The sequence below is a fragment of the Ursus americanus genome, chromosome 2, assembly GCF_024610735.1.
Source record: "Ursus americanus isolate L20-20 chromosome 2, mUrsAme1.1.p, whole genome shotgun sequence".
In the NCBI taxonomy this organism is placed as follows: domain Eukaryota; kingdom Metazoa; phylum Chordata; class Mammalia; order Carnivora; family Ursidae; genus Ursus; species Ursus americanus.
Genome location: NC_142128.1, coordinates 87,917,804 through 88,184,226, shown reverse-complemented (window position 1 = coordinate 88,184,226; position 266,423 = coordinate 87,917,804). Strand labels below are relative to the sequence as shown.

The following is a 266,423-nucleotide window of genomic DNA, read 5'->3' as shown; positions in this document are numbered from 1 at the left end:
ACCCTCACCTCCAGGGCTCCTGGGGAGCCGGTTCCCGGAGCCTGAAAGGCTAACAACCTTGACTCTGCTCCCTTCTTCCTCTGGTGTGAGCACACTAGGTAGGAGGTGGAAAGCTGCTGAAAATAAGAAACATCCATGCCCGGGTGTTTGCTGGCCTGGCCTGGCCTGGCCACCTGGACAGATAATCACGGCCTAGTATCAGTACCTAGTATCAGTACCATCGAGGTCTACTTGATGCCGATACCTGTGTTTGAGACCTGAGTTCCTGATCCCCAGCTTGGCCTTGCCCTTTCCACGCCAGGAGCTGTCCTGCCCCTTAGTGCGGTTTTGACCCTTATATCATTACTCCTGTCCTCACTGCTCCACCACAGTGCACAACCCCAGCCTGCCCCTGCCCGACAAAGACTCCCTAGTGGTCTCCTCCTCTGCTTGGCCCAGACTCCCCTGGCCCAGCCCCAGCTTTCCCCAGGCTCACCCCACCCCATCCTCTCCATGCCCTGTCCAGGCACTGAAGGCCATGCTGCTGGGACTGGCCTGCCCCTGCCTCACCCCCAGAGCTGCGCCATTTCCTCTTCTCAGAAGGCCTAGTGTAAAGGCAGCACACAACATAAATTTGTGACTTGGGGAGAATGGGACGGGGAGAGACGGCTGCTCATTTCCACTGAGAATTAACAGGACAAGACAGCTCTAAATTGTGGCAGGAGAGAGAAAGGATGTAAAATACTAGAATTTATTATCTGGGGACATTTGGCAATTTCAAGGTTTCTGAGTAGATGAGAAAGCCCAGTGCTTGAAATGGGGATTGGCTGGGAGTGGGGAGCCCTGCCGTGGGCCATGGAAGAAACAGATTGGCTTCAAGACCAGCTCTCCAGGCTGCCCTGTCCTCTTTCTGACTAGCTGGAATGGAGATATCCTTTAGGAAAAAGTATGGGTTCATTTAAAGGGGTTTTAAAGAAGGCCATGTCGGGCAAGTTTCCATATTGACAAATTGTAGAAGGGCATCATAAATTGGGGAGAGCTCCATCTGGGAAGTCAGAGGCCTGACTTGGGGTCTGGCCCAAGTCTGTGGGAGCTCAGGCAAAGTACTAGATCTCTCTAGGTCTCCAACAACTCACTACGAATACAGAGGTTGAATTAGAGGGACTATTTGTTACCGAAGATGATGTGACAACCCTTTGCAGCTTAAAACAACAAACGTCTGTTATCTCCCAGATTCTGTGAGTCAGTGACCCAGTCCTTCTGAGGCTGCAGTCCTCTCAGGTTTGGACGTGGAAAGATCTGCTTTCTAGCTCACTCAAGTGGTTGTTGGCAGGATTCAGTCCTATGAATCCTAGAGTTAGAGTCTTGGTTGGAGTAAGAGCCCCAGTTCCTCAATGGCTGTTGGCTAGAGGCCTCCCTCAGTTTCTTGCTACATGGGTCTCTCCAAAGAGCAGCTCACAATATGGTGGCTGGCTTTTTTTTTTTTTTTAAGATTTTATTTATTTTTTTGAGAGACAGAAAGAGAGCACAAGCAGGGGAAGCAGCAGAGAGACAGGGAGAAGCAGACTCCCCACTGAGCAGGGAGCCCAGTGGCTGGCTTTCTTTAGCAGGAGTGAGAGAGGGCCAGCAAGATGGGAGTCAGAGTCTTTGTGACATCCCATCACTTTTGCTGTTCTGTTCCTTAGAACTGACTCACTAAATCCAGCCCACACCCAAGGGAGGGGAGTACATAGGCAAATACCAGAAGGCAGGGATCGCTGGGAGATCTTCTTGAGGCTACCTGCCACAGATTATCTTCAAGGCCTCTCAGCTTCTGTGATTCCTCCTCTCTCTCCCCCAGAAGGAAGCTATATATACACCTTCTGTTTACAACCCCAACCACCAAGCCTCTAAGCCAAGTGTCTGAGTGGCTCTGACTTACTCTTCACCCAGAGTTAACCAACATGAAAATTGTCCTCAGACAGGAAAACCTTCTTATCCCAAAGAATTAGACTGCGAAAAGAAGACATTGCATTCTATTTCCGTGCTGTTGACCATCAGAAAACTCTGCTGGTAGACCCACTATCTGGGAAAATAAGTCTTTGTTTAGATCACTTCAGAATCAAAGGCACTGATGTCCACCTATCCAAATCTAGGTGGATTTGAGGTTAATTCCTGCATCGCTGGGAGGAGTATGGCAATTCAAAGGTCACTCCCCAGTCTCACCTTTCTTTACAAAACAAAGTCAAGGAGTACCCCCAGCGCCTCTGGGAGGTACTTCTAGTTCCTCGGGGATGATGTGACTTTCCTAAGACATCTAAGGCCATGTCAGACCATGGCCGGGCTCAATGTGAAGAATGATCTCAGCCTCCAGATCCTGAGGACTGTTGGGTTGATTTGAATTGAGTGAGATACAGCCCCCATTGCAGAAAATGGACACTCATGTTGCTGTTTCTGTCCATCATGCAAGATGCTTGTAGAGCAGTCGTGGGTTCTTTTTTGAAATGTTTTAATCAATCAGAAATCCATATTTCCTTTACTAACAGCCCTCTTTGAAATTGTGGTCATCATAACCCTTCATCTTTTAATGACTCTGAGGGCTCTTCTCTTTGGAAAGCCGCTCAATCAATGTGCACATACATATTAACCAACTTGGAGCCTGCAGCAAAACGGCCTCCACGCGGTCTTTATTTCTAGATGAACAGGCTGAGATCCATGTTCCCACTTACAATTTCTAATTCTGAGGATTCCTTTTTTAATTCGCCAGATTTTAACCAATCCCCTTCTGTTTTCTTCTCATCATATTTGAGAATCTAAGACTTCCAGGTACTTTGACACAAAACTATCAGATCATCTTACATGCGTTTCCTCGCGTACTCTCCCAAATCTTATAAAGACAGGGATTTAGCTCTTGACCGGGACATAGTGTGCCACAGAGAAAATACAACTGACCCTTGAACAACTCAGAGGTTAGGGGCGCCAACCCTCCCAGCCCCGCCACAGTCAAAATGCCATGTTTAAGTTTGGACTCCCTAAAAACTTCACAAATGGCCTACTGTTGACCAAAAGCCTCACCAGTAACATGAATAGTCGATGAATGTCTACTTTGTTAGTTATATTTATTATATACTATATTCTTATAATTAAGTAAGCCAGAGACTAGAAAATGTTAAGAAAATTATATAGGAGAAAACACACTTCCAGCACAATACTATAAGAAATCTGCATAGAAGCGGACCTGCCATGTTCAAACCCATGTGTTCAAGGGTCAGCTGCACCCAGACCTTGACATCAGAGGAGCTGGGTGAGAATCCCAGACTTGCCACTCCCTTAGAGTTCTCAGCAGTGAAATGCGATCACAGACACCTGTCTCACAGAACCGTTTCAAGGATCAAACTACGTAGATAATATTTGCAAAAAGCGTTTAGCACGTTGCAGGGAAGGAGCTACTCAACAAATGTTGGCTTCCTTTATCACTCCTGGAGAAACTAAGGGAGATGCTGAGAGTGTCTCCTAATGTTTAACCAAGTCGGAACAAGAAGGGGTGGACTCCCTGGGTCTAGCTCATCGCCTTGCATTGCAGTCACTTCAGACCCTCCTTTTCACGAGTCATCCCCCAAATATCTCCACCCACCACTTTGAGAGCCTGAAATGCCACCAAAGAGATATAGTGCCTGTGACATTCCTGTGTCCGCACCTAAGGGCAGACTTGCTCTCAGTCCGTCAAGGTATGAAGAGCACTGTGGGTCATATATGCGGAAACATGGATACATCCCCTTTCCGAACTTATATTGGGTTTTGTGTTTTAGCCTCTGCACCTGCATGGTTGAAAAGTGAGCACATATACAGGTGGGTGATGGGTTCTCTGTAGGGATCCCCAGCACAGAACTCCCCTAGAGGATTCAGAGTCCTCTGCATGTTTGGAAATGTCTCTCCCTTACCTGGCCAGTAGCCTGAGATGGGCTCCAGCTGTCCAGAAGTGGCTTTGAAGTATAAGCTCTAGGCATCCCTGTACCCTGAAGTCTGCTGTCAGAGAAGGGGGCTGAGCCAATATCCTGAGGCAGGAGCCAGAGAGGGAGAAGCTCAGAAGTAGGGGGAGAGACCTGGTTCCAGGGCCTGGGGCCTGCATTTGGGGGTGCTGTGGCCCATTTCATTAGATGTGAGGGAGACACGCACAGTGGACTAGCCCAGTGGTGTCTCTTGGCCACGGGAGGAAGATTAGAAAAGCCATTACCGGCTTTCATAAAAATGAATGCAAAGTGAATGGGCTGAATGTTGGATATTGAACAAAATTAGGAAAAGCCAAGATTGAAGGTGTAACGGAAAAGGAGGGAGTGGGTGGCATCATCGATCCCGGCTGCCTCCAACTTTCTTGTTCCCTGTCCTCACCCCTAGGATTCACCTTCCCCTGCAGTTCTCCTCGTGGGGACTCTGCCCTCCCTTATGGGGGAACTTGCTGCTCCCTTGCTCGCCTAGCTATGGAAGCGCCCCATACTTCAGCCAGGGACTCACTAGGAAACACGACCAAGATTACAAAAGAGAATATTCCAAGCAAGGGAAGTGTTTCAGAGCCTAGAATAACCCACGTCTGGGCACACCGTGGCTCAACTGACAAAGTCTCTCAGGCAGCTTCCTTTCTCCAAGGCTACGCAGATCTGGGAGACCCAGCCGGAAAGTTTTCCTTAGGGGTGGCTCCGGTCACATCCCACCTGCCTTCTGCTTTCATACCGCCACCTCCCTGTCCCTGCCCCTCCTGCATCCCCACCAACAGCCGGTCGTGACGGAGACAGCTGGGGGCATCTCTCTGGGCAGAGAATGGGGATTCCTTGTGCTAAAGAAGGACATTAACCCAGAGGACAAGTTGAGATTACTCTTTTAAATCTTGCTGCTACGTATCTCCTGGGATTATCTGGGATTATGGTGGTATTTGTAGAAAAAGCATCCCGAGACAAATGCCACAGAAATGGATACTCCTGGATTTATAATACCGCTGAAGCTTGTCACTGATTAGTTTTTCAGGTAGTTTTTAGTGAGGCAGTAAGTCCGGTACTGTGCCGCTTGTAATTTTCTCCCCTTCCTCTGCATGTGTAATATCAGCAGACCAAAGCTCGAGGAGGGGAGGGTCCAGCACGATGGAACCACAGGGAAACATTTTGTCATTTACTACCCTTTCTCTCCCAGTGTCCTCCCCAGCCATTTATCTGTTTTGAGGTTTGGCTTTTATATTTAAAATATATATATACATATATATAAAGAAATACAGCGAAAAGATTCCTCTTCTCTACTTCCACCCACCTCCTGGCTCCCCTCCCCAGTGCCTCCCGTTGGCGCAGCTGGCAGCAGAGCCCTAACTGGAGGCCAGGTTGAACCACCCCGGAGAGTCAAAACCGCAGCCAGAGAGCATTTCCATCGCACCGCTCCGAGCAGCACAGAGCCCCACAGCACGTTTTCGGTTTCGGACCTAATTCTGACTCCTCCAGTGCGAACTGTTTCCTCACCTATCTTTAAGGGTGTCATCTCTACCGTGAATTTTCTCACAAAATCACCCTTTCGCAAGGCTCCTTTCTGGTACCCCCCTCCTGTTCTTTCCCTCCCACCCGGCGACGGAAGACATCCTGTGCCCTCTGGCAGCACACGAACATGACACAGGGCTCCTGGGGGACTTCTTCAAAGACACTGCTTCTTGCTTGATCCCTGACCTGGGGGCGCAAACAGAGCCCAGGGCAGGAAGGCCCACTTCTCCCCGAGCGAGCGGCCTCGCCACCCACCAAGTGCAGCTGCTCTGCTAATTTTAGAACTCTGAGAAGCCACCTGACTTCAAGGCACTGTAGAGACACCCATCACACCTTATCTCAGGAGGTGGTCTGGGGTGGGGCCCACTCCTCGCTCTTACACCCATGACACCTTTGTGAGCTGCGAAAGTGGCTTTTTTGGAGGCTCCTCTCAATAAATAGTAAAAATAAAAAACAATGCTCGCTCAGGTAGCAAAGCACAGTTCGCCCTGGTCTCGGCCCGCAGGGGCAGGCTGGGCTGTCCGGCCGCCTGGTCTCTCCTTGACCGCCCTGGCACCACCACCTCACGGGCCAAACGTCCAAAGCAGAGCTCACCAGCTTCCCTCAGACCCTTGCCTCCTGTCTGCCTGTCTGGGGCATTTCCTGTCCCCCAAACGAGGACCCTCAGCCCCGACTACCTGCCCTTCGGCTCTGGTCACTACAGCTTAAACTCCAAACTTGGGTCTCCTGAACAGGAGCTCCTGAAGTCCTCCTCCTCTCTGCCCTCACCATCCTTGCCCTACGCCGGGCCCTCCCCAGCCCTCCCCAGCGGACTATCACCCCTGCTGATGGTCTCCTGCCTACCCCCCCTCCCCCGCCCACACTCTCAGTCCACCTGCCAAGACAAATTTTCTAAAACCAGGTCTGTCTCTAGCTTAACGCCCTTCGAGCCTTTCCAGTTAGGTTCCCTAGTGGGCTATCTGCCCACCAGAATCACTTGGGTAGCTTTTTAAAAATTTTCAGTGCCCAGCTTCCACCCCTAGAGATTCTGATTTAATTGGACTGGATGGGAAAAGGCATCCATATTTCTTTTTTAAATTCCCTAGGAAATTCTTTTTTTTTCTTTTTAACAAAGAAAATTTTATTTTTTTAAAAAGATTTTATTTATTTATTTAAGAGAGAGAAAGAGCATGAGGGGGGGAGGGTTAGAGGGAGAACCAGACTCCCCACTGAGCAGGGAGCCCAATGCGGGACTCGATCCCAAGACTCTGGGACCATCACCTTAGCCACCCAGGTGCCCCCCGCCCCCACCTGGGAAATACAAATATGCAACCAGGGTTGAGAACCACTGACCTGCAGGAGGAAGTCCAAACTTCCCATGGAGCCCAAGAAGCCGAATCAGGCTCCTGCCGACCTCTCCAGCCGGCCTCCCCATTGGCCTCACCACACCTTTATGCTCCGGCCCTGAACTGCCTGGGGCTCCCACCACCACTGCATCGCTCGCGTCCTTCCGCAGCCCGACAGGCCTTCCCTCCTCGTCCAGCACCACCTTCTACAGGAAGCCGTTCCTGACCACCCACCTCCGCATCTCCATCAGCCCTGCTGCTCACAGCACCGCGGTCGTGTCTCCATTACTGAACACCCACATCATGTTATGGCGATCGAGGTACGTGTTCCTCGTGCTTAAGCCAAAGGGCGGTATTTATTTATGTACAGATCCTCACGGAGTCCGAAGCTGCTGAAAGCGCGCCTGGGCCTCTGGAGCACGGAAACCCTGCATTAGGAAGCTGCCCGGGACCACAGGACTTCATGTCAGTCACTCTCTCTTGTTGGGATCTTATGGCCTCTGGTCTCTCTTCATTGCTTTTGGATCTTCTTGGCAGACAACATTCTCCACCTGACTGGCATCCTGAACGTCAATTCCAAAGTCCCAGGAAAGAGAATCTTATTCCAGGGATTCACCCTGTTCCCATCAGCTACGGCCAAATATGGCTGCTGCGGTAAGAAGGCAGGTCTTGGGCAAATGGAGATAAATCATGGGATGAGCAGATACCCCTGAAGGTGATCACTGTGCTCCAAGAGTCAAAGGATTCTTGCACTGTGTGATAAATGAATGTAGATCAGCAGTACCAAGGGCCATGTGAGCCCAGGAGGAAAGCAGTATTTCCGTCTTGGGTGTCAGGAACGTCTTCACAGAGAAGTTGACACGGGACCTGGACCTTAAAGGATGAATAGGATTTCAGCAGGCACAGGGAACATAAAGGATATTCTAGGTAAACAAGATCAACAAGCTACCTGGAGAGTATGTTTCCTTGTAAAAATATATGGAAGGGATTGGGTGGCACCAAAATGGTGGGATCAGCAGATGGGACTGGAAATGTGGGTTCGGTCCAGACTGTGAGAGTGTTCCCATGCCAGGCTGGGTCTGGTCTTCACCTCTCCTGAGGGGGGCTCCTTCCAGAGGACCTTGGTCGCTCAGGTAAGGAGAAAGTGAAGTGAGCAGACTTAGGGAGGGCCACTGAGGGTCTATGTTAGGGCAATGGGGAGAGTCTTACCAGAATTTACAGTTCCAAGAGCACTTTGCCTGTGTAACCTCATTTAATCCTCACAATATCATTACCATCTAGGTAGGGCTGGCTTTTATTTTACCCATATTATGAAAGATGAAAATGTGGTTCAATTCAGTTAAGTGACTTGCCCGTCCATGATCACACAACTAACCAGCAGACACCAGACTTGAACTTAGGTCTTCGATTCCAAAGCCCGTTCTCAGTCTACTGCATCAAGCTCCACAGCAATGCAAAGGCCAAACGAAAACTTCCTTGAATTATGAGATAGAGAAAGAGGATGAATTCTTCAGGAAAAATACCTTCTTCATTGACTAATGATATAGAAAAATGCTCATGATAGGGTACCGAGCCATAGAGAGAAGTTTGATTATAAAACCACGATGAGCATTGTGGCCTTAATCTTTCTTAAAGTATATGTATGCATTGAGGGGTGCCTGGGTGGCTCAGTTGTTAAGCGTCTGCCTTCGGCTCAGGGTGTGATCCCGGTGTTATGGGATCGAGCCCCACATCAGGCTCCTCCGCTATGAGCCTGCTTCTTCCTCTCCCACTCCCCCTGCTTGTGTTCTCTCTCTCACTGGCTGTCTCTCTCTCTCTCAAATAAATAAATAAAATCTTTAAAAAAAATGTATATACATGCATTGAAAAAATGCCAAAGGGGAAAACATCGAATTGTTTTGGGTGATTCTTATTTTTATCTGGGCAATTCTTATTTTTATCATGATATCCTTCTGTGTCTTCCAAAACTTCTACAATGAAATCACATTACTTTTAAGTGAGAGCAGTACTTTTTCATAATAATGGTTATATTTTCTCATGGTAAAATAGTCAAATGGCATTCTTGCAGAATTTTCTATATATACAGAAACTAATTCCACTTTTTCAAAACATAATTAAGAGCATACTGTACATACTGTTCTCCACCTTGTTTTTTCACTTAATATGTCTTGGTCACGTTTTCATACCCGGACCTCATTCTTCAGCCGTTGCATGGAATTCCGTTGAATGAATGTATCATAACATATTTAATCCATTTTTTAGACATGCTTAAGATTTCCAGGGTTTTTTTTATAAGTACACTATGTTTATATCCTTACACATTGCCCACACCTTCTGTTGTATATGAACAATAACTACCTCATAGTTGGGATTTCTGGGTAGGGGACCTTATGTGCATTTATCTATCACCATATTGCCCTCACCTTCACTGACTACGGATTAAAACTTTTTTGGTCTGTGCCAGCTTGATATGTGTTTGCTTGCTTGTTTGTTTGTTTAAAAAAGGAATTATTTTTTAATATTTACAAAGTATTACAGAATAGTTACAAAGAAAAAGGTTCCAGCATTGACCAATAAACTCTGTCCAATCCAAAATACATCAAGTAATTACACAGTTCTTTTAACCAAAACTGAGTAACTCAGGGTTGTAATATTTCCCCCAGTATCCACTTACCCCCAAAACTACTGTTTATTGTTAATTGTCAGTGTATGTGTAATAATGAAAGCCCAGCCCTATTTATAGGACATGAAAGTCATCTTATGACATAAATTGCTAACTTATAGCACAAGGCAGTAACTAAAATTTTTGTCCCTGTGATTGAATAACAGGAAAGAATGCATCATGATCGGGTGCCTGGATGGCTCAGTCAGTTAAGCGTCTGCCTTCGGCTCAGGGCATGATCTCAGGGTCCCGGGGTCAAGTCCCACATTGGGCTCCCTGCTCAGCAGTCTTCCTCTGTGCTCTCCCTCTCTCTCTCTCAGATAAATAAATAAAATCTTAAAAAAAAAAAAAAAAAAAGCACACCGTGCTTGCAAAGCTCCATTGAAAACAAGGAAGACTGTCAGAGAGAGGGCATCCTCAGGGCCCAGTAGAGGCCTGACCACAATCTTCAGGACAGGCCAGTGCAGGAGGGGCCAAGAAGTGGTCTGGATGATTATCTGAGCACCTTTCAAAGGACTGTTGGTGGTGGGTCTCCTGAGAATAAACTCTCCCAAGTACACCGTGCTTCTGTCTAGCCTTTCTGAGCTACTGGGTTGGTTGGTTGGTTGGTTTACTGGCTTGCTTCTTTCCTTGTTTAGCTTTGAGTAATGAGCTGAATCCAGGTATTACTGCATTGCCCACATCTCCATTCAAGGGCTAGGTTTTGAAGTCATCATGCCAATAGGAAAAATTCATAAAATGACTTCATCATCTCAGTAGGTACCAAGAAGTAATTCAAATCAAATCAACATTTCTTCCTTTGGAAAACTCTAAATATTTTAACGAGAAGGGTTTCTGTATTAAAGTTTCTTCCTCAAAGAAACTAAAACTACAAGCCAGTATTATACAAACGGAGAGTCCCTTCAAAGCAGAAACAAATCCAGTGTGCCCTCTGCCATCGTAACAGCATGGTATTACAGTGCTGACAACAACGTTCCGAGAAGGGTAAGAAACAGAAGCCATCTGGACAAGAAAGGACTAATCAAACTATCTTTGCAAGGTGATATTATCATACACTTACAAAACTCAAGAAGTAAATGGAGAGCTAAGGGAGTATAAGACAAATTCACAGAATTTGGTGTTATTCTTTGGAAAAACAGATTCCATCCTATAAGGGTGACAACAACAAAAAAACCCCATAAATCCTTGAGAATTGACTCAACTTGGAATAAAAAATGTTATCTTATTGAAAGAAATGGAAAACACCTCCATAGGACAAATAAAGGGAGAGAAAACAATGGCAAAATCTACCTTGCTTCTGGATAAGAAGAAAATGCAGTAAACGTATTTTATTTTTTAAGATAATATATTTTAAGGGGCACCTGGGTAGCGCAGTCTTTAAGCATCTCCCTTCGGCTCAGGGCGTGATCCCAGTGTTCTGGGATCGAGTCCCACATCAGGCTCTTCCGCTGGGAGCCTACTTCTTTCTCTCCCACTCCCCCTGCTTGTGTTCCCTCTCTCTCTGGCTATCTCTCTCTCTCTCTGTCAAATAAATAAATAAAAAATTAAAAAAAAAGATAATATATTTTAAATTAGTATGTGAATTTAATGCAACTTAAATTCCCCTAAAAGAATTTATACAACTTGACGAATAATGTGAAATTAATCCAAAACAAAGAGCAGTCAAGAAAAGCAAAATCTTTGTTTTTAATTTATTGATGCATCCTGTTAGATCTGGCAACATACAACAACAAAATCTTTATGAAAATTGTATAATATTGACATCAAAACAGGAAGGGGGAAAATCACTAATTGAGTAAAATGAATATTTCAGAAATAGATTCAACAGCTTGAGGGACAAATTATATTGGAGGGGAGGGAACACAAGCGGTGTAATAATTTTAAAAAGTAACATTATTTAAGCAAAACTATAAGAAAAATGGGGGAATAACTACATATACATATATATACTCATACTAGGAGTGAAATATTGAGAAAGTATCTGGTATCTTGCCCTTTTTGTCATTTATGGTTTTGTGGAGGCTGTTTTTCCCCACCTGCTGTAGACTCATCAGCAAAGACTGAGGGGAATTTTCCCCTTAACCCCCTCAGAAAAGGCAGCCAGCCTCTGTGTTCCTGTGTTCCTGGTTTCCAAGGGACACATTTTGTGTTTTGGGACCAAGCCTTTGTTTGGGAGCGCTGGCTGCCAGGCAGGAGGAGGCGGGAGGTGGGGTGGGGGTGGGACAGGGGCCATGAGGTGTCTAGAATTGGGAAGAGGCTTAATGCCAGGCGGACAGTGGTGGGTTCTCGAAGGAGAGGGTCCCACCCAGCACCCAGGAGGTGGCAGGACCTTGAATGGGGGATGGCTGCTGGGATGTTGTCAAGGTCAGACATCCATCTCCTCAGCTGGGGAGCAGCTGCCAGGCTGTCTGTCCTGGTGAGGAGGGTGAGAAGCTGCAGGGCTACTAGCCTTTGGGGGGTCTGTGTGAACTTGGCCAAGGAGCATCTGCAGAGACCAAATGGGTTACCAACAGGCCTCTCTCCCCATCCTCCTAGACTGAATGAGGCCAGAAGGCCTGGCACAACCCAGGGAGAGGCCGGGGAGAGTGAGGACCCCCTCCCTAAATAATCTACTGCTGGGCTCAGGGAGTCAATATTGAGCTAGAAAAGTAAAGTGATATTTCTTCTACCTCAAGCACAGTGGAACAGTTTGTACCCATTACACGCATGATACGTTTTGACAAACCCAGATGGTTCAAAGAATTATTAAACAACCACGAACTATTTTGGAAACTAGAAAACAAGCTAGTATATTTATCCCAGTGGTGGAGGACAGATTCATTTCTGGGTACCAAAAAGATAAAAATAAAAAACAGAGAAGATTAGATAGAATGATCACAAAAAAATACACAGCCTGGCTGGCACTTAGAGAAATACAATCACACATTGTACCCAGATTGCCCCCAAAATGGCCCGGATTCATTCTAACTCAGGATCGGCTATAATTAATCCATAAGTGACTATTAGCAAAATGTTTTAATTACAGTGGTGTGAGCTCAGCAGCGTAATCGCATTTTTACCAAATGTGACCTAAAAATTCATGCAGAGCCCAAGTTCACCAAGGACTTACTCAGCTCCTGCAGTGTCTTTCCAGAGGCTTCCTTTCTAAAGCGATGCTGGGAAGGGCTCTGGCCTTGCCGACCTTGATGAGCCAGCCCTTGAGCCCTCTCATAGCACCAAGTGGCTGCCTGTGAAGTGGGGCTGAGCCTAAAGGCATGAAACCAGGCCAAGCTAGCAGTTCCCTGTGGGACCCAGCCCATAACCCAGGTCTCGCTAGCAGTAGGTTATATATCCCATAGCTGGCAAGGGGAGCAAGGCTGAATGTGACCCATCTGGCCCTACAAGGCAGCCAGGGAGATCTTGAGGTGAAAAGTTGAGGTGGGGGGCAGGGTTACATGGTGTATGAGTCAGGAGTCTCCAGAGAAATAGAACCAGTAAGATAGAAATATATTTATACACCCCCCCCCCCCGTCTCTCTCTCTATATATGGCAAGGTGGGGAGAAATTGGCTCACATGAATAAGGAAGGTGAGAAATCCCAATATCTGTCATCTGCAAGCTGGAGACCCAGGAAAACCAGTGTAGTTTCAGTCCAAGCCCCAAGGCCCAAGAACCAGGAGAGTAGATGATGTAAGTCCAGTTGCTGGGAACAGAAGACCAGTGTCCCAGCAACAATGTGAGGCAGAGAGCAAATGTTCCCTTCTTCCACTTCTTTTGTTCTATTCAGTTCCTCAGCAGACTGGACAATGCCCACCCATATCAGGGAGGGCAATCTGCTTTCCTCAGTCAATTCAAATGCTAATCTCTTCCAGAAACACTCACAGACCTACCCAGAGATAATGCTTCAGGAGATCTCTGGGCATCCTGTGACCCAGTCAAGTTGACACACAAAATTAACCATCACACAGGTATGTAGGGGTTCCGCAGGCTGACTCACGTGCCTAACACTGGTTGTAAAACTGATTGCCAACGTGTGTCTCATTAGCGGGCTTCGAGCGGTTCATTACTGTAACTGAACCAAATTGTAGTTCATGACATAATTATTTTAGTTTCTCAGATTTAATTCCACTAAAATTTCAGAATGAAATCAGGACATCACAGGTTGCTGACAAAGGAACATTAGGTATGAATAACTCCTCATCTGTCCTTGACTGAGGTTTGAGTCACACAGATTTTCATTCAACATCGTTATCTTTTAAAGTAAGAGAATGTAGCTAGCATTCACTTAATGGAATTTCTGATCACATGGTTCCCTCTTGGGAAAACTCAACGACCCTGACCAATGGAGTCAACCAGGCCAAATCTAAACATATAATAAAAATAAATCTTTATTATACTTGTTAGTGAACACATTTAACATTATGATTAGACCATAAATGACCTTAAGTATGGTTACTGACATTTTCCACATTCTTAGAGTTTTATTTTCTCTTTCCACAAAAGGTGCTTCTTCCTGTGGCTGCCAGACTATGTCTCTTTCCTCTCCCTTTAGACCCTGGCCCAAGACACAGTTCCACATTCAGTCACGCAGACTATTGGTGCCATTCAGGGTAACGGCAGGAGCACTGGACTTGGTGCTGTGAGACCCGAGTTAGAGTTCTCGTGCCCCTATTTATGAGTATCTGAACTCGTGAAAGTTACTTGAAGTCACAGAGAGCTGTGGTCTCTCCATCACCAAATGGAAATAATCATACCTGCTCTCACATTCTTCCCTGAAGTGTGTGGCAAAGCTCAAATGAGACATTGGACAAAAGTCTTTGTCAAACAGAGAGCCCCATAAACTGTAAGGTATTATTACTGGCACTCTCTAGGAATCAATGTGCTTAAACCTTCGAGTGTTAAAATCACATGGCTTGCAGGTTGAAAAGGCTCATTTCTAGGCCCTACCCCCAGAGAGTCTAGTTTAGGAGATTCTGGGTGGAGCTCAGAGGGCCACATTTTTATCACTCGCTCACTCACCACCACCCTTTCCCCTGCCCTGTGATTTGCATGTGAATGGTCCAGAGATGACACTTGAAGAAGTGTTGACCTGAGGGTGAGATCAAGCACTTCAGAAGAACTTTAGAAATGGCCCTAACAAAAATAAATTCTGTCCCCAACAGTTTTGGATTAAGTACCAAATATCTAATTGCGTTAAGTGATAAGCTTAAGTAAGCCAATAAACTGATGGCCTGTTGGAAGATAGTACCCTAATGAATTTACTACAGAAAAAGATATTTATGATATATATTTGCTATATATACAATGATATAATTGCTTTTAGAGTTGGTTGAAAATAATGGAGAGGCCCTCTTGCTTTCCACTGTGCCTAGCCCCCTCTAACCCTATTTCAGGCCAGTGTTTCTGGCTTCACTCATTCTCTGATGTGGTCTCTGTACTGAATGGATGCCCTCCTTCTGGTTGTTCTTTCCATTTTGGGGAGACTGATGGAGTCCCGTCCTTGTAACGAGGCTGGGTACCGAGCCATGCGGGCATGCCCCGAGCCAGGTGGATAGGGAAGACACAAGCCTTCAGAGATTCTGGCAACCGCAGGCGCTTCCAGGATGGGAGGTAATAGAGCTGTTTTCTCTCAGTAGCCACAAAATCAAACGATAACTACTTTTCACTCAGAATAGATGGCTCAGGGCTAGCCCTCGCGTAAATTCTTAAGTTGCTGAAATGGACTTTGATATCCCTCCCCTATCTCCACTTCCCAATCGTTCTCATGATCCTACCTCCTCTCTTGGCCAGGGTCTCAGGACCCCCATTTTGATATCCTACCCTACCATCTGTGATTAGCCATAACCCTGGAGCTTTTTCTTTTCTCTGACAACACCCCAACTGCCCACTGGTGCAGTGTCCCTGGTGTCAAAGGAGGTGGTGAGGTTTGAATGGATCTGATCAACCCATTTGTGCTCAAGGGTGATATGTTGCTCCTCCAAGGTTAATGGGGACTTTCTGAAAAGACATTTTAATCCCAAAGAATATGGATGCCAGGAATTATAGGCACTTCTAGAGGAAAAACTCTAGGGAAGCAGCCCTCTCTGAGTCATACCACCTGGGGAGGGTGGCACTGAGAGTGATGCCCATTTCCAAGGGGTTTATCTGGGGACTCCATGGATCCATTCGGACTCACCAGTTAAATGACTCCCTCTAGCCCATGGAGGGAAATTTCCTGAAATAGGAGAGCCACATATTTCATCGAATCTTCTTGGCAAACACACAGGAAGGTGTTAGGCTGCTGCCGACACCATGAACCATCGGGGCTCTTCAAAGACAGTACAAACTAAAGGTTAAATTCACTGATGCTGAGAGTGGACTGTACTGTTGCTAAATTAGTATGTTATCCCAAATTCAAAAAGAAAAAGACACCGCACATCCAGCAATGGACAATTAGCGTAAGCCCAACTCCCTTGCCACAGGGATTGGTTCTGGCAGAAACGAAGTTAATCAGTTCATGACCTTCCCCTGGCTGCATTTGACCTTATTCAGGTCAATGAAAAGCAAGAAGATGTCAGAGGCTTTCTGGGAAAGGAACTTCATTGTTTTGACGAGAGTGCTTCTGGGTGTCATTCTCTCCCCCTCTCTCTGTTTCTGAAAATTGATAAGGAAGCAAAAATTCATCTTTTTTGTTAGCAGTCATCTTACCCCATGAAAGAGAGCCAGCCTTAGGATGAAACTGACACCAAAGACAAAACAAAGATCTGGAACAAAACTGATTCCTCGATACTATCATTGAGCCGCTAAATGAAACTAACACTGAAGCCCGCCCCACCCCGGATTTCCAGCTATGTAAATATATGAGTGAGGTTAGGCTCAGTTGCAAGTAACTGAAAACTCCAAATAACAGTGGCTTAAACAAGTTAAAGGTTTCTTTCTTTCTCAGGTTAAAAAAAAAGAAGTCCAGGCAGATAGTTCCAGGGATAGCCTTATGTGTGGTAGCTCTGCCATCTTAACACATAATTTGTTCCCCTGTGGCCCAAGATGGCTGCACCAGCCACTCCCATCACCCCTGAATCCAGTCAGCAAGGAGCAAAGCGAAAGCCATTTCCCAGAAAGTGCACATAGCACTTCCATTTACATGCAATAACTTAGTTATATGGCCACACCTAGCTTCAGCTGTGGCTGAGAAATGTTGGGGTTTTTTGTTTTCCAGATTTATTTATTTATTTTAGAGAGCACACATGCATGTGTGCAGGGAGTGGGCCAGAAGGGGAGAAGCTCAAGCAGACTCCCTGCTCAGCAAGGAGGCCAAGGCCGGGCTCCATCCAAGGACCCTGAGATCATGATCTGAGCTGAAACCAAGAGTTGGGCGCTGAATGGACTGAGCCACCCAGGCACCCAGAGAAAAGTTGTCTTTATTCTATGGGGCCATATGCCTGGCTAAAAATTGGAGTTTTTACCAGTGTAGCTCCTGGTAGAAGAGGAAATGGATGTTAGGGGATATCTAGCATTCTCAGCCACAGTGTGGCCTCCCTATTGTTTAAGGCAGTTTGAGTTGGGTTACCTGTTACTTACACCCAAACAGAAACACATCCCGACTGATGCAGCCTCCAACCCCCCCCCCTCCCCCATTTACCTGCAGTCTCTGATCTCATGCTGAAGGATAAAAATAAGAAGTCCTTCACTGGGAGCATCTCAAGGTCTTTCCTTGTTTTTCTCCTCGGGCTTGGGACAGCACCTGGCACACTGAAGCACTCGATAAATATTTGCTGAATTGAACAAAATTAACTAAGAAGATTCAAACAGAGAGAATCCAGTAGAATCTTGGCATTGCAACCTGTCGGTTCTGGCCTGGGGCAAGTCATAAACCTTCTGAGCCTCAGCTTCCTTGCCTGTAAATGCAAGAAGTAACACCTAACTCTAAACATTGTTATAAATAGTGATGACAGTGTACACGAAGTGCCTCCCCAATTCCTGGCACAGACCCGCATGGTTCACACACACACACACACACACACACACACACACCATATTTATGGGGTTTTTCCAAAATGATTGTTATGTATATTACAGGTTTTGAAGGAACGCTGGAGTTGAGAAAAGGGATTTGGGCAGTGTTCCAAATATCTGCAAGCCCTGCTGGCCATTATTCACTCTTATTCTTAGGAAAATATGAGTGTTGGATTCAAAGGAAAGAATACTTTGAGGAGATTTTTGGTTAAAACTCTGAAGCCTACTTAGATATCAAATAGTTATTTAGTGAGTAAAGTGTGAATGAATCATAGCATATGTATTGAGTTTATCTTGGAACCCTGTGTGTGTAAAACCTAACTACAAAATGTGCTTTGCATTCTCTTGCTGTTCAAGGGCTGGAAAAAACAGCATGACATTCTGTTGAACCCGAAATGACCTTGAACTCAGCAAACAGACTGAACTGATGAAGAACCCCAGGTCACTTTTCAGGGTCTGAACCACAGTGAGGGATACATGACCCACGATGACTTGTGTGTTTGTTTTCTTTGGTGTGACTCAGAAACCTGACAGAGAAAACAGCATCATCCTCTTCGTCCAGCTGTCAGGGTCTGAAAACGAAGAAACAGTATCAGTCCTGTGACAGTGTCCTCTTATAAGAAATGCACGGATTCATAAAGAATTCAGAGTTAGCTTTTAAGACAAAGCATAGATAAAGCTTAGCAAGAGGAGCTGAAAGACAGCAGTGAAGGGGATTTTAGAAAGTTCCAGAGGTTTAGGTGAAACCTCTTGATTGATGTGGGGGGAGGGGATACAAACATCTTGACTTCTGAGGACCCACTTGTCCACCTTCCGTCTTGGAGATGAGAAAGCCATACCATAGGGAAATGAATGTTCTAAGCAGAGGCTGGCAGTGAGCTAACTTACCCCTTTTTCTTATTTCTCAACTGATTCAGAATCCAGCAGGGAAGAGGGTATTCATTGCAAGGGCTTTCTAACCCATCAACAGGCAAGGGTGGGATGGCTTAGAACTCAGACTCCCAAAAACATTGCTAAGAAGTGTCTGTGTCTGAGGTAAGAGGCTGTCGACACTTGCCCACAGTGTCTTTCATGTTCAAGAGCAGAAGTTTGGCATCTCAACGGAGCCCCGGCTCATGTTGGACCAGCTCCAAAACCGATTCCTTAAGAAAATCCTGGCTGTTCCTCAGACACAAGCCCCACTCCCAGCGCAGCTCCCGGCAGGGCTGGGGGGCCTTTGATCTAGACAGGGGTTCTGGCCAGGCTCTTTGAAGTTTCACAACTGAGCGTTAAACCTCCCACCTGCCCACCTGGGTTTCAAAGCAAAAGCACTGCCCATCAGGACAATAAAGGATTGCTGAGTTCCAGACCTCACTAGAGAAGATAACGTTGAATTGTTTACTCTCCCACTTTCCCGAAAAACCCAGCAAGATCATCTTGTTTAGGAAAGATACCTTAATATTTGCTATACGAATGTTTACAGAAGATCGTCAGGAAGAAATCGACCAGTGACTTCCTGCTGTGTTTGCCATGAAACTCTTTGAAGATACCATTCAGGGCATCCTCCAAAACCTTCCTTCTGATGCCTGGTGTGAGGAATATCTCAGACCTTTGTGCTAGGGAAACTTCATTTCCCCTCAGACAAATGAAATGCTTTTGCTCTCAGAGCATAATTGAAATACCACTTTTCCCTCTTCGCCTTGGCTATAAGGATGCTGCCGCCAAGCCTCAGCCTTCAAGTTCAATCACAGATGCTCTATTGACCCTTATGGTTGGGATAGTTGCCTTGCTCCTCTTAATCCTGAGTGTTCCTCTTTATTCCCCCTCTTTTATTGATTTTGATGTATTTATTCCCTTTTAAGGCCATTTTAAAATTCTTTTGCAAAGAAGCGAGCTATAACTAAATAAAATTAAAAGATTCAGTGATGCTTGAGGCCAGGGCAGGGCTGGTATGTGGGAGGAAAGACAACTCAAAAGGACATGAGGAAACTTCTTTTAAAAAAAAAAAGAAAAAAGATTTTATTTATTTTATTTGACAGAGAGAGAGCACAAGCAGGGGGAGCAGCAGGCAGAGGGAGAAGCAGGCCCCCACTGAGCAGGGAGCCCGATGCGGGGCTCGATCCCCGATCAGGACCTGAGCCAAAAGCAGACGCTTAACTCACTGAGCCACCTAGGCACGCAACATGAGAAAACTTCTTGGGGTCATGGAATTTCTGTATCTCGGTTGTGGTAGTGGTTACGTGGGTACATGCCTTTGTCAAAATTCATCTAACCAAACACTTGAAATGGTGCATTTTATTGTAAGTAAATTAAACCTCAATAAAGTTGGTCTATTCATCCAATTAATATTATGTTTCTCTTATCTGCAGGTGCTTTGCACAGTGCCAGGCAGAGATAGTGCACAGTTGTATAGATTGTTCACTGAATGAGAGTACCCGACCAAGGAGCCAGGAGGGGCTGGAATACAGCCCATGCCTGCCTGGCTCCCCAAGCCAGGTGTCCAGCAAGGGGCTGGGTCTTCTCAGAGGAAGAGGCAGCCTTTTCTATTTTGGAAAAGTCATTACATGTGTATGGATTCCTGGAAGCCTGTTTCTGAAGATAGAGTGAGAAAGAATACAGACAATTCCCTGCTCTTGTAGTTTAGGGGGAGAAGGTTATGATAAGCTGGTAAACATATATTATCTACTATGATAAGCACTGCATAGGAATAAGCACGGTGAGGTAATGGAGAGTGTCAGTCTGGGGGAGATGCTTACTCTAGATAAGGCATCAGGAAAGACTTCTGAAGAGATGGCATTTCAGCTGAGACCCAAGTGGGGAGAAGCACCCAGCCTTGCAGAGGGCAGGAGCAAAGCACCCCAGACAGAGGGAACTGCAAGAGCGGTTGCTCAGGGGCAGGAGAGAGCTACCTGTTCAAGGATCAGAGAGAGAGCCAGCATGGCGTGCAGTAAGCAGACTAGGGAGTGGCACAGGGGACGATCAGGAACGAATGCTCAAAAAGTGAGGCATGCGGGCGCCTGGGTGGCTCAGTCAGTGAAGCGCCTGCCTTCGGCTCAGGTCATGATCTGGGCTCCTGGGATCGAGCCCCACAGCGGGTCTCTGCTCAGCGGGGAGTCTGCTTCTCCCTCCCCCCGCCCGTGCTCTCCCTCTCGTTTTCTCTCTCTCCCCCCTTCAAATAAATAAAATGAAATCTTAAAAAGAATAGGCATAAGCCTTGAGGAGCAGCTCACAATCCTAGCTGCACTATACAACATTTCAGTTCTCAGAGATTGAGACTTGCAAGAGACCCTAGTGATCAGATAGTCCTTCTCCTCCTGTAGATATCTCTTCCTCTGTAACAGGGGCAAGCAACAAGGCCCAGCTCATCGTGAGAGCTGATGGCTCAAATCGGCTCAGAATTCAGGCTCGGCCTCAGTCCAAGTCAGGTTGCCTGTACGATCGCCAGTCGCCTGTACGATCGCCAGCCGCCTGTCAGGTGCTGCTTCCCCCCTGTGAGTCCAGAGCTTTCCAGGCTCGGAAGGTCCAGCAGCAAGCAGGACCCAACTGGTGAAACTCTGCTGCTGGAGACATTTCACATCAGAAATCGCTTCCTTTAGTTAGCTGTGGGGCGTTGCTCAAATGAGTATTTCACAGACTTGACTTTGCCTTGTTTTAAAAAGTGTTTCCATTCCTGAAATTGAGATACATTTTTTGGACTAATTCACGTTTTAAAGGCACCAATTCTGAAGTCTACTCAGTGTTGAGAGCCGTTGGGTCTGAGAGGACTCTGTTAACGGAGTGACGGGTAGGGAAGTAGCAAGAGTACAGTCACGGGTGAGAAGTGCAGGGGATCGATCCTGGGAATCCCAGCATCAACTCTGAAATGCACGAAAACCAAGATTGGGCTGGAAGGAGAATTTCAGATCTCACACCAAGCCACGCCGCAGAACACGACGGCGTCCACCACCCTGCCTCCATCTGCCCCGCCCCACGGCCTGTGAAGGCAGGTGCCAGGGGCACGGCCTCTTCTGAAGCCACACCTTCATCGTTGTTGAACGATTTGCGGGCTAGCAAAACCAAAGTTCTTGGAATTGTGTTCTCCCTCTCTAGCCTCCCGTTCACTTGAACGAGCTACAGCCGCGCAGCTAAGCACCAGCCCACAGAAATCCACCACGAAACCGCGACTTTCCTCCGTATCTCGTCAAGTTCAAATAGTAACAGAAATGAGACCTGCCATTCAACACGAACTTGAGTCTCCCACTCCAGCAGATAAAAAGCTAGTAAAGAAAACAAAGCTAATATTTTAAGAGATGTTTTTCCCTTGAGTGTGAGGGGTATTTTTGTTTTTGTTTTCTTTTTAAAGAAAGTGGCTTTTTTTTTTTTTTTTTGGCACGTGGGTATTTTCTTAACTGACCCCGAGTCCAGAGATGCAGCCTCCCGAGAGTCAAGCCCACACTAAAGAGCCTCGCTTCATTCAAACTCATGCCGGTCCTTTCCATGGAAGGGATTTCCAGGCTCAGCCTGGGTTGACCTCCTCCTGGAGGTGGAGTAGACTCCCGCAATTTGCTGCCCAGATTTCTTCTTCTTCTGGAACTGTCCACCCCTTCTGGAGAGTTCCCATCTCCTAGGACCTACCTCTCAGGCCACCTTGGTTGGGTCCAGGGGCAGTGGGGCCTCAGAAACTGAGCAGGAACCTTGAAGCCTTTGGGCAACATCCAGTGGTACATCTCTGCTTCTCTCAGCTTCTGGCTCCCTCTCCCCCTCAACATGCCAGCTGGCTCCATTCCTCAGCCCATGTGGCAGAAGATGGCAGTTGGTCTCTCTGAAGTTAAGAGTCTTATTTACAAGTAGCAGGATTGTAGATGGGCCTGAATTGTAATAAGAGCCAGCGGCTTGAACAAGAATGTGAGCAGTACTCTGTCGCTTTTCCCTGTTTCTTCCTACACATACCTGTGCCAGTCCTCTCTCACGGCAGACTCGCTCTCTCTTCCTCAGTCCACTAAGTGGATAATGGCCACAGCCAACAGCACTTAGAGTTACAACTCCTCGATTCAAGAGAGCAGTGATAGGGGGGCACCTGGGTGGCTCAGTCGTTAAGCGTCTGCCTTCGGCTCGGGGCATGATCCCAGGGTGCTGGGATCAAGCCCCACTTCAGGCCCCCTGCTCCCCTGGGAGCCTGATTCTTCCTCTACCACTCCCCTGCTTGTGATCCCTCTCTCGCTGGCTGTCTCTCTCTCTGTCAAATAAATAAATAAAATCTTAAAAAAAAAAAAAGAGCAGTGATAGTGACTTGGAATCTTGGTCTAATTCTACATCCCTGAGGAAACTCTTTCCTTCTCCAGGGCATATTATTGGCATTTTGGGCAGGGCCGTTCATGCTGTAGGAACTGTCCTATGTAGGACAAGACATTTAACGTGGCGGCCCCTGCGCATGAAATGCCTGTAGCACCCCTGCCTACTAACGACCATAGAAACGCATTCACCCTCTACCAGATGTCCCTTGGGGGGCAGTATCACCACAGTCTGAGAACCACTGTGTTCGACATTCCAATTCAACCTGGTTCAGTCTGGTATCAGAGAATTCTGATACTCCCATCATAAATGGCCAGATCCTGAGAGGAATTTCCCTTGCGATGTATCTTGGAGGACAGAGGTGTATGGAACCCAAAATGAAATTTTTGTTTCTTTGTGATTTTGAGTCAGCCATATCTGTTTCTAAAAACAAAAAATGTTTAGATTTTTTTGAAGTCACATCTTGCTTCTGCTGAACCGCTGATTTATTTTTCTTGCACAACCAATGACATGATGACGAAATCAGGGATGGGGTAAACTCTTGTTTCTTTTTAATCATGTAATGTAATTAGTGTCCAAAATGGCAAATATTTATTTCTGAGTTGGCATTTTCCTTTGGACATGTACAACCAAATACGAATGAAAGCCAAATGTCCCTCCTGAAGGTACTGCAGGGACAACAGAGTGGGAGGATGACCAGAGAGAGAGTTTGCCAAGTAAGGCAGTTTTCCTTCATAGTATCCTAGGTTTGGCCATGAGCAGCTCTGTCTGCCCCCAGTCCCTCTATCTGAGCTTTAGCTCAGATCCTCCTTTAGCTCAAGGACCGTAATATGGTCTTTAGACTCATTACACAAGCGATCTAAGAGGAATTAAAGGCAGGTGGGGAATGATGAAGGCAGTGGCTTTAAGGCAGAATTTTTAAAAATTGTTATTATGACCCTGGAAAATATGACCCAGAGCAATAGCTCTGGCACCCCTTAAGACTACTGATATTCCTTGGGGCCCTAGCTTGGGGCCTGCACTGGCGAGAAGGAGGAGGGCTATCATGAAGTTTATGGTCTGAAAAAATACTCAATTTGGTTTTTGAACCAAAGTGATGAAGTAATAAATCATCCCTGAAATAACAGTATTACAAGCAGCAGAGCCATATGGTGGAAAGGGAACTGACCCATGGCAAGAGAGAGAGCGTCTAGAATAAAAAAGGATCCATGAATGAGTCCATACTGGAATGAATGAATGAATGAATGAATGAGGATGGAGGAGAAATTTTCCTGACAGTACAATTCTAACTAATAAATGTAGGAGAAAGGGTAGAGTTAGAGAATGACCACTTGGCGACCTCCCCATTATTGCTGCTTCAGGTGGGACTCGCTCATGGGTGATAACATTAGCGGGTGAAGTATGATGAGAACCAGACCTACAAAGTGTCAAGGGATCTCCTCACAAGATGTTTATTACTAACAAAGGGGGAAATGCTAACTTTCTTACGGAGAAAGCTGGCAGCACCATCTTAACCCTGTGGTCAACGTTCATATCACCAGAAATGGAACAGACAGACCCATGTGCCTCCGTGTGTGAGGTGCTGCACAGGACACCACGTCTCTGCTGTACGGTTTGGGTCAAAAATGCAGAATTTGAATTTAATCATGAAAAACAGCTGACAAACCCAAATCTAGGGACAGTCTTCAAAATAACTGACCCGACTCTTCAGAAGTATCAAGCTCCCAAAAACAAAGCAAAACTGAGGGATTGTTCCAGATTGAGGAACACTGAAGAGACATCACAACTGAATTTGTGTGACTCTGGGTTGGACTCTGGACACTAACGGACACTAGTGGGACAACTGACAACTGTTATTAGTTTATTAGTTTGTATTAGGTTAGTTTATAGTATTGTTTGAATGCTAATTTCCTGATATTCGAAGTGCCCTGTGTTTATGAAACGATGGTGTTCTTACTTTTAGGAAATATGAGTTGATATATTTACAGATGATGGAAAAGAGAGAGATTAAGATGCTAATCCTAGCTCCGCCATTTAACTAGGGCATCTAGGACAAGTTATGTAAATCCCTGGGCCTCAGTTTCCCCTTTGTGAGATGAAGTGGTTGCGCCAGCTCAGTGGTCCTCATGTGGTGAAATAACATAGCATCGTCTTGGAAGTCATTAGAAATGGAAATTCTCAGGCCCCAGCCCCGAATCAGAAACTCTGGGGATGGAACCCGTGCCTTAAGAAGCCCTCCATGCGATCCTGATGCCTGTTCAAGTGCCTGTTGGCTTTACTGTTCTGTGCTTCTCATCTGTCTCTCCTACTGAACACAACCCTTCCTCAAAAAGGGCACCTCCATTCTCCCAGTTCATTCATCGTTTATTTGGTACTGACAAAGGGCTGGCCAGGGAGCTGGAAGGGCTGGAACTTTGGAGGAATGGTTCTCCTGGGCATTCAGACCCAACCTCTGCTTGCAATAGGTACAGATTAAACATAAAACATTTAATAATCCTGCTTAGCTCAGGAAACATTAAAGAAACTAAGTGATACATAATTAAGGGCTGCTCAGTAGCATAGCTGCCTCGGCCTCTTACTAAAATGCTTGAGCCAGATGCTTCGAGGAGGTCTGTATGGGGTTGTGAATCCTTCCTGCAAGTTTCTATCACTAGCTGTAGAAAAGTTTACCATAGCCTTTTCTTCAGAATAAATGTTTCCTGGATTACGCAGGTGGTGAGAATCTGCCAGTACCTCCCTAATACTTCTACTAACCCAGAGTTAACCTTCATCTGTTCAGAGTCAAACTGCAACCCCAGAGAGTATTAAGTTTTCTTCTGACTGGCTCATGAAAAGCGGCAAACGGGTCTCTCCTGTCTTGGTTCACTGATGACTGCTGGGCTCCTGTCTCTGGAGGTTGCGACCCTATGTCTACACCCTTATCTTCCACACCACCTGACTCTCAAAGCCACTTTTTCCATCCTGACCTTCCCTCAACTTCAACTTTCCTCACTTTCTGATTTAAAAAAATATCTTTATTTATTGAACAGATAACATTCATATGGTTCAAAACTCAAAAGACGCGGAAAGATAGTGAAAATCTACGTGCCCCATCTTCCTTCTCCCCCTGCCTGTCCCACCTCCATCCTCCGGGTTCCATTTCTGATTTGGGACAGTCCTGGGGATCCCCTTTCAGAGCCCATGTCACCTGAAATTCACTCTGTCCAAAACGAATCCATCAAGTTCCCTCCCACTTTGAACCCACCCTCTGTAAGCCTCCGTCTTCGTCTGTAAAATAAGTTAATAACAGCACTTTCCTCCTTGGATGTATGTATGTATTCCTTGGAGAACTAAGATTTGTAAACTTTAGCACTGCCGGGCACACAGTAAGCATGCAATTAAAATTCACTATTGGTAACATAGTAATAATAATAATAAACTCTCCCTAAATTGAATATCTGTGGATGGTTTTGCCTTTCTTCCCAGTCTTCCCAACGTGGTGACTCTAGAGTTCATTCTTTCCTCCTCTCTCCTTTTCCTTCGTTCCAGTTATTTTGGCCTCATCTAGCTTTGTATTATTTCTTTCTTGGTAGGACTTGGATAGGGCAAGAAGAATTAGGAAGAAATTCCCTGGGAGGCTGCCCTTTTCTTGCAAAGTCATTGGATTGGGGGGCTGAGGAGACCCTCAGCTGGTGGGTCACAAGTCTTTGCTCCCATACCCCTCCAGGCATGGACCCTCCCAGGCTCTCTTCTGGGCTGTGGCTGGTAATTAGTAGTCCATTCCTGTCATTGCCATTTTCCCCCTGGGCCAAATAACTGAGATCATTCTATAAAAAATACAAGGTTTCTGGCTCCCTTTAGTGCATTTAATCTTGCCACCAAAGCTTACTTTTCCCACCCTTGGGCTTCCACAAACAAATGCACAATTCTCATGTTCATGGTGCGAAAGATAAATTTAAAAAATATTAGAATAAATCCTTCCATCTGTCAAGTATTCTAGCTCTTAAAGATCAAGGGCAGCTATCTTGACCTTGGGGATGGGAGGGGGCGTTGGTGAATGATGGCCCTGGGGCCATCAGTCAGCATTGTGTTAGAAGGGAAAGGGTGGTGCAATGTTCACATTTCTGCATTCCCATCTGTATTCACTCAATCATCTTTTCCCCCTCCCCACTCTTAGCGAATGGGTATTTCACATGAAGCACTGTGATTAAATCCAATCATATGAGTCATTAAATTGTTCACAGTTAACCCCTTATTAAGAACATCTTTCTTGGGGCATCTGGGTAGCTCAGTTGGTTAAGCGTCTGCCTTCAGCTCAGGTCGTGATCTCAAGGTCTTGGGATCAAGCCCCACATTGGGGTCCCTGCTCGGCATGGAGCCTGCTTCTCCATCTGCCTCTCCCCTTCCCCCCACCCAGGGCTCATGCTCCCTCTCTCTCTCTCTCTCTCTCTCTCAAATAAATCAAACACTTAGAAAGAAAGAAAAAGAAAGAAAGAAAGAAAGAAAGAAAGAAAGAAAGAAAGAAAGAAAGAAAAGAACATCTTTCTCATCTGTCTGATAACAACTTAGAAATGAGTGCATGGACCCCTAACTACTGTCTGCTAAGTCATATGTGGACCAAGTAGATTAAGACTTCACAGTTGATCAGAACACTTGTAATCTTGCTAAATAAAGGGGTTAAAAGAGAAATGCCTTCTTAAGCAAAGCTCACACATCTGTCACTTGGTTTTAGCATTGCCTACTTGATTTCAAGGGACATTAGATCTATTATATCATGTACTTCAAGTTTGCAGCAGATGCTTCCTCTGCTGGAAAATATTGGGTTTGGGCATTTCCTCCTCCAGGAAACCTTCCCTGACCCTGCCTCCCCTCCCCTGGCCTTGGTTATTTTCCCTGGGTTCCCATAGACAGTGTTGTTCTTGGTGAAAGGGGACCTGCCTTGGGCCTTATATTTTAGGATCCCCCCCTCAGACCCTCTTTTTGACTGGCCGCTCCTTATGGTACAAATAACCCATGGACCAAAAAAGGCATGCCCGTTCAGAGACTGGGGCCTCCTTTCTGGACCATACTCTGGATACCCAAGACCCCAGAATGCCCTCCTTGAACAGCCTACAGCCCTCCTCTGGAGGTCCATCCTGAAAGTAGACCATATAGCTGGTAAACATACCCCCAAGGAACTGGTGAACACACACCAAAGGATGCTGAGGGGTAGCTGGGCAATGCCTATTTGTTGCGGGGGAGAAACTTGGGTATGTAACCAGGGGGAGTCCACAGGTTGGAGCTGGGGAGAGAGTGAGCCAGGGGTACATCTGATTAGGTAGGAGGATAAGACATATTTTATTGTTAGTTTGTTAGCTAGGTTTATTATTTTAAATACTTAGACATGTGGTCTGTGGGTCTCTCTTTATACTCTTGCCCTGGTCCCTGCGAATGCTGAAGGTGGGCTGGTTCATAACACCCTGGGCATATCTAGGTTTACAATGCTAACATTGTATAATCATCTGTATTCACAGCTATGATAGTTGCACAGAGTACTCCCAACCTCAGGGCCCTTGCACACATTGTTTCCTCTCCTGGAATGCTCTTCCCCACCTACTCCTTTAGCCCTTTAAGCTTTTTTTTTTTTTTTTTAATTTATTTTAGGGGGGCAGAGGGAGAGAGAGAGAATCCCAAGCAGACTCCACAGTGAGCATGGAGCCCAACGCAGGGCTTGATCTCACGACCCTGAAATCATGACCTGAGCCGAAATCAAAAGTTGGTCACTTATGCAACCGAGCCACCTAGGTGTGCCTAGCCTACTAAACTTTTAATTTATCTACCAGACCTCAGCTGAAACACCATTTTCACAAGAAGGTCTTTCCTGCCTTTCTCTATTAGGTCAGGCCCTCCTGGTTTTTCACTGTCACATCTCCCTATACTCTGATAAATCTGAGGGGCAAATATGATAGATATAATAAGAATAGCAATGTCCGTGATCAGGAGAAAAGCAGATGGTCATTGATGACTTACTAAATGCTGGACATGATGATAGATGCTTTATATTCGTTACTTATTCTGGATAAGAAGCCTAATAAAATACTAGTATCAACCCCATCTTTCAGATGGAGAAACAGGCTTCGGAAGTGTGATAGACTCTCATGCCCCTGGTTGCCAGGTTAATCAGGCCTCCCAGTGTTCACTTCCTTGTGTAGTCCCTCCTGTGTCGATTCCTTGCTCGCCCAGGTGCTTTGCTTTGGCCAGTGGCCCATCAGCTAACATGGCTTAAGCAGAGGCTTGATACATTCTTCCACATTGGAGCTTCTCTGCTTGGAACCCAGCTGCCACTTAAGAATCCTGGAACTAACCAATGAGTAAAAAGAGCCAAAGGGTAGGTGGGGGGCCCAGCTGACCCCGAAGCCACCCAAAGCGAATTATAATTATATGATAACATAATACGAGAGTACCTCAGATATATTGCAGCTCAGTTCCAGATCAATGCAATAAGGCAAATATTGCGATAAAGTAAGTTGAATGAATCTTTTGGTTTCCCAGTGCATGTGAAAGTTAGTTTACACTACACTATAGTCTAGTAGGTGTGCAATAGCATTATGTCTTTAAAGAATGCACAGATCTGAATTTAAAAATACTTTATTTCTCAAACATGCTAATCGTTGTGTGAGCTTTCAGCAAGTCATAATCACTAAACACAGATCACCATAACAAATATAATGATTATGAGAAGCTTTGAAATATTGCAAGAATTACCAAAATGTGACAGAGATACAAAGTGAGCAAATGTTGCTGGGAAAATGGAGTCAAGAGACTTGCTCGATACAAACTTTCAATGTAAAAAAAAACGCAGTATCTGTGAACTACAATAAAACGAGGTATACCTGTAGTATAGAATAGCACAAAATACACATAGTAGCAGATAACTGGGAGAGGTTACCTAAGTTGCTGAAGAACCCAGAGCTAGTCAACGATAGGTATGGATGCAAACTCTAAAACTACATTCAACTTATAGAACTTCCTAGCTCTGGGTGAACACTGGATGGGCACGATGACTGTCTCCTCTTCCCTGGCTCCTCTCCTGCTCTACAACGCAATGCTTGCCCCCATGCCCCACCCCCCTGCCCTCCCTGTCAACCCAGCTTCCTCTGGCCCAGATGTCTTGAGCATGTCCTCGGTGAGACAGGACCACTCAGAGCAGCAAGAGTCCCTGGGTATGGTCTGCAGCTTCCCATCACAGCGTGAGGTTCGCCAGGGGAAAGGGTTCTCTCTGGGCCTGAGTGCCCCAGCACCCCCCCTCCCCCCCCCCTCCTCCCCAGGGGAATCAGCTAGGCTGAACTCACCCTTCCTCTCCCCTATGTCTCCAGGGCACTCTCTCTTCGGTTCTTAACCCCATCCTTCCCCATTTCCTCAGGCCATATTTAGCCTACACTGAACTGACAAGTTTCTCTTGCTCCCCCGAAGATGTTCCATCAGGCATCTGCAGAATTGGGCCCTTGTTCAGGGAAGCCAAGGGTACAAGAGGCAACGAAAGTGCCAGCACTTCCATCCAAATACCAGCCAGATCCAGGTATTTTAGACCCAAACCAGAAACTAGAGGGGAAGAACATCTTCTAAAGAGAGAAATACAGTGAGGATAGCTGAGGCCTGGAGAGCCAGTGGCCAGTTGAGATTTGAAGAATTCCTTATCAAGGGCAGGGTTTCCTGGAGCACTTGCACAGCTGATCCTCTATCTTCTAGAAAAATAGAAAAATGTAGATTACTTTCCTTTTTTTAACAGCATTTTCAAGGTATATTTTACATATCAGAAAATGTACCCATTTTAAGTATATTATTCAATTATTTTTATTTCTTTATTTTTTTATTTTTATTTAAGGTATTTATTTGAGAGAGAGCACACACATGAGCAGGGGGAGGGGTAGAGAGAGAGGGAGAAGCAGGCTCCCCACTGAGTACGGAGTTTGACATGGGGCTTGATCCCAGGACCTTGAGATCATGACCTGAGCTGAAGTCAGACACTTAACCGACTGAGCCACCCAGGCGCCCCTTCAATTATTTTTAATAAATTTACCGAGTGGTACAACCATCACTGTAAATCTGTTTAGAATGTTTCCATCTCCCCAAAGGGATCCCTTAGGTTACGCCCTCATCCTGTTCCCATCCGCAGCACAAGACAATCACTAGTTTACCCTCTGTCTCTAGAAGTTGGCGTTTCTAGACATTTCAGATAAGTGGAATCATATAATATGTGATCGCCTGTGTCTAACTTATTTCACTGGGCATAATGTTTTTGAAGTTCATCTGTGATATAATTTGTCAGTAGTTTATTCCTTTTTTATTTCTGAGTAGTATTCCACTGTATAGATTTACCAAATTTAAAGTATCCCTTTACCACTGGACGGACATTAAGGTTGTTTCCAGCTCTTGGCTGTTGTGAACAATGCTGCTGTGGAAATGTGCATGCAAGTCTGTGTGTGGACAGATGTTTTCATTTCTCTTAGGTAGATACCTAGGTATTTCCAGGTAGTTCTATGTTTAACTCTTAAATGCAACCTGCTAAGCTGTTTTCCAAAGTGGCTTTACCATTTTGCATTCCCGCCAGCAACTCTGAGTTCCTTTCCCTTCCTCAAATCATGGTACGAGCATCCTCTAATCTTTGATCAACTTCTAGTTTTTTATTCCAAGAATTAATTAGGTCCATGAGAATGTTTCAGTGATGCTGTCCTGGGTTGAATTATCCTTTGTTCCTCTGTGGTGACTTTAAAGAGACATTTATGCCGGTTACATTCAATATACACGTGTCATTATTTACTTATTTAAAACACTTAGCTCATTGGGGCTGGCTCCAATAACCATTTAGTTTTTCACTGTCTCAGGAGATGGCCATGCAAAAGGACTTACAAACTCTGGGGCCAACAATAGCATACTTGCTTGGAAGATTCACCAGGAAACTAAACCCCCTAGAAGATTTCACAAGAGTGTAACTTCAGGTGGCATTTTTTAGAAGAGCACTTTGGCCCTAAATCTGTCTACATGGAACTCACCAAGGTGAAAAGCCTGTATGAAGGACTTATGCACAGGAAACCTCAGAGCCCAGAGGAAACAAGTAGAGAGAGAAGCAGAACCAGTGTAGGGGTGCGTGAAGGTATGAGCCAACACACCTCACAGACTTTAATATATTTTTTATCATGCAACTATCATCAAAGAAATTGTGGTCAGAGATCCTGACTTTTTCAAAAATCCCCTAGATGATTTCTGCACAGCGGCAAGACTATACATTCAAAAAAGTTGCTCAATGACAGAAAATATTCAGAGATTCAGAAATGAAACTCAAGAAACCTAGAGTCTAAAAATTGCCATTGAGGCCTTGGTAAAATTGAATGCATTTTACCACCACCACCCGCCTCAAGGAAAGGGCTTGGTGAGGTCGCAACTGTTGTCCCTTGAGGTCATTTGCATAAGCCCTTCAGGTGCCTGAAATAGCAGAAGTCCGCTGGACCAAGACTTGTAACAGACTTGTAATACTGAAAAACAAAGTATTTATAAAATAAAATCGTAGGCTGTTAAGGAGTGACAGGAGGAAGTTTCTTGGTGGTATTCTGATTGTGGTATTGGTTCCTCAATCTACATGTGTGCTAAGATATCACAGAACAACACACACACACACACACACACACACACACACACACACACGCAGAGTGCGCGTAAAGACTAGCGAAATCCGAATGAAGTCTGTACCCAAGTTGGTAATATAATATAATACCATACCAACGTAGTTGCCTGGTTTCGACTGTGGTTAAGCTGGGGAAAGGTACATGGAAACAGCAAGGGTATGACTTTTGAAACTTCTTGTAAGTCTTAAACTATTTCAAAATAAAAGATTATTAGAAAGAAAGAGAGACACTGGGGCACCTGGATGGCACCGTCAGTTAAGCGTTGACTCTTGATTTTGGTTCAAGTCATGATCTCAGGGTCGTGAGATGGAGCCCTGGTTGTCCCACTCCCTCTCCCGCACCCCTCTCCCTGCTCGCTCGCTCTCTCTCGCTCTTTCTCTCTCTCAAATAAATCTTAAAAAAAGAAGAAAGAGAGAGAAGGAAGGAAGGGAGGAAGGAAAGGAAAGAAAGGGAAGGGGAGGGGAGTCGAGGGGAGGGAAGGGACAATTCATCTTTTTCTCTGTAGTCAGCAAGGCCTGGAGGTAGGACAAAGTGGGGGACAGTAAGGTAATTCCTAAATTTGAAGACAAAGATTCCTCCTGAAAAGAAATTACGAAAAATCGACACAAAAACCCACCCTAAACTGGAATCATCTCTATCTATCTATCTGGCTACACACACACACACACACACACACACACACACATACATACATACATACATACATACATACACACACACACACATACAGACCAAACGTATATATGTATTGGCCAGGTATAGTGTAAGGAAATGAGCATGTCTAAATGAGGGGAGTCTAACTGCTCATACTATACCTTTATTTGGCAAGATTGATAGCAGAAGGAATTCAGACTTCCCTGTGTCTGCAGGCAGAGAGTACAAACATCAAAAACTGTCCACAGAAGAGGTCTTGGACTCACTGTTCTAGCATCCTTGGCAGGGGTATCTCTCCAGAGGAAATGGATGCATCAGACTATTGTAGCTTGGTGACAGGAGCCATTAAGAACATTCTTGAATTCTCTTTGCTATGATCCAATACTCACTTTTAATTGTGCTTTGGCTGTTCATGTAGCTTCTGTATAGTAAGATATGAGTTGATTGGCCAATGCAAGAATTTTAGTCCACTTGACATTATTTCCTCTTCATAAATTAATAATTTAGCATTCTGGTTCACATATTGATCTCTTGTGGGTTTATAAGTATGAGTGAGCAACTAAAGCAGGAGTTCTTAACCTGGAAACCAAGGATGGGCTTCAGGGGATCCATTAAGCCCTAAGATTGCATGCAAAAGCATGCGTGTGGGGGCAGTGTGCGTTTATCAAGTAGAGACGTCGACAGCCTTCACCAGATTCCCACACAGGGTTTCAGATCTGGATGCATTGCAAAATAGAGTTTCCAGGCTCATACGACTTACTTTCACGGAACACACTGGGAATATTTTCCCATGCCATAATTCTTTATAACATCATTTTTAGCAACTTCATAGGATTTAATTGCTCTAATTCATCTTCTAAGAAAAATTTTAGAAGCTTATTGACTCATAACCTCCAAAAGACATAATTTTTAGGTGAAACGTTGACTTATTTTTTTTAATAGGTGCCCAAATGTGAGAACTAATGGCAATCACTACTATTAACAGCTAATATTGACGAGATACCAGCTCTGTACTGGGCGATGTGTTATGCATTTGAGATCTTACCATGGGCCTTACAACAGTCCAGAGAGGTGGATACTATTACTTTCATTTAACAGCAGTGGAAACTAAGGTGCAGAAGTTAAAGAACATACCAAGAGGGGTGCCTGGGTGGCTCAGTCGGTTAAGTGTCTAACTCTTGATTTCACCTCAGGTCATGATCTCAGGGTCCTGGGATCGAGCCCCAATTGGGGTTCCGAGGGCAGTCTGCTTGAGGAGTCTCTCTCTCCCTCTGCCTCTTCTCTCTCTCTCTCTCAAATAAATAAGTAAATCTTTAAAAAATTTCCAAGAACACGTTGCTGTCAGGGAGAAGTTAAGCTGACAGCCACATCTGGCTGGCCTTGCCCCCCAACCACGATAATATCTTTATTCTTCAAACTCCACATGGAGGCACTTCCTCCTTGAAGCTTTAGTCCCACCCAAAGTCATTTTTCCTCTCATTCTTCAACTGGTTCCAGACGACCCCATCTAGCGCCATTAGATTATTATCTACCTCAGGGTCAGCAAACATTTCCTGAAAAGGACCAGATAGTAAATATTTTAGGTTTCATGGCCCATATGGTCACTGTCACAGCTACTCAGTGGGGCTGCCCACTAGACCGTGAAAGCAGCCATGGACAAGATGGGAATGAATGAGCCTGGCTGTGTTTTAATAGAATCTGAGGTATAGATGTTGAAATGTTAATTTCATATAATTTCCCATTTTACAAACTATTGTTTGTCCTCTGACTTTTTTTCAACCATTTCAAAATGTGAAAACTATTCCTAGCTCAGGCCCTGCACAAAACAGGAGGCTGACTGCGTGTGACCTGTGGGCTGAAGTCTGCCGATGGGGCTGGGACAGCATCTTGCGTGTTCGTACTCTCCACAGCCAGACAGAAACCACTGAGCTTAGAATTCGATCTTAACCTTTTCTTATTCTCCCCAGAATCTCTATGCAGGGCTAGACTTATAAGTAAGTGCTCAATAAATACTTGATTAGAAGCACTGATGCTTCCTCAGAGCTACATCCCAGAAGAAACAAAAAGTTCATCTTCAAACATGCAGCATGTTTATTTCCTTCACCCTTTTTAACCTCCCTAACAGAAATCTGTATCTCTAAAATATCACAGCGATTTTTTTTTTTTTTTTTTTTTTTTTGGTTCGGAGTACTGACAAATACCCACGTGCTTGGCCAGCTTGAAGGTCAGATGGTATCCTGGCCTGGGGCCAATGAATACAGCTGGTGAAAACTCAAGCTGTCACACACTTGTTGCTAGCCCTGGTTTTCTAGTTCCTACATCATGAGTTATTAGATTATTTATAATAATGAATTGCTACATGGGCAATTATTTTTTAAAACCATAATCCCCAACCAGGAGCGATGTCATGACTCGATGGGCTGCATTTAGGACGGTGAGAGATCCACACTCTAGGACTGACTGCATGCATCTTCTCTGGACCTTCATTTCCCCATCTGTAAACGGAGGGTAATAGCACTCCCCTTCTCCTGAGCGCACTGGGAGCCTGGGCAGATAGAGTAGTAAGCGACGTAAGCTTCTCCACTTAACCTTAGTTCAACCGTATCGAGCAATGCTGGTCTATGGGATTATGAGACAGAGAAATGTACTGCTCCCTTATGGGTAGGAATAGAGACTGCTTCATTTGCTTTAAGGCCTTAACAACAAGCTATGAAACCAAGCTGATATTTACTACCAAGGACACATTTAAAAATTATGTAACAGACACCAATGAGCTTTTTTGGTTTAGCCTTTCGCTATGAAATCACTGAAACTAGAGGCTGTAATGACAGCAGTCTTCTTGCTGTTCTGCTCCTGGTCCGATGTCACTGCTCAACAGCGTCTGAACACAGGAGATCCGTATTATTCTCCGCCAAGCATAGCCCGTGATGTGGTTTTCGGGAGCGCGTCTTGAAAACACCTCGGGACATCAAGTGAAACTCTCGGTGTTTGAAGAGCCAGCTGTTCTGCGGGGCTGGGATGTCTTCTGCTTCGTTTTGTCAAAGTTTTCTTGTTTATGTTGTTTTAAGAATTTTTTTGCTAGAATTCGTTTTCACCCACTTTACAGATGCCTTAAAATAATCTGGTGTTGAAAACTCTTGCACCAGCTGCCGGCTCGCCTGTGAGGTGAGGAGGCTGCTCTCTCAAGGGCGAACCAATGTTTAAAGCCGCTGAAGGCAGCAGACTGGGGGGGGGGGGGGATGGGGCGGGTGCACAGCTTTCACGCTTACGTGTTAACTGTAGCCTGTAGCCGGGAGAAACTTGTTCCAGCCAGAAATCCCTCCGCTTTTGCAGCAGATCGATGACTGGCTGGCCCTGAGAACAAGCAAGCAATCTCATACGTGCAGTAGAGTGGGAGGTGGGCATAAATCAACTCACAAAAGATGTTCTTTCAAACCTCAGACTGCAGTCACCATGGAGAAGGGGAGGAGGTATTTGGCTTTGTAACTGGAGGCAGGGGCTCAAGTAGGAGGTGCCTTCTGCTCCCCAGTGCTGCCTCCTTCCATAGATGGGTCAGGTGACACCTGTGCACACAGAGTTGGTGGCATTTGTACGGACACCTGGATGAAGCGTGTGTACAGGAATGCCGGCCATTACTAATTATTATTATAATACTGTGGATAGGTCTGTTGGCCTTTAGCAGATAGCCGCTTATATAAATACTCTGCTTTGATGTAACAAGCTGCTAAGCATCAGCAGTTAACATAATTTTGGTTGGTTTTTGCAATCAGCTGTGGTCATTATGGCGCCTCCCCTAACATAACCTTAAGGAGTAGTTCACATATTTCTAAGTGGGTGAGTCACGGAGTCGTTGATCAAGAATGTAAGTCATCGGTGTGGCAGATCCTGTTGCTATTCCTGCCATGCTGGTCCCTCGCTCCCTCCACCTTCACTGATGCTCTCAGGGCAGAAAAGAAAATAGTTTCCCTCAATGGTGGATTCCTGTTACTTGAGATTGAAAAGTCCATTAAATGTTTTCACTGACTAGAGAAAGCATTTTGTGAGCCTAGGAGCAAAAATGGAAAGGGGTAAGAAAAAAAAGTGGGAAGGGGAGGAAGAGACACCATTTGGGGAGGTCTCGATTAATTTGATTATTTTGACCATTATTGAGCCCCCACTATGGCGAGACACTGGAGAGACAAAGACGCAAAGCATGAAGGAGAGACTTAGGCTGGGAGACATAGACAGACCAACTGACGAGTGTTCTAGAGAGCCGCATGGACCGCAATACACATCCTAAGAACAGTAGAAGCACAAAAGAGAAAAGTCCTCTTCTTTTTTTTTTTTTAATGATTTTTTATTATATTATGTTAGTCACCATACAGTACATCCCCGGTTTCCGATGTAAAGTTCGATGATTCATTAGTTGCTTATAACACCCAGTGCACCATGCAATACGTGCCCTCCTTACTACCCATCACCAGTCTATCCCATTCCCCCACCCCCCTCCCCTCTGAGGCCCTCAGTTTGTTTCTCATAGTCCATAGTCTCTCATGCTTCATTCCCCCTTCTGATTACCCCCCCCTTTCTTTATCCCTTTCTTCCCCTACCGATCATCCTATTTCTTATGTCCCATAGATGAGAGAAATCATATGATGTCTTTCTCTGCTTGACTTATTTCACTTAGCATTATCTCCTCCAGTGCCGTCCATGTTGCAGCAAATGTTGAGAATCCGTTCTTTCTGATAGCTGAGTAATATTCCATTGTATATAGGGACCACAACTTCTTAATCCAGTCATCTGTTGAAGGGCATCTCGGCTCCTTCCACGATTTAGCTATTGTGGACAATGCTGCTATGAACATTGGGGTGCATATGGCCCTTCTCTTCACTACATCTGTCTCTTTGGGGTAAACACCCAGTAGTGCAATGGCTGGATCATAGGGTAGCTCAATTTTTAACTTTTTAAGGAACCTCCACACTGTTTTCCAGAGTGGCTGTACCAACTTGCATTCCCACCAACAATGTAGGAGGGATCCCCTTTCTCCACATCCTCTCCAACAATTGTTGTTTCTTGCCTTGTCAATTTTTGCCATTCTAACTGGTGTAAGGTGGTATCTCAGTGTGGTTTTGATTTGAATTTCCCTGATGGCTAATGATTTTGAACATTTTTTCATGTGTCTGTTAGCCATTTGTATGTCTTCATTGGAAAAGTGTCTGTTCATATCTTCTGCCCATTTTTTGATTTGTTTATTTGTTTCTCGTGTATTGAGTTTGAGAAGTTCTTTGTAGATCTTGGATACCAGTCTTATCTGTAGCGTCATTTGCAAATATATTCTCCCATTCCGTGGGCTGCCTCTTAGTTTTTTTGACTGTTTCCTTGGCTGTGCAGAAGCTTTTTATCTTGATGAAGTCCCATAAGTTCATTTTATCTTTTGTTTCTCTTGCCTTTGGAGATGTGTCATGAAAAAGGTTGCTTTGGCCGATGTCGTAGAGGTTGCTGCCTATGTTCTCCTCTAGAATTTTGATGGATTCCTGTCTCACATCGAGGTCTTTCATCCATTTGGAGTTTATTTTTGTGTATGGTGTGAGAGAGTGGTCAAGTTTCATTCTTTTGCATGTAGTTGTCCAATTTTCCCAGCACCATTTATTGAAGAGACTGTCTTTTTTCCACTCTATGTTTTTTCCTGCTTTATCAAAGATTAGTTGCCCAAAGAGCCAAAGGTCCATTTCTGGGTTCTCTATTCTGTTCCATTGGTCTATGTGTCTGTTTTTGTGCCAGTACCATGCTGTCTTTGTGATCACAGCTTTGTAGTACAGCTCGAAATCCGGCATTGTGATGCCCCCAGCTTTATTTTTCCTTTTCAACAGTTCCTTGGCGATTCGGGGGAGAAAAGGCATCTTCTATCTGGAGGGAGGCAAGCGGGTCGGAAAAAGTCAAAGAAGGACATAGGAGCTTAGTCTTGAAAAATGGTTCTGTTGGATCCTCTAAGCTCATAAACCGGCCACATTCCAGGCAGGAGCAGCATTGGGAGCAGGGGTGCAGGGGTAAGAAACAGACCAGCCTGCGTGGTGAGCAAAAAGCAAACAGAGTCCGAATTCTCAGAAATACCTAAATCCTGCGGTTATATGCCAAGCAGGACCCCCAGTCTCCTGCCCTAATCCCACCTCAGGATTAACAACAAGGCCCTAACAACAAGCTATGACAAGTTTCATCGGCACTTCCCCTGGGAAGCTCCTGGCTGCTTTGAGCTTCTGTAGCACTTGGACTCTGTGCCATTTCTCTTACGCTTCCATCCTCTTCGCCCTCCCGTCTCCCCCCCATCTCCCTGCACCCCTAATACTCTCCAGTGAGCAACCGGAGGGCAGGGATTGTGTCACTGTTGTCACTGTTATTTCCTTTGAGTTGACCTGCTCAGTTTTTCACAATGCTGTCTGTACCTAGAGACCCATGGCAGGCATTTTTTCCCATTTCTTATATTTTCTTATTTGGAAATTTGAAATGAATAGAAAAGTCATAAAAAGTAAAAGTAGTCCTCGAAGTTCCCCTGTACTTTTCACTCAGTTTACCGATTGTTACCACTTTATCACACCTGCCTTATTCTTTATAGACACACACGTTAAAGTTTTTTTGGAACCGTTTGAGAAAAAGTGGCAGACTTCATACTCGCTTATTCCTTACCCCTTCAATATGTATTTATGTATTTCCTATAAACAAGGATGTTGTCTTACAGAATACAACCATCAAAATAATGACACTAACATTGATCCAATGTTACCATACAATTCCCCAGACCCCATTCAAATGTCCTCCATTGTCCCAAGTTTATGTTGTACAGGTCCTCAACAATCGTCATTTCTCTTTAATCTTCATTTTGGGGGTACCTGGGTGGCTCAGTGGTTTAAATGTCTGCCTTCGGCTTGGGTCATGATCCCAAGGTCCTGGGATCGAGCCCCACATTAGGCTCCCTGCTCAGCGGGGAGTCTGCTTCTCCCTCTCCCTCGGCAGATCCCTCTGCTTGTGTTCACTTGCTCTCTCTCAAATAAATAAATAAAATCTTAAAAAAAAAAAAAGATCCCCTTCACTATGGAACAATTCCTCTGTTTTTCCTTCTCTTTCATAACCTTGACATTTTTTTTGAAGCCTGTAGTTACTTTGTGAAATGTCCTAGCAGTTTGGGTTTATTTGATGTTTCTTTATGATTTATGTATTTGTAGCAAGACTACCTCAGAAGCAATGCGTTGGTCTTCTCATTGCATCATATCAGGAGGCAAATAACATCAATTTGTCCCATTACTGTTTTCTTGCTTCATTTGGTAAACTTGGGGCCTTACAGGATTTTTCCACTGAGTCATTCCTAGGTATTTTGCAAGGAGATAACTTAAGATTTCTATTGTAAGATAGCCTTTTCCTTTCTCCTCCACTTATTCATTTAATTTTATCAGTGTAGACTCCTGAATTCCTATTTTAATCAAAGGGTTAAAATCAGTAATGATCATTTATTGTGATAATCAAATCGTCCCAGACGTGGCCAATAGGAGCTCATTTAAGGCACTTCTACGTCTTTTCGCCATGTCCCCATCATTCTTTGAGTATTTTATTTCCAACACAAGATGTTCCTGTCTCATCTTTTATTTTCCCAACCCATCCCTAAAGTCAACCATTTCTCTAAGAACCCCGGTTCCTTTATTTTTTTTTTAAGATTTTATTTATTTATTTAAGAGAGAAAGTGAGTGAGAGAGAGAGAGGACACAAGTGGGGAGGAGCAGAGGGAGAGGGAGAAGCAGCCTCTCTGCTGAGCCCGGAGCCTGACGTGGAGCTCCATCCTGGGACTCCAGGATCCTGACCCGAGCCGAAGGCAAACACTTAACCGACTGGGCCACCCAGGTGCCCCAGAACCCTGGTTCCTTTAAATGGAGAATAATATTTAGAAGCTAAGCCCTGCAAGCTAGGTGTGCTCATGGCTACCAGGATATCTTTGCTTCTGGCCCTCGCAGCAGATAGAAGTAGGAAATGTGTGTACATATCTACGTGTGTGCATGTGCATACACTTGTATGCATATGTGTGTCTCTGTGTGTATATGCGTGCACACACGCACACCTCTGTCTCTAGCTGTGTCTCTGCCTACCTGCAGCTCTGACCTGCATGGACCCCTCCAGCTCCAGTCTAACACAACAGGGCTTATTCTGGGATTCATTTCCCCTTTTGAAAATATTTGTAATTCCCTGCTGACTGCAGGAAATCCTCAACGTATTTACTTATTTGCTTCATCGTCCCTGTATGTCCCCCGTCCCCCAGCTGCCCCGGTCAAAAGCTTGTCCCCTCACCATGGGCCCCCATGCCAAGGGGGGGGACTTTTAATCAACAGTGATTTGCATGATCTGAATTAACACTCTCTGGGTGAATTCTGCCCACTTCTGCCACTGCCTAGACTCTGAGAATCCATAACGAAGAATCACAAGGTTGACTTTTCCCGTTGTTGCTTAGCAGAGTGAATGTTATTTTCTTTGCCATGGCAGTGACCGCTTTAAATGTGGTTTGTTTGTTTTTTTCCTGTTTGCTCTTCTCCACGTCTCTGATTACTCATGGGACAGTAACAGGATTAACTGACTCCATTCAAAGATGTGTAGAGCTCCTAGCTTCTCCCAGGAAGAGTGCATTATAAATATTATAGAGCTGTAAAAACCAGAGCTGGAGGCCAGAGGTCAGCTGATCCCTCCCCACAGCTGCCAGATGGTTGGCTCTTCTGATGCATTCACAAAGCCACAGCCCCCTATCCTAGATACACATCTTTAAGTCATCTTGGACCCCTCCAGCCGCCACCCACCCCCTCCCCCACGTCAAATGGTAACTTGGAGGCAGGGAGTTTGCTCCCACCGGGGCTGCTGTGTCAGTTTCCCCTCAACCAGTCCTGCCCCCCCACAATGCCCTCACTGTTCTGGAGGGAGGCGGAAATCCTCTTCCTAGAGCTGCATCATCCCCACGCATCGAGAAGTTTCCTTACAGAATTTTCAACAGCAGACAGCTGTGTTGCACCGCGTGTACCAAGTGAAGTTGAAAATCCCGTTTCTAAAATTACCTTCGACACTGTCACAACTTACATGGTGAGGGATAACAGATGATAATGGGGCCCACGGTCTTTGAGTCTAGAACGGACTTTGTTTGAGAGGAGCAAGGAGAGCTGCCTGGCAACACGACACATGGCTGTGCAGAAACTTTGTTTACAGCCAAGGCTGGAGTAAAGGAACAGATGGTGAGAAAATCGGATTTGAAGAAGGGACAGATGCACCTGCATTGGGGAGCTGGGTAAATCTCTTGGCTTCTGGTTTGCATGCGAGAATGAAGTCTAACTACCCACAGCAGTCACGCCCCTGTTCGCTGTTGCCTTGGACAGTTTGTATCTTGTCTCCGAGGATGCTTAATACGGTCCATTGCAAGCATTTATCTCTCCCCTCCCACAGGGCATGTGTTTTCCCAGGGATTTGTATGTTCCCTGTCCTTTTATGGAAAGTAGTCTCTGGATCATCCCTGTGATTGTATATCTAAAATTGCAAGACTATTTAAGCCGTTAACCCTGCTGGTCTGTGGAGGGTGGGATTATATTTCTATGATCTTAGACCTATTTACAACGAGCATGTATAACAAGGAAAAATAAGCATAAACATTTATGCGTAACGCATTCATAAGCACACCCTCCCCCCACCCATCATGCTTCAGCACCCCCCTTCGGTGCTTTTCTGTGTGAGGGCCAGTTTGAAGATGCTAACCCCCACGATATGTAAAACAGCTATTAAAAGGTTACATTAAAGCTGCCCAGGCCTACTTCCCCCTCCTTCCTAAGGGATCGTGTAAGTTATACTTCGGTTAAGATTTACGTTTGCTCCCTCGGGGAGGGGAAGGGGAAGAACACACACATTCTATCTCAGTGATGTATGGTTGGATTTCACAGCCCGATTGTTCCATGCTGGGCTCAAGTTATAAACATTTTTATCCCCAAATGACCCCTGCGCGTTTATAGCAATTCTAGGACCTTCGTAACTGCCCCACAAGTGACTTCCCTGCAGAAACGTGGCCAGACGTCCCACCCATTCCTGCATGTCGGCGGCCTGTCACTCCTGCGTAACGGCAGGTTCTGCGAGAGTCCCTCCTTCAGGTTCATCCTGAGCGGAAGACGGGCTACTTGAGTAAATATGCTACATATTAGAGAAATGGTTCCTCACAAAAGAGCCACGAATTAAAAATCAAAGTATCTTAGGGGCGCCTCTGGATTTTGGCTCAGGTCATGGTCTCAGGGTCATGAGATCGAGCCCTGGGACAAGCTCAGTGCTGAGCATGGAGTCTGCTTAAGATTCCCCCTCTCCGTCTGCCCTCCCCCACCCCCAGCCCCATGCTCGCAAGGACCCTCTCTCAAATAAAAGTGTCTTACAGGATTGACTGAGAAGCACCGCCAGAAGTGATTTAAGTGACACTATTAGAACTGGTGTGACTCCACTGCTTGCCTCCAGGTGTGCACAGGGCCAGCTGTGTCTCTTTGGGCACCAGCGTGATCCTTTTGGATGGCACCCAGGTTCCCATCTTCAAACGAACTCTCCAGGTATTCCTCACGGGGCCCTGGCCCACACCTAGGGCTGCACTCTGGAACTTCCAGTTGGCTCCGATGTCCAGAGTGACCCCCTGCACCGATTTCTGGGAAGGCAACATTGGGATCAGAGGCCTGGGGCTTGTGGTACCTCCAGCCTCCCACAGCACTCAGGGTCCTGCCAGTATCAGTGCAGCTTCCTCGCTCTGGGCAGAGGATGCAGAGGGAGCCCTGGGACTGCAGGTACAAAGGCCGGGCTGGGCACAGGGCATCTTAGTGACAGTTTACCACTGTTGTTTTAAGTGAGCCATGTTCTTCGTGAGTTCCCAAGTTTGCCACCTCCCCTGAGTCCCTGACTCCAGCTCACTGCCGTAAGCGAGCTACGGGGAAAACCAGCACCAAGAATTCCCCAGAAGAACCCGTGTATCTATGAATAGATATCTATTCACAACCACCAGCCAGGACACAATTTGTTATGCCTCCTGTTTTTGGCATTTTTTTTCCTTTGCCTGTTGCAAATACACCCTACCCTGGGTTCCGTGAAGTTCAAACTTTTGTTCGCATGGGATGGACCTTGAGGGTACTGGATGGACCTTGAGGGCATTGTGGTAAGTGAAATGAGCCAGAGAAAGACAAATACAATATGCTTTCACTAGTATGTGGAATCTAAAACAAAACAAAACAAAACAACTGAGCTCATAGATACAACATGCTGGTGGTTGCCAAAGGCAGGGGTAGGGGTGAGGGGGAGAGGGTGGGCTGAAATGGGTGAAGATCGTCAAAAGGTACAAATTTCCAGTTAGAAAATAAGTCATGGGGATGTCATGTGACTATAGTTAATAATACTGTAATGTATATTTGAAAGTTGCTAAGAGTAGATCTTAAAAGTTCTCATCACAAGAAAAGTTCTCATCACCTATTGCGGTGATGGGTGTTAAGGAGATTTATTATGGTGATCATTTTGCAATAAATATAAATATCAAATCATTATGTTGTATACCTGAAACTAATATAATGTTATCTCTCAGTTATATCTCAGTTTTAAAAACCTTTTATTTGCATAAGGATCACCTGGGGTGCTTTTTAAAATGCAGATTCCTGGGGTCACTTTTGCCTCAACCGTTTAGGTTCAGTGGGTGCAGGGTAGGGGCCAGGAACAAGGGGCTCCACGTGTGAATCTGATGACCATGGATTTTTTTTTTTAAAGGCCCCAAAGAGCAACTTTGGTCCCTTTCTCTTTTCACTTTAAACAGCCTCTCTGCCCACTTGCTTTAATTACCCTCAGGCTTTCATTGTTACCTGTAAAACTAATGACTTCCAAGTCTATGTATCTATCGATAGCCCTTATCTTCCTCTTGAATGCTAGGTTGAAAATTCCATCAGCCAGCAGTTATTTCCACCTTAATGCACTATAGATACTTTCAAAAACACTTTCAAAACATAATTGTGAAAAGTTGTTTCCTCCCAAGACATTTGAAATTAAAGTCCATTCTTTGAGGACCATTTAGGTAACAAAAGGCTAGTGTCAGCTAAAATGAGGAATTGTTCAGGGTAAAGACAAATGTGTTTAAATTTCTTATAAAGGGATGGCTGGGGGGCTCAGTCGGTTAAGCATCTGCCTTCGGCTCAGGTGATGATCCCAGCGTCCTGGGATCAAGTCCCACGTTGGGCTCCCTGCTTGGTGGGGAGCCTGCTTCTCCCTCTACCTGCTGCTCCCCCTGCTTGTGTGCTCTCTCTCTCTTTGATAAATAAATACAAATCTTAAAAAAATAAATGTCTCATACAGTTAAAAAAAATGTTGCTAACGGCTGAATAACCTGTAACACCAAGAGCAGAAAGCAATTTGCTTCCACAAATCTGTAAATTTGGGACGAGTCTCATCTCTTCTGAAGGCATGAGCAGATATTCTGATACTTAGTGAATGTTTGCCTTGTTTCCCCAAGACAAAGGTAGCTGTGCGAAGCAGATGAATTATATGAATAATATATATATTATATGAATATATATATTATATATGTGAAAATCTGAATTATTCCATCCTGATTATATATTCAAATTCTCAGAAACCCGCTCACTTTGGGACACTTGGGTGGCTCAGTTGGTTGGGTGACTGACTCTTGATTTCGGCTCAAGTCATGATCTCAGGGTCGTGAGATCCAGCAAGCCCCACCTTGGGCTGGTGCTAAACAGGGAGTCTGCGTGAGATTCTGCTTCTCTCTCTACCCTCCCCCCACACTTGCTCACTCTCTTTCTCTCTGTAAAGTAAATAAATCTTTACCCCAAAAAAAACAAAAAGAAAAGAAAGAAACCCGCTGAGTTTATCTCAAGAGCTAAAGTTCATTGTAAGGCTACCAGTGCAACGTGAGGAAAACAGGGACAGTGCCTCGCAGGGGAACTAGCCGTTTTGGGACCACAATGACAGCTCCAGTCAGGATGGCTGTCACAGACTGAGAGCTGACGGGGGCCAGACAGCTCTGAGTGCTGCCCGTCCTCACTCTCTGAGTCTTCCCTTAGAGGAAGCACTGTCACTGTCCCTGCTGTATATATGGGAAACTGAGGCATAGAATGGTAAAGGAGCGGTTGCCTGCTGCCCTGGTTTAGGGGCCCGTGTTCCTTCCTGACACACGAGGCCTAGTTCTCCCAGAGGCAGACCTCTAGGGGCTTTGCTCTGGTGGTGGCTCAGCGACTCCCTGGTGGGCGCCCCTGCTCTCACTGCCACCAGCCGACTCTGTGTCCTCTCCATCGGGATTGTCAGCCATACTCTTAGCAGGTGTACTTTGAGTGCGATTTCCCTGGCAGGGGCTGGACAGGGCCTGCCTGGCAAGTGCCAGGGCAATATTGTTTGTCCTTGGTGGGGTGTATGTGGCATCCTTGGAGCGGATAGAAATACAGAGACGTGACCACAGTATGACAAAGCAGGAGCGAAAATGGCAAGCCAGAGGACAGAGAAGTAGTGAAATCGAGTACCCTCCTATCACCCTGAGTTCAGAAGGCACGAGGGCCACCCCCTAGGGGCCCCTAGAACCAGCTGGGGAGAAATTTGAAGGGGCTGAAAATACTTGTAGGCAGGGAGATCGGGAGAACCAGAGAAATGTTGCTTTTGATGATTCTTTTCTTTTCTTTCTTCGCTCTAGGCTGGTGTGGGCTGAGGAAACACAGATTACGTGTTTGTAGCTCTCACAGAATAGAGCCTTATAACCTGTCCTTTCCAAACGTAGGTGCTCGCGGTGTGTTGATTTAAGTAGACTGCCCTTTCCTTTTCTCATCAAGACCAAGGCCCAAAATAAGACCACATCCTCTACAAAGCACTCCCCTATCACCCTGCAGATCTGCCGAGACCCTACTGTGTGTCAAGCACTGTCCTTGGCCTTGAGGACATAGCAGTTACTGAAAGGCACAAGACCCCGATGGGCTGAAACATACACCACAAGAGGGGAGGGGCGTCGGAGGGCACGTGCCCTGCTCCTTGCCCAAGACAGGCCCGACCGCCAGCCAGCCCTGCTCTGCGGCGCATTCCCACCAGCCATCAGCTCTAATGCTGAGAAAGCTCATGCCTGAGCGTGTAAAAATCTCTTTTCCTGCTACGTCTATTTTTTGGCCTTCGTTTCATTCTCTGGAGCTAGACAAACTAAATTTCCTTTCATCTGATAGCCCTTCAAATACTGGTCTACAAACTCTCACCATCACCCTTGCTCACTCCTCATCTCTGTGCCATTCCCTACCCCCCCCCCTTGCTCACCAAGCACAGGACAGACCCCCTTCCCTGCCCTCTCCCCCATACCCACCGTACTGTCTCTCAGCCTCAGAGCCCGCCACGTTTGGACTTCTTTGACTTACAATGTACTTGTTCTTTACGCTCAGGCTTCCTTCTTTCCTCCCACTGCATATCCTTAGCACCCAACTCCACATCTGTATTCGTTTCAACCTCTGCATTTGTTAATTGTGCTAGCGGATTGCCATCGTGGGCCAACTAGAACTGGACAGATTGCCATACACGTGGCAGCAAGAAGGAGGCAAGTTGGCCCTTTCTTTTGGGCTTGGTTCTGGCTTTGGCTGGGTCTGCGACATTTCTTTACATTTAAATTACTACCGTGCAGAATTATTTAAGAAACTAGGTCAGGGAGTTCATATATGGTTATGATTTTTATCACTAAACTAAAATTTAATAAAACATGTCTATCAGCAAGCCTTTGTACAGACAAGAAGGAAGCAGAGAATGAGTAAATGAATGGATGGATGGATGTTTTCTTGTCCGTAATTCTTAGAATCAATGGTGTCCATTTTTAGTTTTCTCCTACTCGTGCCAAATACATAAGTAAAGTGGATGGTCTTTCAAATGACAATAACTAAGTTTCGGTTCTTACGATCGCTAGTTTATTTATATTAAATAAATATATAATCCCATAATACTAAACAGCATAATTAGCAAGTATTTATGCTGTTGAATCCATGACCTAGTTTCCTGAAGACATCTGTTTTCTAAAAGGATCTTTTTCAAATTCAGATTGAAAGATACTACTCAAGTAGGGTTGCCAGATAAAATACAGGGCACTCAGCTAAATTTGGATTTCAGATACACAGCAAATAATTTTTTAGTATGCGTATGTATCAGATATCACATGGGGTAGCCTTATACTAAAATATTATTCATTTTTTACTTGAAATTCAAATTTATTTTAGCATCTTGTATTTTTCTCTTTTCTTCCCCCTAAATCTGTCAACCCTATACCAAAGACATAGACATTAGAAGTTCATCTCAATTCCCACCCTTCCACCACTAACCTCCCTCTTCCCCAGCCTCCTTCCCACTATATTTTTCTTTTTTTCTTTTTTTTTTTTTAATGATTTTTTTATTATATTATGTTAGTCACCACCACTATATTTTTCTTTCTTTCTTTTTGGATAAGACTCAGATTTCAGTTATCCCCAATATAATGACCTCATTTCAATTCCAAATTGTTCTATTTTTTCCCCTTTGACATTAGACAACAGGTGAATAGCCTTGTTGACTTCTATTGTGGGATAAAAAAATGCTTATAGGATAAACTGCTGAGGAAATCGGCTTAAGCAGCTTCTCAACTGATGACTAATAGTTTAACAGTTGCAAACAGGTGAAACCAGTCTCACTGTTCAGATGGTGCAAGCTCCAGGGTCAATCTAGGTGGAGATCTGTGGCGGTAAAACATAATTCCTTGTCAACAGAAATGAGTTTACTGAATGTTATCTCCAGGCATCTAAAGGCCTTGTATATTTAACATGTTTCTTCTTTTCATCTGAGAACGGGATTCATTTCCTTTTTTTTTTTTTTAAATACCTTTAGACTCTATTTCCCTTTCACCCCAGAAGCTCTTGAGACCATCCATGAAGGTTGTCAGAAAACTCTCCGTGGATTAACTTCTCTGAGGGCTCTGCACCATCCCATATCTCAAAAGACTTTGTCTTTACAATCCTGGCGAGAGCAGAGCTGGGACATGCCACACTGCCACCACCTCTCAGCCAGCACATGGAGTCAGTCATTCATATTGTTGTGCTGGCCATATGATTGATTAACCCGTTGTTAATCAGTCTGAGCAGACACATGAGCCAAATTATAAACGTAGGGGGGAAAACACACTCTTCTTTTCTTAATTGCACTATAATTAACAGAATTTTATCTTAGTTTCATATACAACTCGTTAATTCTACATTACTCAATGTTCACCATTCTAAGTGTCGTCATCGTCTGTTACCATACATCTTTCGTCTTTCAACATTATTACAATATTATTGGATTATAGTCCCAATATTGTTGACTATATTGTACTTTTCATCATCATGACTTCTTTATTTTATAACTGAAAATTTGTATCTCTTATTCCCCTTTATCTATTTTGCCCTTCCCCTGCTCACATCCCCTCTAACAACTACCAGTTTGTTCTCTGTATTAATTTCTTTATTTACAAAATTTTATTTATTTGTTTGTTTATGTGAGAGAGAGAGTGCGAGCAGGGGAGGGGCAGAAGGAGAAGCAGACTCCCCACTGAGTGAGGAGCCCAATATGGGGCTTGATTCCAGGACCCTGGGATTATGACCTGAGCCAAAGGCAGGTGCTTAACTGACTAAGCCACCCAGGCGCCCCTGTTCTCTGTATTTAAGAGTCTGGTTTTTGTGTGTTTGTTCATTTGTTTTGAATTCTCTAGGTTCTGCACTTAAGTATTTCCATACATATGGAATCTGTCTTTCTCTGGCTTATTTCACTTAGCATAACTAGGTCCCTCCATGTTTCCCAAATGGCAAGATCTCATCCTTTTTTATGGCCGAGTCGTATTCCATTGTATATACACACCACATCTTTATCCATTCATCTATCCATGGGCTTGGGCTGCTTTCATAGCTTGGCTATTGTAAATAATGCTGCAGTAAACACAAGGGTGCATATATCTTTTCAAATTAGTGTTTTTGTTTTCTTTGGGTAAATGCCCAGTAGGGAAATTACTGGATCATATATTTCTATTTTTAATTTTTTCAGGAACCTCCATACCATTTTTCACAGTGGTTGCACCCATTTCCATTCCCACCAATACTGCACCAGAGTTCTTGTTTTTCCACATCCTCACCAACGTTTGTTATTTCTTGTCCTTTTGATACCAGGCATTCTGACCGGTGTGATGTCACATCGCTTTGTGATTTGATTGGCACTCCCCTCAGGATTAGAGTAGTGAGCATCTTGTCATGTGTCTGTTGGTCATCGTGGACACCTGTATGGACACCTGTATGTCTTCTTTAGAAAGATGTATATTCAGGTCTTCTGCCCAGTTTCTCATCAGATTGTTTTTTGGGGTTGAGTTGTATAGGTTCTTTATATATTTTGGATATTAACCCCTTATCGAATGTATCATTTGCAAGTATCTTCTCCCAATCAGTAGATTGCCTTGTTGTTTTGTTGATGGTTTCCTTAGCCGTGCAAAAGCTTTTTATTCTGGGGTAGTCCTGATAGTTTATTTTCACTTTTGTTTCCCTTGTCTGAGGAAACATATCTATAAATACATGGCCAAGGGTGATGTCGAAGAGATTACTGCCTATGTTCTCTTTCAGGAGTTTTATGATTTCAGGTCTTACATTTAGGTCTTAATCCATTTTGAGATTATTTTTGCGTCTGTTATGGGAAAGTGGTCCAATTTCACTCTTTTGCATATAGTCAAAAGACACATTGTTCTTGTTGAGAGGAGGCTGTATCAACATCTGTGGCATGAGACTTAAATTGTTAAGTAATTATTGTCGACATGTTGGACAATGAAAGCTGATTCAGTGTACGATTATGTGCTTTACCTCGTTGGAAATGGTAAGCTACGCAGTAGGCTGTTAGCTATGTTTAACAAAATACTACTCATAATAGTTTAGGAGACTCTTAATAAATTAACTTAAACATGGATTCTCAGAGATGTTAAAAATAAATGATTTAGAAGAGCAAATATTAAGATATCCATGAGCTGCAAAGAACAAACTTGAGATCCCATGAAACTTCGGTTCTCAAACTTTCATACTTATAAAAATGTCCCAGACACTTTCCTCAATACAGACTAGTGTGGTGTCTCATTCCCAGAGACTCCGCTTCATCAGGCTGTGTAGCATTGTGCTTAAGAGCATGGATTCAGGACCCAGACTAATCTGCAACTGTACTTACCTCTGTAACACTCTCGTGCCTCAGTTTCCCCATCTGTAAAATGGGAACAATATTGCCTATTGCACGGAGTTATTGTGAGGATTAAGAGTTACTATCTGCGAAGCACTTTACTAGACAAGCTGTAGATGTTAGCAGTGTTTTAAAGAACCAACCCTCCAGGTGGCCGCAATGCGGGCATCGTCAGCCCACACTTTGCTGAATGCTGCAGGGCGGCCTGAGGCTAGCGGTTGACTCAGGTTGGGCTGTGCATAACTTAGTTAATCTCTCTGTGCATCAGTTTACTGCCAGTAAAAGAAGTCTGAGAATTCTTAACTAACTCACAGAGTCAGTCCTTGAAAAAGGAAGTGGCTACATGTTCCCCAATAGCCGGGCAGTGTTCACTCTGCGAGAGAGTTGGGAACAGTAAGAAATACGTGGTAAACAGGGGCTGTGCCAAGACTGAAGGCATGAACAAAACACTTTGGACCTTTACCCTTGCTCTTGTGAAGAGACACGAGCAGTCACAAGAGGTTTGCCATCTTGAGTATCCTGACAAGTCTGGCGCTCATGAAGCTATTCGCGCACCACACAGGACCACAGATGTGTTTGGATATATGGAAACCTCAGTGGCCTCAAGTTCAGACTGTCCTTTCTGGCTCCTCCTTCATGATCTCGAAATGCTGGTGGGCCACAGGGCTCTGGCCTCTTCTAATGGACCCTCTCTTCCCGGATGATCTTGCCTAGGCCCTTGGCTTTTTCTGTCTCTAACCTGTCCTCTCGTTAGGTGTTAGACTTGTATGTACCCAACTATCTACTCAACATCTACGCTTGCATGCGTAAAAGGATCTTAAACTTAACATGACTAAAATGAACCCTCATTTCCAAATCCAGCAGCTTCCCTACTCACACAAATCTGCATTCACTTCCTCCTCCAAGCTTTCCCAAGTACTCGACTTAGCACTAAGAGGTCACCCTTGATTCTTCTCTCCCTCAAAACCCTACAGTTTCTCACCTCTGCATTCTCTCCATCCTCATCTCCTTCTCCACTCTGCCTCACATTAGCCTTCTTGCTGTTCTAGAACGTTCCTGCCTCCAAAATTTCACTTACCCTTCCCTTTACCAGGAGCACTCTGCTCTTGGGTTGACTCACGGCTGATTTCTTCCCATAATTCAAGTCTCTGAAAAATATTAAGTGTCTCCTCCTCAAAGAGGTCTTTCCTGGTCACTGTATGGGAAGCATCCTCTACTCACATGGCCACGCTCTAGCCTTCCCCTGCCCCCCCCTTTTTTTCCCCTCATAGCACTTGTCTCAATCTGAAGTTATACAACTTACTTAAAAGCTCCAAGAGGGCAAAGACTTATCTAATTCACCACGGCATCCTGAGTTCTAGAATGGTGGTAACTCACAGTGGGTTCTTAGTCAATATTTATTGCAAAAATAAGTGAATGAATGATGAACGAATACCAGGAATTAATAATAACGGAGTTTTGGGAACCAGAAGCATAATGAATATCAGGACGCTGGGAAAAACAGATTCTATTTGGGTTTTGAGGGGCTAGAAGAATTTGTATAGGTAAAAAAAGAAGAAAGCGGTTAGCAGGTGGGGAATTAACACAAGCAAAGCGCAGACATGGCCACAGTACTCATGGAGCAGAGAAACAGACCTGACAGAGGCAGAGAGCAAATGACAGATGCACACGGAGACAGAGGTTGAATGGGTAGGAGAGGGTCCGACAGGAGCAAACGCTGAATGCGTTACATAGAGAAGTTATTTGGTGGTGACATGACTTCCACCAAGGGGCCGGCCAGCGGTGTGATGAGTGTGGCATCACGTAGTGCTTGAAACGGGGAATAAAGGGAAGTTCTGCCATCAGTACGACACTCAGGGAAAGCCCGGGAAAAAATAACCAGCTTTCTCCCATTGCTTCAGTAAAAATCCCAGGAAGAAGACCCTTTACTCTTGGAATATGTCTCGGAAACTCAGAGGTCACGGCAGAGTCTGAGAGTGGGTCCAGCCAGCAGGACCTTGTGTCACTCAGTGGTCAGGTAGTAAATGATATCCGCTGCAGAATCCAGGGAGTATCGGCTCTCGTGTGAAGGCACGGGGGTGAGAGGCTTTCTAACAACACGCTGGAGGTATTGCGGGAACACGTCAGGGTTTTAATAACTGAAAAATGACCACAGCAGAATTGCCAGTGAATCCATTCCCAGTTTTGCTCTAGCTGCCTTAAGGACATTGTTTGGTGTGATTTAAAGTAAAGCTTTGCAGCCTTGCACTAAAGAGGCATGCGCTGACCTTTTGCGAAATCATATTTATTCCAGATGTTGTTTCCTGTAACAGTGCTGGAGACTTGATTTACTGTGAGAAAAAGCTGGAAATGACCTAGATAAGTACAGCAAAACCCAAAGGACTCAGTATTTCTATTTTTCTGTTAAGATCAAGTGACTAATTAGACAGTAAAACCTGTTACAGTTCCCTAACTTCCACCTCCCCTTAAAGATGAGAAAGGCACAGGGCGCCTGGGTGGTTCAGTTGGTTGGGCATCAGGCTCTTGATTTTGGCTCAGGTCATGATCTCAGGGTCGTGGGATCAAGCCCTGCGTCCGGCTCTGCACAGGGAGTGGAGCCCACTTGAGATTCTCTCTCTCCCTCTCCTTCTGCCCCTCCCCCAACTCGCACATGTGTGCTCTCTCTCAAAAAAAAAAAAGATGAGGAAGGCACACTGTGTAGCACCAAAGCAACACTTTGAAGAACGCATCAGCAGTCCCTGTATCTGCAAGCCTGTAACCGGGCCATTTATTGCACCGGAAAGCGAAATTCCTCCACTGTGCCCCCACCGTGTGGTACGCCACAGCATCACTATGGGGTGGTGGGGACACCGAGCTTGTGCCGCTCTCTTCCTGGCTCAGCCTCGGTGTCACCTGTGTCTCCTGATGCATGATGAGGGTGAATCACGTCCAGTGGGTGTTGGATCACTGGCGCCCACCTCTTCGGTGGGTGCCTCACATACTGTAGCTCAGTGAATCCTCACGTGTGAAGGTGGCAATCTCACACCCTGTTGCATATTTGAAAAGTAAACCTCAAAGAACATTTTGCCTCCACAACGTGTTTATTTAGGATAAGGAATATGTTGACTCTTGGAGCTCCCATTACTGGGCTCCAAACTTTTGGACAGAATAGCTCTATCTAGTCACAACGAGGTGTAATCCTTTGAAACAAAATTGATGAATAACTTAGAGCTAGATCTCACGTATGTCAAGCAAAACCGGAATATATACATGGGAACAAAAGTTTTCCTCCTCCTCCAGACAGGGGCCATATCTTTTTTGCCACTATGTCCACAGTGCCCAGGACAGGGAGAAAATCAAAATGGTTCTATGAGGGCAATTCAGAGGGTGACTTTAAGTCCTTGTGTTATAGATTCTGGACTGGAAGTTTCTCAAAAGTCACTCTGGGCCAGGCCCCTGCTTCCAAGCCAGTTCACATCCAAAGTAAGCATCAACAGATCTGGGCTACCTCCCTAAGGCCTGAACAGCAATACAGATGGACAATAAGAACAACACAAAGGGTCCGAAGTAAAATAAACATGATCCACATTGCCTTCCTGCCTTCTTTTTCTAGTCTTTTCTTTTCCTTTTTGTTAAAAAACAGGGATCTGTTGGTGGGAGAATTCCTGGATGTTCCCACAAGCAGATGGCAATGTTCTCTTATTCTCGTGTTGTAGGAACTGGAGAAGGGGCGACAGAAAAAGGAGTGAGCGAATCAGAATTAGACAAAGCACATCTAGCCAGTTGGTTACCCCCTATTTCTAATGACCTTTGAAAACCGCAGTATTTGCAAGAATTATTTAACCTCATCACTGTATTCTCATTATAATCAAAGAGTGGACCAGTTAAGCGATTTCATCTTAATCCATTCTTTCAACAAATGTGTGGTCAATGCTGAGCGTGTCAGGCTATGGGCTAGCTGATTATTCGCAGAGATGAGTGAAGCAGTCCTTGCCGTCAGCTAGCTCGTGATCAAGACAACCAAGCAGCGGTGACCATGTGGTTTGATCAGTGCCGGGACACTGGTCTGCCCAGGATGATAGGGAAGCCTTGGAAGGCAGTGAGAAAGGGTCACGAGACCAGGAAACACCAGAGCCATGTCCAGAAAGAGGGGCAGCATTTAGGCACAGTTGAAGAAACAAAGAAAGTAATTCAAGGCAAAAATAAAAGTCAGGAGTAAAATACTCCAGCTTTCATGGTGGGGTATTAAGTTGAAAGCAGCAGGGAACTATGGACGTGTTTTCAACCAGGAACAAAAATACCATAGGGGCATTTTGGGAAGATTATTTATTTATTTATTTTTAAAGATTTTCTTTATTTGAGAGAGAGAGCGTGAGAGAGAGAGAGCATGAACGGGATAGGACAGAGGCAGAGGGAGAGGGAGAAGCAGACTCATCCCTGGGACTTGATTCCAGGACCCTGGGATCATGACCTGAGCCAAAGGCAGATGCTTAACGACTGAGCCACTCAGGCTCCCCTTGGGAAGATAATTTAGGCAGCAATGTGATACACAGAGTTGGGGAAGAGTCAGGGAACAAGGCTGGAGACAGGGAGACTAGTTAGGAAGGTATGGAAAGAAGCCAGCTATGAAATTACACAGGGCCTAACCAAGGAGCACCAGTGAGGGTGGAAGGAGGGGGTCGACTGGCCAACTGGATCTGAAGAAGGAGTAGAGATGGAGACAATGTAAAGAACTCCTAGGCTTCAAGCTTGAGTTACCAAGTAGATGCTCTGGCCTGTAAGCTTCTTTGGCAGGGACCACGTGTTAAACAATTTAGATTCCCCATAGCATCCATTATAGTGCCTTTCACATAATGAAGTTTTATGGGAAGGAGGAAGGAAAGGAGGAAAGGCAGGAGGGAGGGAGGGAGGCTTTCTGATAATCAATATGCTCTAAGACTACAATGACATCTTGTCTCCTCCAAGTCTCTGGAGCTTTTATACATAGTTTCTATTTTTTGACACATTTCCAAGAGGAATCAAGCATGAATCATAACACCTGGGGTGAGATTGGATGGTTTGCTTTTTTCTTCCCGCTGCACCCCCGGGACCAAGTCCCTAAACCACACCAAGTATTCTAGGCATAGTCTCCCCCCACCCCAGAGAGCACACACACATGCGTGCAGAGCGAAAGGGAGAGAGAGAAACTTAAGCAGGCTCCATGCCCAGCGCTGAGCCTGCCACGGGCCTCGATCCCAGGACCCTGAGATCACAATCTGAGCTAAAATCAAGAGTCAGGAGCTTAACTGAGGGAGCCACCCAGGTGCCCCCCAGGCATAGTCCTTTAATCGGGACTGCGCTACCCAAGCAATGAGCTTCTGTGTCATGACTGCAGCTCTTTCTACACAAAGATTGCCATGCTCTGTACCACATGAGCCTGACAGGAAAACGCAGCAGCAGCCAAGCACGCCCAGAGAGGAGGAAGCAGAAGCGTGAGGAAACAGGCTATGAGCAAGCCGAAGACAAGAGGAAGAGAGGCCAGGATGGAGAAATTCGTCGGTAGGCACGGGACCATTTGAAGAAGCAGAGAGTAGTTGAGAAACCATAAGAGCGGAGCGCTAGCAAAGGGCATGGGGCCAGCTTGTGCTCACAGGGACGAGATACGCAATGAAGTCTTGGTGAATCCTGCCCTACCTTGCACTCCCCCTGTTACAGTTCAGGCTCTGCGAGGGCCAGCTCTTCACAGATTCCTCTTTCTCCATGAAGCTTGGTTGTCAGAAACGAAATTTCTCTCTTCCTTGCTTTCCCGTGTGTTTTTAAAACTCTTGTCTTGTGGAAAAGTCACAAAAACAACGTAGAGAACTCACATACTCTACCCAGATCCATCCATTTGGAACATTTTGCCACATTTCCTTTGTCTCTAGTTTTTTGGGCAACAATTGAGAATAGGATGCATATTATACCTCTTTGCCTCTTTTTTTTTTCAGATTTTATTTATTTATTATTTATTTATTTTACAAAGAGAGTGAGAGAACAAGCAGAAGGAGAGGGAGAAGCAGGCTCCTCGAGGAGCAGGGAGCCCGATGCGGGCCTCAATCCCAGGACCCTGGGATCATGACCTGAGCCGAAGGCAGACGTTTAACCATCTGAGCCACCCAGGCACCCCCCTTTGCCTCTTAATATTTCAGTGTGCATTGCCTTAGGACAAGGGTATTTTCCTACCTAACCACATTACAGGTATCAAATTCAGGAATTTTTACATCAATGTAATACTTTAATTCAATCTAAAGTCCATGCCTATGTCTATACCGATGCTCATCGCAGCGTACTCACAACGGCCGACAGGTAGAAACAACACAAATGTCCATCAGTAGACAAATGGACGAGCAAACTGTGGTGTGTGCATATGACGGAACATTATTCAGCCCTAGGAAGGAATGAAATTCCGGTTTACGCTATAACACGGATGAAACTTGAGGGCATTTAAATAAAATAAGCCAGTCACAAAAGGACAAATACTGGGGCACCTGGGTGCCTCACTCGGTTAAGCATCTGCCTTCAGCTCGGGTCACGATCCTGGAGTCCCGGGATTGAGCCCCGAGTCAGGCTCCCTGCTCAGGGGAGAGTCTACTTCTCCCTCTCCCTCTGCTCCTCCCCCTGCTCCTGCTCTCTGTCTCTAGCTCTCTCTGGCTCACTCTCTCTCTCAAATTTTTTTTTTTTAATCTTAAAAAAAAAAAAGACAAATACTCTGTCACTCCATGTATATGAGTTATTAGGTTAAGGGATCAAAAGCACAGACACGGGTGTTAAGGAGGGCACGTATTGCATGGAGCACTGGGTGTTATACGCAAGTAATGGATCATGGAGCACTACATCAAAAACTAAGGATGTACTGTATGGTGACTAACATAATAAAAAAATTATTAAAAAAAAAAAAGCACAGACACGGAAAGTAGAATGGTGGTTACCAGAGGGTGGTGGGAGCGATTGGGAGCTATTGTTTATTGGATGCAGAAATTCTGTTTGAAAAGACGAAAATGTTCTGGAAAAGAATGATGATGGTTGTACAACATTGTGAATGTACCGGATGCCACTAAACTGTACCCCTACAAATGGTTAAAATGGTAAATTTCATTTTATGTATATTTTACTATGATTTTTTAAAAGCCCATGTTCAAATTCTGTGAATTGTCCCAATAATGTCTTTTATATCTTTCCCCCTCTGGCCCAGGGTCCAGTCCAGGATCATATATTTCACATATTGCATTTAATGATCATGTCTTATGAGGGTGACTGCTTCATTCCTGCTCGCCTGACTTTCTGATTTTAGCACTGAAAGTCCCGAGTCCCAGGAGACCATTCAGGCCCCTCCTCTTTAGTCTCCTTTGATGGGCAACAGTTCTTCCGCCTTTCTTCATCTTTGCCATCTTTAAAGAAATCAGTCCAGTTTTTTCATAGGCTGTCTCTCGGTTTGATTTTCCTTCACGTTTTCCCAGGTGACGTGTTTCTGGCTGGCATACTATGTGAGTAATGTTGTGCGCTCCGGAGTGTGGCGGCTGGAGGCATATTTGCCCAGTGTTGGTTTGTTAGTTTGGGTCATGGTCAAAGTGTGGTCCAGTTTCACAATCACATACCTGCTACTTTCCTCCCCATACACACTTAAACCAGTACAGTATAGAAGTGCTCCTTGAAACCTGAAAGAGCCCAGGCAGAAGCTAAACATTTTATAGGAAAGATTTGATAGCATCTTTGCACTTGACAAAAGCATTTTGGGATCCCCTTTCCATTGTCTTCGCAGAGCGCAGAAAACTGCTTTATTTCTCACTCCCTCCCTCCTTGGCCACTTAAGGTTTTTGAAGAAAAAGAATTTTTTAAACGCAAATATTTCTGGATGACTCCTTCCTTTTAAAAAATCATCGCATTACTGGTGAAGAAAGCATGTCTTTCTGTTTGAGTTCTGTACTTCGGCATTCATCCTCAAAGTGAAGATGCTTGTGTTGGGAAAGGCAACTATTTCTGTGTGGCAGAGATCTTTACCCTTCTTTATCGACTGCCCCGACTGCCACCAGAGTTTGCTGTAGACTTCGTTAATGATTAGTTCCAATGAACATAACTTCTTTATTAATTACCCAATCAGGCAACCAGTGAACTCTCCAAAATCACTAGCAATTATGGGAGGCAGAGTTTTGGGGAAAGAGGTGGATGAGCAAAGGTCTCTGAGCTATTTGAAGGACACAGAAGCCTTCGGATGCTCGGAGCGCTGTGACCTTGAATCTAACCACAGCCTTTATCACGGTCTAAACATGCCACAGAGTCTCTTTATTTATTATGTTTTTTGCCTCTCTTGCTAGAACGAAGAAATCCCCTTAAAGCCGCGGATCTTTTTTGTTGTTGGTATTCACTGATGGTGCCGCCAGCCCCACAGTGTGGAATTAAGTTTTGTTGAGTGAATGAATGAATCTGTTCATAAATATAATTAATGTAATTAATGCCACTGACTTGTACACCTAAAAATGGCTAAAGCAGTGTTATGTTATATGTATTTTGCCACTCAAAAAAAAGTTAAAAGAAAAAGTCATCTGACACGGATAATGCTGGATTGCTGCTGTATTTGAAATACTTTCAGTAGATCAGCTCTACCCAGGAAGCAGCCCAGACCAGGTCCTTCTCCCAAGAACCAATGGAGGATCAGTCAGTTTCAAAGCCCCTTGACCCAAGTTTGAGTGTTTAGTTTTTCTGAGAGGCTGGGAGAGAGAAAGAATAGCAGTTCCTTTTAGTTTATCAACTTACTGCCACGCGCCCTCCCTCCAGGCGCCCTCACTCTCATTCCCACCAGCAATTGCCTTCTACGCTTCTCAGAGGGAAAGGCAGGAAAAAATATTAACGTGCATTTTTCTGCCAGTATTCCTGGTCACCCATCTTCAGCTGAGTACCTAGGTGCTGGGGCAAGAGGGAAGTGAAGACAGTGCCCCCTCGGATAGCATTCCATTCTCTGCTGTTCTCAGATCCCCCTCCCCCAGCAGGGAAGAGTCCACGTTGGCCATCGATGAAACTTAAAAAGCACAGGCTGGAGAATTACAGCTCAGGGACGTTCCGTGAGAAGAAGGAACAGGGGAAGATGGAGCGACATTAATCATCTGCACTGGGGAGTTCCCTGCACTAGTGTTCACAAAATGCTTTATGCTCTGCAGATAAATGTACGGGCTCCACAAAGCAGGCCGTGCAAATGGCTCCTGGTAAAATCAATTACAGATCAAAGCTAGTTTTCTTTGCCCTTCAAACTATCTAGTTTGCTTTTTAAATATTTGAACGCTTTTGTACAAGTCATGACTATGACACAAATTTCAATACACGATGCCCTTTACCAACAGATTCTGACTTAGAAAAAACTGTCCCCCCAACACTGACTCTTCTCTGATGTTTGGAAGGAAAAGAGAGACTTGAAAGGGTTGTTAATTAATACAAGGCTTCAAAAATAGAATGCTAGGAATATGTTGGGTGCTCAATTTAAAAACTCTTCCATTGAGTTTAATACCTAAGTCAATGAGCCAATGGAAATTGAGGAAATAATAAGGAATGGGATTTGGAAAAGGCAGCAGTGGTATCTGCCATCATCCACGAATCTGCCTCCTGTGCAAATGTAAATTCAAATGACGATGCCACTAACAGATATTGGATACCTACTTTGTACTATTTTAAGTGTTTTTACACATTTTATCTATTTGAGTTACAGTCATATCTATATCTATCTGTATAGATTAGAAAATCACTGAACTCAGGGCGCCTGGGTGGCTCAGTAGGTTAAGCATCTGCCTTTGGCTCAGGTCCTGATCCCAGGGTCCTGGGATCCAGTCCCACATCTGGCTCCTTGCTCAGCGGGAAGCTTGCTTCTCCCTCTTCCTCTGCCTGCCACTCCCCCTGCTTGTGCTCTCTCACGCTCTCTCTATGTCAAGTAAATAAATAAAATCTTAAAAAAAAAAAAAAGGAAAAGAAAATCACTGAACTTTTCTTGATGATTTGGTTCTCAGCTAAGCAGTTTTCTCTCTCCACTCTTTTTTTCTTTTCTGTTCTTCTTTGAATTACAAATACAAGAAGCCATTCTTTACTGCAATACTACTGCTTCTAAGACTCAGGCACATTTTTCAGTATTCTAACAAATAGAAAATGTGTGCCTTTGTTGAAAGGCTATACAGTTAATTATATCAAACTCTAAGCCAATATTTTTAATAACTATATTTTATTGTAACTATAACTTCTAGTTAGAACATCACTACTGTATTTAGTTTAATTGCATGTTTTGTTTCTGAGTTGCAATACAAATGCTGGGTTTGAGCTAGAACTGTTTTGGAAGTGGGCAGGAAGTTTGCAAAAGGGAGTCAGGATGAGACCACCAATGGGATCAGACTCTTATGAGAATGGAACATTCAACTCAGCCCTCACTCCTAACAAACTCAAGGCAGCTTTTCCAACTTTCATGCTTGGTACAAAGTGTCACTGAGCACAACAACATTATGTGAATTATTCCAGAACGTAATAAACTCGATCAACATTAGCAGTATATCATGGACAACTTTCATTCCAGGAAAAACAATTTAAAGAACATTAGAATGAGAGTAACATTTTTAAAAGCATCATACTAGGGATGCCTGGGTGGCTCAGTCGGTTAAGCATCCGACTCTTGGTTTCGGCTCAGCTCATCGTCTCAGGGTCATGAGATCAAGCCCCGCTTCAGGCTCCATGCTCAGTACGGAGTCTGCTCAAGATTCCCCCTCCCTCTCCCTCCGTCTATTCCTCTCCGCATACCTCCCCCCCCCGCACCTCTCATACTCTTTCTGTCTCTCAAATAAATAAATAAAATCTTTAACAGCAAATAAATACATAAATAAAAATTAAAAAGCATCATACTAAATAACACACATAGATCGCTGCTATATGGCTTATTCAATAATATAAGCCTACTCTTGGGGCACCTGGGTAGCGCAGTCGTTAAGCGTCTGCCTTCGGCTCAGGGAGTGATCCCTGCGTTCCGGGATTGAGTCCCACATTGGGCTCCTCCGCTGGGAGCCTGCTTCTTCCTCTCCCATTCCCCTGCTGTGTTCCCTCTCTTGCTGGCTGTATCTCTGTCACATAAATAAATAAAAAAATCTTTAAAAATAATAATAATATAAGCCCACTCAAAAATGTGCATATACGCCCTTATATTTGGGGACTATCTCATTGTTGTAATTCCTAACCCAGTGAGCCCAGTGGATAACTGTTGTTAGAAGTTATTGACCAGTGCTTCTGCAGGTGTAGATGAATATAGGTAAATTTAGGAGAAGATGGATGATCTTGTGTATGCGGGCCATAAGAAAATGTAAATTTATCATAGAAGAAGGGATTGGAGCACGAAACTCTGAATTTCCAGAGTTCATTCTAACACGTATTAATTGTATGCTCTTATGGAAGTTCATGTTTGATTTGGAAGAACAGGGATAAAAATATTACTTGCCTTCTAGCAGTGTTACAGTATTTTGAGGATAAGTGATAAGGAAACACATTTTCTACAGCTAAAATACCATAGATACGTTAGTTATAATAAAAAATGCTTTTAGCAAGATTCCAAATTTAGTTTCCATTTCATTTTTTAATTTAAAAGTCAGTGTCCAAATCCTCGTTTTAAAAATCAGAAAAACAGATTATGAGGAAAAAAAAGAAAAATCATCCATAGTCCTATTGTCTTTCTTCACCCTTAAGTCCTTGCTCAAATAGCACATTCTCAGTGAGGCTTTTCAAGTATCACATAAAAAAAATTGCCACAGGGGCGCCTGGGTGGCTCAGTCATTAAGCATCTGCCTTCAGCTCAGGGCGTGATCCCAGCGTTATGGGATCGAGCCCCACATCAGGCTCCTCCGCTATGAGCCTGCTTCTTCCTCTCCCACTCCCCCTGCTTGTGTTCCCTCTCTCGCTGGCTGTCTCTATCTCTGTCGAATAAATAAAATCTTAAAAAAAAATTGCTGCAAATTGTTGCACCTTTACCCTCACGCACAAACACAGGGCACTAGTATATAGCATTTCAAGACGTGTGCTCTACTGTTTAATTGATTTATTTATGTATTGTCTCTATCCCTCCAGAGGAATTTGAGTTCCATGAACACAAGCTTCCATTTGGCTCAATGTTTATCCCTAGCCCCTGTCCGTTGTCAGCATTGAATGAGTACTTGTATAAGTCAGTGACTGCAAGCATAAGGACTAGTAACACTCAGATGTGTTTCTTCTCCTGGTTTAAAATTTTTGAAGTAGTGAGCTTTGTGATTTTTATCGTAAAGAAAAACAGAGTAACATTTATTAAATGTGAGGCACTGTGTTAAGGATTTTACATACTTTTTTTTCCATTTGATCCATTCACGACCCTGAGAGAGATCATCCCTGGTTTACCGATGAGAAAACCAAAGTCTCAAAGTGTGAAGCAATGTGCCCAACGTCTGGCTTCTAGGAAGCCGAATCTGACTTTAAATCAAAGTGCGATTCTAAAGTTTCTGTGACTTCACTGCATCGTTGTGCTGTATAGTTGTGCTCTTGCTATATACTTATTCTTATCTATCTTCCCCCATGTAACTTTGTATCTGAAGTATTTCCTCATGTTCCCACGCTTCGTTTCCTATTTTAATGGCTAAAGCTCACTGTATAAACGAGGATCCTAATAGAGCAGTAGTACACATTGGCGGAAGATCGTAAATATTTATCATGCAAGTGTTTAGTTATGACCTTTCCTAAAAAATCATATTTAAGCTAACCTCTGCCCTTTTGTCCAGAAGCCCCTCCCCACCCCGTCTACCTACTCAAATTTGTGTATGTTGGGATTCTCGGACTCAAGCTAGCTGCTCAAGCCTGTTGTTTAGCAGGGGTTGTTTATGAGGGAACACTGCATCGGCTCACAGATCTGCAGCTGAACAGGTAAGCCTTGGAACAGATGCGTCCCCTGGACCCTGGCGATCGGGGATCTCTTGCCTTCCCCTGCCTTTGCATCTCTGCCTGTGGGCATCATCTCTCAGACCAGCTTCCACTGGGGGCGAAGACATAGCTGCCTTGGGTGGAAATCCTTGCAGCTTTCTGACGAATAGAAAATGGAAGATCTTTCTCCAGCTTGGGTTTAAAAAATATTGGTAAAAAGACATTGATGGACGTGGCTGGGGCCTTGTGCCTACCCAGGGACCATCAGTGTGTCCAGAGGAATGGCCAACAGTGACCAGCTCAGTGTGGGCCATGTCACTTTCCTCTGAAGGGCTTCATGGTTAGTAGCCCCACGTGGTTGGAAGAAGCGTTCCCCCAGAAAACGTCTGTTCTGGACAGGCAAAACACTGAATGCCCCACTACAGGATCTGGTCAAGCCGTGCTTTTCCCCTTAACTACTTCAGGCCGCGTTCATTCATCATGAGAAAAGCTTCATGGAGCGCCCATCGTGCGGTGGGCACTGCCAGGATCTCGAGACAGCCATCTATGCTTCCGTCAGTCATCAAATGTTTATCCAGAGGCTCTGTTGCCGGGCAGTGTGCTGGGGTGCTGGGGTGCAGCGGTGAGGAAGACCGACAGGTCTCCGCGCTCTCCCAACTTACATCCCACCGGCACAACACTCAAGAAACAGATAAATGAAACAATCCTCGGTCGTGGGAAGAAATGGACACGGTGCCATAAGAGGACAAGGAGGGTCTGCATGGGGATGGGGGTGGGCTTAGGATGATGAAGGCTGGCCCCGCTGAAGAACTGATCATAGAGAAAAGTACTCAACAGTGTCCCCTGCTGAATCCCTCACATGCCTTACCAAGGACACTGAAGATTTGCTAAGCTGGAAGGGAAACTAGGGAAATGAGTATCTAGCTTAGTATAAAAATAAAGGAGATTTTTTGAAAATTAAGACCTGCAGGTTAAAAGAGGTCATAAACTCCCATATGAGTTTTGGAAAAAACACATCATTTAGCGGTCATTAAGAAAAAATGTTGACCATAGGAACTGCAAAGTTCACAAGGCTTCAATACAGATTTCAAAACAAGCCTAAGAAATAACAATCAAATGTGTCATTGCTGTACAACTCATTCAAAAACAAACCCACAACAAAAGGGGAAAAAATAAGGCTGTTTTGCAGGCCACATTCCTAAGCACCAAAGAACCTAAAGTCTTCTCTGAAAATCTGATGGGCATGTTTACTTCTTTGCAAAGACCTTTTCCCCTGAATAGATTGTTTCCGTGAGTAACAAATACATAAAGAAAATTAAAATTTTTATTTCAAGATTGCTCTGTACACATGCGTGGTATTTAACCACATAGTGTCATGAACACGCTCTCTCTACACACACACACACAGGCACGCACGCACACACGCACATGCATACACACGAGCACACACACACACACACACACACATAAACCTGCCTATGTACATAAAGTCTGGGCTGTGTGGAAAGGGCATGGATTTAGTGAGATAGAACTAGGTCCCAGGGCGCCTGGGTGGCACAGCGGTTAAGCGTCTGCGTTCGGCTCAGGGCGTGATCCCGGCGTTACGGGATCGAGCCCCACATCAGGCTTCTCTGCTATGAGCCTGCTTCTTCCTCTCCCACTCCCCCTGCTTGTGTTCCCTCTCTCGCTGGCTGTCTCTATCTCTGTCGAATAAATAAAATCTTAAAAAAAAAAAAAAAAAGAACTAGGTCCCAGGGCACCTGGGTGGCTCAGTCAGTTGAACGTCCAACACTTGATTTCCATTCAGGTCATGCTCTTGGGGTCATGAGATACAGCCCCGCATCTGTCTCTGCGCTCAGTGCGGAGTCTGCTTGTTCCTCTCTGTCCCCTCACTTGCTTGCTCTCTCTCTCTCTCTCAAAAAAAAAAAAAATATATATATATAGTTAAAATCTTAAAAAATTTAAAAAAGGCAAAAACAACTAGGTCCAAATTCTGGTTCTACTACTTATTAGCTGTGTGATTTTGAGCAAGTTACTTAACCTTTCAAGACCCCATTTTTCATCTGTGAAATGGAGATAATACTAGCAACTTGATAGGGTTGTTCTGGAATTTTCATAAGTAAGATGTGCATTGAGTGCTAAGCAGTATGTGGACTAGAGTAGGCACTCAAGAAACAGTATTTATTATTATTTTTAGGAGTCAATATATTACTAAACTGGGACATGACAAAATCTCATTTTGACTACTCTCGTATCCCATGAAAGAGCAAATCTAATTTATTTTATTTGTTAGTTAATGATTCTGATCACACTTGAAATATTAGTTGAATGATACTTAACTATTTCATTAATATATGAGGAATAGATATATCCATGAAATAATTTAAAAAGGTTAACAGTGTTTTTCTGTTCTTTCTTCTATAGACCAGAACAGACAAGGGATATATTTTATTCATGTGTAAATGGAAGACCCAACTAATATTCCATCAAACCAGCCCCTTCAGAGGTCAGAGGAACCTTGACCATCCCTGTGAATGCTGTTGCCTCCCCTGTATGTCCAGCTCACTTCCACATCTGTGGTCTGGGTCAGCGCGCTCTGTGACTGGACTGACCTTCACCTCCACTCATCTAAATCCCACTTTTCTCCTTACCTCATTACTCATTCCATCTGCCATCATTGCTCTGGTTTTAAGGAAAAGAGACTTCACAGTTCTGTGGTTCCATCAACAAACAACATTTCCTTTCGAACGCCTTGAATTCTTATCACTCTTTTAGAAGTACCTCCCCCAAACTCCTTTAAATCACTCTACCTGAAGCACGGAGCACTTGCGTCTTACATTTAGCTAATCCACGTCCCACCTAAAGCAGAAATCCTGTTTGGAGAGATGAGCAGTAAGTTGCAACTAAAATCTCCTGATTTTAGTGAGATGTGAGATGGCTTTTTCCTATGCTTGCCTTCCTTGGGACAAACTCCCATTTTCCCATAAACCCTCTTACCAGGTTCCAAAAACAAAAAACGAAAAAAAAAAAAAAACCTACAACACCATTCTGGTTGGACACTAACCAGTGCAGGTCACAGAGGGCCCCCCCGGGAGCCTGGGTTACTTTGTCTGAACCCAAGGCTGCATTAGGATTTTGAGTATTCCAGTTCCACTGACTCTCACCAATGCCTCTCATCTGTTTTCCCAAACCATTTATCAAAATGTAACATAAACCTCAAGACCCAAGACCCTGTAGGTGAGAGAAATATATTTCAGAATATGCTTTCCAGGTACGCCTGAGTGGCTCAGTCTATTAAGTATCTGCCTTTGGCTCACGCCATGATCCCAGGGTCGTGGGATCGAGTCCTACATCGGGCTCCTTGCTCAGCGGGGAGCCTGCTTCTCCCTCCGCCTCTGCCTGCCACTCCCCCTGCTTGTGCTCCTGCTCCCTCTCTCTCTCTGAAAAATAAAGTCTAAAAAACAAAACAAAACAGAATATGCTTTCTAAGAAGGAAATCCTGCCATTTGCAACAACATGAATAGACTTGAGGGCATTATGCTAAGTGAAATAAGCCAGAGAAAAACAAGTAGTGCTTGGTATCACTTCTACGCAGAATATAAATAAAAAGTCAAAAACAACAACAGCAAAAAGAATATTCTTTCTACTCGTTCCTTCCTTACAGAAAGTCTCAATCCCTTCTGCTTCCGCTTTAGGTTTCAAAACAGAATCACCACATTGTTTCCTTTTTTTTTTTTTTAAGATTTTATTTATTTACTTGAGAGTGAGAGAAAGCACGCACACACATGGGAGAGCACGAGGGCACGGGGTGGGGGGAGGTTGGCAGAGGGGGGAGCGGCAGAGGGAGAGGGATGAGCAGACTCCCCGTGGAGCGGGGAGTCCAACAGTCCAACGAGGGGTTGGATCCCAGGACCCCAGGATCATGATCTGTGCTGAAGGCAGACGTTTAATCACCCAGGCACCCCACCACCTCATTTCTTAGTGCAGTTTTGTTACATATATTTAACAAACTGTATATTTTCAAGTGCAATTACTATGCATAAATATGGTATACAAAATGCATATGGCCAAGCAGAGTGACCACAGAGTTGTGCAACCACGTTGAATGATCGCTATCTACCATGAGTTGGCAGCATCGGGGGGTCTCCCTGGGGAAGAAGGCAGCCTACTGGTCCCCAAGAGGCCTCTGAGATGACATTTTTTTGGTAGTTTCACAAAGGTCATGGTTCTGAACCTCAGTTGGGAGGGTCCGTCCACAAACTAGACCTTCAGAATGTATGCCCGAAATGCACATTCAGTGAAATACTCACATGAGATGAACTTGTAAACCAAAATGCCAGTGCATTCATTTTAAAATGGGGACTACCCTTTCCAGCAAGATACAGGTGACCTGCGTCTCATTCAGATACCACACCCCGGTTCCTATGGACATATACCTGGAGAACTGGATCAGTCATCGAGACCACTGCTGTGTGAACATGGAATTAAGAGAAGTAGATTGTCTTGAGGACTATTTCACAAAGGCCATGATGAGACCCTGACCAAGAATAGCCTTGAATCCTTGGTCAAACATCATCCTATGGGTGATTATACCTATCTAGGGGCCAGAAGGATTGTGGCATGGGCTCACAATGCCAAATTTTCCCTTGCAGGATGACAACAGCTGGTACTTACGTGTGGTGGTGCTTACCACATGCCAATCACTGTTCCAGGCATCTTATCCATTAACTACTTTAATCTTAGAACAAATCTTTGAGATTTTTGTTATTAATAGTTCCATTTTATGGATGGCAACACTGAGCCACAAAGGGGGTGAATAACTTGCTAAAAGTTGCATCATGAATTAGGTGGTAAAGTTGGGTTTGTAGGTTGCCTGGCTCCAGAGTCCATGGTTTATTTTGTGTTTTTTTTTTTTTAAGATTTTATTTATTTATTTAGGAGAGAGAGAACAGAGAGAGAGAGAGCACATGGCGGGGGAGGGGCAGAGGGAGAGGGAGAAGCAGACTCCCGGCTGAGCAGGGAGCCCGACATGGGGCTCCATCCCAGGACTCTGGGATCATGACCTGAGTCAGAGGCAGATGCTTAACCAACTGAGCCACCCAGGTGTCCCCAGAGTCCGTGCTTTAAACCGCTAGGCTATACCACCTCTCGAACCCTGGGTCTATGCACATGCATTGCTATTGCTACCTCTCGTGGGCTTCATTGATTATTTCATATGCTATTTTTAAAAAAGATTTTTATTTATTTATTTGACAGAGAGAGAGAGACAGCCAGAGAGAGGGAACACAAGCAGGGGGAGTGGGAGAGGAAGAAGCAGGCTCATAGCAGAGGAGCCGGATGTGGGGCTCGATCCCATAACGCCGGGATCACGCCCTGAGCCGGAGGCAGACGCTTAACCGCTGTGCCACCCAGGCGCCCCTATTTCATACGCTGTTTGACCCCATCCTCTATAGATTTGACTCCTTCTAATGCTATGTCTCTGAACTCTTTTTCTTAAGAAGTGTATATATGTGTCCATACATATACACATGTATTTCTACAGGAAAATAGTATATATACGTAGGTGTGTGTATAAAATCTTTACTGTTGCCTCCCTATATACCAAGAGACATGAGCAAAACCATGCTCGCGTGGACTGGCGGCCAGGACAGGAACTCTGTTCTATTGAATTCGACAGCCTGATCATAGCTGTTAAAATAGGATTCAGCCTATACTTAATCCCTCTCCAAAAAAGGAAATATTTAGTTTCTGGGAGATGTCTAGTAGTTACAGCAAGAAATATTAGAAATGGAGGAGGAATGTGCACTGGGCTCATGTTGAAATGTGCTGCCGTGGTCAGAGGCAGCTGCCCCCAGCCGAGCTTTGGGCCGCTCACCCGGGCCACACAGTCTGGCTCCCCACCAGGGCCTGGGTAGGGCTGGACTCTCTTCCTCTGATCAGATCCTGATTCACAGAGATTGTTTTAAAACTGCTATAATTTCGAGGAAGATTCCCTTGTTACTTTGTTTTCAAAAAACCTAATTTTAAAAAACGATAAATTAAAAACTCATATGATTCCAAAGCCTAAATGTGCAAAAGGTTACATGGTGCAAAGTCTCTCCCACGCCTAAAACCCCTGACAGCTGGTTCCCCTCCCGGGAGGCAGTGATCAGGTCTTTATTTATCCTCTCAGAGATATTCTATTATCCTTTTTTTTCCTGTGGTATCTTTTCCCTGGAGATACGTATTTGAGACTTTTTATCTTGTTTGGCATGCTTTCCTCTCTTTGTTTCCTATTCTTCTTCAAGTAAACAAGGTCAGCCTCCCCTGTGGACTTGCTTTCAAATACCAACTTGCAGTTAGTTGATAGTGGTGTTATTCCCTTCCCAACTCTGGTTTCTAGCTCTAGCTAGGAAGAAGTTGGCAGTGACAGCTGGTGGTCCCAGTCACCTTCTGATGAATGATGGATGGGACCAGGAGGGGCAACCGTTCCCTAATATCATTAATTGCAAGATTTTTGCAAGCTCAAAATTATAAGAACTGACAGTTGCCTCCAACTGTTACCAGCTGTTAATTTAGCTGAGGCAGTGGGGATCTGACTCTCCTTCAGCAAACAATTGGGGACAGTGGCTGGCTCACTATATACCTTCCTTTACAGCCTCTGTGACCCTCGATTCTGAATTTCTTAGGCCTAAAAATAATATCCTAAGCCCATTCCTGAGTCCCCACATCAATCACTAGCTGTGTGACCTTGTAGAAATAAGCTTGGTCCTCGATTTCCCATCTGTACCATGGAGGGACTGGATGAAATGATCTCTCTGCTTCTAACTCCATAATTTCCATAAGAATGGAGTCAGTTAGGGGCGCTTGGGTGGCTCAGTCAGTTTAGCATCTGCCTTCAGCTCCGGTCAGGATCCCGGGGTCCTGGGATTGAGCCCCACATCATTGGTCTCCCTGCTCTGTGGGGAGCTGGATTCTCCCTCTGCCTCTGCCTGCTGCTCCCCCTGCTTGTGCTCTCTCTCTGTCAAATAAATAAATAAAAATCTTTAAAAAAACAAGAATGGAGTCAGTTGTTAAATGGTGAATGTCATCCCAGTCCTTGTCTTCCCCCCCAGAGCACCTGAGACTTGAGGGAGTGAAAAATGCAAGCATGGTCTGAAAGCAATGATGTGTCCCTGCATTTCTAGTGCAGCCGCTAAGGGGATTCTGCTCTCTGCTACCGTTGCACTGGAGGGTTCCAGAGCTGCATGTCTCATGGATGCCAAAAAATTCTTCCCTAATCCTGCATACTGGCATGCATTTTTAAAAATCATTTTAAATTATTATGAACACAGCATCAAAAATTTTTTTAAGTATAGAAAGGCAGTAGAAAAAGGAGAATCTCCTCTTTTTAAACCGCACCTGTGTGTATCTAGTCACTGCGTATCCAGTTAATAACTCTTCCCCAACCTGAATGTTACTTTGCATCGTGAGAGTCACCAGAGGGGCAGCTTTGAGATGTGCTTGGCGGAGACACGTCTCTCTGGGAAAGGCCAACTTGGCTGCTTGTGACAAAGCTTTGCAAGTGACAGTACATTGGGGCATCACCCTTCTGTGTTATAAAACTCAGTTTTGTCAGGTGTCTGAGGGGTCGGTTTCTCAGGACCCAGCTACACAAATCAAACTCCCAAGACACTGATACGCTCACCAGATTGAGAATGTATCTGTAATGGGAAATGTCCTTTCTCCAGAACCAGGACACTCTGGTCTGCCGTGTAGGCAACACCACCCCGAGTCAAGGCTCCTGGGGAAAAGCTCTTCATCAGAAGATTTGAGGAGCATGGAGGGAGTGAAAGGTAGCGTACACAGGCCCTGAATAAGATGGACGATTCCTACTCCGCAAGAGAGATTCCAGAAATGCCAGCGTCTCCCATTTGGCTCATTTATTCCTTCAGCAAAGCTTTATCAAGCCCATCAGCAAATTTACTAGGACTATGAAAGCTGACGTTTCACCACCCCTCACTTGCTAGGGCCCCTCTCAAGACCCACTCAACACATTCACGTGTTTTTGTAAAATTTGCCGAAGTAGGTATTTTAAATGCAATCAATGAAGACTTCCATCGCTTTGCAGTCCTACTTCCCAGGCACACTTCTTGAGGAGGGTGGCGTTGGAGTTGTCACAGGCATTTTTAGGATCTGGCAAAGGAGCAGTTGATTTGCGGATCGATTTTGTGTGGGTTTAGTGGCTCACAATCCCTTCTGTAAATAGTTTAGTCATTGCTGGCTTCCCCACATCGGAATAACATCTGGGAACGCTTCAACAGCCCCGTGAGCTGGCTTGCCCAGCCATGAGTCATGCAGGTGCCAAGCCGGGAGTCCCATTATAGCATGAACAGGGCCTGTTGCATGAAAGCACGTGGAGAGCAGAAGAGAAGGGAGGTTTCAAACATACAATCCGAAGCGAATCCATGGAAAATTCTTCCAGTCTTCACGCATGTGAAATTGTAAGTAGAAAATTTAGTTTTCACTAATTCCTATTCAGAATGAAAGGTTTTCCCATCAGGAATAGGCTGAATTATGCAGTACATACAATTATAAACGTCATACCTTTTTTTCTTGACAGAAATGGAGCAAAATAGAACCCATTGGAATCCATGTATTTGTAAGGTAGTGTTGTAAACTCTAAGTACATCTGTTTGGAAAGTTGAGTATTTTTTTTAAGATTTATTATTATTTTTTTTTTTTTTTTGAGAGAGAGAAAGTGTGTGTGCACAGGGTGGGGGGGGGGAGGACAGAGGGAGAGGGAAGAGAATCTCAAGCAGGATCCACACTGAGCCCAACCTGGGGCTCAATCTCATGACCCTGAGATCGTGACATGAGCCGAAATCAAGAGTTAGATTCTTAATCAACTGAGCCGCCCCGAAAGTTGAGTATTTTATACAACCCTGTTGTTAATAGTAAAACCATTTTTTAATCAACCAAGCTAGAAGACTGAATTATCCTTCCATTCTCCCTATATAAAATGATAATACAAAATTATTGTCACATAGAGATTATCCAGATTTTAAAGTGCAGTAAAAATAGCCTTTTATAAGTACTTTTTAAAAGATTTTATTTATTTCAGAGAGAGAGAATGAGTGGGGAGAGGGGCAGAGGGAGAAGGAGAAGCAGACTCCCTGCTGAGCGGGAAACCCCAAACACAGCTCGATCCCAGGACCCCAGGAACATGATCTGAGCTGAAGGCAGACACTTAACAGACGGAGTCACCCAGGGGCCCCCTATAGAAGTATTTTAGGCAATTAATAAAGATAGTATTTGTTTCTTTCTGGATTTTGTGAGTGGTGTTTGTCATCTCTTAAAAATGCACCTTGGTGTGGGAGGGGTGCCTGAGTGGTTCAGTTGGTTGAGCTTCTGACTTCGGCTGGAGTCATGATCTCAGGGTCCTGGGATCCAGTCCCGCCTCCGGCTCCCCACTCAATGGGGAGTCTGCTTGTCCCCCATCTCTGCCTCTGCCCCTCCCCCACTCATGCTTGTGCGCTCTCTCTCTTTCAAATAAGTGGATAAATAAAACTTTAAAAAGTAAAAAAAAAAAAAAGAAAAGAAAAAGTCACCATGAGGGAACCCTAAAAAAATGAAATAAACTCTTTTTCATTAAAAAATGTTCTTGTGATTTTCTCATTCAAAACAAAAATTTGCCTTTATACCTTTTTTTGTATGTATGCTGTTGTCTGTCTTTTTTCTTTTTCAACATTTTTTATTTAAATTCAATTAATTAATATATAATGTATTATTGGTTTCAGGGGTACAGGTCTGTGATTCATCAGTCTTAAATAATACCCAGTGCTCATTACCTCACATACCCTCCCCAATGTCCATCACCCGATTACCCCATCCCCCCACCCCCCTCCCCTCCAGCAACTCACAGTTTATTTCCTAAGATTAAGAGTCTCTCATGGTTTGTCTCCCTCTCTGGTTTCATCTGGTTACATTTCTTCCTCTCTTCCCCTATGATCCTCTGCCTTATTTTTTTAAATTCCACATATCAGCGAGTTCATATGATAATTGTCTTGCTCTGATTGACTAATTTCACTTGGCTGTTGTCTTCTTTTTCTTAAAGAAAGAGTTTCAGGCCCCACAAAACTTGGATCTGCTCCTGACTGAGCAACTGCCATCTGCGAAACTACATATTAGGATCTAGGAATGCAGAGATGAACAACACGTCTTTGCCATCAAGCCTGTATTCTGGTTGAAGCGGATGGACGGGCATGTAAACCAGTAAGGATGGTACACTGTTGCAGTTTTTATAGGGAGTGGATAAGATCTTTACAGAGGAAGTGTGAATCTCAGTGCACACACTCAGAAATGCAACATGTATCAAGATATTTTCTTTACAACAGCTTAATTGCAGCCCTGAGCCTCCGCACTCCACGTCGGCTGGAAATTCCAAGGCGGGCCCTTTTCTTACGAGAACTACCCAGATGTAGAGAGGCTTTCCGTGTACCTGGAAAATGGCAAAGTGTCTCTCAGCTCTTGCCCATCAAGTCACCACTGCCAGTCTTATGGACCCAGCCTGCGGTCTCTGAAAGGCTGGCAGCGTTCTGCTTTCGCACACCCCGTCCTCAAGTCCCGAAGTCTCGGTGAGGCTGGGACCCCGGTGCTGAGGTTTGCCTCTGTCCCTGCTGATACTTCCCCCGAGACTGCTGCTCAGCAATGTGAGCTCCCCTTTCCTGCTTTGCCCACTCCCTTATTTCTCCAGGACATCTCACCTATTCTCTTCATGGGACTTGAGATTGTGACCCAATCTGGGAGGAGCCTTTGCCATCACACTATCTGCTAGGTTTTTTGTCCCGTAAAAATCCCCAGGACAAGGAAGCGTGAAGGGCCTGCCGATCCGCTCAGACAGGGGAGAAGTGAAAAATAATGAGAATACAAATGAGTATGAATTAAATATGGTATCCAGGGAAGAGTGAAAGTCCTATGGGGATCAAGTGTGGGAGAGGGGAGTGTGGAAGAAGGTGTACATGTCTGAGTGCGTGTGCAGGAGGCTGGATGTGACAGACGCTAACAAATTCTTGCTCTCCGGGTTCCTAGAGAAGTGGAACAGATCTTTCCCAAGGCCTTCTTTTTGCAAACTCTACTCCAGTCAGTTAGTTTAGGCTGTGTTGGTGACAATGGCATTCCAGTCATGCCTCCCTGAGGTCATCCTGATTGAATGTGAGGATTTTTTGAAGACTTGACAAAGTCTTTACTAAATATTGAGTAGATTGAAAAGAATATATAATATAATATAATATAATATAATATAATATAATATAATATAATATAATATAATATAGCTATATAGACACATGTCAAGTATTCAAACTTCAAGAACACAAATTAATCTCCTTCCCTTCCCCCTCAGAGGTAAGGACTATCTTGAATTTTGTAAAGAGCATTCCTTTGCTTCCCTTTATAGTCATCACGTATGTTTGTTATCCTTAAACACTGTATTGTTTGGTTTTTGCATCTGTTTGACCTTTATATAAATGAAATCATAAAGTAGGTATCCTCCGTGACTTGCTCTTCGGCTCCGTGACTCGCGTGAGTCTCCTGGCACACGGGTGTGGGTTTCTCTAAGGAACTTACCCAGCAGTGGCATTGCTAGCTTAGGGGCTGTGTGCCTCTTTGTCTTTGATTAGATCGCACTAATCGTTTTCAAAAATCATTGTACCAATTTATATGCTTATCAGCGGTATGTGAATATCTTCCCATGCTCAATATACTTATCTACTTGTTACCATCAGATTTTTTAGTTTTAGCCAAACTGGTTATACAGTGGTGTCACATTATGATCTTAATTTGCATTTTCCTGATTACTAAAGAGGTTGAGCATCTTTTCATAAGTTTCTTCTGTGAAGTGAACGTTAGGACACGTTTTCCTCATTTTTCTATTGAGTGGTATGTTTCTTACTTGCTTTTCAGGAGTTCTTTTATATCTGGTTACAAATCATCTCCCAGTTACGTTTTTGCAAATATCTTCTCCAACTTCATGGCTTGTTTTTACCGGCCACTTTGGTGGTATTTTTTTAAATGCGGTTGATTATATCAGTCTTTTTCTTTTGGCTTTATGTTTTCTAAGTTTTGTTCAAGAAACCCTTCCTTACCCTGACATTGCGAAGATATTATCCTGCATTATTTTTTTTAAGTTTTATAGTTTTGCCTTATACTTTTATGTATTCAATCCACCTGGAACTGATTTAGGGGATATGGAATAAGATAAAGGTCCAAATTAATTAATTCCCTTGGGGTAAACCATTGTCCCGGCACCCCTTATTGATCTTTCCCCATGACCTGTGCTGATGGCATAGACCTAATTCAACTTTTCACATCTGTATGAGTCTGTTTATAGGTTCTTTATTCTGTTCTATTGGTCCCTTTGGCTATTCCTCAGCTAATACTACACACTTAATTACTATGGCTTTAGGGTAAATCTAATCTTGTAAGGCAGTTACCCCCAACCCACCCCCAACCTCGCTTTTCTGCAAGCTATCCTTAGCCTCTTGTTTCCCAAATGTATTTTTTTTAAGTTTTTAATATTTGTTTATTTTAAGTAGGCTCCATGCCCAACACGGGGCTCAAACTCACGACCCTGAGATCAAGAGTTGCCTGCTTCACTAACTGAGCCAGCCAGACACCCCTCCCATATGCACTTTTATTTTTTAAAAGATTTTATTTATTTATTTATTTATTTATTTATTTATTTATTTATTTGAGAGAGAGAGCGCAAGAGAGAGCATGAGTAGGGGGAGAGGTAGATGGAGAGGGAGAGGCAGACTTCCTCACTGAGCAGGGACGCTTATGTGGGGCTCGATCCAGGACCCTGGGACCATGACCTGAGCAGAAGGCAGACGCTTAACTGACTAAGCCACTCAGGTGTCCCTGATTGAATATATTTTCTTATTCCATTTGCCTTTCCCTATAATAGTTTGTAAGTTATATGCTCTATTTCCATTCTTTTGGTGGCCGTGCGGGAAATTTTAGGCTGTATCCTTAACTTAACCAAAGTCCAGAATGTATCAATATCTTTACTTTCCTCTCAAATAACACAACCTTTTCCACATTCTATTTCTAATCACTCCTTGACCTATATGCTATTGCAGATGTGCTTTTATTTTATATTTATTTTTTACCTAACAAGATCTTGTTGTTATTATTATATACATTATTTTATATATGTTTTATTTTATATATATATATATACACATAATACAATACACATATATAATAATAAGTCATACATATATATTACCACTTTTTTTTTCTCTTTATCTCTTCTCACATCTCAGACTTCCCCTTGGGGATTATGTTACTTCTGCTTGAAATATATTCTATAGAATTTCCTTCAATAAATTGGCAAACTCTCTTAATTCTTGAAAGGTACTTTTTGGTAGCTATATAGTTTTTGGTTGGTTGTTTTCTCTCAACCCTTTAAAGATATTATTTTACTACTTTCTGACATCTACTTTTACTGGTGAATCTAGTTTTTATTCCTTTGAAGATAATTTTTTTCTCTCTCCATCCTCTTTTAAGATCTTCTCTTTCACTTTGCTGTTCTGCAGTCAAACTGTATGTCAAAGTATGAGCTTGTTAAAAAAATGTGTTTATCTTGCTTAGGGTTCTTAAAAACTGACAGCAAAACAGCCAAGGGTTGAAATTAGGAAGACAGTTGGGAGTCAGATTATGAAAGGTTTTGAAAGTCATACTCAGGAGTTGGGATTCTATTCTGTAGAGCAGTGGTCGTCCAATGTTGTAGCTGTGCACATGATATAAAAAATTTTGGAAAGTGTGTATTCTCTGCACATATTTAAGTTGACATGTATGATTTTCATCATAAGGTTAAAAAATATATTTCTTGTTAATAAGAAAAAGGATATATTAAATATTTTAAAAACTAAAATAAGGTGAGGACTGACTAAAATTGGAATACATTTTATGGTATCCCTTCACTATATCATATCTAATAAATACTTGAGTGTGATTATATGCTACTTGAAATATATTTGTGTGCTTCTTGAAAAAGCATGCCAGTAAACATAAATCACATATAAACTTTACGCATCAGTTTTATTAAACATGTCTTTAAAATGTTTTCTTTAAAACATTACCGTTTCACTTAAAACAATAAAGAATTATTTACCTATATGCTGCTTCAAATGTTTTGAGTTTAGACCATTTCCCAGTATGAGATCAATACTGTTTCTAACTTCGAGCTTTATCCTTAACAGAGCTATGCGTAAGACACAAAAAGGCAGAAAGACCCACGGTGTTTGATTAATCATTAAGGAGGCTTCCCCGAAACCAATTGTCATTGCAGTAGTGCAAACAGCTACATCGAGGTCTCAACAAATTCTACAACGTGACCGTGGTGTTAGCTTCCACCTATGAGAATTTCTCCCTCCCTCGCGCCCTCTCTCTTTCTCCTATATGTAAGCAGAACTGGATACCCCATGCCTGTGTTTTGGAAAGTGTAACGCATATTTTGTGGTTAATGTTAACTATCATCGGTGATGGGTTGTATACTTGGTCATATACTAACCATTCAGCAATCGGGGGAGGTACAGAAGAGTGACCAGGAACATAAGCACAAGAGCTAGACTGCCTGGGTCCGAATCCCAGTTTTACCCCAAATTAGCTCTGTGAACTTGGGTAATTTTCAAAACCTCTCTATATCTCAGCTTCCTTGTCAGAAGTGAGAGGATTAAAATGATATTTACCTCAGACAATTATTTTGAGGATTAAATGAAGAGCCCTGTTTCCTCACCCATAAGTGGTCTCTTTCCCACACGGTGGTTGTAGGGATTCAGTGAGTTATGGGCATACAGTGTTTAGTACCAGGGCCTGCTTTGTGGTAGGGAAATAGCAAGTAAGGAAATAAATCTGTCTTAACAATACAAAATCAAATGCTCATTTTACTTTCACACATCATATTACATCTGGGAACGTGGAGGCTTAACACACTGTGCTGAGAGTACGTATGCCGACAGAGAGATAGGCAAGGCACTAACTTTGAAGAGAAAATTCCCTTGACAGCTTTGTACTGCTTTGCGCAAATTACCAAATGAATATAGTGGGAAAGGATAGTAAAAATATACAGAGACTTAAGTGATTTTCTAACTTTTTAAATAGAGCACATCTAGCTTTTAGTACTCTTTTCAACTCAATTATGGAAATGTAATAGCAATGCAGTTTCTCCATTTTTATCTCACATTCATTCTCTGGTTACCTCTAACTTGTTGAGAGTAAACACGTGATGGTAAGACACTAAATCACTTATTAAAATCTAATCATTTTTAAATCACGTCCAAAAAAACACCAGGGTTGCATGGTCTAGGTTCTAAATGGCATTCAACTGGGTTTACATAGCATGCGGATAAAGAAAATACAGATAAAACATAAAACATCCAGATTAAAAAATAAAGGAGTTGGTCAATTATCCATATTTTTCTTAAAACACCCAAATAATTAAGTATTTAGAAACGTCTAGAGGATTGACTGAATTTTTCACTTTTTATTTAGACATTTATCATAATTGTGAGGACATTCACTAATGAACATACACTAAAGCTGGTTCTGAATTTTCGAGGTATTGATGTAAGCTATTTCTGCCTAGTTAATTTCCCTTACCTTCAAGCTAGACATAATGTTGAACATTACAGCGGGCAGCTATACTGTTTGATTGCCGGGAGCCACTCTTTATTCGGAGAACTGTCCCTTTGCACTTTATTAGAGCTTGGGGGGCTCTGTCACGCACTCTCCCCCTATCATGATGACAAGTAAATAAACTAGCCCTAGCTAATCAAAGTAATCCAACTCCCCAGGTAAAGTGATTGGTTCAGGACACATAACCTAAGATGATCCAATCAAAGTTCTTCTCTAGGAAGGACTTTTTCAACCAGAGCTAGATGGGTGAGGCTGGAAAGATGTTCATCTGGAATGCTATCTTCTCATCTGTAGAAGTTGATGAGGTCCACACACCAACAGAAGTTCTGGGAGATGAGAAGAGAGGCCTGATCATATTGTTCAGGCCTGTAGATTTAGTTCAAGTTTGACACTGGGTCCTCACATCCCCACGCATAATTTGAGTTGGGGGCGCCTGGCTGACTTAGTTAAGTGTCCCTGACTCTTGATTTTGGCTCAGGTCATGATCTCAAGGTTGTGGGTCTCCATGCTCAGCGAGGAGTCTGCTTGAGATTCTCTCCCTCTCCTGCTCACTCACTCTCTCTCTCTCTTTCTCTCTCTCCCTCTCTCTAAAATAAGTAAATCTTTTTAAAGAAAGATAATTTGCATTGGGTTTATGGCACTTGCCACTGAAGAAGTGCTGATAAGTGCAGACATCTTTCTAATTTATTCACAGATGCAATCATTCACCATGAAAATGAATATATTACAATAAAGCACATTAAAAGCATGGTCCACATGTCACTTGAACCCAGGCAGTATAGCAAAGCAGTTGAGAGCCTAGACTCTGGAGTCAAACTGTCTGCCTCCCTGCAGATTACGTATCACCTGGGGCTGAGAGGGGCTGCCTGTCGATGAGAAACACGTGCCTCCAGGTGCTGTAGGAAGGGCCTCACACCCCATGGACCAGGGCTGATAGCCATTTAACATCACAAGGACACTGCCATCTTTCTTAGAAGTATGTTATGAGAAATGTCAACAATCTCTAGTGTCTCTCTCTGTACCAACATTTGGAAGAGAAAGGTAGAACCGGAGAACCAAGAAACACAGGAGTGAGCCTTTTTCTCTGTGGCTGAGAAGAATATTCCTACAGGTTGTGCTTGTAAGGAAAGAATACAATCAAACCATGACTGTGAATCATTGCGTTCATTTTCACCACCTTCTTGGGTGTTTGCCACCCTGGCTTAACGGCTGCCTGTCCCATAATATGTTCCCCAACACTGCTTGAATATTTTCACTTGCCTGTTAATGCTGCTTGAAATGTAGAGATTCATTTGGGTTAAGAAGCATTCCATATTTAGGTACCAACCCCCGTGGGAAGGTTAGCATGAGAGCACGGTCCTCAGTATTAGACTGCCTGGATTCAAAGCCAACTCTATCACTGACGATAGCATACTGACCTTGGGCGAGTTATTTCACCTCTCTGTGCCTCGGTTTTCTCATTTATGGAATGCAAATAATAAGAGCACCTCCCTCTCAGGATTGTTGATGATCTAAAGAGTTGATGTGTTCATGGAATAGTGCTAGGCACCCAGGAAAGCACTTTGTAAGCACCAGCTCTCCTGGTGCTTAAGTGTTCACAGCTCATTTAAATCGGATCTCCTTCTGTCTCGCTAGTCTAGCTGAGGCTACGTCACTGAGGGAGCAGAGGGTGGGGGAGCTGGCAACCAGCTGAGCAGCAGCTGGGGATGGGGGTGGGAGAGGAGTCGGGAAGCGGGGACTGGAGAGGATAAAGACCGCTAAGGACAGACTTTGCAGAGTGAAGTAAGCCTGTATGAGATGCTACAGTTGGAGTGTCCAGGCCCCTAGAAGAAAGGGTATGCAAAAATGGAAGGGAAGAGAAGGAAAGGAAGTGAGAATATGCCAAAGTAAAGAGCAGACTTTTCACAGCCTTGTCTAGTGCTGACCTGTGTCCAGAAACAGGGAAAGACATTCCTTCTCCTCCCTCTTACTCTTGGACTAGTGTCATAATTTAACTACACTATGAATGCAATAGAGTGCTGGGGACAAACCTGAAATCCCGACCGTCATTTATAATGTTTCAACAGGAAATATTTTCTGAGTTCCAAGAACAGGCTTCAGTGATCTTTTGGAACAGGATCAATTTATAAGTTGGGGGGCTGCCGGTGTCATGGGCTGGGAGCAGGGTGGGGGGGCTTGCAGCCGGTCAGGTCAGCTAAAGAGCCAGTGTTTCACACTAGAAGAAACTGGAGCTTGCAGTGGTTGAGTTGTCTGGGTTAGTGACACAGCTCAGAACAAGAGCCCAGGTCTCCAGGGTCTCCACATTTTTGGCAGAGGCTGGATGACCACCTGCCATTCTTTGTAGCAGAATCCAAATATCAGGTGGGAGGAGGTGGAAGAGGGGAGGAAAATGTGGAGATCCTCCCATCTCCTCCAAATCCAAGATTCTACGATGCTACATTGCCTGATTTTAGACTAGACCACAGTCAATATCACTTGTTTTCTTTTTCCTTTTAGTAACTGCCACAATCTGGATCATAAGAACTCCTCATTGATGGAGATTGGCTTTTACCATCTACCCTGAATTTCCAGGAATTTGGCACCTATGAGTTACAGTTTTAAACAACTTTGCATTAGAAGAGCGATAGGGAGATTTTTATTTATTCTTATTTGAAAGAACTATCCCAAGATCAATGATGTCATTGTACTCTCCTCTACTTGACAGCTGTGGGGCTAACCATGGGAGGTGAAATGTACTCTCCACTTGACAGCTGTGGGATTAACCATGGGAGGTGAAATGTGAGCCACCTCCCAGTAAATTCTCTGGTGGGCCAGGGAGCTAAAGCAATGCTACGTGGCTCCATACAAAGAGAACTGTCTCCTTTTACTGATTAATGGGGCATAAGCATCAATGAGATTTATAGTCTGATCGGTTTTAACACAGCACAAGAAAATAACAGCACCAATAGGCTGGGCCAGAGGACAGATGCTTAAGAATACCTCTGTGCTGGGGCGCCTGGGTGGCGCAGCGGTTAAGCGTCTGCCTTCGGCTCAGGGCGTGATCCCAGTGTTATGGGATCGAGCCCCACATCGGGCTCTTCTGCTGTGAGCCTGCTTCTTCCTCTCCCACTCCCCCTGCTTGTGTTCCCTCTCTCGCTGGCTGTCTCTGTCTCTGTCAAATAAATAAATAAAATCTTAAAAAAAAAAAAAAAGAATACCTCTGTGCTGATTTTCTCATGCAACCATAATTGTGTGAATTGCTAAGAGAATAATAACAGCTTTATTAATTGAGCATCTACCATGTGCCAGATGCTGGCTAGTCATCTTTCCTACATCACCTCTGAACTTCATGGTAGCTCTCTTACGGAGATTTTATTATCCCTGTTTTTCTGGTAAAAAGCTGAAGCAGAGAGAATTTCAGGGACTTGCCTGAGGTCCCATAGTTGGTAAGGAGCAGAGTTGAGACTCGCCTTCAGGTAAGTCTGATGTTGCTATCCTATGCGAGGCAGCTAGGGAATTTGGCTTTGGTATTCTGAGCAGGACACCAGTGTCCGAAATAACCACACTGTAAAAAGGCTGTGGTGTCGTGGACAACTTGGTGGTAGTGTCAGATTCCCATGAAAAACAAAATCCCATGATAACAGTAAAGGAGATGGGTTAGTATTACAAAGGATACGATAAATGGAGGAGAACCATCTCTGCTACCTGACTATATTACAAACCATTGTTTACTCCAAATCATGCCTTTAATAAACATTTTAGATTAAACCGGTTGTTCAGGAAGTCACTGTCATGCTTTCAGCCTAGGAGGGAGTCAAGTAGAGTGGTTAAGACCATGTGCCTGGAGCAAGACTGTCTTGGATCCCATCCTGGTGTTGCCACTTCCCAGCTATGTGACCCTGAGCTGCCTACTTGTGTTTAGTACCTGCCCCATAGGCTGCCATGAGGGTTAACTGATTAAATGCATATAAAATGCTTACAAAGCACCTGTTCCGTGGAAAGCACTTGGTCAATATTGATCAACACTGTGTGCAGAATGGTGTATGAATGGTGTGAGGAGATGCAAGGTACAGTCCCCACTTTTAAGAAACTTAGAAACTCGCTGGGAAGAGAAAGCAGCTGCTTATAATATGTCTTAGGAAAAGGTACAACATAAAAACATCCCTGTAGGCAAGGTGTACACATTGTATCACTGATAAAAATTAAGTCAATAAGAAAGGGAGTAAAAGAGAAAGTCTGCGATGACCCGGATTTTGAAAGAGTTGCTGGCTTACTACTACGAACATTTTAATTCAAGGGCTTTGGAAGAGTGACTTGTCAATTATCATTATTAATCTTGATTCATTATATATTTAATGATAACCTTCTCCGGGCAAAACACTGGGATGGTGGTAAGGAAGGACTCCACATTTGCAGATCTTATCCTTGAGGAGCTTAAGGTCTTGTTATAAGAAGTTAGATATTAACAAAACACAAGGTAGGAAGTGCCGTAGAAGAGGCATTGCCAGTGGGTAATGCAATGGTTTCTAGAAGTTCTTTTAAGTACCTTAAAAAAAAAAAACAACTGGGTGAATCTGGTGCACCATGGAGTCAGATGCCAAATGTAATGAACATAAGGGAGATCTTGTTCTTTTTGGAAGGGCCTCCTGGGGTACAATAGATATTGGAACTAGCCCTTCCTGGGCTTTGCAGGATGAGAGACTGTGTCGAGATACAGAGGATAAGGTGACCCTACTCAATGGGCAAGAGATGAACCAGAATGAGAATTTTTAAAATTCCCTAGCTAGCCTGCAAAGCTGATCACCTACACAGCCTCTCATTCCCCTCTGTCCACCTCCACCCCTCACCACCCCTGGTACAAAGATTCACTTCAAAAATAAATTCTAGATGAAGGGATTGCCTGGTGTGAGGCAGACAGATCGACATTTTCCACTCCAAGAATATTCTGTTTCAACTACATGAGCACTTTTGTGTCTGGACCAAATTACTTTCTACACTCCTCTTTTTGCATTTTTTTCTTCAGAGATTTTTTATGAACATGTTAAATTTTTCAAGTTTATAATTCTTTTTCACATTGGCTACGTTTTTAGTTTGTTCTGATAACATTCAGGGAGGAAACAAGTTTCTTATCAATCCCACTACAGGATGGGTTATGTTGGAAGGCGTTCTGTAGAAAACAAATACTACTATCTTAGTAGTTGAATTATTTCTTTACCTGAAGATTTCGTCTTCTTTCTGACTTCTTGTCTCCACCTCTTGTCCTAGATCTTGAATACTATTTTTAGGTTTGACTTCTGTTTGCTGATTATATAACAAATTGTATATGGTTAATTGAATAGGATTCATATTTGATTTGAAACCTAAGTACCCATTTGGCTGTCCCTAGGGAGTTACATGAAGCCTGAGAAAATCACGCCGATAGCCTCCCTAATGGGAAATAGATGTATACAGGTAACATCAAATTGAAATAAATATCAAAGGAAAAGAAGCTAGAAAGTGTTTATAAGAAGAATAGGGTAGAGTTTTGTCCTTTTTGAAGAAAAATGAAGGTGGAAAGATGATTAATTTTTTGGGTCCCACCAGGTGGCTGCTTCCTGGACATTGCAGGGATGTAACAGGAGAGTGAGCTTTTATAATATGAGTTTAGAACCTAACATGGGTTTATCAACATAAATAACTCCGGAAAGAATAAGTGTGTTGATTAAATGCTGCCCGCGCAAATTCGTGTGAATTCCCTTTCCAGGCAAGATAGGCTCAGTCCGGTTTCTGGGAGCCTGACCTGGACATGGGGAGGGCAAGGCTACCAGGCGGTGGTGAGCAGGGCACTGGAAGACATCTGAGAGACGGTGTCAAGGCACAATTCTGGAACAAAGTACGCACAGCCTAACCTAAGCATTGACCCGCTGGCCCTGGGAGCAATGTGGAAACAAGGGAAAGAAAATGGAAATACTCTGTGCAGGCCTTCCAGCTTCGAGCTGGCACCAAACATTTAAATCAACTTCAGTGATGAAGAGAAGCGCTCAGAAATCCGTATTTTAACAAGTCAAAATATCACTTGTAATAGCTGGCATTTAAGAACACTTCAAAGCTGTTTTTTCTTTTCTTCTTTTTTGTGATGTTATTTAATTTTCAGCATAATGATATGAAGAAGATAGGGTGAGTGTTACCATCTTATTTTTAAAGTGAAAGAAACTGGGTCTAGAAAGGAGGGTTGAGCTGTTGACTGTGGTTTTCCGGAACAGTGATGACTAACTCCCAGCTCACCAGTGTAATATTACTTATACTAAGATAAACACTGAAAGGCATTAATAAATAAAAGATGAGTTGTTAGTAAGGAGGCTTGAAAACAGTCTAGGTATCATAGTTCATATTTTAGCTAGGCAGCGGTTGGCATAAGAGTAGAGCACAACTCCCAGGAGTTTAAGAAACAGACAAGATGGACAACCAGGATCTTAAATACAGAGGAGCGCCTGGGTGGCTCAGTCAATTAAGAGTCTGCCTTTCGGGGGCGCCTGGGTGGCACAGCGGTTAAGCGTCTGCCTTCAGCTCAGGGCGTGATCCCGGCGTTATGGGATCGAGCCCCACATCAGGCTCCTCTGCTGTGAGCCTGCTTCTTCCTCTCCCACTCCCCCTGCTTGTGTTCCCTCTCTCGCTGGCTGTCTCTATCTCTGTCGAATAAATAAATAAAATCTTTAAAAAAAAAAAAAAAAAGAGTCTGCCTTCGGCTCAGGTCATGATCCCAGGGTTCTGGGATCGAGTCCCTAATCGGGCTCCCGGCTCCATGCAGAGCCTGCTTCTCCTTCTCCCTCTGCCTGCCCTTCCCCCCTTCTTGTGTGCATGTGCGCGCGAGCTCTCTCTCTGTCAAATAAATAAATAAAATCTTAAAAAAAAAAAGAAGTATGGGTAAAGAGGTACACACACTATAAACATGAAAAGATATCATATGCCATCAGTATTGTCCTATAACTAAAAACCAAAGACAGTAGAATGTAAATAGTCATTAAAATATTATATTCGACAGCATTGTTTATTACAGTACAGGGTCTAATTTGGGGCATTTCAACCAAAAAAAATGCTAATGGGTTCAGGAATGATTCAGAGGAGAATTACAAAATTTATTTTGATTGAAAATTAAGACGTTTTAAATAACGATAGATGGAGAAATGAACTCAGTAGGTTAAAAATAATTTTTTAAAAAGTGGATACAAAATGTAAAAGACACAGGGTGCCTGGGTGGCACAGTCAGTTGAGTGTCGGGCTCTTGGTTTTGGCTCAGATCGTGATCTCAGGGTATGAGATCAAGCCCCACCACCGTGCTCAGTGTGGAGCCTGCTTGAAACTTTCTCCCTCTCCCTCTGGTCTTCCCTCCTGCTCTCTCTCTGTCTCAAATAAAAATTAAATAAGTCTTTTTTTAAAAAATTAAAAGACCCAAAAAGGCGAACAGTGGAAAGTTAGTCTCTCTTTTGCCAGGACCCCTAGCCACCAGTTCCCCTTACTGGGGGAAATCACCTTTATGAGTTCTGGTGTATCCTACTGGAAATGTACTCTCTGTATATAAGAACACAGCTCCACATCTTGCTTTTTTCAGTATACTTTAGAAGTCATTCCATATGAGTATATCAGCTGTGCAGTATTCCAGTGTATGGGTGTAATATAATTTTTTGGATCAATTTCCAGTTGATGATATTTGGTATATTTCCAGCCTCTATTACTATCCTTGCATATACATCTTTTTATATACAAGTGAGTTTATCTGTAGGATAAAATTCCTAGAAATGGAATTTCTGGATTAAAGAGAATGTATAGGGGCGCCTGGGTGGCTCAGTCGATTAAGTGTCTGCCTTCGGCTCAGGTCATGATCCCAGCTTCCTGGGATCAAGCCCCAAGTTGGGCTCCCTGCTTAGTGGGGAGCCTGCTTCTCCCTCTCCCTCTGCCTACTCATGCTCTCTCTCACTCACTCTCTCTCTCAAATAAATAAATAAAATCTTGGAAAAAAACAGCTTTTAAAAAAATAAATAAAGGAGGGCGCCTGGGTGGCACAGCGGTTAAGCCTCTGCCTTGGGCTCAGGGCGTGATCCCGGCGTTGTGGGATCGAGCCCCACATCAGGCTCCTCCGCTATGAGCCTGCTTCTTCCTCTCCCACTCCCCCTGCTTGTGTTCTCTCTCTCGCTGGCTGTCTCTATCTCTGTCAAATAAATAACTAAAATCTTTAAAAATAAATAAATAAATAAATAAATAAATAAATAAATAAATAAATAAATAAAGGGAATGTATTTGAAAGAAATTGCCCAACTGCCCTCTGCAGAAATTTTACCAGTTTTCTTCCAATCAACAATTATAATAGCCCTAGTTTGCCCACACTTTTAGCTCCATGTAGAGTTATGATATGGTTAGGTCTCGAGTGTTTTACTTGCTGCGGAATTTTCTCAATTTTGTCTTCCAACCTCCTGCTGACATCTTTATACTGGCTGTTACATTTTTAATTTGTAACAGTCTTTTCTCTGTTCTTTGTAAGTTTTTCATGGTATCCTAGTCTTATTTAACAAATGCAATATTATATCTTACTATAGATATTGCTACAACTTTTTAAAAATTTCCCCTTGCTTCCACCTTTCATGTTAGAGACTTGCCTAAAATGTGTGGTGGTCCTTGATTGATTGTCCCTATTTAAAAGTCGGATACCTTTCCTCAATCTGATTTAATTCTCCACAGAACAGAAGTCCATTCTCCCTCTGGGGTGGCAGCTTGAGATGGGATAGGGGCTGTGTATCCAATTGATCCTTATGCAAACTTTTCTCCAATTCTATTTTTAAAGATTTTTATTTATTTGTGTGAAAGAGAGCAGGGAGAGGGGCATAAGGAGAGGGAGAGACAGACTCCCTGCTGAGCAGGGGGCCCACATGCGGCTTGATCCCAGGACCCTGAGATCATGACATGAGCAGAAGGCAGATGCTTAACCAACTGAGCCATCCAGGCGCCCCATCCAATTCCATTTTTAAAGGCATTTTTCATCCTCACTTTTCTCAGTCCCTGTTGTCTCCAGTTCCTCAACTTTCCAGAGTTTCAATGTGCAAATCAGCTGACTTCCTTCTGCCTTCCCCCTCAACAGTTAATTTCACTTTTTTCTGCATAGTTAAATCTATTTATCCTTTTTTTTTTCTATCTTCCAAAATTTTGTTATCCTCTCCTCTCTTATTCTTGTCATTCTTTATTGGAATTTTAGGGCAGTTTGGGGAGGTAGCAGATGTAAACATGTATATTCCATTCACCATGTTTAGAAGGTGCTCAGTAAGTATGTTTTTAATCTATCAGAAGCCCTGCCCCTCTTGCAGTTAATATTTCAAAATTAATAATGTTGACAGGAAAGAAAAATACTGAAACATAAGTAAGTAAACATAAGCAATATTTATGTTTAGATATAACTCAGCCCAAAACCCATTAGCTTTACATTGGTTTTATTTTAGTTTTAGGGTGTGTGCTCCTTATGTTTATATCAGTACATTTAAAATAATTTTTTTTGAAAAGTGACTAACATACCAGGCTGTTTTTATTTTTGAAGTCATGTTTTCTAACTGGAGTCGCAGTCCGAAAGTCAATCTGTAACTAATTTTGCCACCAGCATACTTTCTCCAGTGAAATACTCTTAAATAATAACTACTGTGTTATAGATACGGTGACTTTTAAAAGCCGATATGATTGCCAGTATTCAACAGTGAGTTTCAAATTTGTGTATGCAGGATTAAGTCATAATGAAGAAAGTCTGTCTTGCTAAATGAAATCTCAATTAAATACAGTAAAAAGTACATAAAATGTATTGGTTGATCTAACAGAAGTACTTTAAAATGCTTATGTTACTAATTTCCAGGAGGAGTAAGAATATTTCTTTCTGGAATGTGAAACCACAGATAGAATTGCATCTCTCCAGGGAAATGGACTCAGTGGTTAGGCAGTAAGCTTTTTTCCCATCTGTAATATGATAACCAATTTTATTACTGCACTACTATAGTAGAAAATTATCTCCTGCAATATATTTTTTAATATACTCGGGTGGACAAAATGGGGAATTGGACCTAATGCCGTTTTTTTTTCCAGTTAACTTTTCCCATTATTCTAAAAGTGTTTAGGTTTTGAAAGCAGTTTTACTCTGGGACTCTTGAGCAAGCTTCTATAACAAACTAAATTCTAGAGAAGACTATTCTTTTTTTTTTAAATATTTTATTTATTTGACACAGAGAGAGAAAGCACAAGCAGGGGGAGTGGCAGGCAGAGGGAGAGGGAGAAGCAGGCTCCTGCTGAGCAGGGAGCCCCACGCGGGCCGATCCTGGCCAGGACCTGAGCCAAAGGCAGACATTTAACCTACTGAGCCACCCAGGTGGCCCCCGCCCTTTTTTTTCCTTTTTTTTAAAGGGAGAGCATGCAAGTGGGGGGGGGGGGGTGGGAGGGGCAGAGGGAGAGAATCTCAAGGAGACACCACACCCAGCAGGGAGCCCTAGGTGGGGCTCAATCTCATCACTCTGAGATGATGACCTGTGCTGAAATCAAGTGTCGGTTGCTTAACCAACTGAGACACCCAGGTGCCTCTAGAAGACTATTCTTAAATTAAGACTATTATAAATATAAATTTATATATATATCAATATAATTATATATAAACATTTATAAATTATAAATTAAGACTATTCTTAATTTAAGAATAGTAATGTATGGGGGCCCCTGGATGGCTCAGTCAGTTAAGTGGCTGACTCTTGATTTCAGCTCAGGTCACAATCTCAGGGTGGTGAGATCGAGCCCCCAGTCGGGCTCTGTGCTCAGTGCAGAGTCTGCTTGATATTCTCTTTCTACTTCAACCTCTGCCCCCCACCCTCTTCTAAAATAAATAAATAAAATATTTTTAAAAATTAAGTATGTATGGGGTATCACATGTCAAATTGTCCAGTGTTAGCATAAAGTACATTATATTTAACAAGTATTTCCCATGCTTCATTAATGTACATGCTATTGTGCTGTTAATTGACAAGAATATATAAGAAGCACAGTTTTATAGGGAGACAGTACAGCCTGGAGACTGAGTCAGACTGCCTGGATTTAATTCCCAACTTTGTCGTTGCCTAGCAGCATGACCCTGGGCGAGCTGTTGAACTTCTCTGAGCCCCATCTTCAAAATGTAAAAATATCTACCTTTCAGGGTTGCTGTGAGAACAAAATAAAATGGCATCAGCTAAGCATTTAACAGGTTGTCTGTCTACTGTAAATGCTCAATAAATACGAATCCAGAGAGAGAGAGAGAGCGAGTGAGAATGAGAGAAGAGAGGGATTGCATTGTGTTCTCCAGGAGCTGCAATCAATTGGAGAATATAAGAAATGCACACACTAGTAAAAGCATAAGTCAGGATATAATAAATTTTCAAAGTGAGAGAGCGATACCAGCAATAATCTAAGTAGGGGTTTGGAGAAGGGAGATGTCAACGTGAAATGGATGTACCAAGAGCCATGTCCTCATGGAAGGGGCAGAGACTGCTCTGAGGTCAGGCCCTAAAGAGTTTCAGAACGGACCGACGAGAAGGCAGGGAGAAGGTGTGTGGGAGTGGGATGATAGGACTAGGTCCATAATTGGTGCTTATGAGGAAAAATATGTTTGTTTGTTGAATGAATAAATTAAAGAATGGCCTGGCTAGTGTGTGGGACGGTGGTGAGGTGCATTAGTAGGGTAAACTGAGGTCTCTGGATGTCACCTTGGTAAATCACAGGGAACAACTTGGGGATTTTTGAGTAGGATGGGGAAGATGTGTGACACAACGAAAATGGTGTAGGAATAGGGGTATGAAAAAGGAAAAAGGTGTTGAGAGTAAATCTAAGAGATCAGATAGGAGTACCTTTTTATGTACATAGTTTGGTCTAATATTTGCAAAAGAAAAAAACCTGCAAAAAATTATAAGGAACAGAACTAAATGGATAAATAATAAAGAAGAGAAAAGAAAAGAGTCAATGGTGATTCTAAAGCCTGGGAGAGAAAAGGAATGATGGGAACAGTGGTGTCGACAGGGATGCTGATTAAGGAATTAAAATATTTCAAGTTAGAAAGAAAGCAACACCTTTGTTGTTGTTGCTGCTGCTGCTGCTTTTATAAAGGTATGCAGCTAATAAAAAACAGCAATAGCAGACAATGGGACTATATAAAGTAGAAAAATGAGAGTCCCCTTTTCTACCCCCCATTCCATTCTCTTGGGGTAACCACTGTGCTAGTTTGTTGCATAGCTTTCTGGGCTGATTTCTATGTACGTACCAAACAAGAAAAGGCAATGGAACACTAGTGTATATGGCTCTCACCAACTTATTTGGGTTTTTTCCATATTGGTTTACATAGAGCTATCTTTTCATTGTAAGGAAATATTATAATTGCATTAACCCACTCCCATATTGAGGGCCATTTGCTATTGCAACTTTTGCTATTACAGACAATATTTAATGAGCAGTCCTGTTAATTTCTTTGAACACCGTCACAGCATTTTTGTAGGACAAGTATCTATGTGTGAAATTGCTGGTCAAAGGGTATGTACATGTAAATCTTTCCTTGCTTTCGGCAAATTGTCCAGCGAAGAGATATGCTCATTTATACTCACACCATCAGTGTATGAGAGAGCCTATTGCCCACATCTTGGCTAAACCTGAATATTATATAGATCTTATTAATTGGGCAGTCTTGGAGGCAAAACATACCCTGTTTTAATGTGTCTTTCTTTATCAGTAAGTACGGACTTATTTTGATAGGTTTTATTAGCCATTTTAATTTGTTCTTCTGTGGCTATTTCAGTTTTAAACCCGTAAAGGTTGAACGGGTGATGGAATGTCCTCATGTAGATGTCATGGAGGCAATCAGACAGAAGTCTGGGTACGAATTCCCAGGGGAGCAGTGGCAGCTGAAATGGTAAGACTATCTAAGTCCCCTGTATGATCATAGATATGTGAGAATATACGACCATAGGAAACTCAGAGTTAGAAGGGGGAATGAGGGAAAATGGTAGAAACTCAGAAGTAGCAGGTTAGCGGCTATAGACAGAAGTAGAATCAAGATTGTGCCGTCCTGCTAACTGGTTAAGGGGTTTCTGGTAAATCTTGAATCTCTGAGGTTCAATCTCCTCATTCATAAAATAAAAAGTTAGACGACTCTTCAATTAGAAATGCATTGTTTCTATAATTTTAACCCAAGAGATGAGACAATTTTAAGGGAAGAGTCAACAAAGCCCGTGGGATTTGGCAGTAAGGTGGTCATTTAAAATAATTATAATGTTAAGAGTCTATGGGTTGCTTTTACTGCTTCTGCTTTTTTTGAAATTAAAAAAAAAGCTTTTTATTTGGAAATACTTTCAAACTTATAGGCGTTTTCAGGGAACACCTAAACCCCCTTTACCTGACATCACCTATTCTTAATGCTTTGCCTGTTTGTTTTATTATGTTTTCTCTTCTCTCTATATATATATTTCTCAACCACGCATACATCCTAGTTCTTTACTCCTAAATATCACAGCATTTAGTGACATAACCATAGTACGTTACCCACATCAGTGATTTTAACATTGATAGTTTTATCTAATCATTCTACCATCTGTTTTCCAATTAACCCAATAATGTGCTTTATAGAATTATTTTCCCTCCAGCAAAGGTTCCAGTATAGTATTTCATATTGCATTTAGTTGTCATGGCTCTTCAGCTGGACTATGTTCACAGCCTTTGTCTTTCATGGTATTGACATCTTTGAAGAATACAGCCATGCCCCGGCCCCCACTTAAAAAAACAAAACAAGACCTAGAATATTCTTCATTTGGAATCTGATATTTCTTTATCAGATTCCTCATTCAACTTCCTCATTTCCTCATTAGGTGCTGTGTCCTCTGGGAATCACATATCAAGCAAACAATGTCCATCTGTCCCTCATTCATGATGTTAATTTTGATTACCTGGTCAAGATTTTGTCCAATTTCTCTAACGTATAATTAGTGTCTTTCCTTCCTTGCAAATAATAGGAAGTCTATAGGAAGAACTGTGAAATGATGCAAATATCCTGTTCCTCATCGAAATGTCTCCTTACATCTAGCATCCATTGATGGTTTTAGTCTTACCCAATCTTTGCCACAATGGTTGCAAAATGAGGATTGTCCAATTCCAGCACTCCCTCCACACTTACCTGTTGCCATTCAATAGTCCACCACAAACAAGAGTATGCCCTTCTACTCCACTCATTTTATCTATTTATTATTGGTATGGGTTTACGAATTCCTGGGGCTTTTACTTCTAACCTTATTTCGAATGCAGGATGTATAAGGAAACTACTGTAATGAATGTTATCAACCAAGATCCTCACCTTCCATTAAGTATGGACAACAATGCTTAAAATTATATAAAGAAAGTAGAATGCAATAATGATTCACTTATCTGGTAAACTCAAATATCCAAACTATTGAGGGAAACATGAAAGTAGGCAAATGGCCTTTCTATTAGGTAAATGTCCCCCATATACTGGAGTTGTTTTAGCATATTCTGAGGTTCTTTCCTCTTATTTTATACATATATTAACAATGTTGGTTGTTTGGTTTCCCAGGCTAATGTGATAAGACAATTCAAAGGGAGGTGTGTTTATATATGTGTGCAGGCAGTGCTGTAGCAGAGGGACAGCAGGAAGGTCAATAAGGAGCCCATCCAGATCAATTAGACTCCAAGGAAGTCAAGAACATAGGAGGCCACGATTATTTATTGTAGGGTGAAGGATACCAGGTACTTCTAAGCTCCCACACACATCTCAGTATTATCACTTTTGATTATAAAATACCTCTGGGTCCTTAGGAATAGGTTAAACTATACTATGTTTATTTAGTTTAAGGCAGAGAAACTGGTCATATTTCGGGGGAAAAAATCAATACACCTGGTTTAAATTCAATTGTTTCTAGTGCTTTAAGATGAAAACCTCTGTTATCTAGAATATCTAATTATGTTCAATCCCTCACTGCCCCTTCTTTAACCTGTCAGATAATTGAGGCATTACTGAAATCGTCTTTAAAGCTAATATTGAAAATTATTAGTTCATGCAAACATTTATTTCTATACTAGCTGGTGCCCAAGACTTGTTCCGGGGAAGCATTAGTCATCGTTAAGTAAATGCTTCCCCGCTGATCCATTCTCTGCATAGCGTCGTCCATGTGAGGAACAGCTCAATCTTAGGCCTTATGCCTTTTTACAGTTGATACTCATATTTGAATGGGCTGTTGATTATCTTTGTTCTTTGGTATCTGTGGTATGTCTCACTTGATTGGGAATCCTGGCAGGCTCTCCTTGTACCTTGGTGTCAGATTTCTGGAGAATGTGTGTCTACCTCTTCCAAGTCCTCCCATATATCCTTTCCCTCAGAGTGAATTTTGGGTATGCTATTTTTGCCTAGATTTTAAATCACAACATTGCAAACATAACCGATAATTTTTTTCAAAATGTCCGGCCAATACGTACATTTCAAAAAAAGAGATTAATGGTTAGAGAAATAATAGAGGTCTATGTGATGGCAAAAATTCTGTTGGTTGTAATAGAATTAGGTGTTATTGAAATAATAAGCTTTCTAACTATGCCAGTTTGATTCCGACAGCAGTAATGAGAGGAGTTGTTTGTTGGCCGGGTTCTTGCGGTGGTCTCTTGTCTCTGAAACTGCTTGTTCTATATCTAAATGAGTTCTTTGGCTTACCCCTTGGAAATAATTTTGATGGATAGTAATAAAACTGTTACATAATGGTGATTCCTCTGAAACGATTTTAAGCATACGGATTCTTATTGATTTCTATTTTATATAATGGCATTTCCCCTTTATACATTAGTACTTTTTGTTATACTAAGACTTTGCATATTTCTTGTCTTTTGGCAAAAGCAAATGGAATACATAAAGCAACTTACAGAATTTAATTGTGATGAAAGATGCTCTGGTAAAGAAATTTGCTGCTGGTCCTCTTTAAGTACAAAAAGCCATTGTTTCATTTGCATATCAATAAATGGAAAGGGACACTGGCTTTCTAAAATAATTCCCAAGCTACGACAAAAAAAAAAAAAAAAACCAAGTTGAGAATAAACTTATTTTGGTATTTTTATTCGTCAATTCTTAATCTCACCAATTTCAGAAGTTTGAACTCAACACAACTCTAAAAGGTTAATGAAACTATTATTTTAGAGGTTATCAATACAAGAAACAGATTTTGAGTAATTATTCCAAACTCAGAAATTCAGTACGTATAAGAATTTAGTATAACCATGGCCTACCTTCGTGAGTCACTTGCTTTTTTCCTCTTCAAAGTCCAAATGAAAACTTCAACTGCTCTTACAGTAAACTGTGAAAATTATTGGCAGATGTAGGAACACAGCCACATTTGTTTTTATGAAACCCTAATTCAAGTTTAAAGTGATTGCAAGACATTAATACTAGAATTCCTTGTTGTTCCTCAATTTTCTTATTTCTTAAAAGCAGTGATAATGGGATATGTGTGTGTGTGTATGTAATTGTTGTATGTATTATTGTTGGCACACAGCCAACCACCTTTTCCTTAATCTCTCACTAACACTTAAAAAGAATAAACATTTACCTAACTTGATAACTAGAAAGGTTTTCCCTCCAAGTGCTAATTCTGTTTGCCTGTTGTTTCTTTGGGACTTGAAGCAATTAGCATCTATGGGAAAACTTTCTGTATATATAAGACACTTCCCCCCTTTTAACCAGTAGTCTGTTTTCTTTTTCCTAAGTCTATTCTCATTTGAAAGTTGTTGTTTTTTTCTTTCTTTTGGTTTCTCTACTTCTCCCAGTGATTCCATTATGATTCCTTTCAAGACTTTCTTTGAAAGCAAAATGCAATAAAATTGAAAAACCATGAACTTTGTCCATCCCTGGGTTTTTTGTTGTTGTTGTTTTGTTTTGTTTGGGGGCTTGGTTTTTTTTGTTTTTTTGTTTTTGGCAACTTACCTTTGGGTGTGGAGATGGGGAGGGAAGGCTTTAAAGAAGTAACCCTATTTGTGGGAAGGGGTTGAAAGGTATTCTGGCTTCCCTAAGAATAAAGGGCTAGGATACCAGGCAGTCATAGAAGGAAATAATTAGTATTCTTCAATATACAAGATTAATCATTTCTGCTTAGTGGTTATTAAAGGGAGGAAAGAAACCAAGTGGGAACAATTTTGGTCCTTTCATGTTTTACACCCAACGCTAGTACACAGTATTCCTTCCACATTCTACTGCGCGTTGCCTAAAGAAAGAGCTGCCGATCATCAAATAATCATCCATTTCCAAACGGTCTAATGACAGCGTATATAAAGGTGGCTCACTTAAAACCTTCCATTTATAGTCACACTGCATCAAATGGTGCTAATTTTAAGTAGGCCACCCCATACAGTGCACCCTCCGAAACAACACCCTTTTACCATTTATACCGAATCTATTCCTTTTTCATTCACAGAAAATATTTGATATTTCAGAATCTCGTTCGTGCATTGACGTGAAAATACTTTTCACCTGGAACTCATCAATCAGAGACCCCGGGGATGCCAGATTTCTGTCATTTGCTTATTAAGCCAAGGGCAGTCCCCTGCATAACACTTACAAAGGCCTGCTTCTAACATTTCCCGAAGCTTTATGTGTGAGAGTATTGATCATCAAAATTTATGGTCCTACGGCAGTGGGTGGCTCTTCACATTTGGAGACCCCTCACTTGCCCGCAGCGACTAATTCTAACTACAACCACCGCTGACGCGGGCAGAATATTTCATCTGGGGGCCAAGTGTTTCCAGACTTTGTTCTTCGGCTTTAACGATGAAGTGCCAGCGCTGAAAGCGACAGACACCAGGGTGGATTTCGCCATGGTGGGCCGCGTGCGGGGAGGAGGTGGCCGGCTGCGGCGGGTGCCCCACCTGTCGGCCCTCCAACCCTTCCCCGCCCCTTCGTTGGGCGGGTAGCGGCCCCTCCCTCCCGCGAGCGCGGGGCCGAGGGGCTGCGGCAAGCGGCGCGCGCCGCGGACACCGGTCCCCCGCGGCAGTTGGGCTTGTGGGGCAGAAGAGCTGCTGGCTCGGCGCGCGCGGCGAAGACCCCGCCAGTCGCGGCGCTGGGGGCACGCGCGAACGCGCTCGTTTAGGGCGCGCGCGCGCGGCTCCGCCCCGCCCTCCCTGCGCGCGCCCGCCAGGTCCGCTCTCCTCCCCCACCCCCCGGCGCGGACGGGGTGGATCCAGCTCACTACCCTCCCCCGAGCGGCGGCGGCGGCGGGTGCTGAATGAGAGACGCCGACTGCTCGGGTCGCCGGGCGCTAGCCTAGGCGGCGGCGGCGAAGCCTCAAGCCGGCGTCGTCTTCCCATCCTTCGAGGCCACGGCCGCGGCTGCACAGGTCGGTGCTCTGGCCGCGGGCCCGGTGAGGAGCCTCGGCGGGCGGTGCGGGGGAGGGAAGGTGGGTGCGCTGCGCCCCCCGGGCGGCGCGGAGCCGCAGCGGCGGCGGCGCGGGGAATGGCGGCGGCTCCGGCGCTGCGGTGTGGATCTCCTGGCGGCGGGCCCCAGGGCTGCTCGCCCTCGGCACGGAGAGGGGGCTGCGGGGCTCGGGCTGAGGGAGGAGGGCGCTGGGGGCCGGGGGCCGCGCCTCCCTCGGCGCCTCGCTCTCGGAGGCTGGAGGCGGCCGTGCGGTCCCCGCTCCCGGTCTCTGTGCCGAGGCCGGAGGCGCGGAGGCTCCCCTGAGGCCGCCTCGCTCTCCCTCCTGGGTGGCGGAAGCCCCTGGCGTCGGCCCGCGCTGCCCTGGCCCCGGCTGCGCCTCAGCCCCCCTTCAGGTGAGCGAGAGTCCAGACCGCCGCGCTGGGACCGCGGAGCCGGGCCACACCCCCTCCCCTGGCCCTGGCGCTGCGCCCCCGAAGCCGGCAGCCGAGGCGGCTGCCCGCGAACCCGCGCCCGCGGTCAGGGTGACCTGTTGCGGAGCGGCCCGCAGCCCGGGTCGCCAGTCAGCCCGGGACCCGGAGAGGCTGGCCTCGGGCCGGGCGCGCGACGGGGCGCGGGGCCGGGGGCGCGGCCGGAGGTCGGGTTGCTGTACGGCTAGGAGCGGGCGTACGGGAAAAGGAGAGATTCCGGACGGATCTGATCAAACACTTGCAAAGCCGGGATATCTGTCTGCAAATGTCCGGAATTCCATTGCAGTATCGGATTAGATAGGCTCATAAACACCGTGCTTTGGAGGTGATTTGGCAGAAACCCCAGGCAAGTGCGAGGAGCTAATATCTGGAAAATAGCCTTAAACCTGTGCGGAGCTAAATTATCCTCCCACCTGCCCCCCTCGGAGCTCTTTTCCTGTAGCTGTGTGTTGTGTAGAAGCAGGCCAGTTTCAGTATACGTGGGCGTGTTTGGGAAGAAGCTGCGAGCTGATAGGAGGTACCTTAGTACAAATGTTAATTTGTTTGAACTGGGAGGGGTAAGGGAGGAGGAAGAAAGGGCACTGATGTTAACTGGAGGAGGGGCAATCGAAACACTAAATTTCTGTTTAAGGGAGTGCTGAAAAGAAGTATCTAATACCCGGTGTTTAAGACCGTGAAGTAGGAAACACTTGCAGCAGTTAATGGTGTTTTATCTTTTATGTGCCCTGGATTCCGCCGCCCCCCCCCGCCCCGCCCCAACGCTGTAGTTACAGAGAGCCTTGTTTTCGTACCGGTGTTTATGAATTGATTTTGTTGTATTTTTGTATTCCCCGTCAAATCGACTCTTGTTTAAGTCTCTTTGAAGATGGCCATCAGAATCTTGGGAAACTTTTCGATCCATGCACGTATATTATTGCACTCACAGATCATAGCTTGCTAGCCATAAAGCCTGTTCCACCCAGATAATTATGCTTGTGCAAGTTGGGTAGAATTATAATGTATATTACTGTACTGTTACTGCTGAACATCTTACTGTAGACTTTAGAATTATGAAGGAACTTATCCAAACAGTATTATTTTAAAGATAACTTCTCTAATTAAAGCTTTGTGAGTATAAAGTTTATCATCTAGCTTAAAAATTTTGGAAAATAATGTCTTACTAGCTTGAAAATCAAATATAAGTATATTAGATGCCTTCTTGAGTAAATTATTTCAGTGTAATTAATTTATTCTAAACTTGGTTTATTTTCTGTTTTTAAAATTCAGTATAATAATTTTGAAATAGTAAGATCTACCTTTTTTCCCATTTTATTTCACCTTTAATTAAGGAATTTGCCTTACAAAATATTCTGTGTGGGACTCTGGAAAAACTGTTCACTATTGCAACAGAACTTTAAAGATAGTGTTTGGTTGATCAAGATTGCAGCATGCTTTTTCTGATATATGTGTATATTTTGATATCAGAAAGAACACACCAAAATTTTAGAATATAACTAAAAAACTGGCTTTGTGAATCTTTTACTTTGTATGTTACACACCAGTAATAGAGTTGTGTTTTCAAACACCCAGTATGTGTCTTTTTCAGTTTATTATGTCATTACAGTTGAGACTGTGGTGGTTTGTACTGAGTGATGGATATATAAGCGAAAATGTTCTCTTGCAACTTAAAACACTTAAGCTTTAGTCTAGAAGCCCAGTTCGCTCACTCCCTCATTCATTAATTCCACACATGTTTATTGAGTACATATTTGGTGCCAGTTACGTGTTGTATTGTGGATACAACAGAGAAAAAGACAAGTCTGTGCTCTGATGGAGTTTAAAGACTAAGTGGGCAAGTAGTCTACTACTCGTCAGATAATGCTGTTTAATGTTAGTTTAAAAGTTTAAGAAGTAAAAACTCCTATGATGAGTTTTGGTTAAGGATATTGTTTGTGTTTTTCCTTCTAAGAATAGTGGGAATTATTACTAAGTGAACAAAAGCATTAAGACAGTTGTTTAAAAAATATGATGTTTATATACATTGGGTATCTGGTTCCCAAGTATAACCAAAAATAAACATTCTACCTGAAGTCAGATGATGCACAGTTTACATGTGGTTAAACAACTTTAGTCTCTTGGTTTGTATAGTTAAATATTTGCTAAAAATATTCTCTCTCTCAGCACTTATTTGTTTATAAGGGAGTCTTTTTTTTTTTTTTTTTTTTAAGTCTGAGTCTTTAAAAACATCATCTTTTCTTGGGGTGCCCGGGTGGCTTAGTCAGTTGAGCATCTGCCTTCAGCTCAGGTCCTGGGATGGAGTGCTGCTGCCAGCTCCCTGCTGGGTGGAGAGCCTCCTTCTCCCTCTGCCTGCCGCTCTGCTGCTTGTGCTCTCTCTGACAAATAAATAAATAAAATCTTTTTTAAAAAAATCATCTTTTCTTTTGGTGGCTGTGTGAGTGGACCGGTGTCCCACTGTTCTTCCATTGAATCTGAAAGCCATTATTGCTATCAGAAAATTTTGGAAGTGACAGTTTTCTTTTTTGTTTAAAATATCACTGTTGGCGTAGTTCTTTGCAGATCACAAAGCTTTTTAATATATGTTATTGACACTTAAATATATGGGTACTTCTCTTTGGCAGGACTGCTAACTTTGTTTTTTTTTAAAGATTTAGGAGACAGAAAGAGAGAGAGAGAGCGCATGCGCAGAAGTACAGGAGCGCGCGCGCGCGCGCGGGCGCGCGCGCACACACACGCACACGCACACGCACACGCACACGCACACACAAGCAGGGGGAGGGGCAGAGGGAGGAGGGAGAGTCCCCAAGCAGACTCCCGCCAAGTAGAGTCCTGGTGGGGCTCGTCCCCGACCCGGAGATCATGACCCCAACCAAAATGCAGAATTGGATGCTTAACTGACTGAACCACCCAGGCGCCCCTAGGACTGCTAACTTCGTGGCATTATTATCTCTATTTTAGATGTGGAAGCACAACGCCAGTAAGCAAGCAGTGAACCCAAACCCGAGTTGTCGCTGTTCCTGTACGGCAGTGCTCCATCTTGGGAGTAGAGCTCGGCGGGGAAAGCGTCAACATCTAGTGCTACAGTTCAGTGTGCAGTAGTTACCCGTCTGCTTTTCCAGAAATTTCTAAGTAACTTCTAAACTTTAAACCCAACTCTTAATTGAAATATGGTTAGTTGAATTTACTTTCTTTTTGTGGGTTAAACTTTAAAAACCTGAAATCTAAAAGTATCACTGTACAGGATTTCTTCTCCTTTGGTGCTCCCGCGGTTCTTGGTCTCACGGCTTAGAAGAATGAAGAGGTAGACCAGAGGAAGAGTGGGGGGCAGCAGAGTTTATGGAGCGATAGTAAAGTTTATTGACTGGTAGTACAAAGCTCCCGAAGAGGGAGGGGACCCAAGAGGGTTGCCGATTTGGCGTTTAGATCTAGGGTTTTTTTGTTTTTTTGAGTGTGGGGGGGGGGGGGAGAGAGAGATATCACGAACAGGGGGAGGGGTAGAGGGAGAAAACGACTCTCCAAGGAGCAGGGAGCCCGATATGGGACTCCATACGGGACTCCATGCAGAACTTGATCCCACAAGTCTGGGATCGTGACCTGAGCCAAAAGGCAGATGCTTAACCGACTGAGCCACCCAGGCTCCTCTAGATCTAGGGGGTTTTATGGGGCTGTTGGTGGTTTGTTTTAATCTGATTAACCCTCCATGTGCCTGTCATCCAGTTTAGGTTTTTGTCATCTACCTACCAGTGGGAGAGGGTGGTGGGCTCCTTGTAAAATCCTTTTAAGGGTGATTTCCGGGGGTTCTCCCCTGCCTGCCTTTCTTCTATCATTCATTATCACTTTTTCTGCTATATAAAAAGATATAGTTTTGATGTACTTTTAATTTTATAAGTGTTTTGAGAATAAGATGTATTAAAATCAGTGCTATTTTTTGAATATGAGGTTTTATTGTATAACAACCATGTTTGGAATAAAATTATCCCTTCAATCTTAATACTACATTTTTTTGTTACCCAGTTTTCAGTGAAAAGATAATTTAAAGAGGTTGAGACTGTACCTCAGCCTGAGTGAGGTTCCTTGGAGAGGAAAATGAATGTTTCGCATTTCCCTATAAATAGTTTCTTTAAATGCATCTTATTGCCAGTGGTTTAGGGTTCCACCTTAGTGAGAGAATGAAGATTGGATGTGATAAATTTTGGTAACTTGGAATTAATCTGGAATCTTTCTTGACTAATGTGTTAAGCTTTTGATTTAGGAAAACTTTCAACTACATAGTTGAAATATAAATATCTACATATTCTATGAAAAGAAAAAAGTTTGAGTATAAATTTATGCAGTAACTTTAATAAGTAATGGCTGGCTGTGGACATAGGAAGAGTATCAATAGCAGTGCTCTGTGACTTAAGTTGAGGGTGCCTAGCGATTCATGTGCCACTACTGAGAACTTGTGGTACAGGCTCTTGAATGATATGTTGGAGTGTGAGAGGCTTAAAATGAAGCTCTCACCTTGAACTTAATTGATACCCTTCTGTAATCTCACTTTCATGATGTTTTCTTAAAACACACTTTCATTTTTAGGTTGATTTCCTTTTTGCTGATTCTTGGAAGGAGCCCTTTTCTGAAAACCCTACTTAAATAGCATCCTTATCACACTCTACCCTTACCTTAATTTTTCTTCACAACACTAATTAATCTGACATGATAGCATACATTAATTTGTTTATTATTTTCTTCCCTCTGGATGTAAGCTTCCTGAGGGCGATGACTTAGTTTTCTTCACTGTTGTATTCCTAGCACCTAGAAAAGTACCTAGCACGTAGTCAATACCTAGGTAATATTTGTGGGGTGAGTGAATTAATTGACCTTAAATGACACAAAAACCATTATTTTTGTTTTGTTTTAAAACAAACACATTAATTTTGACTTTAAATAATACAGCTGTGCAGTTGTATATAGAGGACTTAGAATGAAAAACACCATCCCTGCCTCATCTTGGTGTAACTTTTCGTCCTATGTTCTCTCAGAGCAGCCATTTCTGATATTTCAGCTGTTTCTTCTGAGATTTACTCCCATATTTTAAAATACTATTCGTTTTTCAACTTTAGATATTACCTCCTGGCTTCCTCCTGTGGAGGATGAGTCTGTGCTTCAGGATTCCTAGGCCACCTTGAACGTCCTCTTCTTTCATCTCCCAGTGTTAGCATGCTTTTGGTTAAAGCAGTGTTCATTTTTCACATTATTATGACCTTGTAATATGTTCACCTTTGAACTTTGCAGTGTGCTATGATTATATTTCTTGGAGTTAAAATTTCTTCTTTTAAAATTTTTGCTTAGTTTCCTATTTGTCTCTAATTTTTTTTTTTTTAGAAGCTGTCCCAGTATGTTCAAGCATATCAGATCATTGTTCAGTTTTTTAAAAATTGGGAAAAAACCCTAGGTCTCTCTGAGCTTTGGCTCAAATCTGCACTGTGGCTCTCCACTTCTGCCTCCCAGGTTTAGCCTGTGATTTGCCTTCAGGATTCTGAGAGTTCTCTTTGTCTTTTGTTTGTGTCAGAGCCTGTGGCCTCTGGAGCTATGCCTTCCTCTTTCTCCTTTTATACCTCTGTTTTGGTGAAATATATCCCTCTGTAACTTTCAAGAGAGAGAATGTATGAGGAGGTGAAAATTTTAAGATGTTCATATTGCTGAAAATAGCTTGCTTCCATGCTAGTACCTGGTTAATAATTTGGCTGGTCTGGGTATAGAATTCCAAGGTAGAATAATTTTCCCTCAAGATTTAAGGGATTGCAATATAATTTTCTAGTTTCAAGTAGTTGTTCGAGAGTCTTATGCCATTGAGTCTTCATTCTTTGTAGGTGACCTCTCCCTGTTAAGATCCCTTTTTTTTTTTGGTCATGAGTATTTATCTGATACGTCCCTGATGTTGTGTCTTGTGTTGATCTTACTTTATTTCTTGTGCATGGAACTTAATGGGCCCTTGCAACCAGCTGTGCCCATATTAAATGAGAGGAGAGATGATCTACAGGGGTCACCGAAATTTTTTTCAAAGGTCTAGATAGTAGGTATTTTAGGCTTTGTGGGCAAAACAGTCTCTCTGACTACTACTCAGCTTTACTTTTATAGCGTGAAAGCACCCATAGATAGCACGGCATGGTTTGCTGACTCCTGACCTATGTGCACAGGTGGAAGGATTAGCCTTTGCCTTAATAGGAGTAGGGAAGAGTTTATAGAAACAGGAGAGAAGATGGATTACAGTTGACCCTTGAACCCTTGAACAACCCTTGAACAACACAGGGGTTGGGGCGCCAACTTCTGTGCCATCAAAAATTCATATGTGACCTTTGACTTCCCCAAAACTTTAACTACTAATAGCCTACTGTTGACAGGAAGCCTTAGACTGATAATATAAACAGCCAATTAACACATATTTTGTATATTGATATGAATTATATACGCAGTCTTACAATAAAGTGTGCTACACAAAAGAAAATGTTACAAAGAAAATTATAAGGAAGAGAAAATACATTTACAGTACTGTACTGTATTTATTGAAAAAAAAAAATCCACATATAAGTGGACCCGCGCAGTCAACCTTGTGTTGTTCAAGGGTCAGCTGTGTATAGACACAGACATGATGGTCGTGGCTTGGGGAAGTTTTCAGCTAAGGTTTTCTGTTTGCTTTAGTGTATGGGAAGCAAGGTTGAGAATAAGGAAGAATAGGAGTGTGTATTAGGGGTTTGAGAAGAGGGAAAAATACATGATGTAGTCCTCTATCGAAAAGGGAACAGAACAGAATGGGGAAATACAGTGTGATTGCCGGGCAGCAGTGAGGGCTCACTTGAATGTCATGTTCCTGACTTTTAATGGGAATACCTCTAAGATCTCTTCATGAAGTATGATATCGTACTATAGGTTTTTTTTATTTAGATAGGGTTATTTTATTAATTTCATTAGAAATATTTTCATATGTAATATATACATATATGTATATATATTTTAATGCATACAAAACTTAGCCTATATAATGCTTATATCTAGAGAAATGCCAGAAGAAAGTACTACAGTTTTTTCCCCAAGTGCAGATTTTTATTTAAGAATCATTCATTTATCTGTTAATTTAAAAAAAGTCTTGAGGGGGCACCTGGGTGGCTCAGTGGGTTAAGTGTCTGCCTTTGGCTCAGGTCCTGGGATCGAGCCCACTCAGCGGGGAGTCTGCTTCACCCTCTCTCTCTGCTGCTCCCCCTGCTTGTGCTTTCTCTCGCTCTCTCTCCTGCTCTGTCAAAGAAATAAAAAAAAAGTCTTGGAGCAGGGCGCTTGGGTGGCACAGTTGGTTGAGCCTCCGACTCTTGGTTTTGGCTCAGGTCATGATCTTAGGGTCGTGGGATAGAGCCCTGTGTGAGGCTCCGTGCTCAGCAAGGAGTCTGCTTCAGATTCTCTCTCTCTCTCAAGTAAATAAATAAATCTTAGAAGATGCTCCACGACGGGGCGCCTGGGTGGCTCAGTCGGTTTAGTGTCTGCCTTCCACTGGGGTCATGATCCCAGGACCTTGGGATCGAGCCCGCCTTGGGTTCCCTGCTCAGCGAGGAGTCAGCTTCTCCCTACGTCCCTCCCCCTCTGTCTCTCACTTTCTCTCAAATAAATAAATAAAATCTTAAAAAAAAAAAAAGAAAGAAAATGCTCTGTGACTTTTTTTCTTTTTTTTATGTGCAGGAATAGTTCTTGGTTCTGGGGGTACAGCTATAAACAAAAAGATAAAAAGTTTGCCTTCATACACATTTATATTTTAACCAACTAACATATAATACAACTAAAATATACACACCAAGAACAAGTAAGGCACATTTATAATGTGATGTGTTGTGAAAGAATTTCCCCATTAATTAACACACCCATCACCTCACATTTACCTTTTTTTGTGTGTGTGAGAACATTTAAGTTCTATTATACAGTACACTGTTATCAGTTATCATTACCATGTTATTCATTAGATCCTCAGATCTTATTCATCTTATAATTGAAAGTTTGTACCCTTTACCAGCATCTCCCTATTTCCTCTACTTTACTATAAGTTTTTGATGGATAACTGTAAAAGATTAAGAAATACCTTCTAGTCTTGGTTTTGCAAGAATTTATTTTTTACTGATTTAAAGAAGTATTGAATTTTATGAAGTGCTTTTCCTGTATTGGTAGAGATGATCATGTGTATTTTCTTCATTAATCTGCTAAAAGGATGTATTAAATAATAATACATTAATTATCTCCTGTTTTCATTATTGGGTCCAATCATACTTAGTTGTGTTGCATTTGTCTCTCCTCACACTGCTGAACTTGGTTTGCCGTTGTCTTAGAGTTTTTTAAAATCCACATTTATCAGTAAATTTATTAGAGATTTCTATGTATGTATTTTGGCTTCGAAGTTAGCTGGCTTCATAAAATGAGTTGTGGAGCTTTCCTTTTTTTATTCCCTGAAATAGTTTTGTAACAGAGATTATGCGCTTCTTGAAGGGGCTATAGATACAGTATGAAAGGTGAAAAATAAAGTTTCTAGAGAAAACATGGAAGAATACCCTTTGGTAGGCAAAGATTATTTTTTACACAGGACACAATAAGTGCTAACCAGGTAAGACTGATAAATTGTCCTTCATTAAATAAGAACTGTTCATCAAAGGATACTATTAAGACAGCAAATAGGCAAGGCACTGGTAAAAGTGAAGACTTGTATCTAGAGTATATAAAAAATACATGTCAAAACAAAACAATAAAAACACCAGGAACCCATTTTTGAAACAAATGGGTTCCTGGGCAAAAGACTGGAACAGGCATTTACAAAGTGAGTTGTGCAGATGGCTAGGGTGAAAAGGTACTCACAAATAATTTTTAGAGAACTACAAATTATCATGTGATACCACTGTATACGCATCAGAATGGTGTTAATGAAAAAGTCTGAAACTGTAAATGTTGACAAGAATGTAGAACATTTGGAACTCTCAGATATATCAGGTAGGTTTGAAAATTGGTAAAATCACTGTTGAAAATTCTTTGGTATCATCTGCTAACCCTCTGCACATGTATGCCCTATGATCCAGTGATTTCATTTGTTTTAGACTCAATAGATATCAGTATATATGCAGATCACAAGACTCCTTTTTTGAAGAAAATATGGGATAGATTTTCATGACCTTGGAACAGGCAAAGAATTCTTAGATATGATACCAAAAGCAGGAGCAACAAAACAAAAATAAGATAAATTGAATTTCATCAAAGTTTTAAATTTATGCTTCAGAGGACACCGTCAAGAAAGTAGAAAGACAACCCACAGAATGGGAGAAGATATTTGCAAATCATATATCTGATAAAAGACTTGCATTCAGAATATATAAAGAACTCTTAACTCATTAATAAAAAGACAACCTAATTTTAAAATAGAGGATCTGGGTGTGCCTGGGTGGCACAGTCGTTAAGTGTCCGACTCTTGGTTTTGGCTCAGGTCTTGATCTTGGTGTCGTGAGATCAAGCCCTGTGTTGGGCTTCACACTTGGCACAGAGTCTGAGATTCGCTCTCCCTCTCCTTCTACCCCACCCGCTTGTGTGCCCTCTCTTTCTCTCTCTCTCAAATCTTTAAAAAAAAAGGGGGGGATCTGAATTGACATTTTTAAAAGATATGCAATAAGGGGCGCCTGGGTGGCTCAGTCGTTAAGCGTCTGCCTTCGGCTCAGGGAGTGATCCCGGAGTCCTGGGATTGAGCCCCACGTCAGGCTCCTCTGCTGGGAGCCTGCTTCTTCCTCTCCCACTCCCCCTGCTTGTGTTCCCTCTCTCGCTGTCTCTCTCTGTCAAAAAAAAAAAAAAAAAAAAAAAGGTATGCAATAAGCACCTGGAAAGATGCTTGATATTATTAGCTTTCAGGGAAATGAAACAAAAACCACAATGAGAGACCGCTTCACACCACTAGAATGACTAGAATCAAAAATCAGATAATAACAGGGGCGCCTGGGTGGCTCAGTCAGTTAAACATCTGCCTTCGGCTCACATCATGATCCCAGGGTTCTGGGATCTAGCCCTGCGTCGGGTTCTCTGCTCAGCAGGAGCCTGCTTCTTCCTCTCCCGCCACTGCCCCTGCTTGTACTCTCTCTCTCTCTCTCTGTCAAATAAGTAAATAAAATCTTTATAAAAAAAAGTTAGATAATAACAAATGTAGGCAAGGATGTTAAGAAATTGGAACCCTCATACACTGATAGGAGTGTAAAATTGATATAGCCACTTTGGGTGACAGCATGACAGTTCTTCATATTATTTAACGTAGAATTATCATATAACCAGCAATTTCTCTCCTAGGGATATACCCAAGAGAAATGAAAACATGTCCCTGAAAAAAATGTACATGAATGTTTAAAGCAGCATTACTCATTATAGGCAGGAAGTAGAAATAACCCAAATGTCTATAAACCAACAAATGAATAAACAGGATGTGAAATGTCCATACAGTGGATTAGCATTAAGTCATTAACACTGCAACATCAGTGAACCTTGAAAGTATTACGCTAGGTGAAAGAACCAGGCAGAAAATGCCACAGGTAATATTCCATTAATACGAAATGTCCGTAACGGATAAATCTGTAGAGCAATAGATTAGTGGTTGCTTAGGGCTGGCGGGGGGTGGCGGTGGGAGCTAAAGGACATGGAGTCTCTTTCTGAGGTGATGAAAATGGTCTAAAATTGAGTGGTAATGGTTGTACATACCATTGAATTGTATACTTTATTTTTTAAAGTTTTAATTCCAGTATTGTTAACATAAAGTGTCCTGTTAGTTTCAGGTGTTCAGTATAGTGATTCAGCAGTTCTGTACATTAGTCAGTGCTCAAGATGATGAGTGTGCTCTTAATCTCCTGAGTTACACACTTTAAATAGGTGAATTGTGTGGTATGTGAATTACAGCTTAATAAAGCTGTTAAAAAAATAAAGCATGGCAAAAATAATCAGTGATGTGAGGACATTGCCATCATATTTAATTGAGAAAAGCAGGATGCAGAGGAATATATAAAGTATCTTTTTGTAAAACAACAAAAACCTAACGTATGTGAATTTGAGTGCGCGCGTGTGTGTGAGTGTGAGTGATCTAGGTGATCTAGTAAGGGTGGAAAAATGCACGCTAGATATAAAGGTTTCTTACTAGTTGGGCTAAGGTAAGGAGGAGAGGGAGAGAAAAAGGGAAAAAATAACTGAAAGGAAAAGGGATTGATTTAGAAAAAAACAGCATATGTAACGTAATCTCAGCTGTGTAAAACATAAATCTTAAAATGAAAATGGTAGTTGTATATGTGGTGAGATATCAGATTTTTTTCTTATATTTTTCTAGGTTGCCTGATCCTTTTTATTTTATTAATAGAAATGTCTAAAACTAAATTAGGAGATAGTGCAAATAAGTTACAAAACCTGACAAAACAGAGCAGCTTTTTTTCTTGATTCCCAAGGAGACACAATCCAAATGTCCATGAACAGCAAAATGGACGAATAATAGTACTATGCTTTACACTGGAATAGTACACATCAGTGAAAAAGAAGGAACGGTTCTTCCTAGGAAGTATGGGTAAATATCACAAAATGTTGAGCAAAAGAAGGCAGACACAGAGTACATACTGTATGATTCTTTTATTTTGAAGTTCAGAAACAGGTCAAACGCAACTGTGTTGATAAAGTCAGGGTAGAGTTTAGGGGTTGGGACTAGAGGAACAAGACTTAAAGTTCTGTCTGTTCATATGATTGGTGGTTACGTGGGTGGCTACATAGTTGAACGTATACTTTACATAAGTGCACATTTTAGTATTTTAAAACTCAATAAAGAAGTAAAATCAAACCAGAAAAGATTTTATAAATCTGGTGCTCATATAAAAAGCCTTTGTATATTTATCAATTATACTTCAATTAAACATAAATAAATAGAAAAAATGTAAAAATTAAAACAAGGGGAAAAAATAGTCTTTGTATAATTCCAGGAATACTTACATGACTTTCAAAGACATTTTCTCAATACCATTATATTTAATGGTTGCATACTATCACATTGTGTGCATGTATAATAATTTATTTAGGCAATCTCTTGATGGATATGTAGGTTGTTTCTAACTTTTATACATTGTAAACAGTGACAGTTAACATCTTTTTAAAATAAGTCTTCCTGTACTTTTCTGATCATTTCCTTAATGAATTCCTAAAAGAAGGGTTGCTTGTTTGGCAGTTAGCTACATTTGCATTCTTGCCCATGGTGTCTGAGTGTTTATGTATGCTACCACTGATTTGGTGTAAGCTTTATTTTGTTATTATTTTTTTAATGTTTTTTTATTATATTATGTTAGTCACCATACAGTACATCCCTGGTTTCTGATGTAAAGTTCAATGATTCATTAGTTGCGTATAACACCCAGTGCACCATGCAATACGTGCCCTCCTTACTACCCATCACCAGTCTAACCCATTCCCCCACCCCACTCCCCTCTGAAGCCCTGTTTGTTTCTCATAGTCCATAGTCTCTCATGCTTCATTCCACCTTCTGATTACCCCCCCTTTCTTTATCCCTTTCTTCCCCTACCGATCTTCCTAGTTCTTATGTTCCATAGATGAGGGAAATCATATGATAATTGTCTTTCTCTACTTGACTTACTTCACTTAGCATTATCTCCTCCAGTGCCGTCCATTTTGCAGCAAATGTTGAGAACTCGTTCTTTCTGATAGCTGAGTAATATTCCATTGTATATAGGGACCACAACTTCTTAATCCAGTCATCTGTTGAAGGGCATCTTGGTTCCTTCCACGATTTAGCTACTGTGGACAATGCTGCTATGAACATTGGGGTGCATATGGCCCTTCTCTTCACTACGTCTGTCTCTTTGGGGTAAACACCCAGTAGTGCAATGGCTGGGTCATAGGGTAGCTCAATTTTTAACTTTTTAAGGGACCTCCACACTGTTTTCCAGAGTGGCTGTACCAACTTGCATTCCCACCAGCAATGTAGGAGGGATCCCCTTTCTTCACATCCTCTCCAGCAATTGTTGTTTCTTGCCTTGTCAATTTTTGCCATTCTAACTGGTGTAAGGTGGTATCTCAGTGTGGTTTTGATTTGAATTTCCCTGATGGCTAATGATTTTGAACATTTTTTCATGTGTCTGTTAGCCATTTGTATGTCTTCATTGGAAAAGTGTCTGTTCATATCTTCTGCCCATTTTATGATTTATTTGTTTCTCGCGTATTGAGTTTGAGAAGTTCTTTGTAGATCTTGGATACCAGTCTTTTATCTGTAGCATCATTTGCAAATATCTTCTCCCATTCTGTGGGCTGCCTCTTAGTTTTTTTGACTGTTTCCTTGGCTGTGCAGAAGCTTTTTATCTTGATGAAGTCCCATAAGTTCATTTTATCTTTTGTTTCTCTTGCCTTTGGAGAAGTGTCATGAAAAAGGTTGCTTTGGCCGATGTCGTAGAGGTTGCTGCCTATGTTCTCCTCTAGGATTTTGATGGATTCCTGTCTCACATCGAGGTCTTTCATCCATTTGGAGTTTATCTTTGTGTATGGTGTGAGATAGTGGTCAAGTTTCATTCTTTTGCATGTAGTTGTCCAATTTTCCCAGCACCATTTATTGAAGAGACTGTCTTTTTTCCACCGGATGTTTTTTCTTGCTTTATCAAAGATTAGTTGCCCAAAGAGCCGAGGGTCCATTTCTGGGTTCTCTATTCTGTTCCATTGGTCTATGTGTCTGTTTTTGTGCCAGTACCATGCTGTCTTTGTGATCACAGCTTTGTAGTACAGCTCGAAATCCGGCATTGTGATGCCCCCAGCTTTGTTTTTCCTTTTCAACAGTTCCTTGGCGATTCGGGGCCTTTTCTGGTTCCACACAAATTTAAGGACTATTTGTTCCAGTTCTTTGAAAAATGTCATTGGTATTTTGATCGGGATAGCATTGAAAGTGTAGATTGCTCTGGGTAGCATGGACATTTTAACCATGTTAATTCTTCCGATCCATGAGCATGGAATATTTTTCCATCTTTTTGTGTCTTCCTCAATGTCTTTCAAGAGTGATTTATAGTTTCTAGAATATAGATCCTTTACGTCTCTGGTTAAGTTAATTCCAAGGTAACGTATGGTTTTTGGTGCTATTGTAAATGGGATGGATTCCCTAACTTCTCTTTCTTCAGTCTCCTTATTCGTGTATAGAAATGCAACTGATTTCTGAGCATTGATTTTGTATCCCGCCACGTTACTGAATTGCTCTATAACTTCTAATAGTTTGGGCGTGGATTCTTTTGGGTTCTCCATATACAGTATCATGTCATCTGCGAAGAGAGACATTTTGACTTCTTTTTTGCCGATTTGGATACCTTTTATCTCTTTTTGTTGTCTGATTGCTGTTGCAATCTGTTGCTGTTGCTGTCTATGTTGAATAATAGCGGCGAGAGTGGGCATCCTTGTCGTGTTCCTGATCTTAAGGGAAAGGCTTCCAACTTTTCTCTATTGAGAATGATATTTGCTGTAGGCTTTTCTTAGATGGTTTTTATGAGATTGAGGAATGTACCCTCTATCCCTACACTCTGAAGGGTTTTAATCAGGAAAGGATGCTGTATTTTGTCAAATGCTTTTCTGCATCAATTGAGAGGATCATATGATTCCTGAGTCTTTTCTTGTTGATATGATGTATCACGCTGATCAATTTGCAAATGTTGAACCACGCTTACATCCCAGGGATGAATCCCACTTGGTCATGATGGATAATCCTTTTAATGTACTGTTGGATTCTATTAGCCAGGATCTTGCTGAGGATTTTGGCGTCCATATTCATTAGGGAAATCGGTCTGTAATTCTCCTTTTTGATGGGGTCTTTGCCTGGTTTGGGGGTAAAGGTAATATTGACCTCATAGAATGAGTTTGGTAGCTTTCCTTCTGTTTCTATTTTTTGAAATAGCTTTAGGAGAATAGATATTAGTTCTTCTTTGAATGTTTGGTAGAATTCCCCAGGAAAACCGCCCGGGCCTGGAGTTTTGTTATTTGGAAGGTTGTTTATCACTGACTCAATCTCTTCATAATTAATTGGCCTGTTTAAGAAATCAATTTCTTCCTGTTTCAGTCTTGGTAGTTTATAGGTTTCCAGGAAGGCCTCCATCTCTTCCAGATTGCTTAATTTATTGGCATATAGCTGTTGATAAAAGTTTCTAATAATCCTTCCAATTTCATTGGTGTTGGTTGTGACCTCTCCTTTTTCATTCATAATTTTATTAATTTGGGTCCTTTCTCTATTCTTTTGGATAAGTCTTGCCAGCGGTCTGTCAGTTTTATTGATTCTCTCAACGAACCAGCTTCTAGTTCTGTTGATCTGCTCTACTGTACTCCTGGTTTCTAACTCATTGATTTCTGCTCTAAATTTGGTCAACTGCTTCCTCGTGCGTGGATTAGGCCTGTTGCTGTTCCACCTTCTTGAGGTGAGAATATAAAAACTGCATTTTAGATTTTTCTATTCTTTTGAGTGAGGCTTGGATGGCTATGTATTTCCCCCTTAGGACTGCCTTTGCAGTATCCCATAGGTTTTGGACCATTGTGTTTTCATTCTCGTTAGTCTCCATAAATTGTTAAAATTGATTTTTGATTTCCTGGTTTATCGAGTCATTCCTGAGCAGGATGGTTCTTAGTCTCCAAGTGTTTGAGTTCCTTCCAAATTTTTCCTTGTGGTTGAGTTCCAATTTCAGAGCGTTGTGGTCTGAGAACATGCAGGGAATAATTTCAGTCTTTTGTTATCGGTTGAGACCTGTTTTGTGACCCAGAACATGGTCTATTCTTGAGAATGTTCCATGGGCATTAGAATAGAATGAGTATTCTTTTGTTCTGGGGTGTAGTGTTCTATATATATCTATGATGTCCAACTCGTCGAGTATGGCATTTCAAGCTCTTGTTTCTTTGCTGATTTCTTGCTTAGGTGATCTGTCTATTGCTGATAGTGGAGTGTTGAGGTCTCCTACTATTAGTGTATTTTTATCTATATGTCTCTTTATTGTGGTTAAGAGTTGGCTTGTGTATCTTGCTGCTCCCCTGTTGGGGGCATATATATTTATAATTGTCATATCCACTTGTTGTATACATCCTTTAAGAATAATGTAGTGCCTTTCTGTGTCTCTAACTATAGTCTTTAGTTTAAAATCCAATCTGTCTGATATGAGAATTGCTACCCTAGCTTTCTTTTGAGGTCCATTGGCATGAAAGATGGTATTCCATCCCTTTACTTTCAGTCTGAATGTATCTTTAGGTTCAAAATGAGTCTCTTGTAGACAGCAAATGGATGGGTCATGTCTTTTTATCCAGTCTGCAACCCTGTCACGTTTTATGGGAGCATTTAGGCCATTTACATTGAGACTGATTATTGAGAGATATGATTTTAATGATGCCATGTTGCCAGTAAAGTCTTTGTTTCTATAGATTGTGACTTTCTGTTCTGTATCACTCTTGGCGCCTTTTTACTTTTATAGAACCCCCCCTTAATATCTCCTACAGGGCTGGTTTCGTGGTTACGAAATTGGTCAGTGACTGGCGATTCTGGAAGGTCTTTATTTCTCCATCAATTCTGAATGACAGTCTTGCTGGATAAAGGATCCTTGGCTGCATGTTTTTCTCTGAAAGAGCTTTAAAAATGCGCCCCCCCCAACCCTTTCTCTCATTCCTGTCTGTGTAGACAGGTCTGACGTAATTCCTTTACCTTTGCCTTGGTACGTGAGAAATTTCTTTGCCCTGGCCGCTTTCAATACTGTATCCTTGGATCTAACATTTGCGAATTGCATTATGACGTGACGTGGCGTAGGTTTGTCGTGGTTGAGCTTGGGAGGGGTCCTCTCTGCCTCTTGGACACAAATGTTTGATTCCCTTGCTAGATTAGGGAAGTTTTCAGCTACAATTTGTTCAAATATCTCTTCTAGACCTCTGTTTTTCTCCACCCCCTCGGGGATGCCGATGATTCTGACATTGGAACGTTTCATTGAGTCAGTAATCTCCCGTAACCTGCATTCCTGAGCGTGGATTTTTTTGAGTCCAGATTCTATTTTAGCTTTTTCTCATACTAACCCATCCTCCAATTCGCTGATACGTTCTTCTGCCTCATTCACCCTGGCCGTCAGAGCCTCTAGTTTTGACTGCATTTGGCTGATAGAATTTTTAATTTCTGCCAGATTCACTCTCATTTCCGCCCTTAGAGATTCTATATTCTCATTAACATTTTCGTTAATACTTTTTTCAAGTCTACACATCATCTTGACCATTGTTACTCTGAATTCCGTTTCTGATAATGTGGTTATATCCATATCCATTAGTTCTGTGGCAGAGGCCACAGACTTATTGTCTTTTCTTTGCTGGAGGGGATTTCTCCTTCTCATCATTCTGATGAGGAGAGGTTGCGGGGTTGTCCAGAGCCCAAATTATTGACCGGAACCCAGGCCGTGCGCCCTTGTTTTATAGGGATCTTAGGGATGTGGGCTTCTTGATCTTTCAGCCTGCCTTCTGGGGGAGGGGCCTGCTGCGCTGACACTCAGGCAACCCTGTTTGGGTTAGTCACCCTATCCCCTGCGAGGGGGATGGGGATGGGTACCCTGTGAGCCCGTATTTCCAGGCTTTTGTTCTCTGGCGGCTTTCCCTGGCGGTTTGCTGTGCCTCTTCTGAGAGAGCAACAGTGGCTGAATTTCAGCCTCTGTTTCAGAACAGAGGGATTGCGGCCCGTTCTCCACTGATGTTCTGGCCACTTTAACTCTGTTTCTGTTGGTGCTGCTCAACCCTGCAGCGTCCTGGGATGTGTGCCCCACCCCCGGCGTCCCAGCCCTCACTTCCAGGGCCCGAGTGTCTCTGTCCTTTGTGTTTCTAACGCCGCCAGCCCCCAGCCGCCCAGCGCGCTCCCGGCTCACGGTCTCAGTCTATTTCCAGTGAGTGCACCGGAGCTCTGGTTTTCAGTCTGGTGGCGCCCGTTCCTGGCTCACGGTCTCAGTCTGCTCTCTCGCGGGTGCCGTCTGCAAGTCCGCCGGCTCCCCTGTGCAGGTGGCTACGGCTTCCCGGCGCCCGAACGCGGCGGCTCCCTCCCCCTTCCGTTTATCTTCCGATATCTGTGCGCGGTTTCACGGCTCCCTGCTTCGTACCTCAATACTCAGCGCTGGAGGTAGAGATCCAGATGTATCTTCCTGCGTCTCAGGCTGATTCCGTGGATGTTCAGGCTGGTCTAGTACCTATCCAACTCGACTCAGGGGACCGGCTGAAAAAGGGGTCCCCTAGTCCTCCACCATCTTAACTCCCCTCCGGTGATAAGCTTTAAAAGCAAATATATGGATCTGTTACGTAATAAATGCTTCCTTTTTTAATTTGCAGTTTTGAACATTTTCAGTGGAATTTTAATTTTCATGTTTTTGGATATTTGTGCTACATTCTGCAGTTTCCTTTTCATATCTTTTACCGGTTTTCTTATGTTCTTTTAAAAGCATTAATCTTTTGATTTAAGGTCTTCTTTTTTTTTTTTTTAATTTGACAGAGAGAGGGGGAGAGAGAGAGAGCATAAGCAGGGGGAGCAGCAGAGAGAGAGAGAGAGGGAGAAGCAGGCTCCCTGCTGAGCAGGGAGCCTGATGTTGGGGCTCCATTGCTGGACCCTGGGATCATGACCTGAGCCGAAGGCAGATGCTTAACCAACTGAGCCACCGGGGTGCCCTTGATTTAAAGTCTTTTAATGAAATAAATCAGATACACAAAAAGTATAGAGACTAGTACAGTTAAACCCTAACTTAAGAAATGATACATAACCAGTGCAGTGGAAACAGCCTGTTAGTTAACATTAGTAACATGTAAAAGCTTTTTTTATGTATTAAGAATATTAAGTCATTTGCTATAGATCTTTCAGCTATTTTGTCTTTTGTCAATTCAGAGTATCTTATTGAATCTAAGATGGCTTCAGTTGTAAGATATACTATTTTATGTACAGCTAAGAATAAATACATGCTGTCAGTTAAACCGTGACACTCTTGATTCTAAGAGACGTCTTGATTTCAGAGATGTTAAAAGGTGATAATATACTCATCTTAGAATTAATGAAATACTGTTTTACTGTTGTGTTACATTTTCTTTAGTCAGTTCAGTCAGTCTCTTGTGTTGTTTGTTTCTACTGTTAGTCCTAGAAAGACTTTCCTTTGCCAAGATTTTTTTTTTAATCTCATATGTTTACTTCTAGTATTTTTATGGTTTAAATGTTTTTCATCTTTAATTCATTCAATTTATTTTAATGTAAGATCTAGTTCTTGTCTTTTTATCTAATTGTATAGCCAACTGTTGTAAAGTTGATGCCACTAATGATTTTTTGAACAAAGAATGATACACTTAAATGTGCTTGCTTGAGAAACGTTAATATGCCTGTGAATTTTGTTTGGGTCTAGTCTAAAAACTATCATTTGCATTTTCTATTAAATGTGTATCTTAACTTATAGTTTAATTTTCATTGAAAGGAATGTGAATGTTGAAACTATGATTTCATGTTGCCTTAAAATTCTAATAATGCATCTGAGTGTTCTTGGAATCAGTCAAATAATTTTGTAAGTTAGATTTAAAATAATTTTTTTTGCAACATAGACAATGGCTTTAATACTGTGCTTAAAGTTTGTATGAATCTGGGCAAGTTACTTAATTTCTTTACACTCAGCTTCCCTATTCATAAATGGGCATAAGAGTATCTTCTCATAGGATCATTGTAAGGATTAAATGAAGGAGTGTAAGCAAAATACTTAGCTGAATTAGTAATTCACTCTTTCTCTTTCAGGACCTTGAAGATTGAGTGTAATCACAGCCTAGATTCTCTCCTGTCTGGGGTTACTCTAGATCTCTAGGGTTGCTGAAGTAAATTGTTTGTTAGACCTCTTCCAATCCTGATTTAGATTCCCAGGATTTGACTAGAACGTTTCTGGCCTTTTAGAATTAACTTACATGACAAATCTGTATGTTTTCTGTTGCTACTCTTAAGCTGCTTCTCTGTGAATATGCTGAAATCCTCATAGATTTTCACAGATTTTAGGAATTTATAGGTGGGGAATTACTATGTAAGTTTGATCAACATAACTTTTATTCTGTAAGTTGTTGCTCAGATAACCTCTGCTACTTTTCCGTTTTGATTTGTGGATATAGTTTTTGTAACTTTATGTGATTTAGATCCTATCTCTTAAAGCTGGGGAGACAAGGGAAGTCTACTAAAAGAGAAATGTTTTGAGGGTATCTTACAGACAAGAAATTCCACTTTTGACTTTCTTCTTTTTATCGACAGAACTTGTGAATGTTTTATATAAGCCCAGTACCGTGTTATCGTAGAAGTTTAAAATCTTAGGCCTTGCACTCATTTACATCTTCTTGGTGAAAGATGAGGTCTTACATGTGAAATCACAGTAAATAGCGTAAGACCAAAAAAAATAGCATAAGACCATATGTAGTTATGTGTCAGATTGAAGAGCCGTTGACAGGAGAGGAGGCTCAGTGAGGGGAGGGCCCGAGTGTTCCTTAATGATTGTGTTTCATCGGGCACCTGGGTGGTTCAGTTGGTTGGGCGTCTGACTCTTAGAGATTTTGGCTCAGGTCATGATCTCTCAGTGCTGTGGGATTGAGCCCTGCATTGGGCTCTCTGCTGGACATGGAGCCTACTTGAGATTCTTTCTTCCTCTCCTCTTCCTCTCTCTCTTCTCTTTCTCTCTCTCCCTTTCTTAAAAAAAAAAAAAAAAAAAGAATGTTTCATTAAGGTATAAAGAGTATGTAAGTATTAGGAAACCAGCATGACTGAAGATATAACAATAAGAATTAGTCTTTTTGGCATGGTTTGGATTGAAGGGTTTATTTGCAATGGGGTGGAAAATAGTTAAATTTATAAGGTGGGACAAGATTATTATAAGGTGGGATGAGAAAAGAATTGGGCATCTGTGCTGGGAGAAGCACAAAATTTCAAGTGAGAAATCATGAGGTCTGAAAGAGAGAGAAGCCCAGAGCAAGAGATAGAAGATTCTGATTTCTGGCTCTGTGGATACTCTTCTTCCATTATTCTAGTGCTTATGTGGTTCCTGCCCTTCTTGAGACCAGTTCCAGTTTTTTCCCAGGAAAGAGTACAGGCTTTGGTGTCAGACTTTTGGTGGTAGAATTCTGGCTGTTTTTTTACTAACTTGAGACCTTAGGCTTACTAAGGTTTCTTTACTAACTTGAGACCTTAGAAGTTGTTTAACTTCTCTGTCTCAGACCTCATCTATAACATGAACATCGTAAATACAGCTTTCTTCATAGGGTTGATATGAAGATTAAATGAGATGACACAAAACTTTTAGAACAATGCTAAGCGTATAACAAATGTTCAAAAAATAGCAGATCTGTATGATGTCATATATCATATACATACGTGTATCATATATATATGTCATATATATATGTCATATATATATATATATATATATATATATATATATATATAAAATGCTACTTGGGGTAACTTGAATTTCTTACAGTTTAAAGTACCTAAGAAGTTAATTTGCTTGCACATTCACTTAAGAGTAGGGCAACCCATGGTGCAGGCTGGGTAAGAAATAGTATTTTAGGTAATGTGTGGAGCATTTAAAAAATATTGTCTTAGGTAATTTGAATAATAGGACTAGGTATTTATTTTTAAGGGTTTAATAGAGGCTTGGTGCTTTTGTAAGCATTTTATCTGTATTAACTCATTAGATCATCATGATAACCTGGTAAAGTGTAGGTATTGTTGTTTTCTTCATTTTAAAGATACAGAAACAGAAGACTAGCCATCTTGCCTAAGGTTATATGCAATATATAAGTGGCAGAACTAGGATTTGAACATAGGTGGTAAAGTTGTAGTGTTCTAATTTTTAAATACCTATTTCCTTTTCATTTCTTTCTTTTTTTTTTTTTAAGGTGTTATTTATTGGGCACCTGGGTGGCTCAGTCGGTTAAGCATCTGCCTTCGGTTCAGGTTATGATCCTGGAGTCCCAGGATCGAGTCCTGCATCGGGCTCTCTGCTCTGCAGGGAGTCTGCTTCTCCCTCTGACCCTGCCCCCTCTCGTGCTTTCTCTCTCTCTCTCTCAAATGAATAAAATCTTTAAAAAAAAATAAAGATTTTATTTGTCAGAGAGAAAGAGAAATCAAGAGAGAGCACAAGGAGAGGGAGCAGCAGGCAGAAGGAGAAGTAGGCTCCCTGATGAACAAGGAGCCCGATATGGGAAGTCCTGGGATTATGACCTACCTCGAGCCAAATGCAGATGCTTGACTGTCTGAGCCACCCAGGCATCCCTCCTTTTCACTTCTTTACCTTTTAAACGAAACCCAAGGAGAAGGTCTCAATTTCTTGCCACTATTTCTTTTATGCCGCTTCTTCTTTTCTAACTCTTCTCTCCCATTTTTCAGGTACAGAGACTTAAGAGGGCAAGCTACAGTACTAGGTAGTATACTATTACAAGATTTTTATACTGCACTTGAAGTGTTATAATATCACTTGGAGGTAGACCATGGTAAGTTAAAGGATGTATACTGTAAATCCTAAAGCAGTCCTAGTTTTAAAAAAATTATAGGTAATCCAACAAAGGACATAAAATGGAATTAGAAAATACTTATTTAATTCAAAAGAAGGCATTATAAGGGGAAAAAAGTACATGGAATAAATAGAAACAAGTAAGATGATAGACTTAAACCTAACCATATCGATAATCACATCAAATATAAATGGTCTCAAAATACCAGTTAAAAGGCAGATATAGTCAGATTAGCTAAAAAAGCAAGACCTAACTATATATCCTTGCCTATAAGAAACATACTTTAAATTTTAAAAAGTGCAAATAGGTTAAAAGTAAAGACTGGAAAAAGAGATACCATACTTAGAATAGTTAAAGAGTGGCTGTATTACTATTAGACAAAGTAGACTTCATTCAGAGCAAAGACTATTTCTAAGGATAAAGGATATCATTACATAATGATAAAGAAGTTGGTTAATTAAGGGGACATAACAGTTCTAAACATTTTTTGCTTCAAATAAGAGAATTTCAGAATATATTAAAAATTGATACAACTCCGAAGAGAAATAGTTGAATTCTCAATTTTAGTTGGAGATTTCAGTACCCTTCTCTGAATATTGAAAATCACAAAGATATAGAGAGAGGACTTGAACAATAGTGTTAACCAGTTTGACCTAATTAACGTTGATGGAATATTCGACCCAACAACAGCAGAGTATTCTTCCCAGTTCTTCTTAAGTACATTTTCCATGATGGACCATATTTTGGGCCATAAGACAAGTCTCAATAACTTAAAAGGATTCAGAACCTGTGTTCTCTAATCACAGTGGAATTAAATTAGAAATTATTAGCAGAAAACTGGAAAATTTACGAATACTTGTAAACTAAATGATAACAATTCTAAATAATCTGTGGGTCAAACAATAGATCAAAAGAAAATTAAAAAGTATTTTGTACTAAATGAAAACACAACATAGCAGAACTTATGAACTGCCACTAAAGTAGTACCTGGGAGGGAATTTACAGCACTGAATGCCTATACTAGAAAAGAAAAAAGACCTCAAATTAATGACCCCCACTTCCACCTTAAGAAATTAGAAAATAAGCAGATCAAACTAGAGTAATTGAAATGGTAAGATCAGTGTGGGAAAATGTATAGAAAACAGGAAAACAATAGACAAAATCAGTGAAACCAAAAACTATTTCTTTGGGAAGTTCCATACAACGTATAAAGCTTTAACCAGACTGGCTAGTATCAGGAATGACAGAAGTGACAACACTGCAGATTCTAGACTATACAAGGGAATATTATATACAACATTAGGCTTATAAATTTTACAACAGAGATGAAACAAACAAATTCTTCAAAAGACACATACTACTAAACTTCCCTTAAGAGGGAATAGATGGGACACCTGAGTGGCTCAGTCACTTGAGCTGTTGAGCGTCTGTCTTTGGCTCAGTTCATGATAATCAGGGTCCTGGGATTGAGCCCCATGTTGGGCTCCCTGCTCAGTAGGGAGTCTGCTTCTCCCTCTCCCGCTCAGCAGCTCCCCCTGCTTGTATTCTCTCACTTGCTCTTTTGCTCTCTCTCTCTCTCAAATAAATAAAATCTTAAAAAAAAAAAAAATAGAAGGAATAGACAACCTGAGTGGTCTTGTCTCTATTAAAGAAACCGATTCTAGGGGCGCCTGGATGGCTCAGTTGTTAAGCGTCTGCCTTCGGCTCAGGGCATGATCCCAGGGTTCTGGGATTGAGCCCTGCATTGGGCTCCCTGCTCAGCGGGAAGCCTGCTTCTCCCTCTCCCACTCCCCCTGCTTGTGTTCCCTCTCTCGCTATCTCTGTCAAGTAAATAAATAAAATCTTAAAAAAAAAAAAAAAGAAACCAATTCTATTAAAATATTCCCACCAAAAAACTAGGCCCAGATGGCTTCACAAGTGAATTCTAAATATTTAAGGAATAAATTATACCAGTTCTAAACAAACACTTTCAGAAAATTGCAGAGATAGGAATACTTCTTAACTTACTTTATGAGGCTAGGATTAGCTTTATATTCAAACTAGATAAAGACATTAGGAGAAAAGAAGATACTACACAGAAATATCCCACGTGAGCATACATGCACAAATTCTAAACAAATTATAGCAAATTGAATGTAACCATTTTTAAAACAAAGCAAAAAATCATGACCAAGTAGGGTTTATTCCAGGAATGCAAGGTTAGTTTATCATTTAAAAAGCAGTCAGTGTAATTCACTCTGTTAACCAACTAAAAAAGAAAAGCCGTGCGGTTCAATAAATGCAGAAAGAAAAATGTATTTGATAATCTTACCTCCATTCCAGATAGTAACTCTGAGCAAATTAGGAGTAGAAAGGAACTTCTTCAACCCAATAAAGGACATATCTGAAAAAACTACAGATAATGTAATTTTAATGGTGAAAGACCAAATACTTTCTCCTTAAGACCTAGCACAAGGCACGATTGTCTACTCTCACTACTTCTGTTCCACTGTGTACTAGAGGTTCCAGGCAGTGTAGTCAAGCAAGGAAAAAAAAGGTTTCTAGAATGGAAAGGAGGAGTAAAAGTGTCTTTTTCTGCAGATGACAGGACTGTAGAAAATCTGTTGGAACCTACAAAACTACTAAAACTAATAAGCGAGTTTAGTAAAGTTGCAGGATCAATATATAAATACCAATTTCACTTCTTAAACTAAAACAGTCAGAAATTGAAATTGAATAAAATCACTACCACTGGCATTAGCAACACGTATGAAATACTGAAAACTGCACAGCATTCCTGAACAAAATCGAAGAGCACTTAGGTAACTGGGGAGGTAGTCCTTGTTCATGGGTTGAAAGACTCATTGTTGCTAAAATGACAGCTCTCCCCAAATTGATCTGTTGATTCAGTGCAGTTCCATTCCACAATCTTAGCAGGCTTTTTGGTAGAAATCAACAAAGCAATTCTAAAATTCATGTAGAAATGAAAAGGACCTAGAATAGCAGAAACAACTTTGAAAAAGAACAGAGTTGGAGAGTTAATACTACCGATATCCCAGTTCATTATAAAACTAAAGTATGTATTGATGTAAAGATAGAGGAATAGATCAGTGGGATAGAAGAGTCCAGAAATAAGCCAGTGCACATGCAGCTGAATTTTAACGAAGCACAAAGGCAATTCAGTGAAGAAAGAGCCCATATGACAGATGATGCTGGCACAATTGGGTATCCATATACAAGCGCGTGATCTTCAGTCTGTATCTTTCCTGCAAAAATTAACTCAAAATGAATCATAGACCTAGATGTAAAAACCTACAATTATAAAACTTTTAGACAAAAACAGGAGAAAATCTTTGTGATCTTGAGTTAGGCAAGTATTTTTAAATGTAATACCAAAAGCACGATTCATAAAATAACACATTGATGAAATGAACTTTATCAAATTAAAAAATGTGTGCTTTTCAAAAAATAACAAGAGAATGAAAAGACAGGCTGTAGAGTGGGAGAAAATATTTGCAGATCAAGTATCTCAGGATTTATATCTAGAATATATAAAGAACTCTCAAATATTTATATATAACCTATATTAAATATATTAGTCATGTGAGAAGTGTAAATTAGAATCATAGTGAGCTACCAATGCATACCTATTAGAATTACCAAAAGGGCTAACTACCGAGTGTTGGCAAAGGTGTGAAAGAACTGGAACTCTATACTTTGCTATTGGGACTGTAAATAGTACAACCACTTTAGGAAATAGTTTGATTGTTGCTTAAAATGTTAAATATAGACCTACCAGCTGTTCTATACCTAGATATTTACTGAAGAGAAAAGACTTACATACCAACATTCACAGCAGCTTTATTTGTAATAGCCGCTAAAATCCAGATGCTCATCAATAGATGAATGGAGAAATAAATTGTGATGTATCTGTTCTACTTAACAGTAAGAAGGCGTGGGCTGTTGATACACACAACAGCACAGATGAATCTCAAAATAATCATCCTGAATGAAAGAAACCAGGCAGTTTGGGAGCACCTGGGTATGTTCAGTATTTGGATTGTAGAGATTTCTTCATGGGTGTTTACTGTATACTTTGAACGTGTGCAGTTTATTGCATGCCACCTATGTATAAGTAAAGCTGGTTTTAAAAAATGATGTGGTAAAGATCCTAATATAGATAGAATTGATAAAAGATTTGCTAGAAACTTTATATAACATGCATCATTGCTGTATCTTTTACATAATTATTTTAAATATACACAAAGCAGGAAAAGTTGATTGAAATCTTTTTCTTAGAAATCATCAAGAAATTTAACTCCTTTGAAGCGGTGGTTTTCAGCTGGGGTAATTTTGCCCCCCAGGGGACATTTTGCAATATCTGGAGACATTTGAGTGTCAAAACTTTTTTTTTTTTTAAAAAGGTTGTATTTATTTTTTTGACAGACAGTGAGAGAGGGAACACAAGCAGGGGGAGTGGGAGAGGGAGAAGCAGGCTTCCCGCTGAGCAGGGAGCCCAATGCAGGGCTCGATCCCAGAACCCTGGGATCCTGCCCTGAGCCGAAAGTAGACGCTTAACGACTGAGCTACCCAGGCACCCCTGATTGTCAAAACTGTTAATGGCATTTGGTGGATAGAAGCCACAAATGCTACCAAACAGCCTATAATACTCAGCATGGTCCCTTTCAACAGATAATTATCTGGTCTCAGATGTCAGCAGTGCTAGGGTTGGGGCGCCTGGGTGGCTCAGTCGGTTAAGCGTCTGCCTTCTGCTCAGGTCATGATCCCGGGGTCTTGGAATCGAGTCCCTTGTTAGGCTCCCTGCTCAGTGGGGAGTCTGTTCTCCCTCTCCCTTTCTGCACTCTCTCTTTCTCTCTATCTCACTCTCTCAAATAAATAAATCTTAAAGAAATAATGCTAGGGTCGAGAAACCCTGATTTAGAGTATCTAAAGTCATTGTAGCCAGTTACTACTTGAATCCTTTGTTCCTGCACATTCCTGTGTTGAATATATTACTGGCAAAACAAGTTGCTAAACACAAATTTTTTGAGAAAGTAGTGTCTTATACTTTTGGGAATGTGTGGATGATGTATTTATGAAACTTTCATTTTTGAAATATTATTATTTTTTTAAGGATTTGTTTATATGAGAGAGCGAGAGCACGAGCAGGAAGGGCCGAAGGAGAGGGAGAGAACGTCTCAATGGACTAAAACTTAGTTTTTGTTTGTTTTTCAAGTATTTAGTGGCTATTTAAAATATAAAATTTAGATTTAAGGGTCATTAATTTAAAATGCCTACCTGGCCACCTTTTTTTTGCCCACGTTCCACAAATAGACCAAGACCCTTGTTCTCAGATCAGACACTTTAGCTGTTTTACATGATGATACTTGAATCTTAGCATTTTCTTCTTTTTCCATCTTAAAAGAGAACCCAAGGGAGGGAGAAGGCATATTTGAGTGGAAGAAAGAGGGCTAAGGACAAGGATTTGGATTGGGTTGATAAGATTGGCTCTTAATATGTTGCTTGTGTGGAGTATTATTTTTCCAAGAGAGTCATTCTTGGAGTTTTGTATATTCCGTTTGTTTAGGAGTAACTTGCCGCTACTACAGACGTGTCTGCGGCCGCCTCAAGACTGATGTTACATGGTTGAATTTGGTCTGCGTACAGCCTTCCTCTGCATACCCCCATCTATTGTACTACAGGAGTACTTTCTGAAGCAGTATCTGCCCCGGATTTTGTTCTAGATCCGGGATCTGCCAACTTTCTATAAAGGCCCAGATTGTAAATATTCGAGGCTTTTTTTTTTGCAGGCCATACAGTCTCTGTTGCATCTATTCAGGCCTGCCTTTGGGTGTGTGTGTGTGAAAGAAACCATAAACAATACGTAAATGAGTGAGTGTAGTTGTGTTCCAATTAGACAGTTTTAATTTACAAAAACAGGGCTCGATTCAGCTTGTGGTCCATAATTTGCCAGTCCCTGTTCTAGACCATCCGCATTTCCTCTTGGGACACTTGGTGTTATCTGGCTAGTTCCCAGAGGTAGCTGGTTGCAAATGGAAGAAAGTGGTGTCCTTTCACTTGCGGCTGCTCTGAGGCACTGAATGGCCTTCACCGATGGTGGTGTGGAATGAGGGAATGACATGAGCTATGAAGGAGAAGTAGAACGATAAGGCATGCTTACATCTTTTCTCGCTCACAACCCATATGCAGATGTTCAACAAATTCTAGCAAGTTTATTTTTGAAGAGTCTATGGAATTAGGTTTTAAAAATGTATTTATAATCTCCTGGCTGAAGTAGGGCAATAACTATTCTCCTTATTGCTGCCTCTGCTTTTAAGGTTCTCTCTAATCCACCAGCCTCCACGCATGTTGCCAGTTTCTTTCTTTCTTTTTTTTTTTTTTTTAAAGATTTTATTTATTTATGTGACAGAGAGACAGCCAGCGAGAGAGGGAACATAGCAGGGGGAGTGGGAGAGGAAGAAGCAGGCTCCCAACGGAGGAGCCCGATGTGGGACTCGATCCCGGAACGCCAGGATCACGCCCTGAGCCGAAGGCAGACGCTTTAACGACTGCGCTACCCAGGCGCCCCCGCCAGTTTCTTTTCTAAAATAAAAGTGTTATGGCGCACATCCCTGCCTGTAATTACACGGTAACTCCCAGTCACCCAGAATAGTGGTTCTTAACCACTTTTTTTTATTCCTGAGTCCTTTTGAAAATCATTTGGTAGCTGTGGATCCAGGAAAATTAATTTTTGTGAGTGTTCATTACATAATTTTCATACTTTTGGGAAGTTGTGCAGTTCATGGCCCTAGGATTTAATTCGTAGTCTCTTAGTTAAGAAATTTTGATTTAGAGAATAAAGTGCATGTTTCTTCCCATGCTGTTGTACATGCTTCATGATCTGTCTTCAGTCTGTCTTTGCAATTTATTGTCCGTGTTCTCTCCTTCCCTACCCTGCCTTCCTCTCTGAGTCTGTTTCTCTCTTTCAAATACACACGTTTTTTGTTTTTTGTTTTTTCTGCAAAGAATTAACCCATATTCTCCTGCCATGCCAGTTTCTTCCATTCCTCTGTCTTGCAAGTATTTTCTCTTGCCAGGAAAGTCCTTACTACTTCCCCTCCATCTGCCCAGTTTCTACTTGTTAAGACTCATTTCAAATATCAGATTCTTAGTGAAGACTTTCCTGACATTTCCTCTTTGTCAGACATAAATAAGTTTGAAGGAATTGTAGCCAGTGACACATGTAGGGAAGCCTTCCTTTTTTGGTGTTGGGATGGGGAAGAGAATGAGAGGATGAGAACTTCCAGGAAAGATTCCTTTGCTCTTAAGAGATATCTTCTTAACCTCTCTGAGCCTCAGTTTCCTAAATTGAATGTGATAATATTTATCTTGGGCTGTTAAATGAAGAGCAGTGTTCCAATCTCTACAACACCTCAATATTTATACAGGAAATTCTCTTCTTCTGGTCAGTGGGTGGCCCCAGGGACATATGCAGGAGTAAACATTTTCAGAGACCCACGTTGGTCGGTTCTGAATAAACTGTCCTAATAGAAAACTATATTGTAAATTTACTAAAACAAGAAGATTTCTTGAAATCCTTCTGAAGGTATTTTAAGGTGTGTGTGTAAGATACAAGTCACCGTGTAAATATTTATGTTATTATAGGCATTGCTACTTTTAAAAGGCCATGATGCTTTTTTGGCTAGTGACTTGCTGATTAGAATAGATCTCTGTCTTTCACAAATTAACACTTGTGGCTTTCACTGTTGTGTGAATGTCTTGATGAGTGTATGACATATGATGATTTGTAATTTTTCTGAGCACCGATGTGTTACTAGTCTGTCACACTGTTGTGGAAAACCAACCTCTGTGCTTCAGAGCCAAAATACAGTGGGAAGACAGTCTAAGATAAAGAGGAACAATAGCAGCAAAGGAGGTTGCAGCAGGCTAAGGCCTTCAAAACTGCAAGCCTGCCTGGAGGAAGGGGTTGAGGGGGTTTATAGGGAAATACAGGATCTAGCCGGTTTTGACAGTAATTGTATACATGCTACCAGCCTAGTTGGTCATGTTTTCAGGGTAATACTGGGTTCAGGAAACAAAAGGCTAAGAAGGGAGGAGGGGAGGTTTTCCGAAAGAGAGGAAAAAGATTACTTAGTTTAAAATTGAGTCTCCATTAGTGCAGCCATTTTGATTTTTGTTCACCTTGATGCTTTTAAGTGGTTTCAAGCCAATAGGCATGTCTCTGTGGCATTGGTTATACTCTGCTTTTTTTGCGTAGTAACTTTTGTTGCCAGTACTGTTTTTGCTGCCCAAGCCAACTCCTAGTGCTGGTGACCAAAGGGAAGCAAAAAGCAATAGGTCTAGGAAAAGGAATTTTGGATAGAGTAAAATGTAAGATTCTGTGGTGGCTTAAATTAATGGTGTAAAGCAGTCTACTTTGCAATTTGTATGGCAGTGTCATAAGTATAAATTATTTCACTATTTTTAGATTCATTAAAAGGCTTGTAGGAGTAAAAAAAAAATTATACCTTAATGTGTTGGATATGCCAAAGTAGTAGTTTCAAATTTGGGGATTTTTCAAGATGTCCTGGGACAAGTTCCTCATAAACATCGAGGTTTTGTTGTACTTGAAGTCATCACATTGGTATCTATTTGTTGAGACTTCTGAATTCAGTAGGAATGACTAATATGGTCTCTGTGTGTGTGTGCAATATAAATCTCTCCTTCTGAGTGGAATTTTTAAGATCATATAAATTAGTAGTCCATTTATAAGGACTCTGCCTTTTTATTGCCTACAGGATAAAGTCCAGGCTTTTCTTTTTGCTGTAACAAACATTGCCCTTTATACCTACTTCTCCAGACTCAGTTCCTGAAGGTTCTCATCTCTCTTTTATATTTTGCCGTTTTAATTATACTATGCTTAACGATTAGCAGTTCCCTGAATGTCAGTGACAAAGGATTTCACCCTTTGTAGCCTTTGTACACGCTCTTGCCTATGTTTCCTTGTTCACCGGATGAACTTCTGTTAGGAGTGAAGATGGAGAGAAATTGGGTGTTTCATCCTCTGCCACCCACAGGTTGTCACAGTATTTGGACATCGAATTAGGGGTTGGTTAGGGGGTTGGTAATTTGGTATTGTAGAAAGTGCTGAGAATTAGCAAACAGAAGACTTGCATTTAAGACCTACCCCTGCGATTAACTGATTTTATGTGAGCTTGGCTGGGTCATATAACCTCCCATGAGACTGTTGTCTTCTGTAAAATCAGGGAATTGGAATAAAACCGTGAGTAAGCAAACTTGCTTCTTTTCCCCCCTCTTCCTTTTCTTTGTCTTTACTTCCATTTTTCTTCCCTTCCCTTTTTTCATTCTTGCACATTTGAAGAATACAACAGTATCTATCACTTGATACTGTATCTATCACCATGATTTTTCAAGCGTGGAGGGGTAGGGCCTGCCCTGGGAGTAAAATAAGGGAAGACCTAGGGATTTGAAATGTACCCTAAGTTGGGATCTCCAAAGTACTTTCTGCCTCTTAAATAATATTCATCTGTATTATTCTTTGTATTAATAACACAAGACAGAAGTATTTGTGGATGTATGTAGCTTAATTCTGAAAGGCTGTTGCTGAGACCATTTTGACTCTGAAGTCAACAGTGACCACAAACGCCATCTGTTGGTGGGAAGAGTTGTACTTTTTATTGGATGTATAGCTTAGTTCTATGAAATTTTGAAAATTAAAGTAGGGTTCCCCCCCTACTTTTTATTTTGAAATAATTTCAAACTGTCAGTTGTAAGTGTAGGTAAAAGTCACAAAGTCACCAGTTTTTTTTTAACATTTTGCCCCATTTGCTTTATCATTTACTCATTTCTGTCATATACATATACATGCTGTTTTCCTGAAATATTTGAAATTAGTTTGCATACCACATACCCCTTTACTTCCTAATATTTCAGTTGTATTTCTTAAGAACAAAATTATTCTTTTATTTAACCACAGTGATGTTATCAAATTCAGGAAACTGATACAGTACAGTTAATATTTCGATTTTGTGAATTGTTCTGATATTTTATAGCATTTACTGCCCTCCAGTACAGGCTCTTTAGTTGTCACGTCTCTTGAGTTTCCTTTAATTTATAATGGTTCCTCAGTCTTTCTTTGTGCCTCATGAAACATTGAGATTTTTAAAAGAATGAGTTCATAGAATGTTCCTCGGTTTATTTTTGTCCGTTTCCTCGAGATTAGATTCAGGTTATGCATCCCCAGCTCAACTACTCCTCGGTGCTGGGCCTTCCCAGAATACCGCAACAGAGCCACATGGTGTCATTCTGTTCCTCGGCGGTGATGGTAATTTTGATCCAACACTCAAGGTGTTGTCCTGTTTCTTCACACAGTGTAGCTACTTATTTTCCTCTTGCAACTGATATCGGTAGGAAGACACTGTTTTGTTTTTTACTTTTTTGTAGTAAAAATGACGTCCTTGTAGAAATTTAAAAATATACAGGTAAGCCAAAGTTAGGGGAAAATTGACAAGGAAACCTGGAGATAGCTACATTGTAGTGCATATTAGTGAAATCTCTGATCTGCACTGTAATAATGAGAATGACAGCCAGGGGGATTATATCTTAAACACTGTTGGGTAAGTTGCTCTACTCATTCAGCGGCATGCTGTGAGTATTTTCCCATGTGTCGCTGAGTTTTCTTCTGTGCTATTTTAGTGACTGCGTAGTGTTGCACTGTATAGTCCTTTGCTTGTGGATCATTCTGTGATGTTCAGTTTAGCCTTACATTTTACGTACAAGAATCTCTTGGCTGTCCGGGCTATTTAATTGCTCTTTTTTCTAGACACTTTTCTTACAGCTAAAGGGAAGCAGTGCTGCACTGTTAGCTCACGTGAAGTTTTCACTCCGACCGTGGAGTCCTTGACTGACTGCACTGTTTGTCTGTTTCACAGTTCGATGCTACCACACTCTGAGCTCCTCTCCCTGACCGTTTCGGGGACTGCAGTGGCACGCTTCCGCCAAATAGATAAAGTTCTTTCTGATTCAGCTGGATTGTTTTCATGCTTTAATTGTTAATATTGTGTGGTATGTTGGGTTTTTTATTTATTTCAAATATGTGGTATTATATGTTAAATGGACTTTATGGGCTAGTCTGAACACACACACACACACCCCAAAACCGAAAAGATACAAAACAGAAACATTTGGAGCACAGTTTAACTTTGTGCCTGCAACTTTCTTTCTGTTAGTCTGAATTCTAGTTTACCTGTATTTATATTTGGGGCCAGGTTGCGGGGGAGATCTCAGAGCTCTTCTGTAATAGGATCGCTTGGCAAATGATCTTCAGTGAACCTTCTCTACTGCAGATAGAGCAGAACTTTAAAGGCATTACTTAAAACTTTTCCCCTTTAATGTTCAGTCATTTGAAAATCTCTCATCAAGTATTTAGTTTTGGGCCATTTAGGTACATGGAAATAGAAGCTTTCTGCGTAGATAGGGATCTTTCCATTATTTCTACACTTCAGTACAAGTGCAACAAAATCACATCTGAAAGGCTTACGTGTAGAGTCTCTTGATCAAGGTAAAACCATTTTAATCCTAGTGTATTCTTGAAAGTAGCTTTATTATTTTTAAGCCTTTCTTTGCACGTTGGGAAATCATAGCTTCTATTTCATAGATGGTGGGGTACATTTTACATGGGTCAGTTACTTTTCATTGCCCATTATTAATATATGCACTCTACTTCAGGTAGGGTAGTAAGGTGCATCGTGATAGGTGAAACAATTTTCTGCTATCCTTTCCTTTTTCCTTTTAATTTAAGATCTTAGTTTAGTTTGTTTTGAAAATAATCTTTCTTCAGATTCTCCTACACATCTTAAGTATGTACCTGTTTAGAAATAAAATATATGCCTGGAAAAAATATTAAGGTGTTTAACTTGAATAATAATTTGGTAAGTGACCTAGCAAATAGTCATGCTGGGAAACAATTACTTTAGTTCTGTTGACATGAGACTTCTAAATGTGTGGATTAATTTAGACATTATCAATTTTTTTTTCTTTTGCAATGTAGGTGGTGTGAAATTGCTAAACCTGTCATTGTGGTTGGCTTACAGTGATTGAAGTTTCTCCAGAATTCATCTTTTTTTCGTTATAGTTTAGTGTGTTCTTCTTATCCATATGAATTGCTGTCATTTAAAAAAATGCTTGCTACCCTTTGATTAAGAATGAATTGTAGCTTAGAATTTTTTTTATTACTTACTTTATAATACTAGGGACAGATGGAATAATTTCAAGTTGTGAACTTTTGAATAAATTTATAAAATAATTTAGAACATTTATGTTTAATCTAGACTTACAAATTAGTCTCTCTTAAGAGACCCCTCATCATTAAATTCAGTGGCTTAGTGTTGCAACATATTTGTGTATTTTTTTGTGCTGAGAGATATAATTATTATTAGTTAACATGTTTACACATTTAGAACTTCTAAGAAATGAATATTTTTAAAGTAAAAATGTTTTTTTAATCATTTAGTAAATTTCTTTTCCAGTGTACTTATGTCTTTAAAAATACTTCATTTAGAGGAATATTTTACTCTTTCTAATCCATTGATTTATGATGTAATTTTCACATGCTTCTGGAATTTAGAAGTAGAAGAAGGGCTTTTAGAGGTGTGCCTCTCCTCTTTTTTTTCTTTTTTAAGCCACATCACTGATAGATGGACTTGGAGCCTCTGCTTAAATATTAGCAAAGTTCCTTGGCCAAGTCTTATGGCTGGCTGATAGTGCCTAGATCAGGATTTGAACCCAGGACTTTCTGACTCCAAAGTCTGTGTTCTTTCCATTATACTATACCATTTCTAGATGCATGGAGCTTTTCCTATGATTTCTTTTAATTCTTACAAAATCTCTCTGAGGTATGTTTTGTCATCCCTTATTTATAAGTGAAAAAACCAAAGTTCAGAGATTAAATAACCCAGCATAATACACCTGGTTAAAGTCCTAGAATTAGTATTCCGTATCTCACAGTTTTACCACTGAGCTGCTTTTCTCTGGAAAGCTCTCTGCTCTCTGGTCTGGAGTGGGGGAGGGGAGTTATGGGGGGCGTTGTTCATGAATTGACATGAATTCCATTAATTTTTTGTTAATATGCTCTGAGATTGCCACTTCCACAGCACCAGGGATTCTGGTGCTGATAAGAAGGTAAGATGAAGGTGACCGATGTGAAGGGATACCAGGTGACCATGGGAGAAGACTAGAAGAGGGTCCGGGAGAGCAGAGATTGGAGAAGCTTGGGTAGGAAAGGGGCCTGCACACCACTTCAGATACTTTGCTGTTTTTGGCAAAAGTTGAAAGATTGTTGTTTACTGCTCACCTTCTCTAAGACCCAGTGGCATACCTCTGGCATATTAAACCTTGAAATATACTGGTTTTAGTTTTCTAAGCTCTGTTCCCTACTTAGAAACCTTTCATGATTCCTAGTGCCCGTCCCATGCAATGTAAATTCCCCCATTTGACAGTTGAGACTGTGGAGGCACAGTCTGGTCCTGTCACTTCTTCCACCCTTTCCAGATTTCAGCACAAAGCTTCTGCTAAGCCAGCAGGCCAGCACCCCACACTGTGCCTCCTCTGAGCCGTCTTCACTTTTAAATGTGTGCCCTCATTTATGGTATTCTTACTTCTTTCTTCCGACCCTTCAACTTGACTTTCTTTATAAACCTAAACACCATTTCATCCTGTAGAAGTCATGTGACTCTTGAAGCTGAATAGAAGTAGAACAGATAGTAGCAGTCTGATTATTTCATTTCCTGCTCTCTCCCCTCTAGTCATAATGAACTTGCTCAGAGTAGGAACAGCCTTTTAGGTTCCTCTTTCTGTTTCCTTCCTTCCCTCATTTTATTTCCCTCCTCTTCCTCTTCCTCCACCCCCCCTTTCTTTTCCCTCTTCCCCACCCTCCTCTGTCCTGGTTTTTTTTTCATTCTATTTATCAGTTCATCTGTCTTTTCTGTCTTTTGTTTTTCCCTCGGTCTGTCCTCCATTTTTTCCTCCTTCCAGCTGTCTGTCCCTGATGCGTAAGCAGTTACCTATCCTCTCATCTCTAAAAATGGGGTATAATGTTATTACTTCATAGGGTTGTTTCAATGGGTGAATTTTCAATGAAAAGTACTCAGAGCAGGCCTGTGAGGTAATAAGCACTCCTGGATGTTATCTTTTGTTTCTGATTGTTGTACTGATTCGTGTATTCCAGTATAGAACAAATGGTAGGATCTGCTGTAAAAGGGGAAATAGTTTTCCTTTTTTTGCATAAAAATAGAATAATTATTTTAAAAAGTAGTTATGGAAGTCAGTTTTGAACTTTTATACACTAGGACAGTCATCCAAATATATCTGTCATAGTAACAATCATGATTAAGATAATTATTTCTACTTTGAGACAAATTATTTTTTCATGTATTACATTTTTAATTGCTTGCTGTATGGACTAATTTTGCAGTAACTTCCTTGTCGTCTTTGCCTTCTCTTGAATGAGAATTTAGCTGGGTATGGAATTCTAGGTTGACAGTTATTTTCTCTTAGCACCTTGAAGATACTTTTCTTCTGTGTGCATTAATTTTATTGAGAAGCTTTCCATATAATTTTGTTCCTATGGAAGTAAAGTGCCTTATTCCACTTGCTTTTGAAACAAATATTCTCCAGTTTAGAGTGATGTATATAGAATATGACTCTCTTTATTTTTCTTGCTCAAGGCTTGTGATTCCTGAATATGAAGAGTTTGTGTCTTTCACATGTTCTGGCAACTTCTCAGCCTTTATCTCTTTAAGTACTGCCTTTCATTATCTCTCTTCCTCCAGAACTCCTCTTACACTGTGTTAGACCCTATTATTCTATTTTTCGTTTCTCTTGATCTCTACACATTTTAAGTATCCACAACTCTGTACAGAATTTTTGCATAATTTACTTTTTCTCTTCTACTTCACAAATTCTCTTCAGTTGTGTTTAATCTGGTGCTTAATTCTCCAATGACTATATTTTTCTTTCTTTATTTTTTTAATATTTTTTGTCCAGTTTTCTAACAAATGTTTGTCTTGCATTCTTTTTTTTTTTTTTAAGATTTTATTTATTTATTCGACAGAGATAGAGACAGCCAGCGAGAGAGGGAACACAAGCAGGAGGAGTGGGAGAGGAAGAAGCAGGCTCATAGCAGAGGAGCCTGATGTGGGGCTCGATCCCATAACGCCAGGATCACGCCCTGAGCCAAAGGCAGACGCTTAACCGCTGTGCCACCCAGGCGCCCCTCTTTTTTTTTTTTTTTAGGACTATTTAATTATTTGCCAGAGAAAGAGAAAGAGAGAGGACAAGCAGGGAGAGTGGCAGGCAGAGGGAGAAGCAGGCTCCCTGCTGAGCAAGGAGCCTGATGCAGGACTTGGTCCCAGGACCCTGGGATCATGACCTGAGGCACAGGCAGGCACTTAACCAACTGAGCCACTCAGGCGTCCCTGCCTTGCATTCTTCATAACATCTCATTGTGTTTTCAGTTTCTTCTTTTAAGGCTGCTGATTTTAATCTCTTCTGTTTTATAGCCTTTACCAGGTAAGTTTTCATCTGAAGTTCTCAAAAAGTAATCCTAATAATTGTTGTGTTTCCCACTTTTACTTGTAGTCTGTTGTTTACTTATAGAGTTGGTAAATTTTTATTTTCAGCTTGCTGGTGGGGCTTTATTTGTGGGAATCCCATATTGCCTTTTTGTTCCCTCCATCTGCTTGGGTTCCAGGAGTCTCTGGCTTGTGAACATAATTTTGTGGATTTCTTGTCTTAAGGGTCTTCAACCATGCTGATAGTATAAATTCACATTCTGTATCTGCTGGAGTATGTTGAGGATTACAGATTTTCATTTTGTAGACAAATTTGTGGTCATTCTCCTCTAGCTTTAATGTTAAGTTCAGGCCAAGACAGATAAGGTTCCTTATCTTATTTCAGTATTCATTCCTCCCTCCCTGTCCCCTCCCCCCCTCCCCCCTTCCTGCCTTCCTTTTTTTTTTTTTTTTTTTTTTTAAAGATTTTATTTGTTTGACAGAGAGAGACACAGCGAGAGAGGGAACACAAGCAGAGGGAGAGGGAGAAGCAGGCTTCCGGCTGAGCAGGGAGCTGTCGCGGGGCTCCAAAGTCAGACGCTTAAGGACTGAGCCACCCAGGCGCGCCTCTTTTCTCTTTTCTTTTCTTTTCTTTTCTTTTCTTTTCTTTTCTTTTCTTTCTTTTCTTTTTCTTTTTCTTTTTCTTTTTCTTTTTCTTTCTCTTTCTCTTTCTCTTTCTCTTTCTCTTTCTCTTTCTTTTTCTTTTTCTTTTTCTTTTTCTTTTTCTTTTCTCATCTTACATTGCTGGAGTAGACCATCAGTCTGTCTGGCTTTATTCTAGGTAAGGGTGGGGTAGGAAGGAGAGTGTGTGTCTCAATTCTGTTTTCATTTCTTGGTTGCCTTTTCTGTCCAACTGCTATCAAAATTTAACCTACGATTCCTAAATTTCTTTTGTAGTGCAAGGATTTTTTTTAAAAAAAAAGACTTTATTTATTTGAGAGAGAGAGAGCTCACAAGCAGGGGGAGGGGCAGAGGAAAAGGGAGAAGCAGACTCCCTGTGAATAGGGAGCCCCGGGGGTGGGCTCTGAGACCCTGATCTGAGCGGATGATCCCAGGACCCTGAGACCATGACCTGAGCCGATGGCAGACAGTTTACCAACTGAGCCACCCAGGCGCCCAAGATTTTTATATTTATCAGCCGTATTGCTGGAAGTAGAAATCCTCATCATATTCTTTTAAATGTGTGTAGTATTGTATGTATTGATTATTTGATTGCCATTCACCCTATACTTTAATTGGGCATTTATATAATGTCCTGTGAACGACTGCTTTATTCAGTCATTCACTCTTTTAACAAATACTTATTAACTAGTTAATTGAGGTCAAGTATTGTGTTCATGTGCCTGAATGAAAAGATAAAAAATAATGGTTTTTCTGTCGTGTTTTGTTTTAAATATGGGTCTTTAATATCAAGGAATTATAAATGCATTAGAGAGAAACATAAATAAATCAATGCAAAAAGATGGCATGAGAATTTTGAAAAAGAACAGTCGAAGCACAGAGGCAGGAGGCTAGTGCTCTCTCTCCCGGAGGCGTTGGGGGACTCATACAACCCTGGGCATACATCAGAACCTTTTTCTTTTTAATTTCTTTTGTAATAACCTGAACTTTTTAAGGGTGGTAAATAGCAAAGATAATCTTGCTTAGTGTCACACTAGAAATGGTTTTAAGAGGGAACCATGTTTTTAGTAAACTTTTGCTAGAATAGCTCAATATCAGTTATGTCAAAAACAAAATCTTTTTTCTTTGTTACTCAAGAGCATTTTGATGGCTTTAATTATTGAAACAAAGTACTGGGGAATTGGGACTAAGTTCTAATTTTCTTAGATTAAAAAAAATAAAGAAGGCAGTGGAAGTTCAGCTGTCTCAAATGCTGAGAGTGAGCTTGCCTTAATGCTTAATACAGGCTGTTTGAATCTTTTTTTTTTGGAGAGAGAGAGTGAGCGTGCAAACATGTGGCGGCGAGGGGAAGCAGAGGGAGAGGGCGCAGCAGACACCCTCCTGAACAAGGAACCCATGCGATGCGGGACTTGGTCCCAGGACCCTGAGATCATGACCTGGGCCAAAGGCAGCCGCTTAACTGACTGAGCCACCCCGGTGCCCCCAGGCTATTTAAATCTTTGGCCCTTCCAGGAGTGTCATGTAAAATATGTCTTTAATACTTACTTAAAAATAAATGTTAAAGGAGAACAAGCTTTGTAATAAGTTTTAAATATTGAACTGCAATTAATGGTGTTTTAATTTTACCCTATTTTTTCTCATGAAAGTTATAATAATATTAAGAAGGTGTAGTTTCTATTGTTGAACCTGTTGCATCTGTTTTCATCTTTCTTATAGTTGTCCATTTGAATTTCTTAATGTGGTTGTATATAAGGGCATTAAAATTGTTCTCACTATTGTACGTAGTGCTTGACTGAACAGCTGTATCTATATAGTTTTTTCTGTTTCTCCAGAGTTCTTGTAAGATGAACTTCTAGGACTGAGATTTTAAGCCAAAGTGTTATCATGTCAATTCTGTATTGTCTGAATGTTTCCAAAGAAATTGCTGTAATTAATTGCATTTCACTACCATTTCCCTTATGGTTGCTTAACTCTTTTAGAGTATGTTTTATAAAACTATTAAATTTCTTAAGCATAATATTCCTAATGATGATAGCATAACTTATTTTAGAAAAGAAAACGTAACTGCTACTATGAAATGAGATTAATTAGCGAGAAGTTGACACTTTGACTTTAATCTTTTGTTCATTTGGTTAAAAAGTACTGGTTTCTGGTGTGAAGGTGAGGCTGAATATGCCTGCAATTTAATAATCTAGTTCAGTGACCTCAAGCAAGGAACTAAATCTACATACACGTTTCAGATTTCCTGTTTGGGGAGTATATTGGTTGGAGAGAAGCAATATCCTTGTTTTGGACTTTGATTGCTTAGAAAGAAACAGTATGCATGTTTTAGGATTTAAACCCTGAAGAGGTTAACTGTTTTTAGAAGTTTCAAAAGAGAACAAGTAGAAAATAATTAAGAAAAGAGCTGTTGTGATGTTGGTAATTATGAATGATTGTGCCATTCATAGCACTAGAGAAAACACGTATTTGTCTTGTTTAATTTGAACTTTCCTATGTGGAAAGCACAGAAAGGTCCTGAAATACATACTAAAAAAAGAAACCCATTTTTGTCTCTAAGGACTTAGTGGTTTTATGGTATCCTGTGAGGTTTTGTTGTAGTTTGGCAGTATTAAATACTGTTGCCATGTAGTACATTTATAAATAGTTTCGAATAAGATTTTCTTTAAGGCATGCTTTGCTGGTTTTTTTTTTTTTTTACATGTAATGAATTTTAATGTAACCTTAATATTTATGGAATATTTGAGTGGCATTTTAATTAAAACCAGGCAGAGAAAATTTGATTCTTTACTTATAGTTTAAAATGTGTAATGTCTTATAGTTTAAGAATGTGTAATTTTTATTCCTGGTCTGTTTTATCTCATTTTCAGTAAATAATAGTAAAAAAAAAATTATGTATTTGAAGAGTAGATTAGGAATATATTTCCTTTAACAGTTTAATTAAAATCTTTTTCTTAACACTAGGGGGCACTCTTGACTTATGGATTCATATCTAAATGAATATGCATAGACGAATGAAATGAAATTATTTGAAAACATGTCATTGCTAACTGAGTGTTGACTTCAGAGAGAATTTGGATTATCAAGCTCATTTTATATAGCAGTGTAAATATAAGTTGATCCTTAATAATGTCATAAGGATAATGAAGCGTATAAAATGAAATGCTGTAGATTAGAGGAAATTAAAGTATTTCAGTGCTCTGTTCACTTTTGCGTTGATTTTCTAAATGGGTTCTAAATGGTTTTTAAAACCCATTATTTCTAATATCTTTCTCATTAAAAAAAAGTGTAGCACCATGTTTTGCTCTTAGCAGTTACTTAGAGTGTATCTGAAGAAATGAAGATTAATTTAAGATGTGACTAAAGGCTGCTATCATTAGTAATAATTTTTAAGCATTTGAAAACCAGCAAAATATTTTGCTACATTCAGAAAACATTTTAGGCATTTTCATTCACTGTATTTGCAATTAGGATTTTGGAGACACCCACCAATATGTATTTTGCCAGAGGTGTATTAAGGTTTTTGTCTTCTTTAATTCGAAGATTCTGTGGAATTTAAGGTTTGTGTGGATTAAGTAGACAAAATCTGCATGGTCATAATTGTGCCTTCGCCACGTGTCAGCACTGTTTTATGGGCTTTGTATATGTTCATCTCTCCTCACTACAACTCTGTGAGGTAGGTACTTACTGTACCTTTAATGGATAAGGAAACAGCCTAGAGAAGTTAACAATTTGCTGGGTTCAAACTTAGGCAGTCTTGTTCTGGAGTCTGCTTCTTAATCACTGTCCTGTACTGCTTCTCCAGAGAGAGGAGACTGAGCATCAAGAGAATTATTATTGCCATTTCAGACTCAGTTTATCATTTCTCTTAGGAAAAAGGGTTCTTGAAATTAGAGGTTGGAAAGGGGCCCTGAGTCCCTTTGCTCCTGTCATTTTACAGGAAGGAAGAAATTCCATCCTAGAAAGGTGAAGTTACCAACATAGTGCTGTACAACAAGTTATTTGTGGAAAGGGGTGGGCAACACAAGTAAATATTCTGACTTACAGTATCATGGAAAGAAATGTGGTGTTGAAGTAATATTTGTCTAGAATTTCAGATGTTTTGAATGTTAGTCTTGGCTCTTCATTTACCAGCAGAGGCTCTGTTTCCTTGTGTTATGTGAGCATAATAAATGTCCTCCTTAATTTAGTCTTATTGACAGTTTTGAAGATCAGTGAGAGATAATGAGTGAAGATAGTCAATAAACTTTAAAGCCCTACACAAAAAAACATACTGTGGTCTCTGTATGACACGTTCCACAGTATTTTATTTTCAGTTATTTGTGGTATCTTTGTAAACCAGTTTATCAGCAATGGTAAACTTACTCAGTATTGTTGCTTTATAGATGTCAGATCTCTACAAGATTTCTTGAGTTATGACAGTTGTTACTTTGCCATGTGTTGTTTTAAACTTTTTATTTATTTAAAATTTTAAAAATTTTCTGAATTTTTCTCACAATAAGTGAAAAATTATACTTAGGCTTTACTGATGAGGACCATAGCAGTAACGTGTTTTGAGCATTGCCCATTTGGTGTTTCTGACCATTTGAAAAGAGCATACAGGATTGTCCTTAAGCTGGATTTGGTAACTTGGCTGAAATAAACAGAGTTCAGTGAAGTTGAAGTGTTTTATTTCTTGGCATGGGGATAGGCATGGATTTGTTTTCTCAAACTCCCACTAAGACATAGATTTAAATTTTTCTGTTTATTTTTCACAGGAATAATAATGTATTTGTGGCCTTGGACATGAAGCCGTCAGTCTTCTGTTGCTGTTAACATAGCGTCAAGGACTGATGTTGTGGGAAGCATGGACCTAATGAACGGGCAGGCAAGCAATGTTAATATTGCTGCTACTGCTTCCGAGGTAAGACATTTGAGAAGGTTAGCTGTAGAGTTTCTTACCTGACATCCTAATTTTTCAAGCGTTATGGTCGGTCACAGATTTAAATCAAAACCTGAGAAGAAGAGCTACAAATTTTTTAGTTTTAAAAAACTTTTAATTGTGCCATTGACGTGTTTACTGTACATCTTAGAAACAGTTAACTCTTGTCCACTTAAGAGACTTGACAAATAATTACTTAAAACTTTTTCATGAGTTTAGTTTTAAAGGATACATAGAATATCTTTTTAGGGTATTTTTACATTACATGAACCTTGAGGACAATAGTACAAGTGAGAATAAAAGATTCTTTGATTTAGAATCATATAATTTTGACACTATCTAGATCCCTTGATTCCAGGCCTGTGGAAAGAGTCAAAAACCGTTAGGCTGAGATGTTGGAAGGGATGTGGTTCAAAGTGTAAAGATGGAGGTGAAGACTGAGCTGGATGCCATCTCTCCAGTTAATGTGCTGTGATTTTATTTGTGCTTTATATTTTTTCTTTTTCCTTTGTCTTTAAATCCAGGGTACTTGCCTGCTTTCCTTAATAACTTTAGCATCTAGCTCCTATATTTCTCCTTTATTTTTCTCTTACTGTAGAGGATGAGAATAATGTCTATGACCTTTTATTTCCTTGGCCACAGAGTTCATTAATAACTTCAACTCCATTTTGCTCCAGCCAGTTACTTAGGCCTTGCAATCAATGAAAAGAGTCTCAGTCTGTGGTTTTGATGATTCTTCTTTTGCTGCTGATTTCTATATTTCTATCTCTAGCTCTGGCTTCCCTCATAGATTTTTATTATTTCTGATGGACCAAACATTGTATGTATAATATGAACAAAATCACGTTACTCATTACTATTCCGCTGTGTAACCTGTAAAGAAAATAATGCAACCCCTTTCTCTGATTTCTGTTGGTAGCATCACCATGTCCCATCACTGTCTATCTCAGCACTGTTTCCCTCGCCATCGGAGTCAGTCCTTAGATTCCCCTGTGCGCACCACAGCCATTTTCTCATCACAGCAGGGAGAGTGCACCAGCGGAACAGAAGCTACAGTCTTCTGTCATGTCGTCATGGAAGCGACAGCCCATTCTCTCTGCCATGTTCTGTTGGCTAGAAACCAATCCCAGTCCTGCCCACACTCAGGTGGAGGGAATCACACAAGGATGTGAGTGCCAGGAGACGGAGACCGTCAGTAGGAAGCTGTCTGAGAGCCTGTCCGGCACACCTCGTCTCTAGGATCTGATCTTTTTCTCCGTATTTCTACCAGCACCATCTGAGTTTGGTCATTATTTCTTGTTTACACTATTGCAGCAGGCTTTTAGTTTGATTTTGCACTTCCATTTTCTGCTGGTTTGGGTCCATTTGAGTAACTCAATTTTAATATTCTTAAAATACAGCTCTTAAGCTTTATTGTATCCCCAAATTGTCCGTGGTTCGCCATTGGCTACTAATGAAATGCAAATGGCTCTAAACCTTTTATTCAAGACTTTGTCGTCAAAGTGACTCTAAATTTTCTTTTTAAAAATTTAACTCTCACTAATTATTGACTTGAAATTTCATTCTAATGAAAGAATACTACATCTTGCTGATGTTTGTATAAACCATTGTTTTCTCCTACTTTTGTTACAATTTTGTCTGTATCAGTTTTTCTACATGGAATTTCTCTTCCCACTCCAGTGTGTCCCTCCCTCTCTGCACAAAAAAAGACATTTTGGCTGTCTTTCAAACCTATTTCAAATGCTATACTTTCAGCAAAGTCTTTTCCTGATCCCCTACACAGATAGCTTTCCTATTTTGAAACTATCAGTTTAAAAAAAAAAACACTTTTAAAATAATTTTTTCCATAAATTTATACATCGCTTTTTTTCCTCCTTGAGACAGGTATTATATTACATGTTTGTATATATGTTTATATTATATGTATGTTTACTTGATATTTTTATAACCATATTTTTAATATGTTAAATGTATGTGTGTGTGCATATGTGTGTGTGTGTGTGTATTTATAACTACATATCCTGAAACATTTGATCTAGTATTACAGGAAACAGTATATAATTATTTGTTAAATAAAATAGATCATTTTACTTGTGTAAAAACATCTGTTCACTTTCCTAAGAAAGTGAATGAATTAACATCAGGCCTCAGAGTACTATAATTTAGTATTTGGTAAGTGGAAAAAGGCTATCTTTTAAATTGTTCTACACTGTGGCAAGAAAGTAAAATTAAAAATACATATTTTTCACCTTCTCTTAAAATACAGATCTATTAACATATCAAAAGCAAGTGTCCCATGAATCTGATAAGCTTACAAAATGGATAAAATACTTGATCTGGGCAATTGACTTCCCTGTCTTAGTACCTTTATATTTAACCTGTACTAGAAGCTCCTGAGAGCAGAAGAGTTGCAGTGAATTTTTTTTTCAGATATTTGGAAGTGTCTGGTTTTTAGTCTTGTCTTGAATAAAGAATTACTATTCCCTTAGTGGATATTATGCTTAAGTACTGTGTAGCTTATCAGTACCAACTTATTTATTGGTATTGGGGAAGCAGATAGAAGCGTCTTGCTCGTAATTTCTTAAGCCTCTCCTTATGGCTTGTAAGAAGGAAAAAAGGAAAGTGATTATTTGTTGATAAGTAATAAAATTGCCATTATGATTTGCTAATTTGTCTTGAATGAGTTAAAAACTTGGAGAAAGTTATGTTTAAAATTAATGTCTTTACTTGACAGAATGTATTTAGTTATTCGGTCAGTATCTGATGTCTGTTTGAATGTTTAACATTATGAATAAATTTCTAAATTAGTCTCAGGATATAAAATAATATTGTTGACATAAGCTAGTCATAATTACAGAGAATAAACACATGAAATAAAATACTGTGTATAAAATCTGATTACGGGACTTCGGGTTTCTGCTCAGATATGTAAAGAGGTTGGAATTCATCACTCCTGTCTTCATAATATGAAAAAAACTGAACAAACTGAAAATCAGTAACTCTTCTTAGCTCTGTCAGAAAATCGATGTCACAGAGCAAACTGACAGTGATGACCCAAAAACTGGAGAGAGAGGCAAGTAAAGAATTAGTTTACCAGGAGCAGAAATCACTGAAGCCAGAAATGGGTAGCAGAACTTAAGCTATAGGTGAGAAATTGCTGGAGGCTATGTGTGGACTATCTTGAAGTTAAAAACTCTTGGGGGCCCAATCTTAGGTTCCCCCAACCCCCACTTTTGTGTTTTACCTCTAGAAGCTCTACCATCTTCTCACAGTGAAGGTCAGAGAAAAATCCCTTCCTATTTCTAGCAGGGGGAGAGGAAGATAACCATTTGGAAATGTGCCCAGTGCATTCTGTACTCCCCCCGACCTCAATGGAAACTGCTTTACCAGAGCCTAACCTACTTGGAGGATGAGAAATACCCAAGTCCAGCCCCCTCCAGCCTTTCTTCCTCACTTTCTAGGGGATTGGCAGTGGCTGTGGGGTACTGAGAAGTATTTGAGGTCACAGCCCAAGAGCACAGGCTCACTAAAAGACCTGACTGTAGGACTTACAGAACACTTCTCCCTCCATACTTCACCACCACATCAGCAGGGCCCCTGTATAATAATGAAGGCGTATAGCTGAAAGAACGCAAGGCACAGGTTCTAAGAAGGAGTTTCTAGAGAAACCCAAAGAAAGACACTAGAGGAAATTGAAGATTCAGACACCTCAAGTACAACAAAGAGTAAACACAGCATAATTCCTACTTATAAAGAAGCATATATCCTTACACTAAAGGCCTATTTACCTCAGTTCCTATTACCCAACGCATTATGTCTGGTTTTCAGCAAATTACAAGGCCTGCTAAAAGGTAAAAAAAATACATAGTCTGGAGAGACAAAGCAGGTAACAGACAGAGCCAGAGTCAGATATGGCAAAGATTTTGGAATTATCAGACTGGGAATTAAAATAACCGTGGTTAATAATGCTAAGGGCTCCAATGGAAAGAATGAGCAACTTGTAAGAACAGATGGGTAATGTAAGCAGGAATATTGAAATTCCAAGAATCAAAAGAAAATAATCGAAATCAAAAACACTGTCACAAAAATGAAGAATGACTTTGATCAGCTCACCAGGAGACTGGTGGCCAGTAGTCAGCTGACAAAAGAATTCGTGAGCTTGAAGATCCATCAATAGAAACATCCCAAACCGAAATGCAGAGACAAAATGGAGTGAAAAAAAAAAATGGAATAGAATATCGAAGGACTGGGACAATGACAGAAAGTGTGGCATAGACGTAATGGAACTACCAGAAGGAGAAAAGAAAGGGGCAGAAGAAATATTTGAAATATAATAATGGTTGAGAAACTTCCCAAATTAATGACAGATCCTTTCCTTTGAAATGATTTTGATGTTTAGCTGCTAATGAAAGTGAAAGAAAACATAAAAATGAGGCATAATGACAAGTGCTCAGAACTGATGTTATCACAGCTGGTAGGCTCACATGTGTATTATACGTTGGTAACTGAAACTTCGGTTAATTTCTTGTGCATTAACTGTAGCTTAATCTCCTGCCTGCATTGAATAGAGCATGATCTAAATGTTCTCAGAGCGATGGTGCTCTGGTTTTAGCCAACTGAGGCAGAATAAATTTTTTTCTCATGGTGCAGATGTGAAAATAGAACAGAAACAAGATTTTCAGAGCCAAAGCCACCTTTTGTTCTACATGAAGTAACAACAAATTCAAACTTGAAATAGTAAGCTTAAAGCAAAACAACCGCTTAAATGTATATTATAATAGGAAGAATAGTATCAGTTGTACTATCACAGATGGACATCGCTTAACAAATATGGTTGGATTATTTAATGAAGTTCTGAATATTTCTTATGGTTTAAGTTATGAGAACAATTTGTCTTTTCTTTAAAAACATTAGTTTATAAATTATAAGTAGCGGTATTCTAAGTTCCCTTTACCTCATTTGAGAATCAGCAAACTTGTTAAAATCTTTAACTTCTATCAGAAATGGTAGGATGTCAGGACGAGGAAACTGACGGACAAGAAAATGACTCAGGAACCTAGAAGTAGGTTAGATTTTCAGTTGCCTCACCCGTAGCCAGCGCTCCTCCAGCTCAGCAGCACGTTGTCCCCAGTTTTTCTGCAGCGTTTGTTGACCCACTGTTTTCACTTTCCTCAGTGTTTAATGCCAGTCGACTTTCTATGACATCAACTGTGAGACAGTATTAAAACGGCTGCATTTTCTTTCAATTTAACAGAAAAGTAGCAGTTCCGAATCATTAAGTGACAAAGGGTCCGAACTGAAGAAGAGCTTTGATGCTGTAGTATTTGATGTTCTTAAGGTTACACCAGAAGAATATGCGGTAAGCTTCCCACCCCCCCTTCCTCCAGCGTTTGCACATAACTTACACATTGATGCTATTGAGCCAAGGTGCAGAAGGAGGTGGTTAAAAAAAACTGGATGTGGGAATTGACGGAGCGAGTGGCACAGCCGCGGAGCAAGCAGAGGGATGAAGTGGGGAAGGGAGGAAGAGCTGGGGAGAGGTTCAGAGCAGCTTTCCTACCTAACACCTTCTACGTAGCAAATCAGAAGTAAGTACTTACCACTTGAACGTAACATCACATCGTGTGTCAACTCTACTCCAAACAAACAAATGAAAAACACCACATTAGGGAGAAAAATGTGAGGACTTCACTTTATGGTAATTGCTTTTGCCCCCTACCTGTACCACCTCTCCAAGCCAACCAACTGTGTTTTATTATATAAGAAGTATTTTTACATTTTTGTAAATTAAAAACCGGAAAAGTGAAATTTAAAGGCATTATTGCAATATCCTGAAAGATACCTAGAAAAACTTATTTCTTAACTGATATAAATGTTTGCTTAAGTTCTCTTTCTCCTTTAACTTGTTAACAGCGTATATTGAGTTCCTGTTGTTGAACCACTCTCGCATTCCAGGAGTAAACTGTGTTCAGTCACAGCATATTATTCTTTGGTATATTATTGGGTCTTGTTTTACAGCTGTAGCCTTAAGAGAGGCTGAGATAGGTCCACAGCTATGTGCAGTCCCTACAAGACCAGTGCCCTGACCCCTGAGCTGTGGAGCCAACCCATGTGCAGTCCTTAGACATGAGTTGCCACTAGTATAAGTGTTGTTGATTTTTATAAATGGGGAAGAAAACTTTTTTATTAACATCAGATTTTATATTTCTATTTGAGGAAATATGATTTAACAATCACCATAATACTGCTCCATGAACCAGTAGATCTGATTTTTGGTTTTGATTTTGATTTAATGTATGACTATGTCCAAATTTTAAAAATTATTTTTGTTTTGTTTTATAACTTTACCTCATTTATTTCATAAGAAAGTATGAATAGGCATAAGATAATTTGAAATAATCATTTAATAAGGGTATAAGAGCAAATTTTCATTTTCTGTAATCCCTGGTAAAATTGCTAGTTTTTCTAGTAAAAATTTGAGTATTCAGTGTATTTTAGTATAGAATATAATTTTAATTTAGAATGTATGTCATGTCGTAGAATTCCCAAGGAGACATTGTCATTTTTTACCTTTTATTTCAGGGTCAGATAACGTTAATGGATGTTCCAGTATTTAAAGCCATTCAACCAGATGTGAGTAGTTTTAAGAACTTTCCTTTTAAATATACAGAATGGTCATTAACAGTATCCCAAATCAAGAACTTTTAGAAATGTCAGGTTCATATTAATGTATAAATGTTTAAAGCTTCTGATGTGACTGTCCATATAATATTCAGGCCTCACAAACTCACGTAGCAGTCGTAGATAAACATCACTGAGTCATAGGTAGGCTTGTTTGAATCATTTTGGTTGATTAGGCTTCAGCACTCTTCTGAGGGGTGAACAGGCTAAGGCTGAATGATTTACCCAAGGCTTGGAAGCTTTTTCGTAGCACAGTGGGAATAAGAAACTGGGTTTCGCAACTCACTCCAGCAGTTTTTTCCCTTACATCTTTATTTATGACTTTATAATATGACAGTTAACATTTTGGAGAGAAGAGGGAAGATACGGAAGGCATGTTTTACTTATTACGCCTCTACCTACCGGAAGCCATTTATTACACTGTGTGTGTGTGTGTGTGTGTGTGTGTGTGTGTGTGTGTGAACCTGAGTGTGGTAGTGTCTATTTTACTGATGAGAAAACAGAATGACAGTTGTCTTTGTTGCACAGCTAAGTGTGGGAATTGGTTTCAGACTAAAAACTGATGCTTTTTCCACTCTTACCAAGTAAGAATATAAGTATGATTTTGTACCCCAAAACTAAGTAAGTGGTGGGGCACCTGGATGGTTTAGTTGGTTAAGCATCCGGCTCTTGGTTTCAGCTCAGGTCATGATCTCAGGGTCATGAGATCGAGCCCTGCCTTGGGCTCCGCGCTCAGCGTAGAGTGTGCTTGAGATTCTCTCTCTCCCTCCCGCCCCCTCCTCCGCCCCTCTGCCCACTCGCACACACAAAGCAGACATACTCTCTCTCTATAATAAAATTTTTAAAGAAATATATTGGTATCGATAATACCAATATTCAGTACCATAAGGTATTTTTTTTAGTTCTTTTAACAAAATATAGTATATTTGTTGTATATACAAGTATGCAGTGGCCCTGAACACTGTAATTATTATAAGGAGTCTTAGCTGGTATAGACAGTATTAGTCTTGTGACTTTCAAGTAAGTTACTTAATGTCTTAGTATCTCAAGTTTGTCACTTAAAAAATGAAGGGGTGGGCCCAAATGATCTCTGAGTCCCTTCATTTCCACAGTTCTGTCTTTTCTTAACATTCACTCCATACCATGATGATTCTCTCAGTAGAACTATTAGACTAGTGATAGAAGCAATGTATTCTACACATGAAGCAGAAAAAGAAAATGGCTTTTGTTTGTAAATGACAAAAACTGGGCTCCTGGGTGGCTCAGTTTGTTAAGGGTGGGCCTTCAGCTCAGGTCATGATCCCAGGGTCCTTGAATGGAGCCCCACATCGGGCTGTCTGCTCCGTGGGGGAGTCTGAGGCTTCCTCTCCCTCTGCCCCTCCCCTGTGTGTGTGCGCGTGCGCGAATGCTTGCACATGCTCAAGCGTGCGCATTCACGCTCTCTCAAAATCTTAAAAAAAATAAATGACAAAAACTGAAATATTAATTTCTTCACATCCCTGGACAAAACAAACTAAATTCTTCACAAAAATTATATTTTCTTTACCCTGAAATTCAGTCACCTTATCCTTTGATATATTTTTTCCTTTTGAATAAATGGCAATGGCCGTATTGCTATTTCCTATGAGATTAGTGCTATCCAAGGGAAATACAGTGTAAGCCTCTTATGTAACTTTACATTTCCTAGTAGCCACATTATGAAGTAAAATGAAACATGAAATTAATTGTAATAATTTTAGTTTGAAATTAATTTTAATAATTTTAGTTAACCTACAACATCTAAAATATTACTTCAGCTTTTAATCAGTATAAAATTATTGAGGTAGTCCAAATTATTTTCTTCTCTACTAAGACTTCAAAATGCAGTGTGTATTATACAGTTACGACACATCTTTATTTAGAGTAGCCACATTTTAGGTGCTCAATAGCCATTTGTGACTAGGAGCTCTGGACATTGAAGTTCTAGATCATGATTATTGAAGACTTAGAATTCAAGTCAGTATGGAAATTTTTATCTTCCTGGGACATCTAACACTACTTTGTGAAATTTGGAAGTAAACCTTAAAATTCCTTTGGCCCCACTCCCTTATCTAACTTAATACCAATCGCATTGATTTTTTTTTTTTAACATCCTAATTATCTTATCTATCCCATCTCTCTCTATCCCAACACCCCAATTCAGGATACCGTTTTATCTCAACTGTGTACCCTCTCACTGATCTACCTGCATCCGCTGGCCCTTCTAAACTCCTCTCTAGCACCCATGGTAATGTTTTCAAACATCTAAATCTGCTCATATGATCCCTCTTCTTAAAACACTTCAGTGGCTTTCTGTTGCTCAGAGGATAAAGACAAGCTATCCTAATGTGGTCTACAAATCTCCTCTTAGTTTCTGGTCTAGCTACACTGGCCTTTTAGTCCCTGTCACCACCAAGCCTGTGTACATCCTAATTAACTCCTATTCATCCTCCAATTCTCAGATCAAGTTTGACTTTCTCCGGTCAGCTTTTCTTACCTTCCTGCAGGTTCTGCTAGCACTCTCTGCTTCTTCACTGGGCTTGTCAGTTGCAAGTTTACATTGATGTTTTGTGATTGAGCAAGTATTTGCCGAGTGTCTGTTACATGCCAGGCACCATGTAGTAGCTGGAGTACAGCAGCGAACAGACTAACATTCCTGCCCTGGTGGATCTTACCTTTGAGTAAGGTGAGCTAGACATTGTGTCATGAAAACCATAAAGCAGCCAGAAGAGAGCAGACTGTGAGGGCGGTGGGAGTTTCGATTGCAGCTGGGGTGGGTTCAGGAAGCCATCCCTGGGAAAGGGCCATCTGAGCGAAGACCTGAAGGAAGTGAGAGAGCAAATCATGGGTGTTTGGGGGAAGAATGTTCCAGGCAGAGGATAGCCAGGGCGAAGGCCAGTGAGCTATAGTGAGGGAGGGAGGTAGAGTGAGGGCTAGATGTCATCCAGGGCCTTGTAGATCATTACTCTGAAAAAGATGGGAAGCTCTTAGTGGATTTCAAGGAGAGGAGTGGCAGTTTCTGACTGAGATTTTAAGTAGCTCTTAAGTCACTTCTGACTGCGGACTTGGGGGTGGGGGCTGGTACCAGGGACTGAATCAGGTGTGAGAGACAGTGTGGCTCGGTCAGGATGGGCGTGGAAGAGGTGGTTAGAAGTTGTCAGACACTGTACAGGAGGAGTCAAGGATGATGCCAGGGTTTTTGGTTTGACACCAGAAGGATGTAGTTGATACTCTCTTGATGGAAAGTTATTATTATTGTGTTCACAACTCCTGGGGCTGCCATTTGTATAGAATATTATGTGCAATACTGCCCTGTAGAGAAAGGCCAGAGCAGCAGATGTGGAGGAAAAAACAGGAGTTTGGGTTTGGACATGTTTGGGTTTTCATGTTTGCTAGAATGCTGAGTTAGGTAATATGTAACTATAGTATTTGTCCAGGTTTCAAATGTATTTTGAGAGAGGTCACTGGGGAGATATTTCAGGTGTGGGTGAAGTTACCAAGAAAGTGAATACAGATGGGGAGAAGGTGCTAGTTAGTGTGTAGGTGGAACTAGCAAAAGAGATGGAAAAGCAACAACAAAAGGAGGAAAGTCAGGTTATTAGCTCAGAATTCAATGAGCCACTTGAAGGAAGTATTTTTAAGAAGGAAGGAGTGATGAGGTGTAAAGTGTTACTAATCATGTACTTATTTGATTAATTGCTTGCTGCTTCCACTAGGTTTTAAGCTACATGAGGGCGGAGACTGATAATTTTGCTTCTTTTATTTTATCTGTCTGGCATGTAGTGGGGTTCAGTAGTTAGAATGAGAAAATGAATGTAGTGTTGAGTAAATATTTGTTCAGTGAGAGAATGTTTTCAAAAATTGAAGGAGTATCGCTATTAGAAGATGTGATGTAGCACAAAAATATTCTTGTTACGTGTTAGTCTCGTATAATCATCAAGATTACTTGAAATCTGGCAGTATAAACAGAATTTTGTCATCTGGCAGAAAAATGTTTTCTAATTTATTATGAATTGAGATATTCAAGACCTACCATAAGGCATAAAGGCTAATAAGATGAACCCCTGTGGACCCACCTAACCAGTACTGTTGAAGCCACCATGCATTTTCCCATGTTCACCCTCTGCCCTCATCCCACCAAGGTGGCCACTATCCAGTATTGATCTGTATCATTCCTGTGCATTGAGCTATATTTCTTTAAGTGTTGGTATCTCTTAGCAATATATATATGCTATTGCAGGTTTAGATTTTTTATGTAAATAGCATCCTGTTGTTTAGTCGTCTTTAGCTTGCTTTTTATGTTGGGCATTGCTGAGCAGCACTGATGGTAATCTGGGCACTCCAGTGCTTTAATTACTGAGCTGTGGAGCATGACTGTCTTTGAGTTTATTAAAGACTGCCAGTTTTCTGAAATGTTTGTACAGATGTTGTTTATCATGTCAAAACTCTTCCTGTTGACATATTAAAAGATTAAGCCATGATGTCAGTCTAATGTGTTAGTCTTACTAGCATAAATGGTGTTTACCTCGTTATGTAGTTATTAGCTTCACTAAAGAATGAATTCTTTTGTTAAATCAAAATTTAACCTCACATATGATGAAAAGCGAGTGATTATCCCTGAATCTAATAAATTTATCTTGATGTTTTTGCCCCTCATGTCAATGTTCACGTCTCTCTCTATAACTTTATGTAAAACTTCTTAAAAAATGTATATGTACTTTATAAGATTTTAAAAGCTCTTTAGTTATTCACTAAAACTATTACTCAAAACTCACTATTAACATGTATATATCCATATGTAACTTTATTTCAGGTGGTAATTCAAGTTTTCTAAAATAAAATCTGTACGAAATTTGAACTTGAAAGAATATGGATTCTGAATCCAGCCATATGGTTTGGTGATTCCGTGCAGGTTGATGATCACCCCAGTCTCTCGATTTTCTATAATAGAGGCAATTTTTAAGTCACCTGGAACTTACAAAAATACACATCTCTCATTAATTCAGTTCCCTAAGTAGACCCTGTAATTCCTACCAGTTTGTGGAATTCTGTGTTCCCAAGTCTTTGTGTTAAGTAGAATTTAGCCAAACTGGTTCTGCCTAAACTTGTTCTTAACTTGTAGGAAGAAAGGGGAACCGTGTGAAGTGCAGCCATTTTCTCAGGGTCAGGCCGCTTACCTACAACGTCACAAGGCGCTCAGAGTGGCTGGGGGTGGGGGAATTCCAAGCCTTTTATTTCACCGCAGAAACCATCTCCCTTATCTTGGAAGTGGCACAAACATTTTTTATGGTGCAGGGACTGTCGTTAGTCATCAGTAGAATACTGGCTAAATAAAGTCACATCTTTAAGAGCAGATCTGAATCAAACAAATGCCAAGTCTGGTTTTTCGCCAGCCCCGTCTCACACTTGACGTTACCTCAGATTGAAAGAAGACAAAAGCAGATTTTGGTACTTTGTTTCTTAGTTTTTTTGTTTTGTGGTCAGAAGAATGGAAAACATGCTTACCAATGAAAAGAATTTAATGTTACAGGAAAGTTCATCAGTGATATAAAAAAACTATTTAGTAGGAATATAACTATATAGAAAAAAGGTGTGCTGCAGTCTCATTTTTAAAGGTTCCCTGTCTGCGTGATGTGCACCATCTGTCCGTTATTACCATTCAGAACCCTTGGAGCCATACTTCTCTCATCTCTCTCCATCCTATTTCCCCGTTCTCCTAATGGTTTTACTTCCTCAGTAACTTTTCTCTCCTTCCCGTCTCTGTCAACTCTGAACGATATTTATTAAAAGAGTACCGTGTTTTTATAAGGCTGCAGCTCACTGGCTCTAGAAGTGTGAGCAAATCCTTAGTGTCTGTGCACGATTATTGGGCCTGAGACAGATCTCAGCGTAGCTGCTCATCTCTGTAGCGACGGATCCCTCTCCATCTGAACACTTTGCTCTCATGTTCCCACGGCTGGTGCTACCGAAACCCTAAGACTCTTCACTTCCCCACTGGTCCAAGCAGCATGGCCAAATTGGAAGCTGCTGCGGATGGTGATCCCTCTCACACGAAAGCCGGCTTTTCGCTCTTCTGTCCCTCTCAGTAAGCAGCCAACTCGTAGTGGTGGGGAGAGCGCACAATGAAACGGTTGCCGAAGCGGCCGGTATAGTGATCACAAAGAAGGAAAACGGTAGCAGTTTTATCATTCATATTCAACCACTGTTAATGTGTCCTTACAGCTCTTACTTCCCTGGGGCTGCTTACCTCCCCCCCCCTTTTGTTTAAACCAGTTTGGGGCACAAATTGCCATGGATTTTGCTGCCTCTTACTTTTTTCTTTTTTAATCAGTGTCTAAAATTCACAGCTCTGAATGGGTGCTCAAAAATTTTTAATTACTGGGGCGCCTGGGTGGCTCGGTCGTTAAGCGTCTGCCTTCGGCTCAGGGCGTGATCCCGGCGTTATGGGATCGAGCCCCGCATCGGGCTCCCTGCTCCACTGGGACCCTGCTTCTTCCTCTCCCACTCCCCCTGCTTGTGTTCCCTCTCTCGCTGGCTGTCTCTCTCTCTCAAATAAATAAATAAAATCTTTAAAAAAAATGTTTTTAATTACTTAATTTCACTTATTTTAAAATTTATTTTAAAGTCCTTTGAATCCAAAAAGAGAATTTTTAGTGGCAAAACATAAAAGCAGGGAGCCAGAAGACTTGTAGTTCTTTTCAGCTTTGCCATTTATAGATTGTGCCATTAATAGAATCTGTTTCATATCTTTGGCCTTTTTAAAAAATTACCGAATCTATGAAGTAAAGGATTTTGGACTATTGGGTCTTTAAAATACCTTCTAGGTCTTCAGAAATTCCTGGAAGTAGGATTATTTTTATTGGTGACTTCAGAGTAGGAGTAGTAGTTAAGGGTAGTTCTCAGTCAGTAATAAATATAATTTTGATCAAAACTGCAGCAGTCTTAAGGAGGTGATAAGGGTTGAGTGGTGGTCATGAGTCATGCTCTTATAGATTGGGGGGTGTTACCCTCTCACTAGAACATAAATTCCACAAGGGCAGAAAGTTTTGTCTGAAAGCACATGTGTCCCTGATGTGTCTCTAGCGCCTAGAATAATACCTGCTCAGTATTTGAGTTTGGTAAGTGGCCGTTCCAAAGCTTGATGCTGTATGGCCTACAGGCACTTCATCTCCCATTGTTTATCATGTTTGGGATCATTTCCGCAGAAGTCTGTTACTAGTCCAAGAATGTGACTCTTATAAAATAGCGTTCTTTCTAGGGAAACAGGAGTTTTGGGTTTTTTCCCCACCCACAAGTAAGAACATTTTCAGGTTTTTTCCCTAGTATGAATTATTTAATACTTAGTATTAAATAGTATTAAATAGTACTTAGTAAGGGCAGATTAAGGATTCTGTACATTCACTAATTTCTAGTGTGAATTTTCTGGTACTTAGTTGAATCTCAGCTCTTGTTAAGGTGTTTCCATATTTCTTATACATACGGATTTTCTTGGTGTGATTTCTCTTTTCATCTTGAAGGTTTGTTTTCTTTTAGAATGCTCTTGGCATATTTATAGGGCTTCCCTCTGGTGTGAGTTCTTTCATGTTGAGGAAGCAATGACTGTTCTGAAGGTGTATTACATTCATGGGTTTTTGGGTTTTGTCTATTATGAATTCTCTCATGTTCTATAAAGCTTATATTTCTTCTGATGACATTGCCATGTTTATTACATCAGTGGGGTTTCTCTTCAGAATGAGTATTATATTACTCAACACAGGATGTGTTACGACAAAGTTTACTTGCAGTCAGATTTTCTTTCTAATCGCAATTCTCTGGTGCTTTTGATAATTCTTAAAGGGTGAACTGTGCTTGAAATCTGTACTGTAGTCATTACACTGGATAATGTTTGCCTCTCTTGGGAGGTTCTCAAGTGTTCATAAAGTATCTGACTCTGACTGAAGGTCCCTCTCATGTATGACATTCAAAGAAGAAAGTTTCGCACTTTATTATAAGTTCTAGTAAGTCAGGTCAGTAAGTCATTTAGATTGTATCAATAAACAGACACTATATACAAAGGACAGATAAGGCCCTCGGGTGTAACCGGAATACACTAGAGATTGAGGAAGAATGCTGGTGAAATGAGGAAAAGTTCATAATAGGTAATTCTGACTCTTACTTAAACATTTCTGAAACACTTAAAATTGAGATATTTCTGACAGTATGTCAAAGACCTTACTGTATGCTAACAGTTTTGTGTATGCAGAGACTAGAATCGTGGCAATATCCAAAGTTCCAAAATCAGGAATACCATAATTCTGTGTTTGTTTTAATGAAAATTATCATTTGCATTAGAATTAAAATGTAAATAATTCATGAATATGGTGAGAGATTTGAAGAAAACAAAGAAGACATGAAAGTCTTGGAATTTTCTGTTAGAAGCAAGGAGCAAACTGTTTTGTATGTTGTATCATTGCTGCTTATCACATGAATTTCCTTAATATGTAGTAAGGTTAGACTTAGAATAAAACCAGAGAAGTAAAGAGGAACATTGTTGAGTAGGAGAGTAGGAGTATCATGGCGTCAGTGGCAGCAGCAGATAGCTCCTGCCTTCATCTCTGCTCTCTTTCTAGGGGCAGCTTTAATGTGTCGGGAGCAGGGTGGAGGGGGAACAGAGGATGTGAATACATGAGAAAAGAGAAGTGATATTTTTGATTTAAGATACCACAGTTTTATAGTTTCAAAACTTCATTCTATTGATTAAAAATACAGGAATCATAATGAGCACATCATCTGTAGCTGAGACTTCTTTCTAATACATAGGCTGAACGCTAATGGAGATACTATATCCCTTTAAAGCTTTGCATTTTTTGAGCGTAAGAGTACCTTGGCAATAATTATCTTCTTCTGTGTGTCAGCTATATTTCAGTTATATATAAAAAAAACAAACAAACCTGTCTTCTTCTTGTGAGGATGCCCCCCACCCACAGTCTTTTATAGATTCCATCACTTTTTCTTTTCTTCTCTCAATCTCTGTCTACATGCTGGTCTATATTGGCCTTTTCTCTTCTTCTATCTTTAGGTATCCCTACAACATCACCCTTAGAGCAGTCCTTTTAAGAGTGTTGGAACCTACAAGATGAAATTTAGAGCAAGAATTTGACTTTACAGAACAAACCTACAAGAGACATAAGAGAAGCTGTGGCTCCTGTGAAATTCAGTAAATCTTTCATAGGGTAGGTGGTTATCAGTTGTGGTGTTTGCTCCCCACGTGCTTCCGAAATAAAGTCAGTGGAAAATCGGGCTGCACAGTTTCATGGCTCAGAATGAGCCCATGAATATTCTTTCAGATGTACTTTCAATGACCATTTAAAAATTGCCTTTATATCTGTGAGTTGCTGTTAGATTTCTTTTTATTGCCAGATTTTAGAATTGTAAATTTAATCCATTTGAACAAGTTTTAAGAGGTGTCAAGGCTATTGTACTTCATTAAGCCTTTGCTAAAATAGAGGCTTACTTACATAGTGTACTTAACTTAAATCAGTCCTATTCTTAAATCAGACTCTTAAAAGACATCTTTTGAGTCACTAAGCTTACTTTCTGGTGTTCATGGGAGATGTTTTAGTATAGAATAACCCTTGACTAGGCTGATACGCTGTCAAATGCGAGATATCACTGGTGGGAGAATTTATTTCTCAGATTGTTTATAGTGTTTCTTGGAGGAAGATCCTGGAGTCTGAGACAAAAAGAGACAGAGACAAAGGGAAAAGCAATTTTCTTTTTTCTCATGGAGAAGGTCAGTGGCTGTTGAGAGGTGTAGAGGTGGGGCAGGGTAAAATTCCTTTAAGGCTAGCTAATATAAATGCTTGTCAGGGTTTAAGAAGAAAGTAGTGAATTGAGTTCCTGGAGTCCCAGTGCATTTCAGCTCCATAAGTCATTAAATGGATTTTTATTATTGTTGTTTAACTTTTTATTTTGAGGTAATTACAGATTCACTGGAACTTGCAAAAAATAGTACAGATTATAGATTTTGATTATATATATGAATCTATATATACTATAGATTCATAGGAAGTTGCAAAAATACTGCAGAGAGGTCCCACTTACCCTTCACCCAGTTTCCCCTAGAAGCTACATCTTATATAAGTATGGTACAGTAGCAAAACCAGGGAATGGACATTTGTATAACACGTGCCTGTATAGTTCTGAAACATTTTTTTCTGTGTGTAGTTTTGCTAACTATCACCTCAGTCAAGATACAGAATTATTGCAGTACCACAGAGATCTCTCTCCCTTGTGTTAGTTAGCCCTCTGTAGTGAACCACTCCCCACCATCCTTAACTCCTAGAACCACGAATCTGTTGTCCATCATTATAGTTTCTTGTTGTATTAGATGTGCGAGTAATGTAGCATCGTCTGAAAGGGGAAATGTTCTGTGAAGCAGAAGCTACTGTCTTAACAGGTTTTAAAAAAAAAAAAAACCTGCTTGTGTCTTCACATTTTCTAATTACACATTTCTTTAAAATGGAGGGCTCCAGTGGAATTTTCATCCATTTGCTTCCAACTAACGTGACCGTAAGATTCATTCATCCCCACCTCCTTTCTGTCAGCTTCCAAGAGACTTTTGTTAAAGGGACAAACCATTTTTCCATTAAGTTAATGACGTTGAAATATTCTAAGAATTAGATGAATTTTTTATCCAAATTTTTATCAATTTTTATCATTTTTTATTTGAGAAGTCAGAAAAGCATTTGGAAGTTTTTAGTGTAAAAAAAAAAGCCATATGGGGCGCCTGGGTGGCACAGCGGTTAAGCGTCTGCCTTCGGCTCAGGGCGTGATCCCGGCGTTACGGGATCGAGCCCCACATCAGGCTCCTCCGCTATGAGCCTGCTTCTTCCTCTCCCACTCCCCCTGCCTGTGTTCCCTCTCTCGCTGGCTGTCTCTATCTCTGTTGAATAAATAAATAAAATCTTAAAAAAAAAAAAAAAAAGCCATAATTCACTGGTAATTTTATCTGGGTTCCTTGTTTATCATAATTTATAATAATGATGAAGATAGGTTCAAAGGAGTTGATATATATAAAGCACTTAGACTAGTGCCTGGCCCACAGTAATCTTTGTTAGTGTTAACTCTTACTGCTACTGTTAAAACAGCTGTTCTCAGGCTGAGAAGGCCTTTTAAAGCATAAAACCAGAAGATTAAATCACACAAAAGAGGACAGTGGAAGTATGTGCTCCTTTAAACAAAGAAAAACCAGCCCCCAATGCAGATAAAGAAGATTGGGAAGGGGTTTTCATAGAGTTTCTCTCCGTGGTGGGTTTATAGTTGATTCATGGCCCCACCCTCCCTTTTCTCCCCTTTTAACAAACATAATTATTCTTACAGTTGGGGAAATTAAAGCACTGATAATGTGGGAAGAGGATAAATACACCCATATTCAGTAAGACTTTGAGGACAGTGACACTTGGTAGTAGTAGTATAAATGACTCAGTATTTCAGGAGGGCAGTTTGACGGGTATCAAAGCCTTGAAAAGGTTCATCCTCTTTGACCTAGTGATTTTGCTTCTAGAACTGTATGTTTAGGAAATGTTCAGAAATGTCAGAAAAGGTGCAAGAATATTCATTAGTTAGAGCGTAGGCTTCTAACAGGAAGTGATTCACTTCATATGTAAAGCTTCATTATTAAGTTTGAACCCCATCAAATGGCTACATTGAGTAGTTTGATAAGTATAACATCAATTTGACACAGACACTTTGATCATGGCATTAATATAAATTTGGAAATGAAATTAATTGGTTAAAGACAATTTCAGTATTTATTGATTTAATTCTAGAAATTTGTCCTGAAATATGCCATCTTTATATAGTTACGAATATATATTAATACAGTTATATTTATATTTTTAGAACAAAAATATTTTCTAGAAGTTGGATGTTTTTAATATAGTTATCATGTCATTTTTACATTCATGTAATGTCTGTCACTATTTTCTGTCTGTACAGGGAGGTAATGTGAAATGAATATGTAAGCTCAGTAACAGTTATTATTATTTTTTTTACTGTGGCATTGCCTCTGTTGTTTTATAAATTTTCCTTCAGTAATTTCAGATCTGAAGGTTGTAATCTAGCTTTAGGTTTTAAAAGAGTTAGTAATTGATATCTTCAGAGCATTTACTGCTCGTCCACCGTGTTGAAGCAGTAGTTGCTGTTTTCTTCCCTCAGTAGTCTCCATTCAATTACTCAAGCCAGTAAAAGGAATATGAGTACCTCTGGATACCTCATTCTTAGCTTGCACCGTGTGGATCCAGGTTTTGACCAAGTCCTGCCTGCCTCTAAAATATCTTGAATCTACCACTTTTTTCAAATACTCACTGACAGCACCCCAGTCAAGGGAACAGTACCTGTGTTTTTGGAGTATTTTATCATCATAATAACTGTTCCCTTTGTCTTCTACATAGTCCTTTTCTTTTTGTTTCTATTTTTAAATTTTATGGAAGATAGGCATACATCACATTTAAGAAGTCACATATTTCCACCAACCCCACCCTTGGGTCGCACAACCATCCAGTGTCTTAGCTATTCCTCTTTGGAGGAATTTATGTCCGGTTTTCAAATAATGTATCTAAATGCCTATCGTTTATAATTTTTTAAAATTTTAGATATGGTTTATTGATTCTCTATACTGTAGAAGATGATTTCATGCTCTTATATTTTTTCTTCCCCTGACATTTACACAATTCACTTCCTTCTTTCTCGTATGTAGTTATGTCATAATTTTGACATGAATAAGTAGTCGTGGCTCAACTATTCTTTATAGTCAAGCCATGATTACTTACTTAAATTTTTTTTGTTTTCCTTGAGCTACGGGTCACTAATTTTTCTGCCAGTGGTGAATATAGTGAATGCCTTCTCCGTGTGTTCAAACTCTTAGATATTGCTTCATCTTTGAGAGGCACCCCTCTTGGAATTTCTGTCCTCTTGCTAGTTAATATCTGAGCTGTTGTTCTTAAGCCGTGCTCACAGTTGTGTCCCAGGATGTCCCTTTACTGTTAATCTGGGTATTCATAGTATTTTCTTTCTGTGTTGGTTACTCAGTTTCCTGGATCCCGTGTCTTCCTTTTTCTTAACCTGCTGGTTTGTTTGGAGGAACCACATGCTCTGCTGGCTGTCTGAGAACAGGTGCATAGAAGACAAATTCTCTGAGGCTTTCATGTCTGAAAATCTCTGCAGTATATTTTCATACTTAATTCATATTTTTGTTGGACCCAGAATTCTAGGATTTTGAAGACATTGTTTCAGTTGTCTTTGACTTTCGGTGTTACTTTTGAGGTATCGATGCCTTTGATCTCTTTTTTCTGCCTGTGATCTATTTTTATTTTGTTTTGTTTTTGAATCTTACAGGTTTATAATCTGTTAGTCTCTGTGCTCTATACTTTTTGATACTAGGCCTTGATTTTGAGGGATTTTTAAATTTACTCCATTATAAAGGGCACGAGACGGGTCCTTCCTTGTCCTTGAAGTTCTTAGGGGCGTTAAAAAAATTTTTTTTGCTAAGTTGTTTTTCTCTGTTCTCCCTTAAAATTTATGTTTTTATGCAGAAATGGACTCTTACGGACTCTAATTAATATAATATTTGACTCCTATTTTGAGTTTATTTTTTAAAAGATTTTATCACCTTTATCTCACAACTCCTAAGTTGGTTTTTAAAATCTCCCTTACTATGTTTTTCGTTTCCAAAAGCTCTGTTTTGTTCTCTAAATACATCCTCCTGTTTTTGCCTAATGGGAGCAATATCCTCATCTATCTGAGAGTAATAATTGTATGATTTTTTTTTCTTTTCTCAGTGCTTTTGGTTTTGTTTGTTTCCTGCCCTAACTCAATTTCCTCAGATTAGATAGATTTCCTCAGATAGATTGTCTCTTTCTGGTGGTGGTGATTGCATTATAGCAGGGTTCTTAACCTGTTTTGAACCTTGGGTCCCTGTGGCACCTAAACAAAGCCTGCGGAGCTGAACCCCTCTTTAAAATCAAAGGAAATGAATTCTATTAAAATACACTTACCAACGTATTTTTGTAACTGTCACTTAGCAATATTTATGTGCTTCTTTATTAACACATTAAGATCCAGAGATGATGAGCTCGTAATTTCAAACTAGTGATGACTATAAATGATATTTTTGGTCTATCTACCAACTGTAATGTGATATGAAAATATTTCATCAGTGACAAAGTCACATGTATTGCTAACTCTTCTGAAATCTGTACACTACATTTATAATTAAAAGGAATGTCCTACCAGAGGTTGGTATAAAATAAATATTTAATTTTTGACGTCCAAGTTTATTAAGCCCTGTGAATTCTTTTTTTTTTTTTTTAAAGATTTTATTTATTTATTCGACAGAGATCGAGACAGCCAGCGAGAGAGGGAACACAAGCAGGGGGAGTGGGAGAGGAAGAAGCAGGCTCATAGCAGAAGAGCCTGATGTGGGGCTCAATCCCAGATCGCTGGGATCACGCCCTGAGCCGAAGGCAGACGCTTAACCACTGTGCCACCCAGGTGCCCCAAGCCCTGTGAATTCTGTTGACATACCCTGCGGGGTTATCAAGAACTCTTACTAGAGATTTCGTCACATATTGGGTGGTTGGCTGTCAGCTCAAACAGTGAGGTACTGGGAAGCTAATTGGAAGCTCTGAGTAACCGAATGGGGCTTGACAACTACTAGGCTTCTCTATACATTGTAGGAAGCTCAACTTGCATTATCTGTAGATCCTTCGTCTGGGGATTTAAATCTCTTCAGAGAAGAATCCGCCAATCTCCCTGTAGAGTGTAAGTCTAGTTATCTATATTCTCACAGACAAGTAATTTTCCCTCTTATATTCTACTAGTAGAAATTGTTTTTGTGATTTAACTGAACAGTTATAGTATTAGATATGTTCCTGTTAAATAAAATGGCTCTAGGAAAGGACACAACTGTCTTTTATGTTTTGAAACCCTTAATATAACAAGAAAACTGGGCTGTTTCATGAATTTATTTTTACTCATTTTTTCAGGAGCTTTCAAGTTGTGGATGGAATAAAAAAGAAAAATATAGTTCTGCACCAAATGCCGTTGCCTTCACAAGAAGATTTAATCATGTGAGTTGCTTATAAAGTTTTGATAATTTAGTTTCTGAAATCTGGCATTCCTCCATATATTTTCATTAAGAAGTAGTTCAACTTTTCACATCAATGCTGGAATATTTTCAGCTACAATCTCTTCGAACATTGTCTCTCTGTATGATCTCTATTTTTTTCCTTCTGTAATTTCTCTTGGAAATTTAATGGGGCTTGATATTCTTTTGTACCTGTATCCTAACCTTTCATGTTTTATATCTGTTTCTTTATGCTCCATTGGCATGGTTTCCTCAGATCTATATTTTAACTCACTAATTCTCTTATAGATGGGTCCTATCTGTTTCAAATCTGTGTGCTTTTACACTAGTGTCATTTTTAATATTTCTTAAATCATTTTCAGCATTTTATTTTATAATTTCTGTGTTTTTATCCAAAGACCTTGGAGTACTAATTCTCTGTTATTTCTGCTGATCTTACACAAAATGGTTTGTTTTCTTATGCATTTTGTAATTTTTGATTGAGAGCTCATGTTCATTTCAGCTTTATCTGTGCCTTATCTGTGGGAATTCTGCTGCTGCCTAGATGGAGGGTATATCTCTTCTGAAATGCTTTTGTTTGCTTTTGCTGGTATGAAGAACTATAATGGCTTAGTTTAGTTTTTCATAAGTTTTGGTTGGGAACATCCAGACTTTCTTTGCTATAGTGAAAATTCAAACTCGAAATCCACTTAAGGGCTGGTTAAAAATTCTTAATGAAAAACTTTTCTCCATCTCCTGTATTTGTCTTCCCCTGCCAGTAAGTGAATTGTTCTAGCCTACATTTTCACCAAGATTATAGCGCTTTGCAGATTCCTTAGATGGACATAGTGGTGGTAGAATAGAGATGGGTAACTTAATGTATTTTGTCTTGGGAGGATTATTAAATCCTGAGCCCCTACATCACTGAGAAGAAACCCTACCCTCTCTGGGCAGGTACAGTGCCCTTTCTTTTAACCACTGCTTTGCCTTTGTTTCCTCCTTTTTTTTTTTTTGCCTCTAGGGGAAATCCTTTCATTCAAATTAGCCACACTATTTTTTAAGAAAAGAGTTTGTTGTCTTTAACCCAGCATTTCTAGAAGTTTGTAGCAAACAGTTTCTCGGGTTATTTGGTTCACTGTATTCCCAAAAATGAAGTGGATCAAAGTTTTTATTTTTATTTATTTATTTATTTTTAAAGATTTTATTTATTTATTTGACACAGAGAGAGAGACAGCCAGGGAGAGAGGGAGCACAAGCAGGGGGAGTGAGAAAGGAAGAAGCAGGCTTTCAGCAAAGGAGCCTGATGTGGGGCTCGATCCCAGAACGCTGGGATTACGCCCTGAGCCGAAGGCAGACGCTTAATGACTGCACCAGCCAGGTGCCCCAGATCAAAGTTTTTAAAAATTAGATTAAACCATTAAAATAGGGATATAGGGCAAGCATGTCTTTAACTGAATTTTATATTCAAGGTATATACAGTTGTATACTCAAAATTTTTCTGAGTTGGTCAGAATTTTTCATCACAGTAATATTTTTGCTATACAAACACATTGTCATAATATTCACAAATTTGACTTTAGATTTTAACCATATTATTCTTAAATAAACCAAAAAGTTGTCAGAGTCAAGGATGTCACATTTATCCTTATTCCAAATTACAATTGATCCTATAATCTTACTTAGTTTCTCCATTACTCTATTAATTTCTCCTAGTAGGGACATAGGAGAAAATAGCAAAAAAAAAAAAAAAGCAAATTATGAAAGAAGTTAGAGTCTTTTAGAAGGAATCTATGTGCACCATTATTTTTTTTTAAAGCGTTTATTTATTTGAGAAAGAGCAAGCACGAGTGGGGAGGGAAGAGGGGCAGAGGAAGAGGGAGAAGCAGACCCTTCGCTGATCAGGGAGCCCGATGCAGGCTTGATGCAGGGCTTGATCCTAGGACCCCAGGACCATGACCCGAGCCGAAGGCAGATAATTAACCAACTGAGCCACCCAGGCACCCCTTGAAATGCTTTTATAAAGAGACTTTTTCCCTCTTCTGGTATTTGCTTGCCCAGAGGTTCATTTCCTATAAGCAAGGAAGGATAAATGTTTGATTCTTTCCCTTTATTTAATAATTTTGAAGATAATGAATTGGTGGTCTGTCTTCCTCTAATAGTGACCAAGTAGTTTTTTAATACCATTATGAACTCATAAATTTAAATGCATACGATGTGTTTCGACCTGTTGCAGTTATTATCTTTATTGAAACTAATATTGTTCAATCTTTGGCCAGTGGAAGTCTTTTCAAGTTGGCATTTACATCCTTTGTCATAACCCTAGTAGTCTTGAATAGTTTCCTTGCCATCTGCTATACAAAGATGTTTCAGGTTCATTTTGTCCATTACCTATCCCTCACCTGGAATCGACATTTTTTTAATAAGTCCTGGTTTCTTACTGGGGGAAGTGGATGTGGATGCTAGAAATGCTCATTGCTATCGGAATGACAATTTCTGTGCCTTTTTCAGCAGAGATAGCTAGGATATCTGTGTATCATACACATACAACTATTTAAAGATAAAGCGTCTCATAAGTTCATATTGATACTTCTAATTCAGATTCAGGACCATAGTTTTACTTCCAGCTTTTCTGTATTACATCCACACGTTCTTTCTTCCACACCCAGAATTCTGGTTTTCAAGGAACACAGGACATGATACAATACCCTATCATATACTCATTTTCTTTATCCTACATAACAAAATAACAGACTCAGAATAATAATACTAATACAAATAATGTTGTTATTGCTATGGATGTTTTGCAGATGTTCTGTTTTTTATAATTGTACTATATATTGTCCGAGCACATAGGCATTATATAATGTACTCTCTTTTAACTCTCCTTTAGTCTTAGTTCTATGAAAAGGTACCATCCTTACATTTGTGTTTCTCTAGGCATTTTGGTTGCCTGAAGTTTGTTCTCTGTTACAGTACTCAGGAAGGGCTCATTAGAACAGTAGTGCCTGCATTCTTCCATGCTGACAAATTTTCCTATCCTCTGTATAAAATTTTCTTTCCTTGATATTACATTACTCCATGTTTTTTTCCTGACAGTGTTGCTGTTGAAAAGTCTGATGATAATTACATTTTCTTTTCCTTAAAAATTACTTTATCTATTTGTCTCAATGGCCAACATATTTTTTCCCAGTAATTTCATTGAACTGTATCTTAGTTTTGGTCGTTCTGGATCAGTATTCTCAGGTGTGATTGGCTTTAGCTGGGACTGTCATCTGGGGAGCACCTACACTTAGCCTTTCCAGCATGATGGCCTCAGGTAGTTGTTGGACTTCTTACGTGGTAGTTCAGGAATCTCAGACAGAATGTTCCAGCAATAGAGGCAGGGGCTGTGTGTTCTTTTATGACCTTGTCCTGAAAGTGCATCAGTTTTGTTAATCTTCTGTTCATCAAAGCAGTCACAAGCCTGTCCAGGTAATATGACAGATGACATACACCCCAACTTTCAGTGAAAAGAATGACAAACTTTTTGGCCATGTTTTAAAATCTTGATTGTATTTAAGACAAAATCTTGTCTTAAAATTTGTCTCAAATTTAATAAAGTCAGTGATCATGCAGTTTAGATTGAGTTCACAGGTGATATTTGCTATGGTTGTTGATCAACAAGTATCATCAAGTATAGCTTTTGATATATTTTAGAAATAAACTTTATCAGAATCAGGGATAATTATTGCCATTAGTAGCCCAAATATAGTAACAAATAATGAGGATGGTTTTGTAAAATATATACATTTTATATTTACATATGTACATTTGTAAAATATATACAAAATATGCATATTTTGGCAGTTTATTGATGAAAGTTGTAAGCAAAATCTGAAATGTTTCTGACTAAAACAGGGAACGAAATGTGAGGCAGTGGCACTCTCTTTTGCACTGTCATTTCTTACTAATATACCCTGTTTTTAGATTTATAGAAGTTTGAGCCAACTGATAGTGCTTTGACTTTCTTTTCATAGTAAATGAATTAAAAAGTATGTTACATTATATCATATGGTAAGCAAACGACTTTCATCAGAGTAGATAGAGCATTTTAGTAGTGTTATAGATAGATCTAGTCTGCCTTCTGATGAATGATTTTTTAATGTTTTTTTAAAAGAAATCGTGAATAACGGTTTATTGAATTAGAGAAAGCATTACATGATTTTTAAAATACAATCTTAGTTTAATTTTAGAATGACTTATATTTCTCTTTAAGACATTTTATTTCATTTTATTCATACCAAGAAACACTTGGAATTCTTTACACTTATGATTATGCTTAATGTAAATAAATGGCAATGTGGGATTACACAGCCACAGGAAAACTGTGCTATAAGTAGCATATTTTATAATGTCTGCTCTTAAATCTTACCTAATTTTGCCACAGTGTTTCAGAATACAGCAAAATCATATGTATTGGTGTAGTGTTCTTGTTGTATCACACTGGTTTTATTGCATTCTTCTGTTAGCTCTTTTCCTTCAAAATTTGTTTGCTTTTACAAATCAAAAATCATAGTTTTTATGTGTGTGTGTAAGCACAGATACACATTATCTGTATCTGTGTCTCTGCACATACATATCATATATATATATATATGTATGAAGTGTTTGCAACATCTGAAGATCGGGTATGTATCCAGTTGGAAAGAGAAAGTACGGTTTTTAACCAGCTGTAGGTAGTTCATCAAGTAGCTCCTGTCATGAGTTGGATCCTAGGGAGTAAAGAATCTTGCCATTCAACTGTTTTTCATTTTCATTTGCAGGTAAGCTTTTGGGTTGTTAGAGAAATTCTTCATGCTCAGACATTAAAAATTAGAGCAGAAGTTTTGAGCCACTATATTAAAACTGCTAAGGTAAGAAATTACGACTTTTGTTTTTATTTTTTGAGTCCAGCCATTCAGCAGTGTTTATGAGTGAATGTTTGCCTGTGACACCTTATTTACTATTAACCCTGGAAAATAAGGCCTATTGATTAGTATGTCAGTTTTTTCAGTTGGGTTCCTGTTTTCTTTGCCTTTGCTTTATTCCTCCTATCTTCCTCCCTTTTATATCTTTCCTCCCTCTCTCAGAGTAGCTGGATTATATTATTTATTTGAGTGGATAAGTAGGCAGAGATCAGATTATGGTGAAGTATGATAGTTACAAAATATTGGACTCTTGTGCAGGTAATTGGGAAAGCCTTACAGGATTAAGTAGGAAAATACATACCAATTTTTTGCTTTTTGAAATATATCACTGCCAACCATGTGGAGAATGGTAAGACTTTGTTTAGAAAAGAATAATGTAAAGCGAATATTAACCAAATATGTTAATTGGGTAGTTGTTGTAGGGCATGGATAATAAATGCAGCAAGAGAAAAGGAACACGGATTTTTCAAGGATGGTCAGAATTTATAGAGAGGAGGGTGAACAGGGCATTTCACAAGAGGATACTAATATTTTATTAAAACTCAAAACAACTCCAAATTTATGTTAAGTTCACTAAAAGGTGGTATAAATTGTAGCCACATTCTTCATTATTCTTGTAATAAATACATAACTTACCTCACGTCCGGATGAAAGTGGACTAAAATGAGGATACCATTTTTACAGTTTTAAATTATTGTAGTTATTGTAAAATTGTAATTGCTGTGAGTTGTTAACACTTCACATATTTTCCTTGAGCACCTGGGAACAATTGTATTCTAACGTTCTGTGGCACTAGGTGGCAGAGCTAGCTTTCTAAATACGGTATTTTGTGGCAGTGTCATAAAATTTTTAAAAATATTCTCTGTGATATGTTCGATAAATAGTGGGTTTTAGCTAACAGAAATTCATGTCTTTTCTCCATAGAGTCTGAATTTGTTTTATTGTTTTCTGGTATTTTTGTTAGTTTTTTTTAAAGTGCTTTGCATATTCCATTCAAAACCACCAAATTCTGCCTATCAGGCTTGCTGTTATCCTCCTCATCAAGTAATCATTTAATTCCAGTTCAGACTCTTAGACTTTTAAGTTATTTTTGACAGTAGTTGCTTTCATCCCAAGCCCTAAATTCATAACGTTTTTTGTCGTGCACCATCTCTTAAATCCCTCCATTCTGCCTCTCTGCGTTCTGTATTCAGTCTGTATAGAACTGGCAGGTCTTTCTCTTCTTTAAGTAGATTGTATCAGGGTTCTCTAGAGTGGGAGGACAAATAGACATATATATAAAATATATAAAGAAAACTGAGGAATTGGCTCCAGTAGTTGGGGGAGGGGGCTGGCAAGTATGAAATCGATTGTAGGGTGGATGGACAGTCTAGAAGCTCAGGCTGGAATTGAAGGCGCAGTCTTGAAGCAGAATTTCTTCTCTGGAAAACCTTAGTTTTTGTCTCTTAAGCGATTTCAGCTGATTGATTAGATGCAGCGTACCATATTATCAAGTATAATCTCTCTTAATTAAAATCAACTGATTATAGATGTAAACCATATCTACAAAATGGCTCCACAGCAACACCTAGATTAATGTTTATTTAAATAACTGGGTACTATAGTCTAATCAAGTTTGACACATAAAATTGATGACAGAGACAAAAAAAAATTATAAAACAGATTTAAGTTATCAAAAGAATGATAAGGTGGGTATCCATACACCCACTGCCCTCTTTGAATTCCCATAGGTCTCGTCATATGTGATCCCCTACCTTCCCACTACAAAAGAAACCATTGCCCAGAATTTTGTTTGCTTTTCTTTTATAGTTTAATATATGTGTGTGTTCCTGAATCATATATTGTTGTGTATATTTTCAATTTTGTTTAAAATAAATTATTTCCTAGTTACTTTTATACTTTTAAAACTTGGGTTTTTTTACTCCGCACTGTTACTGAGTGGTTTGCATACACCACAAATTCTTCATGTACTCTAGCTTGGATAATTTTCAAATTTTTGTTGTTATAAACACTGCTGCTATATAGGCTTCTTGTGGGTGTCTCTTGGTGCTCATGGGAGGGTTGAAGCCCTAGAAATATAGAGAGAACAGATAAATTTCTTTAAAGAAATGACAAACAAATAACTTTCATTGAATGTGATGAGAATGAACATTTTTTTCTGTGTTGGCCATTTAGGTTTTCTCTCCTGAAATATCTGTTGAAGATCTTTGAACAATTTTCCCATTATGGTGTTGGTCTTCTATTGATTTTTTTTTTTTTTTTAGTTTTTTACTTAAATCTAGATGCTAGTTCTGTTACATGTTTTCATATGCATCATTCTGTTTGTGACTTGTCACTTTTCATGTTATGTTTTGATATATAGATATTCTTAACTTTAGTAGTCAGACTCACTGATCTTTAATTAATTTTTATTGTCTTATTTAAGCATATCTAATTTAAGAAAGTTTTATAGGTTTGATTTTGTACTTGAGTATTTAATCCATGTGAAATAAATTTTTTATGTAGGTATGAATTATGAATTACTGTTCATATTTTTCATATGAATAATTCTGGCACCATTTTTTTATTGACGTATCATTGACGTACAATATCCTGTTAGTTTCGGGTGTACGTCATAGTGATTCAGTGTTTTTATACATTATGAAATTATCTCAATGAGAAGTCTAGTTACCATACAAAATTATTACAATAGTTACTATATTTCCTATGTTGTACATCACATTCCCATGACTTACTTATTTTAGAACTGGAAATTTGTACCTTTTAATCCCATTTGCCTGTTTCATCTACTCCCCCAAACCCTTCCTTCTGATAACCAACAGTTCATTTTCTATAAATCTGCTTCTGTTTTGTTTGTTCATTTGTTTTGTTTTTTAGATTCCACATATAAGTGAAATCATACTGTGTTTGTCTTTCTTTGTCTCATTTATTTCACTTAGCATAATACCCTCTAGGTCCAGCGAGGTTATCACAAATGGCAAGATTTCATTCTTTTTTTATGGCTCAGTAACACTGCATTGTATCATATATACCACATCTTCTTTATCTGTTTATCAGTGGGCACTGGGTTGCTTCTGTACCTTGGCTATTGTAAATAATGGTGCAGTGAACGTAGAGGTGCATATATCTCTTTGAATTGGTGTTTTCATTTTCTCTGGATAAATACCCACAAATAGAATTGCTGGATCATATGGTAGTTCTATTTTTAAATTTTTGAAGTACCTCCACAGTGCTTTCCGTAGTGACTGCATCAATTTACAGTCCCTCCAGCAGTGTGTGAGCGGTGATTTCCCCACATACTTGCCAACGCTTGTTATTTTTTGGGTCTTTTTTTTTTTTTTTTTTTCTAATAGTAGCCAGTCTGACCAGTATGAGAGGATATCTTATTGTGGCTTTGATTTGCATTTCCCTAATGATTAGTGATGTTGAGCGTGTGACACCATTTTTAAAAATCCTTTGTTAAAGTGATCTTTATTTTATTTAACCTGGGAGTCTCTTTATGTCACCTTGTTCCTAAAAAATGCTATTCCAGTGGTGCCTGGGTGGCTTAGTCAGTTAAGCATCTGCCTTCAGCTCAGGTCATGATCCCAGGGTCCTGGGATTGAGCCCTGCGTTGGGCTCCCTGCTCAGTGGGGAACCTGCTTCTCTCTTTCACCCCTGCTCCTGTTCTCTCTCTCAGAAAAAGAAATGAAATCTTTAGGGAAAAAAAAAATGCTATTCCAGACTTAAGAGTTTTATGTATTTTTTTGTTTGTTTGTTTTTTACTCTGCTTGGGATTCCTTGAGCTTCCTGACCCTAGGAATTAATGTCTTTTCAGTAATCTAGGAAAATAGTCTGCCACTATCTGTCAGATATTATTTCTAGCATTACTTTTTATCATCTTCTTCTGCAACTCCAACTAGATAAATGTTGGCCTTTTTTCTCTATGTTTCATGTCTCTTAACCTTTGTTTCACATTTTTTAAGAACTCCGTCTTTTATGTTGCATTCTAGGTAGTATCTTCATATTTAATCTCCATTTTATTTGAGGCCAATACCTGATGTTGTTCTCCATTTGTGAATTCTTGTTTCCTTATGTTTTTTGATTTTCCATTTTTTAAAAAATTGAGTTCATATTTCTTGAAACTTTATGGGAATTCTTTGAGACCTGAGTTAAGGTGATATATTGGTCAGAGTTCTCCAGAGAAACGGAACACCTCCCCTTTCCTTAGCTCTAGGTTCAAAACGCATTTTTGTCTTGGAGTCTCTTGGTGGTGGGCAAGGAACATTCTAAATGATTTTCAGATAGGACCATTAAGATGTAAGCATCTGGTAGTATGAGGAAATCTGGGAAATTAGCAATAAATGTCGAGTAGATCCCTTGGCAAACTAATGGAACCTAATGTTAGTTCTGCAAGGAGACTGTAAAAAGCAAGGTCTAGTATTGGGAAGCAAGTGAATATCCCAACATGAGTGAAGAACAAAGGATCAGAGGATTCAGGCGGGAGGAAGCAGGAAATTAAGGACAGTGGAAAGCAGGTTTGAACCCTTGCCCTGGAATTATGAGGGTACTGAGTAGGAAACCAGATTAGGATCCTGGGCACAGACCCTTTCTCGAAACTGGGATCATAAGGCAGAGGTTTAGTATTTCAGTATAAGGAAGGCTACTCCTTATTAGAAACTGGGGTGCATGATCATACTGGGTAACTTAATACTGAACCATAACTTTGGTTTTCTTAATATATTACCGAACTAGAGGTAGATTTGTTCCCAGAGCTTGAGAACAATGCCAGGTTAGAACACGGAAGTTCTGGGGCGCCTGGGTAGCGCAGTCGTTAGGCGTCTGCCTTCGGCTCAGGGCGTGATCCCGGCGTTCTGGGATCGAGCCCCACATCAGGCTCCTCCGCTAGGAGCCTGCTTCTTCCTCTCCCACTCCCCCTGCTTGTGTTCCCTCTCTCGCTGGCCGTCTCTCTGTCAAATAAATAAATAAATCTTAAAAAAAAAAAAAAAAAAGAACACGGAAGTTCTGTTTTGGGCCAAAATCAACTTATTGTAACATAATGGGTACTCTAAAGACAAATCTCACTAATGAGGGTAAAAAGTACTGGAACACTACCCAATTGCCTAGATTTTACTTGTTAATCAAAAGTTTTCTTGGGGTGCCTGGGTGGCTCAGTCATTAAGCAACTGCCTTTGGCTCAGGTCATGATCCCCGGGTCCTGGGATCGAGCCCCGCATTGGGCTCCTTGCTCAGCAGGAAGCCTGCTTCTCCCTCTCCCATTCCCCCTGGTTGTGTTCCCTCTCTTGCTGTCTCTCTCTCCGTCAAATAAATAAATAAAATCTTTAAAAAAAGAAAAAGTTTTCTTGTATTTATTCTCATTATTTTTCATCTCTCCTCCCCCCTTTTTTTAAATCTTCAGAAACTATATGAGCTGAATAACCTTCATGCACTTATGGCGGTAGTCTCTGGCTTACAGAGTGCCCCAATCTTCAGGTTGACTAAAACATGGGCGGTAAGTCATCCTCCTCGTTAATGAAAGGGTTAGACTTCCTGTTGGAAGTAAAGATGTATTTCTCTCTTTCGTAGTTCTTAGTAAGGTTAATATTATGATAATAGATAAGGACCTTTAAATTAGTTTATAGTCTATTTTTCTGAAACCTGCATTTTCCTCTCTCAAGTGTTACACTAGACTTGTCAGGTAATTTTGGGGTAAATTATAGCTTGGTGCTCGGTTTTTGCCATTTACGAAATCATTTTGTAGAATCTGTGTAAGCATGTTTGACAACATAGCATTTCATGTTTACTGATGGGAAAGTGTAATTTTTCTTTTTGCATTTAATGCAGTTTTTTTGCATTTGGTCTTGTAAAGATTAAGCTTTTGGAAAGTTCAAGGAACATCTGAATTGGAACTTTCAAAGAATATTTACTTATTTAGATTTTCATTATTTTTTAGTCAGTAAACTTAGATTTTTTTTTTCCCCTCAGGAATAATGAAAAATTGGGTAGTTAACATGGGATTATGCAGTGTTGCTGCACATTCTGATATATGTTAATTGTATTTGGTTCTATCACTTTGACAAGGTCAGGGTGTGAATTTTGACTTCTGTAAATCTGCGTACTTCCATATTTGAGTGATGTGATACTGGCCTCAAGCTTTCTAGGTATTTTTCATTTAGATTTTATATAAGTAAAATTTTAGATCCTTTTAAATCTCTTCTTTTTTTTTTTCTTAAGATTTTATTTTTTTTATTTGACAGAGAGAGAGACAGCCAGCAAGAGAGGGAACACAGGCAGGGGAAGTGGGAGAGGAAGAAGCAGGCTCATAGCGGAGGAGCCTGATGTGGGGCTCGATACCGTAACGCCGGGATCACGCCCTGAGCTGAAGGCAGACGCTTAACTGCTGTGCCACCCAGGCTCCCCTCTTTTAAATCTCTTCGTATTCTTTGGTGTTAAAGAGGAATGATTTTGTTTATTACATTTTATACAAAGGATTACTGTGTTCTTGGGGTCCTGTGATAAAGAGATGACTGACTTTTAAAAGCTTCTTTTTTTTTTTTTCTGTATCTAAAGTATAACTGTTTTTAATTAGCCTAGTATTGCTTTTACTTTTCATAGTATCTGAAGAGACACATGTTTCTCATGAAAACCAGGGTGGTTTTCTGTATTGGAAAGACATTAATATGAAAGAGCTTATGATCCTCTTTATATTTTATTTGCATTTTAGAAGCACCTGGGTGAAGGGTTTTCTTACTTTAAAAATTCTTTTTAATAAGATGGCCTTACTCTCTTAAAATTTGAATTTCATTGGTGAATGGAAAGGATTATAAATATACCGTAATGAATTCCATCTTTGAAGTTTTAGGGAAAAGAATTATACTCTGATTTATATTGTGGTTTAGAAATGAGATACATTTCCCTCAAGTTAATTTTTATTTTCCTTGAAGATAACTTGTTGTCTCCCTCATGTATTTGCATGGAAAAGAATTTTTTTATTTAGTAACAGTTTCATTATTAATCTGAATAATATCTTTAGGGTTTATATTAAATTTTAAAATAGTCTGTACTGTGCCAGGCACTAATTGCTTGGCATACAGCAGTAAATGACACAAAGTCCCATTCTTAGGCAACTAACATTCTACTGGGAAAAGATAAACTGTAAATAAATAAATGATAAAAATAGTGATGAATGCTCTGAAGAAAAATAAAGCAGATTAAATGGGATAGAAGAGAAACCAGGGAAGTACAAGGGTTGAACAACACAGGGATTAGGGATGCCAACGCCCCTGCACAGTCAAAAAAACTTTTGACTCCCTCCAAACGTAACTACTAATAACCAGCTGTTGGCTTGGAAGTCTTACCAATAACATAGAGTTGATTAACACATATTTTGTATATGTGTCATACACTGTATTCTTATAATAAAGTAAGAGAAAAGAAATCATTATTAAGAAAATCATAAGGAAGAGATATCCATCTACAGTACTGTGCTGTAAAAAATTCAAGAGTAGGGGCGCCTGGGTGGCTCAGTTGTTAAGCGTCTGCCTTCGGCTCAGGGAGTGATCCCGGCGTTATGGAATCGAGCCCCATATCAGGTTCCCCCACTGGGAGCCTGCTTCTTCCTCTCCCACTCCCCCTGCTTGTGTTCCCTCTCTCACTGGCTGTCTCTCTCTCTCTGTCAAATAAATAAATAAATAAAATCTTTAAAAAAAAAAAATAAAGAATTCATGAATAAGTGGACCCGCATAGTTCAAACCCGTATTGTTTGAGAATTAACTGTATATGGTAAGAGGATCTCTGTTAAGTGACAGTTGGGTAGAGAGCTGGGGGAACTGAGAGAACCATTTGTGTGGAAATCTGGGAGAAGAGAATTTCAAGCAGAGGTTATAGCCAGTACAAAGGCCCTGATAACGTTCAAAGAATAGCAGGGCGGTCAGTGTTGACGGAGTGGAATAGGCTATGGAGTAAATGATGGCAGGAGATGAGTCCAGAGAGATTGCATCAAATCAGATAATGGAGATGCTGTTTACTGATACTCTGGGGGCATAGGGAAGGAGTGTGTCAGCAGCAGGGCAGGGAGGTTCTTTCTTACGCATACCAAGTTTGAGTTGGCTGATAAATATCCATGTGCAACTGAAGGTCAGAGCTAGGTATACAAGTTAAAGGGAGGAATTGGGGCTAGAGATATATTTTTTGATCATCAGCATAAAGATAGTATTTAAAACATGGGCTTGGATAGGATCACCTGAGTCATAAGTACAGACGAAGAGCCCTGGAACCCTCCAAGATTTAGAGATTGGAAAAAGTGAGGAGGAATCAACAAAGGAAATATCACAGTGGGAGTTTTCCACAGTCAGGTAATGAAAGTGTTTCAAGAAAGAGTGATCACCTGTGTCGGATGCTGCTAATAAGTTGAATTAGGTGAGAACTTTGAGATGGCCATTGGATATGGGCAGTTGGAGAGGATTGGCAACCTTGCCAAGAGGGGTTTCAGTATAGTGGTGGAGTGAAAACTGATTGGATTTGAGAGAATGTGGAGAAAAAAATGGGACAGCAAGTATAGAGAATGCATTTGAGGAGTTTTGTTATAAAGGGAGAGGTTTAGGTGCTGCAGAGAAATCTGGCAGCTAGAGGGGAATGTAAGACTAGAGATTTGTGGCATTTTGTTTTGTTTTTGGAAATGAGTTCCATGACAGTATGTTTGTATGCTGTGCAATGATCTAATAGAAAGAAAAATGGTAGGAGAGCAAGAAGTTACTCTAGCAATACCCTTGATCAGGCAGGAGGGAAGTGGTTCAGTAATGTAACGGAGCAGGAACAGTTGATCCATTTTAACAGGAGAGAAGGGGGTGCATTTGGTTACAGATGCAGGTAAGTTGGTAGATGTGATGGTGAGATTCTGTGGAAATTCTTCTGATGTTTGTTTCTTAAGACATATAAAGCAGAGTCATTAGTTGAGAGTGATGGGGGAGAGGTATTAGAGGTTTGAAGAAAGAAGAACAGGTGAAAGTCATCTTAGAAGAGTGTGGGAATGAACTAACTAGGGAAATAGGGTAGGTTTGGTATGGTAGGCCTTATATTGAGATTTTGGTCATGATTTTTAAGGTGAAACCAGTCAGTGAAGTCATGTATTCTCTAACCAGGTTCAGGTGCTCAGCATAAGCCTGGAGTAGTGACGAGAATTGTATTTAACCGGTGTTGGAATTTTTTAAGGCTTGTTTGTACCATAGAGGGGTCAGGGATAGCACAAGTGATAAAGTGGGTAAATGTACAAGTTGTTTTAGTGATAGGTAAGGAATTTAACCCAAGTAAAAGAGAGAGAAGGAAGAGTGAAAAAGTAGTATTGGTAACTGGATTGGAAAGTCAGGTGCAGTCAGTACTTATTGGATTCAGGATAACCAAGGGAGTAGAGGCTGAGAGTGGTAGAAGGTAAGATTATTGAGTGGAAGAGAAGTCAAGGAACTGAGTGAGATACCAGGGTAGTAAGAGTATCATCTGTGTGAAGATTACAGTCACCAAGATACGAAAATAACGTTGGTTGGTGGACTCTTTCTCCAACTACTAACACCTTTAAGATATAATGGGAAAAATGACTAGTAGCTCTATTAATGATAGAAACATAACTGTTATAATCTAGTGCTGTCTTGTCCAGTATGGTAGCCACTAGCCAGATGTGGGTATTACATTTAAATCATTAAAATTAAATTTAAAATTTAGTTTCTCGTTCACACTAGCCATGTTGCCAGTACTCAGTTGTCATGTGTGGCTAGTGGCCATTGTATTGGGCGCACATAGATCATTTTCATCATGCAAAACTCAGTCAGACAACACTGATCTAGTGCTTGAACTTAGTAGAAGCTGGAGGATGTTTGAGAGGAAAGAATTGTGAAGAGCAAGGAACCAGGATTGCACCCAACTCAAATCTAGGCTCCTGTTACAAAAAAAGAAAGAGAATGCGTCAAGAAAAGGTTAAGGATGGGGCTTTTGCAGGGGATGGACCATGAGACCCAGAAGGTACGGTTGGAAAGGTGTAAACGGTCTGAACGTGCATCAGCAGATGAATGGATGGACCAAATGTATACACGTAGAATGGAATATTGTTTAGTGTTAAAAAGGAATGAAATTCTGACACGTTACACCATGAATGAATCTTGAAGACATTATACTAAGTGAAATTAGCCAGACATGAAAGGACAGATTGTATGATTCTGTTATATGAGGTACCAAGAGTAGTTAGATTTCTAGAGACTGAAAGTAGAAGATGCTTGCTAGGGACCAAAAAAGGAGAGAGAAATGGGAGTTACTGTCCAGTGGGTGTGGAGTTTCAGTTTGGGAAGATGAAAAGAGTTCCTGGCCATGCATAGTTGGTGGTGATGGTTGGTTGAGAACATGAATGTACTTAATGCCACTAAAGTGTACACTTGAAAATGGTTAAAATAGTGGATGTTACGTATATTTTACCACAGTTGAAATAAACGGTTTATTAAGGTGACTGAATATACAAACAATACACGAAATCAGCTGTATTTGAAACAATTTGAAAATATCACTTGAAACGACACCATTTACAATGTCAATAAAAGAAGCACAATAGCAAACAATAAATGGAATAACTTATGCAAGACTAATTTTTTTTTCAAGTAGTGATCTCAGAATGCTTTAATTTGCCTTTGTTTAAACCTGACCAAGTAGAGTCCATGCAACCTTGCCCAAGCATCCCCAGAGTGAGTGTCCAGAGTAGGACCATAACAGGTAATGTAGCTGATTAGCTTCTTCCTTACAGGTTTTTTTTTTTCCCCCACCAAGGTTGAAGGCTGGGTTCTCTTTTTCTTTGCCATGTATTTGTAATACCAACCCTTGAATATATGCAAGACTTATATGCAGAAAACTATAAAACTTTACAGGAAGTCATTAAAGAAGAACGAAATAGATGGAACAATATCCCTTAGTCATGGATAGGAAAGCTTAAAGATGCCAGTTTTCCCCAAATGTATGTGGAGATATATGCACCTTGAATCAAAATCCCAGTCTGAGACAAGATTCTTTATAAAATTTACATGGAAATGTAAAGGGTCAGGATAGCCAGGCTATTTCTGAAGAAGAAAATGGGGTGGGAGACTTGGACACTTGCCCTAACAGATATCAAGATATATTGTATTATTTAAGTAATGTACAGTTAGTGCAGGTGTAGACATGTCGACCAGTGGAACAAAATAAAGAACCCAAAAATAGATAATTGCTTTTATAGAACTCTGATATATGACAGTGGTGGCATTGTAAATCAGTGGAGAAATGAGGGGCTCTTTATTAATTGGAGCTGGGAAATTGGTTACCATTTTGGGGAAAAAATAAAATTAAGCCTCAGAAGTCATTGTTAGATGAATTAAAGACTGACATGTGAAATAAAAAACTTACAAGCTTTTAGAAGAGAAAAATAGCTTAATATCTCTCCGGCTTGGTATGAATAGATTCCAACTTGGAATCTGTAAGGGTATTTCAGATAAGATACAAAAACCTCAAACAATGAAAGAAAAGATGAAAAAATTTTTACCACATTAAAGTAAGAATTTCTGTTCATCAAAAGATATTTTAAAGAAAATTGAAAAGAAGCCCCAGAATGGGGAAATATAACATGAAGCAGTTGTAACTGATCAAGAATTTATATCTAGTGTGTATATAGAAATATATTATTTACATATATATAAAGAAATCTCTTACAAAGCAAAAAGAAAAAATAAGAAAAATAGGCATATTGATAGTGCTTCAGAGAAGATGACATTTACAGGGAGGCAGGGAAAATGAGTGAACTACAGCCACAGACAACATTATGGGTGAACCTTCAGTGTCAGAACATTGAATGATAAAGCCATAGATTAAAAATAGTATGACATTCTTTAGTCAAAAATCAAATAAAATTTAAGAGAATGATAAACACAAAATTTAGGAAAGAGATTACTGTTTACTTAAAGAGAGTCAAAGGGGACACCTGGGTGGCTCAGTTTTTGGTTCAGGTTGTGATCTCAGGGTCCTGGGATTGAACCCCATATCGGGCTGCCCTCTACCCACACTTGTGCTCTTCCTCTCTCAAAAAATAAATAAAATCTTAAAAAAAAATAGTTAAGGGAATTGGATATGGAAGAGCACATAGGTAGTTGTGTTATTGGTGTATAGTTCTTAGGTAGGAAAATTGATGCATATATATTTGTTCCAAATTTAAGAATAAATCAGTTTAACAAGAAAGCCATATCAGGGACTAATGATAATTGAGTGTCATGAACAAAAGATTATAATTAATCTGCACCCAAGTTTCAAGAGAAATAACGTATTTATGCAAATGAACACATCCGTACATACTGTATGGGGATACAAATCAAGGTGGTGAGGGGTGATCTGGGAATCTTATCTATTCCTTATGGTGACTGACATGAACAGGGATTCATCCAAATTTTCCCAAAGTAGATTGTTATGGTAACATGGTGTAGAGATCTGGCCAGGAAGAGTTGGAGTTCCCACATTCATGCATCAATGAACATGTGAAGAGGTTTGTCCCTGGTTGTCATGCTCTTAGCCAGAGGAAGAGTGTGGTGCCTAAAATATGCAGAGTTGGAACTTTGTGAACCACTTTGTTTTCCCCTTTTTGGAGGGAAGAGTATAGTGAAGTAACATCGTAGGGATAACATTAGGAACATCAGAAAAAGATTTGAAAAGAAGAAAAAGAATCAGGACTTCTTAGATATAGCTTTGGTACATGGGCTTTGGGTGAGTTCCTGAGCTATCATTGGACACACCTTATTTTAACATCTAATTCTTTGTCCATACTCTTCCTGTAAATAGTCTTCCTAAAACAAGTCTCTGCTATCCCACACCAGATTGAATCCTTTTAATCTGGTTATTGATTATTGTGAAAATTCCAAAATGTAAGTTATTTTTATACATACTATTTTTTTTAAGATTTTATTTATTTGAGACAGAGAGCATGGGAGTGAGCACGAGCAGGGGGGAGGGTCAAGGGAGAGGGAGAAGCAGACTCCCCACTGAGCAAGGAGCCCAGTGTGGGGCTTGATCCCAGGACCCTGAGATCACGATCTGAGCCATTAAGCAGACACTTAACCGACTGAGCCACCCACGTGCCCCTTTTTATATATATTAGACCATGTAATTCTTTACTACAGTTTTGTGCTTCAGATGTGGCAAAATCAGTTGTGTTTCTCCTGATATTGTACCAGTTTTTGAATGATTGATTTAAGAAAAAAAGAATAGGTTTATTGTTATCTTTGCCATGTCACATTACTATATTTTCCATATCCAGATTCTCTGGTGGGAGAGAAAGCGATAGTTGGACTTACCAGAGATTTGTACCTGATCTTGAAAATGCTAATAAAGCATGTTGAAGCTGGGCCAAGCAAAAGATTATGCAACTGCTGTTTTAGACCATGGACTATCTATCTAAAATATTAAAACAAAGGACTCCTTAAAATCATTTGTTTTAAAGAAGGAGGAATACCGGTCAGACGTTTTACTGATAGAGATTATCTGAAAATAATTTGCATCTTGGACCCCATGAAAAAATAAATTCCAACATGAATCCCAATTGTACAACTTGTAATACTATATATAAAGAGTACTGGATTTGGCATCAGAATATTCTTAATCTCCAGAACCAACTAAGACACTGAAAAACAGGGACCTGTGCCTTTGTGGGTAGACAACTAAGAGAGTATTAGTATGTTCTGCTTCTTGCTAATCCTGTAATCAACTTTGAATCTGTCTCCTCATCTCTAAATTTATCTTCAGATTTTCTGTTAACCTCGTAGAATTAGATGAGCATTTTATAGGTGGATGTATTTTGTATGCTAAAAAATAACATTTATGACATAAAGTTTATTACATCATAATGAAATAGTAACTTCATATGTTTAAAGAAAAAAATATTTTCCAGAGTCTTTGAAATACTTAAAAACATATTCTCTGAATTTTTAAATATTTTTTAAATATCCTTTTTAAAATTCAAGTATAATTAACATAGTGTTAGTTTCAGATATACAATATAATGATTCAATAATTCTGTATTTCTCAGTGCTCATCAAGATAAGTGTTTTCTTAATTCCTTCCATTTTATGCAACACCCCCCCCCCCATCTACCTTCTAGCAACCACCAGTTCTATATATTTAAGAGTCTGGTTTTCTTTTCTTAGGGTGTTTGTTTGTTTTGGTCTCTTTTTTTTTCTTTGTTCAGTTGTTTAGTTTAATTCCACACATGAGTGAAATCATATGATACTTGTCTTTTGACTTATTTCACTTAGCATTATACCCTCTAGGTCCATCCATGCTGTTGCATGATGGCAAGATACCATTTTTTTTAATGACTGAGTAATATACCATGGTATATCTATATATATATACCACCTCTTCTTTACTCGTTCATCTGTCAAGGAACACTTGAGTTGCTTCCATACTCAGCTACTATAAATAATGCTGCAATAAACATGTTTAAGGAGTACATACTGTCTTTTCAAATTAGTTTTTTCATTTTCATTGGTTAAATGCCCGGTAGTGGAATTATTGGGTCATATGGTAATTAGATTTTTAATTTTTTTAAGAACTTTCATACCATGTTCAACAGTGGCTGCACCAGTTTGCATTCCCACCAACAGTGCGTGAGGGTTCCTTTTTCTCCACATCCTTGCCAACACAAAATACCAATGGCATTTTTAACAGAACTAGAACAAATAATCCTAAAATTTGTATGGAGCCACGAAAGACCCCAAATAGTCAAAACATTCTTGAAAAAGAACAAAGCTAGAGGCATTACGATCCAAGATTTCAAGATATACTACAAAGCTGTAGTAATCAAAGCAGTGGCACAAAAATAGGCACATAGATCAATGGAACAGAATAGAGTCCAGAAATAAACCCATGCTTGTATGGTCAATTAATCTGTGACAGAGGAGGCAAGAATATACAATGGGAAAAAAAATAGTCTCTTCAACAAATGGTGTTGGGAAAACTGGACAGCTACATGCAAAAGAATGAAGTTGTACCACTTTCTTATACCATACACAAAAATAAAATGGATTAAATGTGAGACCTGAAACCATAAAATTCCTAGAAGAAAATGTAGGCAGTAATTTCTTTTGCATCAGCTGTAGGAACATTTTTCTAGATATGTCTCCTTGGCAAGGAAAACAAATGCAAAATTAAACTTTTTGGACTACACCAAAATAAAACGTTTCTTTACAGTGAAGGAAACCATCAACAAAATAAAAAGACAGCCTATTGAATGGGAGAATATATTTATAAATGATATATCTGAGAAGGGGTTAATATCCACAATATTTAAAGAACTTCTGCAACTCAACACCAAAAAAAAATCAATTTAAAAATGGGCAGAGGGGCACCTGGGTGGCACAGCGGTTAAGCGTCTGCCTTCGGCTCAGGGCGTGATCCCGGCATTATGGGATCGAGCCCCACATCAGGCTCCTCCGCTATGAGCCTGCTTCTTCCTCTCCCACTCCCCCTGCCTGTGTTCCCTCTCTCGCTGGCTGTCTCTATCTCTGTCAAATAAATAAATAAAATCTTTAAAAAAAAAATGGGCAGAGAACCTGAATAGACCTTTTTCCAAAGAAGACGTGCAGATGGCCAATGTGAAAAGATGTTCAGCATCACTAGTCATCAGGGAAATGCAGATCAGAACCACAATGAGGTATCACTTTACACCTGTCAGAATGGCTAAAATCAAAAACACAAGAAATAACAAGTAATTAATACTATTTTGGGTAATCGACCTTGCTTTTCTTTTGTTCCCTTGATTGTCTCCATTTTCCTCAAAGCACATTCACTGCAAATTTAGCCCTTGAGCTTCCTGAAAGTTTCAGTTGATTGTTCAGCTGTATGTGACGCAGCACTGATCAACAGGATCAAAGAAAAAATGTTCAAAATCCAAAAATGAGAATCACAGTTTTATGGTTATTGTTGGGACTAGCCAAGAAAAATTGTTACTGAAACCACAACATTCAGTATTTATCTCTTAATGATTATGTGAGAACGATCTTTATCTTTGAGGAGGCAGGGGACCGTGTATTAAAATATTTGGATATTTGAGCTGGACATGAATATGTAATTATTTTAGTTAGGAAAATGATTGACAAAAATTGTTCAACTATGTAAAATAATGAAGATGAGGGACGCCTGGGTGGCTCAGTTGGTTAAAGTCTGCCTTCAGCTCAGGTCATGATCCTAGGGTCCTGGGATCGAGTTCCGCGTCAGGCTCCATGCTCAGCAGGGAGTCTGCTTCTCCCTCTTCCTGTTGCTCCTCCAGCTTGTGCTCTCCCTATCTCTAACAAATAAATAAATAAAATCTTTAAAAAAATTTTTTTTAAATTATAAAATAATAAAGATGAGAAATAATGTATTATAATTTACTAAGTAAGTTAATGATTTTATATACATAGAAAGGATATTATATTTTATAAATAGTGGATTTGGTTGCTTTTTTTTTTTTTTAAGATTTATTTTTATTTTTAGAGATAGAGACATGAGTGGGAGGGGCAGAGGGATAGGAAGAGAAAATCTCAAGCAGACTCTGCACTGAGCTCAGAACCCAGTGCAGGGCTTGATCTCATGGTGCTGAGATCATGACCTGAGCTAAAGCCAAGAGTCGGTTGCTTAACCAGCTGTGCCACACAAGCACCACTGGGTTTATTATCTTAATAGACACGTGTGATTATGTTTTATTTATATGCTACCGAAGTATAATTGAAAAAGGTATAACTTTGAAATTTAAATTTATAGTAAATACAACTTCAAGTCTTTGCTATAATAAGATGGAATTTGGGAGTAACTTAGACTTTTCTGTTTGTTTTTTAGTTACTAAGTCGAAAAGACAAAACTACCTTTGAAAAATTAGAATATGTGATGAGTAAAGAAGATAATTACAAAAGACTAAGAGACTATATAAGTAGCTTAAAGATGACACCTTGCATTCCCTATTTAGGTGAGTAATGTCACTGTGTGTACATTATGCCCAGTTGTTCTGTCTTGATTAATCAGTAATTTATATAAAATCCTAGGTATTTTACAAGTGTTTGTATCCTTTAAAGAAATTACCATTAAGATTGTTAAAAAAAATGACTAAAGAAATATGTTACCTTGTCACCTGGGATGTATTTTCATATTAAATTAACCTTTTGCCCTTAAGGTTTTTTCATAGATTCGTTTTTTCTTAAAGATGGACTGTGGAAAAATAATACATTTTAGCTCTTTTAGTAATGCTTTTAAAGAGTGAAACAGTGTGCAGTGACATTTAATGCCGCAAAAACATTTAACATTAACTAAAGAAATCGATCAAAATATTTATTGAATTTATTTATGATATCGTGAGTTCCTATCACTTAGTTGGCAGATCTCTTAGGGTAAATTATGAAAAGTAGTCTCAGTGAATGTTGGTATTGTTGTTTTCCTGGATGGTGTAGCTGTGAAAATTTAGCTCAGTGCTGAGACAACCAAATGTGTACTTTATATTCATCTCACTAAGAATTTATCTCCTTATTGTATATTTTACAGTGTTTACAAATTCCAAGAAGTGTTTAACCAATAATATTATGAGATTATTTTCAACAAAAAAGGAATAATGCTTTGTTAAGTGTTTGAATGAAAATAAGTTTCAAACTGCCCATTTTAAAATGTATATGTAAATTTAAATACAGAAAATACTCTGTATCATATATGCCTAGCATATATTAAGATAAATTGGTTTGATCCTGTGCAGAGAGTAATCGAATGATAGAGTTGTTTCTCTCTAATAATCCTTTTCATCCTCTGTCTCCATTGTCTTCATATAGTTACTCACACTGGATTTCACAGTAACTGTTTTTGAAAGTAATTGAAAAATCTGTTATTCATTTAAATGTGTCAGTGTCATCTTTGAAGTCTTTAAGATACCAGTGACTAGAAGACAAAGTAGAGACAGAGGCAATTGATAACACTCTCATTCAGCTGCAATAGAAAATCAGCCTTAGTTTTTAGAGAAGAGTTGAACTTACTAAAACCTTGTAGGATATCATAGGATTCCAGTGATAATGGGGAATGTTGTGCATTCTGGTTGAAGGCAAATATCCCAAGCACAGCATGGATAATGGCCAGTACATACCAGAATACTGTGTCTGTTTCTTTGATAAACAGTACAGGGCCATAGTACACATGACTCCATCAGAGCAGCTCTAAGCTAGATGTTAGGAGAGACTTTGTTCATGTGCTCCACTTTTCACCGTGGCCTTCGGTGTGCCCATTCTTGAAAATGTCATTGGGGGTGAGGAAGAATAGAGGATTTTTAAGAACTCATCAATATCTTCATACTCTGTAAGAACATAAACTTTTTATAAATTAAAGAACATTAGAGAATCAGCAACCCTTGATTCCAGAATGGCTCTTCTGTACTAACTTTTCAAGTAATTGAATTGTCTTCTTTGAGCCTTGGTTCTCTTTACCTGGAAATAGCACGCAAAGGTCCAGAATCATGTTGTTCTTTAGGCTGGATGGGACCGCAGTGATTTCTTCTAATTCACTTATTTTATAATTTAGAAAATTAAGGTCCAGAAGGTGGAAGGCTTGGCTTATAGTCCTAAAACCAGTCTGCATTCTGAAGTCTTTTTTTTTTTTTTTAATTTTTATTTATTTATTTGACAGAGATAGAGACAGCCAGCGAGAGAGGGAACACAAGCAGGGGGAGTGGGAGAGGAAGAAGCAGGCTCATAGCAGAGGAGCCTGATGTGGGACTCGATCCCATAATGCTGGGATCACGCCCTGAGCCGAAGGCAGATGCTTAACCGCTGTGCCACCCAGGCGCCCCTGCATTCTGAAGTCTTGATCTAGCATCTTTCCAGTTGTCCCTGTTAAATTCTCATTCCAAAATTTACTGATTGTGTGATCGTATTTGTTTCTCATTCAAATGTTTTTCTCAAATTCCACAATTTGTATCTTTTAGAAAAGGAAATTAAGGTTCTTTTTTGCTGAAAATGAGCAAATGAATATAGATCCTGGTGCCGTGATGTCTAGTTCAGGTGTCTGCTTTAAGTTCTCCCCAGTGGAGACCTCGGTACAGGACTGGACGTTGTCTGTGCATGTGCGTACATTTTTGCCCTGTCATGCACATAGAGAGGAAAGAGAGAAAAGGAGAGCAAACCGCCAGCATGATTGGAGTTTAGTGGAATCTGGAAAGGTTGCTGTCTATTAGAGAGTATACCTATTTTCTCCCAGCCTTGGTACCTGAAACAAACACAGTGATTATTCCTGTTAGTTAAAGCAAAGGAAGCAAATATTGAGGTGCAAAAGTTGACTTGGAGAAAATATTAGAACCATTATCTTTACTGTATCTTCAGTTTGGTCTCCAATGATTGACTCCTTCTCTTTTCAGTTCACTTTCATTTTATATGTTCTCATACCCCAGACTCTTCCTTCTCACTATTACCATGGAATTCTCCTTCTCTTCATACCTAAGCTAATAAAAAAGTACCCTATTCCTTTCTCCTTTTCTTGCTGTTTTCTTTTGCTCAGCATGCTGTTATCTCCCTCTTCAGTCATAGAAGTGTTGCCAATAAGGCCACCATTGATTTCCTAGTCGAAATGTTTGATAGGTATTTCTCAAGTCTCATATTAATTCTGTGAGATTGATAGTAGTTATTTGTTTCTTGAAATTTTCCAATAGTAGCACCATTCTCTTGGCTTACCTTCTACATTTCTGGCTTTTGTTTTATTGACTCCTGTTTCTCTGCGTTTTTCTTACATCTTTTCTTCTGAAAGTCTCAGACCACTGCTTTTACTTAACGCTGTACTCTCTGGAGTGGTCTCATTTAGACTTCTTCCATAATTCACCCAATGGCTCCCAGATCTAGCCTAGCAATTCCAGTATATCCCGCTGTCTAGCAGTTCCCAGTGCCTAGTAACATTTTAGATAAAAAATACCGATTGAATGAGGTATCTATAGGTAACTCTAATTCAGTATGTTTAGAAGTAACTTCATCATCTTTCCTCCTTCCTCTAAACCTGTCTTATCTCCTCACTTAGTGTGCCGGTGAGCACTGTGTGGCATTATCTGTACCACTCCACCACACCGAAAACCTGGGGTTTTTATGGGGCTTCTCCTCGAATTCTCGTGTTGCCTATTGAAATGAGATTTATGTTTCTGAGAGTTATCCAACAATTAGAAACCAAAAGGGGAAAAAACGGCAAAGAACTAAAGTTAAAACAGAGAGCATACTCTTTAGCCTCTATGTAATTTTCTACCTTGGTGGTCTTCATGTAATAGTTCATCCCTGTGCTAGTTTGTAAATAAGCATCTGAAACTGTGAGATAATTGTGAAATGTTCGGCAATACAAACTTTCGGTAGACCGGAGAAAGGAAAACTTAACGTTTGTTAGATGAGTTACTGTGACTCGGGTTGTTCCCATCATGAAAATAATCCTTTTAATGTAGTGACAGTTAGTTGTACAGCAAACCTTGAGATAAAATGTATTCCATCTTTCAAAACATACATGCTTTTTCTAAGAAAATGTGAAGCATTTTCAATTTACACAACTTTTTGACTGCTTGATTTAATATCTTAGGCAGCTGGTTTGTTTTTTCATTCCTGATCTTTAATACTGAAGTGTTGGAAAGAATGAAGACTAAACAGCAGTTTATATCCTGTTAATATTTACTTTTTTCATATTTTATTCTAATTTAAAATTAATGAGGATTGTGGTTTTTATATTGAAGTTGTCTTGTTTTCAGAATCCTTTCCCACTCTTAGGAAACTAGGCCTAGTGCAGTTGCCACAAATGTCAACATGAACAAGGTGCTGTTGGATAGGACAGAACTTGCCCTGAGGATGGAACTCACTATGCACGCTGGTAGCTTCTATTTAACTATCCCTCCTCGGTATACAGAATTTGCATAATGCCACCCTTTATCTGTTATGTTGCAAAGGTTCTTATGGAAAGAATGTATCAACAGAAAGCATCTATAATGCGCAGAAAAAAGGGGAAGGCACATCATCTGTTTGTTAACATGAGAGATAGAATCCAAACTTACAGTGTTTTTGCTTCTAAGCATTATGACCAAAACCAGTCATTCTTAGAGAAGCTTTAAAGAGGAGGTGGCAGTTGATATGCTGACAAAACTTTTACTTTGATACTGCCAAATTTGTCTACAGTTCAATGTGGATTAAATTATAAGAAGTAAAAATGTTTTCTTGGCTTTCAACTCATCGTCCCTTGAAAAATTGTCTCTTCTGTTGGTCTGCATTCAAGGTAAAAATTAGTCAGCCTGGACAATATAGTGAAAAATTCTTAGAATAAGGATGCAGTATTTCTGGAGAGGAATAGTTTGGCAAATCTCAAGGAAAAAATTGTTTTATATGAGAATTATTGCTTTAAATCTGAAAATTATTAACAGCTCTCATTTGTTCTTGTCATTGGAGAAAAATCTTAAGGGGCTTATTGAAGAATTTGGTGTGGGAAGTTTTGCTTTGCTGGAGAGAAAAAAATAGAATGTTGTGCAAAAATAAAAATGTAGTTGTATGAAACATAAATACTCTTTTGTGTGCATATCCTAGCCTCATTTCTACTTTATTCATGTAGTTTGGGGGAAAAGCAGTAGCTTAACAAGCTTAGGATGTTTTCTGGGAAAGAGCGAACATTTTAAAAAACAACAGAAGTAAATAATTGTTGTAGGTCTGTTTATTGCTTTTGATCAAGTAGAAGCCAAGAAGTTTCTGTAAAATCTCCTGCCTTTCTGTAGTACCTGAGGACGTTGTTTGCATGTGTCTAGGTGTGACTCCTCTCACTCTCGTAAAAGACTCTCTCCCCCCTCCTCACATACACACTTAAAAATTTTGATTTGTTAGATTTTCCTAATAGGCCTTTTTTTTTTTTTTTGAGAAAAGAAAAGCTATCCTTCTAATCTCTGTAATATAGTGTCCCCTCCATTCTTGATCCTGAAAAGCACCATTTTATTTTCATTGTAATGTTTCATTCATCTTTCTCTCCCTTAGCAGTGTAAGCTCTAATCTCTTGGTTCAAGGCTTTATCCTTAGCGTCTAGAACAAAAGTAAGCACTTACGATTTATTGGTTGAATTAATTAAATGATCCCTTTCTGGCTCTTCTCGTTGTTCCAGTAACTTTTTTTGTTTTAAATACATTAGATTTATTTATGAGGCAGTTTTGTATATATCAACTTCCTACCCACCCCAGTTTTCTTTTGGTATATCAACTGGCCAACCAGTCTTTGCTCAGCAGTATGCTTGGTGCTACAAAATGGACTTTGTCCCTGCCCTTATGGAACTTAGTATCTCTTTAATACCAGAGGCTCAGATTGACATCATTACCTTGTGAATAATCTCTTCTCTCTCCTATGTTGTGGAAGTAGTACATTTCATTGCCAGGCCTTGTTAGTGTTCTCATCACACCTAATGAAATGTTTAATGAAAGCATGCCCAAATTCCAACAATCTTCTGATTTTATTTTTCAGTACTTCTCACCAATTTTGATCTCTTAATAGGATACAGTTCTTTATTTTACTTTATTTTTTAATTTTTTTAAAGATTTTATTTATTTGTCAGCACAAGCAGGGGGAGCAGCAGGCAGAGGGAGAAGCAGTCTCCCCACTGAGCAAGGAGCCCAATGCAGGGCTCGATCCCCGGATCCTGGGATCATGACCTGAGTCGAAGGCAGATGCTTAACCAACTGAGCCATCCAGGCATCCCTATTTTACTTTAGTTTTAGAAGTTTCTACTAACCTGTTGTACAAATATTTTTCAGAAATATTAGGTTTTTATTCACATTTTTATTCAGATAATTTTGACACAATCCAAAGCTGTCTGCAGCTGTGTGGAAATTAATGAGTTTTCCCCATCTCCTTTGGTAGAGTTTTACTTAAACGTATAAAAGGCTCCAACACCGGGTCTCAAAAATGTGTAACGGTCAAAAAATGTCATTGGTTTTTGATATTTTAAGACTTTTATTCCCTTTTCCTTTCTTTGGTTTGATTTGTAGATAATATACACCATGGAGTACTTTACCTTCTTCTTCTCTCTAGATTATATATTGTATTCTAAAACAGCAATAAAGCATGTTCAGTCACTTTCTTTTGAATGCCGAGAATGAGCTCTGACCAAATGGCAGCTAGCCCTAGCTTTTTCTTTAGCCAAAATTACATCTGCATTTTCCATTACCTCACTCACATCCTTTTTGCCCTCATTCTTTTTTATATATTTAAAATTCCTCTAGCATTCTTTAATGGTAATTTTCTGAAGTTTACTTTAGATCACTTGAGGACTTGTGATATAAAAAGGCTGGGACCAGGGTTGTATTAATTTCTTTTACCCTGTTCATTTTCTTTCTTTTAGAGCTTTTATCTTAAAAATAAATAATGTGTAGCAGCTATACAGATCTGCATTTTAATCATAAACAGAATCAGATTCCCCCAGTTCCAGCAGCTTTGCCAGTGGCATTTCTGGTTGTTGATGTTTCAGTAATTGCAGTAAAAACACTTTGTAATTTTTTGAGCAAACCTTAATGGGAAAAGAATAACAAAAATCTTAATAGCTGACATTTATTCAGTACTTAATCCTGTATGCCTGACTCTGTTTTACATAAATTATGTAATTCTTAACAGTTTTATAAGGTAAGTGATACTATTATTATTCATATTTTACAAGTGAAGAAACTGAGACAAGGGAGATTAAATTGACTTGCTGTAAAGGTATGTATTACAACTGTTTCATTTATAGTTCAAAGAAAGCTTTTAGGGCATAATATTAATATTTTGGGAATCTGTATTGAAATTAAAATTTTGAGTTCATTTGTCAGTCTTTTCTATAATTATCTATAGAGTTACAATTTAATACCTATTAACCCCACTGATAAAATTGAAAAGCGAACTTACTTTTAGATGGCTTTGGGGGAAGAGCGGGAGGGGACTTGGCATTGTAAGTGGAATCATTCTTTTCTTACTTGGTTATCTTTCGTAGACACTAAAAATTTTGTTAGGGTATAATCTTTAACCTGCTATTAAGTATATAAAAATCATATTAGTACATGTTTATAAGTAATTTTGAACATTTTCATAATTTCAAAAGATTTTATAGGCTTATTGTTAACAGTAGGAGTCCTAAGAAATATAACACTAAAAGAATTATCACTCTCATATCATGACTCATAGAGTCAAGTGAGCACTAGACTGAAAAGTTGCTTGTTATACTCTGCTTGGAGTCTGAGGATAAGTTTATTTGTAGATACCTACTGAATTCCAAGGCATTGTCTGATAGTGGCATTATTCAAAATCTCAAGTTCAGAGATGCCAAGTTCCCTAGACATTGATGGTATCTCTCATTGAGTACAGAATAGAGTCTAAATCATTCTTAGGATGATTTTCATTTCATTTATTACAAATAACTGAATCCTTTTATAAACGAGCTCCAGGGTTACAGTTCGGTCTTACTGAAGATAGGACAACCATGTCTTTATTCCTAGGTAGCATGCAAAGTAGCTAGCTGTTGGACACAAGTGACCAATTTAATCTCAGAAGGTCCCCATTTGGCTGAAATTCCTACCATGACTGTCCTCACTTAATTTTTCTTGATCTTTTCTCATGACCCGGTCTCTTAGCTATCTGCCGTAATAGCTTCACGGAGCTCTATTAGGGTTGCAAATGAAGGTCATGAGTCAGACTAATTTTATGTCTGAAAACTTAGGTAGTATTTCTTTTTAACACATTTCTTGATCACTTACTCTATGCAAGGCACCATGGTAAGTGTGGCAGAAAGTACATAGATGAATAGTAATAAGCTGATAGCCAAAGTCTACAGAGTCCTTATGTCAAGGATTATTACTCTAAATGTTTTACCACATGTATTACCTCCTTAGATTTTCGTAGTAAACCACATGAGCTAGGTACTCTTCGTATCCTCATTTTATAAATAAGAAAACGGAGTATAAAAACCGCCCAAGGTAACACAGCTAGTAAATTAGTAGAGTTAGGCCGCAAACCCAAGCAGTACTGACTTTAGCACCTACCCTTAGCCGTCATTTAATTCTGCTGCTTATTCCCTGCTCTCCAGGAACTCCAGAACAGAGCTATACCAATGTCTGTAAAGGAGAACAGAGGGGGCTCAGTGGCCAGGACAGTTTAGCATTCAGTCCAGTTCTTAGTTTGTGTCTGGACTTTCACATCATTCTAGTTTTAATAATATAATATTCCTTTTCTCTGAAAAATTAGTAAGACTTGCCTTTGATAGGGTTTTGGATGTTCAAGTGAAATGCTATAGTTCTGTCAATAAATGGAATGCCCTAGGAAAATTTTATTCAATTAAGATTTGATAACTGGATGCCTAATTTGCCCCAGAAATCTTTTTTTTTTAATAAGATTTTTAAAAATTTATTTATTTGAGAGAGAGCATGAGCAGAGGGGAGGGGCAGAGGGGAGGGGCAGAGAGAGAGGGAGAAGCAGGCTTCCCACTGAGCAGGGAGCCCAGTGCGGGACTCAGTGCCGGGACCCTGGGATCATGACCTGAGCCGAACGCAGACGCTTAACCAACTGAGCCACCCACATGCCCCTATCCCAAAAATCTTATACCAGATTTTTTGTTGTTGTTCAGGAGGTGAGAGGAGGGACTTCAAAACCATTTGAAGATGACCATAAGTAAAACAAAGAGTAATAATACTATAAGGTTTTGATGTTCTCTTACCTTCTTTCACCAGAATTTTAATTTTAACATGTGACAAGAAATACATTGGTCATGTTGGTGGGCTTGAGTTGTTCATATGGTCATCTTCAGTTCGGATTGGGTTTTCTTTTTGCTTGAGCAAAAGTCACGAGATTTCTCTAAAATTTTAGTTCATGAATGAATTAAGGGAAGGTCATCTGTAAGCAATGAACATATTTCTGGAGGGAAATTGTTCCGGAAGGTTGGTAATAAAGTTGTTAGATCCAAAAGTGAATAAATGACACACAAACCATAAGATGATGGAATTAGCAAACTGGACCAGCCAAACCCCTGTGGATTCTGCTCTGAAGCTATTGAATCTCAGTATTGTGAAAGTATCTAACAGTTCCTTGAAATTGTCTTAGTCCCACCCGTCAGTATGCAGTAGTGCTTGTAAAGCCCTCCAAGCTTTCTGACTTTTGAATGGCAGATTTGGGGGTGGAGTGAGCAAGAGAATTAATAAATAAGCTTATAGTTATAATTCAGATCTGAAACCTTTGGCTTACTAAACTTTTGTAATATCAGTGTTTTGCTGATATAATAACAAATGCATTTCAGGAAATTTTGGTGTTCAACAAATCGTATGAAGATGGTATTGAAAAAATCATTTGTATATTTCTGTTTTTGTATGTTGACTGTTTAAATATTGCATACCTTGTTTTTGTTTTAAAAATATGTATTTTAATACTGTGGGTCACTTAATTCTTTTGGGAAATGGGCATAAAATACGTTGTCAAGAATTCAGATCTAGTCATTTCATGTGAAAGGCACAAATCCAATTTGAAATAACTTTTATTCAATGCAAAATGTGTTTTCTATTGGCAAAACTAGAGTTTTCTCTAATTTCCTGTCTGTATTTTTATAAATAAAATGTATTACTTGGCTTGAAATCTTAAAATTATTTTTCTGTTGGAAGTTAGAGCAATCTCATAAAGTTTTTAAATAAATTGTTCTTAAACATGTATTCAATTTTGATTTAAAATAAAGCTAAGATTTGTTATACATTGTGGCAAATATTTACATTTTATAAAACAAACGTTGCCTGTATTTTAGTCAGTATAGTTTTTAAAATAACTGGGGTTACGGGTACAAATAACCTTCTGCAGTATGTTGAGGGGAGGTGAAACTACGTTCATAAATCCCCTTTTACAGTTACGGTAACATTCATTTTAAAAACTATATCTGTAGCAGTGAATTGTGCAAAACAATATACATGTAACATTTACATTTTAAGGAACTGAAGAATACAGAGTTCTGTGTCATTTAAGATGGAAACTGTCTCTCTTCAGTCAATAGGCTTGATCATCATCTGAACTGCTCTCAAGGAGTACGACCCGCCTCGATATTCAGCCCAAAAGATTCCGTCTTGGTACTTGCTTCTGTAATGGCCTCCTCTGTACCATACTCCGTTTAGGTTAGAATGTGCACAGGCGTTGTACCACCATCCTCCTTTATGAAAGTGGGCACAGTTTCCTTTGAGGAAAAAAAACAGATATCAAAGTAAAGGTTTCTCCTAAGTCTGGTACTCTGCAAATCATCCAAAACTTATGCTACCTTTGGAACGATTTGAGTTTTTCTTACTGATTCCGGTTACCTTTATCTTTGTGGTTTTGTTTCTTCATTCATTCTTTTTTTTTTTTTTAAAGATTTTATTTATTTATTTATTTGACAGAGATAGAGACAGCCAGCGAGAGAGGGAACACAGGCAGGGGGAGTGGGAGAGGAAGAAGCAGGCTCATAGCGGAGGAGCCTGATGTGGGGCTCGATCCCATAACGCCGGGATCACGCCCTGAGCTGAAGGCAGATGTTTAACTGCTGTGCCACCCAGGTGCCCCTGTTTCTTCATTCATTCTGTTACTGTTCCTGAAGTATCAACTACTTGAAGTACCACTTGAATTGCCTTTATCTTGTCCTTTGCTTGTATACTACATGCTTTTTTTTATTAAGTGATTTAATTTTCTGGGTAGCAGGATAAATAAGACAAAAAACAGCGTTTGTGAGATAGAACGAGGGAGAGATTGGAGAGATTGGGAAGGAAAGATACGGAGTTGCTAACAAGAGTAAATTTGGGAAAATTGAGTTCTTAAAATAGTATAAAATAATATAAAATAGAATAGCACTACCAGTTGTCAAATGTGTTTCTGTAAATGTGGTGTATACTTTCGTTATGTTACTTCCTTTTTTCCTCTTCTACCGTTGTAAAATAGAGCAACGTAGAGACCTACTTGCTCCTAGCCAAGGAGAGATATAATAACTGAACAGAAAAATAGATCAGTTTTCAGGAGGGATATCTCTTTATCGGGGCCAGAGACCTGGGCTAAAAAGGCAAAAGTAGGGCACCTGGGTGGCTCAGTCGGTTAAGCATCTGCCTTTGGCTCAGGTCATGATCCCAGGACCCTGGGATGGAGCCCTGCATTGGGCTCTCTGCTCAGTGGGGAGCCTGTTCTCCCGCTCCCTCTGTCTGCTGCTCCCCCTGCTTGTGCACTCTCTCTCTCTCTCTCTGACAAATAAATAAAATCTTTTTTTTTAAGATGAAAGTGTATGAAAATTAATGTTAAGAGTTTTTTTAAAAAGATTTATTTACTAGAGAGAGAGTACACGAGCAGGAGGGAAGGAGGTGCTGAGGGAGAATCAGGCTCCCCGCTGAGTAGGGAGCCCTGCGTGGGGCTCAGTTCCAGGACCCTGAGATCATGACCTGAGCTGAAGGCAGATGCTTAACCAACTGAGCCACCCAGGCGCCCCAATGTTAAGAGTTATTATATCTGGATTACCTAACTGATTTTAAAGAGAATATTAATGTCCCCTCTGAGTAAAGGTTTTTTGCTCTTCCTACCACATGTTGCAGTCCTACTGTTCCCTTTCATGTGCGTTATTAACAAATGCCTTCATCAAAGCCATGTCCCCAAATGGATGGTCTCCTTCACTCCCTTCAGGGCTTTATTCAGATGTTACCTTCTCAAAGTAACCTTTCTGACCGCTCTGTAATATAGCACCCATCTTACCCCCTGCTGCTCATTACTCACTCTTCTCTCACTGGTTTATTAGAGTACTTGTCACCACCTGACAAATCATTATGTCTCCTAGAGAGTAAGCTCCAGAAGGGCAGGAACTTTTTTCACTGCTGTATCCTTAGCACCTACAAAAGTGCCTGGCACGTGGTAGGTGTTTAGTTAGTAGTTTTTATGAATTTTAGACATTAGAGAGTTTTATTTCCAGGTAAATGAGTTTTCGCTTTGTTCCCTCCAACCCCCCACCCCCAGGTTAGAACGATAGAACTTTGCTTTTTACACAGTTCGGTCACGCTTTGGGATTGCCTTACAGAAGAGGTAATAACCTTTCGGCAGTTTATGTAACCAGTGACTGAGCCGTAGCATATACTTTGATAGCAGGGTTCTGTGTAATGCATAGAAGTTAGTGGTTTACAGAGACGACACATCAGTTTTTTTCTTACTCACCTGCATACATATCTTTATCTCTGTCCAGTGTGGTGAACTGTTTACCATTATGCCACATCATGGAATCCCCTGCATTTCCCTGGTAAGTTCCCAGACGCAGTCTAAAGAATTCACTTTCAGGTTCCAGGCGAAAGCTGCTATATTCTGCGTAGACTTTTTTGTCACTCCAGTCTTCTAATTCAATCAACAACTTATAATTATCTTGATTGCTAAGCATATAGATATTTTCCAGTCCAAGCCAATATTCTCCATCAATGTTTCCAAACCCTTTCTGTTAATAGACAAATAGCATGAGGGCAAAAATAAGTGTAGAGATAGTAAACTTTTTTACAGATAAGCCTTAAACCTTTGATGGCATAAATATTCACCATTTAAGTGGTACTGTGAACTTCCCTTTTAATAGGTCACCTGATCTTTATAAGCCCCACATAGTCACTTTGTTTTGTTTTGCTTTCTCTTAGTTTGTCTGTATTTATTTGCACAGCTAGCTTCAAACTTTATGGATAAGAAAAAGGCAAAAGATAATGAAAATTATTCCTAGCTACGAAAAACATTAACTAGTAAACTACGAGATCCCTGAAAAGGGTTCCTGATCTCTCTCATACACAAAGAACCAAAAAAAATTTTTTCACCCCAATAGTCAAACAAAAAGGATCTCTAACATTATGATCACTCAGTAAAAATGAAGGTATTCTGCTGTTAAAGCAAGTTGTCTTCTCTAGCTCTGTTACAGTTAAATATCAGAAGATACAACAGTAATCTTCAGAGTTCCACCCTGGAAAAACTGTAGACCGTTTTTAAAAAATAAGTCCGTGAACTCTCCTGTTTCAATAAGCATTCACCAATATGCAGCACAGTGTAAGGCCTGGTAAACCTGATCTTAACACTAACTGTGTTTTCAAGAAGGTTGTGTTATGGGACTTTTTTTTTTTTTTTTTTTTTTTTTTGCCTAGTTACTTATTTAGAAATTTACATAACTTTTGACATGGATGTATTAATGTCTCATTTTTAACTGCCAGTAAAGTGTCACCTAAAATTGAATAATCACATGACTTCATAATTTTGAATGAAGTATTGACCATGTAGAAAATATAATCTCACCTATCTACCATCCTTTAAACTGGAGGGTATATACCACTCATAAAATTACATGTAAACATCAAAATTATTAACAAAGACTAGTTGCTTACTTTTCCAAAATTCCTATTGCATGGCTCTGGCCCTGTATGACAGTCTAGGTGTGTGTTACTTCCCAGTAGCACTGATGTCTGGCGTTAGCAGTTAAAACATGAGGGGACGATTATCAGAGGTAATCAGTCCTAGAGGAAGGGTCATTTTTTGAAGTTCTGTGGTTAATATTATTGCTCAGTACAGTTGCTGTTGGGTAGAAACGTGGCCATAAATAAAAAAGCCGTTGTCTTTTTAGAAAATGGAATCAGCAGTAGTCTTTGCTAAAAATTAAGTATTTGTATAAATCGTCCGGACTGAAAAGGGGCAGTTTAAAGGATATCTTCAGTTTCCCTTTTACCTTTTAATTTTGACTTTAAAACTGGAGATGAGAATTTTCTTTTTGACAAAAGTAGATAATGGAAAATATATGGGTAGTTATTTTTAAACTGTGTTATTTATTGCATGGAATGGCTACTACTGAAAGAGCTGCTGTATTCCATCACCCAGGTTGGAATCACTGGTTTACCTTATAATTTTCCCAATTTCTGAAGAAGTTGACAGAGCCATCTGTTCTTTTCTGAATAACAGTCCAACCCCCGGGATCCAAACTGTTCTCGCACCATAACTGTATTGGTCCATTGCTGTTTTCAGGTTTGATCATATAAATCCCGCTGACTGAATATCCAGCTTCTTTTGCATGCTGACAGTCTTTGAATGGTCCTATAATGAAAATACCATTGATTACCAGGAAACTTAATAGGAACAGAGCCATATTAAAATAGTTTTTAATCAAAAGTCTTACCTTTGTATCTTTCCTTACAGATACCACTTTTTATCTCATATACACAGCACCGTAAAAGTTAAAGAAACTAAACAAAAGGATTACCCCAGTCCCACTATATGGAAAATTAACTTGTTTCATTTTCCGCTGTTCTTGTGAGTTTTTGTCCATATACATACATTTATATATTGTCATAATTCTGACACGCATAGAAAATTGGATTCTGTATTTTAACACACAAATTTCCGTGGGACTACAGTCTTCATTCTGGCACTTTTAGTAACTGTAATATGAATTTTTAATATTGATACATCATTGTTTATTCCTTTGTCGTTGGATATTGAGGTTTCATCTGATTTTTGCTATTATAAAAGTACACAAAATGTCTTATTGGCTTCATTTTTTTCTAATACTTATAAAAATGTTGTGGGATTGATAGACTGGATCAAGAGGGCGTGAACACTTTTATAGCTCTCCATAGTGCCCGGTTTACAGCTTCCAAAATTTGATTTCAGTGGAACACACTAGTCCCTTGAGGTACTTAGTGAAAATGGCCTACCATGGTCAAATAAGTTTTATTATTGCTAAGTATTATATTACCCTTTTGGAAACCCACAGTGTACATGCACGTATGAAAGATTAAGAAGCCCTGAAATAAACCAGAGTTTCCCAAACTTAAAGAATCTGTTAACTATTCCCCCCATTCAACAGCCCAGAAGAATACACTTCAGGAATGCTGGCAAAATGCCTTTCTAAATAGTTGTATCAATTTATATGACTAACAGTAATTTTCTTATTTAGTCTACACAACGACCCTGGTGATAGTTTACAGATGTTCTACAGATGAAACAGTTAACTAGTCTAAGGTCCTGTATCTTAGAAGGTAATAAACCCTAGACTTAACCCCATTTCTTTCTAATCCCAGGGTCCGTGCTCGGAACTGCTGGCTACATTTGCTCTTATGTTATTTCATAGTTTTATGGATTCTCTTCCTATTTTATAATACATGAGTAAGTTCCTCATATCTTTTAAAATGATAAAACATTTTGTGAAATCTTTTTTAGAAGATCTGACTCTTAAAACTTGTGATTTCCACATTTTTTGGATCTAAAGAAAGATCACTTCTAAGTTTTACTGAACATTTCTTTAGTTGCACCATTCTTCAGTGTTTTGATCCTTTGGTTTTTTTATAAGCATGTGAAAGTATTAAGTGATTCAGAAATAAGAATTACACCACAGATCTTTTAGAACAACAACAAAAAAAGGTGTAGAAATTCCAGTTGTCAAATTTTATATTTTACTAGAAATATTTAAATTTTGACTTATGCAATTTTTAGAAATTACATGAAAATAGAGTTTAGTCAAGTAAAGCTCATACAAGAAAATCCTCACTATAATGATAATAGGATTGTTGAAATTTTGAGAAATGTGTTATCTATACTGTGCCAATATATATAGGATCCCTTTTGGACTAATTGGGGAAGGATTCATCTCATTAAATAAATACTTATACAGTTGCATCATTTGAAGGGGTTCGTTCTTAGAGACTGAACTCTTCCCTCCAGATTGCTTCTTGAGGATGAAGACTATTTTTTTCTTCTGACTTCACATAATCAGTGTTTTAACTGTTAGTGGGCTATCAGTCATTTTTTTAATTTAAATTCAGTTAATTAACATATAATGTATTATTTGTTTCAGGGGTACAGGCCTGTGATTCATCAGTCTTACACAAGACCCAGGGCTCACCACAACACATACCCTCCCCATTGTCCCATCACCCAGCCAGCCACCCCATCCCCCTACCCCCTCCCCTCTAGCAACCCTCAGTTTGTTTCCTAAGATTAAGAGTCTCTTATGGTCTGTCTCCCTGTCTGGTTTCGCCTTGTTTCATTTTTTTCCTCTCTTCCCCTGTGATATCAGTGAGGTCATACAATAATTGTCTTTCTCTGATTGACTTATTTCGCTTAGCATAATACCCTCTGGTTCCATCTGCGTTGTTGCAAATGCAAGATTTCGTTTTTTTCTATCAAGTCATTTTTAAGTAAATGAATTAACTTGCCTTCACATTTTAAATATAAGGAGATTGAAAACCACACACAAATTCAAGAGATGATCTATTTCTCTAGCCCACATTTTAATGTTTTGTTGATATTTTTCTATTTCAGACTTTTTAAAATTATGATACAATGACTAAACACTACACAATACTAGTAGAAAAAATTTGAGAAACTGTAAAGACTTAATGCTGTCTTTCTTGGGTTACATTTATTTTAGGTATTGAATTTTTTAGTTCTAGAGCTTCAGTTTGATTCTTTTCTTTCTCTCTTTCTCTCTCTCTCTCTCTTTTTTTTTTTTAAGTAGGCTCCATGCCTAGCATGGATCCCAGCGCAGGGCTTGATTTCACAACCCTGAGACTGAGACCTGAGCAGAGATTGAGTCAGATGCTTAACCGACTGAGCCACCCAGGCGCCCCTCAATTTGATTCTTTTTTTATAGTTTTTATTTCTCTTCTGCAATTACTGATCTTGTGTTTTATGAACATATTCTTTATATAAAAGCTGTAATTAACTACTTTAAAAATTCTGTCCCTTCTGTTCCTAGTTTCTAAGAGTTTTTATCATGATGGGCTTTGGATTTTTTATCTATCTACTGAGATAATAGGGTTTTCTTTTTTTTTGTTTGTTAATAGGTAAATTCTGTTGATTATTTTATGATGTTAAACTAACCTTGTATTCCTGGGATAACCTTGACGTGGTTATAGTGTATTATTGTTTTTAAATATTGCTAGATTTGCTAAAATTTTGTTGAGAATTTATGCTTCTGTATTCATAGAGGACATTGGTTAGTCTGTGAAAGCTTATAAATAGGTTCTTAAGCTAGGGAAGACAATGATAAAAATAACATTTTGAGCTTATCAGATTGTCCATAAATCAGATCACATTCCATTAAAATTCAGTATGAATTATTTTTATATTATCTACCTTATCAGTTACTGAATATAAATTACAAAGTATTCAGAACCTTTAACACAATACTTTACAGAGTAGTCATCATCAGTAACTGTTAGTTGCCTTCTTTTCTCCTTTGTTGCTATCCCTGACACACAGCAGGAGCTCCTTTAATAAACATATGCTTATTTAATTGATAAATTTAATTTGGCTAATCAAAGATGAATGTACAGTCATTTCTGTTGTAGAAAATAGCATATTCCTGAAAACCTTTATGTTCTGTAAAATCTTACACCAAAAATAACAGCCGATATTAGCTGTTAAATACTTTGTATTTGGCTGTTGACCTTTGTGGCACAAAACATTAAATATAGCTTGGAAAAACTCCCAGTGAACCAATATGACGACCTCTTTGTTTTACTGATATTCTTCTTCTTTTTTACCAGTCACATATGAGCTACTAAACATTATAAAAACATACATTGTAGTCAAGTCAGAGAAGAATAGAAAGGTTGTAGTTCAGATAGGATGAAATTTATAGAATTTTAATTTTATATGTGGGAGTGAAATAGAAGGAAAAGTGAAGTCTAATTTCCAGGTCCATTCTTACATTATTTTTTGTAATGCATGGTAATATATTCATTTGTTTACTCCTACAACTCCCCATGGCAAAGACTGTATCTTTTGGTTGTCTGTCCACAGGCGAGGCCCACTTAGACACTCCAAATATTTGTTGACCTAAATGATTCCTGGTAGCCACCATGGTTTCCAGAATTTCCTCAGTTGTGCATTATTTTTTCCAGATGTGCCTTTTCTGCATCTACTATAGGCCAGAAAATGTTAGGCTCAAGGTGTAAAGAAACAACCGTAAAGTCAAGTGGGAAGTGGGGGAAGTGGCAAGTAAAGAGAATTCCTCAACAATATGACAGCTAGTGTGATGGAGTTCTGCAGGGCACCTGGAAGCACTGGCCAGAAATAGCTACCAGATTTACAGAAAAGAGATCAAAGTCTACCTGTATGTGAGCTGAATCTTGAAGATTGAAGAAGAGTTAGGCTAGAGGGGGTAAGGAGTCTATCGTGGCCACACATGAGTCACCGGAGCTGAGGGATGGAATCCAAAGAGAGCGTGAAGTTACAGAGGAGTCACAAGTCTAGTATGTCTGAAATGTAAATGACTACAGGCAGTACTTGGAGCTCTTGTTCTGTAGCCTGTAGAGTTGAAACTGATTTTTTTCAGGGTAGCCAGACTTTTTCTAACTTGTCATTTCCAGAATAGTCAAGGATATCTGAGGAACATTGCTCTTATTTTAAACTCTGTTGTAGTTAGTGCGCACGAGTAGTAGTCTTGTTGGCAATCCACATAAATATTTCTCATTTCAGAAATTTGCTTATTCTATAAATGTCACCTTTATATTGTTTATTTTATGAATGTCACCCTTGTCATTGCTCTGTATTCATTCGATTATAGTTTTGAGAATTTACATTTTATGTTGAAGTATATATTCAGCAGTTGGGCTTTCATTAGGTTATTTGAATTGCTGTAAAGTATTTAGAAACATGAAGGTTTTGAATGTTGACAAAGTATTTGTAAAATAGCATTTGTTCTTTTCCTGCTATTTAAAAGGCCCTTGGATATCTAAGCAAATTGGAGAGTGCTGGGTTTTCTAAACCCTGCTTTCATTTGATAAGACTTCATTTTATGCAAATTTAAAATGATCTTTAATTTTCAGCCCACTTATTTGTTGTGGGCTTCATATTTGCAGTTTGGATGCCTATTAGATTTAGTTGATCAAAAGGCTTAGGAAAATTTAGTTGAAATCCTTTTCCAGAGCATGTGTATAAAATTAGTAGTGCTTTTAGCTACTTTTTTCTCCTCGATAAAAACAGTAAATACCAGAATTTAGCATTTGTTTGTATTTATTTTTATAAATAAACCATTAACCTGTCTTAGCCAGTGTGTATTGTTGATCTTGGCAAAAATATTTTTTCATTATTACTTGAATATGCTATTTACTTTCTGCTTTAGAGTTAGATTATAAGACATTCTTATATTAAATGTTTTACTACTTTCTCTACCATAAAAATCATTGCCTACTAGGAATTCTTAAATGACTAGTAGAAAAATAAGAGCTTTGTTTTTGAGAGATTAAATTTAACTTGCAGTTTTGCATATTCTTAGGAATAAATTAATTGACATGTTTCAGGAATTTGTTCCTAATGGTTCACATAGGGTATAGACTGGAAGTACCTGTCTTTTAAAATAGGAATTTTATTAACCTTTCTCTTGCATTGAGTAATCTTGAAATAGTCATCTTTGTTGACACGCAATTGGATTCTTCTCAAGGCAGGAAACTGAAATTCTTTACATTGAATTTGAAGGACCAGTGTTTCTCTTCCTCAGTTTATTTGATGAAAAGTTTGTATGGGACTAACAAACTCCAGTTAATAGATCTGACTCATAGAAAGAAAAATATTGACCAGTCCTGCCACATTATTTCCCAACATGTATTTTTCATTAAGAACCCATATTTTGACCAGAACAGTGGGTTTGCAATTTTTTTTTCATACTTTGAATATGCCTTTCCTGGGAACCATCTTTAACATAATTTTCTTTTTTCTAAAAAGAAACTGTTTAATTGCTTAAGTTAAAAAGTAAAACCTTCCCTTTTTAATGTTGTAGAATTTCTCATTTATTTTCTTACTTTGTCCCAATCCTGTGTTCTTTGTGATAGGAGAAACAGGACAAAAAAGATAATCAGTTTAGAGCTTTCAAATAATTGGTCAGCAAGTAAAATCTTTTTGAAATGTAAACTTTTTAATTGGGTTGTGAGCTAAGTATAAGATAAATATATGTGACAGCATTTCAGAATGGGAAGTTTTGAGACAAATACTTTCTGAAGGAATAATAGATTCTTCTAATAATATGGATTACTATGTTTATTAATCTGTAAGTTTCAAATGCAGTTTGCAACCCAAGCTTTTATTTTTTAATTACAAGGGTTTATCAGTTGTTTCCCATAACTGTAACAAGAGTCATATTCCAACAGCCCCTTTTTATCTAAACAGTCTTTAGTTTTTCTTTTTTGTTTAAGTGTTAATATAAGTATTCCACTGAAACCAGTTGCATCTTTAAAAGATACCAATAAGAAGCATTAAAAATATTTGAAAATTAGCTTACCTACCAAAAAGCGTATTAAGTTTCTAATGACTGCTTTTCAAGTTTAACTTTTTGAGCTTACCTTTTCTGTCCCCATACATGGCAAAGCAAGGCACATATAGAGAAGGGCACAAAGAAATGGAATAGTTAATGATGGTCAGACCATACACAAAGCATGTTGATATGCGTCACTTCATTTAATCACCATAACAGTCTTTCTTACAAAAGAGACAACAGAAATATCTTGCCAAAATCCAAATTTCCTGATACTCAGATTTATGCCGTAACACTGTGAAGGAACTTTCTCAAGTCTATCTACCTACAAGGAATAAACTTACTTTTATAAATATACTATTTGTAAAAGAGTAATGTTTTCTTTTATAAAAGACTAACCCAAAATGCAGCCACTGAATAACATTAACAGTTAAGAATTTTATTGATGGCAATTTGCTAGGTGAGTAGTTACATTCCCAAACATTTTGTTTTTAAGCTAGAGGAAAGGTAACATTTCTAGAGATAATTATTTTTAATCTAACAAAAGTGTTGCATTATTTGCTTTAAGTTCATAGTAAGTTCTTTTGAGGTGCATTTTTCTTATAACCATTTTAAAAGAAAATATAAAATTGTCACTAAAACACCTTTTTAGGTAAATGATGGTAAGATACATATAACAAAGTTTGCCAACTTCATTATTTTTAAACGTACAGTTCAGTGGCAGTCGTACCTTCTCTTTATTGTACAACCAATCTCCAGAACTCTTTTTATCTTGCAGAACTGAAACCCTATACCAATTAAACAACTTTCCATTCCACCATTCTGCTTTCTATCTCTATGAATTTGACTGCTGTAGGTATCTCATATTGGTGGAATCATACAGTATTTGACTTTTTGTGACTGGCTAAGAGACTTTTAAAATACTATATACACATTATACATTTAGAGACTTTAGACTTCTAGACCATGTTCCCACATGTAGAGTACAGTAACAGGAACTTCTTTGTGCCAGAGCATCTGTAAGTACAGCAGGACCATCCATCTTTGCCCCTTTCGTGCAAGTACCCAAACAGCTCAGACATATTTTCCAGTCCGGTAAGAATAACAGGAACACAGATTTAGCACGTTATATATAAAGAAAAGAGCAAGTCTGTTCAGTATTGCTTATAGTAATTTATATATGATGGAAACCATAGAATATTAGAACTAGAATGTGATGTTAGAATTGTCCAGTCCAACCAGCGCTCTCATTATACACATGAGAGTACAGATCCAGACAGGCAGTCACTTCCCCAAGGTTAACAACAAAGGAAACGGGTCTTCTTAATTTTGCGCACTTTCCCTTATATGTTCACTAGGGTTCTAATGAACATTCTTATAGTGTAGCTAATTATGTCCGTGGATATCAAAGACCAGTAGTTATAGAATAAAATAAGTGAAAAGTTAATGTTTACTTGTAACAACAAATAAATAATGAAAAACAGAAGTTATGTCTGCCCTTAATTTTTACATTAAGGATTGGTAAATAGGAATATAAACACCATTGTTTTATTAAAACAAGTCTGTTTAATGGGACTTTTGATATGCTAAATCCCTAGCATGGGGATTTAACTCTGAAACGCAAGATTATTCCTGCACTACAGCTCAGTGTATAATTAGAACTGAGCTATAGCTCATTTTGTAAAAGCATTTTTTAATGTATCAGTGTATGAATATGTGAATAATAATTTCTTCAAGAACTGATGATACTATCCACTTAAGATTCAGCACCCACAGAAAATACTCCATGGGGGTCATCTCCATACCTACATAATTGTACATTCCGTCAGTTAAAAAAAATCCACACACTTCAGTTATGTTTGTGTATGTTATATGAATTAACTACTTTGCTGAGAAGTTGTATACGTTAAAAGCTTACACAAAACACATACTTTTTAAAAGATTGTTTAAAACATGTATTTTTTTATTTCTATACCCAGTGGATCATTTTATATACATCTTTCCTTTGAAAATCAAAAGGTGTGAGGATGTTAATAGTGATTACCATTTACCTAACATAATGGTATTCCCTGTTGTGACTGAGAGTTAGAACAGTATAAATTGAATGAACCCAGTACAGTAGAATGTATTAAAGTCCTTTCATGAAGGTCTGGGGAATGACAACTTTACGAAGCTCTATAAAAATGCAACAACAAGTTAACCAACGTTTATTTAGCATCTGCAGATGAGAGGCAATGTCCATCTGCCAGGAAGGAGCTGACATTAGCGTCGGAAGGCATTTTACTTAGATGTGTATTTGAGTGCTGTAAGTACATGTAAAGATAACTGATAATTCAGGAGGAAATATAAGGAATGTTGTATATATTTTATGTCCCAGAGAAAAGAGATATTCATGGAGAGGAATAATCACTTTAAGCCTGAGGAAGTCAACAAGGGCTTCAAGGAGGAATTGCTACTTTTATTTTATTTTATTTTATTTTATTTTATTTTATTTTATTTTATTTTATTTTATTTTTGGTCTGAGCCTTATAATTTGATAGGCAGAAAGCATGGTAAATATTTCAGAAGACAGTTGATGCATTTTATTGAAGCAGATGGCTTTTGTGAAGGCAATTCATAGAAGGAAAGCTAAAGAAGTAGGTTTCTTTTGAGGAAGATATTCTTAACCAGGCTAAGCAAAATGCATGTTTTCTGTGTGAAATGGGGAACTCCTGAGCAGAAGTGTGACGTGATCAAAGTGGTAGCTTAAGAAGATAGATCTATTGGCAATATAGAATATATTTTGATGGGCAGAGAGAATGGACTTAGACTAGTCAATAAGCTATTACACCATTCCTAATAAGAGTTAACATTTTGAGTGCCAGGCACTGTTCTAAACACTCCTCAAGTGTTAAATTCTATGAGGTAAGTACAATTATTATCCTGTCTTTTACAGATGAGGAAACTGAAACCCAGAGCAGTTGTCTGCCCCCTGCTGCCCCAAGGTTACGTGGCTAAAATAATCCAGAAGTCTCTGTCCTCCAGCTGCTGCCATAGATAACTTGGATCTAAGCTAGAGTTCTGGCTCTGAATAGAAATGAGGGACAAGGGGCACCTGGGTGGCTCAGTTGGTGAAGGGTCTGCCTTCGGCTCAGGTCACGATCCCAGGGTTCTGGGATCAAGTCCCACATCAGACTTCCTGCTCGGTGGGGAGTCTCCTTCTCCCTCTGCCCCTGCCCCTCTCCTTGCTTGTGCGCTCGCTCTCTCTCTCTCTCTCTTTCTCAAATAAATAAAAGCTTTAAAGAAAAAAAAGAAAAGACATGAGGGACAAGTCCATGAAAGACAGAAAAACAACCTAGGTAGAACTCAGCTGACTGGGGGGGGGGGGGGAGAGAAGTGACAGAGATGAGCCAGGCAAATTCAGAAATAGCAAGCAGCGCAAATCAAAATAGAGAACTCAAAAGCAAATGACCCATCAGTCTTACTAGTGGAGGTTTATCCTAAGGATATAATCACAAAAAGAAAAAGAACAAAGTTATCTTTTAAAATTCCAAGAATAGTGATTACCATGTTAACAAGAAGAAAAGACTTGAAGATTATTACTGAAGCGTTAACTTTTATTTCTATTTGGATATTCAGTGAAGCTTTTTAAAAAGCTTATTAGTATTGTCTATATCTTCTTCAATAAATATGTATTACCTCTATAATAATTATTTCTGGGGCGCCTGGGTGGCACAGCGGTTAAGCGTCTGCCTTCGGCTCAGGGCGTGATCCCGGCGTTATGGGATCGAGCCCCACATCAGGCTCCTCCGCTATGAGCCTGCTTCTTCCTCTCCCACTCCCCCTGCTTGTGTTCCCTCTCTCGCTGGCTGTCTCTATCTCTGTCGAATAAATAAATAAAATCTTTTAAAAAAAATTATTTCTAAAAGGAAAATGCTTGGTTGGGGAAAAAATTAAGCTTTAGTTATTCATTCAGTCATTCCTCAGATAGTTATTGTAGTGCTTAAAATATGCTGAGCACAATGTGCCAAAACTTGATCCTGGCTAGATGTTTGCAATAGAAGAATGAAAAGACACTTCACTTTCTTCCAGAAGCATTCAGTCTAGCAGGAGACAGACATGCAAACAACCCTAGTGTAATGTGATACAGAAAATGTGTTCAAGGCATAGTTAGCAGTTTGGGGAAAGAGCCATTGAGATATGTTTGTTTGAATCTGGGAATGCATGACATTTAAGATAATTGGTTTACTTAAGCCTTGAAACCTGCCAGGTTGACAGATAAGCTGGAAGAAGGCATTTCAGGAGAGGAAGCAGCACCGTGTGAAGTGGTGGTAGGACATCCAGATGCAAACATTCAGCATCGGTTAGAATCAGGAGGAAGAGCTCCAGGCAGGAGGCATTTGAGCAGTGGTGATACATGCAGCCTTGAAGGTGTGTGAGACCTGTAAAATAGAGAATCTTGAGGGAAACTTTTTAAGCTGTAGGAGAGGAAGAAGATGCAAATGAAGGACCTAGAGAGTAGGAAGAGTCAGAATATTCTGACTTGGGGACCCAAGAAAGCAGAGATGTAGATGGTCAGTGGTGTCCACTGCTACAGAGAGACACTTTATGACACATGTATTTCCAGTCTTTGTTCTGTTTTTTGTTGTTTAAAATTATTCCATAGTCTGTATGCAGTTTTATGTGCTGCCTTTTCAATAAGTGAATGAACTATGATTTATTGTTTACTTTTGGGCATTTGGGCTTTTCTTTCCACTCTCAGGAAACAGATCAACTTGTAAAGAATTCAGGAGAATGTTTTATGAGAAAATGGGTGCGGGGTAAAATAAAAGTAAAATATTTAGAAAGTTATCAGTGAGCTTACTAAACACAAAGGTGAATTATTCATCTTTGTTTTCTGGGCACTTAAATGATCAATAAGGGAAAGAGGAAGGAAAGAAAGGAAGGAAGGAAGGAGGGAATGAATTAAGAAATGGAGCGACAAATATTAAGATCAATTCTAGGGTTTTTTGTTACCGCAGTGAAAACTTATTTATACATATGTGGGTGTAAGATACAAATTGTAGTTTGTTAGCCTTGGACAATAGAAGGGATACCTTTTCCTCTTAAGACTGAGGGCAAGTAGGCGTGGGTGTCCTGCGGATGTTTTCAAGATAAGAAAGAACAAGGAAGCTAGGACCTGAGTAGACTTCATCTCATACAGCAGTAGATGATGCGGGTCTGAGAGTGGAGGTAAAGAATGGATATCATTACAGGCTTAAGGAGAGTGAAAGCAAATTTTTAAATGTTCCTTTTGGAGAGGAGGAGAATGAGATGAGCAGCAAAAGGTAAACAAAAGGATTGTTGAGCAGCAAGAGGACCTAGCTGCAGGCCAGTAGAATGGTTTGTAGAGGTTAGAAGTGGATTGTGGACTCATTCCTGTCTTATTGCTAGTAACTTAAATTGTAAGAATTTGATTGGAAGGCAGTACTTTCCTCACAGAATACACTGTTTTTAGGAACTCTTAGACTCAGCTGAGAGAGATATTTAAGTTCAATTCTTGATTAATAGAAAACAAAAATGTTCATGTATAATTACATCACCAAGATGAAGAATAAGGACTTATTATGTGCGTTGTTTTGTAAACCATAAAATGTATTAACCTCATACTTCATTTTTAACAGTAAGAGGTAACTTACCTTCATTTATGAAAGTTACTGGTGGTATTTTGAAGGGACTTTTGGTGGGAGAAGTTCCCAGATCAGGTGGTGGCATTAAATCTCTGGGATAACCTGGATCCCTCTGTATCTCATTACCTCCCAGCAGTCCGGGGGTGTACTGATGACTGTGAGGAATGTGCTGTGGCACTACTTGGACAAGAGGAGGAGACATATGGGGGTCTTGTCGGGAAAATATCTTCAAGCACTGTTCTTCCAACGAAGTGATCATCACAGACTGGTTATTGACGAGATCAGTCAAGGAAGCATATTTTACCTCTAGTTCCCTGTACCTTGTTGCCATCTTCAGCATCTCTGTAGTGACATTGAGGATTTTATTTTCCAACTGGGAAAGTTCAAGTGAATTATCCCTCTTACGGATAATCTCATGTAGTAGTTGCATATAGAGTTGAGTAACACGCGAGTTCATGTTACGGCTCTCTTTTCTCAGCAGCTTTACCTCATTGACAATGTTCCCATCTACATCCACCACCAACTGCAGGACATCTATCTCCCGCTTCTGCCTGGAGAGCACGTCCTTCAGGTTTTCAAGGTCCATCCTGGTGATCATGTCTTTAATGGTACTTGCATCTTGCCCTTTGGTATTGACACAAATCGGCCCTGTAATTTTTTGTTCAGGTACCAGGAATGTGTATGCACATTTCTTTACTTCCTCTTTACTGTCTGTGGCACGAGGGTATCTCCTCTGGGTTGTTTTTTTTGTTTTGTACTGTCCTCCTCTGCAGTGTCCAATGCCCATTAGTAGGAAGAATAGCACAGTTAGGGTCCAGATAAAAGCCTTCATTTTGAAATGAGGTTGTATGAAGTCTTTTAAAAAACAAACCAATGAAAAAAATAAATAAGTAAATTAATAAATAAATAAAGTAGAATAATAAACATGAGCAAGACCCAGGATATGTCATCTTGCAATCAGGATGGTACTGTAATCAGCTGGTGTATTATATTGGTGTTAGGAATAATTGTTTATATTTGAGGTGGTCTGTTAAAAAATAAACAAAAACTAATAAAACCAATGTGCTCCAACAGAATTCTCAGCCATATGTGGATTACATTGCCTGCACTTTCTAATTTATCAAAAATTGTTGAATACGCTATTTCTTTTTAGAATTGTAAAATGTATTACTGGAAAACTACATTAACTTCATGTCTTTTCTTAAGTAAATAAGTAAACCAATGAAGGGAAAAAGTAAAAAGAATGAATTTTAACCTACTTTTAAAGTCAATAATATAAAAAAAAATAAGGGAAAAAGTGGGTGTCTATTGGTGTTACTAAATTGGGCCAGAATTAATGTTAATAATTTTTAAATTCAACACCATGATGCCTTTGAATTTGTTTAAAATTTAGCTTTCAGAGAATAGCTTTCCAGCTGCCACCTCACTGTAATGCTTCTTGTTCCTAAGTGCACAGATACTGGTGAGCTCCCACTGTGTGCAAAGGCTAGTGTTCTTTTCTTACCCTTGAAAAATCTGTCTTAAGACTTTGAAAATGATACACGATATTTGTAAGGCATCAATTAAAACATTCTTCCCTAACTAGTATTAAATATTCTTTTATTTATTTAAGATTTTATTCATTTGAGGGGCGCCTGGGTGGCACAGCGGTTAAGCGTCTGCCTTCAGCTCAGGGCGTGGTCCCGGTGTTATGGGATCGAGCCCCACGTCAGGCTCCTCCACTGGGAGCCTGCTTCTTCCTCTCCCATTCCCCCTGCTTGTGTTCCCTCTCTCGCAGTCTGTCTCTATCTCTGTCAAATAAATAAATAAAATCTTTAAAAAAAAAAGATTTTATTCATTTGAGAGAAAGAATGAGAGAGAGAGCGCGAATAGGGGGAGAGGGGGAGGGAGAAGCTGACTCCCCGCTGAGCAGGGAGCTTGATGCAGGGCTCGATCCTGGGATCATGACCTGAGCCAAAGGCAGGTGCTTAACTGACTGAGCTACCTAGGTGCGCTTCTTCCCTAACTAGTATTAAAGTTAATAGTAGGTGACTTTATTAGTTACTATTTTATATTCATATTATGTGGTTTTAATTAAATTGGCCCTCTATAATAAATATCTTTTTTATCAAATTAAAGCAACATTTTTAGACAGATCTCAAACCAGAAAGTTTTGGCATCGTATTTTTTATTTTTGTAGCATGTCCTTTTGGAATTAGTGACAAGTTTAAGAATGAGAAAATGTTTACAGTCATCGTTGTGGGTAATTGTGTTTTCTAAACCATAATCTTATATATGCTCTAAGCTTACGTATGATTTAGCAGGTTTCGTTCATTTTTTTTAAGCAGGTTCATTCTTCTAACAGAGGTTCTACTGAACTGTATTTTAGTAAAATTTCAATAGTTTACTGTAACCATTACCAAGGAAAGAAACTCTTTATAATTAAACATGATTGTTAGACTTGGAAAGTGCCTTAGAGACCATCTCATTCAGGAACCTCTTGCACCCGCGTGCATGTTGAAAGCCAGGGCCACGCAAATCAGTGGTATTAGAACCAGGTCAAGAGTGCAGGCTCCCCGGCTCCTCCTTCGGTGTTGACAGCAGTGGCACATACTGCTGACATGTGTGCTTGGAGTGTTTCATTTTTGCTGTGACAGAGAAACACTTGTCCCTCATAGTACAATGTTCGTAGAAACACCAGGACTAGCTCTAGGAACCAAAGCTGCTTCCTTTCTCACGAGTTACCTCCCTCAGGAGTAGTAGCAGTGAGCAGCAGTGGAATGGGTAAGACGTGCCACTCCCTCGGCGGCACGAGCAGGCTGCTGGAGCACGTGGCTCACCTTCCCCCTCTCATAAACTGGATGCCTTGTCTGCTGTTTTTGAAGGATAGCAGTGGATACACTAAGACAGAACTCTTCTGTCCCACTTTGCACCCAAGTTCTTGTTTTTTGGTTTGAGAAGTCAAGTCCCAAGTTGTTTATGCCTACAATTAATAATAGCAATACAGTAATAGCAGTAGTTCATACTGACTGGGTGCTTGGCCTTGTTTTAAGCCCCTTTGCATGTATTAAGTCAATTGTAATTACGGCCCTTTAAGGTAGATTATTACAGTCCTCATTTTCAGTGAAGGACTGGCATCCAAAAAATAAGTACCTTACCCAGAGTCACACAGCTTCTAAGAAGATAGAGCCAGAATTTGAACCTAGGCAGAAGACTCAGAGTTTATGTTTCTCCTTTTCATTAACCACTACAGCATATGGCAGCGTATTCTGTCCTATTTTCTATCACTAATAGCATAACGGTCCCTTACAATAATGTAGTGCTTGATGCATGTTAACTATTCTCATTCACAACAACAATGTGAAATGAATGTATACTCTTTTTACAAAGAAATAAAGTCCCAGAGAAGCCAAAATTAGCACTCAGATCGGATTCGTATCTTCTGCTCGTAACTTTTCCAGACCTGTGTAACTTTTCCAGACCTGTGATTTTTATCCTAGTCATGCTGTAACTAGAGAGGGGCCTTAACTTTGTGCTTCTTGTTTTTCGGTCTTTTCCTGGTTTGTAGGTCTTACATGGACCCATTGCTTATTTATGAAAAGGTATTTGTGAATCATTTTTGTTAGGCTCTGTTTCCATCATTTTTCAACCCCAAACTTTTTTGCTGTCATTCCTTTCCCCCTGTATGTATTGTATCGTTGATAGCTCCATATCTAACTTGTGATTAGGAACCCTCCCCCAAAAATAAAGGTTCTTATGATCCATGAAATATGGACTCTTTAACTGTAGTCATAAAGATGACTGCTACTTTTTAAAACCACGTCTCCTTTCAGAGTGGAGTGATAATGAAAATAAAGCCAAGAGTGGAAAATTATTTTTCTTTTACTAACGTAACCAAGAGAGGAGGAATGAACACAATAGTACTCCATATTTATATCGGAGGCCTTCTGTTGCTTACTGATAATCAAAAGCACACTTAGATGAGTACTTTTAGTTTTTTGTTTTTAATATTTTGCCTCTGATGTCAAGAGAAAATTTAGACCTTAAAATCATCTATTTTATAAGGAAAGGACTTTTATTGTACTGGAGTTACCAATAAAAGATTTCTTGTTATATGTGCAGATTCATGGAATGTAGATATGGTTTATATTTAAAACTGGGATGGTAAAATGTACAGTACTTCTACATAGTTAACTAGTCCTCATATTCACTCGTTTCGCTTTAATAGAATGGAAATTCTTAGATCATAAAATTATTTTATTCAAATCTATGAAATAAGCTACCAAAACAAGGGAAATTCAGAAGCTATCACGAAACTTCAAAACAAGTAGAATTTCATGAACAGTATTCTGATTGGAACAGCTTGTATTCCTACCAGACACAGATTTGTATAGGACAGCTAAGAACATATAATCCAGGACTATTATTGTGACTTCACATCGGTGTCGTCATGAAAGGAGAAAGTGTGAAATTAAAATAGCAATAGCTTCACTTTGCTGTGTTCTGCCTTGGCTCTTTGTGGGCTCCTATACGATTATATCATAGGATAAATCATTGTGCACCGCAAGAGAATCTGACCTAAGTATTTAAAGGAGGCAACTAAACGTTTGCTCTTAAATAAATATAATTCCTTTGACCTTATAAAAGTAATGACTTCGTTGTCACCTAAGGAAGAATAAGGAGCCACATTTCTGAAGTAGTAGACGAGCTACGTCATGAGTAAAGAACTGGTTTTAAAAATACATTTACTGTTACATTCTCTGAAAACATTTTCTTATTTAATATTTTCCCACCACATTCAGTTTTAAAAGTGTAAGATCTATAAATCTGTGTTACCTCATAAAACTTTTCTGTATATGTTAAAACTTTCCTAGGTCCCAAGAGAATGTTATAAATTAGTTCCAGTATACTTAAGTTTAAATCTATGCCTTTGCTTGGTTGTTTTTAGGAAAAAAAAGAAAGAAAACAGAAAAAAAGTCATCCATGCTTTGGGTTAATTTTATTGGTACTGTTTCTCTTCATAGTTGCTACACTGCCAGCTAGTAGAGAGAAGAAATAAAAATCAGGATTTACTTCCTTTCAGATGGTAAATGTGTAGAGGCATTTAACTCGCTGTGTCACACACTGAAAACAGCATGAGGCAATGAACCTAAATTTATGAAGCATTGAAGATGCCTTAGATACTTCTAGATTGTGAATTATGTTCTGGGAAGAGACTTGAGAACAGCCTCATCCCCTGGAGATACGAAAGAAAGGGATAGTAGTTATCTTTGTGTTTGGGGTTTCAGATTCAGTGCTTGCCTAAGGCTTCAGTAAGAACTGAGGTTTGACGAGATCCTGCACTTTTCATAGCAAACAGCAACAGAAAAGAGAGAGATGGCAGTATTGCTTGGATATTTGATCAGTTTCTTGTAAAATACGTTTAGCAGAGATCCTCCCAGGATTTAGAGTTTGAATCTTTAAGGAAAAGACGTGAAAGTGAAGTTGAAGAAATCTGAGCTTTACAATTATTTGCTTGTTGAAGATTCTTACCATTTAATGTCTTTAGTTTTTAAAAGAACAGAGGATCCCCAAATTGTAAAAAAAAAAAAAAAAAAAAACTTAAGTGTCTTTGGTGTTTAAAGCTTACTAGTAACTAGTAATTTTCTTTTTAACAGTGTCTTTGGTGTTTAAAGCTTACTAGTAACTAGTAATTTTCTTTTTAACAGTTCTCATAATACAGTTAAACAAAGTAGAATATTGAAAGAAACCTCTTGTATGGTTACCAAAGTTATATCTATCTAAAAATATTATATATTTTTGGTCTTTTAATCATGTATTTAAGTAATTGTATCTTCTGAGTTCTTATTTTCTACTGTTACTGCAGACTACTTACATAATACTTCTGTCACATTTTATTTTTTTTCCTTAATCCTAATCTGTAAAGTTTTAGGGTTTGTTTTTTTAATACATCATTAACTTCGCTTTCTTAAGTTATTCTAGTTATAGCAATTTTAATCTCTGCTACCCAAGTTAAATAACTGTTACATGTAAAACCTGGAAAGCTATTTACAATTTTGAGTTTTTTCAAGAAATACCATAGACTTCGTTTAAATCTTTACAAAAATGTCTGCTTAGTATTTGGTTATACTGTAATTGAGGAATTGTTGCAAAGCCTTTCAGTTAATTTTGTATCTTTTTAGCTGTGTTTTGTGGCTATTACTTTAAGGTCTCTAACAGTATACGTGACCTGCCAGCACACACACACTGAAATTGTGTGGAGAGAGACTAATGTTTACAGCTCTTTTCTTTTGTTTGTATCCCTTTGTTTTTAATCACTGTGTTATAAACCTCATACATTTAATCTGTTATTTGTTAAAATTTCTTTCTAGTGTCACTAAAGCACATGTTTTCTGAAACCTAGCATGTATGTACCAATGTATAAGCTTATACACCAAATATTATTAAATTGAACTTCATACATTAACCACAAAGTACATAATGATCAGTTGTTTTACATAAAGGTACAAAAAAAAAACCTTTTTTGGCTAAAATAAATTGTTGTATATTTTAAAATTCTTTGTTTAATAAAAGATTTTGAAATTCCTACAAATGTAAAATTTTAAACATACACAGAATTTAAAAAAAAAATAAAAGAAATATTAAAATACCTTTATGCATCTGTTGATAAAGCAGACCCAGAAACTTGCTGCTCTTATTCTTGCTTTTAAAAATCAGTGTAGAAGTTTGTTCATCTGTGACTTTAATGGCAATTGCATTTTGTTTTGGACCGACAAATCCAAGCGGTAATAAGGAACTTCTTTTTCTTCTTACAACACTAATCAATTGAACTTGACAAGCCACCTATGTAATTTTAAGTAGTGTAGTGGAAGTTCTGGTCTGTGGGCTGTCTTTAATCCGGCAGAGAAAGCATTGTGGCTTCGCTCTGTCTGCCACATGGAGAAGTGCAGTAACCAGCTGCAGCTGACCCAGATTGTATATACAGCACCCTCGAATAGTGATTCCCTCTCTTTCTCGGTAAACTCAAGTTCAGCCCACATATTACGTCACCAAAAAAATTGCTGGAGACTAGGGGGGAAAATCTCCTCCTTAGGATTTCCTTTCTGTAGCCTGAAATAGGGGTGGGGGTAGTGGGATCAGCAGGAGGTTGAATAGCTCTGAACAAGGAGAGACTGTGTGCAGGTTGAAGGAAGGGCACCATCTGGAAACAAACTATCATAGTTCAGCGGGCAATTATAAAACCAACATTTTAGTCTGCTGGCCAGAGATCTTTTAACTTGAATACTGAAAAAATAGTACTCAGCTTCTCAGAAATAGCAACAGGCTGATAAGTTTGTTTTTTTGTTACAGAGAACAAGAGTTAGACTTTGTCAGGAGGCAGCCACCTAAATAATGTAATACTCTTTGTAGCTAGAAGAATTTTTAAACATTTTACTAAGTTGCCATTTCAGAAAGTTTTAAACATAGACGAAACCGATGTTGTTGTGATATATTTTACTGTGTAATGTCTCTTAAGATAAAACTGTTCATATATGTAATCACTAAACATAAGTGGATATCTATATATAAAATTCAGAAATGTAATACTTCAAAAAAATTCTGATGTTATATAATGTCACTTCCTCCTATTCTAAAAACATGACCCCTCTTGTCTGAATAAGGTTATTCTTAGTAGTTGATGTTTTGAGATTTAAAAGCAAACATAACCCTGGCCTGAAAAAAGAGAGTTCTGACTCCCCGCTGGCTATGCGGATTTGGAAAAGTCTAGAGGGAGAATTAGTAACCGTTCAGTACTAACTGTGCTATTATATTTCATTAAACCCAGAAATGTTGATTAAGTAACTCAATAGCTAATGAAACAAAAATTTAGGCATCTTTACTGATTTGGTACTTCACTACGAAGTAGTAGAACTGGGGTTTGAATCTAATTCCAAAGCATTATGCCACACTGTCTCTCCTTGGATCCTATAATTACTGATTGCTGCTTCTAGATAAAACTTGGGGGGGGCTTCTAATTTCTATATACACCATGTGCTTTCCCCTCCTTGTTGCCTTAGCTTGAACTATTTTTTCTTTCTGATAGGTTCTACCATTATCCCTTTGCCGATCCACGTTCTTTATTTAAAGTCAGCCCCGTTTCTACCTCTTTCGCAGAATCGTTTCTTTAAATTCTGTGATATACATAGGTATACCAGGGTTACAAACTCAAGGGTCTGCAAGGACAAATGCTCACAAGAATCAGGCAGGTAATGTAATAAGTGAAATAAACCAGAAGTAAGATAACAAAGGAAAATAGGAGTTAGGACAAACTGGCATCCGTAAGCAGTGGGATCTGCTCCCATCTCAGCTGTACCTTGTTGTTGCCAGATCTCCCCATTTTTTAGGAAGAGAGAGTCACTTAGATTTTTCCTATGATATTTTCTAGTTTTAAAAACATTGGGACAGATGGAATGCCAGCTTTTAGCCTCTGGTATATGTTGTCTAATACATTACTTGATCATTTAGTGATCTTGTTGTATTCACTAATAGCTTAATCTGGGAAAAAATACGAGATAGTTTCTCCTGAGCTTTTTCACTTGAGTGGTTTAGAACTTTCTAACTTTAATTATTAGTAATATCACTAACCAAGGTAAGAAGTTGGGATGTCAGGTGTTTCGAGACAAATAATGATTAGTTTGGCATTTCAGTTCTAAAGAGAGATTTGGAAAGTCATCAGTAATTAGGTGATGGTTGAGGCTACAGAAATAAGATATTCCAGGGGCGCCTGGGTGGCTCAGTCGTTAAGCATCTGCCTTTGGCTCAGGGCGTGATCCCGGAGTTGTGGGATTGAGCCCCACATCAGGCTCCTCTGCTGGAAGCCTGCTTCTTCCTCTCCCGCTCCCCCTGCTTGTGTTCCCTCTCTCGCTGGCTGTCTCTCTCTGTCACATAAATAAATAAAAATCTTTAAAAAAAAAAAAAGAAGTAAGATATTCCAGAAAAGTACATGCAGAGTGAGATTAATGACAGAACCATGGGAAACACCACCTTCTAGGAGACATGAGGAAAAAGCAGAGTGGAGGGGGTATAGGAGGGAAGCTAGGAAGGCTCAAGCCAATAGAGCGTCAAGGAACAAAGGGAATGATAAAAATACTGCAGAGACACTGATATGCAGCTGGAGGAGACCAAGAGAGATGTTTAAAGATTGAAGAATGAGTAGGTCCCTTATACCTTTGCTGGAATAAGTTTCAGCAGCGAGATACAGATTTCAGACTAAACTTTTTTTAAGAGATTTTTATTCATCTATTAGAGAGTGCAGGAGCAAGAGGGGAGGGCATAGGGAGGGAGAGAAGCAGAAGCAGACTCGCTGCTAAGCAGGGAGCCCAGTGTGGGAGATGTGGCACTCGATCCCAGGACCTGGGGATCATGACCTGAGCTGAAGGCAGGCGCCCAACAGACTGAGCCACCCAGGCGCCCCAGATTTCAGACTATATAGTGGGTTGAAAAGTGGGTAAAATTTAACTGCCATGTGGATTGGTTTCTGCAGTATATTAAGAACTTAGAAATCAATAAGAAGAAGACAACCCAGAGGAAAAAATGGTTAAAAGACATTTCATAGAAATATAAATGCATAACCTCATTACCAATCAAGGAAATGAAAATTAAAACACAATGAGATACTATTTTATACCCACAAGATTGGCAAAAGACAAGAAGACTGGTAAAACCAAGTGTTAGCACAAGTGTGGATCAGTGGAAACTTACATACTATCAGTGGCCATATGAATTGATAAAGCTTTAAAAAACAATGTAAAATTAAACATTAATAAATGCCATATATATAATATGATAGATAAATAGGTAGATAGATAGATATCCTAGGGAAATTCTTGTACATGTGTCCCAGGAAATATAATAAATAAGAATGTCAGTAGCAACGTGGAGGGAGGGAAGAAATAACTTTAAAAGTCTACGTTAATTTATTCTTAATCTGAGGAATCACATCTGCATTTAAGAACACAAATAACTGCTGGAAACAAAATAGTGAGAGACAGCAATCACAGAAAGCCATGTTTTTAAAAATTTAACAAACACCTGTAAAGTACTGTACCTGTGTTTACCAATGTTATGATTGAATTTAATCACACATGTATAAAATATGATTTTTTAAAGCTCAGAAATAAGCAAAAACAAATATATTGTGCAGCAATACAGACATATGTCTTGGGGGAAAAAAGGGAATAATCTTAAGTTTTGGAATAGTGATTAGTTTCTCTGGACTGGAGGCAGGCAGGGATATGATACAGGGAACGAACAGTATTTCTTAACCTGCGTGGTCATTCACAAGTATTTATGATATTGTTTGATAACCACCAATATTACATGGGTTAGAGTATACTTTTTTAAATGATAAAATCATGATTCTTACACAGATACAAAATGAAAACATGTCAGGGTTTTATTTAAATCACTAAATTTATAAGGGAATCAGGAAGACATTGCAACCATTTCAGGAGGGAATTCAAAGTACCACACATACCAGATAGGCACTAAAGAATGCTAAAATGAATTTACATATAATTGCAAAACGGGTCAACATCCATAGAGCATTAATCAGTTACATTGTATTGGACATAAGCCACTGGCATTTTTATGGACAGGAATTTGTATTATTACTAGTTTTCAAAAACTTAGAGTTGCCAAATAGCTCAAAAAGTCCAGAAAGATATACTGGAATAGGACACCTGGTGATCTTTTTTTTTTTTGCCTATTTTAGAGTCCATTGTAATTTTTCCTGATACATGTAAACTTTTATATGTGTCAAATATTTTCATTAAAAAGAGGTGAAGGATAAAATAAGTGAAGGTCCTGGACTCCTCCCTGTTTCTCTTTCAAGGTGTTTGTTATAGGGAGAAGGGCAGGGTTCCTATCTGGAGGAGAGATCAGATTTGAACAAAGGGTTACCTCGATTTTGTTTCTTCAAGAAAGAAGGTGTAAGTGTATGCATTGGCTCCAGGAGAGGATCCCGTGGCGGGTGAGTGACAGTGGAGGCAACAGCAGGTGTTCTAAAGGAGGCTGTAGTGATTACATTCAAAGTCACAGTGTATATTTGGAAAGGAGAAGAGGATTCTTCTTCCTCTGAGATTGAAGGAAAAGCAGCTAAGCTAAAGATTCATTTGAAGTCATTTTAAAAAAGAAGTTGAGAGACTATGGACTCTGAGAAACAAGCTGAGGGCTTCAGAGGGGAGGGGGAGTGGGTGAATGGGATAGGCTGGTGATGGGTAGTAAGGAGGGCACGTATTGCATGGTGCACTGGGTGTTACACGCAACTAATGAATCATGGAACTTTACGTCAAAAACCAGGGATGTACTGTATGATGACTAACATAATATAATAAAAAAATATTATTATAATAAAAAAAAAGAAGTTGAGAGTCTCTAAAGAAAAGGAAGTACCTATGGATGGCCTAAAGAATACCATTAAGATTTCCTGAATGGAAAAGGAACGATTAGGATGAGTAAAAGGATTGCCATGGCAACCTTTTAGGTTGTTTTAAGCACCTGTTGTCAAAACACTGCAGAAGATTTTCATTTTCTTAGAGTGCAAGATAGAGCAACTGCCTTAAATGAGTTTATAGTCATGAACAGATAAGATATAAATATGAGAGTTTAAACAGATTATAAAGTCGTAACAGTTACCAAGTGAATGGTATTATAGATACTGTGTGAATTGATAACAGCGTGTAGTAGAGAATCTAGAGTACAGGTATATACTCTGTTATTGACAGTTCACGTGGCATTAATATCTGTGGACCTCAGATTCTTCAACTCTAAAAAGAGGGGGTTACACTAGACAGTTTCTAAATTCCTTTCTTGGAATCTGTGAGAAAACTAAAGAACAGTTGATACCGACCTGGATATAAAATATAGCTGAGATGGACAGATGAGTCTCAGAAACAGTCAAGATGAAAGAAATGGCATGAGAAAAAAAAAATAGGGCTTTTGTGGAAGGCAGTGTATGTGATACATCGGTTGTGTTTTTTCTGAGAGTTCATGAACGTGGGGTAATGAGGTAAAATGTAGGAAAGTGTATTTTTCTCTTTAACTGTAGTCTTACACACTTTACATGTGTGACCTTGCATATCTGGAACTGGTAGATCCAAGTTATTTTGGAGGTTATTTTTGTTGGTGCAGAGAAGCGGGGTCGCGGTGGGGGGAAGAGTTAACTTCAGTTTGTACTCACATGCTCTGTTTCAGAAATCCAACTGTCCATCTTCAGAACAGGGCAATATACAAACACCTCATGTCTAATGCCATGTGAACTGTTACAAAGCTAATAGGGCCGCCTGGCTGGCTCAATCGGTAGAGCACGTGACTCTTGATCTCGGGGCTGTGCGTTTGAGGCCCCACATTGGGTGTAGAGATCATAAATAAGTAAACTTTAAAATGTAAATAAAAACAAAATGGCGGGGCGCCTGGGTGGCTCAGCCGTTAAGCATCTGCCTTCTGCTCAGGGCGTGATCCCAGAGTCCTGGGATCGAGCCCCCCATCAGGCTGCCTGCTCTGCTGGAAGCCTGCTTCTTCCTCTCCCACTCCCCCTGCTTGTGTTTCCTCTCTCGCTGGCTGCCTCTGTCAGATAAATAAATAAAATCTTAAAAACAAACAAACAAAATGGCATCATAAGAGAACATTTACAAAACATTATTTACATGTCTGACCCCAAATCCATGGAATTCTAGGCCTCAGTGATTATGATTTAATAAGGCTGTGGTATATTAAATAACAATAAATCCTAAATATAGCATATATTAAAATATAGCTATAAACTAGCTTTTTTTTCCCTCTTCTTCATTTTATCATACTCTTCTAAACTACAAATAAGAAAACACTCATCTCATTTTGTTTCAGGTATCTATTTGTCAGATTTAACGTACATTGATTCAGCATACCCATCAACTGGCAGCATTCTAGAAAATGAGCAGAGATCAAATTTGATGAATAACATCCTTCGAATAATTTCTGATTTACAGCAGTCCTGTGACTATGGTACGTTTCTGGGGGGTAATACTACACCATTGTGCTGTGATGCTGTTGATTCATTTACCTGAATTGATGGCCATTTTTTGCACAGCAGGGAACATCATCCTATTATAAAGGAAAATAATGAATTGTTTAATATTTAGCGTCCTGTTTGAGATCTTGCTTTTAAGGAATTAAAGTATGTCATATTTAAATTTTTCCGTTTTATCTTTTGCTCTTTTGTAGCAACTTTGCTAACATAATTTATAAAATTATTTTCTGTTATCTTCATCTCATTTGATATCCCTGATCTATTATGTAAATAGTTCTTATATTTTTCAGTTAGGGAAGGAGCTAAGACCTATGATCCTTGTAACAACTGACTAGCTTTCTTGAGTTCATTATTGAATAAATAACCAGTTTTTTGTTCAAGAGGTATTTTATGGAAACACATTTGTAGAAAGTGCTTACACATGCCCAGATGATAAGAAAAAGAGTTGTATTTTTTTTAATGTTTTATAATGTTTGAATGCTTTCAGTTTGATAGGGAATAAGGAGACCCTTATTGGTATATACTTTTAAAATATTAAACTGAGTTTACATTATCCAATTTATTTAAAATAGATTTGTCTTAAAGCTATTTTATGTGTGTGTATACTTTTAAGAAAACCTTAAAAACTTCCTAAAAGTGTATGTGGGGGAGGAAATTTATCAAATATGTAGGATTTTGTAAATGGAGCTGTTAGATTTTTTTTTTATATATGATCTAAAGACAAACCAGAGTATGTTTGGTGTTTTGTTTTTTTTAATCTCTACAAACAGCATGCAACTGTAATTTTTTAAATTACCATCACTTTTACATTAAATAAAATCTACGTCAATAATGTCCTTCTAGAGTGCAGCCTTAATTTTTCTTTAAGTATATTTTTCTCAGATGAACTTTTAAAATTTTGGCTAAGATCTACTTTGTCAGATAATTATTTACCACATTTTGCCTAGATATTCCCATGTTGCCTCACGTCCAAAAATACCTGAACTCTGTTCAGTATATAGAAGAACTACAGAAGTTTGTGGAAGATGATAACTACAAGTAGGTTGGATCTTGAAAAGTGGTTTGTTTAACTTTGTCCTGTCTTCTACCCTTTCGTCCCCATGTGTTTAAACATCTGAATTTTACATCGTATCATGCAAATGCCTAATCCAGGTATTATATGTTTACAGTGGTAAAAGTAATGATATGTATTTCTTTTTATTTTTTGTGTATTTCTGTTTAATCACTTGATAATGATTGAGACAATATACAAATACTTCATCTGTTCTTTTGTTTAAAAGTATTTCACTTTTCTCAAGTTGTTGAGAGCTGATGTTTGATAGTTCCGGTATAAATGTCTTCCTTTCTTTATATTCAAGCATTGAATCTCTATGGAAATTTATCTTATAATAGATTGAGAAGTTAATGAAACCACCTATAAATAGGAAAATTACTCCTTTTGCAATGGTAATTTTTGACACATCTTTGAATTTGTTTTTAATTGTTTTTATGGATTGAGAGAATATTGAACCTTCTTACCTCTGGGGTAGAGACGTGTGTCCAGCACCACACTTACCCTTTTCTCTATGATAGCAAGTCCTTTATTAAAGATTTTAAAAATCACTTTAAATTTAAAAAAAATTTTTTTAAATCACTTTTAAAATATAGCTGCCATTTCCTTCTTCTTAACATCTACAGTTCTGCCCAAGGTGGGAAGGATTTTTAAGTTTTAACCATTTTTATTTTCAGTGGTATACTGTACATCTTAACTGCCAGGGTTTTTTCCCAAAAGTTGGAAGGATAAAGAGCTTATTTCTCTTGAGGCTTCTGATGCTTCTTGTGACTTCATTTGTTAATTTCAAATAAAAAAATTTTTGCTTAGCTTTATTATGCCAGTTATTCCCAAGCTTTTAAATCTAACTGTGTACTTTCACAAATATTTTTTTCCAATAAAAGGTCATACTTATACATACTTACTTTAAAAACTTATCAAAGTGAGAGACTAGGTAATTTTTCATTATTAATACAGTATATAAAAATTTTTCTTATATGATAGTGATCATCAACTTTCTTCCATTAAGTTTCAATAGTTTTTGAAGAATAAAGCTAATACCAACAAAAGGCTAGAAATTCTGGAAAATAACTACGAATAACTTTTCTACAAAGATTAAAGCTGTAGATAATATATATTTAAATGTATCTAAAATTTTATTAATGTTTAAAAACACCGTTATTGGGGCACCTAGGTGGCTCAGTCAGTTAACACGTCTGCCTTCAGCTCAGGTCATAATCCCAGGGTCCTGGGATCGAGCCCTGCATGGGGCTCCTTGCTCAGCGGGGAGTCTGCTTCTCCCTCTCCCTCTGCCTCTCCCTGCTTGTGTGCGCTCTCTCCTCTCTCTGTCAAATAAATAAAAATCTTTTTAAAACATTAAAAATAAAAACAACCTTATTGCCATCTTTTTCCCCACACCATAATATTGCCACTTTATAGTTCTGTATCAATTTTTATTTTATAAGAGGTTGTTACATAGTAGTTCATTTGAAAATATATGAGGGCAGTGGATCAGCTTTTCAAGGCTGCAGTTTTTTCATAAATCTGTTGTTGCCCTAGGTTATGAGCTTGTTGAGTTTGATGGTCTGTATTTTACATTTACCACTATTTTCCATCTTCGCTCTAATCACTGACATAGCACAAAACTCTCATGTTTTGTCTAGTGAGGTACAAGAGATTATCTTAAAACTCAAAATATGATTCATTAATTGTTAAAAATTTCTGTATTTGGCTCTAACTTGTTGGATTTAAAAGAAGTTAAACTATTCAGTAGGAGTGACGCCTAAGAAACTGTTGCATAGTTATAGAGCATGGTAAATTTTTATTGACTGTCGTGAAAGTAAAAGTGTTTATTTAAGCAAATTTTTACTTTGTTAAAATGAGATAGCAGCTAATTAAGCCATTAAGTAGTTTTAACTGTCTGTAAACTGATGTAAGATACCTTCGTTTTTGCAGGAAAGCTGATGCTGTTGTACTGATTTTTGTTTTCATGAGTAGCTAGAACCAGAATAGCCTTCCCATTATATTCATTTTAACAAATAGTTATTAAGCTTTTGCCATAGGTGAGTTATCGTGCCAGTTGCCAGGATTACAAAAACAAAATCTTGTTCTTGCCCTTAAGTCTCATACAAAACACACCCACAAAACAGATGATGACAAAGCAGTTCAAACATTACTGCGATATACGAGCTATGCCCAGGATGCTGTGGGAACGTAGATCCGGGGGAGACAGTTTACTCAGCTTTAAGTGGGAAAAATGAGGAAAAAAGAAACATGAACAGCTTCAGGAAACAGTGTAACCTGAAGCTTATTAATCTTAACAGATATCTCCACAGAAAGAGGGAGGAAAAGGGCTCCAGGGGATGGAATGATGAAAGGATTCGGGTGGGAAACAGTTTTGCTTGGGGGAACACTAAGTCCCTTGGCGGTATTGGGGGCATCAGGTGGGCAACTGAAGGAGACAGTTTTTTAAAGATGCAGTTGTGTTGGATGAACCTGCTAATTCACTGTGCTGAAAACCAGCATTTTAAGATAAGAGCTGTTAAAGTGATTAGAACAAATGGTTTCATGACGAGCGAGATTAAAATAAAAAAACGACACCTTTTGTTTATCTAAGGCCTCTGTTTTTGGCAACTTCCTCTATATAGGCAACCAGTATGTATGGTTTTTAATCAGGATGAAAATTTGTCACAGTTCTTCATTTTAATACTGAGCGTAATCCCTTTTCTCAGGGACCCAGCATCACTGTTACTGTGTGGTGTTTTGATGATGTCATAGGCAGCTGACCTCTGACTTCACTGCTGTGCTTTAAGATGCTTCTGCTTTTTATACCGCTCACGACAGTGTGGTTCACCTGTAGCTTCCCTTCTGTTGCAGTTCTGCGTTAGGAAATTGTAGTTCTTTTGTTTACTTCTGTGTCCTCCACGTACTAAACTGTAAGCTTCAGAAGGGTAGGGAGACCACGTCTGCCTTAGTCTCTGTCTTATTCCAATGCAGAGCACAGTGCCCGGCACAAAACACGTGTTCAGTAACTCCTTATCAAATGAGTGAATTCAGTTTAGTCTGTAGCCCAAACAATTAAAGTAAACTGCTCTGTAGAAAGAAAAAGAGCAGAGAGTTCTGGTTAATCATACATCTGTTCAGTACTGAATTTTATATTGTCAAATAATTGGAATATAATTGTATTATATATATTTCTCTGTGAGGTTATCAAGGAAATAATAAGTTAAGAACCTGTAATAGATTTATCATGATGAATAGCACTTGTATTGTGCAATTTCATTAAAAAACTCCCAATTGGTAGAATGCTTTTTTTAAAAAGTACTAATATGTAGACAAATACTTAGTAATAATAGGCTTTGTGGACTATACCAAAGTATTTTCTACAACTGCTTTATTATCCTATTTCCTGAAATAGTTTCTTCTGATAGGAGTCATACTCTCTTTTTGCTGTGGAACTCATAACTGAATATATTATCCTAAATGGAACATAAGTACCAGCTAATAAACTTTGACTTAGGACAGGGATTTACCAAGAATTTCACAAACAACTTTTTTATTATTGAAGGTCCTTTAAGAAGTTGAATTATTTTGGGGATGTTTCGGAAATTTTCAGTGCTGCAGAAGCCATTTGTCCATCCAGTAAAAATTCTAGAAGTAATTTGTGTAATACATTTAGTAATATACATGAAAATTCTTGAATTTAAATGTCAGGTATCAGTATAACCTCAAGTTAAAACCACTTTTTAGTCATTCATCAAATGTCTTTAAATGTGTTGAACCATTTGGCAACATTGGATAGTTTGGGGAGACTTTTCTGTTTTTAAATATTACTTTTTAATGTTTTTTCCCTCCCTAATATTTCCTAGAATAACCGTAAAATATGCTTTATATGAAAGAGATAAGAGATTTACTATTATTGTTCTTGAAGAAAAATATATAGCTGAGATTATTTTATTAAAATGTTTAATTTTTTTCTGAGGAAATACATAATTTTAATATTGTCAAATGTTGATCATTTTTTTGTGTTTTGTTTCTTTTTAAAATTCAGGCTTTCATTAAAGATAGAGCCAGGGACAAGCACACCACGCTCTGCTGCTTCGAGAGAAGATTTAGTAGGTTAGTGCATAGTTTTTTCTGATTACTGAATAATAAATCAGATAACCTAATAAGAAAGAATAAATACTTAGCACATTTTATAATACATGCAAACATTTATTTTTGGTATTAAAATATATCACCTCTTCGGGTTTTTTAATTAAATTGTTACTTGGAGTTTGTAGTAATGTACAAACAAACTAATCAAGGAAAATAGGTACAACAAACAGGAAAAAAATAGGTGAGTGTTTATGAGTATCTGAATATCTGTTCTTTTTTAATTAAGAATACACTGTCCGGGGGCACCTGGGTGGCTCAAGTCTGTTAAGCATCTGCCTTCGGCTCAGGTCATGATCCCGGGGTCCTGGGATAGAGCCCTGCATCAGGCTCCCTGCTTAGTGGGGAGTCTGTTTCTCCCTCTACCCCCTGCCCCTGCTTGTGATCTCTCTTTCTCACTCTCTCTCAAAAAAATAAATAAAATCTTAAAAAAAAAAAAAAAAGGAAAAAAAGAATATACTGTCATGGTCAATAAAGGTTGATTACATTAAAATTTTCTGTGGTCTGAGTGGAAAATTTTACAATTTGAATAATTATGGAAATCAGTTTTAGTAATGTTTTAGAAATTTCACTCTAATAAACTGGGCCAAGCACTGAAAATAACAAAAAATAGTCACAGTCCCATAATTTACCTGTTGCATTATGATGGGGATAATATCTGTATACCACACATAATTAAAAATATAAAATTGAAGAGAATTGTTCATTATTTAAGAAATTATTAATAAGTACCTTTTAAAAAATTTCAGATGCAGACTTTGGCACTAAGCTTCATAATAATGCATACCCTATAAGTATTTGGAGGGCCATCCAATAGGATATGGAGGAAGCAAGAGGACAAGCCATGACGATATCTAGGGGGAGAGTAGTATAAGCAGTGGAAAACATGGCAGTCTGAATCTCCTAATTTTGCTTTTGTTTTCATTGTTAAAGTGATATTTTACAAATCCATGTACTTTTCAAGTTCTGGTTTTTTAACTCCCATAAGTCTGAACAGTGTCAAAATAGATTGAAATTCCATCTTGAATGCTTGACCAGCCCTACATGCTCTTTCTCCAAGAAGAAGCTGAAACCAAGAGAGAGAAGCAATGTGTAAAATTAAATGAGCACTGAACTGGGACTCTTCTGAGTGATTGGTCCAGGCTTTATCTGCGATGTGATATCCTGAGCCCATCTCTTCTATTTTAATGTTCAGTGAATTAAATAGAATTAACAATATTATTATCTTAAAATTTAAACCACGTCTTATATTTTCTATCAAGGGATTAAAAAGAAAACAATCTTTTGAAACCATTTAAAAATTTCTCTCTCTCTCTCTTTTGCATTTAACCCCTAGGTCCTGAAGTTGGAGCATCTCCACAAAGTGGAAGAAAGAGCATGGCAGCTGAAGGAGCCCTGCTACCACAGACACCGCCGTCCCCTCGGAACCTGATTCCACATGGACATAGGAAGTGCCATAGCTTGGGTTATAAGTCAGCATTTTTCATTTTCTCTTTCAACTTTTTAAGTTGTTTCCAGTTGGATGTATTCTCTATATATTTTATTAGTTAAACATACTTTTGTTCATACAACAGTAGTTTTTTCCTGATTCTGTAAAATACCTTGTTTGCCTAGAAGCATTTAGTTATTCCTTTACCTTAATTTGGAAATAAGCTTCTCCCAACAGTGCCTACATCCGGGGGATATAAATGAATTATATTACAGAGTGTCATCATAAATAAAATCAGGAAAGCAATATCCCACTTTCCTTTTAAATTACAACTTTTAGATCAAAACAGTCATTGTTTGTCTTAATCAAAATAAGTCACCATAAATAAAGGTCTATAAAAATTACTCCTTTTATTCCTAAATATAATAAAAAGGAAACTGATTTTTTGTTTAACATCTTACCTTGCAAGATTGTTTACTCAAAATGGGGCCCATAGTTCATCTTTGCCATGATTTTTGTGAAAATTTAATAGCTATTTTCCAAAAGTGAATGCGAAACAATTTCTTAATAAACCTGAGACTCAAGATGAAATTAAAATATTATCTCTTACAGAAGATACAGCTTGGCCTGGTTTCCTAAAATATTTTCCCTAAACTGTTAATTTGAGGCTTTTATGGTAAAAGCTGCGTGTTTATTAGTATAAGAGTTCAGAAGTCAGTTCAGGATAGCAGATAAATCTTCTATATCTTGAATCTTTATGTAAGAGTATCTTTTATATCCTGAATTACCAACAATAATAAAAGATATGAAAAATATTTCTCTTTGTTTCCAGTTTCATTCATAAAATGAACACAGCAGAGTTTAAGAGTGCAACGTTCCCAAATGCAGGGCCAAGACATTTGTTAGATGATAGCGTCATGGAGCCCCATGCACCATCTCGAGGCCAAGCTGAAAGTTCTACTCTCTCTAGTGGAATATCAATAGGTGAGAAATACTTCTCTGAAAGGATTTGATTTATAAAAATGAGATTTTTAATTAAACTCAGCTGGGAAAAAAGTCATTAATGCTAATATACATAGAGAAAACTTGATAAAAGCAAAATAGCAATTAGATATAGGATCATCTTACTTGTAGCTATTGAAGTTAGTAAATCATGGTGCTTTAAAAACTGCTGGATGTTTTTGACTCCAAAAGGGGAGGCATTTGAGAAATGGTGGGAAAAGAAGGTAGACTGGTTGAATTGGTTACTTCATACAGTTTGGTTGTAGGAATGAGGGAAGGGGTAGAGTTGGTATACTCCCAAGTTTTTGGATTAAGCAGCTAGTTAGATGATGTATTACCATAAATTAAGAGAAGACCAGAAGAGCAAGCATTTGTAGGTGGTGAGGTGTGTGTGAAGGATGACTGGGTTTGAGGAGTTAGGAACCCTGTTTTGGGCATGTTTGGTCCACATGGAGTTGTCAGGTAACTGAATATATGACTCGAGCTCAGTTGGTTCAGGTTAGGTCTGTAGATATTGAGTATATGAGTTAGTATAGTTAGCATAGTATTTCAACCCATGGGATTGGTCACCAAGGGAGAGAGTGTAAATAAATAAGAGAAGACATGCTAACATTTAGAGGTCTGATTAAATTATTTAAAATTTTTTTTAAAAGATTTATTTATTTTAGAGAGAGCACGAGCAGGAGGGGCAAAGGGAGGAGAGAGAATCTCAGGGAGACTCCATGCTGAGCACGGAGCCTGACACGGGCTCGATCTCATGACTATGAGATCACGACCTGAGCTGAAACCAAGAGTTGGCTACTTACCCTACTGCGCCACCTAGGTGCCCCTAGTATTTTTTTTTAAAAATGAGCTATCAAAGGAAATATGAAGGAGGGATCGGTGAAATAGGAATAAAAATCAGGGTGTGGTATCACAAAAGCCCAGTAGAGGAAGTATCTCCAGGAGGAGGGAAGTATTTAATGTATCACTATCAAATGCAAGAAAAAGAAAAGATGAGAATGGGAATTGATCAGTGCATTAGGCAAGATAGAAGTCATCGGTGATCCTGATGAGAGTTGCTTCATAGAATAGTGAGTCAGAGCCCTGATGGGAGTGGATTGGAGAATGAGCGGCTGGGAAAAAGAGATGAAGGGGACCAGAAGATCGGGACCATACTGGAAAGGGGTGTGAGGTGGTGAGGAAGATTCGTTTTTACTTCCTAAACTTCTTTAGTTTCTGAATCTTTTAGATGAGCATTATTTCTTTTGATTATTAGAAAAACCTTCCTATAATATTTTTTTATTTTTAAAAAGGAATAAAGGAGGAAAATATCTTCCTCTCTGATTAAGTGCCAGGTTGCTCAAGCCTGTTATTGTTAATAGGATCATCTCAATATTGATGAATAGTAATGGAAAGAAATCCAAGAAGGAGTTCATTTTCTTAAATGTATTGACTTCCTTAACCCTTGAGAGTTCCAGACCTTGTAAACAAAATTGATTTAGAGCTTTCCAACAACATTGAGCAGTTTTTTAATTCCAAAGTTCCCTTTTGATAAATGCAAATGATTAAATGATGACAAAATTCACAAAATAGAAGACAAGTTGGCCACCTCAAATACCTCCTCATTAATGCTAAAGCTGTCATTATGCAAATATCAACCTCAACCTGAAAAATAATACACAGAGTAATTTTGCAAAAGGGAAAGAACTTTTTTCCCATTAAAAATTTGTTACACTATGAAATCTGGCATGCCACTTAAACCAAAAAATAATAATTTTTTAAATTACAGCTCTCAGGGGCACCTGGGTGGCACAACGGTTAAGCGTCTGCCTTCGGCTCAGGGCGTGATCCCGGCGTTATGGGATCGAGCCCCACATCAGGCTCTTCCGCTATGAGCCTGCTTCTTCCTCTCCCACTCCCCCTGCTTGTGTTCCCTCTCTCGCTGGCTGTCTCTATCTCTGTCGAATAAATAAATAAAATCTTTAAAAAAAAAAAAACAAAAAAAATAAAATAAAATAAAATAAAAAATAAAATAAAAAAAATAAATAAATTACAGCTCTCAGTTAAGTATATATAATATTTGACTTTTCCCCATCATAAATTTTATATTGGTAATTCTTTAGTTTATCTGTGGCTTTTACTTTCCACTGATGTTCTTTTGGTTATCACAAGATAGTTACTTATCTCATTATTTCATTCAGTTACAGTTAGTGCTCAGTTTGGAGGCCTTTCTTTTAGAACAGGAAAAGACAATTTTAGGGACGCCTGGCTGACTTGGTTGGTAGAATGTGCAACTCTTGATCTTGTGGTTGTGAGTTTGAGCCCCACATTGGGTGTAGAGATTACTTAAAAATAAAAAATCTCTAAAAAAAAAAAAAAGGAAGAGACTTTTAATTTTTGCCTTTGTATTTATTTTTTATTTATTCTAAGGCTGTTAAGTGCGTAAACAATAAAGCTTGTTACATCCTTGTTTGCAAATTAGAACGTTAGACATAGACATTACCTTGCATGGTTTTTGTTTTAAAGCTACATATTCTAGAAAGTAAATTTATAACCATAAATGGTAGATGTTACATACACAGAATTTATAATCACAAAAGGGTTTTTTCCTTAGCTGTAACTTTAATATACAATATTAGTCTATACCATGGAGATTTGAGGAAGGTACTCCAGAGAAATTAACCAGTGCTTGGGACAGTGGCCTCTAACATTTTCTAATGTGGTACAGGCATCTTAGATAACCTAAAGTGGTCTTGCCTAGCTAAGAGAAGCATATCCACTCTGAGTTTCATTCTTCTAGAAAAACTTATATTTTCTACAAATAAATCATACTAATTATGGTTGAATTTTCGGTCTTTACCACATAATGCTACAAATCAAAAGATAATCTCCAAGACCCTACCACCACCAACAGAATACTTCAGTTTCTTATCTGAACCACACAGTTCTTCAGTTACTGTTCTTCGGTTCTTCCAAGGCTAGCATATATAGTGAGGGCCACTCTAAATAGATAGACAAGGTATTAATTAATCACATACAATGTGACCTTTTAGCATTGGAGTTTGTGTCTCTTAAGGAACACTGGTGTGAAAGTCTCATAGTTCAACCTGGTATATAAGGGACAGAGTAATCATCAGTTTTGTTGAGAGCCAGAATTATCTTTAAAATAACTTTTAAATCAGTGTAAGCTGATTTGGACTCTCCAGATTTATTCCCCTCAGCTTTTTCTTTAGCTAACTTAAAACTTTATATTTTAACTGCTATTCTAGCTAAAGAGAAAGTTTTTAGATTGTTACAGCACCATTTCTTTTTTCAATTTAGGGATTCCATCCTCTTCTACCTTGCCTCTGAAGGCAAAAATTAAATTTCATTAAGCTTTTTATCCTTAGGGTAATAAAAGGTTTTGAAAGGAGTAAAAAGGAAAGAAGTATAGCACGAATCTCTAAGAATTTCACAATTATATTGGTCTTAAGTTTTGACAAAATTTTGAAATTTTGAAAAATTTTGTGTTTATGTACATTCTCTGATGGTAGAAAATTGTTTATTAACATAATGAATCTGAGCTATAAGTAACCCTACAAAAATGTTTTATGCTATTTTGTTATTTTGGGTAGTCTTGTCAACCAGATTCCAGCATATTGCAGTATGAGCCTAGCAGCATTAATACTAGAATGAAGAGTTAATATGTGGATGTTGACCCACAAATAACATGACTGTCATTTTATAAGTACAATTAAAGAATTTATTTTTAAAATATGAAATTTAAACTGTAATTCTGATGTTTAAAAAACAGAATAACTTTTGATTTTAGGTAGCAGTGATGGTTCTGAACTAAGTGAAGAGACCTCATGGCCTGCTTTTGAAAGGTAAGAAGAATTGTTCATTTGAACAGCTTCAAGCTTAGTTTGTCTTCCTTAAAAGGTAGTGGTCATATGCATGTTAACAGATAATATTTGTTATAGATCTGTAAGGGTCTACGTATAAGCTTCCAACTGGCGGCAGAAATTAGAAGTTGATACTTAAGTCTTAGCTAATAAATATATGTTTATTTGGTGACTTGACACATATTTGAATTTTAGTACCTTTAAAATTATAAATTATAAAATATAAAAGTCGTAGTCAACTTGCCTACTTACGTGTTTAAAATTGTTTCCTTAAATTCTAGTTCATTTAAGTAGTTTTAAGGCATTTAGTAGCATGGTCTACTTCATTCTCTGCTACCTTGTCAAGGGCAAACTGACTCAGGAAATTTTAAATTATAAGTAAAGCAGCTTGACGTTTGAATTTAAATTGACATTAACTCAGAGTTTATACAGAGTGCACAGATTTATACTGAAATTCTTTTAAGTCATGCTCCCTTCTCCTTTCTTTATTATTAAACTTCAAAAGTTGTCATCTGCCTACAGCAAATACCATGCTGCATTGATCTTCGAATGTAAGATCTCTTTAAAAATGTAACCAAACAATGCAAATAATTTATTTACTAAACATCCATTAAGACTTTTATATTGTCTTTGACCATTTCAGTTCTTCCATTTTCATATTTACAGGATGCTTGACCCTTGCCAAAATAATTGCTCCCTTTTGTATATAAACTGAGCAACGTAAGTTTCTAAGCCACAGAGTGTCATTTAGGTTGACTTTTCAGTGCCATATTAAAATTGATGGAGTTGAAAATATTTCCCTAACTCCATACCAGTCACTTTTTTAGTAGGAAACAATTTTATTAACTATATGCAAATGATATTGGAATTGGTTAATTTCATGCTGTTTAATTGGAATATTATATTCTTGTTCTTAATGAAACTTCATGAAGATTTCTCTGCGTTATGTGATTAAGATTTTATTTGTAAACCCAGCATTCAAAGTCTTGCGCCTTTCTGCTCTCGTTATCAGTGTTCCCAAGTCTTATTCTTTGTTTTCGGGGGGCCTTAACAACTAAAACAAGTTGCATACTATTTCTCTTCCAACATTTACATTCAGTCTCTTTGTTAGGGTTTGCCTGAAACAAGAAAAACACAAGTTGCCTCTTGCATACTATCTGTACAAGTGATTCTAGTTCTTTCCCTCCAGAAAGAGCATCATATGTTGATTATAGAGTGTATTGTAATCTTTAGATTAAAAACATTGATGAAAAAAATTGTTTCTCAGTTTGCATGAGTTATAAGTGAGTAACCAGGATGGTATTGTGTTCAGTAATCTGTCCTCATCCCTGCAGGTTACTTTTGAAGACAGGATTTCTTCAGTATATGTGTTACCCTCACATCTCAAAACAATATATTTCTTTTACGACAAGTGTTTTGCTTTGCAAACATTTGCAGCTAAAAAAAATCTGTACTTGTGCCAAGTTTAAATCTGTGGCTCTTGGAATATTTTGAGAGCAAATTAATGCTTCCCAACAAGATTCAGACATGGAATAATAAAATGTAAATAAAGAACTAGGATTTTTAAAATACTGCTTGTAGATAGTGAATTTGAAAATAGTTCTCTGAATGTTAAACATATCACTCTCTGTTCTTATTTCCTCCAGAGACATCAAATATGTTGCTGCTTAAGTTGCTAAAATAATGCTTTTTACTTTAAATAACATTTATCAACAGTGCTACCTTTGGCTTTTCCCAGGCAAAGAAGTGTTGGTGTTTCTGTGCGTGTGTGTGTGTGTGTGTGTGTGTATTTCCTTTGTTAAGTATCACATGCCATTTTGGATAAATATTATCTCAGACCATTGTTATCATTTATTGGCTTTATCATTTATTTCAGTTGATGTGGAAATAAAATAATGCCCTTATTACTCAGCTTGTCTCTTTTATTAGTTTTCTTGGATTTAATGTAGAGGATAGAGAGGAAGATGTAGGCGTTTAGGCCACATTAATTTTACGTTTACAGCCCACATTGCTTTTAGGTGTCTTCATAGGGACATATAATAAAAATGAGTTATTTATATAAATCCAGATACCATTTTTAAACTGAAATCCAAGAACTGGAATAGAAACAAAAGGATTTTTGAAGTATTTTCCAGGTTTTGATAGTACTAGTTATAAATAACTCTTTAATTATTTCAGCAGATTGTGAAAGCAAATGTATATAAAATGTACGGTATATACTAACACCTGTATTTCTAGAGTCAATAGTAGAAGAAAACATCTTTTTATAAATCTGTGCTGCATGCTTTAAAAAAAGAGGAGCAACCACATACTATCCTTTTGTAGGATTTAGAAAGCTGTATTGCAGGAAGAAATTATCATATTGTTCTAGGTATTGATTGTGTGAATAAAAGCGTGTGTAATATATACGATTTATAATGGAATCCAACAGGAACAGATTATACCATTCTCTCGGCCCGGTGACACGAGTGGCACGAAATGGCTATCGAAGCCACATGAAGGCCAGCAGGTACAATCCCCCTGCATTCAGGGGTCACAGAACTCCCCTCTGGTGTTGGTGATTGGCTAAATGGGTGTGATGTCACAGTATCTCTGTTCTTTCTCAACTAATTGGTTTAAAAACTAAAAAAATATCCACAAAAGCTTTCTTTCCAAGATTTAATCTAGAGATAAATTTGAACTTCTCTTTCTGATCCACTGAGCTGATTGCAAAATAATTCCAACTTGGTGGCCTTGTAACTGCACAGGTCTCTTTAAGGTGGCTAGTTCTTGGATAAGCAGTACAGAAATCTGTTTTTCAAAGGCTACTGTCACAGCATTTACTTTGCTAGTAAGTCTCCATTCAGTTTATCTTTGTTAAGAATTTCTCATATAAACTGCAGTCCCTGAATTTAGACAAGTCTATTTCAGTAAATAATATTTGTGCTTTTAAACTCATTTTTGTTCAGTGGTTTATTAGTTAAAGCAGGTCTCTTTCTGCACCATATTAGCTACGGAAGGAAATGAGAATGTTAGATTGATGTGGGGCTGGAGGTTACTGGTAATGGGTAATCAGCCACTTCATAATACAACAAATACAGTAGCCAACTTCAGAAGTAAACTTTTTATCAATTTGGTGTCTCATCTCTTTGTGTATACCTCCCTGAATATAATAGCAATAGCATGAAATTTCTAGTGGCCTCTAGGTTTTTAAGTCACTTTGAAGACACCTAAATAATCATAAAGGGATAAACTGGCAAACTTCAGTTTTCTTCCCTCTTGCAGGAGTTCTGCAGATCATGTCAGATCTCCAGAGAATGACGGATTTTTATTAGTCTCTATGTTTTAATGGATTCGTACAAGTTATTGTTGTTTTAAATATAGGACTCTAAGTCAGTTGGGGAAAGATACTTAAATGTTTGGTTACTTTCTGGTGGTTTTCTGAAGATATGTGAAAAGGAAACCTTGAGTTTTGGAGTTATTCCTTCCTTAGAGAGCTGTTAGGCTATAATCAAACGCTTACGCACTGACAGCATTTAAATGTTACCACAATTTATTACAGTACGCTAGTTTTTTAAACATGTTGTTATTGCCTATATTACTTCTCACCTATTTTAGAACTAAATTAAGCATGGGTTTTCTTTTTATTTTCTTCCTTTTTTGAGCTTCTGCTCTTTTTATTTTGAGTTTTATATGCTTAAATACTTTCTAACAAAAAGAATCCTCACCTTTCCTACCAGGACTTAAAGTTTCTAATGGGGAAAAACGTTTACAACAGTGATGCAAATGTGGCATGTTAAGAAGAAGAAAAAGTCTTAAATCCTTAATTTAGTCTTCACTGAAGTGAATTACTCTATTCTTTCTAAATTATACTTGTTCAAATATGTAATAAAGTGTGCGTTTTTTAACCATCTGACTTTAATAACTTCCTGATTAAACTTTTGTGACAGCTTATAAATTTCAGATCAGTAAGCCTTCATAACTGTCAGTGTCTTCTAATGCTGAGTATGTAACAGTTTTGAAGTTAAGAGTAATGACATTTCATTGAAGTACCTGCTTTGTAACTACTCTACACAGAAGGTCTTACGTGCTCTTCTCTTCATTCCGTTATAGTTCTGCAGAATCAGAAGACTTGGCAGTACATTTATATCCGGGAGCTGTAACTATTCAAGGTGTTCTCAGGAGAAAAACGTTGTTAAAAGAAGGCAAAAAGCCGACAGTAAGCTCTTACTGTATTATATTTTAACATACCTCTGAAAATAAGCAAACACGTAGGACCCTAAAAATATGAGAACAATGAAATAAAACCAGATGTGTAATACACTTGAAATAACGGAAAATGCACGTCTGCCTCCCCGCGGTTCTTAATTTAGACTCGAGGCGGATCATCCGTTGACGGCGTGTCCATCCAGGTGCTCCTGTGCGGCTGTCTGTCCCCTAATGTAGCTGTTACACAGGACCATTTCTCGGAGAACGCTGAAAGCATATGCTGTTATGAAATAGTTTAGTCATAAGTTTAGTAAAAATAATAGAGAGCAACAACCCTAAAAAGTGGAATGCAACCGATTTTGTTTTTGTCAGTCCTGAGTTGTTTATTTAAATCCCTGTAGTGCAGTTTCATTTTCCTTCATGAAATAAAACCCAGATAGTAAATGTCCTCCAAACCATTGTTATATTTTTTTAAATGACAAAAGTTTAGTGGCACGAAACCTTCTATACATGACATAGAAGTTTCTTCTTCCCCAGGAGCAGCAAGCGGTTTGGCTGCTAAAGAAAGAAGACTTTTTTTTTTCTTTTCTCAAATAATAGTATAATTTATCTAGTTTGGAATAAAAACCTCAATGTGTATCCAAACTCAACACTTCTGAAGATACGAGAGCTTCTTAAAATGTAAAAATGGTTTACATCTAAGCAGCCTGATTTTGCTGCTTACGTTACAGTAAACCAGAGTCGAGAAGGCCAGCTAGTAAGAACGAGGAGTAGCGTGTCAGTTGAGGCGTTACCACTATCGTGCGCCAGATGCTAGAAGCAGAGCAGCAGACAAGATGAGGCAAAGTGCCTGCCTTGTGCAGATGACGTTCCAGCAAGACAAATAGAAAGTAAGCCCTTGAAGTGAGGTCACGGGATGGCAGGTGAGAGGATGAGGAGAGGTCTCTGCACAGCGAGGCATCCGAGCTGCCATCTGAACGCGGCAGGCGAGCTAGCACGTGAGGCTCAGAGTTCAGGTGGCAAGAAGGCCTGTAGAGCTGAGGCTCGGCAGGAGGAGGAGGCAAAGTCAGAGAACAGGGTTGTTGATGACGTATTAGGTGCCGTGTATGAGAAAGCGTGGAAATGACGGTGGTTCCTGGGTTGGGGGCTGAGCTGGATGAATGTTGGGAACGTTTACCAAAACAGGGAAAGTTTTTCCAAGAAAGGGCTGGTAAGTCTTGGCTAAGTTCACTTTAATAGGCGTTTTAGGCATAGAAGTGGAGATGTCAGTCCGGCTCTAAAAAGTACAGTTCAGAAGTTCGGCAGAGAGGTGGCAGCCAGCGACGGAGATTGGGTGTTACTAGCATGCAGATGGTAGTTGAAGTGTGGGGCCGGGTGAGACAGATCGTCCGTGAGGAAAGTAGAGCCGGGGAAGAGAAGAGGGCCGAGGTTGGAACTCTGCAGCACACCAAGGCCTGCTATGAGAAGCAGAGAGGAAAACGAAGGAACTGTTACCAGAGAAGTGCAGAGGTTAAAGTATTTCAAGAAGGAAGGAGTGGCCAGCTGTGTTGGATGTTGCTAAGAGGTTGACCGTGGTAAGAACAGAGGCTTTGAGATACGTCCGTGATCAGTGACCTTGACAGCAGCAGCCTGACTGAAAGTAAGTTGAGGAGAAGATGGGCAAGAGAGAAGTAGAGTCAGGGATTAGAGGCCCCTTGCAAGAAGTTACACTGTAAACAGGAGCAGAGAAATTGGGTGCTCTCTGATGGGGCAGTGGAGGGATTTTCAAAGATGAGAGTGCTGTGAAGCCTCATTTTTGTAATGATGGGAGAGGGAGAGAAATCAAAACAGTGGAGAGAGGAGTAAATTACAAAAGGAGATTTCTTGAGGGAGTGAGAGATAGTAGGAATCTAGAGCAAGAAAGGAGGGTAGAGTTTCTCCTGTGATAGGAGCAGCGTCGACGCTTCTGTTGCAGCAGGAAGAAAGGCTAAGTAGGTGGGTCTACAAACAGATTGTTAGATGGAATTGGTCTGGGAAGGTGAGGAAGTCCTCACGAGATTTAACCTATTTTTCTCTAGGAAGTGCGCAGTGCTACTATAAGAGGATGGAGTACTGGGATTTTTAAGAAAAGGAATGAAATGGTTGTCTCCAGAGAGAAAGAGTATAATGACTTGATGGGGTAAAAGTGAAGTACTACTAATTGCTGTATGAGGTTGCTCGTTCTCATTTTATCAGTTGGTACAATTGTGTGATTTCTCCAGCAATATTTGATTATTATGTGCCCAGTGATCAGATGGTTAGATTTAAATAGGGCTAGGGTTATATCAGGAGAGAGGGACAGTGAGAGTCAGGTATTTGGAAGGGAATGGATGTAGTGCTGGACTGTGTGGTATTGGCTAAATACGAAGAAGGGAGAGGGAGGGTACGGGGTGGGGAGGCAGCGGCAATGCTAGATAGTGTTAAGAAGTGCTATGGTTTTGCTGAAACCAATAGTTACTGAATGAAAGTATAGTCAAGCATATTCAGTGGAAGTGACAGGAATGTGGGAGATAAAGATTTCAGAAGTGATTCAACTCTAGGATTAGGCTCAGGTGGCTGGAGTGGAGCTGAAGGTCCTTGGCACTGAGTAAGGAAACTGAGAAGCGGGTGGTGGTATGTATGTTCCTGTGTTTGTCTTTCCAGGTAGCGTCGTGGACAAAGTATTGGGCAGCTTTGTGTGGGACACAGCTTTTCTACTATGCTGCCAAGTCTCTAAAAGCTACAGAAAGAAAGCATGTGAGTATTCCTCCTCTGACTCCTAGCAGAGTTTCAGTTGCCTCTTCACGGTTGTAAAGAAAGTGGTCCTAATGGAGTGCAGCAATTTGGATTTTTTCCATATTCTAATGCAGAAGTTCTTACATCTATTCCTTGTGTGAGTGTTGTGGTAGAATTATTTTTATTTAGTAAGAGCATTCCAGGGAAGGCCTTGGAATAACTTCCATATTTAGAGGTTCTTTTTTTGAATGCTATTTTTCCATCGAAAGGTCAAAAGTGCACATGAACGCTATATATCTTGGCATCAAAACCTTCCCAAGCCTGGCTTTCTTGTTCAGAAAATAGTTGAAAATTATTGCTTTGGAGCCTCAGTTCATAATCTGTAAAATGTGAAAAATTGGGACCATCATCGAAAGTTCTGTCCACCTCAGTCTCGGACGGAGTGGTTTTCCTCAACAGTGACGAGGAATAATAGTTACTATGCTCACTGTAGTCCACTTTGTTGTGTTGCATGTTATTTAGAAGAAGCCTCTCGGTGCACTTTTCTCCAAATGTGGAGGCTTCCTACAAATCTTCTGCATGCTGTTTTGTTTTTATATGCTAGTGATACAGTTTTTGAAAGGAAAAAATTTTCCGTGTTGCATTAATAAAATCCCCTTGAGAAGAATTTTATTTCTAAGTCATGTATTTGCAGTGAAATTAAGTGGTTTACCATACTGAGGAAAGGTAATCCACTAAAAAATGGAGTCCTTTTAACTATGTATAAATTATCCAGTGACATTGCATAATTCAGAGAAGCTCTTCTTTATTCTTACAGTTGTAGTTCTTTATAATCAAACCAGAGGTATAGAAGAGTACATTTGTGGTTTAAGTGAGTGTCATAAGTGCCATAAAATAGTATCACCTTCCTTCCTTCCTCACCATACCCACACCTGTCAGTGTCCTGAGTTTCACATTTAATCATTGTTCTTCTTCAGAGTTTACCATATATGTTTCCTTAAACAACACATTGCTTCATTTTTGAACTGTACCTGAATGGAATCATACAAATTCTCAAGTTCTGGCTTTGTTTTGTTTTGTTTTGTTTTTTGAAAGGGAGAGGGCCGGGGGAGGGGCAGAGGAAGAGAGAGAATCTTAAACAGGCTCCACACCCAGTGCAGAGCCCAACAGTGGGACTCGATCCCACGACCCTGCGATCATGATCTGAGCTGAAATCAAGAGTCAGACACTTAACCAGCTGAGCCACCCAAGCACCCCTGAAGTTCTGGCTTTTTTGCCCACTATTATTTTACAATTGTTTAGGTACAGTCCTCACATTGAGGTAAAGGACTGTTTTTTGTATTCTGGTCAAAGTGACTAATACACACCTATCAGAGTTATACAGACTCGTTCCACCCAAACATTTTGCAAAGTAATTGCCTCTGATTAATACTGCTGTCCTCAAAGGGAGGAACAAAAGGTTGCTATACCTAACTTAAATCCTTTGTTTTCAGATGTAGTTAACTCTTCACAAAGCCACTTTGAGATGCTTGGCTCAATTTCACTTAGTTGACGATTATGAAGAAGTAGCTATTCAAAATTAAATGTTTTTTTATTATTTTTCCCTTAACTTTAATTGGAAAGAAGCCAAATGAAATTAGAGCATACTGGGTTGTGAGGAAATCAAATTGAGTGCCAAGGAAATGGACTATATTCCTAATCTTCTTAAATTAAACTGTTCAGGTTAAAGAAGAAATTACAAGAACACAGAGGGTAGAGAGACAGGCTCATGTTTATATTGTAGAATCAGTTTTAGATGAGATGTAGCTTAGAAGTAAAAGCAATGAAGGAAAAACTTTTAAAAATCATTTTTAAATAAAATTAAAATACAAATTGGAAGAAAATAATGGCTATAGATAAGCAACAGATAAAGGAGTAAAATGTATTATATAAACAGAGCACCACCTATGTGGTGTTCTTGCCAAGAGTTTAACCTGAATCTAATCATGAAGAAACAATCAAATCCAGACTTTGGGACATTCTATAAGACAACTGGCTTGGATTCTTAAGACCAAAATTTGGTAGATGGAGGGGGTGGGGGGAACAGGAGGACTGTTACAGATTAAAAGAGACTGAAGAGTCTGAGAGGTAAATGCAATATGTGTTCTTTGGTTGAATCCTGGAGGTAATTTCTTTTTCTTTTTTTTTTTAAACTACAAAGGTCATAATTGGGACAGTCGAAAAAATTTTAATATGGACTCCATAAAAAATGATGTGTCTGTTAAATTTCTGAAGATACTTCTGTTGTGGTTACACAGAAATATATTCTTAGGCTACACATGCTGAAATATTTAGGACTCAGTTTTATGATGTCTGCAGTTCTAAAAGATCAAGAAAATGCACAAAATGTAGACTCATGGCTACCAATGCGGCATTCTTGCAGCTTTGTAGTTTGAACCTTTCAAAATTAAAAGCTGAAGGGGAAAAAAATGACTAATGAAAATATACCTGTTCGTTTATGTCTATAAATGCAGGAGAAGGAAATCTGGAAGCCTACAAACCTATAAGTTTTACTACTCTATACATTTTTTTTTGCCCAAGAGGAACAGAATAGGCTTGGCAGGGTAGAATAGTAAGTGGAGAGAGCGAAGCGGGGACTCCTGTTATGTCTATATTTTTGGATTTTTTTTCAAGATTTTATTTATTTATTTGAGAGAGAGAGCACAAGTGGGGATGAAGGTGGGGAAGGGCAGAGGCAGAGGGAGAGGGAGAAGCAGACTTCCTGCTGAGCAGGGAGCCCAACACAGGGCTCGAGCATGACCTGAGCCAAAGGCAGACACTTAACTGACTGAGCCACCCAGGAGCCCCTTTTTGGATGTTTTAAAATGAAAACATTCACTGGAAAAATATTTTTTAATGGAAGTTTATTTATTGTAAAAAAAAAAAAAAGAAATTTTGCAGGTATGTTTGAACCCATCACTGTATTGTAGAGAGTGAATAAATACTGTTCCATTAGTTAAATTTTTAAAGACCAAGACCAAGCCTGAAAAGAAATCTGTAACAAAACTGAAGACTTGCCACAGCTCAGTGGGGATAAAACAGGACACTAGAAAAAGGGAAAGAGGAGATAAATAGAAGATGAAATATAAGTGGCTAATAAACATGAAAAGATGACCAACCTTATTAGGTATTGAAAATGCAGGTTAAAGAAGATGCCCTTTTTTGCTCTTAGGCAAAAATTTTGAAGATTGTTAATAGAGCATTGGCCATGGTGTGGGGAAACATGGACTATTATCCATGATTTGCAGAAATTTAAATTGGTATTGTTTTTGTGGTAGGCAGTCCTAGTCCATATTTAACTCAGTAATAACCAGTGATTCCTTATCTGAGAATCTGTCCTGTGGAAATTCTTGAACAAGTGCACGAAGATACCTGTAGAAGAATATTCCTGTAGTATTTATAATAGAAATCTGTAAAGACTCAAAATACTCATCAATAAGGAAGTACTGAAAACTGCAAGTGAGAGTACAGATATGCCCCCATTAGTACAATGGACCCTTGAACGGGGAGGGGGGTGGGGGAATGGGATAGGCCGGTGATGGGTAGTAAGGAGGGCACGTATTGCATGGTGCACTGGGTGTTATACACAACTAATGAAGCATCGAGCCTTACATCGGAAACCAGGGATGTACTGTATGGTGACTAACATAATATAATAAAAAATCATTATAAAAAAAAATGGACCCTTGAACAACGAGGTTAGAAGCACCTACCCCACCTGCCTCCCACACCTGTGCAGTTAAAAATCTGTGTATAACTTTTAACTCCCCAAAAACTTAACTACCAATAGCCTTTTGATCAAAAGGTTTACCAATGACATAAACAGTTGGTTGACATATTTTGTATATTATATGTATTATATGACATATTCTCACAATAAAGTAAGCTAGAAAAAATGTTAAGAAAATCATAAGAAAAAAATACACTTACTGTAATGTATCCAGAAAAATCCACATTTTTAAATAGACCTACATAGTTCAAACCCATGTTGTTCAAGGGTCAGCTGTATATGAAAACCAACAGCACCAAAAAACCCTTTGGTGTAAATGCATAGAGAAAGGGCAGACCTTTGTTTCCATGTGTTTTCTGCGTGGATAACCAGTTTTCCTGGCATCATTTAGCAAACAGTTCATTCTTCCTTCATCAGTCTGCGGAATCCACTCTTGTCATATGAATTTACATCTCTACGCCCAGATTGCTCTCTTGACTTCCGTTGCCCTGTCTGTCCCTGTCCTGTGGCCCATGGTCTCAATTACTGTAGCTTTATGAGTCTTGATGTGTGTCAGGGCGGGTCCTGACTACGTGTTCTCAAGAGCGTACTGGCTATTTCTGCTCCTTTGCTCTTGTATATAAATTTTAGAATCAGCTTCTCAAGTTCCGTAAAACCCTACTGAAATTTTTATTGAAATGACACTGAATCTATATAAATGAACTTAGGGAGAATTGACATATTTACAAAGCAAACAAACCTTTTTCTTCATCTCATGGTATTTCTTCATTGATTTATGTCTTCTTGGATGCCTTGAATCGGTTCTACTTCTGTGTATCTTTTGTCGCATGTATTGCTAGGTACCTCTCTTACAAATGACTTTTACATTTCTCGTGTATAGAATTACAATTGATTTTTATACTGATCTTTACCAAGTGTCCTTGCTCATGATTCTTATTACTTTGGTAGATTTTAGTGGATTTTCTTTGTCGATATTATCATCTGTGAGTAATGGCAGTTTTATTTCTTCCTTACTCTTACTAGGTCTTCAAATTCTGTGTTGAATGGAAGTAGCAATGATGGGCATCCTTGTCTTGATACTGATTTTGAAATGTTTTTATAGCATTTTACCCTTGAGTGTGTGTGTTGCAGGGTTTTGATTTGCGGATTTTTATTTTATTTTATTTGGTCTTTCCTGCTTTATTTTGGTTTGGTTTTTGTGTAGGTTTGTTTGTTTGATTGGTGGATACTCTTTATTGAATTAGAAAGTTCCCTTCTGGGGCGCCTGGGTGGCACAGCGGTTAAAGCGTCTGCCTTCGGCTCAGGGCGTGATCCCGGCGTTCCGGGATCGAGCCCCACATCAGGCTCCTCCTCTATGAGCCTGCTTCTTCCTCTCCCACTCCCCCTGCTTGTGTTCCCTCTCTCGCTGGCTGTCTCTATCTCTGTCAAATAAATAAATAAAATCTTAAAAAAAAAAAAAAAAGTTCCCTTCTATTCCTAGTCTATCACAAATACACAGTATGTTTTTGCAAAAGCTTATTGGGTAAACTGAGTTGAATGTATTTTTTTTCTTTTTTAATCTGTTAATATGGTGATTTAGTTTAATAATTTTTCTAAAGTAAAAAAAAATAATTGTTCTAAAGTTGAACTAATCTTGCTTTCTTGGAATAAACCCAGTTTAGTTTTTTTTTTTTTTTAAAGATTTTATTTATTTGACAAAGATAGAGACAGCCAGCGAGAGAGGGAACACAAGCAGGGGGAGTGGGAGAGGAAGAAGCAGGCTCATAGCAGAAGAGCCTGATGTGGGGCTCGATCCCAGATCGCCGGGATCACGCCCTGAGCTGAAGGCAGACGCTTAACCGCTGTGCCACCCAGTCGCCCCAAACCCAGTTTAGTTTTGCTTTCTTGAAATAAACCCAATTTTGCATTGCTTGATTTCTAACATTAAACCAACCTAACATTCCTCGGATAAATCCAGATTGGTCATCATATATCAGCTTTTTTTTTTTTTTAATTCATTTATTTATTTTAGAGAGTGAAAGAGAGCAGGAGCAGGAGGGGCAGAGGGAGAGAAAGAATCTCAAGCAGCCTCTATGCTGAGCATGGAACCCAGCACGGGGCTCCATCTCACAACCATGAGATTACAACCTGAGCGAAAACCAAGTGTCAGACACTCAACCAACTGCACTACCCAGGCACCCCTATCGGCTTTTTCCAATATTTTACCTAATATTTTTTTCATTTATGGTCACAAATGAAATTAACCTCAATTTTCTGTTCTTTTCTAATAGCCCTTTTTTTTCCATTACATTTATTTCAAGTATAACTTTAAAAAAAATGAAGAATAGGGGCGCCTGGGTGGCACAGCGGTTAAGCGTCTGCCTTCGGCTCAGGGCGTGATCCCGGCGTTCTGGGATCGAGCCCCACATCAGGCTCTTCTGCTATGAGCCTGCTTCTTCCTCTCCCACTCCCTCTGCTTGTGTTCCCTCTCTTGCTGGCTGTCTCTGTCGAATAAATAAATAAAATCTTTAAAAAAAAAATGAAGAATAGAAAGTAACAAGCATACTAAGAATACTTTTTTTTTTTTGAGAAATACAAGTGAGAACATATTGTTAAGAATTGTCTGGGTCGGGGCGCCTGGGTGGCACAGCGGTTAAGCGTCTGCCTTCGGCTCAGGGCGTGATCCCGGCGTTCTGGGATTGAGCCCCACATCAGGCTCCTCCGCTATGAGCCTGCTTCTTCCTCTCCGACTCCCCCTGCTTGTGTTCCCTCTCTCGCTGGCTGTCTCTATCTCTGTCGAATAAATAAATAAAATCTTTAAAAAAAAAAAAAAAAAGAATTGTCTGGGTCACCAGGGTGGCTCAGTCAGTTGAGCATCCAGCTCTTGATTTCAGCTCAGTCTTGATCCCAGGGTCATGAGTCCAACCCCATGTTGGGCTCCATGCCCACTTTAAAAAAAAAAAAAAAAATTGAAAGCACTGGTGGTTTAGTAAATCATCAGGTTTCAGGTAATACCCCTATTACATTATATACTTTAAATTTATGCTATGTTATATGTTAATTATATCTCAGTAAAGCTGGGTAAAAAAAGATAACACCTCTATTAAAATACAGGTGTGTTTCCTAATGAGGGAGGGGGTTTGGGGCAGTATAGTAAGGAACAGAAAAAAACAACAGAGATGAATTTATCAGATCCAGCAACAGATCGTGTTTTTTTGGGAATTGAGCCTCAGACAGTTAGGTTTTAATGAAGAGTTGAAGCTAGGAAGGATCTGACGAGTAGGAGACTATCTAAAGCGGGCATTCCTAAATGAAATTTCGTAGTAGGTAAAAAGCTGTGAGGCGACTCAACCAACATGAAGTCACAAATCTTATCTCTCATGGGAGAAACTGAAAATATGCTTATCCTTAATTTTCGCTTAGGATGAGCCATAAATTTTGTGTTTCCATTAATGATCTTTTTATCTCTCAGTTCAAATCAACATCAAATAAGAACGTATCTGTGGTAGGATGGATGGTGATGATGGCCGATGACCCAGAACACCCAGATCTCTTCTTGCTGACTGACTCTGAGAAAGGTGAATCATTAGAATGTGTTAGGGTTTAAGGTACTGCGTGTACATAACATTCAGTTGGTCCAAACATAGTTTAACTGGAGTACTTGACCAGGAACATGTTTATGTAGTTTTGTCACATAGTGTATAGTAATGATAACAATATTTTTGGTATCAGTATCTATTGTAAGTATATTTATTTTGCTGCATGGGCATAAACTTGAAATTAAAAGCCCAAGTAATCCTTAGGGAGCTAAGACCCAGGCAGAGAGGGAGGGAAGGAGGGAACTGGAGAAGCGGTTACTTTAAAATCTCAGGCATTTGCTATGTATTGTAGTACCGCTCCGTTTATACCCTGAAATAAATTGCTGTTCTTAAGTTCTGAATGTGGCAGAGGTTTCCTCTAAATGATTTTTATTCCTTTATTTTTAACTAAGTTAATTGGTTATTTAACTCATGTCACTTTCCAAATAAGTATAATTAATAATTAATACTTTGCTTAACAATACTGAGAGAGACTTATGAATGAAATTGTTGACTGTTGACTAGAGGAGTTTTATAAGTGGATCAGAGAAGTTGGCGGGTGGGCGGTGTAGAATCAGACCGTGTGTGCATCTCTAAGCAGAGACCACAGGCAGCCAGCAGAACACAGCCTTACGTGACTGCTGTTCTTCCTTTATGACACCTGCCAGCTGTTGACAAGCACCTCAAAGGAAGCCAGAATCTTCCACTGCAGCAACTCACCACTGAAACTCTACTTATTGACTGTACAGTTACATTTGGACCTCCATTCAGAATGTGTTTTATATCAACAGATATTCTGCTTTTAGGATATTATAGCATTTTAAGTGAAAACGTAAGCAAATATGTTGGATGTGGAAAAAAAATAATAGTAGCAAAATGTCTCATTTTGAGATGAAATAGATTGACTTAGAGTAAGAACTACCTACTCCGTATTCTGAATTCAAAGTCCCTGCCCCAACCCCCAAATCCCAAAGGCATTATTCATAAAATTATATTTTAAGGAGATCATTTTCATTTGGCTTAGTTAACAATTTTTTTTATTTTCTTTCAATTTCCTTAGTGTAGCTTGACAGAACTACTTCCAAGTAGCCAAGGTTTTGGTAACATTTGGACTGATGGTCTTTTGGAGGGGGAGGAGAAAGTAGATAAATGGCAGCTTTGGACAGCTTAATTGTAGATATGCCTTCGATTCAGATGGATCTAATGTCCACATCTGAGTTCAGCAAGTAAAACAGTATTATTTAACATTAAACATTTGGTGAAGAAACTGTTGCTTCTGAAAGTGCAAAAGTTCTCTGAGTGTTCCAGTCTCAAAGGAAAGCTCTATCATGTCTAAAAATGGTCGGGCGCTTGGGCCATTGAAGGCAGTTATAAAGAAGAGATTCTTTGCATTCGTTACGAATTGGGAAATAAAAACTTAGGTCAATGATAAAAGGGAATAAAGCTCAACTTAGGGCAGCCTTTGGTACAAAAATCCTTTCTTTTTTCAGTTTATCACCTTGATACATACAATCATATAAGATATATTTATTTTGTATCAGTCTTGAATTAGTCAACATAAGCTCTAAATATGCACAACAGAGATGAATTTCTAATTTTCTAAAAGAGGAAAGTGACTCTTCAGAGTTTCCCAGAAAGCCCCCAGTAGACTCAGAAATCTGATCATTTCAGCAAACATAACTGACAACTAAAAGCATAGTTGATATTGATGTTAGCTAATTAATCCTTAATCACTTTACATACCTAATGTTTAAGTGTTAAACGTGTTAAAGTGTTTTGCCTGTAAAAACTTAATATTAACATATTCTGTACTCTAGTCCTACATACATACTTAGAGGAGCCAAACAATTCTTTTATTTAGGTATACTTTCCTCTGACAAACATTTAAGGAGACAAAAATACTTCTCTTCCAATTCAGAAACAACAAAACAGTGACTTTCTGAATAAATGATAGCATGTGAATGTAGCATAGGGAACTCTTCTTTTAATTTGTATTAGAAAATCAGGTGTTAGAGACAGAGAATTCTGAAACTGAGATTTTTAGTCACATTTTATTTTGCTCCTTGATATCTGGCTGAATTATTATATGCCAGAGTCCTTAAAATTTCATTATTTTTCCCTTGTTTTTAATAACTTTAGGAAACTCATACAAGTTTCAAGCTGGCAACAGAATGAACGCGATGCTGTGGTTTAAGCATTTGAGTGCGGCCTGCCAAAGCAACAGACAGCAGGTGAGTGGCGCCTCTCAGCGCGGGACGGCCCCTCCCTTGGGACTGTATTTAAGAGTTCCATGGGCATTAAGCAGACTAATTTTATGAATGAAGAGGGAAAATGATACTGTTTCTATTCTTTCTCCTGTTGACAGCAGTAAACAAGGTATAAAGTCCACATTTTAGTGAGGAGATAGTCAATAAAATAATGAAAAAATAAAATTTCAAATGCTGAAAACTGTATACAGAACTATATATACATATATATATGGAAAACAAAATAGAATTATGTGATACAGAGTGATGAGAGTAGACACAACTTTAAATAAAGCAGAGATGTCCCCGAAGACATTAACGTGACAAGAAGGAACAGCTGTGTGAAGATGAAGGGGATCGGAGGTCTGGTGGAGGGCACAGAAAGGTCAAAGCTCCTGAAGGTGGAAGGAGCTTCAAGTGTTCAAAAGAGGCAACGGTAGCCCGTGTCATAGAATATAGTGAGAGACAAAGAAGGAGAGCCCAGGGGGATAAAACTTAGATGGCACTTCAATAAAATTTACTCTGATTCATCTTTATTCTGTTAATAACTTGACACGGGTTCCTGTGATTGCAGCGAAACCCAAAACCATTTGGATTTGCTTGTTTTTATTTCACCGAAACAAAGATGGTCTAATTCAAAGGCTTTCAGCTGCAGAGGAGAAATGAAGCCATGGTGGTGTTTTCCCCAAACCCTGTTGCAGATCTAAAGTCGAGCCACGAATCGGTAGAAAAGACATAAAATAATTGCAGTTATGGAAATACGTGTAGACTTTTTGTAGGCCAGTTTTTAGTTGAATATATTTGAAGACCATTGACTTCAGGTACTGAAATTCAGAAGTGTACAGTTAAGTGTTATCCGTAGCTAACTCTGAGTGATATAATACACTATATAAGTTTATACCACTTATTAAAGGTATTTTTCACCCTGTGTTGTCAGAACCGAAGTTGTACCCCTTTCTTGATAAAGGAAGAAACTAAATCTCAGAAGTGCTAAATGACCTATACGGGGTCAAACAAGTAAATGTCTTTATCTTTTAGGACTGTTCTTTTTAAATGTTGTTAGAATAGGCTTTGTTCTCTGAGAATTTTTATTTCATATATATATATATATATGAAAGACTAATAGCGGTATTTGGTATCATTTTTACCACCTTCCATTAAGGACGTGAAATGCCATAGAACAAAGACTGCTTTCTTGCCTTTGTCAAGTTAGGGTCTGGGACAGAATGAAAGAAACAGACCTTCTTTTGCCCAGACTACGCTTATGTGCAACTCAACTTACATTCTTGAAGTGTGCTTAAAGTATTAAGTGTCATTCTTTTAAATCGCAGATTTCGAGATGAATCTAGACAGTGTATGCATACCAACGTAAAGGTTCAATTTTCTTTTACTATGTTAAGCAGACCTTCCAGCGAAACAAGTCAACCAAATGTGTATAAGTGGGTTTTATTTGTTTGTCTCTGTACTGGGGAGAATCAGAGAGTAGCAACTGTATCAATAGAATCTGTGAAATGTGAAAATTTTTAGTAGAAGACTGATTCACTCAAGTACAGTACCTTAAATCACATTCAAGGAACTTAGGAGGAAGTGAACTTATACTTTATTTAAACATGGGTTTCTTATAACCAGACCTGAGAATTTATACTTTAAGCACTGAGTATTTGTATTATATTTGATTTATGATTCAGTTATGATTATAGTATTAAAGAATTTTTTCATTCAGAGGGTGACATGTGTAAGAGACTTCCCCCTCCCTTTTTTTTTTTTTTAATATCCTAGGTTTTCAGAAAAAAAATTCCTAAAGTGATAGCTGTTAAGCTGTTTTAAAGGACAGAGAAATGACCACTGAAGTGGGACTATCTCCCCCAGCACAACTTTAGAAAACAGATAGTAAGGGTTAAGAGTGTTTTTTTGACATGGTGAAACCCTCTTTAGTCCTTGACTAGAGGACTCATCAGCTGATTTCCAAAAACAAAATATATTCATATTTCAAACAATTATTGTGGAATTTATCCTCACTACAATGTGGACTTCATTCTAATTGTTGATTTCTATAAGGAATCAAATTAAACTTGATCCAGTGATAAGCCTCAAACTATTATATAACCTGTTGATTTTTCAGAGTCACCAAGTGTCAGATCAGAATTTATCTAACGATGAGTTTTATTCTTTTATACTTTCATGATGATTTCACAAAGAAATTCTTAGTAATGTTCATTATAAAATTATCTGTGCTGGATTTAAAAATGTACATGTAGGAATTCCTGTTAATGCAGATACTGAGAAAATTGATGATAAGTGTGTTTGTCAGAGTGTCTCCCTAACTAGAGCCACCGTCTTTTCTCGTTCATTTGCTCACTCAGCAGACATCTGCTGAGCGCCCTGTGTTAGACAAGATACCGTCTCCACCCTTTGTCCTGTTCCAGTTCAATTTTCTGGAAAGAGAGTATTAGCTCAGTGATTTTCTCAAAAATGTCCTAGCATATTTTATTCATTATTCATAAATGATTGCAGTACCTTCTGTCAAATTCCTTTTTTAAAAAGATATCTGGGCTTAAAATGACGAAGAAAGATAAGAAATCGTACTTTGGAAAGCAGCTTTTAAATACTATCAGTTTTGTACTGCTTATATTTTTAAGGTTCCTACAAACTTGATGACTTTTGAGTAAAAGCCTAAGAGAGAAGCGAGGTGAACTCTTGCCCTAAGTAAGAGCAAGGCTGATGAAGGTGCCAGCTGTGAGCCGGTTCTGGGCCAGGAGGAGCCCAGCGGCTCCGTCTCAGCCTTTGGAGTTCTGAACCAAAAAAGCACGAATTTCAGGGAATGAAGTGAGATATTCCCAGAGAACAAATTGGAGTTACCAAACAAACTGCCATGGACCACGCTTCTTTTCTCTGAACTGACCTGCGGAAACCACTGCCTTAAAAGAATGAAAGGAAAACCAACATGAAACACCAAATAGTGTGTGTGAATCTTCCGGCGGTGCTGTGCTTGGAGTAGATCGTAGCTAATTTGCATTTCTTTTAACTTTGTACTAATTTTGGAGGGGGGAATCACCTTTTTTTAGATACACTTTAAAAAGGAAAAACATATTTCTTATGGGTTACGTGAGGGGCTGGTGTTGAGCGGAGGTGTGAGGATGTGCTGCGTGAGGACGATGCCCCCAGCAGCCGGCCCGGGGGCGTCTCCGCAGCCCCCCAGCTCTCCCACGGCAGGTCTCGGATTTAGACGTGCCCACAATGGGACGTGCGGGGGTTCATGTGGGACTGGGGGTGGGGATTGTCGTGAATGAGGGGAGATTTTTTTTTTTAACACTAAACTTCGGAAACTCGGTACTGTACGGGGAACATCGTGTCCTGCAGGCGGCATGAAGGCTCGGTGTTGCCGTTCGACACTCTTTTCGGGTGGGCTCCGGAAAACATGGTTCTTTTTAACTGGGTTTGAAATTTAGCCTTCCATATGAATTCATTGTTGGACCACAGATCTGCTTAGGAAAGAACTGTAATCCCAACTTAAACTTTTCTGAGATTTTACAGTAATTATATTTTTTTCAAGTTAATTGAATTATCCCTTCTACCAGTCACTGGGGATTTTTGTCGTCAAGATGACATACTGGTATTTCCTCAGAATATTTTCTTTTACAGTGTTTAATGTATACAATGCCAGTAATTTTTTTTATTGCTCATTTTCCTTATTTTTGTTAACTAGATTCATGATCACATTTGTTTAAAAGAGCTTCCACATCTGTACGCGTGTATGTATTTTATTATAAGGCACACAGAATAATTTTAAAAAAGAAAAAGGTGAAAGATTGAGATTCTGGGAATCTTAAGTATCAAAACTTTCCTTCTTATGTAACTTTCCTTTATTACAAAACACTTTTCTGAAAACTTACTATAGGTCCCGGCCATGAAACTATGTTTTGTCAGCAGTTGACCAAGCTGTTCGTGAGAGCTCTTCCATGCCACGGTGCGTTTAATTTCCAGGATAAATGTCGAATTGCAAAAAAGAAAAAAAAAAAAGTTAAAGATGAGCTGCCTTAGAGTTTCAAAAAATGGCACTTGAACAAAGGCTATGTGTTAGATGTTAGAAACTCATGGGGCGTCCTGTATTTTATCAGTGGCCCAGAGTAAGAAAGGTTTTTTGACGATCTCTTCCAATAAACTTGTAATACTTTGGGCCTCACATAGAATTTCTCACATTTGCATTCTTTAGTGAACTTCATACGTTTTTTATCATCTCGAAGCCATAAAACTTAAATATTAAATGGAAAATATCGTCCACAGAATAATTAGCTAAAAGTCTATCCAAAGGAAAGTAGAAGAGCTTTGAAAGGATGTTAAGGGTTCAAATATTTTTCTCATATAGCACAGTTAGAAATACCATTATTTCTGGTTTTATGGAAAGTGACATGGGCTGGAGAGGGCAAAATGTTGCCTGTGCTGAGTGATTTTTCAATTAATGGTCTCCCAAGTTTAACCCACGTTGGGTACATAGACACCACCTGCATCGCCGGCAGTATTACTTCATAGACCTTGCACATCTTTCTTTTGTTTTACATTTTTTTAACTCCTTACTTTGTGTATTTCTCTTCAGAAATAAGTGTTTTTAACAGTGTATGTGCTTTTTAAAAAATACTGTGGATGAGAACCCTGTGGATTTTTTATTATCGTTTTGTCATAAATAAGCTAAAATAGGTACATTTTAGGTTAACCATATTTAGGGAGATTTGCAACTGGAAGTCAGAGCCTGACATCACACAGTTTTGCCAAAGAGAGAGCTAAACTGGAAGATGTGTTTGATATTTCAGCTCTAAACGTTAAGGGGTACTTGCCCAGGGAAAGAAGAGCGTTCAGATTTGGTGAATAGTCCCTATATAGAACTGTGGCCTCTCACTGAGCGAAACTCTTAACACAGCCGTGCAGTAGAAGTAGCCGTTGTTCTTCTCTCTTCAGAAGATTGGACATTGCTTTGGAGGATTATTTTAGCGTTTGAAACAAATGGAAACCAGTGAGAGAAGCGAATTGAAATAGCATAGGTGAATTTTTGATCTGTAATTCACCAAATGGTACAACAATTCAAGCAAAGAAAATAGGTCACCAAAATATTTAAATATTTAGGTAGTTTATTAGTAGGAAGATGAAATTTTTTTTCCTCTTATTAAGCTTATGCTTAATAAGTTAGTAAATTAGTGACTCAAAGCTTGAAATCTCTATCAATATTAAACTCATTTGTTTCTCTCCTAGCCAAGAACAACTCATTAGAAATTCCATTATATTTTAAATTTAAGCTAGTTTACGAAGAGCATAAATATTGGCATATTATACGGCCCGGTGTAGTAGTATATAATACTAGCCGAAATACAGTTTGAGACACATCTCATTTGTTTCACAGTTTATTTGAACATGGAAGCTTGTTTTTCATACAGAAGTAACATCAGTTTTTAAAATACAACTGTAAAAAGAACTGCATAATAATGACCTTCAGAGCACTAGTTTTGGTTTCATGCTCCCCTCTGTGTTTGGACTTCGCTTAATTTTTTTCAGAGGTATTATTATCTCCAGACTATAAGAATTGAAAGAGAACTGATCAAACACAACTTCCTATAAGCGTTTTCTTCACTATGTAAATATTATTTGTATAAACATTACAAAAAGGGATCCAAACAATTTGAGTATTTTTTTTTTCTCCCTGGGTATGTGCTTCAAGGACAATTTGTTTTTCTGTGTAGAAAATGCCATGACTGTCGCACTACCTTTTGTGTGGACTGTCTTGGGATCGGGTCTTTCCGTATGTCAAGAATTAGGGTGTTCCTCACTCCCAGGTTTTTGTAAATGGCTTTATTCCTCTTCTAGATGACTTCTAGAAAAGCCCAAGGAGCTCTGCTGTTACAGAGGGGGAAATGGCTGCTGTCTGTGGTATACACACTCCACGGATTGGTTGAACCTGGGGGCCCCGGGATTACTAGAATTTACCTGGCCACATGACTTGAGCAGTGGTCTTCTGAGCTTAAACCCATAAGCTATACACCTTTCCTACTGAACACAAAACTCTAAGGCATTAATTGGAAATCCATACTAATAGTAGACTTCCTCCATTAACTGTTGAAAAGAATATATCCACTGTTGATTTCCTTCTTGCTTTCTGAGGCACATTCCTTTCCACCCAGTCTTTAAACCACCATATTACCTTCTTCTGCCAACAAGGGGGAGCAGTGTTGCTTCACAGAGATAATCTGTGATAAAAGAAATCCTCTGCTTCAGAGGCTTTTGAAATCATTGGATCCCTTTTTTTGAAAGTGAAGAGGAGCTCGCCTGGGCCGGGGTGGAACTGTGGGGCTGCTGTTGCACGAGCAGATGATACAGGGCACGTGGTGAGGTTTGCCTGGCCTTTTTGGTGACCTTCTAGGGCTTGCTTTCATTTTCTCTCTCCTTTTGTACTACTTTTTTCAAACATAGTAAATTTATGATTTTACAGCCAGAGTGGTATTCTGTTTTTTCTAAGCTTTGAGATACAAACATTGTTACTTATTCACATTGATGAGGGTTATTTTCCACATGAAGTCAACCTTTTCAAAATGATCTAAGCCCTTTTTGGTCTTGCTCCCGTAAAAATGGCTTGTAACTAAAGTGACTTTTTTTTTTTCTTCCATTTAGAGGATTCTGATGAAAGATCTGTGCATGCAAACAAAGTTACTGAAAGCGATTTCATTACACTGGTATCTCGAGTTGTAGTGTGGGGAAGATTTGGTCAGTGCCTTAACAATCTGAAGACCAATTTTAGGGCATCGAGTATGACAATAATCATTCGCCCTCTTACTCCTCTAATTTCAGGAGTGTGTGCTAGCCCTCTCTCCACCAGCTTACTCTTTCTCCCAGCAAGTGTAAGAGCGTCTGTGCAGATAGCCTCCAGGTCGTCGTTGCAGCCCTCTGAGGTCATGAGTCTTTTTAAGACAGGCTCCCTCCCTGCTTCTCTCCTGCCAGGGTAGGAGATAAAAAACAAACCCACCCAAATCAGCCTTTAGATGAGCACTTTTAAGAATAGCTTTGAAGAGCGTCCCGCTGAGTGTGTTTTTATTTTGTGGTGTTGATGTTGTTTTGAGCACCCATTTAATTAGAAGGCCTTTCAGAAAACCCCTAAAGGAACACATTACAGCCAGAAAGATTTGTTGGGGTCTTATTAAAGCTACTGAAATCTTGTAATGAGATTTGACCAAAAATGAGATTTAGATTGGTTCGTTCTTATATTTAAATAAAACTCAGAACAAACAGGCAGTCATTTAACCTACCAGATACTGTTTCCTTGGAAATATGGCAGGAAGGTGAAAACAATTCCAGTGTATAAATGTAAAGGGAAGCTGAGAGACTACACTAGCTTTCTTAGTCAAAACAACACTTGGAAACATTTTGCTTCTCTGAGACTCTTGCAAGATCTGACGCTACTGTTGTTCAACTGAGTCAAGATGCTATTTTTCACATTTTTTAAGGGCTAGTTATATTCCAGAATAGGGAAGTAGACATAGTCTTTAAAGCCAAATGAAATGTTGACTGATCCTGGAGGGTCATTAGCGGAATTTAAATTTTGCTTCTAGTCGTTTGGCCTGCAAAGTGGCGATGGAATTAAGGGAATAGAATGCATAGTTAGAGTGCTTTGAAAGAATTGCACTTTTGTTTTAATAGACCAGTTAAAAATTTCATAAATATTACCTATGCTTTAGATATCAGGTAACAGATACTAAGTTTCCCTTCAAGAGAACGTCATCACCTGTTAGGACTAGTCACAAATCTAGTCCAATAATTATTGATTTATCAGGTCTGACACAGTGGCTGGTTATAAGTCACCAGACTTTCAAGAGTTTCTACATCTTAATTGTTGACAAACGTATTGTTTCACAGCCCACTGAAGTGTGTATGTGTGGGGAAGGGGTGGGGAACTCGCTCACAACGGAATCTGAAGGAGAGAAACATCTGTGGGGGTAAACATCCACTGATGATCGTATACAGGAGAACACAAGCCATTTTTATTCTTCTTTAGCCCAGTTAACTCGAGGTACTCCAGTGACGAAGCGCTGGGTTGCACTGTGACCTCCCTGAGCGATGTGCAGCTTGGTTCCTCTCTCGCTTTCTGTTTCTGTTTAATGTGCACATGTGAGTGTGAGATCTTCAGTGTGTTTGCATAAGCTAACTTAAAATGAATTTAAGTACAGTTTTCTGAAACATTTCTACTGAAATAAATTACTTAAAAATACAGATTGTGTGGGGATGATTTGTTGCCATAGTTACATTTTTATCATTAACTTTTAAAATGCATTTTATCATTAAGTTTTAAATCAGTGCTCTAATGTGATCTTTTTCTCATTCTAAACTAGTTGACGAGGTTTCTGTGGGTACAGGAAGCTTCTGTCTGGGTACACTTCGTTGCTCTTCCCTGTCCTGGAACGAGGATGCGCTCTGGCATGCTGACAGATGGGGTCTGGAGGAATAGGGGTCGCGGGTCCAATATTTCCAACTTCATCTCCCCGCTCGCAAGTATATGATGTGATAGGAGCGGTCCCCAAAGAGGCCTTCTTTGCTAATATGGACTGTATTTCATAGATTCTAAGACATGGCGTTCAGTTGTAAGCAGCACAGAAATAGCTGTGCGGAGTCTCCTCCTGTAAGTCACTGGCTGAGGTGTTGGTTATGCCCTAAGAAGCCCACACGAGCTGCCCTCTAAGAACTAGTTTTCAACAGTTTTCTCGCCTTTCTAACGGCCTTTGAAAATTTTCAGTGTCCCTGTATTGGAACCAAAAGAGAGTGACAGTTCTCTGATGGGGTCAACCTGTCTTTACTTCACACAGTGCCACCTTTATGTGGGGGGACCTTTCCATAGGTGCATGCTCAGTTTCTGGGTTCCCTTTTCTGTTTCATTAGTGGTTTGTCTTTGAGCCAGAGCAAGTGCACTTGTACTTCAAAGATACTGTATTTTTTACAAACTGAAGTTTTATGGCAACCCTGCTTCGCACAGGTCCATTGGCACCATTTTTCCAACAGTACTTGCTCACTTTGTGTCTCTGTCACATTTCTGTAATTCAGTATTTCAGGTTTTTTCATTATTATGTTGGTTCTAGTGATACGTGATCAGTCATCTTTGCTATTATTGTAATTGTTAGACGGCGCGCCTATGTGAGACGACGGACAATTTGGCAAGTGTTGTGTGTTCGGACTGCTCCACCAACTGGCCATTCCTCCATCTCTCCCTCTCCTTGGGCCTCCCTATTCCTGAGACACAAATAATGAAATTAAGCCAGTTAGTAACCCTACAGTGGCCTCTCTGTGTTCAAATAAAGGAAAGAGTTGTAGGTCTCACTTTAAATTACAAACTAGAAATGAGCTTAGTGAAAAAGCCAAGATGGAGTAAAAGGTAGGCCTCTTGGCACCAAATAGTTTGCCAAGTTGTGAATGCAAAAGGAAAGTTCTTGAAGGATATTAAAAGTGCTACTTCAGTGAACGCACAAATGATACAAAAGCAAAACAGCCTTATATAAGGCTGAGATGGAGAAAGTTATAATAGTGTGGACAGAAGATAAAACAACCACAACATTCCCTTAAACCAAAGCCTATTCAGGAACGAGGCCCTAACTCAAGTCTCTGAAGACAGAGAGGTGGGGAAGCCACAGAAGAAAAGTTGGAAGCTAACAGAGGTTCATTTATGAGGTTTAAGAAAAGCAGCTGCCTCCATCACACAAAAGTACGAGGTGAGGCAGCAAGTTTATCCAGAAGATCGAGCGAAGGCACAATGTAGGTAAAACAGCCTTGTATTGGAAGAGGATGTCGTCTAGGACTTCAGTAGCTAGAGGAGGGCTGGCTCTCTGGCCAGGGGCTCATGGAAGCTGGTGACCTTAAGTTGGAACCAGCACTCATTTCCCTTCCAAAAATCCTAATGCTCTAGAAATGGGACAAAATTTGGATGGGAGCACCTTTCTTTACAAATGGTTTACTGAATATTTTAAACCCACTGTTGAGACCTGCTGCTCAGGGCGGAAAGAAATCTCAGTATAACGGCTCACCGACAATGTGCCTGCTCGCCTAGGAGCTCGGATGGAGATGGACAGCAGGACTCAACGTTGCTTTCACGGCTGCTGACACCACGCTCATTCTGCAGTCCGTGGATTAAGACAAAATCTTGGCTTTTATGTCTTACTTTTTAAGAAATACATTTGTGGGGCACCTGGCTGGTTCGGTCGGTGGAGTGTGCAACTCCTGATCGTGGAGTTGGGAGTTCCAGCCCCACGTTGGGTATAGAGATTACTTACATATAAAATCTTTAAAAAAAATTAAAAAGTGGGCGCCTGGGTGGCTCAGTCTGTTGAGCATCTGCCTTCGGCTCAGGGCCCACATCGGGCCCCCTGCTCCACGGGAAGCCTGCGTCTCCCTCTCCCTCTGCCTGCCACTCCCCCTACTTGTGCTCTGTCTCTCACTCTCTGTCAAATAAATAAATAAAATCTTTAAAAATAAATAAGTAAGAATAAATACATTTCGTAAGGCTACAGCAGGCACAGATGGTGATTCTTCAGATGGATCTGGGCAAAGTAAATTGAAAACCTTCTGGAAAGGATTCGCCATCCTAGATGTCATTGAGAATACGCATGATTCATGGGAAGAGGTCCACGTAACACGAATAGGAGTTCAGAAGAAGTTGATTCTGTCCAAGATGACTTGGGAGGGGTTCGGGACTCTGTGGAGGGAGTAAGTGCTGAGCTAGTAGGAATAACCGAAGCGCCAGAAGTGAAGAAAGTAGTTTCTTGAGATGGACTCCACTCCTGGTGAAGATGCCATGATGATTATTGAAATGACTACAAAGGATTTAGAATACTACATAAATTTAGTTGACAAAGCAATGGCAGGGTTTGAGAGGATTGACTCTAATTTTGAATGAAGGTCTTGGGTAAATGCTATCAAACAGCACTGCATGCTACAGAGTAATTGTTGTGAAAGAGTCCATTGATGCAGCAAACTTCAGTGTTGTCCTGTTTCAAGAAACTGCCACAGTCGCCCCAGCCTTCAGTAACCACCGCCCTGATCGGTCAAGCAAAACCCAACACCAGCAAAAAAAAAAAAAAAAAAAAAAAAGCTCAGATACTGATTAGCATTTTTTAGCAATGAAGTACTTTTTGAAGTATGTACATTGGTTTTTTAGACATAATGCTGTTGCACACTTAATATATTACAGTATCATGTAAACAGTTTTCGTATGCACTGGGAAACTGAAAAAGTCATTTGACTCACTTTATTGCAAGGATCTGGAATCAAATCCAGTATCTCCAAGGTGTGCCTGTACCATATTGTTCTCCAGATTTGCCTTAGCTGTCCTGACTTGTCTTCCCTGTGAATTCTAGGATCATTGTGTCAAGATCAATGAAAACACTGTTGGTATTCTTACTGGAATTGCTTTGAATTTATAGAATTAATTTGCAAATTGACAGCTTTTAAACATTCCCCTTATGAAATAGCTCTGTATTCATTTTTAAGACTTTCATCCATTACCTTTTTGAACTCCCTTGTCTTGTTCTAATGGTTTGTCCAGTATGATCCTGTTGTCATATTAGCTGTAAATAAGGTGACAGATTGGGAGAAAATATTTGGAGCTTCTAAAACAAGAGATTCATATCAAGAACATGCAAGGAATTTTTGCAAGTCGGTAGAAAATGTATTCGGTAGAACAGTGTTCTAAAGGGTATGAGTAGACCGTTTATAGAAGGAAGCCCCTGTGGCTAACCTATGAGAAGAGGTTCAACCTCACTGGTAGAGAAAATGCAAAGTAAATCACCAGGGAGGTATCATATTATGTCTGTCAAACTGGTGAAAAATAAGCAGATAATACCAGTTATGGTGAGGCCAGGAGAAATCAGAATTGTCAGGCATGTGGGTAAGAGTATAAGCTGGTGGAACCATGCCAGAGATCTTCTGGACAATATTAGGGAAATTGTATTTGTATAGAGAGCAGCCCAACGCAGCATGACCTTGAGCAAGCGACCCAACCTTCTTTCTCAAGTTCCTCACGTGTAAAATGTCCACAATAGCAGAACCCACTCATGGAGGTGTGAGGCTGAGCTTCGCTGGTGCACCTCAGGCCCCTAGAGCGGGGCTACCTGGCCCATCAGCAGCACAGCCAGTGTCAGAGTCGGTGTCCCTGTCACACAGTTGCTCTTGGAGTCAGGTGCAGGGAGTGGGATTGGGGATGAAGGGGAAGTTTTAAATAGAACAAGAGAGGGGTCTTTGCTTACTTAAGTCATAGTGAACTGAGAAGTATCTTCTAGTAAACGTGAAACCCAATAAATAAACCAGGTGTATTCATCATAGACAAACTGGCAAGTAGAGAAAAACATGAAGAAAAGCCACCCATCAAAGAACCGCTATTTATTATTATTGATTAGTAAGACCAGTATTTCACCCACCTCGGCGCTTATTTAAGACAGTGACAAAATTTAATTTAATTTAATTTAACTTAAAACCGTGACTTCTGAATACCACCCCAGATTGGTTAAGTCAGAATCTGAGGCGGGTGCCTGGTGCGTGCTAAAACTTGAATTTGGTGTGGGTTCGTTTGCCCACGGCCCTGGCAGTGCAAGAAGTAACAGTTGCTGAATCTGCTGTGTTACTGCCTCATTGTCAAAGTCAGGGGTTTGTCCGGGGAAGGTCCAGAAACTATTAGTATCTATAGATCAAGCTGTTGCAGAAGAAAGACAAGCAAGCTGCTGTTTTTATTGCCAGAAACTGTTCTGAGATTTTTTTTTAAGATTTAATTTATTTGACAGAGACAGCCAGCGAGAGAGGGAACACAAGCAGGGGGGAGTGGGAGAAGAAGAAGCAGGCTCATAGCGGAGGAGCCTGATGTGGGGCTCGAACCCAGAACACCGGGATCACGCCCTGAGCCGAAGGCAGACGCTTAACCGCTGTGCCACCCAGGCGCCCCTGTTCTGAGATTTTAATATAAAAACAGGACCCTGTGCCATTAGCTGTCGAAGAAAAACCTGGAGATTGACCGTGAATCCTTGGATGACCCTCCAGCAGCCAGTAAGTGCTGTGGCAGCCATGTTTCATGAGCTCGTGCAACCTAAAGCGTCAACAGATCGTAACCACACAAATACGGGGTTAGAATTTCTAGCTCAAAATAAGTAAGTGACTCTCCTTTGAGTGTGGTCATATCTCACTGGATGTTGGGTCTAGACAACCTAAGAAAAAGTCCAGAGTGTGGCATGGCACGGTTTGCATGGCGACCTTTGATTCTAGCCTAACTTGCTAGGATATGCTAATGAAGTTCCAGTGCTCTTTGCAAATCGAGGTAATTTACTGCACTTGAGTCACAGAAATTGTAGTGATTCCTTAGTTTTACTAAATTAAAAGTGATTCCCCTCTTACAAGAATACTCGTTTCTAGTTTCATGGTTTTCCTTTAAGAAGAGGTTTATTTTCTGTTTTCATATTGGTCAAAACAGTCCA

The 266,423-nt window shown here is 39.6% G+C and overlaps 2 protein-coding genes across 5 annotated transcripts; one reads left to right on the top strand and one right to left on the bottom strand.

Moving 5' to 3' along the window:
- Positions 1-97,820: 97,820 nt before the first annotated feature.
- RALGPS2 (Ral GEF with PH domain and SH3 binding motif 2) lies at positions 97,821-261,192 on the top strand. Of its 4 annotated transcripts, none has more exons than XM_045811289.2 (20): positions 97,825-98,123; positions 142,160-142,305; positions 147,578-147,682; positions 148,906-148,956; positions 164,049-164,132; positions 168,931-169,020; positions 174,473-174,565; positions 185,917-186,043; positions 224,808-224,945; positions 225,918-226,008; positions 230,052-230,119; positions 231,492-231,627; positions 232,417-232,568; positions 236,380-236,434; positions 238,884-238,961; positions 240,545-240,650; positions 243,302-243,394; positions 250,594-250,699; positions 252,839-252,930; positions 255,585-261,192. In XM_045811289.2, exons 2-20 carry the CDS (start codon positions 142,249-142,251, stop codon positions 255,612-255,614), a joined length of 1,752 nt encoding a protein of 583 aa, XP_045667245.1. In that variant the 5' UTR covers positions 97,825-98,123; positions 142,160-142,248; the 3' UTR covers positions 255,615-261,192. The 4 variants fall into 4 exon arrangements, with proteins under 4 accessions (XP_045667248.1, XP_045667245.1, XP_045667246.1 ...); XM_045811290.2 differs by having other exon boundaries at positions 97,825-98,147; XM_045811292.2 differs by lacking the exon at positions 174,473-174,565 and having other exon boundaries at positions 97,821-98,123.
- ANGPTL1 (angiopoietin like 1) lies at positions 195,565-218,922 on the bottom strand. The gene is made up of 5 exons (XM_045811293.2): positions 218,573-218,922; positions 211,953-212,798; positions 199,942-200,135; positions 198,246-198,516; positions 195,565-196,263 (listed from the first exon to the last, which is right to left on the bottom strand). The coding sequence occupies exons 1-5, from the start codon at positions 218,580-218,582 to the stop codon at positions 196,076-196,078; spliced, it is 1,509 nt and encodes a 502-aa protein (XP_045667249.1). The 5' UTR covers positions 218,583-218,922; the 3' UTR covers positions 195,565-196,075.
- Positions 261,193-266,423: the final 5,231 nt, after the last annotated feature.

Bases quoted from the DNA above. Each gene is read 5' to 3' on its own strand.
- RALGPS2 (XM_045811289.2), top strand. From the start codon at position 142,249: ATGGACCTAATGAACGGGCAGGCAAGCAATGTTAATATTGCTGCTACT. The intron at 148,957-164,048 runs GTGAGTAGTTTT...TCATTTTTTCAG, and splicing joins TTAAAGCCATTCAACCAGAT to GAGCTTTCAAGTTGTGGATG. The intron at 169,021-174,472 runs GTAAGAAATTAC...TTAAATCTTCAG, and splicing joins ACTATATTAAAACTGCTAAG to AAACTATATGAGCTGAATAA.
- ANGPTL1 (XM_045811293.2), bottom strand. The intron at 200,136-211,952 runs GTAAGTTACCTC...TTTTCATTATAG, and splicing joins AGTAACTTTCATAAATGAAG to GACCATTCAAAGACTGTCAG. The intron at 198,517-199,941 runs GTAAACCAGTGA...GTCTATTAACAG, and splicing joins GAAATTGGGAAAATTATAAG to AAAGGGTTTGGAAACATTGA.